Genomic DNA, 258,588 nt, shown 5'->3' with positions numbered 1-258,588 from the left:
AATATCAGAAGTACAATGTCTGAGATGAAAACTACCATGGATGTGATTAACAACTGATTAGACATTGCAAAAGAAAAGATAAGTAAACTTAAAGACAGCAATCAATGCTACCCAAAATAAAAAGAGAAAAATGAATTGAAAAATAAATATGATGGAGCATCAGTGAGCTGTAAGACAACTTCAGCAGTAATTGGACTTCCTGAAGGAGAGAAGGAGGGTGGACAGAAAAGTATTTGAAAAAACAATGGCCAATATTTTGATGAAAACCATAAACTACTTCTCCAAAAAGTGTGGCAAACCCTAAGCACAAGACACATGAAGAAAATGACATGAAGACACATAATAAGTTTTTCAAAACTAGTGGTAAGGATAAAAGCTTAAAAGAAGTCAGACATGTTTTAAAGAGAGAAACAAAGAATGACAGGAAATTTCCGTTGGAAACAATATAAGTGAAAGGAGAGTATAACAATATCTTTAAGAAACTGAAAGGGAATAAATAACTGTCAACCTAGAATTCTATATCAGGGAAAACATCTTTCAAAAACAAAGATGGAATAAAGAATTTTTCAAACATATAAAAGCTGAAAGTTGAAAGAATTCATCATCAGCACACATTCATTATAAGAAATAAGGAAAATTTTATTTCTACCTTTCCAATCCAAATGCTTTTATTTCTTTTCTTGTCATGTTGCACTGGCTAGAAGTGCTAATACAATGTTGAATACAGAATGGACATCCTTGTCTCATTCCTGATCCTAAAGGGAAAGGCATCTTTGTAAATGGTCCTTTTATCAAACTCTCTTTAGTCATCGATTTTGAACATACCATCTATTTCCTATCAAGATCATATCAAATTTTTTTTTCTCTAGGTAGAAGGTAAGTAAGAATCACAGGGTAGAAATTACAGAAGACAGAAAGTGACTTAACATTAAAAAAAAAACAAAGCAAAACAAAAAACAAAAACCACTTTCTAATAGTGAGAACCATTAAGAAACAGAAATGGTTGTCTTGGGAGAGAAAGTATCTGTCTAGAAGTTCCAGAGGACCCCATGCTATGAATAGTGTGGCAGTGATTTTAATCCTTCACTGAAGAAGAAACTAGTTGAACTCTTCAGTTTTCTTATGGCTGTGATGATTCTGTGATAATCTGAGGCTGTGAGATGTTTCTTCAAAAAAGGGAAATTATAAGCAAACTACGTATTTAAATGCTTATGGATAGTGTTACATACAGGCAATCCAATATATCACTATTTTTCCAAGCTTTTTTATAGTTTATTAAACCCAAATTTTTCTGTAGTTTTGTTTCTCAACTTATTAACTAGATTCTTTTTTTTTTTAAGAGTAGTTTTAGGTTCACAGCAAAATTGAGAGGAAGGTACAGAGATTTCCCATGTACTCTCTACCCCCCACAGGCATTGCCTCCACATTATCAACATCCCCTACAAGAGTTGTACATTTGTTTCAACTGATGAACCTACACTGACACATCATAATAACCAAGGTCCATAGTTTACATTAGGGTTTACTCTTGACGTTTGCTGTACCTTCTGTGAGCTTGGATACACCATTTTACACAGATATATGTTATGTTCAAATTATGTTTTAAATGCCCTCTTGAAATCTTTTGCAGGGAATCTTTAGAAGTCAGTTCATTGTAAACCCCCAACACTTCATGGCTCAATAAAGAAGTTCCATTGTTCCATTGCACAGAAGTATTTGTACCTGGTAGGATTCATGAAGCTTGCTAGAAGAAATCCTGGCTGTCAAAAGAAATTCCTGATTGGATGAGACCATAAGAAAAGATGGTGCCGAGTGTTCTGATGGTACTGGACTCTGAGGTGTGTTTGTTTGTTTGCTTTGATGGGTGTCTCTCTGACCTCATTAGGTCAGTGGAAAGAGAACAAAGGCCTCTTCTCTTGCTGATTACACCACCAGGAAGCCCCAGGTAGTTGAAATGAGAATGCTTCAAAATACAGGAATAGATATATTCCCAGAGAGAAAATAGGACAAACAACTAATTAAGAGCTGAACACGGGCAGAAAGACCAACAGAAAAGCCCTAGAAACCAAAGCAGTGACGTGAAAGAGGCCTGCAAAAGATCTGTAGTTGAGTGCCAAACTCAGATCTGGGTTGACACCCCAGAAAATCTGGCAGATTGGGACTCCATTTGAACCTAATTAGTCCTATTTTATTATTTAAGAGTTAATAAATGCAAGAGTGTGTAAAGCAAAGTCAATCTACTCTTTTACCTAATCACTGTAACCTCAATCAACCAAGTCCGATTCCCAGAGGCAACTTCTGTTACCAGTTCGTGGTGTCTCCTTCCACATACAATCTATGAACATACAAACTGGGGAAGTGGGGGAGGCATAACCCTAACACAATGGACACACTGTTCTGTATCTCACATTTATCTTGTAACAATATATCTTTGAAACATTTTGTATATGTACATAGAGTTCTGCTTCATTTTTTTAAACAGCACCATAGTTTTCCATTGTGTGAAAGTACAATTATTTATTTGACCAGTCTGAAAATGATGAATATTTAGATTGCTTCTAGGCTTTTGCTAGCATTTTCTGCTGCTTTTTAAAAAGTATGCACCTTGATGGTGCCTTTTAATGAATATGCTCAGTAAACACATCAGCTAGGAAATAACACTTCATACTTAACAAATTAGCTAAAATAAAAGATTTTATTTTAGGGGTTATGGAAAACAGGCATATATATATATATATATATATATATATATATATATATATATATATATATATATAAAGTATCATTGCAATTATTCTCAAACATAGCTGTTTATCAGAATTTCCTTAGAGTTTTTTCTCAAAATACAGATGAGGCTTGGGTCACTTTTGTGGCAATTCTGATTTAGAAAGACTGAATTAAGTTTTCTACACCTAGGAGCAGGGTTGAAAGAACCTCTCTACAATCTTAACCCCAAGCTTGGATGTGTAAATACATATTGGCAGGTACCAACACTCTAGAATATGTTCTTAAAGGAAATGACCTTTATAGACCTTGCTTCATGAATTCAGCCTTATTAAGGGATGATACACATCACTGTCCCTGTTATTACACATTTTAAAAAATTTTATGGAAATAAAGCACAAAGATTTTATTGTGCTAACAGAGCTAACTATTTATATAAATCTCTTGGTCCTTATTTGTCATAGCAAAAGTATAATATAGTTTTAATGTCTGTGTACATATTAGTTTGGTTCTTTTTCCACATAGGTTTATTTCATATGCACATTCAGATACACAAATATAGATCACCAAGTTATCACTTTAATAGTTATATGCTTACATTATTTTACTTTATATTTTGCAAAACCAGTCATCAAATCAGGAGATTTGCGTTGTGCCCAGTTTTTTCCTGTTGTTAATGGTGCAGATATAAATAGCATTATTCAAACGACTTTTTTGTTTTAACTTATTTCCTCAAGCATTACTAAAAGAAGTTGTACATCAAAAGACAAAGAGTTTTAATACTTTTACCTGTATAGGCTGCTCTACAGAAAGATTCTAAGTCACTGTGTTCTGAGGAATGGACAGTGTGCCTGTTTCCCTGTTGCCTCTCCAGCAAGGGGTTTTATTGCTTTTAGTTTAATCTGATAAATATTGTTTAATCTCCTTCCTGATGAATTTCTTAAACATATTTATTAAAAGGCATTATAATGGTTTAAGTTGACTCTGGCAACAGACTGCCAGGGTTCAAATTCTTGCTCAGATATAGGACTTTCATTAAGTTATGTACTTTCTTTCTGCCTCAGTACCCTATGTTTAAAATGGCAACAATAATGGTACTTACCTCAAAAGTATATTGTGAGGATAAAATGAGTTAAGCCCTTAGAACTCTTCTTGGCATTTGGTAAACACCATGTAACAGAGGCCATTATGAGTGCCCATGAGTGCCAGGAACAGTGCTAGACTCCAGAGATAAAACTGTAAATACAACAGACACAGAAAGAGTTTCTGCACTCACAAAGCTCACAGACTAGTTGAAGATACAGGCAATTCCAATCTGTATGGCAGGCATATGGCAAGGGAACATGTTGGGAAGAATGTCTGACTCGAATATTTGATTTTTGTATTAGAGAAGCTACGTAAATGTTCTAAATGTTGGTTGGAGGTTCTATTTCTTCTCACATGAGTTCGTCATAGCCATTGTCTACTTGCCTATGGAGTCTAAGTATTTATTACGTATGTGTATATCAATATTTTTCGATATATGAAAGCAATGCTTATTCTGTTACAGCCACACTGGCCTTTGCTGTTCCTTTAACAACCCATTCTCCTTCCACAGAGTGATTGATTCACTGTTCCCTCTGCCTGGAAAGCTCTTCTCCCAGTATTCACATGGCCTGTTCCCTCTCCTCTTTCAGTCTCTCTCCTATTTAAAATTGCAAACTTCATCGCCCAAGACTCTTTACTCTCCTTCCCCGATTTATTTTTCTCAATTGTACATTTCACGTCTATACTAGGAAACAATTATTTTGCTTCAGTCTCCACCGTTAGAACTTAAGACCCATAGAATCAGGAGTTTTGTCAGTTTCATTCTTCGCTAGATCTCCAATAGTTAAAATAGTGTTCAGCACTTAGTAGCTGCTTGATAAATATTTGTTGAATAAATAAATTGTCACTCATACAAAATTGATATAACGTACGTATTCTGGAACTTACTTTCTCATTGAAGGATACATCTTAGATATATTTTCATATTGGTACATATAGATCTCCCTCATTCTTTTTAACTACTATATAATTCTCCAAAGTGGTATGAACCCTAGTTTAGTTTTTCGTTAATAGACATTTGAATCATTTCCAATTTGTTGCTGTTAGCAACAATAACATGTAACAGCATATCTATCTTCATGTAATTGTGGTTTTCTTATAGGACTTAAAATCTGAGTATTGAGATTTGTCCACTATATTTATTGCAAATATTTGTTTACTGCTTATACTTTCACTTTCTGAATGTGTTAAAACTTCAAACTGAAAATGAAAATACATCTCTCTCTCCATCTCCCACTGCCCCTTTACTTACATATCTCAGAGATAGTTAGTGCATATAAAGCTTATGTAACGGAAGCAAAAGTTTCATAAAACATACCCTTTACTACATTCCATATACTTTGATACCTTCTGTTCTATCCTATTCTATGCATTTCATTTCATTAAAAAATGCTTGTAGAGACCCTCTAAATTGATATCAAATCACTAGTTCATTGACACCCACGGTGTGAAAAGCTCTGCCCTCTTCTCCACTACCCTGGGATGAACTAATCTATAGAAGCAGGCACCCATTTGAGTTTCCCTGTCTGGCAACCTGGTAGCCTGTTAAAACTGGAGACCTACCATGTACCTCAGCCCAATTAAGTAAGGTCTAGCTCTTATCCATCTTTTTCCCAGAGTTGAGACCCAGTTACTATACCTGCCAAGAATGAACAGATGGTGTCAAACTAAACCACTGCTACAGATGGCAACCACCTGACTTGGAATGTCACTGTTTGCTGCCATACCTTACCTACCAGATTGGTATTAGCCCCACTCATACCCCATCTGCCTAGATGAACAGGGATATCACTTCCATGCTCACTTCCATGTTGATACTTAAGGGAGGTCACTCTGTCAGATGGGAATTCTAGCACTTAAAGTCAGGAAGGGACAGGATCATAACTTTCCAAGTTCACTTTATTCAAATTCCTGCCCAGCCTGAGTCTGGGAGTGCAGGGTGGCGGCGGTATGGGAATGCGCTGCTGGGATCCAGGTAAAGAGTTGGGACTCTGGCCAAAGGGACCAGAATCCAGGGCAGAAATCTGGGCAAACAAGAGGAGGTAAAGTACAGACGACTAAGCATGGCATGTTGGGGTATGCGGTAGCATAGTTACACTTGGGTTGCTAAGGCCCACTTGAGACTCACAACAAATGACAAGATCGGGTCTAGGCCCCACCAGCTGATGGAGCTAGGCTCCTGCCTTGATCAACATCAGCTCAGGAACGGGGTGACCCTTAGCATGTATATTAGGGGCATCCAGGCCTTGAACTGAGAGTGACAGGGCAGGCAGGGACTCATAGGAAATAATAAGAAAGATTCCTTGACTTCTACATTAAAGCTGGGAAAATAACTCCTCTCCTGGGCATTTGACTCAGGACCTGTGAGGTGATCATACTGGGTAAACAATTTAAATGCAAATTGATATGATCAGGATTGGAAGAGCAGAGCAGATCAGCAGATTTCTCAATTAGGAAAAGAAGGAAAGAAACATGTTCTATTCTTGGAAAGAATTTTCTGACGGGTAAGTTTACTCATTCACTCACTCACCCACCCATTCATTTATTTATAATGTAGGACACACTTTGCTTTCATTCACTTTTGCACTGTCAGATATGCACACTTTCATATTTTCTCAGTCTCTCTGGACGTTACGGGCAGATGGGCAGGTATAAGGTACTTGCCCAACTTAAATATGCAGATTTCTCAGGCAGCATTATTTGACTTTAGTGTCAGTGGGCCCCTGAAGACAATTGAAAAGTGCTCAAAAGTCAGTTCTCATGAGAAGTAAATTTGTTTAATTGTGTTTTTCTCTGTTGGGTAGGTAACTCCTTTTACGGCAGCAAAATACAGATAGCGATAAATGACAAGCTCCTGAAAGTAGATTGTAGGAGATGAAAATATTCAACACCTAAACCCAGATGTCAGCAGAGATGACATATGTCCTTCAAGATGTAAGAAAGGGCCGGGCCCTTACTCCACTTCCTGCCTGCACTCTGAGGAGGCCGCACTGCACCCTGCCATCCTCAGGTAGCAGGGGCAGGAAGCTCATATTGTCATGCTCACGGCTTCAGTTCTTGTTTCCAATGTGTTGTTTCCATCTCCCCTTTGGCAGCTCTTTCCTCCCTGTGTTGTTCTGTCCGACCCAATATGGAGCTCACTTCTCTTGCTCTCTCTCTCTCTCCTTCTCTTCCCCACCTCCCAAATCTCTCATGAGACATTTGAGTATGCGGTAGAGTCCACTGCAGACTTATCCTACATCCCTTCTTCCTCTACCTTTTGGCTTCCCAACTAAAACTCATGGACCTTCAGTCTGTGGGTGGGGGAGACGTTGGTGTTTGCTTGGTCTCATTAAAGCTCCCTAAAAGCTAAAAGAGAGTGGCCCTTTCTGCAATTAACAGCACCCAGTAACTGGTAGATGTTTTGACCTCTCAATCTTTCTTTCTCTTCTTATATCAATTAGAACAATTCATGCCACTCCATAAAAGGGGAAAAAATGGTCAGTTGGGTTTAAAACATACTTTAAAAATCATTATGCTAATAATATGGACAAACCCTATTTAGCTGTCAATGGATTGGATGTGGTCATAGTTATAATACTGTTTAAAAATACATAAAATTTTATTATAGACAACTGCAAACAGGAAAACAAAAATTGGCGCATAAATTTCCCAGATTGCCTCTGTTGATATAATAGCCAGATTTTGATGATTCTTCTGCTACTTTCCTGTTCCAGGTTTGCTGGAATTATAGGGTACTCATTGGTACAAGGAGAAATGACATTTTGACCAAGAACCCTGACCAGGATCTGTCAATGGGACCCAAAACACCAAATCACAAGTCAGGAGCTGGCTAAGGTAAGGCAACAGAATAATTGAAAGTAGAAAGTCTATGAGGAAAGAGTGAAATTAAAGGTGGTCCAGGGCCAGAATTCAAGACAACCATAGAAGATGCCAGGCCCAAGGAAGGACAAGCATGGGAATCAAGATCCACTTGAAACTCTTAGATCTGAGCAGGAAGACTTGCAAAGAGACTAGGGAGGAGAACCAGAGTGGGTGTTACAGATCCAGATGATGTGGCAGGAAGCGGTTGTCACGGCAGAGCTCTACTAGAGGCCCTCAGGTTTCCCCTATGGGTGAGCCTCTGCTGGTCCACAAAGCTTGGGCCTTGGTAGACAGCTTGCTGGTGCTACATTCAGTCAGGAGGCAGTCACTGTGGTTAGTGGAATCCAGGATCTCCTGGCTCTATGAAATGATATTGGTAGATTTATAATAGGATCAGGCCAGCCTGGATCATTAAGGGTGGCTAGGAGGTCAGTCTATATTCTTCAGTCTTTGAAGCCTAGGTGAGGTTGAAGGTCAGGAAGCCAAGAATAGCAGCTGTTATAGACAATTTGAGTTGAAGTTTCTGTTACTTGCATCTAAAAGCACCGTAACTAATCGTGTGTGCACACATGTGCATATGTGTATTTTAATGTATATAGATGTATACACATTCTGAATGGCTTTAGAAATGTTAAAGGATGTTATCATAAACGAGATTATGAGTGATTTTATTTTTTGCCTTTTCTCTCTTTTCTTTTTCTTTTTAATCTTTTTAAACAATGAACATATATATCAGCCAAGGTTCCTACAAACAATAGAGGCTAACCAACTCTGATGTAAGTGGAAAAGGAACTTATTTAAAGGATATTGAGAACTCACAGAACCACCTGGCAGTCTGTAAAACCAAGTTTAGGAGGAAGGCAATAACCAGGGACCCCAAACTGCACCTGGAACCATTCTGGTAAGGACACTGCTGTTGCTGCCACTAACTCCTGGCCACCAAAGCTCACAGTGCTGCCCAGCTTTAAGTGCTGGATACCACTGCTGCTGACTAGAAGCTCTTCCGCCTTCACCTGTCACCAAAATGGACACATGCCTCTTTGTGACAATAACCCCCGCTTCAAAGTCCAGGGAGTTCACATTTGTTTGACATTTGTTTGATCTTAGAGCACCCTCCCATGCTCAAGGACAAAGAAGCTGGAAAGTGAGAATCTGCACTTCCACTTTCTATAGTGGAAGGCAAGATTTGCTCCCATCAACACTCATAGGTAGGGAAAATATAGAAAGGCAAAAAGTAATAAAGCAAAACAAAGCGAAAAACCCAACCCATACCAAACCAAATCAAACCAAACCAAACCAAAATAAAAGTCTAACATCAGTGTAAGCACTTTAAGAAATACCACTATTTTTGTAAATAGGAAAACTAGATGCACAACATATTTTACACATTTGAGGAAAAAATTTATGAAGTCATCTGAATTTATGTACCTTTCATATTTGAAACACATTTATCTCACATTTTCTGGTTTTCTAACCAAAAGTTCAATTCAGAATACCTGCCATTTTTACAATCTCCCTGATGAATTTATTGTTACTAGAAGCTATTTATTCTAATGTACCAATAGGTAAATTATATATAGTCTGATGTTTTAAGCAGCTGAGCTTCCTATAAGCATGGTTAAGGGAATCACAAAGAGTGATTCTCTACTCAGTATTTTTTTTTAACATCTTTATTGGAGTATAATTTCTTTACAATGGTGTGTTAGTTTCTGCCTTATAACAAAGTGAATCAGCTATACATATACATATATACCCCTATCTCCTCGCTCTTGCATCTCCCTCCCACCCTCCCTATCTCACCCCTCTAGGTGGTCACAAAGCACCGAGCTGATCTCTCTGTGCTATGTGGATGCTTCCCACTAGCTATCTATTTTACATTTGGTAGTGTATATATGTCCATGTCACTCTCTCACTTCATCCAGGCTTTCCCTTCTCCCTCCCCATGTCCTCAAGTCCATTCTCTACAGCTGTGTCTTTATTCCTGTCCTGCATCTAGGCTCTTCAGAATTTTTGTTTTTTTAGATTCCATATATATGTGTTAGCATATGGTATTTGTTTTTCTCTTTCTGATTTACTTCACTCTGTATGACAGACTCTAGGTCCATCACTCAGTATTTTTTTTTTTGCCATCAAAAATATAAATTTTTAAATTGTCAAGAAAATATGTACTTGGTACATTCACTAGAATTAGCAATAACTATATTTAAACAAGCAATTTAGAACAAGATTCAAATAAATCAAGTTGGACTTATTCCAGGGATGCAAGCGTGATTCAACATTCGCAAATCAATCAGTGTGCAACACCACATTAACAAAAGGAAGGATAAAATTAACACGATCAATTCAATAGATGCAGAAAAAGCATCTGACAAAATTCAACATCCATTCATGATAAAAGCTCTCATCAAAGTGTGTATAGAGGGAACATATCTCAACATAATAAGGCCATTTATAACAAACCCACAGCCAACATCACACTCAATGGTGAAAAGCTAAAAGCCTTTCCTCTAAATTCAGGAGCAAGACAAGGATGCCCACTCTTACCACTTCTATTTAACATAGTATTAGAAGTCCTAGCCACAGCAATCAGACAAGAAAAAGAAATAAAAAGTGTACAAATTGGAAGCAAAGAACTAATTGTCACTATTTGCAGATGACCTGATACTTTATATAGAAAACCCTAAAGTCTCCACCCCGAAACTATTAGAACTAATCAACAAATTCAGTAAAGTTTCAGAATACAAGATTAATATAGAGAAATCTGTCACATTTCTATACACTAATAATGAACTATCAGAAAGAGAAAGTTAAGGGGAATTCCCTGGTGGTCCAGTGGTTAGGACTTGGCGCTTTCACTGCCAGGGCTTGGGTTTAATCTCTGGTTGGGGAACTAAGATCCCCAAGCCGTGTGGTGCAACCAAAAAAAAAGAAAGAAAAAGTTAAAATAAACTAAAAATGGAATTACTATATGATCCAGCAATTCTAATTCTGAGTAGATATCTAGAAAAAAATGAAAACACTATTTCAAAAAAATACTTGCACCCCAATCTTCATAGCAGCACTATTTATAGTAGCCAAGATATGGAAGCAACCTAAATGCCCAACAACAGACTGAATGGATAAAGAAGATGTGTGTATACACACACACACACACACACACACACACACACACACACACTGGAATGTTAGCCATAAAAAAGAATGAAATTCTGCCATTTGCAGCAACATGGATGGACCTAGAGAATATTGTGCTTAGTGAAATAAGACAAAGAAAGACAAATATCATACAATGTCACTTATATGTGGAATCTAGAAAATAAAATAAACAAGCATAAATAACAAAACAGAAACAGCCTCACTGATATAGAAAACAAACCAGTGGTTACCAAAGGGGAGAGATAAGGGGGAGGGGTAAATTAGGGGTATGGGATCAAGAGATACAGACTACTCTGTGTAAAATAGGTAAGTAACCAGGATATATTGTATAGCACAGGGAACTATAGCCATTATCTTACAATAACTTTTAATGGAATATAATCTGTAAAAATACTGAATCACTATGCTGTACACTTGAAACTAATACAATATTGTAAATCAGCTATACTTTAATAAATAGCATTTTAAAATTTATCAAGAACATTACAGGGGACTTTGCTGGTGGTCCTATGGTTAAGACTGCCTTCCAATGCAGGGGGTACAGGTTCGATCCCTGGTCGGGGAGCTAAGATCCCACATGCCTCACCGCCAAAAAACCAAAATGTAAAACAGAAGCAATATTGTAGCAAATAAAATAAAGATTTAAAAAATGGTCCACATCAAAAAAATCTTTAAAAAAATATGTATTCAATATTCACTAAAATTAGCAATAACTATATTTAAACAAGCAATTTAAATCAAGATTCAAAGAAATCCAAAGACCTAGGTAAAATATTTGTCTTTATCTGCTTCAGATTTTCTCTCCTATATTTTCTGAATACAAACACCAGAACAATTTTCTTTAAAATGCCAATTTCATCATGTCATTCATGTGCACAAAATCTTTCAATATCTCTCTGTGCCTTTAGGAAAAATCCAGACTCCTGAGCTGGCATTAAGACTTCTCTTCAATGTGGCAGTCCCAATCTATCTTTCCAGCTGCATCTCCCACTCCCATAGTTAAAGCCAAACGAGCCAATGAACAAGCCTTATGCTTTCCTGCCTCTGGGCTCTGTTCATACGGTCTTCTCCACACAATAAGCTTTCACCAGCTCTTCCTACCCATATCAATTTTACTTATCTCTAAAAACCGGGCTCATACCTCATGTTCTGTGCGGAGACCTCTCTGACTCTCAGCTTAGTTGAATCAATACTTTGAATTCCTATAGCAAAAGCCATCCAACTATCCAGTTTAAAAAATTAATTAATTAATTTATGGCTGCATTGGGCGTTCGTTGCTGCACGCAGGCTTTCTCTAGTTGCAGCGAGTGGGGGCTACTCGTTGTTGCGGTGCACAGGCTTCTCATTGCAGTGGCTTCTCCTGTTGCAGAGCACAGGCTCTAGGTGTGCGGGCTTCAGTAGCTGTGGCTCATGGGCTCTAGAGCACAGGCTCAGTAGTTGTGGCGCACGGGCTTAGTTGCGCCGTGGCATGTGGGATCTTCCCGGACCAGGGCTCAAACCTGTGTCCCGTGCATTGGCAGGCAGATTCTTAACCACTGCGCCACCAGGGAAGTCCCAGCTTTCCAGTTCTTAATGGTGATGTCAGGTTGTGAGGTGTATCGCCATTTGTTACCACTAAGCATCAAAGCAGGAGATTGTAAATTTTAAAATAATTAATTAACTGAAGCAATTTTAAGATTCTCTCCCACATTAACACCACCCTCCATCACTTGAGTCCCAATAAGCTTTCTAGATGGGGAGCTACCTTTGCAGCACTGGTGATTACACATAACCATGGGTCTGCCCAGGTGTGTGTCTCACTGTATGATTCTAAGTGCGGTATCCCATCATTCACTCAGCCTGCCTTTTCACCTAGTACTCAGGGATCATGTTGGAGGCCCAGAGGCTTGTAAGACATTGAGAGTCGCATGCAGAGATAAAGGTATGGGGGGGGGCCTTTGAGATGACTCTAAATCTATAATGGGCATAGTTACCTATGGGGTGGAGATACTGGGGAAGGAGTTACAGTTTGGATGTAGAGACATGCAGGAGGTAGCACCAAAACTTTCAGAACAGAGAGGGGTAGAAGGATGGATGGGAAAGATCACTCTGTAACAGAAAAAACCTTGTTTGGGAAAACACAAGAGACTACCTCCACCCCCATCCTAGCTTAGGGACTCCCAGAAATAGGTGGGTGGACTTTGAGAATGGTCAGATTTCTCAAAATTGAAGGTGACAGCAAAGCCTGAGAAATGCCATTTTTACCATTACTGTGACTCTATTTTATTTCAGACAGGTGTGGCCTGGGACAACATGGGTTATATTCAGATATGTTTGTCATTTTAAGGCACACAGGAATGATAGAGAGATAAAAATACCTGTATTTAGGTGAAGGGGTTATGGGTAATTTTTGTGGTTTTACAACAAAGTTTAAATAAAGAATAAAAAGTTTAATAACAACTATATATAGTTATTATTAAGCTGTTACCACACAATAAATATTAAAAATTAAAACGTTATTAAACTATTACCATAAAATTTTACATATAAAATATACATATTCATATATATGTATGTATGTAAAATGTATACACATTGTTCACATTGGTCTGGGAACAGGTTCTGACAGGACACTTCATGGGTCAGTGATGGCTTCCACACGAGGGACTGTTGGCAGATTCTGTCAGGAAAGCCAATGGGGTTGGAGACAGAGGAAGAAAGGGTTCTATTAGGACCTGAGTGGGAGAAAAGGGGCAAGCAGTCACTTCCTGCATACCAAGAGAAAGATAAAAAGGAGAAAGGAAACAATACAAGCTCTCTACACTCAAGGTCAGCTCAGGGTAAAATTGGGTTGTAAACAGAATAGGTCTTCAGTTCCAATCCCATTCTATTTTTATCTCCTTGGATCTCATTTTCTTCCACTTCTACTTTGTATCTTTATTAAAACTTATGAAAGTATGCTTCCTTTCTTTGCCCCACTTAGTTCTGTTTCTTGGAACTTGCTTAGCACAACAGCTCATTCTCTGCCTGTCTCCCGAGGCCAGTTCTGGCTTTATTGTCACGTCTGCACAATGCCTTGCAGGCCCTCAGGAGAGTCCTCACATTAAGCTGGCCATGAACAACACACGGGCTGCCTAACCCCCAGGCTGCCACCTGCCGTCTTGCCCTATAGATGTTCCTTTACCAGGGATGCACCCTGGCAATCTGTATACTTTCATGAATGGCATGGCCCCCTTTCCCAGGTGGACTCCATTCCTATCATCCCTGAGAACATGTTCTGCTCTGACCCCTTACTCATCTGACCTCCGGAAGGCCTGGGAACAGTGTGTTGCCCCAATTACAGAAAGCAGAGTGTGGGTGAGGTCAGCCCCAGGCCATCCTTGCTGGACTACTACCCTGTGGAGGATTCCTGGGGTTGACCACGGTTTAGTTAGGGGCCTCTTCAGACTCCATGAATATCACTCAAGTAAGCCCAGGCTGTAACTCTCCACAGGTCCCATGACTCCCTCACTCCCACCCCAAGTGGCCTGCTAATTCTCAGACTTGTTTGATACAGTTACTGAGAAAACCTCACCTGGACTGCAGTGGTTCTTCAATGCCTGTGAGAAAACCTTCATTTTGTCTTTACCTGGTCTATACGCTATCCCAGGTGACCACAGGTATCACGGCCTGGTTAATGTTGAAGAATATTCTGAAAGCCTGACAGAGACCATGGTCTGGGGTACAGGTTGCCACCAGTTGGGGCTTTATAGTTAACTCCTAATAGACTAAAGAAGTGTCCCGGCTGTTTAATGTCTGAACATTGCCAAATAACGGGCTTTCTGTTAAACACCTAAAGCGTGCAGAATTTGACTAATCCCACTGTGACCCTGACTTTTTGCGATGAGACAGAGCACCCCAGAGTTTACACAGACACCACGCCCACTATGAAATACTGTGGCCTCAAGGTATGCTGTAGACCAGTCTTCTTACACTTGATTGTGCATGTAAATCACCTGGGGATTTTTGTAGAAATGTAGATTCTGATCCAGCAGAACTGGGTGGGGCCTGAGATTCTGCATTTCTAGCAAGTTTCCAGGTGATATTAATACTGCTGCTCTGAGGACTATACTTTGAGTAACAAGACTCTGAAGGAAGCAGAGCAGGTGGAAAATATTCTAGGACATAATTCCAAATTGTGTCCTTCTATGGACAATTTTCTTGCAGCTAGAAAGGAAGTCAGCTTTGAGACAGACGGAAATGGCCTTCGTCCACTTGGCCACTTCTCCCAGACAGATGACATTTCCTTGTGAGCAAGCAGAGATAAGGGAACTGATTAGCATCCAAAAGGAACCCAGCCATATGTCAGCATTTCCACACCACAGCGCATATACCTCCTCAAATCCTCACCTAAACACACCCCATTCCTCACCCAGGACAGGGCAGAAGAGATGACGTGAAATTGCCCAGTGACTGGATAATGCTTAGTTCTGATAGCTGGGATTTTCAGAGAAGGTAACAGGGTTCTCTTCTCTTCAGTCTCCATCTGCTGTCCAGGTGGTGGTTGGCAGCTCGCTGGGCTGGGCACGATGAAAATCAGAAATGAATAAAACCTTGTCCCTGCTCTCTAGACACTTGCCATCGAGTAAGGAAGACACGTGGTCAAATAATGATGGAATGAGTTAACGCTTTGTAAGTCTTATGACAAGTAACTTGTTTTGAACATATCTGGTGAGAGGGTGGGGCTAAGGTTTGGGAAAGGATGTAGAAAAGGCTTCACAGAAGAGGGGCCAGGGAGCTAGGACCTTTCCAGGTGGAGAAGGAGGCACGGGAGGGTAGCCTAACCGGAGTATCCTGACAGGGCTCCTTGAGAGGAAGGCTGGGAAGAGAGGGCAGCTCCAAAGAGGAGTCCGTGGGACCAAGGTTTTCCAAAGCACACAACATAAGGAAGGCTTACTTATCTCCTACTGAGGTGTAAGGGTTTTCTCTTCTCATTTTTAATGTTTCTCTGATTTTAGAAGTATTTCTAGTAAAGTTAAGGTAGATAAGAAAGAGTTGATTGCTGTAATGAAAGGGTGTTTATGAGCTTCTCAAAGATCTTTGTCCCAGAAAGACATGCAAGTCAGACTGCATGCTCCAGGGACAGGCCTGTTGTCCAGGGCTAGCTGCAACAGTGGAGAGGGGTGTAATTGCCATCTAGTGGCCCAAACCCACAAGTGTGAGCTCCATTCGAGGCATCTGTAGTCTCTTCAGGTGTGGAATCATTATGGCCTCTACAAGTCATTTAGCATAATTTCCTCTATCCTCTTCCAGGGCCTAGCCCCTTAGTTTGCTTACTGGAGAATATTGATTCAACTATGAAAATATCAAATGGGCAGTATACACAAGAAATTAATTCATACTAAAGTGTAAAGAACTACTGAAAAAATGTCAAGCGGCGGATGCTGCGCCCATGCCTAATTTGATGGAGGAAAGGAATTGATGGCCAAACCGTGGAGGGTAGGAAAAGCGTTGGGGTGGGGGTGGGGGAATGGGTCCTTCCTGAGAGAAGAAACAAATACAGGAAGAGGCTGCTGGAGCAGCAGCTGCCTTTGATTGTACTTGTTTACCTTGTCCTGGGAAGGGGCAAATAGAAGCTACTATTTTTAGAGCTATTTTCAAACAGTGTGGCTAGAAAGGGTTGCTGTGCTCTTTGTCTATGAAGAATGTTTAGCATGCCTAATTTTCTTCCAGAAGGGCTTTGTCCCCGGGTGCACCAGCAATGTTAAACACTCTGAAGTGTTTAATCCATATCAGTGCCCCCGAATGATGTGGGGTGTCTCCTTTGGCACCGCGAGGGGCCCTGGCATGGCCTTCTTCTGGTGCCAGCAGGGGGTGGTCTGAATTACTGTTTCCCCCAGACTCCACTTCTCCAGGGTCCCTTACTATTTGCCAAATCCTTACATTACTCAGAGAGAGCCCAAGGGCTCCTTTTAGCCTCCGAATCATTTCGGATGAGGAGGCTATAGCGAGGTAGAGCCGTTACAGAGCAGGTGAGAGAGAGGCCAGGGAGGCTACGACAAGGAAGCAGAAGGGGCAGGGACCAGGGATTTGACAGCCAGACATCCTGGCTTCTTAGGACCTGCGCGACCATTTAGGCAAGTCAGCTCATCTCCCCGGCTGGCCTTAGTTTCCTCTTCTACAAAATGGAGGTTAAAAACAATTAGTGTTATTGTGAAGATTTAAAGGAGAAGAAGAAAGTAAAGCACAGAGTCTGGCACCTAGTAGGTGCTCCACCATTTCCTTTCAATGCCTACCTTCAAATCTCCCTTCTAGTCACCACATTTCCTCCGCCGCTTCTCTTTACTTCTTGTTGGAAGGGTACTTCAGTCTCCAGTGTTGAGCCAAGATCCCCGCCTTCTAGGAGTTCTCATTTGGTGCTAAACAAAAGGATGTGCTACAGCTGAGACTTTGGCGCGCCGCCAGGGGGCGGGGCCTTCGCCTTTCAGAATGTCCGGCTCCGCTTTGGAATCACTTCTTCCCTCCCAGGTTCTGGGGCAGTCAGGGGCCCCTTACCAAAAGAGGTGGGGGGGGGGGGGTGGCTCAGCCTGAGAGAGAGATGCTCTTTCCTGGGGCACTGATTCTTTGGTGCCCTTTCCAAAGGGGGTCTTTTCACCTTCTGAGCGTTAAAACCTCGGAGGTCTAGGTTAAGCATCTAGGCTTGAGGGGAAGATCCCAGAGAGATCCTCAGCTGCTCTTAGTTTGGGCTGGGATTTCTCATATTTAAGTAAGGTAGAGGCCGCTCTCTCTTTTTAATTTGGTAAAATAGAAATAACATAAAATCTACCATTTTAACCATTTTAAGTGTTAAATTCAGTGGCAGTAAGTGCATTCATATTGTTGGGTAACCATCATCACCTCTCTCTCCAGAAATCTTTCATAATCCCAAACTGAAATTCCACACCCATTAAATAATAACTCCCCATTCCCCTTTCCCCACAACCCCTGGTAACACTATTCTACTTTCTGTCTCTATAAATTTGACTATTCTAGGTACCTCACATAAGTAGAATTATAAAATATTTGTCCTTTTGTGTATGTACAGGCCTCTTTCTTTTTTTTTTCTTTTTTCTTTTTTTTATGCGGTACGCTGGCCTCTCACTGCCGCGGGCCCTCCCGTTGCTCCGGACGCGCAGGCCCAGCGGCCATGGCCCACCGGCCCAGCCGCTCCGCGGTACGTGGGATCCTCCCGGACCGGGGCACAAACCCACGTCCCCTGCATCGGCAGGCGGACCCTCAACCACTGTGCCACCAGGGAAGCCCTGTACAGGCCTCTTTTAAAGGAAAAATTATACATTACAGATAAACTCGGTCGCCTATTCTGATGTTGCACACACAGACGCACACATACACATATGTATGTGTAAAAGTAGGTATAGAATCCTATGTGTACAGCTCTGTTTACAGGTTAGGCAATTAGAAAACCAAATCATCAAACTGAACCTAAAAATCCACAAAATTCTATATAATTTTTTTTTTTTTCGGTACGCGGGCCTCTCACTGCTGTGGTCTCTCCGGTTGCGGAGCACAGGCTCCAGACGCGCAGGCTCAGCGGCCATGGCTCACGGGCCCAGCCACTCCGCGGCATGTGGGATCTTCCCGGACCGGGGCACGAACCCGTGCTCCCTGCATCGGCAGGTGGACTCTCAACCACTGCGCCACCAGGGAAGCCCTATATAATTAAATTTAATGTGAGAGATGATATTTTGTTTTAGCAAAACAAAAGTTTTAGACCCAAAGTTGTTTAAAAATAGAAAACGTTTTGGTTCTGGGTCCATGTTTAGTTTTTGTCTGCATTTTGACTTCATTTTAATGCAGAGAATAACTGTTTGCATAAGTATGTTATAGGGAATGTCACTAGTATCATCAAAGCTTGGTTTGATAGTTCAGAATAATCAGACCACACGCTTAACCATAATGATGCCAGCAAGCAAGTCTTGAAGACCAATTTTAAAGAAGTTTTACTAGATAATAATGTAAAATTATCTTTTCTTACAGATAAGATTAGCATTGTGATGTTATTGAAATCTGAATTAAAGGAGGCATCTAATCTAACTCTTATAGAGCTGGGAATGAAAAAAAATCTTTTATTGTAATAACTTACTATACTTGCTGCTAATGAACTGTTGCAAGTTGGTACATACAAAGATAAACTCTGAGCATTAGAATCTGAATATGAAATCATCTGCTATGGCAAGGTCTTCTTGAATCCAGCATGCTTATAAAACTGTTTGAATCATCTATTGCTATGAAATAAGCCATCCCAAAATTAGTGGCTTAAGACAGCAACATTTATTTTGCTCAGAAATCTTTGATTTGGGTTGAGGCTTGGTGGTGACAGCTTGTGTCTGCACCCTAGGACTTACCTGGGGTGGCTTGAAGACCGGGGGCTGGAATCATCTAATGCAGAGGTTGGTAAACTTTTTCTGTAAAAGATGAGATAGTAAATTATTTTTGCCTTTGCAGACCATATAGTTTCTGTTGCAACTACTAAACTCTGCATTATAGCACAAAAGAAGCCATAGACAAAAAAATAGGTGTGGTTGTATTCCAATAAAACTTATAAAAACAGGCAATAAGTCAGATTTGGCCTACAGGTAAAAATCTGCTAACCCCTGATCTAAAAGCTTGTTCACTCATGTGCCTGGCAGTTGACGCTGGCTTCTGACCCTTACCTGGGTCTTCCAGCCAGAATACCCACGTGTGGCCTCTCCATGGAGCCTGAGCTGTGTTCCAAGGGCAAGTGTTCAGAGAGAAAGAGCCAGGAGGAAGCTCTATCTTTTTCATGACCTAGCCTGAGAAGCTATGCAGCATCACTTCAACCACGTTCTATTTGTTGAAGCAGTCACAAAGGCCCACTGAGGTTAAAGGGGAGGAAATATAGACTCTACCTCTTAAGGGGATAGTGACAAGGTTCTGGAAGAGCATTTAGACCAGGAATATCGCTGAGCCCATTTTTGGACAATACAATCGTCTACATTTACTATCTGCCATGTGATGATTCAATTCTCCCACTAGTTTTTTTACATTCAAACCATTTCAAAATCCTCGCTTATACAGCAAGCCCTGACGTCATTTGAGCTTCATTTATTTTGAAAACATTCACAAGCACAACCTTTGGTACTGAAGTTTCATGGAACATTCTAAAAGTCATCCAGATGATTCAAAACAAGCTAAAATTTGCTTTTATATTATCACTAAAATAAAAAGCCAAATTTCAAAAAAATCTCAAAGAGATCTTGAAAATATCTTCTCCATTTGAGAAACACTAATTCAAGCCTTAGGCCACAGGGGAAAACAAATTCCTTCCGGCCTTTACAGGATCCAGTCCAACTTCCCAGAGTGAAGGTCGAAAGTCCTGTAATTATAAGCTGTGTGCATTTGCTGCCAGAGTCCTCTCCCCAGAGCTCCCGGGTGAAGCTGTAGTCCAAGGATTTGGTCTCATTCCCTCAGAGACACTACTAACAGCCCCTCATTGTTTATAACCATTTTCACTTGCACTGTGGTTCTTCAGCAGCCTCTTCACAGCAGTGAAAATGTTCTCTCCTTTATTATTGGCTGGAATTTGGATTGATATGCCTTAGCTTTCTGGATCATCTTCCAAAAGTTTCTCTTAGGGTTTTGCTTGGTGTCCAACCTGGAGAACTGAACATCTGCTATAGATGGAAGAGAAAGCATGGGAACTCTTTCCTGCGTAACCATCTGACTTCTTTTTTTGCTTATCTGAACAAACAGATCTTAAGAATGCTGCCCCACTTTGACAAAGCCTTGCTAAGATCTTCATTCAACACTTTTAGTGGTGAAAGAAGACATGGAAAGCATGTCTTCGGGTCTGGAATACCCCCATTCAGAGAATCTGAGGTGGTTGGACTGAGATGCCGTATCTGAAGTCTGTAGGGAACGATGTATGCGCATAATAGAGCTCAGTGAGTGTCAGGCAGGATGGAGGTAACGGCTCGCACCTCTCACACCCATGTGTCTTGTTTCTGGGTTGTTGGATGTTGAGCTTTTCACAGTTGGTCCAGGGACTGAGGGCGGGGGGCTCAGCTGGTGTGGAGCTTTGGAGACCTTTACTGAGCAGCTGGAAGGGAAGTAGCAGCATATCCTGAAGGTGGGAAGACACTTGGTTAAAGCTAATTGCTATTTCTATTGCATTCGGTAACTGAGAGGCTGAGCTGTGGGCCCTCCTTTTTTCCTGTACATCTTGGTAAGGGGTCTCTATCTTAAGATGCTCTCCCTCTTGCCTGCTGTTCATTCCCCTACTGAGAGCCAGACCTTCTCTCTGTGACTCATGTAGTTGCTGTAGAGATAATTCTGATGTCAGAAGCAGAGGCCATTGATGTGAGAGGAAGAAAGTAATGACTATTCAGAAACAAGTCTCCTCTCATCATGCAAATACCCCTAATTAAGAAATCTAGACAGATTCTGTGTCATGGAAACATAATTTCCATTGACTCAGAGAATTCCAGGAATTGCTGTAGGCTATCAACCTTTCTTGATTTCCTGAGTTAAATGGCTTTGCCTTCACTCTGGGTTTTCTTGAATAAAAGTGAATTCAATCTGACATTTGTGAAATATCTTGCATGTGCCAGGAATGGTCCTAGTAACCTGAGAGATAGGTATGAACAAAGAGTTCCTGCCCTCAAGGAGCTTACAACTGAACAAAATAATCTTTAAGTGGTAAACTCTGTGGATCCTGATAGAAAGGTGAAATCTTTGTTTGGACACTGTAATGGGTTGAATTGTGTTCCTCCAAAATTTGTATGTTGAAGTCCTAACCCCCATACCTCAAATGTGACCTTAACTGGAGATAGGGTCTTTACAGAGGGAATTAAGTTACAGGGAGGTCATTAGGGTACACACTGGGGAGAGAGGCCTGGAACAGATCCCTCACAACTCTCAGAAGGAATCTTGCTGACATCTTGAGTTAGACTTCTAGTCTCTAGAACTGAGATAATAAATTTCTGTTGTTTAAGTCACCCAGTATGTGGTGTTACCACAGCCCTAGCAAAATAATATAGACACTCAGTGGCCCCCTTCTGCTTTTGTACAAGCTGGTGAGGAAAACCCTGGGTGGATGTAAATTAAATGTTTGTGGAGTTTGCATTTACTAGACATTTGATAAATTCACTCATTGATTTATTTATTCATCCATTTCCTATCTCTTTACCCTGGTTTAATTATTTTTTATTACACTTACCACTATCTGGGAAATTTTATCTTTTACTTACTTGTTCACTGTTTCTCCACCTGCTTTATGATAGAAGTGCAATAAATATTTGTTGAATAAGAATTTATCCTCTCTCATTCCCTTCCCTCTCTCTCTCTATTAATATTTAAGCACCTCTTATGTCTATTGTGTACACAGCATTCCATGCTCATCCCTGTCAGAGCATAAAGACATTCAAAGAATGGCTCTTGGACTTCCCTGGTGGCACAGTGGTTAAGAATCTGCCTGCCAATGCAGGGGACACAGTTTCGATCCCTGGTCTGGGAAGATCCCACATGCTGCGGAGCAACTAAGCCCGTGCACCACAACTACTGAGCCCAAGAGCCACAGCTACTGAGCCTGCATGCCACAACTACTGAAGCCCTCGTGCCTAGAGCCCATGCTCTGCAACAAGAGAAGCCACAGCAATGAGAAGCCCGTGCACTGCAATGAAGAGTAGCCCCCGCTCACCACAACTAGAGAAAGCCCACGTGCAGCAACGAAGACCCAAAGCAGCCAAAAATAAATAAATTAATTAATTTTTAAAAATGGCCATCTCTCAAACCACTAAAATAAAAAAAAAGAATGGCTCTTGTCTCCGAGGAGTTTGTGATTTCGGGAGAGAGATGAATATCCATGTGAGGGGCTACACGCCTCACATGAGAGAGTGTGTGCTGGGCAGCTGTTGGATCATTGCTGTTGCAGAGGGAGGGCGAAGTGGGCTGAGGTGTGCGGGAAAGGGTCACGGAGGAAGAGGGACCTACACCTGAGATGAAGGGAGAGAAGTGGAGAGAGTAAGGGGAGAATAGAATGTTTATAATCCATCTACCTTCCTAACCCCTGCGGTCTATGCTTAGGAAGGGGTAGGATTGCTCCAGGCCAGGAGTTGGGCAAAGCGTAGGGATGGAGATGGTGGCAGGACCCAGAAGCTTCATTCTGGTGTCCCAGGAGACCAGAGCCAAAGCCCAGGGGCTCTCAACTCTGGCTGCATGTAAAAATCACTTTGGGAACTTAAAATACTAATGTCAAGACCCTACCTTGATCTGGGATGTCCTGGAAATTATAGGCAGGGCTTCAGATGGAAGAAAGTTTTTAGCATGTGGCTTGAGAGCAGTGGCTTCTGTATGCAAGACCCAGGCCACACTGGGCCAGTCGTGAGACTCTTGTAGTTCCAGAGTGACAGGGATAACTGTTGGAAATAAGACATCTGGCTGCATTCCACTGGTACGGCCCGGCCTCCTTTTTCTGAGTATAAAAGTGCCTGCTTGTGACATCAGAAGAATGTGTTGACAGATCTGTATCCTGTTTCCGACTCTCCATTATATTTTATGGTGGGAGCAGTAGCAACAACAGCAGAAACAACCTGGTGTCCCTTTTTTTAAGGAGGCTTCAGCTTTCTGTAGGTGTTCATAGATGGGAACAATCCAGAGGAGTGGCTTTCACCGCTGCTGATTTGTATTTGTTTGTTTTGAGGATGTTGGGGAAATTGGGTCCAGAGTTTTAGGGATCTTACTACTTGGGTCCTGTTAGCTTGATTTCTTCCAGCATTATCTGCAAGCCTCTATCATAATGCTTGGCATGTAATGGCCTCTCAACTAATGAGACAGCAGAGGTCCTCTGAAATGCTATGCTTCAAGTACAGTCTGAGAGAAAAACACTGCAAACTCCTGTTTGTTTGCTCAAGACCCACTTGGTACAAACAGAAAGGTGGGAACAAAGAGAGAGTTGGTCAGTCTTCAAAATAAACCTAGAAATGTTGATTGAGATCTATGAGGCATCAGGCACTGTGCAAGATATTGTGGACGTGCAATGATAAATTGGACATGGCTTTTGACCTCCAGTCCCTAATAATCTAGTAGGAGAGGCAAGAAATGAACATGTGAAAAGTTAACAATGAAGGACTTATATAACAGCTCAAGATAATAAATTCCGAGACCAGTTGAAACTGGTCAGAGGAACGCAAGGTCACTTTAGGCTGGGGTGGTTAGAGGGAGGGAGGGGCTGGTGTGAACAAAAGTGAGAGCCTGAGGTGGGTGCCGGCATGCTCTACTTAACGTACTGTAAACCCATTTGGCAGGAGCCAGGAGGGGAGTTTTAGGCAAGTTGAGAATGGGGGAGGGTTGAGATCCATAAGGGAGGGCCTCGAATCCCAAAGCAAGGTGACAGTTCATCCTGCAGGAAGTGGGAACAATGAAAGTTTTTCAGCAATGTAGAGACCTGGGTGGAAGAGATTCTATGGCCCTCCCCCATTCTCTGCAGAAGCCCTGTGGTCTGCACCACTTCTAGTCATCATGGGGTCTTCTGGGGCCCTTGCCTAGCATCATCTTTTTCTCCCACTTAAAGGGCATGACACTTGAGAAAACACTTTCAGCTTGGAGGACTGGGTTTGGTCTTTTTAAACAAGGGACTTGCTTGTTTTCAATATCCCGTGTGTTTGGCATTAACTTCCTGAAGGGGGCAGGAGTGACTGGGTAGCTTTAGAAAGCTCCCTTCCAGGGAGTGGCAGGACGTATTTAAAGTGATGAAAGGGAAAAACCTACAACCAAGATTACTCTACCCAGCAAGGATCACATTCAGATTCGACAGAGAAATTAAAACCTTTACAGACAAGCAAAAGCTAAGAGAATTCAGCACCACCAAACCAGCTTTACAACAAATGCTAAAGGAACTTCTCTAGGCAGGAAACACGAGAAAAGGAAAAGAACTACAGTAACAAACCCAAAACAATTAAGAAATGGTAATAAGAACATACATATTGATAACTAATTTAAACGTAAATGTATTAAATGCTCCAACCAAAAGACATAGACTGGCTGAATGGATACAAAAACAGATGCATATATATGCTGTCTACAAGACCCACTTCAGACCTAGGGACACATACAGACTGAAAGTGAGGGGATGGAAAAAGATATTCCATGCAAATGGAAATCAAAAGAAAGCTGGAGTAGCCATTCTCATATCAGACAAAATAGACTTTAAAATAAAGACTGTTACAAGAGATAAGGAGGAACACTACATAATGATCAAAGGATCAATCCAAGAAAAAGATATAACAATTAGGAATGTTTATGCACCCAACATAGGAGCACCTCAATACATAAGGCAAATGCTAACAACCATGAAAGGAGAAATCGACAGCAACACAATAATAGTAGGGGACTTTAACACCCCACTTACACTCATGGACAGATCATCCAAACAGAAAATAAATAAGGAAACAGAAGATTTAAATGACACAATAGACCAGATAGCTCTAATTGATATTTATAGAACATTTCACCCAAAAGTGGCAGAATACACTTTCTTCTCAACTGCACATGGAACATTCTCCAGGATAGATCACATCTTGGGTCACAAATCAAGCCTTGGTAAATTTAAGAAAATTGAAATCGTATCAAGTATCTTTTCCGACCACAACGCTATGAGACTAGATATCAATTACAGGAAAAAAAAATCTGTAAAAAATACAAACACATGGAGGCTAAACAATACAGTACTAAATAACCAAGAGACCACTGAAGAAATCAAAGAGGAAATCAAAAATACCTAGAAACAAATGACAATGAAAACACGACAACCCAAAACCTATAGGATGCAGCAAAAGCAGTTGTAAGAGGGAAGTTTATAGCAATACAATCCTACCTCAAGAAACACGAAACATCTCAAATAAACAACCTAACCTTACACCTAGAGCAATGAGAGAAAGAAGAACAAAAAACCCCCAAAGTTAGCAGAAGGAAAGAAATCATAAACATTAGATCAGAAATAAATGAAAAAGAAATGAAGGAAATGATAGCAAAGATCAATAAAACTAAAAGCTGGTTCTTTGAGAAGATAAACAAATTGATAAACCACTAGCCAGACTCATCAAGAAAAAGAGGGAGAAGACTAAAATCAATAGAATTACAACTGAAAAAGGAGAAGCAACAACTGACACTGCAGAAATAAAAAGGATCATGAGAGATTACTACAAGCAACTACATGCCAATAAAATGGATACCTAGAAGAAATGGACAAATTCTTAAAAAAGCACAACCTTCCAAGACTGAATCAGGAAGAAATAGACTATAGAAACAGACCAATCACAAGCACTGAAATTGAGACTGTGATTAAAAATAAATCTTCCAACAAACAAAAGCCCAGGACCAGATGACTTCACAGGAGAATTCTACCAAAATTTAGAGAAGAGCTAACACCTATCCTTCTCAAACCCTTCCAAAATACAGCAGAGGGAGGAACACTCCCAAACTCATTCTACGAGGCCACCATCACCCTGACCAAAACCAGACAAAGATGTCACAAAGAAAGAAAACTGCAGGCCAGGGCTTCCCTGGCGGCGCAGTTGTTGAGAGTCCGCCTGCCGATGCACGGGTCACAGGTTTGTGCCCTGGTCTGGGAAGATCCCACATGCCACGGAGTGGCTGGGCCCGTGAGCCATGGCTGCTGAGCCTGCACGTCTGGAGCCTGGGCTCCGCAACGGGAGAGGCCACAAAAGTGAGAGGCCCACGTACCGCAAAAAAAACACAAAAAAACTGCAGGCCAGTATCACTGATGAACATAGATAAAAAATCCTCAACAAAATACTAGCAAACAGAATCCATCACCACATTAAAAGGATCATACACCATGATTAAATGGGGTTTATCCCAGGAATGAAAGGATTCTTCAATATATGCAAATCAATCAATGTGATAAACCATTTTAACAAACTGAAGGAGAAAAACCATATGATCAACTCAATAGATGCAGAAAAAGCTTTCGACAAAATTCAACACCCATTTATGATAAAAATCCTCCAGAAAGTAGGCATAGAGGGAACTTACCTCAACATAATAAAGGCCATTTATGACAAACCCACAGCCAATATCGTTCTCAATGGTGAAAAACTGAAACCATTTCCTCTAAGATCAGGAACAAGACAAGGTTGTCCACTCTCACCACTTTTTTTTTTTTTTTTTTTTTGCGGTACACGGCCTCTCACTGTTGTGGCCTCTCCCGTTGTGGAGCACAGGCTCCAGACTCGCAGGCTCAGCAGCTATGGCTCATGGGCGCAGCCGCTCCGCGGCATGTGGGATCTTCCCGGACCAGGGTGCGAACCTGTGTCCCCTGAATTGGCAGGCGGACTCTCAACCACTGCACCACCAGGGAAGCCCCTCACCACTATTATTCAACATAGTTTTGGAAGTTTTAGCCACAGCAATCAGAGAAGAAAAAGAAATAAAAGGAATCCGAATTGGAAAAGAAGTAAAGCTGTCACTGTTTGCAGATGACATGATACTATACATAGAGAATCCTAAAGATGCTACCAGAAAACTACTGGAGCTAATCAATGAATTTTGTGAAGTAGCAGGATACAAAATTAATGCACAGAAATCTCTTGCATTCCTATACACTAATGATGAAAAATCTGAAAGAAAAATTAAGGAAACACTCCCATTTACCACTGCAACAAAAAGAATAAAATACCTAGGAATAAACCTACCTAAGGAGACAAAAGACCTGTATGCAGAAAACTATAAGACATTGATGAAAGAACTTAAAGATGATACAAACAGATGGAGAGATATATCATGTTCTTGGATTGGAAGAATCAACATTGTGAAAATGACTATACTACCCAAAGCAATCTACAGATTCAGTGCAATCCCTATCAAACTACTGATGGCATTTTTCACAGAATTAGAAAAAAATATATCACAATTTGTATGGAAACACAAAAGATGCCGAATAGCCAAAGCAATCTTGAGAAAGAAAAATGGAGCTGGAGGAATCAGACTCCCAGACTTCAGATTATATTACAAAGCTACAGTAATCAAGACAGTATGGTACTGGCACAAAAACAGAAATATACATCAGTGGGACAGGATAGAAAGCCCAGAGATAAACCCATGTACCTATGGTCACCTTATTTTTGACAAAGGAGGCAAGAATATACAATGGAGAAAAGACAGCCTCTTCAATAAGTGGTGCTGGGAAAACTGGACAGCTACATGTAAAAGAATGAAATTAGGACACTCCCTAACACCATACACAAAAATAAACTCAAAATGGGTTAAAGACCTAAATATAAGGCCAGACACTATAAAACTCTTAGAGGAAAACATAAGCAGAACACTCTGACATAAATCACAGCAAGATCCTTTTTGACCCACCTCCTAGAGAAATAAAAATAAAAACAAAAATAAACAAATGGGACCTAATGAAACTTAAAAGCTTCTGCACAGCAAACGGAACCATAAACAAGATGAAAAGACAGCCCTCAGAATGGGAGAAAATATGTGCAAATGAAGCAACTGACAAAGGATTAATCTCCAAAATTTACAAGCAGCTCATGCAGCTCAATATCAAAGAAACAAACAACCGAATCCAAAAATGGGCAGAAGACCTAAACAGACATTTCTCCAAAGAAGATATACAGATTGCCAACAAACACATGAAAGGATGCTCAACATCACTAATCATTAGAGAAATGCAAATCAAAACTACGATGAGGTATCACCTCACACCAGTCAGAATGGCCATATCAAAAAATCTACAGACAATAAATGCTGGAGAGGGTGTCGAGAAAAGAGAGCCCTTTTGCACTGTTGGTGGGAATGTAAATTGATATAGCTACTGTGGAGAACAGTATGGAGGTTCCTTAAAAAACTAAAAATAGAACTACCATATGAGCCAGCAATCCCACTACTGGGCATATACCTTGAGAAAACCTTAATTCAAAAAGAGTCATGTACACAACGGTCATTGCAGCACTATTTACAATAGCCAGGACATGGAAGCAACCTGGGCGTCCATTGACAGATGAATGGATAAAGAAGATGTGGCACATATATACAATGGAATATTAGTCATAAAAAGAAACGAAATTGAGTTTTTTGTAGTGTGGTGGATGGACCCAGAGTCTGTCATACAGAGTGAAGTAAGTCAGAAAGAGAAAGACAAATACCGTATGCTAACACATATATATGGAATCTAAAAAAAAAAGGTTCTGAAGAACCTAGAGGCAGGACAGGAATAAAGACGCCAACGTAGAGAATGGACTTGAGGACATGGGGAGCGGGAAGGGTAAGCTGGGACAAAGCGAGAGAGTGGCATGGACATATATACACTACCATATGTAAAATAGATAGCTAGTGGGAAGCAGCAGCATAGCACAGGGAGATCAGCTCGGTGCTTTGTGACAACCTAGAGGGGTGGGATAGGGAAGGTGGGAGGGAGATGCAAGAGGGAGGAGATATGGGGATATATGTATATGTATAGCTGATTCACTTTGTTATAAAGCAGAAACTAACACACCATTGTAAAGCAATTTTACTCCAATAAAGATGTTAAAAAAAAAAAAAAAAGAAAGCTCCCTTCCAGCCGTGAATATGCTGTTCAATGACTCAGCAATGAAGGGTTTTGCAATAGGCTTACAGAACCAGACCAGCTTGCTTTTCCTAAGGAAACCTTGGTGTCCTGAGAAAACCTCAGTCTGGGTCCCTGCCCTGCCAGGTTGAAATTCCTTCTGTCTTCTGGTAGCACGCCTGTAGCACATGCTCTGGAACCAGCGTTGGGGTGTCCTAAAAGGGCTTTGGAATCAAGTCAGATTTCAGTTAAACTTTGGCTCTGCCTCTAACGAGTTGTGTGACTTTGGGCAAGTTACCCAACCTCTCCCAGTTACAGTTTCCTCATCTGTAAAACAGAAATAACTACTTTGTGGGGTTGTTTTAAGTCTTGAATAAGACAAGTATTAAGTGGCACATAGTAGGTACCCTATATATTTTTGTCTATTATAAAGTGCATAATATTTCTGTAAAGGAAAATAGTTGTCTTTGGCTCCACCTTAAAAAATCAGATTTCCTGACTTTCAACTGTACTTTTCCCTAGGCCTGCCCTAATATTTGAGTCCTGCAGGTGGATGTTCACCCCACAGTAAGTGAACCTGACCTAGAAGGGGTTCAGGGAGAAATTTCTGCTGTCCTAGAAGTGGGCTGAAGGGGTTCAGGGAGAAATTTCTGCTGTACTAGAAGTGGGCCATCCTCACGTTACCAGATCTGTTTAGAAGACCTTTCCATCAGGAACAAATTGAACACAGGAATGGGAATTTTGGAATAAAGCAAGAAAACATAAAGAGGCTTTTAAAATATAAAGCTGTGTTTCCCAAACAACTTTCTAAGACAAACACTTATATAATGTTTACTATGTGCCAGGCAGAGTTCAAATCAATAATTAATATTAACTTATTTAACCCTCGTATCTGTATGAGGTAGGTGTTATTATCCCAGTTTACAGTTGGGGAAACTGAGCTACAAAGAGGTTATGCAACTTGCTGAAAGTCACACAGTCACATGGGTGACTCTAAGCCCTGGCAGTTCATGGGGAAAATTACTGTACAAAAATTAGTGGAGAAGAGAGCCCATCTGAAATGCCTTCTTTTGAGAAAGGGTCCGGGCACTATCACAGAGCATTTAAACCTCAGTGAATCAACAGCACTGCAGTTCAGTCCGCGATGAGACATCTAAGCCCTGCTTCCCAGGTGACCTCAGCTCTTATGAGTGGCCTCCCTGGGGTCCCCCTTGAGACAGTTCTGGCGAGGCCACTCTTTTCTTGATTTCTTTTGACAAACATCTGCTGAGCATCAACCCATGCACCAGGCACAGTGCTGGGTGCTGGGTACGCCCAGATAATTATAACAAGTTGCAGGCCCAAGAAGCTCATGGTCTAGCGGCAAAGTAGAGGAATGAACCAATGGTTACATATACACTAAAGAAAGGGCTCTGCAAGGGTTTCCCTGCCCTTCTTCATAGAAGTGAGCCCCACTTTCTCTCAGCTCGGACCGGAACCAGCACATTCATTTACAAGAGAGACAATGTCCACGGACAAAGCTAAGCAGGGTGCCTTTGGTTCTCTGTCTTCCTCCTTCACCCCATCTCCTTCATCTCTCTCTCAGTTTTCTGCACTTCTTGCCCTCCTTCCCTCCTTTTTCCATGCCCTCTTGCTTTTCTCTTAGTCATCCACAGACCTTTCCAGGGCCCTTCCCAAGCACTCATTCTCTGTACCTACGTGTCTTGCTAGTATATTTAGACATCCAAAGGTAAGTCAAAGAATGAAAAGGGTTGGGAAGCATTGACCCCAGATCTTGTCAAACTCGTAACAGGTTATTTTGCCTCGTGACACTGGCATTTCTTTTCTCTTTGTGACCTTGATAGTGAACTGAACGTTCTAAGATATTCCCTTATTCAAATGCAGTTCGGCTGGGGATGCTAACATCAGAAACAATTCACGGAGGAAGAGATCAGAGTGGGTACCAGATGTGAGGAAGAGCAAAGCTTGAGGACAAGTAACCTCTCTCCTGCTTTCAGTCCCAAGGTTGCCATCTCTGCATTAAGACCTCCCTTAACAAAGCCCAGAGGCTGTCACTGGGAGACGTGCAGCAGCCAGAGGGAACAGAGACAACTGCTTTGTTTGGGGCTCTGGGAAAGGGGACTCAGGAAGATGATGGTGAGAAAGATGAACAGACTGTCCTCCTGCTAGTACTGCTGGCTACTTAGTTACAAGCCTGTGAGGAAAGCATCTTTAAGAGAACACCTTTAACACAGTAACTTTGTTTCTCTTCCAGTAACTCTGTCACTCTACCTCACCTCCCTCTAAGAGACCTAAAGTACTGTCTTTTTCAGAATTCAGTTACTTCTGGGTTCTTCAGTGATGTTGTTTCTTGCTCTTACCTCATCGAAAGGCAGTGAAGCCAGATGGCTCTGCCTCCCTTTTTGCTGCATTACAGGTTCTCTGCCTTCCTTTGTTTGTTTTCCTCTGTTTCATCCACTTATCTGCCCAGAAATCCATCCATCAAACATTTACTGGGCTCATACTCTGTGCAAAGCTCTCTGATGGCTACTCTTGAGGATACAAAGATGCAGAAGACACACTCAGTGCTTTCAGGAACTTGCAATCTGTGAAGGAGACACATCTAAATATAATAAAATAAATATAGATACAGAAGAGATTTTTGTGGAATGTGCATTAACTTTTCTCTTTACCGTTTTCAAAGTGAAATGGTTCGTTAAAAACATGCCTCCTACATCTGATGCTCTTTTCTCCCGAGCTCCGGGGAGGCCAAGTTGATCCTTTAAGGAAAGAGAGTTTGACCCGGGCCAGAGACAGGGGCAGACTTTGGGATCAGGATGGACACCTCCAACCCTAAGATTTCAATCAGCAAAGCAACAAATACTTGGGTAAGAAGCAGGCTGGGCTTCATGCCAGACCTTACGACCAACAGAGACAGGCACAGCCCCGATGACAACAGCAGAGGCAATGTTTACTTCTCTAGGATTTCTTTGCACCAAGTTTCTGCCCTTTCTTCAAGAGCGTAACAGTCAAGAGCAGGCCAGAAGTCATGGCATACTCATCCTTCCAAGAATTTCATCACTGGATTAGCTGGTCTTGAGTAAAAGATCTAGGGAAGAAGCTGGTGAGCAGTGGGTGCGGAGGTAGTACACAGTAAGCAATAGATTTGGAGACGGTTTTCTGGGGCAGGAAGTTGTGGTGCTTGGCATACAGTTTTCAAACCAAATGATAAATAAGGAAAATATAGGGTAGATTCTCCATCTTTTCGACAAAGTCTAGCAAGTGTTACAAAGTCATTCTAGGAAAAATGGATGCTAGAAGCTTCTATACAACTAAGTGTGAAGCATGGTCCCCAAAACATCTTTCTTCATTTAACTAGGGGATGTCATTTTTACCTGGGAACGCTCTACCTGAGCCTTGAGGGATGAGTCATTCACAAGATGCACAAAGCGGGGAAAGAAAGTCTAGACAGAAGAGAGATGGAGATGTGGAAGGGCTGGGATGAGGGAACTGAGGGTGTAGGAGCAGAGAGAGTGAGAGAAGCACTGCCAGGTTTAGAGCCTGCATATTCCACACTACTGAACAGTAGGCTGCTAGCAGTGACATACTGGGAGGAAAGGAGCTGAAGGAGGTGGAGCCCAACCACAGGATCCCCAGTGGGTGGGAAGAACTGAGGGTCTCCAGAGTTTCCTCTACCCACTGGGGGAGGTGTTTCTGGGATAGGAAGCTGCATGGGGAGACCACAGAAGAATCTGTTACAGATGGAAGTGTGGTAGAAGATACACCTGGAACCCAGGGTAAGCCAGCAGCAACCCTAATGGCTGCTGCATTTCCACTCCTTTGGGTGGTTCAGTCTTGTCTGTGCCCCTCCTCCCCAGCCCCAAACTACAATTTCTGAAGAGACTTGCCTTGAGAGCCATTTCTTTTATTAAGGTCTCACTTGGACAGCATACAAACAGCACAAGCAGAAACTACAAGCCCACACGCAGAATAAATTATGATATTTGTATTTAAAAGTAGACAATAGAAGAAGCTGTGTTACCAGGAGGGCCTCCTGGTCCAGTGTCTGGAGATTCACAAGGTCCACCAAGAGTCTGTGATACATCTTCTGTGAGACATTTAAAGCCACATGCTCCCCTCCAGACATACCTAATGAGGCCCAAACTCCTGCACACCAGCATAAGTACACACACAGATGCACGCACAAGTGAACAGGCAGGGAACAGCCTGTAAACAACAACTAGCTCAGCAACAAGTGAAGTGGACCCAGCTGTGTTCTCCGTGTGGCTCTGGCAGCAGATGGGATCCTGGCACCTATCTTTCACCAACTCCCCAGCTGCCGTGGGAGGTGTGAGTGGGCCCCTGAGGCAGTGGAGGGCTGCTTCCCGAGGTGAGGGGCCCAGTTTTGTCATCCTGGACTGCAGGGTGAGTGCACTGCAGCTTCCTACACTACCCCTGCTTTGCTGTCTGGCCTGCCATGCTCTGCCCGCCACTCCCAGAAGAACAAGTGAAGAGATGTGCCCCAGGGAAGTCTACCCACTTGGAGTCCTGTGAGCTGTGGCCAAGTCTCACATGGGCCGCTACATGGGCCCCTCTCCAGCAATGTGACGCTGGGGAAGCTACCTCAGTTCTCTAAGCCTCATCATCTCCATCTGTAAAAGTGGGAACGAGAGTATCTACTTCATGGGGTTATCATAAGGAATTACCGATATTTGATATTTCCAAGTACCATGCTAGACTCAAGGTAAATGTTCAAAACCTGTTTTCTTTCCTACCTTCTCCCCCATTTCTTCCTTTCTATTTTCCCATTTTCTGTTTTTAGGTTTATGTAGCCATCAGTGGTCATGTAGCCCTAGTTGGCATCCTCTTGACCAATAGGGCCTCCCCAACCTCAACAGAGATTGCCAGTGCGTGCTTCCTGCTATTGCAAAACCGCACCACTGGCAAAGTCAATGCGGTGGGCCTCCGGTGCCATCTGAGCCCAGGAGAGAGATCTGGGTCACCTGTGGCCCCATGGACACCTGACTGTCTCAGGGATGATGCTGAGGTGCCACGATGGTATAAAGACATGAACACCAAATAGAGGCGTACAGTTGGCTCTGAGCTGAGTCTGGCTGGAAGCTGGGACCTAGGGGTGGTGCCGTTCACAAAGCTGGGCAGAAACAAAACAAGCCCCTGCCGAGAGCGGGCCACCCAAAGACACAGGAGACGCCTTCCTAGCAGGTCTGCCGCCAAAAAGCCAGTCTGGTGGATCACAGTTCACAACTCTGGTTCTGCAGAAATTTTCCTTCCATTTCTCCATCTGTCTGTCCACCCAGCCATCCATCGGGTATATATGAAGAGTTCTGTACATTATAGGCTGACCAGGACAGAAGACCCTCTGTGCTCATTGAGCACCTTTTATCCAAGGGTATCCTTTATGGGCACTCGGCTGGAGTCTTTTACAGGAATGCCATGAGGTAGGAACAAGACAGGCAATACCCCTCTTTGTATAGATCGAGAAGTGCTCCAGGTACCACAGTGCTCAAGTGAGCATAGCTGAAACATGGTAAGGGCTGGTCCAATGCAAGGCACTGGTCTATTCCCCGAAGGCCACAACAGGCCATGGTATGGCTTGTCCCGGACAGAGCTCTACGTCCAGACTTGCTCTGCTGTTCACACCAGTGTGGGTTTCAAGTCATCTTTGAAGTTCACGACAGGCTTCGAGCGGGCCCACAGCTTCTCCCAGGAAGCCAGCCTCCCAGCAGGTTCAGGGTCGCTGTCTGACGAGCCACTGTCACTGGAATCAGAGGAGCTCTGGAAGCAGATTTCACAGTAGGGCCTGTGGCAGCGGCAGAAGAACTCATCCGAGCTGCTGGATTCTGTGTCGAGGTAGCTGTGTGGAGGAGACAGGGAAGGGCAGCCTGGGGGCACTGGGGACCGCTGCAGCCGCTGCTCAGGCAGGTCTGGCGAGGCTCTGGCTCGGCGTGGGGCAGCGGGGCACAGTGCCTGGCCAGGACCAGAAGGCTGGTGAGAAAGGGCTGCGCGGCTCCCTTCGGCTCCCTGGGGCTCTGTCTGGCACTGTTTGCTGCCCTCCGGGGAGTCTGCCTTGCCTTGAGGAGCTGGGAGCAGTAAAGGCTTCCTGGAAGAGGGTCTTGCTACTCTGGAATCTGCAGTTTGGGGGTCCAGGCAGGGGCTGTCCCTGTCCTGCACATTTCGCCCAGTGCGTGCCCCAGAATCAGCCCTGTTTACCCGACGCCCCACAGAGGAGGGCACAGAACCTGGCAAGTGCGAGCGAGCCCGCTGTGCCACGCCCCTTCTCCTCACCATGTACGGGCTGAAGCCCAGCTCCTTGGAGAGGGGCATCTTCTGGGGACTGCAGCAGGCACTGCTCTTCCAGGGCTGCTGGGGACAGGACGGGGGACGGGGGACGGGAGCCTCAGGGCCCAGGCCCAGATCTTGGAGGACTTCCTGAAGCTTCTCCCTGATCACTGAATTCACCCTTGACGGTCGCGCTTGGGGCCCCTCTGAGTTCTCCAGCTGCCCCTGTCTCTGAGGAACAGAGCCTTCTCCACCTGGCGTGAGACCCTGCTGGAGGGCCATGGGTACCTGGTCTCTTCTCTCCACACCCTGGCTTTGCTCAGCCCGTGGCTTCTGGCTGCAGCCCAAATTTAAATGGTCAGAAAAGTCTTGGGAGGCAGCAATTTTCTCCTTCTGCCCCGGTGAGGGGCTGGTGTCCTCCACAGGCCCCTTGATGCCTTGTACACCTGAGGCGGGTGCTGAGGTACTCTGGGAGTCCTGGGTGGCCGGGGTGGTGTCACTCAGAGAGTCAGGGAGACATTTCAAAGACCCTTGAGCTGCTAGGCTATGGGGAGGGGCTGCAGCCAGGATGTCCTTGCTGTGGGAAGAGGCAGGCGGGATAGCCCCTTCGGGGGGGTCATAGGTGCACTCAGCTGACATCAGCCTCACCAGCTTCTCTTTGGCGTTGTTTACTTGTTCTTGCAAGCTTTCAATCACAGCATTTTTCTGTAAAACAAAAGCAAAACCGTCAACAAAAGATGCTGCTGAGGGCTTTCACACTGTCTCCCATGCTGGAGAAAGGGTGGCATCAGAAGACACTGGTTTAAATCCCAGTTTCTCCACGTATTAGCTGGTGATCTTAGGCTCTGAGGAGGTCCCTCCGTGAGGTGAAATGAGATGATGCATACAAAGCGTCTGGCACAAGAGCTGCCACGTGTGCTCAGTAACGGTTTACTATGATTTACTGCTGTATGATCTCAGTCTCCTCATACATCCCCAGACTGTGGCACTGTCTGCGAGAAGGGCGGTCAGGGGAGGCACAGTCTAGCTGCCCGCTGGCTGCTGCAGCACCCGCTCAACTTTGCTCAGAACACAGGGGGTCAGGTCACTCTGCAGGACACCAGTCAGAACAGTGTTTGGGATGGCCCAACTCTGGGTCTATCATACTTCTGCAAAATACAGATGACCTTGAGGCATCTCTGAAGGGAATGAAGGAATAGGGAAACAAGCATTTTGCCACTTGCTAAACAGCCTAGAAAATGGGAAGAACAAGAAGGATGGAGATTCCTGGGCCAAAGTGAAAAGACTGGAGCCAGGGGTAGGGGGTGCGGTTTAGGGGGGAATGAGAATCTCAGGTTGGTGTTATCACCTCCCTTGGCTGGAACTTGCGGGTAGGAGGCCAAAGCTACCAATGTGGCACTATCAGCTGTCGGTATCTCCCAAAGGAGTGCAGGCATCAGAATTACTGGAGAAGCTCAAAAAAAAAAAAAAAAAAAGGATTATTGGGCCTAAGTCCCTGATAGCTTGATTCAGTAGAACTAGAAGGGAGCTCAGAAGATAAATGAAGTTGGGCAGTTCTGCTGGTGAGCTGCCTACCTGCTGCATGGCTGTCAGTTGATAAACAGGCAGTGCCCGGGAGGCTGGCAGGTGACAGCTGCAGAGATGTGCCTGTTCTAACTGCAGGACCATGGGGCATGAAGTAGGAGGAAGAGTAACAGCAGTGGGTGTGCCCTGAGCATCCTTCGGTGCTACAGCAGCTGATCGTCTGGTTCAGACCTGATGTCCACCTTCTGGAATTTCTGATGTTCAAAGGCAGTGGAGCAGGAGAGAGATCATCGTGGGGAGCTGATGGGTCTCGGGGCAGATGGCACGGGGTCGAGAGTTTGGAGAAGATAATAAGAAGTGCTTGTCCAAATACCAAAATGCTGCCTCTCTGCTGTCATCCTCTTTGGAAGCTGAGGATGAGCATTTGGATGTCCATTTATTATGCCCTAGAAGTAAAAGGATGTTTCCCTTCTTTCGGATTCCTGACACAACTTGCCTATGAATTGAATTTGTGGTTTCTTCTCAAGTAGATATGGAAGAGTTGCCCAGAAGTGAACCTTTGAGGGAACAGTAAATTAGGTAAACCAGTCCAGCAAGAGTCCTCTGGCAGCAACTCCAAGGCAAACCTACCGCTCCCTACTTATAAGCAGGAAGGTGATTTTTCTGATTATTGGTACTCCCAGTTTCATCCTGGTTTAGACTTCTCTTATCCTCAGGAGGGAGTTCCGAACCAGTGAGCAACTGGTGAATAAGCGGAAGGACTTGCAGCTGAGCACCTGCCTGCTCATTCTCCCTTTTCCTCAGCCACAGAGCGGTAAGGGCTGGGCGTTGTCGCGGAAGTGTAGGTGACTCAAGGACTTGCCAGGAGCAGAGCGGGTGAGTAACAGGAAGACATTCACTCAGGCTCTTCGTGATATCTGGGTGGTGCCAGGTATCTCTCTGAGCATCTCACGGGGGTGACTGCGCTGGCTGCACTGGAGGGACCCCAACTCTCTTCCTCCTCACCAGCCCTTCCTCGTGAAGCCCACCTGGCACATTCTCACGCTGGCTTCAGGAGGCCCTACCGCCTCACAGAGCTGGGAGGGAGCCATCAGCTGATGACAGCTACCCCAGCAAGTGAACTCTGAGTGCTGCCTTTTTTTTTTTTTTTTTACATCTTTATCGGAGTATAATTGCTTTACAATGGTGTGTTAGCTTCTGCTTTATAACAAAGTGAATCAGTTACACATATACATATGTTCCCATATGTCTTCCCTCTTGCGTCTCCCTCCCTCCCACCCTCCCTATCCCACCCCTCCAGGCGGTCACAAAGCACCGAGCTGATCTCCCTGTACAGCCACTATGGAGAACAGTATGGAGGTTCCTTAAAAAACTACAGATAGAACTACCATATGAGTGCTGCCTTTTTGTGCCTTACCCACAAATTCCTTAGAGTATAGGAAAACAGTATAAACCTTGAGTTGGGAATAATACTTTTCTCTAGCAAACCAAACATCTGAAGCTGGCTGGTGACAGATTTAGAAACACCAGCCTAATCAGTAAATCTCCCTTCTTACAGAAAAGGAAGTGGGACTCTGTTTTCACCATGGCTGCATACTAATCAGAAGCGTGGCTTGCCACGGTGAGACCGAAATCTGACTGACCACGGCAGCTGCACTGAAACGAGCTTATTAATGATCACTTTTGGCACACCCAGGGAAGCAACACATCCACAGGCATGTTTCATAAGGTGCAGGCCACAGGGAGAAATGGAATCTCCCCCTCTTTCTGTGTTCCAAGGAAGAAAAGTAAAGGTGAGTTTCCTCTGCTGCAGAGCGTAGAAGGGAGGTTCTTCAAGCTCTGGGGAGGTTCTACCTGCTGGCCTCCACACAGCCTGGGATGTCAGGGATGGATGCTGCCCCAAACAGCCTTTGGGGACCATTGCCATGGGGAAAGGGAGGCAAGAATGAGAAGATGGACTGCCCAGATGGTGTGAAAGTAGGAGGAGGACACTGGGGCAGCAGAGGGGCTGCAGAGGAGGGAAATGCAGCCGAGAAGCTGGGGTTACGGAGGCAGGAGAGATTCTTGTGTTCATCCACTGGGCAGTGCTGGAGCTGGGGATTCAGATACCGGAAACTCTCTAGGCCTGCTGCAGGGCTCTGGGATGGGCTGCTGGTTCTCAGGCCTGCTCTGGGAAAGGTGTTCAGGTGTGGGGTGTCGGGGACAGGAGTCCAGCATTTTACTACCTAAGCATCTGCTCCCTATTAGGGCCCTGCCTCTGCAGACTCAAGGCATCTTTTTGGTAGAGCAGATTCAGTCACTGCATGGGAAACAGGGTAGCATGGCAGGAGTACAAAAAGAACGTCACAAATTACCATAAGGCTAAAGAGTCAGGCCACTTGGCTGTTCCAACATTAGCTGATTGTGAATGAAAACCATCCTGGGTGTTCTCGCCAAGTTTCTGGCCTTCTGTTTAGCTGAAAAAAAATGTTTCTTTGAAGACTTCAGAGAGTATCAATGGCAATGCTACTCCCTTGCCAGGTGGGAAGAAATCTGGCTCTGAAAAAAGGTCCTGAATGCTTGATAAATAGTAAAGAAATAGTAAAGGATAGTAAAGAAATAGTAAAGAAAGGACAAGTATTACTCTGATGGAAAAACAGGTCCAGAACCAAGGGAATGGTGCGAGGGACTGAGGGTGCTTGGGGAGCTGAATCCCTTCATTGCTTACGTTCCTTAGGTCCCCATCACACCATCCTTTCGCATAGGGACTATTGGCACCCAGTGTCAGTCCAATATGAAAAAGCATAATTTCCCATATAGCACCTACTCAGGTATGTTCTCTACTAAAACAAAAATATGGAATATAATTTAGTTAGTGTGACAAAACTGGCTAATTCCTCTGGGCCCCGTGCCTCCTCTCTGAGGCAGTGCAGCCTCAAGCTTTCCCATGTGCTTTCTTCAAGCCCACATCACTCTGCCCAGTTCTGGGAGAGGTGCCAAATCTGGCTGAAGAACAGAAGAAAGAGGACTGGGGGCTCCCTTGTCTCTGCCTTGGCGCTACTGCGATATTCAGAAGCTCTATTCATCCTTCCTCCCCATCTTTAGACATCTCTTAATTTTCTGGGTTGGTAGGATGATTGAGATTTCTAGTTAGCACCTGGAAAAGACAGTAAGGAGCCCCATAGGATCTTGGAAACAAGGGCACTAATCTATGTAAAGAAAGAGTGTATCACACAGCAGAAGCTAGCATCCACTACTCCTCAGGGCCTTTACAATGCTGTTCCCCACACCTGAAATGCTTTTCCCTGCACTCTTTGCCTGGCTAATTTGTAGTTAACCTTCAGCTCTCAGCTCAGAGAGTCTTTTCCAACCACTCTAAATTAGGTTCCCTTGTCCTCACCACTCTTTCTTCCCACTCTGATTTTTCCCTTCATAATTCTTATCACCATTTATAACTATATGGCTACTTGATCCATATCTATTTCCTCCACTACACTGTGAGCTCCATGAAGGTACGGACTCTGTTTTGTTCATCAGCACTTAGCACAATGCCTGGCACACATCTGTCCAATGAATGAATGAAGTGGGTGAGGGTCAGCAATGGGAGGGGCACTGGCGAAACGTTGAGGTTTTGCTTGCTGCTAAGGGAGACCAGAATGGCTAGGAACTGGGGAAATGGGAGGAGAAAGAATGTTAGCAATGAGGCATATGGGGCCCACCAATGCATGACTGGAGTTCTTTATAGAGAATCCAGCAGGCAGGGTCTCACTTACTTCTGTGAGGAGTCTCTCCATGGAGTTTTTCTCTCCTCTAACATGGCAACTCTGTTCCTCACCATACTGGGTGTGCAAGCTTTTGCTGGGAGTGCTGAAATATTTGGCCATGCGTCTGACTGTTTGGTTTTCCTCTTCAAATGCCTTCCATTGCTTCAGCTGTTGGATAAAAGAACACATGTTATTTATTTAATTACACACCCAGAAACACATTCTCTCACTCTTCCTCAAAAACACCAAGGAATGACAGTATCATAGATAAATGCACAAACTATTCTCTCCTCAAAATGTACTTTACTCTGGAAAGTTCACAGACAGCAATGACAGAAGGTTTAGAGAATGTAAAGGTTATATCATTTAAAAAATGCCAAAGGAAGATGATGACAGGTTGATGAAACAGAACCATCGGCTGGACCCATCTACCAACCCATTGCTGGACTGGTCAAAGAAAACCAGAGCTGAGGTGGACGTCTAGAGCCACATTCTCAAGCCAGAGTTTAGGAGCTATAACAGGGTTAAGTAACCTGAACACTGTATTTCAAATGAAGCTGGTTTTAGTTGTATGCAGCTGTTCTTAATTATTCTCATGTGTTGAGTGATGGTGTGCTTACTGTTATTGAAAACCCAGGTCCGGGCTTCCCTGGTGGCAGTGGCTGAGAGTCCGCCCGCCGATGCAGGGGACACGGGTTCGTGCCCCAGTCTGGGAAGATCCCACGTGCCGTGGAGCGGCTGGGCCCGTGAGCCCGAGAGCGGCTGCGCGTCCGGAGCCTGTGCTCCGCAACGGGAGTGGCCACAACAGTGAGAGGCCCGCGTACCACAAAAAATAAAAAAAAGAAAACCCAGTTCTTCCTAGAGGACTTTTTTTTTTAACATTTATTTTTTTATACAGCAGGGTCCTATTAGTTATCTATTTTATACAAATTAGTGTATACCTGTCAATCCCAATCTCCCAGTTCATCCCACCCCCACCCCTGTCTTCCTTGCTTGTGTCCATACGTTTGTTCCCTCTAGAGGACTTCTAACCCAAGTCAGTGATCAAGGCTCAGAGAAACAGAAAACCACAAATGTCAATAAAAATTAATAAAAATGATAGAACATCAGGTCTGCGATCTGTCTTTTTTCCTTGACAAATGAGGAAAGACTCAGAAGGAGGATGATTTGTCTAGGTCCACATGGCTACTTAGCCTCAGAGTCACAGCTGTAACGAGGGCACTGTGCCACACTGCACGTCCTCAACACAGCTGATGAGAGAGACTGTCAACTGTGAGGTCCTAGGGAACGTTTTTCAGGAGATACTGGTTTTGAGAACCAGTCTATGGACGCACAGGCTGGTTTAGTTTAACAGGGATGGGACTGAACAGAGAACATTCACAAACAGGGACACGCTCCTGAGCCCGTGGGACACTGTCTCCTCCTGGCGAATGCTAGGGACGTGATGCCAGGGGAGGCCACAGCGCTGGAGGCCTCTTTTCCCTTAGGGATTCTCATAATTAAGAGTCCTAGTGATGGACGCTGGGCACTCTGGGACCTTAGCTCTAGAAATGATGCTGAGATACCTGTGGGGAACCTCACAGGGATCCTGGGATGTCTTTGTTTGCTCATCAAACATTTACTGAGCTCTGACTATGGAAAGTAACCTAAATCTCAGATAGGATTCTAAATCCTGCCATCAATTTCAATACCACATTCTGCCCAAGTCCTCTTGGGTCCTCTGTTAACTCAGCATGAGTCCTTCATGGTACCAGGAGTCTATGTGACCTGTGCTGGGTCGGACCAGGAACCGCCCTGTCAGATGCCCTTCTTGAAGGCCCCCTCCCCAGGGTGCTGTCCTCTCAACACCCTGCTCAGGAGCTACTGGAGCCCAGCACTACAGGGTCACTGTACAGCCATGGGTGGATGGCGCTGACCGCCAGCGCTGCTCTCCTAGCACTGGCCCTAGCAGTGTTGCACTATCTCTATGTCTCCTCAGGGCCCCCTCATTTCCCTAGCAGCACAGCTTTTCCTTTCTCTCCCCCCAGCACCTCCAGACCAAGCCCTCCCTGCAGAGCTGCTGGAGGAACTGCTCAACATTGGTGTAAGGGCACTTCCAAGGCTTTTCGTCTGTCTCACCCTAAGCTGGCTGGGTGGAGCCAGGGTGGCCCCTGACTAAAGCCCCCTGCCCCTCCAACCCCCTCCCCCTTAATTCCCCATTTGTGAAGGTCCTGGTCCTTAAGACTTGACTCTTCAGGATTTCTGGAATATGGCTAGAAATGACCCTTAGGTCATAATTTCAGGACCTCCCCACGGCCCTTCCTTCAGAAGGACAGGGAGTCTTGTTTTCTTGGCATCTGGGTATGTGCGTGTAGCAGGCAGAAAATGGCCCCCCAAAGACGCTTCCCTCCTAATCCAGGAACTTGTAAAATAGGTTACTTTACATGGCAGAAGGAATTCTGCATACGTTATTGAGTTTAAAACTGTGAGATGGGGAGATTATTCTGGATCATCCAGGTGGGCCCAATGTCATCACAAGAGTCCCTATAAGAGGGAGGCAGGATGGGAGATGTGACAATGGAAAGAGAGGTCAGAAAGAGAGACTTGAAGATGCTGTGCTGCTGGCCCTGAACATGGAAGAAGGAGCCGTGGATCGAAGAAAATGCAGGAAAATGCACGGAAACAGATTCTGCCCCAAAGTCCCCAGAAGCAACGCAGACCTACTAACAACTTGATTTCAGCCAAATGAGACCCATGTTAGATCTCTGACCTCCAGAACTATAAGGCATTCAATGTGTATTGTTTTAAGGCACTCTGTTTGTGGGAATTTGTTATAGCAGCAATAGGAAACCAAGCAGTGGGATTAAGTCTCGGGTCTTTAATGGGGTGCACTGGGGCCTTCAGAAGTTCACCCCATGTGCCTCTCTCACCTCCTGCCACTCTCCCCTTGTTTCAATTTGTGCTTCGAAAAGAGCAAAGGCTCATGGTGTTCCAAACACCTCCTCTTCTCTCTCATACCTCTCTGCCTCTGTCAGAGGGTTTCCCCCGTCGGAAATGCTACCCACTGCTCTTCCCCAGTCTGTGCTGTGAACATTTCTTACTCCTCATTCAAGGTGGGCCCAAGCACCTCATTTTCTGAGACGGTGTTACCGAGTTCCCAGACAGGCTGGGGTACCCCTTCCTTGACATCGTGTAACATCCTCAAACACTATAACACAAGGGTTATAAATCCTTTCATGTCAGCTCCCAACTAGACCTAGAGTGAGGCCGTGTGTTTAACTGCCTGTTCCCAACAGTTAATATTTGGATGGACAGATACATGGACAAATGAAGGAAGCTTTCCTTTAAAAAGCTCATCTGTCTGGTAAGGTGCTGAGACATTTACAGAGGACTATAAGGCAGAGTAGAAAGTCGTGAGTACCTTCCTGGAGGAGCAGATGAAACACTTGCAGGTTTAGAGGATAAAATAATGTCCTACCGCAGGACCCACCTGCCTCTCAGAGGTGGAGGGAGGGGTGTGTGTGTGTGGGAGGATGGGTCACATCTAAGTCACAAAAGCAGAGGCTGGCTCACTACTGGTGATGACCTCAGCGTTTGGCGTAAACACTTAGGCATTTCCTGAGGGCCTGTGGAGAATGCTACTTAGTCCACTTAGCTCTTCAGTCACATCGTCCATTTCACCCAGCTTTCTGGCACTGCCTACCTGCCCTTGAGGTGTCTGTGCCTTTGCTTTCATAAATCCCTCCCATCACAGTCCAGTTTGAAGGCTCAGTAGCAAGAAAGAAGCCTGCCTCCCTGCTCCCTTCCCTCTCCTTGTGGCTCTCCTCACACACTTCTCCAAATTCGCTCAGCTGTCCTACTGTCCTAGGAATATCCAGTCTCTGGTCTCACAGGGAGAATATTACTTCAACCAAAGGCCACAGAGTCAGAGGGGAAAATCAATTCAGGGGCACACAGAAAACCTGAAAAACCTCAGTTACTTTTACATTTTGAAAAACAATTTACCTCCTACACCTAAAATACAATTGACTATAAAATATATTTTTTTGTTTCAGATCATGGTCAGTTCAAGAGGAGGAAAAGCATGAGAGAGAAAATAGAAAAGATACAGTATGAGAAAGGAAGCTCAAGACAGCTAGGAGGACTGAGATAGAGAGAAGGAAAGAGAAAGGCCAACACAGTCCATCTGCCCAGTTCCGGTACCCCAGCCCCAGTAATTCCACTCCCGCTTCAACAAACCAAGTGCCTGTCCTTAGTTCAAACCCGGAAGCCAGATTCCAAGATGAACTTCATCTTGTATTTTTATGTCTGTGTATAAGATGGAAGTGCACCTAAATATCACTATGGTCCCAGGTCCTGAAGATTTAAACACGGAGGAAAGTGGAAATCTTGTGTCTGAGGCTTAGGATACAAGAGGGACAGAGGCGAGTGCGGGGGGAGAGAGGAAACCTAAGTAGGGCCACATCAGGGAGTTTACTGATTCACTCAATTTTCAGATGGAGGTCTTGTGTTAGATCAGGAAAGCTTTCTTCTAATAGTTCCTTGGTGATTACTTCTGCTCTAAATTATCTTGTTCTCTTTCAGAGACTCCTATTAGCTTTAAATCATATCCTTAGACCTGTTCTCCATATTTTCTAGTCTCTCATTTTTTTCCTGTGTCCTTGTTTTCTGTTTCCTTAAATTAACCCACTAATTCAGTATTTTGCCATGTCCAGCTGCCTATTCAATGCTTCTATTGGCGTTTTAAATTTAACACAATCTTTTTCATCCTTATTCAATATTTCATGATCTAAGATTATGTCGTTTTCATAATGGTTTGCTTTAGTCAAAGAGGGGCAATAACCTTTGAATCCTATTGATAAGACTAATCAGATACCTTCTAAAAACATTCTGTTTTACTTCAGAGGAAGGTAGCTTCTCTAATCTTCAGAAATCTGTGGTCCTTTTATTGTGAACTGCAGAATCTCTTCATAGATCCTTTCCCCCTGAATTCATAGTCTTCCGTGGGAAAAGCTATAGTTTCCTGGTATATAATAAATACATTCTCTTGGCTTCTCCCTCATCATCACAAGATGGCTGCCATAACTGCAAGCATCAAAAACATTCAAGATAGGAAGAAAGTAGAAGAGGCGACGCCAGCCACCCCCATAGCTTTTTTTTAGAAAGCAAAAACTTTCTCAGAAGCCTCCCAGAAAACCTTTGGTGTTCAAAACTGTGTTACATGGGTACACCTAGCTATAAGGGAGGCTGGCAAAGCAAGTGTTTAGCTCTTTCAGACTATATAGTAGAGATGAATTGAGGAACAAAGGTTTGGCAATGGGTGGATGGGTTACCAATCAACAATGTTGGCCCCAGGGCCTAAGGAGTGGGCTTCCCAAAAGTCTCCTCTCCACTCTCTTTTACCCATCTCCCAGGGAGGAACAGCCCTGGCATTTCATAGCCCTTTTCTGCTACATCCCAGACAAATAAGACTCAGCTCTCAAAGGCTTCCTTCAATCCAGTTCTTATAACATTAAGATTCAACAAAAATTCCTCTAGTTTCTGGCTCAGAGGCAATGCCCATCCTTGATTTTTTTTTTTTTTTTTTTTTTTTTTTGCGGTACGTGGGCCTCTCACTGCTGTGGTCTCTCCCGTTGTGGAGCACAGGCTCCGGACACGCAGGCTCAGCAGCCATGGCTCACGGGCCCAGCTGCTCCGCGGCATGTGGGATCTCCCCGGACCGGGGCACGAACCTGTGTCCCCTGCATCGGCAGGCGGACTCTCAACCACTGCACCACCAGGGAAGCCCCCATCCTTGATTTTTAGTGCTGCTGCTACAGAGCTTTCCATATTTGTTCATCCTCTTGAGTATTTTAATGAGAATTTATGAAAGGGAAAAAAAGTAAAGGGCCTCTGCCTGTGTCATACTATCGTGCCCCAAAGTGCACTCTTCACTTTTATAAATACACTGCCACCCTCCATCAGGCAACACTTTAATTACTGGTTAGCTCCCTCATGGAGAAGTCATACATGGTCAACTGGTAACTGCACTGGGAATAAGGATAGGGTAGTAAGGGTGTCGTGGGATGAGGGAAGCCTTGGGAGGAAGAAAAAGAGAACTAGAAGGGACACAAAACAAGTGCTTAATGCCAAGCTCATTAACTTGGATGTATGTGGCTCAGTGGTACCCTGGGGTATAACGTGAATAATTTAACATCACTTTCCTTTCAGAGCTTATGGATTCCTTCACCTTTCTCTCTGACTCCCTTTCTTTCTGTTTGCTGTCTGGATATTTCTCCTTCTATCTTCCTCCCTTGTTTGATTTTTTCTTAATCCTCATAATAAGAAATACATTTTATTTTATTTTATTTTTTAACATCTTTATTGGAGTATAATTGCTTTACACTGTTGTGTTAGTTTCTGCTTTATAACAAAGTGAATCAGCTATACGTATACATATATCCCCACATCCCCTCCTTCTTGAGTCTCCCTCCCACCCTTCCTATCCCACCCCTCTAGGTGGTCACAAAGCACGGAGCTGATCTCCCTGTGCTATGCGGCTGCTTCCCACTAGCTGTCTATTTTACATTTGGTAGTGTATGTATGTCCATGCCACTCTCTCACTTTGTCTCAGCTTACCCTTCCCCCTCCCCGTATCCTCAAGTCCATTCTCTACGTCGGCGTCTTTATTCCTGTCCTGCCCCTAGGTTCTTCAGAACCTTTTTTTTTTTAGATTCCATATATGTGTGTTAGCATACGGTATTTGTTTTTCTCTTTCTGACTTACTTCACTCTGTATGACAGACTCTAGGTCCATCCACCTCACTACAAATAACTCAATTCGTTTCTTTTTATGGCTAAGTACTATCCCATTGTATATATGTGCCACATCTTCTTTATCCATTCATCTGTCAATGGATACTTAGGTTGCTTCCATGTCCTGGCTACTGTAGATAGTGCTGCAATGAACATTGTGGTACATGACTCTTTTTGAATTATGGTTAAGAAATACATTTTAAATTTAGTTTTTACTTTTTCCTTATTGTAAAAAGAAAAGGAAGGTTCTACATTTTCCTCTTTTTATTAAAAAGAAAGAAAAGGCATTTTAAATTTCATAAAGACCCAAATGCACTTTTCTCTGAATGTGCAATTGCAAACAGGAAAGAAGGAAAGGTTCCTCACTGCCAGGCTAGTACAAGAAATGACATTATCAGGATGAAGGGGGAACGGGGGATGCATGCAGCAGACTGGAGGGTGGGTAGAAAAGCAGGTCTGTGAGGCACCCACCTGGGCAGAAGCGGGTGCCACTACTTGGCTACTCTGGTCAGCCCTCCTTACTGACCGGGAGCAGAGTGGCTGCTTCAGGACAGCGAGGAGGGAAGAACAGAGGGAGCCAGCTCACTAGCAACCCCACCTTCCTTCTGACTCTCTAATCAATGGCACCCAAAAGTCTCAGTAGGAAACAAAGTGAACAATTTATCACACCCAGCAAAGTCTCTGGAATGATGGGGTGGATCGGTCCTCCAAGTTCTCCCTAGAGCATACCTGGGGAATGAAGATGAAGCAGTTGATTGTGGTTGTGCAAACAAAGATACTTCCAGATGTGAGTCCATAGACCAGGTTGGGCCAGGAGTGCAAGTATCTGGTGACCACAAAAAGAAGCCCCGCAGCCAGCACCACGAGGTTGACCCCAACCATGATGGTTAAAGACTGATTCACAGGAGGAGAGCTGACATGGTCAGTCAAGCCAGCCAGGTAGGCCCCATAGAGCAGCAGCAGGCCCTGGACAAAGAGGAGAAGAACCGGAGGCTCAGAGAAGTGAAATATCAGGCTTGGGGTCCAAGAGCAGTAGGGTTGGGACCAATTTCCTCACCTGTAAAATAGGGATAATGATACCTACCTTAAAGGGTTGCTATGAGGAGGATTTACTAAGATAGCACTTGGGACTACCCTTAGGGTGGTCCCCTTACACCTCATGTATGCGTGATAAATTTCATTTTCCTCTCCTCTGAGAATTCGTTTATCAGAGGTCAGCAAGTCAGCCATCAGAGAGGACTCTGCCAGGATGAGGTACAGGATAGGATGATACATGCAGGTAGGAGCCCTACAGAAAGGACTGCCAGGCACTGGGAGGGCAAGGGGCGCACCATGCTGCTGTGTGCTTCTGCACTGCATGGAGCTGAGGGGCATGCAGAAGCTGAAATAGCCCTGTGGTCCCCTTGTCAAGCCATGTGCCACGGCAGGGGAAGCACTGGAGGAAGGGGCTCTTTTTTCTAATGCTCCCAAAGGCACCATCTGCTTGCCAAGCCCTGCACCTGCAAGACTGCATCTGCCCGGAAGGGATGCCTTTTTCTAATTCACACAAAGGATCTCTATAGGCTAGCAGCAGCTCTGTGCCAGTGGGTGTTTATGGGAGACGAAGAGTGAAAAAAGAAGAGAACAAAGGCAGGCTGGGACCTGGACAGGACCGTGGGACAGGCACAGGCAGCAAAGGCCTCATCTATACCCTTCACCCTCTTTGTGACATTCCCTGCCCCGCCCCCCCAGAACCCAGGGCCCTATTCTTTCCTCTTTGTCATGAATGTAAACCCGCTCTCAGATTTCTCATTTGTACTACACAGAAAATGGCTCACAGCTTCTTAAAGTGCTGCCTCTCCTAGAAGGAGCTACATTTAAACAGAAATCAAAGCTTTAATCAATAATACATAATATATAGATTCAACGTATGTTCGCCAGATTCGGGGCAAAGCTCTGTGCTGGGGTAGGTGTAGGGCAGGAAGCAGTGTTGCCAAGTGGAAGTCATGGTTCTGGCTTTTAAGAAGCTCAGTCTGGTTGGGAGATTTAAGGCAAGCACCCAAATATCAATGTTTTATGACACAGGATATGAAGCTGCCACGGGGGATGAGGTGGGGTGGGAACTACAGGGACTCAGAGTGAGAACTAATAATAAAAGTAAGGTCAGATATCAGCAGGGTACCTGCCAGTGGCCCTGAAATCACACGATCTGACCAACTTCATCTGCAGGGATGGCCCTTAAGACAACTGTTTGGAGGACTGGCTGTGCCTACAGTGAAGGAGTAAGCACAGCAGGGATGCTGTCTGGGTGCCCCGAATGCTCAGTGTCCCAAAGGGGGCCAAATGTGGCCGCCCTGAGATCGTCAATGACTAGAGGACATACAAGTCAGCAGGCCAGTGGGGCCTGACTTTTGGATAACTGACGCCATCAGGCAGCATTTGGCAGAGTTAGATCATTAGTAATTTAATCAAAGGCAAATAAAATTAATTCTATGATTCTGAAATGCTCAAATCTGATTCTATTAAAATGCTTTAACTCCATTAAAATTCTTTCCAAAAGTGAATCAGGTGTGAATAAAGCATCTATACACGCATGACTCGTGTCTGAGTGAATCACATCTGATATTTGTGTGTCATTCGCCCTCACTGCTGAGAAGCGTGGGGTGGCGGTCCGGGGACTTAATGTGCAAATTTGGGGTCCTCCTCAGGAGCTGCCCGAACAGGGAGCCCATGGGGGCCTGGCTCAGTCACCTTCCTGATGGCTCAGCACTCTTTCCCCTTTTTCTTTCTTTGTCCTATAGAAAGATATTGCAGTGAAATAAAATGGAAATGGGATTATATAAAAGGCAATGGAGAAAATAAATCAAGTTGACTTGCAGAGGGAGTTGCTATGGGGGAAGTGCTGAGTTTCTGTGCCGGGAAGGACGTGCTCTTCTACAGGGGCTCGAAGAATGGGAAAGGCACTGTGCTTTCAAAACTGTCTGGGGGCAGGGGTGGGCAGTGGAAGATTAATAATAAAAGCATCTAACATGTATTTAGCTCTTACTATGGGCCAGGAGTGAACGAAAACTCAACATGCATTAATCCTTTCAAAACTCAGACCCCTTCTGAGAGGATGTTATCATCATCCCCATTTCACGTATGAAGGAATCGAAGCTCAGGGAGGTCAAATGAGGTTCAGGGTCAGCTAGGAAGGGGCTGAGTCATTATTCAAACCCTGCCTGTTCTGTCATATTTTGAAGCTCATTTTCTTAACCACTAGTAAGAAACTAGAGATCAAAAGCTATTCACTTCCTACCATTTTCTCTTAAAGATATTTCTATCAAAGTAATACATGCACATGGTTAAAAAGCAACATTTCCCTGTCCCAGCCCTGCCCATCCTCAGGCCTATTTCTCAGAAGCAACCACTTGAACACTTTCCTAGTGGTGAAGTGAGTCAAGTTTACCTTTAGAGGCCATCTATTTCTACAAGACCTCCTTTTCCTCTGCCAGCAATCAATCAACCAGGCCCCTCTCTCCTAATACTCAACAGGTAGCCTCCTGCCATGCAGGGCTCGCCTGTTCATTGAAACAGACCTGCCCTATGCCACTCCCCCCCTCCCCCGCCCCAAGCCAGATTCTCTGTCCCTCCAAGCTGAAAACCAGCTAACAGGATAGTTGGTTCTCCTTTAGTGCCCTGTATAGTATCCTGTACCCTCTAGAACCAATATCCTCCTTTTGCCATCTAACAGAGATAAATGAGTCGAATGATGGGAGATTCAGGGCAGTATAGGAGACACTTTGAGGCAGATGGAACCACTCAAAGGACACCATGGATGTTCCCATTTGTCTTAGGGCCAACCATGCTTCCAATCAGAGCAAGAAAGTTAGGCAAGTGGAAGGCAGCAGGTTACCTTGACACAAATCTTGAAGAAAGACCCAAGAGGAGTAATAAGGGCACTTAAGAGAATAGGTTAAGCTGGCTAGAATGTCTCCTTATAATTCCCCTTGCAGGTAGTTGGGGAGAAAACTGGTATTGACAAATCAATGAAAAAACCAGACCAAGAAATGGGAGAAACAGTGGGTGAATTCCACATGATTTGGGGGAGGACTCAATGAGGGAGTCCAAAGATTTGGAAACGTGACCCTCAAAACAAATAGAGTACAGCAATAATAAGGCTCATGGCTTTGAGATGTATGCATCAATAGAGGTCTCTTCTGATTTCAATACTCTTTGCAGAAATCACCTCGTTAATTCCTATAATTCCTCTTTATATCCATTTTGTTGGTAACAGAGAGATAGTATCCCCAGGAGATGAAGTTACCAACCTTGCATCCCAAAACGAGAGCAATCCAGACATCAGGGTACCGGGAAGCACAGAAGTGTGTGCTAGTCAGAGAGCAGGACACGTCTCTACCTGTCACCTAGAAGGGACACAGAGTCAGGACTGAGGGCACCCACAGTTACCAGGAACACACATACACAGCAGATCTTTGTAAACATTCTAGTTTGTGAAATCCTCTATCGCATATAATTTCTCCCTTAATATGTAAAAACTATACCATTTAGGTGACTCCATTAGAATCTAAATGAGAGTAACCATGAGTTGCGGGAAAAGACGACAAAGTTGGGCTGACATGTGGATTCTTGGTGCCAGCAGGGCTTACCCCTGTTATGTGCTTTGCTACCACAGTGATTCAAGTTAGTGCATCAGCAAAATTACAAATTATTTCACATCCTCTTTCTGCTATTTGTTAACAGCTGAAACCTTCAATATTGAATCTGCACTGTCAAGATTCCCCTGTATTCCTCAGCTCCTTTGTTAGGCTGGAGATATAATGCTTCCTATTAATTGAACACTATATACTGGGCACAGTTGAGTCCTTTACCTGCATTGTTTCCCTTAATCTTCACCACAGCCCTATGAAATAGGTAGTATTATTATCTCCATTTTACCTATGAGGAAATAGAGACTTAGACAGGTTAAAAAACTTTCCCAAGGCTGGTAAGTGGTAGAGCTGGGATTTGAATTGGGGTTGACTAACTCCAAAGAACACCTCAAAATACTACCTTTACCTTTCAACAGTTAGGGTAAAGAAGCTCTCTATAGCTGAAAACTCTCATTACTGATAAGGTGGAAGCAGAGATAACTGCCAGGCAGATCTCTGTCTGCTGCCATCTCAGCGGTTGCTACTGGAAAACACTTGGGGCGGGAGGAGCAGTGGGAGCGGAGCAGACCCTGCAGACAAGGGGCAGGTGTTCATGGTGGCCACAGCTCCTGACTCGCCAGCCTCTTTGGGTCATTTATCTTCTCGTTGGGAGGATGTCCACACAGTGAACGCTACTGGGAGAATGACTCCCGTGTACCCACAGAAGCCAGTCCCTCCAGTTCAGGAACTAGATTCTCCAGGGATTGGGCCCCTCACCGTCATACTGACACTGAGAATCTGGAGGCACCGGATGGGATCAGTCAGCACCCACGTCATGAGCAGGATCACATCTGCTACCACCAGGGCTGCCACCAACCCCAGGAGCTGCAGGTCTTTGATTATCTGCAAAAGAGTCAAGGTCATAACTTTCCTTTGCTCACTGGCTATACAACACAGGGGCTAGAGTGTCCTATGTGCTCTGAGATAAAGGCTCCAGGGTTAACCTTCCAAAGGGGCTTCAAATCCAGCCATCAAAGATGAAACAGACACTAAACACATGCAGTGACTTCTATGTGCATATCATCATTAGCACCATTACACATTTTCATTTGTTCGTCCCTTCCATATCCTGCCTTTTCCCACAAAGGATTCAAGGGATATTATAAAATAAATACACTATTATTTCTATATGTTTATATAGCACATAGATAGATGTGGAAAATTTTACATAAAACTATTAACAACCATTAACCTGGAGGGTCAGACTGAGAGATGATGGTGGTGGAGGAGAGATTACTAGCATTTTCTTTAAACATATGTGAAGCATTTGACTTAATACAAAAAGAATGTGTTATTTTTGTGGTTACAAAAATAAGATTTAAAAAAATGTATGCAGCAACAGGATGAAAAATATTAAGGAAAGAGACAATAAGGAGAATTATGATGAATGCTCAGGTGAGGAGAGCACATACCATTCAAGAATTGGGGCAGAAACATGGGTCTGCATTTTTGACAACCAATGAAAAGAAGGAAGCACAACTAATTACATGATTCATGGTGTTTGTAAGATAAAAACAAATCAGTTGCTGAGCCAAAATGCTCCAAACCAGTGATAAGGAGAAAATCTTCAAATCAACTAGCAAAAAATGACACAGTATGTATAGCGGAACGAAGATAAGGAAGACATCAGATTTCTCATGAGATACAAGGACAAGTGAGAAAACAGTAGAGGGAAATCTTCAACTAAAGAAAATAAAATATCAACCTAGAATCTTATATCCAGAAAAAATATCTTTCAAAAATAAAGGTGAAGTAAGGACTTTTTCACATAAACAAAAGCCAAAAGAATTCAGCATTAGCACACTTGCATGAGAATGTTAGATATCCTTGAAGTAAAAGGAAAATAATACCAGATGAATATAGGGATCTATACGAGGAAATTAAGAGCTCTGGAAATGTTAACTTCATAGAAAAATATATGATTGATATTTACTATTTAAATATCTTTAAAACATAACTGATTGTTTAAACAAAAATTAATAACAATTGTGTGGGGCTTGTAACATATGTAAAAGTAAAAACAACACAAAGATTGGAGAGTGGGGAACTGGAAGCACACTATTGTAAATGAAATACTTATGCCATAAGTAAATGCCAATTATATAATTATACACAAACTCTTCCAGAAATTGAATTGGAGGGAATACTTCCCAATTCATTCTACAAGGCTGCCATTACCCTGTTAGAAAACCAGAAAAAGATTTTATAAGAAAAGAAAGCTGCAGAGCAACATACCTTAAGAACATGAACACAAACATTATAAACAAAATTTTATGAAAATGAATCCAACAATATAAGAGGGTAATACATAATGACCAAGTGGAGTTTGTTTCAGGAATGCAAGGTTGGTCTGAGATCCTAAAATCATTTAATGTAATTCACCATATGAGCAAGCTAAAAATGAAAAATCATACGATTAACAGATACAGAAAATACATTTGACAAAACCCAACATTAATTCTTTATAGACTCTCAGTAAAATAGGAATAGAAGGGAACTTCCACAGTTAGATAAAGGGCATCTATGATAAAACTACAGCTAACATCATTCTTAGTTTTGACTAAGATAGGATGTTTTCCCCATATGATCAAGAACAACTCAAGGATGTCTGCTCTCAGCACTTCTACTGAACACTGTACTGGTGTTTCTAGCCAGTGACATCATACAAGATTGAAAAGAAAATTTCTTTTACAGAAGATATGAATCTATATAGAAAATTTGATGGAATCTGCACAAAAGCTACTAGAACTAATAAGTAGTTTTGCAAGATTGCAGCATGTAAGATCAGCTTACAAAAATCAATTGTATTTCTATATATTAGCAACAAAAAATTGGAAAGTGAAATAAAAAACAGTAACATGTATAATAGCATAAAAAATAAAATACTTAGGAATAAATTTGATAAAAGATATGAAAGACCTCCACTGAAAACTACAAAAAAATTGCTGAGAGAAATTAGAAAAGACCTAAATATATGAAGAATTATACTGTGTTCATGGGTTAAAAGACACAACATTGTTAAGAAATCAGGTCTCCACAATTTGATCTACAGATTCAACACAACCTCAATCAAAATCTCAGCAAAAAATTCGCAGAAATTGGCAAACTGATTAAAAAATTCATATGGAAATTCAAAGGACCTAGATTAGCCAAAACAACACTGAAAGAGAAGAACTAATACTCCTTGACTCAAGATTTAACATAGGACTTCCCTGGTGGCACAGTGGTCAAGAATCCGCCTGCCAATGCAGGGGACACAAGTTTGAGCCCTGGTCTAGGAAGATCCCACATGCCACAGAGCAACTAAGCCCGTGCGCCACAACTACTGAGCCCGCGTGCCACAACTACTGAAGACCATGCACCTAGAGCCTGTGCTCCGCAACAAGAGAAGCCACCGCAATGAGAAGCCTATGCACCACAATGAAGAGTAGCCCCCGCTTGCCACAACTACAGAAAGCCCGTGCACAGCAATGAAGACCCAACACAGCCAAAAATAAATTAAAAAAAAAAATGATTTAACATAAAGCTACAGTAATATGGTATTGGTGTCAAAATAAACAATGACATCAATGAAACAGATTCAACAAAGGTGCAAAGGTGAAGAAGGGACACTCTTTTCAACAAATGGTGTCAGAACAATTGGATATCCATATATAAAAAATGAACTTCAATCCACAGATCACATCATATTTCAAAATTAACTCAAAATAAATCATAGACCTAAATGTAAAAACAAAAACTCTTAAAACGTCTAGAAGTAAACATAGGAGAAAAACTTTTGGGGCCTTGGGTTAGGCAAAAGTTTCTTAGATCTGATACCAAAAACATGATCCATTAAAGAACAAAGTAGTAAACTGGACTTCATCAGAATTAGAAACATCTTCTTTGTGAAAGACATTCTTAAGTGAATGAAAAGTCACAAACTGGAAGAAAATCTTTATTTGATAAAGGACTGTATCTGGAATATAAAAAGAACCCTCAAAACGCAATTATAAGGGCTTCCCTGGTGGCGCAGTGGTTGAGAGTCCGCCTGCCGATGCAGGGGACACGGGTTCGTGCCCCGGTCCGGGAGGATCCCACATGCCGCGGAGCGGCTGGGCCCGTGAGCCATGGCCGCTGAGCCTGCGCGTCTGGAGCCTGTGCTCCGCAACGGGAGAGGCCACAACAGTGAGAGGCCCGCGTACTGCAAAAAAAAAAAAAAAAAAAAAAAAAAACGCAATAATAAGAAAACAAACAATTAAATTAAAAAATAGGTGAGAGATTTGAGCAGATACTTCACCAAAGAAGGTATATGGATGGCAAATAAGCATATAAAAAGATGCTCAACACTGAATCAGGGAAATGCAAATTAAAACACAATGAGAATCTACCATACATACCTATTAGAATGATCAACGTGAAAATGACCAACCAAGTCTAATGTTGGGAAGGATGTGGAGGAAAGGGACTCATACACTTTTGGTGGGAATGTAAAATGGTACAACCACTTTGGAAAACCGTCATGCAATTTCTTTAAAAGGTAAGCATATACCTACCATATGATCCAATCATTCTACGCTTAGGTTTTTTTTTTTTTTTTTTTTTTGCGGTACGCGGGCCTCTTACTGCTGGGCCTCTCGCGTTGTGGAGCACAGGCTCCGGACGCGCAGGCTCAGCGGCCATGGCTCACGGGCCCAGCCGCTCCACGGCATGTGGGATCTTCCCGGACCGGGGCACGAACCCGTGTCCCCTGCATCGGTAGGCGGACTCTCAACCACTGTGCCACCAGGGAAGCCCCTAGGCTTAGGTTTTTAACCAAGAGAAATGAAAGCATATGTCTACACAAAGACCTGTACACAAACATTCATAGCAGTTTTATTTTTATAGCCCCAAACTGGAAACAAACCCAAACATCCATCAATAGGTGAATGTATAAACCAACTGTAGTTACATCTACACATTGGAAAATTACTTAGCAATAAAAAGAAAACCACTGATGCAAGTAACAACATAGATGAATCTCAAAATAATTATGCCAAGTAAAAGAAAGATAAAAAAATACATACTATATAATTCCATTTATATAAAATTCTGGAAAATGCAAACTAATCTATAGTAACAGAAAGCAGGTCAATGGTTGCCTGGGGACAGGGACAGGGGATGTAAGAATTGGACAGGAGAGGGAGATGACAAGGGTGCATGAGGAAACTTGTAGATAATATCCCACATTTCACAGTGTATACATATGTCAAAACATATCAAACAGTAAACATGTGCAGTTCATTGGATGTCAATTATACCTCAATAAAGCTATTTTTAAAAAAAGGAATTAGTGTTCTAGAGGAATGAATGAACTTACTGTCCTTTAGACAAACTTTTTCATATGTATGGTTACTCACAGTGGAGCTTTTGATAAATATTCACCACAATTTAATAATGTTTGGTAAAAAAAAAGTACTGTCAGTCCAGAGAAGTAAACTCCAACTGAGTAATATGTTAGGTCTGGGCAGGGCCTACATAGACAAAGCGTTTGATGATCAGGCTTTGAGGTGCGGGCAGCTCTATCAGGAAACCTGATAAAATGGGGGAATGTGGTTAGGATGACACCTGATGTCAGGCACATGTAGGTGGTCTGGCTGCCACATAGCTTCTAGGGTTGATTCTGTCTGCTGAAATGGGTATGCTCTTCCTTGCTCACTGCTCCAGGCTCATCCTTCTTAGTGCAGAGAATGCCCTTCTTAAATGGAAAAGAATCAGGCTCCAGAGAGGGAAATAACTGCTTATCTGCTATAGCTTCTCTGTAATCACTCTCCCTCTGTCCACTTTCAGCTCACACCTGTGCCAAGCAACAGCCTCTCTGGGCATATTGCTCTCCCTCAAACTGGTGCCAGATATGGGCCAGCTCACACATCCCCCAGAGCAGTACCGGGGCCTGGGGTGCATATGAAGCAGAACCTTTGTTTAAAGACCTATATCCCAATAGCACTGACACCGGCCATGTGACTCCAAGGTTTGAAGTAAGGAGCAGGAACTTCAGGTCATCATAAAAGGGCCAGACCCAGTAATCTGGCACAAGTTTCTCTAGCTTTTAACCAGTAGTAGAGCTGCTGTCTGTGATCAAGCACTGTGTACTTGTTGCCTACTCACCACTCTCTTGTCTGGAACCCTCTGGGTAAACACCTTGTAGAGTCGCCAGCTCTTTCCCAGAATGGGGCCAAACACAAGGGAGGTCCCAATGCACAACATGGACAGTCTTACCTATAGGCGGAAAGGGACAGAAGCAAGAGGCAGGGGAGAATCCTTTGTGGTTCTCCATACATTCTGATCTGTAAAGCCTCAGTCCACAGAGGACCTGGGGCAGAAAGTGGACCTCACTGACTCAGCGTTCCAGGGATTGCCTCTGAAAGTGCCCACAGCAAGGATAAATGTAACCACCACCCGCATCATATTCAAAACAAAATTGAAGACTTCACCTACCTGAATGAGAGTTTCCATTGACCTTCCTGCTAAAGCACCTTGATGGTGAATCCCAAAGAGGTAAGCACTACTGTAAGTCAGACAACTGCCCAATAAGGTCACAATGTTCAGATTGGGACTGGACATCTTCACAATCCTATGGGAAACCAGGAAGAAAGATACCTACAGTCATGTCATTTGCCCTGGGAGTGGGCCAGAATAATCTCCAATGCAGCCTCAGAGTAAAAGGCCATAGGGAAGAAACCACTTTACAAATCTGTGAAAAATTTAAATAAAATTTTTTAAAAATTAAATAAATATGACTTATTTAAATTTATTTTCAAAAAGAACTAAACTCTGGTATTTCTTGCTTGTATAAACTCCAAGTCTTTTAAAAGAAGGTCACTTCCTTTTTAGGTGGTATCAGAGAAGAGTTAGCATTTTTCCATGAAGTTTATGGTTGCTAAGAGACTGCTCTATGCAGCCTAGTGAATAAATAACTAGCAGGTAGATACCTAAAGAGATACAGTTTGGAGCCTTTAAAAATGCGTTGTAAGGTAAACTACTATTTGAAAAAAACAGACAAAGATACCACAAAAAAAGAAAATTACAGGCCAATATCACTAATAAACATAGACGCAAAAATCCTCAACAAAACATTAGCAAATCGAATCCATCAATACTTTAAAAGGATCATACACCATGATCAAGGGGGATTTATCCCAGGGATTTTTCAATATCCGCAAATCCATCAGTGTGATACACCACACCAACAAACTGAAGAATAAAAACCATACGATCATCTTAATAGATGCAGAAAAAGCTTTTGATAAAATTCAACAGCCATTTATGATAAAAACTCTCCAGAAAGTGGGCATAGAGGGAACCTACCTCAACATAATAAAGGCCATATATGACAAACCCACAGCTAACATCATACTCAGGAGTGAAAAGCTGAAAGCATTTCCTCTAAGATCAGACAAGGATGGCCACTCTCACCACTTTTATTCAACATACTTTTGGAAGTCCTAGCCACAGCAATCAGAGAAGAAAAACAAATAAAAGGAATCCAAGTTGGAAAAGAAGAAATAAAACTGTCACTGTTTGCAGATGACATGATACTATACATAGAAAATCCTAAAGATGCTACCAGAAAACTACTAGAGCTCATCAATGATTCTGGTAAAGTTGCAGGATACAGAATTAATACACAGAAATCTATTACATTTCTATACACTAACAATGAAAGATAAGAAAGAAAAATTAAGGAAACAATCCCATTTACCATTGCATCAAAAAGAATAAAATATCTAGGAATAAGCCTACCTAAGAAGGCAAAAGACATGTACTCCAAAAACTATAAGACACTGATGAAAGAAATCAAAGATGACATAAATAGAAAGATGTACTGTGTTCTCGGACTGGCAGAATCAATATTGTCAAAATGACTATACTACCCAAGGCAATCTACAGATTTAATGCAACCCCTATCAAATCACCAATGGCATTTTTCACAGAACTAGAATTTTTTTTTTTTAATTTGTATGGAAACACGAAAGACCCTGAATAGCCAAAGCAATCTCGAGAAAGAAAAATGGAGCTGCAGGAATCAGGCTCCCTGACTTTAGACCATACTACAAAGCTATGGTCTTCAAAACAGTATGATACTGGCACAAAAACAGAAATATAGATCAATGGGACAGGATAGAAAGCTCAGAAATAAACCCACACACATATGGTCAATTAATGACAATGACAGAGGAGGCAAGAATATACAATGGATATACACCCTCTTCAATGGGTGATGCTAGGAAAACTGGACAGCTACATGTAAAAGAATGAAATTAGAACATTCTCTAACACCACACACAAAAATAAACTCAAAATGGATTAAAGACCTAAATGTAAAACCGAGTATCATAAAACTCCTCAAGGAAAACATAGAACACTCTTTGACTTAAATCACAGCAATATCTTTTTGCATCCATCTCCTAGAGTAATGGAAAGAAAAAGAAAGGAAACAAATGGGATCAAATTAAACTTAAATGGTTTTTCACAACAAAGGAAACCATAAACAAAACAAAAAAGACAACCTACAGAATGGGAGGAAATATTTGCACATGATGCAACCAACAAGGGATTAATCTCCAAACTATACAAATACCTCATACGGATCAATAACAACAACAACAACAAAAACCAAACAACACAATAAAAAAATGGGCAGAAGATCTAAATAGACATTTCTCTAGAGAAGACATACAGATGGCCAAAAGGCACATGAAAAGATGCTCAACATCGCTAATTCTTAGAGAAATGCAAATCAAAACTACAATGCGGTTATCACCTCACATCAGTCAGAACGGCTATCATCAAAAAGTCTACAAATAATAAATGCTGGAGAGGGTATGGAGAAAAAGGAACCCTCCTACAGTTGGTGAGAATGTAAATTGATACAGCCACTATGGAGAACAGTATGGAGGTTCCTTAAGAAACTAAAAATAGAGCTATCATATGATCCTGCAATACCACTCCTGGGCATATATCTGGAGAAAACCATAACTTGAAAAGATACATGCACCCCAGTGCTCACTGCAGCACTATTTACAATAGCCAGGACATGGAAGCAACCTAAATTTCCATTGGCAGGTGAATGGATAAAGAAGATGTGGTATGTATATACGATGGAATGTTAGTCAGCCATAAAAAAGAATGAAGTAATGCCATTTGCAGCAACATGGCTGGACCTAGATTATCATACTAAGTGAAGTAAACCAGACAGAGAAAGACAAATATCATATGATATCACTTATATATGGAATCCAATTAAAAATGATGCAAACGAACTTATACACAAAACAGAAATAGACCCACAGACATAGAAAACAAATTTATGGTTACCAAAAGGGAAAGGTGGGGAGGGATGAATTAGGAGTTTGGGATTAGCATATACACACTACTATATATAAAACAGATAACCAACAAGGACCTACTGTATAGCATAGAGATCTATACTCAATATTTTGTGATAACCTATAAGGGAAAAGAATCTGGAAAAGAATATATATAATACATATATTAATATATACATGTATGTATAACTGAATCACTTTGCTGTACACCTGAAACTAACACAACATTGTAAATCAACTATACTTCAATAAAAAAATAAAATTAAAAAATAAAATAAAATGAGCTGTAAGGTAAACTACTTTCTGACAAAACTTTGGGGAATTTTTCATCCACTATTTACTTTATTTGACATGTAAATTGTTTTCCTCTCTCTGTTTGACCAAGAGAGGAAGAGAAAGCAGGGATTGAAAGCAGGAAATTTGGGAAGGGTTGTTTCTTAAGTGATTTTTAAATGAGGTTATAGAGCACTTTGAAGATTATAGGGAAATGTGGACAATCACAGTCTGACACAAATCCTGGGCACCAGTAGAGGCTTGGGACAAGGCAGAAATGTGTGAATTGGTTAACCTAAGGGGAAAAGCAGGTTTACATTGGACTGTGATTGATAACAATTAAGAAATAAAAATAACTAGTAACAGTTAAGAAGTAATGTAACTGTACTTAAGAGTTTTAGTCTAAATAGTGTATTCTGCATAAATGCAATATTGATACAACTAGTCATTTGGTAATTATACCTATACGTTTATTTTTTTCTTAAACTCACCTAAATTTTCTTTAATGAATGAATGAATTAATTAATTATGGCTGCATTGGGTCTTTGTTGCTACGCGCGGGCTTTCTCTAGCTGTGGCAAGCGGGGGCTACTCTCCATTGCGGCGTGTGGGCTTCTCATCGTGGTGGCTTCTCTTGTTGCAGAGCACGGGCTCTAGGCGTGCGGGCTTCAGTAGTTGTGGCACATGAGCTCAGTAGTTGTGGCTCGCGGGCTCTAGAGCGCAGGCTCAGTAGTTGTGGCGCATGAGCTTAGTTGCTCCACGGGATCTAAGGGAAGATGTGGGATCTTCCTGGACCAGGGCTCGAACCTGTGTCCCCTGCACTGGCAGGCGGATTCTTAACCACTGCGTCACCAGGGAAGTTCCCTATATGTTTATTTTTAAATAGTAACAAAGGGGGAAAGCATTCTTATCTATGTACCTGGATTACCTGGCTGACCACCTTAAAGGCCAGAGCGAAGGCAAAACCAGCTACTTAGTACAGCCTACTTTAAAGACAGGCAACGTACCTAGGAGGCATTAAACAAACAGTTTGGCAATGCTGTACTTAGAACCATCACAACCACCATCGGCCCAGCTTGATTACTTCATAGCCGGCAACATAATTACGTCCACACATACAAGAACACCAAACCTCTGCCTGCGACTCAGGCCCCAAGTACAGTCACCGTAAGCCAATGAGTCCAGCTGAGCCTTACCTAGTCTTGGAGCAAAAATCTTGATTTTTTTCTCTTCCTCTAAAAGTGAGAACAACTGCCTTGTAAAATGGGGATAATAATAATACACGCTCCCCTCCTGCCCAAACCAAAGAGTTGTGAGGATTCAAAGGGGCAATGTAGCCAAGTGTGTGGCACAGGGCCCAGCATGTAGCAAGCATGTTGCAAGCATGTTGCCAACACAGCTGATGATACTGTTAACCTCATCATCTTCCAGGCTTTAGAAACCTGGTAATCACCTTTTCCCTCTTCCTTTTCCTTCTCCACTTCTACCCAATCAATTGCCAATTTCTTTCACTTGTTATTTCAAAATCTCTCTGAGCTATCCCTCACTCTCCATTCCTGCTACCACATTTATCCAGGATACAGTCGTGTTAGGAGAAATGGAACTGGAGTCAGTATGAGATGGGAATCCTGGCTCAGCCAGTCACAGCTGTGTGACTTTCATCGCCTCATTTAACTAGTCTATGTTCCTGCTTCCTCATTTGTGAAATGAAGATAGTATCTTCTTTTGTATCCACCCACAGGGTACTGTGAGGATCAAATGAGGTGTGTGCTAAAACTCTTTGAATACTCTAAGGCGATGCAAAAATGTTAATCTTTAGATTTTTTGGTGTAAGCTTCAGCTCTCTGTAACACCAGTTTTTCCCTGTCCTAATACATCTTGCGTATTACTTTCACACTTATTTTCTTAAAATACCACCTTCAACACTTACCAAGAGAGCTACATGTATAAAGAACAATTTTCTATTGTTTACCTTAAGTCTCCTGTATCCCCATTTAAGATTTAGCCCTATCCTACCTATCCACTTCTTCCTTCAGGATTGCTTCCTCAGTCATCATGTCTTCAAACTGTGGGCTTAGTGTAATCTTCCCTAGTTTCTTTGTCTCTTCCCATAAGAAGGGGGAATATGTGCTGAATATTGACTACCAAAATAACAATGATTATCAGCAGCTTCACAAAGCATTTGTTAAGAAAAGTATACATTAGAGAGACCAGTGCTGACACTGATTTAGAAAAGAGGGCACCGCTGACCAGGACTGGCCACTCAGTGCAGCCAGAAGCTTGGGTGGTGGTAAAACCACTGGGTGGGATCCTGCAGGACCAAGAACTGAGGCTTTTCTTCCCCGTGGCCTCTCACAAGCTCCTAGGCATCAGCTATGAATATCTGATGATGAGGTTCTCACCAAGCAAATGCCCAGTTTCACAGCCACACATCTGTGTTGTCTAGATCACTGATGGGTAGGTTTCTTTCTTAACTCCTCTCTGGACCATTTTATTTGAACACCACTGTACAATCAGGTCTCCTCTGTGTAATTCAGTACTGCATGAATCCTGATTTAGAATTCCTCCCCCTCCTGATTTAGTTAGGAGGAACTCAATTTAGTTTTTTTAAAAAACAAAATATACATTACATAGTCTTCACATCTCAGAAGTTGATGCAAATTAATTTTCAAATGGACGTGTTATGGACTTATATATGTTTTGATATTTTTCCTAAACAATGATACTGAAAACTTGCCTCAGAAAAAAAAATGAATAGAAGATGATTTACCTATTGTGTTTGGCCAAGTTAACACCTGGGAAGTCACTGAAAGGTGAATCATCTCCAATTCAGCAGGTGAATTATGTAAGTCTGGAGAATGTCTTTGCTACTTTGATAGGAATTCAACCACCTATATCATTTATATTTTTCTATTGAACCAAAAGATGAAGACTGCATATGCTGAATATTTTAATAAACAAAAACATAATTTCTACAAGGGAAGAAGATTTAAATATTATCTACTTATAAATAGCCAGGCCCATCTAGATTACTTGTGTTTCATTTATGAAGAGACAAAAAGCCCAGACTGGGTTACTGACAGTCAGAAACAAGGTGGCATTTTTTTTAAAAAAGGATTTTATAGCTACCTCATTATCTTTTTTACTTCATTTACTGATTGGCAATATAAGGCAAGAGTTTTTCTTGATTTCTCTCTTCTCAAGTAAGGTTTCAGTACATAGAGATAAATATATATCCATCTATATCTGCAGAACCTATATAAACCTGTATTATCATTTCGAAGTCTTTAATGAATTCAGATGCATAAATGACATCTAACAGTATGATGTTTTAAAAATCTTTATCAAATATCAGTTTCTGAACTTGGTCTTTCATTATACTTGGAGTTATAGAGACACTGGTATCCTGTTGTTTCTTCTTAATGATCTTAAGGACAGAGTTTGGAAACATAGCCTGTGAATGGGGCTGAGGGTACTTCTTGGCTTGCTGTTACTATTAGAAAACTTTCCTAAAATGTCACAGGGCCATGCTTTCTAAAATGCTACATGAGTCGATATAAATAGTATCATTGAGCTTTAAACATATCTAAAAACATACCCAAAAAGCTTTTTAATAAAACAATTAAGATTAAATTGTGAAATTTATTGAATTTTTCAGTCCACTGTTTTTGATCCACGCTACAATGGGATTATAAATCTAACTCATCTGGATATGTTCCAAACAGTCTTATCATAATTTTGTCTGGTGTGTTTCAGCAAATGTGATCATTTATCATTTTGCTTATTTCTAATATATTAAGTTCAATTCAAATTCTGAACACCTCAAACTAATATTTGTGTGACCTGTAGCTATTTATATTCAAACTCTGTATTTTAAGGGTGAGAGCAGCCTGGTGCTGCTTCTTCCTCTCCTGCCTGGGCCACCATCCTAGGAGACTGTCCTAGGAGATTTCATTAACCTTTCAACTTCCAGCGTTTAAATTCTTTAATCATAACAACTTCACTTTATTCCCCTTTCAGACACCCTGGGTCACACCCTGGGTCTTATGATCATTCAGAATGGTTCCACTTCAGAAAATTTAAACGCCAATATCTCTGATTTCAATGCATCCAAAATGTAACTCCTGGTCTCCCCCCTCAACCTGTTCTTACATCCTTCCTCAGTTCAGATAATGGCAACTTCATCTTTATATTTGCTTGGACCAAAAATCGTGGAGTCATACTTGACTCTAGCTCACCTCCCACATCCAATCTGTCATGAAATCCTATTGGCTCTATCCTTAAAACACATCCAGAATCCAACTACTTCTCACCACCTCTGCTGCCATCACCCTGATCAAAGTCTGACTTTGCATTTCTCATTTGGATTATTACACTAGCCTCCTAACTGGTCTCCCTGCTTCTACTCTGGACCCTCCCGACTTCTATTTTCAACATAGCAGCCACAGTGATCATGTCACTTCTCTGCTCAGAACCCTGCAATGGCTTTCTATCTCACTCGAAAAAAGCCAAAGTCTTTACCAGGGTCTACAGTGCTTACACATTTAGTGCCCGTTATCTCTCTACCTCATTTCCTACTTCTTCCCCTTGCCCACTCCACTCCACACACCTCCTTGCTATTTCATGAAAACACCAGGTGCTCTCACACTTCAGGGCTTTAAAGTGGCTGTGCTCCCTGCCTGGAATATTTTAATTCACATATATGCATGGTTCATTCCCTCTCTCCCTTCATATCTTTATTCAAATGTTACCGTCTCAACCAGGGCTATGATGACAAACCCACTTAAAATCACACTCTTCCACTAGATACTAAATCCTTATTACTCCACACTATTCTCTCCATCCCCATCCCACCATAGTACTTATTACCTCTAACATGTTACATAATTTACATATTTATTATTCTTGTTGTTTATTGTCTTCTCCTGCCAATTAGAATTGTTCATGATGTACTCCCAGCACTATAACACTACCTCACATATTAAAATCATTCAATAAATTTTGCTGTACAGCAGAAACACAACATTGTAAAGCAACTATACTCCAATAAAAATTAATTTAAAAAATCACCCAATAAATACTTGATGAATGAATGAATGAGTCTCCTATCCTCAGCCCTCTATTCTCATAGGCTTACATCTAATACACTTGCCCACTGACAACATCCAGACCTTCAGTTCCTTGGTTCTTTAGTTTTCTCACAGTCTCTCTTCCTTCCTCTACTCAATTTCAAACCTCTGGTTGGTTATTGGGACTGTTCTCTCAACAACACCCAATTCCCTTTCCAAACAGGCCCTTTTGTTGCACCTGCTCGACAAAACTCGCATCAAAAGTTCAATCCATTGATGTTACTCAGCCATAAAAAGAATGAAATATTGCCATTTGCAGCAACGTGGGTGGACCTAGAGATTATCATACTAAGTGAAGTAAGTCAGACAGAGAAAGACAAATATCATATGATAACACTTATATGTGGAATCCAAAAAAATAATACAAATCAGGGCTTCCCTGGTGGCGCGGTGGTTGAGAGTCCGCCTGCCGATGCAGGGGACACGGGTTCGTGCCCCGGTCCGGGAAGATCCCACATGCCGTGGAGCGGCTGGGCCCGTGAGCCATGGCCGCTGAGCCTGAGCGTCCGGAGCCTGTGCTCCGCAACGGGAGAGGCCACAACGGTGAGAGGCCCGCGTATCGCAAAAAAAAATAATAATAATACAAATCAACATATTTACAAAACAGACTCACAGATATAGAAAACTTATGGTTACCAAAGGGGAAGCGGAGGAGGGATAAATTAGGAGTATGGGATTAACAGATACATGCCACTATATACAAAACAGATAAACAAGGATTTACTGTACAGCATAGGGAACTGTATTCAGTATCTTGTAATAACCTGTAATGCAGAAGAATCTGTACACCGGAAACTATCATAAACTGTAAATCAACTACAGTTAAATAAAAAAAAAAAAATTACAGTTCACTGTCTGCTTTTACATCCAGGCTGCTGACTGCTGTGGGGGAAAATTGTAAAACCTTGCAGACCGTTGCCACCAAAATCAATCAGCCAAGCTTACTGTACTACCAGTCAATCTTTTTATTTGTTCTATGAGTTATTTCTTCATATTTCCTTTGTGAGTGACTCACTTCATTGGATTCAAAGAAATAAGAGCACGTGTCTGTCTGGATGATGCCCTCAGTCTAGGCTTGGTGCCCTCCTCCACGTCCTTATACTACCCCAGGGTATAGGTGCATCAATACAATTGTTGTGTTATATTACATGACAATTGTATTGATTTTGTTGTCCCACTAGACAATTTATACTCCTCAAAAGCCAGGATGCTTCTTATTTGTCTGTATTTCAGCCCCTAGCACAGGCTTTGGAAAATGGCAAGTGTTCCATAACCATTTGTTAGATGGATGAATGAATGAATGAATTCATTAATGGACATGGAAGGCCCATTGTTTCTTCCTTTCTCTGTTGTCTTCCCTAATCTCATTTTTCCCTGGCAACGCTCTCCTCTGTTAGGTGGAGGAAGGAGGCTCTCATCCTTCCCAAAGTGTGCCAAATGGCCATAAAGTGGCAGAGATCCTTGGCAGTCAGAGGGAGAGTCAAGAGCCGGTTCAATGGGTGCTAAGGCAAGAGGGGTACATTCTGGGTAATGGCAGGAGCTTTAGGAGGATCCCCTTGGTCCCTCTTAGAATGGCTGGAAACTCCCTGGCATTACTGCACACAAAAGGGCCAAGATATTTTACGTGCCGTGGACTTCCACAGACACAGGGTTTTAACCACCTGGCAAATCCCCAGCCCCCAAACCCTCACTGAAAAGCCGCGTCATCTGGGTGAGCCCCTCCTCTGCTTCCTCTCTCAGCATGGTGCCAAGGGAGTCTAAAAATAAATGAGAGAAAGGATCCTAATGGGATGCTTGTGAAGCTTTTTGCTCTCCCATTCTTTGTTTCTAGGAAAGCGCAGCATCTTGGGGATGTGTATACTCACACAGGCACACATGCATATGTGTTCACTTGTCTCCAGTGAAATCAGGCCACTTGAAAGATTCCTTTCCATTGGCTGAATTCATCTTGGAGAATCCCCCCAGGAAATGCCTTTGTCGAATATGTCTCTTACATCATGTGTCGAGGGCCATGTAGGCCCAGTGACATGATTGTTGTTGAGCAATTGATGGATGAAACCTCATCCTCATGACCACATAGGCTACAGGGTCTCAGGTGACATCTGCTCAGAGGTTAACAACACGCATCCCATTCTGACTTCAGAAAATCCGCTGATCTTGATTTGCTGCTTGCAGCTAGGCTGCAACGCATGCCTTCTCTTTACATCCTTGCAGGCAGTAAACGATGTTTTGTCATGAACTAAAACACTAAGCCCTGCTTCTTGTCCTGAGTGGGCCTGGCCCCTCTAAATGTGCCTGCTTTCCTGTAGCCATTAAGCGCTTGCAGAGCCTTGTTTTACACGGAGAGACCAAGGTCCCTACCAACTATTCTGTCAATTCAGGCCTATAGCACTGAAGCTGGGGAGGAACTAGATGAATAGGGACATTCTGCCTGCAGAAGAGCCAAATGGTTAGCAGTAGTTTGACTTGATGAAATCTAGGGCCCCTTCCAGCTCTTCCCTTCTCAACTTATTCCAGAAGCAAATTTCTTTTCCCTGCTCTGGCTTATTAATAAGCCAGTCACACTTTGCATTTCTTTTTTTTCAAAAGATTTTTTTTGGGGGGGTGTATGGTTGTTTTACAATGTTGTGTTAGTTTCTACTGTGCAGTGGAGTTCCCTGTGCTATAGAGCAGGTTCTTATTAGTTGTCTACCTTATACATATTAGTGTATATATGTCAATTCCAGTCTCCCATTTCATCTCACCACCACCCCCCGCTTGCCCCCCTCGGACCCTTTGCATTTCTGCTTCTCTAACTTAAGCAGGAACAATAGGCTGACCTGGTTACCAGAGATGCATTAGAATTTATGTCTCAATCAATCCATCAAAATATTTAGCTATTAAGTGCAAAAGAAAACTTGGTATACATCCTGCCCCTAAATTTCCCTTTAACATGATCTTCATGTCTCCATGTTTTATTCATTAATCTCTTTTTAATAAACTTTCTGCATCAGACATTAATTCAACAATTCTTAAATATCTACTTGTCAAGGTATTAAGAAGAACTGGAGACAGGAAAGCAAATGAGATCTAATTTCTGTCCTCAGCTCATTAGGATTCTACCTCTCTGGTTTCTAATGTTTTCATGGCAAAGACAATTTGCTTATTCTGTCACCTTTTAAAATAGAATAAAAATTTAATTTAATATTACCAGTTATTTTCTCAGTATACACTGAGCAATTTAACAAAATCTATATATATGAATGTATGTTTAATATGGATATTTTTATGTGACTATGAATATAAATTTCTAGTATACAAATTTCAAAATGCACAGCTCTCATGGAATATAAAAAGGCCTAAGGATCAATTTTAAAATGCAGCCTTGCAAATATTTTTAAAGCTGAAATGTGAATATTTAGATATAAGACCCAATGCCCATTAATTACGTCATTATACCAGCTCAAGTTTAGGACAGTGGTGAAAAAGCATACTGATAGATTCAAGATAAGCTGGTGATGAGAGGGGAAAAAAGAGTACCAAAGGGTACCCTTACTAGAAAGGAGCTTATATGGTTTTAATTAGGAGTATTATGGCCACATTCCACATAGATTTTTAAAAAATTAGTTTCTATGTCTCATGCACTTGTAATATATTTTAAATGTGTTTTTAAAGGCTGGTGAGGGGGAAACACTAGAAACACAAAAAGTCCTCTTCTGTCATATAACCTCAGACCCTAGAGGGTAAGCATGTGCTGTAATTTATGAAGCAGTGATTTCAACTTCCTTTCTCCCCTTAGCTGTGGGAAAGGCCTTGAGCAATTCCTAGCAGGAGACTTGTAGCACTTCCCAAAGGACAGAGCAGATGCCCTGATTTTAAGTAGAGCATAAAGCACAGCACAATTGGCCACGTGAAACACCCAATCACAGGGCGTCTGCTGTGAACCAGAATATTATCATTTACCAGGTGACATGTAAATTGATCTCTCTGAGGCACCAAAGACTGGCCTGCCATCTTGGGGAGGTTTCCTTTCCCTCTTTCCCTTCTTTCTCATCCTCAGGTTTGTGGTGTTAGAACTTTGGGCCTTAGTGAATCTGAGTGAAATCCCCAACAGCTACAACTGCTGGAATCATACCCCACTGGGCCACAATCTGGGAATTCATGATGTTGGGACTGGGTTTTACTCAGTTTTGTCTCTATCAGCACCATCTACAGGGCCCTGAACCTGGTGGAAACCTATTAAATGTCTCTTATCCTGGATAAATCATGAGTCTTGGAAGAGTACTCCAAAGAGAAAAAGGGAGACTTCTAGAAAGGCAGGACCTGCTTGCTCCCCACCACTCTGCCCCCCACAAATTGCCTAGGACAGGCTTTGAGTCTTAGGGTTCTAAGGAACATGGCTTAAACCACTGAGTGAACCTGATTCCCTTATTTTAAGATGAAGGGACCAGTATGCAGTTTTACAGCCAGATAGGGACCACGTGGGGACAGCTAATGTAGATGTCCTGACTCCTGGTTCCTTCTGGTGTTCTCTCACTTCCCTCCAGTCTACCCCAGCCACCTGGGACCTGTGTCCATCCTACTGATCAACGAACTTCTGCTAGGGCCTTCCTGACCCTGGTTTCTAACGTCCTGCACTAGCTCTGGCAGGCCCAGGGTTTTCTTTTCTTTCTTTCTTTTTTAAAATATTTATTTGTTTATTTATTTGGCTGCGCTGGGTCTTAGTTGCGGCATGTGGGCTCTTCATTGCCACATGCAGAATCTAGTTCCCTGACCAGGGATCAAACCCGGGCCCCCTGCATTGGGAGCGCAGAGTCTTAACCACTGGACCACCAGGGAAATTCCAGGCTCAGGGTTTTCACCTCTGCCTTCTCACCTTTAGCTGGAATTTACCATCAAGAGGAGATAGAGAGGTAGTCTGAGTTCCCTGGAGTGCCTTCTACTGGGCATTGCCTGCCTCTTCCAATTCTGATTGCCGGCCTGGACCTCAGACCTTGGCAGGGTTCCCTGCGACTCCTGGCTCGACCTACTGGCTGCAACCCCAGACTGAATTCTTGCTACAGCTGGCTTTGGGCTCTTGGTTTCCATCATTGTCTAGTGTTCAAGTCTTGGCCCCAGCAATGGCCTGGAAGTATCTGCCTTAGGCTGTGACAGGAGTTGCATATTCTGTCCTGTAATCTGATGTGAAAGGAACAAGTGTTAGTCTGTGTGTATGTTTAAGCAGCTTTCATGGATTAACACTGAGGTTAATACTGAGGTTAATTCTGAGGTAACACAAAATTGTGGAAAAGGCGTGGCTTTGAAATTGGACTGACTAGATTGACTAGCTGTGTGTGATCTGTCTAACCATGCCAAGGTGGTTTCTTCATCTCAGTTTATCCTCCTGAGTGCTATATGGGTTAGAGATAATGTACCTAAAGTAAAAAGCAGATAAGAAGTCTGTGATAGAAAGTAACAACTAGTACCTTTAAGTTAAACTGTCTGTGTGTACACATACAGGGACTAAGTGCTCATTTCATGATGTTTGAAGTAGTGAAGGATCCTGAAGTGCCTCTGGATCATCAAAAATTACGTTATAGTCAGAATCATATGAATACATGTTTTCTCTACTACTTAGAATATTGATAATTATACAGAATAATATTAAGAAGAGTAGGCAACATCAATTATATATTTAATATGTGCTAGGCTGTGCTCTACATAAACTACCTAATGCAATCTTCATAGCCTTCTGAGATACACAGTATCATTACTCCTATTAAAAAAAAATTTTTTTTTACTTATTTTTATTTTTTGGCTGCATCACCCGGCATGCGGGATCTTAGTTCCCCAACGAGGGATCGAACCTATGTCCCCTGCAGTGGAAGTGCAAAGTCTTAACCACTGGACTGCCAGCGAAGTCCCATTACTCCTATTTTTAAATAGAGAAGTGGGATTTAGCAAAGTTCATTAAAGTGATCAAGTCACATGCCTAATAAGTGATGGCGCTGGGATCTGAGGTGGAGTTTGATTCCAGAGCTTGAGTTCTTATGCCATTTAATCTTTCACTGGGCACACCTTTAACCTTGTTAAGGGAAGTTAACTTTTTTTTTTTTTTTGGCCGGACCACACATGGCATGCAGAACTTCCCTGACCAGGGTTGGAACCCATGTCCCCTGCAGTGGAAGCAGAATGTCTTAACCACTGGACCACCAGGGAAGTCCAGGATGTCAACATTTCTTAACCCCTCTTTCCATTTTCCCACCTAGGCCTATTGAGGAAAGGTTTTCCTCCCACTCTCCCCATGTGGGAAACTGCTGAGGAGGAAGCTTTCACCTCCCTCTCCACCCCAGTACTCACTCTTCCCCGAGCGAGCAGGAGCCTGCAGTCACACTGGAGAGAGGTAACAGGCCTGGGCCACGTCCTACCAAACAGTCTCCAAGGCAGGAATTTCCACTCCACTTCCCTCCCTTCCCATCTCCACTGGGCAACGAACTCGTCTCCCTTCCTGGGGCCCATTTTAGAGTTGTGTCAAGCAGCGCTTTCTAATTTAGCTTTCACCAGAAATCCCTGTGCTTTCTTTTTCTCAAAAGTCTTTTTCTTTTGAAATTATTTGACTCACAGGGAATTGCAAAACAGAACTGAGAGTTTCTGTGTACCCTTCCCCCAGCTTTCTCCAAAGATAACATGTTACATAACTAGAGTACATTATCAAAACCAGGAAATCAACACTGGTGCAATACTATCAACTAAACTATAGACCCTATTCGAATCTCACCAGTTTTTACATGCACTCTTTGTGTGTGTAGATCTATGAAATTTACCACATGTATAGATTAATGCATTGATAACTACCACCATAATCAGGATACGAAACTCTTCCATTATGCAAACAAAACAAAACCTCCCTCCAACTACCCGCTCCAAGTCACACCCTTCCCTCCAACCATAACCCCTGGCAACCTCTGATCTGTTCTTCATCACTATAAATTCGTCTCTTGAGAATGCCATATAAATAGAATCATACAGTATGTAACCTCTTGAGACTGGCTTTCTTCCCTCGGCATAATGCCCCAGCTTGTTCCCTTTTATTGCTGGGTAGTGTTCCACTATATAGATGTACCACAGCTTGTTTATCCATTCACCTGATGAAGGATGTTTGGATTGTTTCTAGGTTTTGATTATTACAAATAAAGCTTCTATAAACATCTGTGTACAGTTTTTTCTTTTTTGGTGAAGATAAGTTTTGATTTCTCTAGGGTAAATACCCAGGAGTGTGATTGCTGAATTACACAGTGAGTGTATGTTTGACTTCGTACAAATCTGCCAAACTGTTTTCCAGAGTAGTGGTACCATTTTACCCACCAGCAATGTATGAGAGATCCAGTTTCTTTGTATCCTTGCTGACACTTGGTTTTGTCAGTATGTGTGCTTTTGGCTAGTGTGGCACATGTCAGCTTTTAAGAGTAGAAACCTTGGGCACCTTCTGATTATCAGCGCTGTGTGTTTGTATGCACTCTGACTGGACCGAATCCTGGAGGGGAGTAGAGTGTGCTTAAGGTTCCGAATTCTTATCAAGCGTCTCCTGTATGCCAGACACTGGCAGATTCAAATATTGTATTTGAATTTGAGGACTCAATATGAGGCAGAGGAAATAGATAAGTGGATGGGTAAATATGATTATGAAACAACGTAGCAACTACCATGGGTATATGCAAAGTGCTGTGGACACTGATAAAGGAATTGTGCCTTAGAACAGTGGTCCTTAAATTTTAGAATTGGTAAGAATCACCTGAAGAGCCTGTTAAAGTACAGATCTGGTCATCATACTCCAAAGTGTCAGATTCAGTAGGGTCTACCGTAGGGCGCCAAGAATTTGTATTTCTAACAAGTTCCCAGATGCTACTGATGCTGCTGGTCCAGGGCCCACATTCTGATGGACAAGAGTTTGTCTTAAAGGATGAATAGGAGTTTATCAGGTGAAAAATGAGAAGAGTCATGAAACAAGGAAGAGCATGAGCAAAAGCTGGGCAATGAAAGTGCATGGTATGCTCTAGGAATGGCCATTATCTTGTATGATGCAAGTACAACTTAATTTAAAGGGAATAAACAGAAATTGTAGATTAGGGCCAGACTACAAAAGATCTTAAGTGCTTACCTTAGGAGTTGGGTAGGCAATAGAAGTCTATGTTTGAAGAAAAAAATGCTGGCAAGAGGGCAAAAGCTGAACTGGAAATGGACAAGACCAGTTAGGGGGCTCCTGCAAGAATTCAGATGAAAAGTAGATCAGTACTACACTTGGGCACTTGGGTGGATAATAGGAGAACAATTTTAGAGACATTTCAGAGATTAAATGTCTAAGACTTGGTGACTAACTGGATGTGTAGGGAGACAAGGAAATCCAGAATGAGAAATGTGGATGGTAGTGTTATTAATGGAGACAGGAAATACACAGAGGTAGAGAAAGATTAGTGGTAAGGTATGAGTCTGTTTTTTGGTCACCAAATCTGAACTGACTGAGGAACATCCATCTAACAATATCAACTATGAAGTTAGAATGTGGGATTTGAAAAAGGCAGGGCTTGGGGATATGTCACAGGAGGGATTAAGACCAGGTGATGGGTATAGTCTAAGAAGTGAATTAAGACTGGAACTGAAGATGATATCAACATGAAATGGGTAGGTGGAATATAGGAGCCAGTGAAAGCAGCTGGTAAGAAGCAAAGAGCTAAAACCAGGACAATCATGTATGGTAAAGTTAAGAGCAGAGAAGTTTTCAGAAAGGAGGAACAGAGGAGATGGTTAAGTGTTAACGTGGCTTGAGGCTAAACAGGATGGCATCTAAGAAGAGATGAGTTGATTTAACGATGTTGTCAAAGGCCGTTTCACTGGAATCAGGGCATGGGTTGAAGAATGCGCTGGAGATGAGGAAGTGGAGGTGGCTGAATACCACTCTTCTAAGAAGCTTGGTGGTAACAGGAAGGAGAGGGCCAGGGCAATAGCTTCAGAGAAGGGCATTGACTAAGAGAAAAATTTCTTCTGGAGGCCTTCAAAAGTCTCAAGACGAATGTCAACAGTTTCCAGTGGCTAATCAATATTTATTTGTCTACCTGACTTGAAATATGCAAAACAGAGAAAACTATTTGATCAACTACTACTGATTCATTCATAGGAGGCAATTTGCATGTGGTAATCACTCTGGTATCTTTCTCAATAAATTCAGAGGCACATAATTAGTTTAGACTTATTGTCTTTTGGTCTCTGAGCACTCCCTGTGCCCCATTATTAACAGCAAAAGATCCCACTGTTATTCTAAGCTTCTTCCTTTTAATAGATTTAAATAATCCCTTTATGTGTTTTGGACTCTCTTCAAAGGTGCTTCTCAAAGTCTTTTTTCCTATTTTGTACCTAACCTGACATACTCCGTGGGCTCCCTGATCTCTTCTGGGTAGCTTTTTACAGTCTTTGAGAGATGTCTTTTTCCCTCCACAATAACCATTGTGACGATCACATTTTTAAGTGCTTGGATTTTTTTATTTTTTTTAAATTCTCAGTTACTCTTTCCCTACACTTCCAATAGAATCTCTTAAAACAGTCTCCAATCTTCTTATGACTTTCAAAGCCTATGTTTCAATTTTCTCCTAGCTAATACTCATATTTTGTCATAGTTTCCCTTTGAACACTGAATGATTGAGATAAATTTTCTGGGCTTATGGATTGAATGTGTCATGATAACTCACCTTAATTGGCTCACCCATGGTTACCTCCTAAGACCAATGCCTAGTCACAAGGCAAGAACCACAGCCAGGACATTTTTATAACTGTAGGCGGTTTGAAACCTCCTGTTATAGGAAAGTTCATTCTATCAAAAATCTCTGTTAAAAAGCTCACCTCTACCTCTTGACCTGATTAGACTTTTTACAATTCACATTTAGTTCAATACCTGGCATAATTTCTAAGTTTCTAAATCTTTAACATTTGTATATTGGTATCATCAGCTTGGTCATCTAGTCTAAAGCACTGGTTCTCAAACACTGGAATCACCTGGAAAGTTGGAAAAAACTGCTGCTATTGTCCCACTCCCAGATATTCTGATTTAACTGGTCTAGGGTGAAGCCTGGATATCAGGATTTTTAAAAGCTCCCTAGGAGATTCTAATATAAACCAAGTTTGAGATATCACTGGTTTATATTCCTAAGATAAATAATCTAATTTTTTAAATTGTGAAAGGATTTGAATAGACATTTCTCCAAAGAAGATGCACAAATGATGCATAAGTACGTGAAAAAATGCTCAACGTTATTAGCCATCAGAGAAGTGCAAATCAAAACCACAAAACCACTTTATACACACTAGGATGGCTAGAATAAAGAAGATGGATAATAACAAGTGTCGGCAATTATGTGGAGGGAACTGGAACCCTCAAACATTGCTAGTGAGACTGTAAAATGCTAGAGCTACTTTGGAAAAGAGCTCAGCATTTACGTAAATACGGAGCCACCACATGACTCAGAAATTCCACTCCTAGACATACACCCAAGATAAAGGAAAACATAATGTACATACAAAAACTTATACATGAATGTTCATAGCAGCATATTATTCATAATAGACAAAAAAGGGGAAATAACCAAATATCTATCAGCTGATAATTGGATAAACAAAATGTGGAATATTCATGCAACAGAACATTATTCAGCCATAAAAAGGAATGAAGTGCTGCTTCATACTACAACATGGATGAACCTTGTAATCATTATGCTAAGATTATGCTAAGTGAAAGAAGCCAGATACAAAGGGCCACATGTTGTATGACTTTATACGTATTGTCCAGATAAGGCAAATTTACAGAGACAGAAGTTAGACTAGTAGTTGCTAGAGGCTGGGGGAGGGAAGAAATAGGGAGGGACTGCTAACAGGTACGACGTTTCTTTTCAGGGTAATGAAATTATTCTGGAATTAGATAGTGATGATAACTGTCCAATCTTCTGATTGTACACTTTAAAAAGATGAATTTCCAGCTTCCCTGGTGGCGCAGTGGTTAAGAATCTGCCTGCCAATGCAGGGGACACGGGTTCAAGCCCTGGTCCGGGAAGATCCCACATGCCTCAGAGCAACTAAGCCCATGAGCCACAACTACTGAGCCTGCACTCTAGCGTCAGTGAGCCACAACTACTGAAGTCTGTATGCCTAGAGCCCGTGCTCCACAGCAAAAGAAGCCACCACAATGAGAAGTCCATGCACCACCACGAAGAGTAGTCCCCGCTCGCCGCAACTAGAGAAAGCCCGCAAGCAGCAACGAACACCCAATGCAGCCAAAAATTAATTGATTAATTAATTTAAAAAAGATGAATTTCATGGTGTGTGAATTACATCTCAAAAGAATAAGTATATCCTTATTGTTATCTTATGTGTCTGAGGAATTTTTACCCATGGAGATTTGAGAAAGACTCTCCTTGCCAATAACATTTCTATTTTACTACTGTTTGCTGTATATCTCACACAAAACTAGGCCACCTCCTTCCCTTTCTGGTAAGAATCTAAAGCCCAGGGTAAGGTATCACAATGTGCCAGAAGGAAACATCTGGCTTTCGTCACCTTTACTAAAGAAGGATATGAGGAAAATAAATAAATTCTGGAGAAGAAAAGCTGAGTGGCAGGGTCTCTAAAGAATGAGGACAGACCACTCTGCAGCCTGGAAAGGAGAAGACCAATGGGGATGTCATAGAAACCTATTAAATCACAAAGAGATCTTGTGTATACTACAAGGAAATCCTGGAATACTTGAAAGAGATGATACCATTTAAAGGTTCAGAAATGTAGAGTTAAGACATGAAAAATAAAGTAACAACTTCACAAAACAGGTAATGATCTAAGGATGATCATTATCATTATTCCCCTGAAAGATAGTACAGGCAATAAAATACAGTTTTAAGGAAATGGCCCTATAGTAGATTATTTTATCAAAATAAGTTACTACTAATAGGAGTTTTAGTTTTTCACTTTAAAATTTAAAATGATTTTAATTGTGGTAAAATAAAAATAAAATTACATACAATAAAACATAAAATTTACCATCTTAACCCTGTTTAAGTGTACAGTTCAGTAGTATTAATTATATTGACATTGTTGTGTAACCAATCTCCAGAACTTTTTCAACTTGCAAAACTGAAACTCTATACCCATTAAACAATAATTTCCGATTTCTCCCTCCCTCCCCTCAGCCCCTAGCAACAACCATTTTATTTTCTATTTCTATGAGTTTGACTACCCTTGATATCTCATATAAATAGATGCATACAGTATTTGTCTTTTTGTGAGTGGCTTATTTCACTTAATGTCCTCAAAATACATTTGTGTTGTAACATATGTCAATTTCCTTCCCTTTTAAGGCTGAATAATATTCCATTGCATGTACATCTCACATTTTGTTTATCCATTCATCTGTCAATGGACACTTGGATAGCTTGTTTTTTGGGGGCAGGGGGGAAGATGGGACCAAATACTAAAGTTGATATCCAGAGGATTAACCTGTCTTCTCCTAATAAGGTGCTTGGTATCACTACCAGAGACAGAAAGCTGGTAAGAATTGGGGCTCAAATGGTGGCCAAAGAGGTTAGACCAGAATTCAGGAATCTAGGCAGACTCACAGGATTAAGACACACAAACCAGACACTGGGAGCATGAAAGGAAGAAGAAGCAGTGGTAATTTATGGATTGAACATGCAAGGATGTCTAAAACCAGGAGATCTTGGTACAACATTGTGAATCAACTATATTTCAATTAAAAAAATGTTTTAAAAAAGTAAAACCAGGACATCACTTTGAGGAAGAGAAATACAGAAGAAAGAGTCAACAAGGGACTTCCCTGGCAGTCCAGTGGTTAAGACTTTGCCTTCCAATGCAGGGGGTGTGGGTTCAATCCCTGGTCAGGGAGCTAAGATCCCACATGCCTCATGGACAAAAAACCAAAATATCAACAGAAGCAATATTGTAACAAATTCAATAAAGACTTCAAAAAAATTTAAAAAAAAAGAAAGAGTCAACAAAATAGTGAAGTATGAGTGAGAATCAAAGTCCACCAAGCAGGGTCAGGAAGTACAGAAAATTAGCAGAGGACCCAGTGAGTGAGGGGTTGTACCAGAAAGGGAGGATATACTACAGGCTAGTGTAGGTATCTAAGGGAGAGGTCCAGGATTCTAGCAGGCAGTACGCCACGAGGAAAGGAATGAACAGACTCTAAATAGACACTGGCTGCTCCACTCTGGCCTCTGCCCTAGGGCATGTTGATTTGATAAGAGAGAGGGGGAAAATGAAAATAGATAGGCCATCCAGAGAAAACCATAATTCAAAAAGATACACGCACCCCAATGTTCACTGCAGTGCTATTCACAATAGCCAGGACATGGAAGCAACCTAAATGTCCATCAACAGAGGAATGGATAAAGAAGATATGGTACATATACACAATGGAATATTGCTCAGCCGCAAAAAGAACAAAATAATGCCATGTGCAGCAACATGGATGGACCCAGAGATTCTCATACTGAGTGAAGTAAGTCGACAGAGAAAGACAAATATAAGATAGCGCTTATATGTGGAATCTAAAAAAAGACTACAAATGAACTTATCTACAAAACCGAAATAGATTTACAGATATAGAAAATAAACTTATGGGAGCTTCCCTGGTGGCACAATGGTTAAGAATCCACCTGCCAGTGCAGGGGACACAGGTTCAAGCCCTGGACCGGGAAGACCCCACATGCCACAACTACTGAGCCGTGCTCTAGAGCCTGCAAGCCACAACTACTGAGCCCGCGTGCCACAACTAGCCCGCGTGCCTAGAGCCCGTGCTCCGCAACAAGAGAAGCCACCACCATGAGAAGCCTGTGCACTGCAACAAGAGTAGCCCCTGCTCGCTGCAACTAGAGAAAGCCCGCGAGCAACCATGAAGACCCAACGCAGCCAAAAATAAAATAAATAAATTTATTAAAAAAAAAAAAAGAAAAGAAACTTATGGTTACCAGGGAGTGGGAAGGGGAGGGATAAATTGGAGGACTGGGATTGACGCATACCCACTACCATATATAAAATAGATAACTAATAAGGACCTACTGTATAGCACAAGGAACTCTACTCAATACTCTGTAATGGCCTATGTGGGAAAAGAATCTAAAAAAGAGTGTATATATGTATTTGTATAACAGATTCACTTTGCTGTAACCTGAAGCTAACACAACATTGTAAATCAATTACACCCCAATAAAAAAAAAATTTTTAAGTAAATAGATAGGCCAGATCTAGGAAACTTATACTGCATTCTGGAGCTGACTCTCAACATCCAAAACGGTGTGGCTACTTTGATTTCCATCCAGACTAGTGTCAATATTGGCATGGGTTGGATTTGGTGAGGCTGCAGGGATATCTACACAGCGGGGATGCCTGGGGTCCAGAGAGTGTTAGTTATAGTCTGAAAGTTGTTAGTGGGGCCTGCTATAATATGAATTTAGTGCTAATTTACACCACTTATTTTCTTGTGCCTACAGCCAAACTATGCCCAGATTCCAGGGGTGGGACCAAACTGATAGTTGAAAGTTAATGGGTGGGGGGGCAGATACAAAAAGAAGAAGGGTATAGAGGTTAGAAGACAATCAGTTCTTTGCAATCCTACGCTATACAGTAATGTTACTGGTCCACTGTGAAATTTCTCAGGATGAGACATAACTGTTCAGATATTACATAAACAATATTACCAGTTTGTTTTTCTTTTCTCTCTTTCTTCTTCTTTTAAAGAGTTTAGAGTACATAAGTACGATGTGCAGGAAAAACATGTTTCTAGAAAATTATATTCACAGATAAGCTTCTCTAATTTGCCAGTTCTACTCTGCTGAGGCATGTTTTCCAGCAAACAAAATGCACTAATAAATCTATCAGGAACAGAAAGGCAGTGGGGGACAGCTGCAGCCGCAGCATCCAGGAGTGACAATGATTAATTCCTACATCTGCTCAGTCAGATAGAAGCAAAGGTCACTGTGCATAGATTAGCATCCTGATCACCACCTCCTCCTAACACACACACACACACACACACACACGCGTGCGCATGCATGCACACACACAGGAATAGCATCTTCCTCCATTGATCACGGCAAAGTTCAGAATATGAACTGAAATATGTCTACTGTCTGAAAACTTCCCTCCCCCCAGAAAGCAAGCTCTTTAGTGGGACAGAGATGGAAGAAGGAATAGAATAGGATCAGCAACTGATTAATGTCAGATTACTGTCTAACCTTGTTAACATCCAAATTAAGTGAAAATCTGATGCTCAGCTACATTTACGAAAGCCAAGGGAACAGGAAATTTAAGAACAAACCCTGATGCAGGAATCTGATCAAAGTAAGAAAGGCTATTATGGTGAAGCAGTTGAACACGTGGACATCTGGCATTATGTAAGGAAGGTATTTAGAAGCTGACTCTTTGTCCTCATGTTCAGCAGTCCCCTGAAGACATTGCCACTTCCTATTCATGACTTCTACACTTATAGATACCTGACAGGTTGACTTTTTAAAAAAATAATCTTGGAGCAGGAAAGGTATTTTTTAAGTGCACAAATTATAAATGTTTAGCTCAGTGAATTATTACCAAGAAAACATCTATGTAACTATCATCCAAGTCAAGAAAAAGAACATTTCAATACCTCAAAACCTTCACTCATAATTATTACCCTTTCCTTCCTCCCTAAAGGTACACCACTATGTTGACTTTTTTTTTTCCACTAGCTTGACTTTTAACACTATACTTTAGTTATGCCTTTAAAATGTATTTAAGGGGAAGCATACAGTACATGTTCTTTTGTGGCTAGCTTTTAAAATTTGTTTATGAGATTTGGTCATGTTTCTGGGTGTTAATAACTTGTTCATTTTCATTGCTGAATAGTATTTCATTGCAAGAATGTACCATAACATTTATTCCTTCTACTGTTAAAGGACAGTTGGGGTGACTACAAATAATGCTAGTGTGAATATTCTTTATACAACTTTTGGTATAAATGTGCATACATTTCTCATGGGAATAATTTAGAAGTGGATTTGCTGGATCACAAGGTATATGAATTGTTAATTTTAGAAAATATGCCATATAAGAAAAATAAGAACTAGGGATGTAATGTACAACATGGTAAATATAATTAACACTGCTGTATGTTACATATGAAAGTTGTTAATAGAGTGACTCCTAAGAGTTCTCATCACAAGGAAAAAGTTTTTTTCTATTTCTTTAATTTTGTATCTATACAAGATGATGGATGGTCACTAAACTTACTGTGATAATCATTTCACGATGTATGTAACAAATCATAATGCTGTACACCTTCAACTTATATAGTGTTATATGTCAATTATATCTCAATAAACCTGGGAGAAAAAAAATTTTCACAGGAAAAAAAAAGAAGATATACCAAATCACCTTCCAAAGTGGTTGTACCAATTTGCACTCTCACCACGAGCAGACAAGAATTTCAAGTTTTGCATCTTTATCTTTAAAAATTTAAGTCATTTGGTATATATCTCATAGTATTAATTTGCTTTTCCCTAGCCATAGGTAACCACTAACCTACTTTCTGTCTATATAGATTTGTCTATTCTAAGCATTTTAATAAATGGAATCATAAAATATATGGTCTTCTTCTCAAAAAGGGAAAGAAACCCAAACATAACACTAAAGATAGTCTTCAAATCAAAAGGGAAGAGAACAAAAAAGGAACAAAAAAGAACTAAAAAAACCACAAAACAGTTAACAAAATGGCAGTAAGTACATACTTATCAATACTTTAAAGGAACATGGACTAAATGATCCAATCAAGCCGCACAGCACAGGGAGATCAGCTTGGTGCTTTGTGACCACCTAGAGGGGTGGGATAGGGAGGGTGGGAGGGAGATGGAAGAGGGAGGAGATATGGGGATATATGTATATGTGTAGCTGATTCACTTTGTTATAAAGCAGAAACTAACACACCATTGTAAAGCAATTATACTCCAATAAAGATGTTAAAAAAAATGATCCAATCAAAAGACATAGACTGGCTGAATGGATACAAAAACACCACCCATATATATGCTGCCTACAAGAGACTCATTTCAGATCTAAAGACACACAAAACTAAAAGCAAGGGGATGGAAAAAAGAATACTCCATGCAAATGGAAATCAAACAAAAGCTGGGGCAGCAATACTTATATGAGACATAATAGATGTTAAAGCAAAAACTGTAGCAAGAAACAAAGGAGGTCATTACATAATAATCAAGGGATTGATACAAGAAGATACAGCAATTATAAATACATATGTGCTCAACATAGGAGCACATATAAAAAACTTTATATTTATATATATAATAAAACATTCCATCCCAAAGCAGCAGAATACACATTCTTTTCAAGTGCACATGGAATATTCTCCAGGACAGATCATTTGCTAGGCCACAAAACAAGTCTCGGGAAATTTAAGAAAACTGAAATCATATCAAGCATCTTTTCTGACCACAATACTATGAGACTAGAAATCAATTACAAGAAAATAACTGCAAAAAACATAAACATGTGGAATCTAGACAATATGCTACTAAACAACCAATGGATCACTGAAGAAACCAAAGAAGAAATTTTTTAAAAATCTGAAGACAAAAGAAAATAAAAGCACAACAATCCAAAAACTACAGGATGCAGAAAAAGCAGTTCTAAGAGGGAAGTTTATAGCGATACAAGCTACTTTAGGAAACAACAAAAAATCTCCAATAAACAACCTAACCTCATACCTAAAGAAGAACAGACAAAACCCAAAGTTAGTAGAAGGAAAAAAATCATAAAGATCATAGCAGAAATAAATGAAATACGGACTGAAAAACAATAGAAAAGATCAATGAAACTAACAGCTCGTTCTTTGAAAAGACAAACAAAAGTGATAAACCTTCAGCCAGACTCATCAAGAAAAAAGGAGAGAGGGCCCAAATCAATAAAATCAGAAATGAAAAATGAGAAGTTACAACTGGCACCACAGAAATACATTCTTGCTGGGTATGGCCACAGGCAAGGCCCTGACTGCTCCTTAACTAGACCATTTCTCAGGGCTGTGTTTGCAGTGAGCAACCTTGAGAGATGAGGTAACATACCCCACCCCCCAGACAAAGAATAGGCTTGTTACGATTCACTATAAAAGTGAAGAATTCCCCAGGCTTAGGTTCCTTTCCTTTAATGGTAGCTCCCTGTGTGTGCAAGTATCATCCATCATGGGCCCTGCATCATCCCCATGGGACTGATGGCATGGGAACCAGCACAAACCCAACACGAAGCTCTGACTACTGCTTTCTACCATGAGTAACGAAGTACTTTGTTTCTGACCCAAGAGTCTTGTGTCTTTTGCTAGCATAAAACAGTAACAGGCTAAGTTGTTAACTTATAAGTAGGGCAAAATCTCATACCCTACACAATTCTTTTTTTTAATTAATTAATTTATTTATTTATTTTTGGCTGCATTGGGTCTTCACTGCTGCGTGCAGGCTTTCTCTGTGGTGGTGAATGGGGGCTACTCTTCGTTGCGGTGTGCAGGCTTCTCATTGTGGTGGCTTCTCTTGCTGAGGAGCACAGGCTCTAGGTGCATGGGCTTCAGTAGTTGCGGCACGCGGGCTTGGCAGTTGTGGCTCATGGGCTCTAGAGCACAGGCTCAATAGTTGTGGCGCACGGGCTTAGTTGCTCTGCAGCATGTGGGATCTTCCCGGACCAGGGCTCGAACCCGTGTCCCCTGCATTGGCAGGCAGATTCTTAACCACCGCGCCACTAGGGAAGCCCCCCTACACAATTCTTATTACTCAAACTTTTTGATTTCCCAGGTAGTAAAAACCCAGCTACTGAGGATTATTGTGGGAATGCTACTTTCAATTCTGAGAAGTAACAATATGTAAATAACTACCATCTAAATCATTATCACAAATGACAGTGAGATAAGGTCTTAGAATAAAAGATAGTCCTTTAATTGAACAAGTTTATCTTCATGCAAAACTTATGACACTGCCCTTGTTTTGTGCATTTCAGAGGAGGCACCAGGAGAGCCTCCCTTTTGACATGAAAGGTCTACTTTGCTCCAAGAGTTAATTTGGTCCTTATTAAACTGCATGAGGAATCTAGGAAAAAAGAGTGCATTCTCCCATATCAGTCATTAATACCTAGCACACTTCACAGATGGGTTTTAGGTCACCTAGCAGGGCCCTTTGGAAAAGAACACCAAATATGGTATACTTTTTCACTCATGAGAACCTTCTCAAAAAAATAAGAATGTTTATGGACTACATTTTTAATAGCTTTAATGAGTGTAACTGACATACAATCAACTGTATGATTTTTGAGGATTATATGATTTATTAAGTTTTGATATATGTATATACCTGTGAAATATTCGCCACAATGAAGGTAATGAACCATCACCCCCAAAAGTTTTCACATGCCCCTTGGTCATCCCTCCTTCCTGCTCTTCTGTGTTACCCCCGACCTGCAGGCAACCACTCATCTGATCTCTATCACTACAGATTAGTTAACAATAGATTAATTTTCTAGAATTTGTATAATTGGTATTATATAGTATACAATCTTTTTTGCCTGTCTTCCTTCACTCAGCATAATTATTTTGATATCCATCCATTTTGTTCCAAATATTAATAATTATTTTAATGTTGAGTAGTATTTCATTGTATGGATATACCAAAATTTGTTTATCCGTTCACTTGTTGATGGATATTTGTTATTTGCAGTTTTTGGCTATTACAAATAAAACTGTTATGAACATGGTAGACAAGTATGGTATACATATAGCTTAATTTCTCTGGGTGAAAACCTGAGAGCAGAATGACTGGATCATATGGTAGCCATATGTTGAACTTTTAAAGAAACGTTCAGGCTGTTTTCCAAAGTGGTTGTACCATATTACATTCCCACCAGCAGTATATGCCAATTTAGCCAGTCTTTTAAAATTTCAACCATTCTAATAGGTGTGTAGTGGTATTTCATTGTGGTTTTTTTTTTTTTTTTTTTTTGCCCGCGCCGTGTGGCATGTGGGATGTGGGATCTTAGTTCCCTGACCAGGGATCAAACCCATGTCCCCTGCATTGGGAGCGCGGAGTCTTATCCGCTGGACCACCAGGGAAGTCCCTCATTGTGGTTTTAATATGCATTTCCCTATGACAAATGGTGTTGACTATCTTTTCACATGTTTATTTGCCATCCATATATCTTCTGTGGTGAAGTGTCTGTTCAAACCTTTCACTCATTTTTTTGTTGTTGTTGGATTGCTTCTTTTATTATCAATTTTTAGTATTATTTATATATTCTGGATACAAGTTGTTTATCAGATACATGACTTGCAGATATTTTCTTCCAGTATGTGGCTTTCTTTTCATTTTCTTAAGTTTCTCTTTAGAAGAGAAGATGCTTCTAATTTTGATGAAGTTCAACTCATCAATGCTTTGTTTTATGGATTTTACTTTTATTGTTGTACCTAATAAATCTTTGCTTATTATAAGGTCACAAAATTGTTATCCTATGCTTTCTTTGAGAAGTTTTACAGTTTTAGATTTTTTTTAGATTTAATAGATAGGTCTATGATCCATTTTCAGTTAATTTCTAAACATGGCACAAGATGTAGATCGAAGTTCATTTCTGCATATGGGTATCCAATTGTTCCAGCACCATTTGCTGAAAAGACTGACTGGCCCTTCTCCACTGAATTGCCTTTGCACCTTTGTTGAAAAGCAGTTTCTCATGTATGCATAGGTTTATTTCTGGATTCTATCTGTTCTGTTGATGTATATGTCTATCTTTACCCAATACCAAACTGTCTTCATTACTGTAGCTTTGTAACATCTTGAAATCAGGTGGTCCTAGTCCTCCAACTTTATTCTTCTTTAAAGTTGTTTTGGCTCTTCTAGGTGCTTCATATTTCCATGTGAATCATAGAACCAGCTTGTCAATTTATATAAAAAAAGGCCAGCTGAATTGTGATTGTGATTGGGTTTAGTCTATAGATCAATAAGGGGAGAATTAACAATATTGAGTCTTCTAACCCATGAACACAATATGTCTCCATTTATTTAGAATTTCTTTAATATCTCTCAGCAATGTTTTGCAGTTTTCAATGCACAAGTATTTCACATTGTTTGTTAGATTTATCCCTAAATATTTCATATTTTTTATGCTACTGTAAATGGCATTACTTTTAATTTCACTTTTCAATTGTTTTTACTATATAGAAATACAGTTGAGTTTTGTACATTGATCTTGTACCCTGCAAACTTGTTAAAATAATTTATTAGTTCTAATTGTTTTTTTAAAAAAAATAGATTCCATTGAATTTTCTGTATAGATGATCAGGTGACCTGAAGGTAAGCCATTTTAGTTCTTCCTTTCTAAGTTAGGTGACTTTTATTTCTCTTTGCATTGGCTAAAACCTTCACTGTTGAATAGAACTGGTGAGAGCAGACATCTTGCTTCTGATCACAATGGGAAAGCATTTAGTCTTCTACCATTAAAAATGGTAGGGAAGGGGCTTCCCTGGTGGCGCAGTGGTTGACAGTCCGCCTGCTGATGCAGGGGACACGAGTTCGTGCCCCGGTCCGGGAAGATCCCACATGCTGCGGAGCGGCTAGGCCCGTGAGCCATGGTCACTGAGCCTGCGTGTCCGGAGCCTGTGCTCCGCGACGGGAGAGGCCACAACGGTGAGAGGCCCGTGTACCGCAAAAAAAAAAAAAAAAAAAAATGGTAGGGAAGGCAGCTATGCTCACCACTATACCACCAACGCACACCAAACATAAAATAGATAGCTAGTGGGAAGCAGCCGCATAGCACAGGGAGATCAGCTTGGTGCTTTGTGACCACCTAGAGGGGTGGGATAGGGAGGGTGGGAGGGAGGGAGATGCAAGAGGGTAGAGGTATGGGGACCAATGTATATGTATAACTGATTCACTTTGTTATAAAGCAGAAACTAACACACCATTGTAAAGCAATTATACTCCAATAAAGATGTTAAAAAAAATGGTAGGGAGTTCTTTTCTATTTTACTTTGTTGAGATTTTATCAGGAATGGATGTTGAACCTTGTCAAATGCTCTTTCTATGCCTATTAAGATGATCATATGGTTTTCTTTTTTAGTTGGTAAACATGGTGTATTATATTGATTGATATATGGATGTTAAAACAACTTTGCATTCCTGGAATAAACTTCACTTTGTCATGATGAATTATCCTTTTGATATTGGTTGTACTCAATTTGTTAAAATTTTGTTTAGAATTTTGGATCTATGTTCATGAGCCTATAGCCTTTTTCTCTTCTAAATTCTTTGTTTCCTAACTCATTACAGTAAGTTAGGAAATGCTTCCTTATTTTCAGTTTCTTAGAAGACTTTGTGTAGAACTATAACATTTCTACAATACAGGCACAGGGGTGCCTCTGGCTCAGGGTCTCTCACAAGTATACCCCTTGGTGAGCCGTGGCTGCAGTCCTCCAAGGCTCGACTGGGGGAAAATCTGCTTCCAAGCTTATTCACACTGCTCTTAGGAGAACTCAGAAGATCTATTTTGAAGCTCACTGACATGGCTGTTAATAAGCCTCAGGTCCTTGATGGCCACAGACTGGAACATCAGCTCCTGGCCATGTGGGCCTCTCTGCAGGGCAGCTCACAAAATGGAAGGTGGCATCCCTCAGAGTGAGTGAGTGAAAGAGTGAGAGGGATCCAAGTTGGAAGCCATAGTCTTTTTGTAACCTTATCCCAAGTGACTAATAAGCAAATCAGTCAGTCTAGCCCATACTCAAGGAGAAGAGATTTCACAATATTGTGACTACCAGGAGGTAGGACTTATTGGAGAACATTTTAGAGACTGCCTACCAAAGTTGTTCATGATATTAACTTATTTTCCTTCTAATATTTATAGAATCTTTAGTGATGACAGCTCTCTCTCCCTTACTTGGGTAGTTATATATTCTCTCTTTTTTTTCCTGGTCACTTGGTCTAGAAGTTGGCCAATCTTATTGATCTTCATAAAGTTTTTGGTTTTGCTGTTTTTATCTGTTGCTTTTCTGTTTTTCATTTTATAAGTTTCCACTTTGATTTTTATTATTCCTTTCTTCTGTTTATTTGGGGACTCATCTGCTCTTGTTTTCTGTTTTGTAAGGTGGATCTTTCTTCTTTATAATATGGAGTTTAGTGCTCTAATTTCCCCTGAAGTACTGCTTTAATGGCATCCAAAAATTTTTGATATATTGTGTTTTCACCTTCATTCAGTTGAAAATACTTTCTAGTTTCCCTTCTGATTTCTTCTTTGACCATGGGTTATTTTAAAGTATTCTATTTAGTTTCCAAATATTTCAGAATTTTCCAGAGATCTCTCTGTTATGGATTTCTAATTTAATTCCATTCTGGTCAGAGAACATACTTTGTATAATTTGAATCCTTTTAAATTTAATAAGATCTTCTCTATGGCCCAGAAGGTGATCTATCTTGGTAAATGTTCTGTGTGTACTTGAAAAGAATGTGTATTCTGCTCCTGTTGGGTGTAGGATTATACAAATGTCAATTAGGTCAAGTTGGTTGATGGAGTTGTTCAAGTCTTCTGTATCTTTACAGATTTTCCCTTGTAGACTACATTTTAAAATGTTATCAAAAATGCAGTATTGGTGACTGAACTTGAACACTGCTACATTATTTTTATTTTATTAAAATGTTTTTCTTACTCTGGCACACACATGCATGTGTGTGCACACACAGAGTCACATTCACAAATTTAGAGACCACAGAACTGGAGTGAAATGAGGCATCTAACTGTGATGCTGCACCTTTGAACAAATTTTACTATTTAAGAAAGCACTTTTGAAACTGGGTTATTTTATGTTTCCTTGTCTGACCTTGTAAGCTACTTAACTGCAAAATGTGTTTTTACTCACAGCGCCTCTTAATATGTTACTTTTTATGCCAAGTCATGCTCCCGCTGCAAGCAAGACAAGGAACAAAGTCTTTAGTAGAATGAAACAAATACAGGTGCTTCTGCTATAACACTGTTTACAAGTGTTCAGACATATAAATGCTTTTTAAAAAACCTCACATTCTACAAAATTGTGGATAAAAGTAATGGCTTATGGGAAAATAATGTGGGGCCATAACATATGAAACACATTTAACTTTGTAACCAGAATACTAATAAAAAACAATAATTATCTCAATTAAAATCCTAGTACTCAGTAAATGTCCACTACCACTTGTACCCAGGATCACAGCTGATTTTTACAGCCTTAAATCTGCAAGACATAGGTCCTGAAGGGCATTCACCTCCAATAGATAACATTGTCATCAAAATCTAATTTGGATCTCTGTTTTCTTCAGCAATCAATTGTTTTTAAATACGAGGGAAATGTCTTCTTCATGTCTTCATCTACTCCTGCAACTTCATCAGATAGCGTCACATTGTAGGTAGAATACCAATTCTTGAAGCCATTAAACCAGCTACTGCTTGCACTGCTATCACAGTATTCTTAGCTTAAGGCTTCCTTCTTTAACTGTAAGAAAGCTTGCCCCTGGATGCTTTAAACTATTGATTAGCTGGGGAAAAAATTACATATGAACCAATGATGTTATTTTCTTATTTGCCAATTGGGTACTAACTTGCATTACAGAAATGTGTTGTAACTGAAAATAGTATACTCCATAGTTTTCTAACCTTGGAATGTGTGATTTTCCTAGTCATTTTCTTGGCAGCAGCTACTGCTGGGATTTAAATCTCCTTACTCCCAGGATCACTGAAAACATATTTACTGAGCACTTACTACGTTCCAGTCTGTTCTAAATGCTGGAAACAGTGGTGAGCATGACAGACAAGGTCCTTGTGTTCACAGACTTTACATTCTGGTGGGGGATGCAGACAATAAACAGGTAAATCAATAAATATGGTATTATCAGAGAGTGATACTTGCTATGAAGAAAATAAAACAGGGTGATTTGGCATGAGACGTAGGGGGCTGGGTGGCCATTCTGTAGAGACGCTACCTTAGATAGGATGATCAGGGAAATCCTCCCTGAAGAGATGACAATTGAGACAAGACCTATCAGATGAGAAGGAACTAGTCATGGGACGATCTGGAGAAGACTGTCAGGCAGTGGGAACAGTAAAGTGACAGTAAATCAAAGGCCTTAAGATGGGAGTGGGCTTAGTGTATTTGAGGGACAGAATGAAAAGTGGCTGGGGAAGCTTCAGGGGTGCCCCCAGGGCCAAGTGCCACTCCTCACTGCCGTGCTGAGGTTGACCCAGTAGATCAAGCCACTGCTGCCTAACAGTTCCATGTCCTCCAAGCCTCAGATGGCCAGTGGCACCCCAAAATGCCTGCAGACAAATCCAACTGACTGACCCTCATCTGAGTGCCAAGCCCAGGCAACGGAGCATAATACATTTGATCGCCACAAAGTGTCAGGCTGCTGTGGGGACAGGCGAGTTTGGCATCTCTGAGGGGGTTGTTGAAATCTGACATGGGCTCCATCCAGAAATCACCTGTAGACCAGGGAGAGAAGGCTGGAGCAGGGCTTCTCAGGAGGGAGCCTGGGATAGCTGGGGCAGGAGGATGGCACAGAGTGGGAGAGATGGGGTGGGCCTTGAGGGAAGGACTGGATACCAGTGAAGGAAAGATTCTGCAAGTCCCTTCAGAAAAAAAGCCATCACTTTGTTTCTTTTGTCAGTCCTGGGTGCCATACGCCCCTACCTGGATGAGCCAGTGACTTTCCAACCAGTCACAATTGCCTAGCAGAATAGCCAGGTAGTGGGGCTTCACTATTTTTACGGAAACCTTAGCTTACCCAGACTGGTTCCAATTGTGCTGCCATAAACTTTAATGCCTTGGAATATTTCTCCACGTGCTCTCTATTTTTCATACAAATACCTCATCTTCTCGGAAAGATCTCACCATCCTTTATGAGGAGAGACTCTTCATTCTCTTCTTTGGATATCCTTGTAGTAGTTAGCACAGGAGTGGGCCAGACCTTTCTCCTTCTCAAGAGGGAATTGTACTGCAAGGCCAGGCCTCCTTCAGGGACAGCTTCTCACATAGTTTAACGCCACAGTAGAACACAAGCTTTGCTGATACCAGCCAGCAGCTCGTGGTGCCAAAATGACACTAACACTCTGGGTTTCATGTTTCAGGCAACGAGATATGGGGCTGCTTACCTGTTCTTCCTGCAGCGAATTGTGAAGCCAAGAAAGAAGGCTATCAGCAGAATTCCACAGCTGAGGAAAGTCCAAACAACACCCAAGAGGGCAGGAGATAATGAAGAAATGGTCTTACTGCTGTGGTGGGAAGAGGTCTGAGAACAGAATGAAGAGAAGCTGTTAGGAACGAAGGCTCTTCTATAGATCAAACATGAACTGCCCCCATCACCCCCAGAGCTGGGACATAATGTCCTGCATAAGCATTTCCTCCTCGTACTTCTCCCCCCTCCACCACCACTACCATCATCAACAATAATAACAACAACGTGTACATCTAAGCAGCCCTGACACCCCATGGCTGCTCACTTACAATTGTTGTCCTGCAGAGATCATGAAGGGGTCTCCGCTCCAGCTCCTGGCCAGGAAAACCATCACACAATTCAGAGCAGCTTATTTCAGACTCCATGTCATCATATGCCCCTCTTGGTATGTGTTTATTCACAGTCTTGGTTACCCACCAGTAGATAACCAGAAGATCTTTGAGTAAAACAGAAGAGCAACTCAAATCTTTTCTTCAGAGGTGTCATTTTGAAGCTGGCTCCTGGTGCAGAATCTGGGACGAACAATCCATTCAGGTGGAAGTGGAGAGTTATTTCACTAAGCTCCTTCATCAGACACCCTCCAGGCTCTCCTCGTCCCCTGCTGCCAGTGCAGACCATGTGAGGCAAGAGCGGGCATCTTAGTAACCATGAAGTCACACACTGCGATGATTCTGGCTTGCCACCAGATGGCAGTCGCTGCTCCAAGTACTCTCACACAGGTCTCAAAGGAGAAGAATGCAATTAAGCCTGTTAAAAAACAAATGTTATTTATATATAACACACACAAATAAACACAAACACACACATATATGTAAATGGCTTATTACAGAGGTTTAAAATATTTTACACATTTTAACTATATATTTTTATTATATGTAGTTATATACATTACATATAACAAAGGTTTAAAATATAGTATATATTTAAATAAATATATTTCAAAACCTCTTTAATAAACAATACTTTAAAAACAAAGACAAAGCACACCTAACAATTTATAGATATACAGCTCTACAGTCCCTCTTCTGATCCCTTTTATGGTCCAGCACTACAAGAATTTTAGTTTCAATATGTGAACACATCTTCTTTTTTCCCTAGTGGAAACCCCCCCTGCCCTTCAAAGATATTTCTATGCAACTTAGGGATTAAGCTCTGTCTGATCCTGGGTGGTGGTAGGCTCAGGTGCCCATACCGTCTGCATACATTGTCTGTTCGTTGGTCCTGTTCACTCCTGTTAGCTCAGTGAAGGGAGGAACATTCTATGCCCAGTCAGCTGGGATCTCAAAAGGATATGCAAGCCCTTTGCCAAGAGTTTTCTGTTTGTTTATTTTTTAACTGTTAGACTACTAGAAGTGGGATAGGCTACTCAGGTAATAGGGAGAGAAACTGAGGGTTCTAAGAATTCCCACAGAGTGAGCAAGTGGCCAGAGGATGGTGTTATTTCTCTCAGAAGATGATTGCAATATGAATACTGTGATCTAAAAAAAAGCTCTACCTTGCAGAACAAAAGTAGAAATGCTCAAAAGTAGAGAGGCTTAAATTAACTCCAGCAGAAAAGGCAGACATGTCCCCAATACTTTGAAGCAATCTACCCCGTAACAGAGAAACAGATTTGAAATTTTACCAGTGGGAATTTAAAAAAGGATGCCACTTCTGCTTTGTGTTTCTGAAACAGCTTAGCACAGTTTTCTTTTATTGTGGAGGAAACTTGGAAGAGGAAAAAAATCAATTATTATTATTCCAATGGCCACTGAATACAGGACTTGTGTTTAAGTCAGAACAATAGTGACTGGTGTAGAATGCCATCTTTGGATTCTGCATGCTTAGACAGGAACAATATAGCACCAGGTGCTGCCCATATATTGGCCTCTCATATCTTCCTGAATTATTTACCAGGCTCATTACAATGAAATCCCAAGAGAACTAAAAGCCACTACCTCCTGTCAAGACATTTAAATTCTTGTGAAGTCTGATCAGATTACTGAATGCAAAATTAAGGAGTAAATATAAAAATCTGACTATTTGCATCTTAATTTAGTTGAAAATTTAATTACTAAAAAGATAATTTTTTTTTCTTAAAAGTTAGACATCCCCTATTGTGCTTTCTAGCATAGAGCAATACTGGAAGCCACAGGGAGGACTATATGATGGATTGAAAAATATATTTTTCCTGTATTGCCCTTTTAATCATACTGGCAAATAAGTACACTTACATTTAAACCATTATTAAGTCCCTGTCTGTGTATCCTTACATCATATAGATGTGTGTGTGTATATATGTAAAACCTCATTTTGTTCTCACAACTGTGTCATGTGAGGTAAACAAGACATCTCCTCGTTTTCACATAAGAAAACTGAAGAGCAGAAAAGTGGAGAATCTTGCTCCAAATCTGCAGACGCGGGACTCAAATCCAGGAGTTTAACTGAAAGGTCAATGTCCTCCCAGTTAATATCCTGCATGGGGCAGACACCCTGGACTGACCTCACCCCAAGAAGACACCAATGGCCTGTTAGGTTTCTTCATGTTTAGTTCCCAGAGCTTCACATCTATGGGATCTCTGGAGTGTGGCCCACAACAGTAATGTCTATATCAGTAACTCTCAACTGGGGCAATTTTGCACATCCAGAGGACATTTGGCAGTGTCTGGACACATTGTGGTTGTCAAAACTGAGAGGAAGGTGCTACCGACATGTGGTAGGTACAGGCCAGGGATGCTGTTAAACATCCTACAATTCACAGAATGGTCCAAATAACAAAGACTTATCCAGCCCCAAATGTCAGTAATGCTAAGGTAGAGAAACCCTGGTCAACACTGTGGATCTCAGAAGGGCTAACAACCTTAAGCCCAAATCATCTTTGGGAGATTCTGTGAACATGATAGGATTGTCCAGCTGAACATAAATTTCTGAGTGCATTCTAAAGGTCACCTTGGACAGACTGAACTCACTGGCATGGAACTTTGAATGCTAGGCACCCCTCCAGTCCATGGATATCCAGTGTAGGAACTTTATAAACCATGATACTAGGCTCTTCCACGGGGCAGGCATTCAATTATAACATTAGCACACATTTACAGAGATTCACACATGAAGAAGTGGTGAAACAAGTGAATGGCTTAGTTATTGAGAGGACAGAGTTGAATGATTTCAAAAAGTATTGAGTGATTGGGAAAGTGGGTGGGAAGTAGTGTGTCAGAGGGGATAATAGTGAGACATTTGACTATAACATAGATACAGAATCCAAGGCACAAAGAGAAAGGTCTGCCAGGCTCCTCCAAGAGCAATTCCCGCCCCCACCAAAGTCTACAGAGGTAAACTGTCTAGTCCACAGACAGTAGCAGGCCCAAGAAGATGAAGTGGTAGGGCTTACAATTTATTTGACAGAATCCTGCCCGGTGATTAGGATCAGCAAAACAGATACTGGATCAACTACACTGTTCCAAAGAGCAAGATGGTCCTTTACAGGTTCACAACTCTCAAGAGCCCCCATATCTTTCCACAAAAATCTACCCTATTCTTCTACACATTATTTCTGGCTATTGAAAAACAGTCCTACAATTACTGTCTTTTAAAAATTTGTTTTGTAGTTGGTACAGCTTCTGCTTCTGTTCATGAAGAATTAACTGCTATTGGAATTGCCATCCTGCTGTAAACACCTCGAAAACCAGACAAAATATACAAAGCAACTCTTACCAGATATTGGATAACAGATTTCACAGGACTTTGGAAAACAAATGAGGTGAACCTACAATTGACAGATATAAAGTGAAATATAAATAAATAAATATGTCCTTCCAGTGACAATAATTGATCCCAAGTTACTGCCTGAAGGCAGTTCCCAGGCCACAGCACAAGGAGGGAAACCCAAAGAGAGCCTAGAAGTCTTGCTGAGGTAAGGAGACTAGATTGCAGTTTAGGGACATCAGGCAAACAAATTTGTGAGGCAGAGTAATGAAGAAGACGGAGATACCAAGAAAGAGAGTGCTTTGGAAACCTGCAGGGGATCCTCTCAGTCTTTTTCTGAGTATTGATCTAGGCATGAGTGAGAGGAAACTACTTGAAGTGAAAGAAATAACCACTGGTAGGCAGTAGCTGAACATTTCCTGGAGTTCACACAGGGTTGGGAATACTTTGTGTTCCCACCAGCCAGAGTGGAGAGACCTCATAATATACAGGACATTGGATACAATTCTCAGAAAAAAATGGGGCTAAATAAACCCTAGACTAGAAACTACTCTGGACCTTCCCTAAAAATGCTCAAAAGTAAGCCTTAAAAGGATCAGATTGATCCACAAAAAACCTAACTGCATGGGCTTCCCTGGTGGCGCAGTGGTTGAGAGTCCGCCTGCCAATGCAGGGGACACGGGTTCGTGTCCCGGTTTGGGAAGATCCCACATGCCGCGGAGCGGCTGGGCCCGTGAGCCATGGCCGCTGAGCCTGCGCGTCCGGAGCCTGTGCTCCGCAGCGGGAGAGGCCACAACAGTGAGAGGCCTGCGTACTGCAAAAAAAAAAAAAAAAAAAAACAGAAAAAACCTAACTGCATTCCAGAACAAAATACAATGTTGGTTCAAGGAATACAAGAGCCAGCACTCAACAACATAAAATTCAAAATGTCCATCATCAATAAAAAATTACCAGGCATGCAAAGATGCAAGAAATAAGACCTATAACAATACACTTTAAAAATTCAATAAAAACATACAGAGGGACTTCCCTGATAGTCCAGAGGTTAGGACACCACACTTCCACGGCAGGGGGCACAGATTTGATCCCTGGTCAGGTAATTAGGATCCTGCATCCTGTGCAGCGCAGCCAAAAAATAGAAAAAAAATAAAGAAATAACAGAAATAATATAATTGGCACATGAGGCCTTTTTTTTTTTTTTTTTTTGCGGTACGCGGGCCTCTCACTGCTGTGGCCTCTCCCGTTGCGGAGCACAGGCTCCGGACGCGCAGGCTCAGCAGCCACGGCTCACCAGCCCAGCCGCTCCACGGCATGTGGGACCTTCCTGGACCAGGGCATGAACCCGCATCCCCTGCATCGGCAGGCAGACTCTCAACCGCTAGCGCCACCAGGGAAGCCCACATAAGGACTTTAAAACAACTATTATAAATATGCTATAAGATATAAAACAGAACATAAACAAAATGAAAGGAGAAATGGAGAATATATTTTAAAAACCCGAACAGAATTCTAGAGATTAAAATGCAATTACAAAATTAAAAATATAGTAGATTAGACACTCCAAAAATAAAATATTGGTGATCTACCAGAGGGGAGACAGCAGAAGCAAGAAGAACTACAGTCCTGCAGCCTGTGGAACAAAAACCACATTCACAGAAAGACAGACAAGATGAAAAGGCAGAGGGCTATATGCCAGATGAACGAACAAGATAAAACCCCAGAAAAACACCTAAATGCAGTGGAGATAGGCAACCTTCCAGAAAAAGAATTCAGAATAACGATAGTGAAGATGATCCAGGACCTCGGAAAAAGAATGCAGGCAAAGATCAAGAAGATGCAAGAAATGTTTAACAAAGACCTAGAAGAATTAAAACACAAACACCTAGAAGAATTAAAGAACAAACAAACAGAGATGAACAATACAATAACTGAAATGAAAAATATACTAGAAGGAATCAATAGCAGAATAACTGAGGCAGAAGAAAAGATTTTTAAAAATTAAAAAAAAAAAAAGGAGAACAGATAAGTGACCTGGAAGACAGAATGGTGGAATTCACAGCCATGGAACAGAATAAAGAAAATAAGAATGAAAAGAAATGAAGACAGCCTAAGCGACCTCTGGGACAACAGTAAACGCAACAACATTCGCATTATAGGGGTTCCAGAAGGAGAAGAGAGAGAGAAAGGACCCGAGAAAATATTTGAAGAGATTATAGTCAAAAACTTCCCTAACGTGGGAAAGGAAAGAGCCACCCAAATCCAGGAAGTGCAGAGAGTCCCAGGCAGGATAAACCCAAGGAGAAACACACTGAGACGCATAGTAATCAAACTGGAAAAAATTAAAGACAAAGAAAAATTACTGAAAGCAGCAAGGGAAAATCAACAAATAACATATAAGGGAACTCCTTATATATATTTCTCAGCAGAAACTCTACAAGCCAGAAGGGAGTGGCATGTTATATTTAAAGTGATGAAAGGGAAGAACCTACAACCAAGATTACTCAACCCAGCAAGGATCTCATTCAGATTCAATGGAGAAATCAAAAGCTTTACAGACAAGCAAAAGCTAAGAGAATTCAGTACCATCAAACCAGCTCTACAACAAATGCTAAAGGAACTTTTCTACGTGGGAAACACAAGAGAAGAAAAGGACCTACAAAAACAAACACACAACAATTAAGAAAATAGTAACAGGAACATACATATTGATAATTACCTTAAACATGAATGGATTAAATGCTCCAACCAAAAGACACAGGCCTGCTGAATGGATACAAAAACAAGACCCATATATATGCTGTCTACAAGAGACCCACTTCAGACCTAGGGACACATACAGACTGAAAGTGAGGGGATGGAAAAAGCTATTCCATGCAAATGTAAAACAAAAGAAAGCTGCACTAGCAATACTCATATCAGATAAAATAGACTTTAAAATAAAGAATGTTACAAGAGACAAGGAAGGACACTACATAATGACCAAGGAATCAATCCAAGAAGAAGATATAACAATTATAAATATATATGCACCCAACATAGGAGCACCTCAATACATAAGGCAACTGCTAACAGCTATAAAAGAGGAAACCGACAGTAACACAAAAATAGTGGGGAACTTTTAACACCTCACTTACACCAATGGACATATCATCCAAACAGAAAATTAATAAGGAAACACAAGCTTTAAATGACACAATAGACCACACAGATTTAATTGATATTTATAAGACATTCCATCCCAAAACAGCAGATTACACTTTCTTCTCAAGTGCACACGGAACATTCTCCAGGATAGATCACATCTTGGGTCACAAATCAAGCCTCAGTAAATTTAAGAAAATTGAAATCATATAAAGCATCTTTCTGACCACAACGCTATGAGATTAGAAATCAATTACAGGGGAAAAAACGTAAAGAACACAAACACATGGAGGCTAAACAATACATTAGTAAATAACCAAGAGATCACTGAGGAAATCAAAGAGGAAGTCAAAAAATACCTAGACACAAATTACCATGAAAACACGATGATCCAAAACCTATGGGATACAGCAAAAGCAGTTCTAAGAGGGAAGTTTATAGCTATACAAGCCTACCTCAACAAACAAGAAAAATCTCAAATAAACTATCTAACTTTACACCTAAAGGAACTAGAGAAAGAAGAACAAACAAAACCCAAAGTTAGTAGAAGGAAAGAAATCATAAAGATCAGAGCAGAAAAAAATGAAATAGAAACAAAGAAAACAGCAAAGATCAATAAAACCAAAAGCTGGTTCTTTGAGAAGATAAACGAAATTGATAAACCATTAGCCAGACTGATCAAGAAAAAGAGGAGAGGACTCAAATCAATAAAATTAGAAATGAAAAATGAGAAGTTACAACAGACACTGCAGAAATACAAAACATCCTAAGAGAGTACTACAAGCAAACCTATGCCCATAAAATGGACAACCTGGAAGAAGTGGACAAATTCTTAGAAAGGTATAACCTTCAAAGACTGAATCAGGAAGAAATAGAAAATATGAACAGACAAATCACAAGTAATGAAATTGAAAGTGTGATTAAAAATCACACTTCCAACAAACAGAAGTCCAGGACCAGATTGCTTCACAGGTGAATTCTGTCAAACATATAGAGAAGAGCTAACACCCATCCTTCTCAAACTCTTCCAAAAATTGCAGAGGAAGGAACCTCCAAACTCATTCTATGAGGCCACCATCACCCTGATACCAAAACCAGACAAAGATACTACAAAAAAAGAAAATTACAGACCAATATCACTGATGAATATAGATGTAAAAATCCTCAACGAAATACTAGCAAACAGAATCCAACAACACATTAAAAGAATCATACACCATGATCAAGTGGGATTTATCCCAGTGATGCAAGGATTATTTAATATATGCAAATCTATCAATGTGATACACCATACTAACAAATTGAAGAATAAAAACCATACGATCATATCAATAGATGCAGAAAAAGCTTTTGACAAAATTCAACACCCATTATGATAAAAACTCTCCAGAAAATGGGCATAGAGGGAACCTACCTCAACATAATAAAGGCCATATATGACAAACACACAGCAAACATCATTCTCAATGGTGAAAAACTGAAAGCATTTCCTCTAAGATCAGAAACAAGACAAGGATGTCCACTCTCGCCACTATTATTCAACATATTCTGGAAGTCCTAGCCATGGCAATCAGAGAAGAACAGGAAATAAAAGGAATACACATTGGAAAAGACGAAGTAAAACTGTCACTGTTTGCAGATGACATGATGCTATACATAGAGAATCCTAAAGATGACACCAGAAAACTACTAGAGCTAATCAATGAATTTGGTAAAGCTGCAGGATACAAAATTAATGCACAGAAATCTCTTGCATTCCTATACACTAATGATGAAAAACCTGAAAGAGAAATTAAGGAAACACTCCCAGTTACCACTGCAACAAAAAGAATAAAATACCTAGGAATAAACCTACCTAGGGAGACAAAAGACCTGTATGCAGAAAACTATTAAGACACTGACGAAAGAAATTAAAGATGATACAAACAGATGGAGAGATATACCACATTGTTGGATTGGAAGAATCAATATTGTGAAAATGACTATACTACCCAAAGCAATCTACAGATTCAGTGCAATCCCTATGAAATTACCAATGGCATTTTTTACAGAACTAGAATAAAAATCTTAAAATCTGTATGGAGACACAAAAGACCCCCAATAGCCAAAGCAGTCTTGAGGGAAAAAAACGGAGCTGGAGGAATCAGGCTCCCTGACTTCAGACTATACTACAAAGCTACAGTAATCAAGACAGTATGGTACTGGCACAAAAACAGAAATATAGATCAATGGAACAGGATAGAAAGCCCAGAGATAAACCCACGCACCTATGGTCAACTAATCTGTGACAAAGGAGGCAATGATATACAATGGAGAAAAGACAGTCTCTTCAATAAGTGGTGTTGGGAAAACTGGACAGCTACATGTAAAAGAATGAAATTAGAACACTCCTTAACACCATACACAAAAATAAACTCAAAATGGATTAAAGACCTAAGTGTAAGACCGGACACTGTTAAACTCTTAGAGGAAAACATAGGAAGAACACTCTTTGACATAAATCACAGCAAGATCTTTTTTGATCCACCTCCTAGAGTAATGGAAATAAAAACAAAAATAAACAAATGGGACCTAATGAAACTTAAAAGCTTTTGCAAAGCCAAGGAAACTGCAAACAAGATGAAAAGACAACCTTCAGAATGGGAGAAAATATTTGCAAACGAATCAATGGACAAAGGATTAATCTCCAAAATATATAAACAGCTCATACAGCTCAATATTAAAAAAAAAAACAACCCCATCAAAAAATGGGCAGAAGACCTAAACAAACATTTCTCCAGAGAAGACATACAGATGGCCAAGAGGCACATGAAAAGCTGCTCAACACCACTAATTATTAAAGAAATGCAAATCAAAACTACAATGAGGTATCACCTCACACCAGTTAGAATGGGCATCAACAGAAAGTCTACAAACAACAAATGCTGGAGAGGGTGTGGAGAAAAGGGAACTCTCTTACACTGTTGGTAGGAATGTAAATTGATACAGCCACTATGGAGAACAGTATGGAAGGTCTTTAGAAAACTAAAAATAGAATTACCATATGACCCAGCAATCCCACTACTGGGCATATACCCAGAGAAAACCATAATTCAAAAAGACACATGCACCCCAATGTTCATTGCAGGACTATTTGCAATAGCCAGGTCATGGAGGCAACCTAAATGCCCATCGACAGCCGAATGTATAAAGAAGATGTGGTACATATATACAATGGAATATTACTCAGCCATAAAAGGGAACAAAATTGGGTCATTTGTAGAGACGTGGATGGATCTAGAGACTGTCATACAGAGTGAAGTCAGAAAGAGAAAAGCAAATATCGTATATTAACGCATATATGTGGAACCTAGAAAAATGGTACAGATGAACTGGTTTGCAGGGCAGAAACAGAGACACAGATATAGAGAAAAAAGTATGGACACCAAGGGGGGAAAGTGGCAGGGGTGGTGGTGGTGGTGTGACGAATTGGGAGATGGGGATTGACATGTATACACTAATATGTATAAAATGGATAACTAATAAGAACCTGCTATATAAAAAATAAATAAAATAAAATTCAAAACTTCAAAAAAAAAACAAAATTAAATCAAAGAGAAAATAAATATCTAAAAATTAGAAAGCAAGCTGAAACAAATTATTATCATCAAGTTAATGACATAACCACATAGAGAAGAATCATTTTAAGTAAAAGTAATTTGATTATATACCCGAAAGACAAAAAATAACCACAAAGAAATCTTAAATGGCATTAAGTGGGTATTGTTCCTATTTTATATAGATGGATATAAATACATATACACATACACGCATCTACCTATTAGATAAAGCAAATAAGTAATTATGTTTCTGTCAATGGGAACTAAGAATTTCAAAGTAAGAGAAAAAAAATGCATATAAAATAAAATAAGTTAAAAATCTCTCAATCTTTTACTTAAATGGGAAATATCAGTATGGACTCAAAATTTTTCTTTTTCTAAAATATTCATATTTCCTAGTCTGTTAACTGAAGTTTGGAAGTAAGTACAACATAGCAACAATAAGCACTCCAAGTGCCCAGATTGTAGTCTCTAAAACCATTTTTCACTAAAAGTAATCAGGTTTCTTTAGTGAAATAGTCAATTTAAGCTACGGAGCTGGAAATATATGAGATGAAACTGGGACATTTTGTCATACTAGAGCATGAAAAATTATCAGACTACAGAGAGTACAGAATCATGTCAAAGGGATGCAGGAGTCAACAGACTTCCACTGGTCAATGACAGGATAATTTGAGCATCAAAAAGAACAATAACTGTAATGCACTGAAACATATATGGCACATAGTAGGCATGCAATAAATGATTATTGAATAAATGAACAAAATTAGCATTGTAGGTATTAGTAAAATATTGTCGAAGGTGTGGTCTACAACACTGACTTAGTGGCTCCTCCATGAGGACAGATGGTGGAAATTTCTCTTCCTTTCAAATACCAGGAAAAGTTTGTCTTTTTCTGGAACATTTTCATGTCATGAGTAGTACACTTCTTTCTCCTTTGGCTGCTGGGAAGCTTGGAATCAAATATGTGGTTCACTTATAGCAACTGTGCAGTGTTAGGTATTTCTGGCTCGTTATATTATCCTATGACTATTTTCCTTTTGTCTGGATTTCCTTATTCCTTCATTTTTCAACCCAATACATGCTTTATATTAAAAGCAGAAGGGACAGCTGAAGTAATACCAATGTTTCTACCCAATGTGAGCAAATAGATACATTGTTTGAAGTATCTCAGCCTCAGGTTATCCATGAAGAAGAGGTAGGTCAGAACCACATGCAAATTAATAAAAAATATATCTATTCAAACCACCACCAATAGCAGTGACTAGATAGTAACGTTCCTTCTGGCACTAATATTGTCTCAAGTGTTACCTCCACATTAACTATGTTAATATAGGCAGCAGATACATGGATAATTATAAACAGCAGGGAACGTAAAATGCATTTTAATTGTTTTTGAATGCACTGTGTTATGTTCTGGTAGCAGATTTACAAACATGCTGCATATGGGTCACTTATACTAACAGTAAAATTCACGTCTCTTGCCTAAGCATACACTGCTCTTTGTGGAGGCAGCAGACAAGTACACACAGGGAGGAGGGGATTAAACCTCCTCTAACGACCGCCCACCACAGAGATCCTCAACACAGAAGATGGCTTACAGTTGTAAATTCTTTCTAAGAGAGGATGAGCATGAGATTAGGGTGGAAAAGAACTGCGTGTCTATGAACAAGACAGTTCAGTCAGGAAAGTACGTGAAGTCACAGAATATTGGAGATGGAAGCAACCTCAGATATAATCAAGTCCAGTCTCCATTTTATGGGTCAGAAAACTGCCCCACAGAGGTTGGGAGGTTCAGGGATCACATGGTGAGCCTAGGAAGAGAATCTTGGTGTCCCAAGTTCAGTTCTCTTTCTATACTACTTTAAATGTCCTTTAAAGGAAGTTATGATTGGCCTTTCACGCACTTGAAACATCTGGGGCAAAGGCCTGGGCTTGGGGAAGGGAAGATGGAGACTGTGTGTGTGTACAGGGGAGTGCCGGATGGGAATGGTGACCAGCAGGAAGGCAGGTTTGATGTGAATACACAGAATGTGTGCAGGGCCAGTGGAGGCAACTGGAGAGAGCAGGGCCATAGGGGTAACAGCTCTAAGGCTGTAGTTAGAAGTTTGTGGAGGAGGTCCGAGAGAAAAAAGGAACACTGTGGAAGGGGAAAGAATATTCTCTTGGGAGAGTATACGTTTTGGAACTTGTACATTTTCTCCCCAACAATGTAAAGTGTACTGAATTAATCTGCTTCTCAGAACCTCAGATTTGCCTTATAAAAGAGGGAGAAATGATAAAAGTTCTCTTTTAAAGCCTCTGAAGTGCCTCCAGTTAAGTTTTCCACATACTTTCACGGTTTCTGAATAATCATCCCCAGGACCCTGGAGCAGGGCTCGTGCAGGGAATCTTGATTCACTGGGGGGAAGATCAAGGGGAGGAGAGACAGCTGCTCCAAATACATCCCTCTTAGGGGAGTTTAGAAGCAGAAGGGAATCACTGGGTGTCCCTTGACAGGGGTGGGAAGAGGACAGGGTGGGGTGAAGGAGAGTGGACTTGATTCACCACTTTAATGTGAGTCTTAGAGAAAACGAACCTTTCGGATCCTTGGGCTCCGTATGAATTCTTGGATTATCCCACCATTCTTTCCTAATCCCTGTGTTCTAAAGCCTCTCCTCTCCAGAGCTTCCCAGCGCACAGTCAGTGATTTTTTTCTGCAATCTGTAGGACATTTTTGTTCAACATTACAGAAGGCCATACTCAACCTTTTAATTTGATATTACTTGTAACTTTTCTTCTATGAAATCTGACTTCTCCCTCTGCTTACAGTGTTTAAATATTTCTGGCTGCTTGGTAGAATTAAAGTGAATCAGACTGTCTATTGGAGTGGGTCCCCCACAGGATCTGAACAACAGTGCTGTAAGCAGTAGGTTTACTGTAAACAGTAGATCAACTGAATGCAGGGCACACCTCAGGGTCCCTGGGTCAATTCAGCCTCCATCCCAGTACATGGAGTCTGGCTTCATTTCACACATCCTAGGACCATTGGGTATAATGAGTGATACTGCAATGGACAAAGCCCAGGCTGAATTTAACTCTCAGCTCCATCATTTTGTATCTGTGGTGTCTTAGGTTAGTCCCTTAACTTCTCCAATTCTTAGCTGCCTCCTCAGTGAAATAAGGATAATACTACCTACACCTCACAGGTTTTGTTGATGATTAAATCATATGATGTCCAGGATGCAGGCACATGGAACTGATATACTAGATCGTCAATAAATATTGGCTTCTTTCATTTCCACAATAGAGAAGGGTCGTTTATACAAAAGACTTGGATCATATAGCCAAGGTTATCTATCTTGTTTCTCTAAAGTTTCTAACAGAATCCCAAGTTCTAAATCATTGTTTCTTCTAACATGAAGAGTAACGGTCTTTATATTGTATTTAAAATCAAATTTTGTAAGGATACTGAATTATAGATCCCTGATGGTAGAGACCATGATCGTTAATTCAATAAATGTTGACTGACCAACTATTATGGGCTGGTCATTAAGACCTAGGGATGCAGCAGGGAACAAGACAACGTGGTCTTGCTCTACCACCTAGCACAGGGCCTGGTGATCAGTACATATTTGGTGAAGTGAACCCAGAGATGTTTAGAAAACATTATATAGGATAGGAGTCCTATACTCCTGGGAACAATCCTCAGGACAGTGAGATACTCCTATAACTCAGCAGAACCAGCAGATTTGATTTATAAAGGAGGGCTGGAAAATCCCCCTGACTACTGTGGGAGCATCTCCTACTTTCAGAGACCTGCCCTGATGTGTTTTGTGACCCTCTGTACTCTCAGGTATAAACTGGCACAACCACACAAATTGGGCTGTGAACCACTACTGCCTTATAGACGGAGCCTAGAGACATGTGAATATTCCACACTACTGCCAGGGATTGGAGTTGGGAATTAAACACACAAAAAAACAAAAAACCCCAGCAACATACAAAAACCCTCACCAACTTCTCAGAGTTGCACTTAGGTACTGTCATGCAAATTATATATGCATGATTTCCATAAAAACCAGTCACAAATGTCAATTAGTGTTCATTAATATGCAGTAAAATTCTCACTTGAAAATTATGAAGAGCCAAGAATGAATTCCACTTGGCTGCCCTCCTTTAATGAGAACTGCTGTGAAGTGCTCTGTGCTATTTCTCATCAGCGAAACAGTAAGGTGTCACGACAAATCAAGCTTCAGGCAACAGAAGGACCAGAGAGAATGATCATTTGAAGGTTTCAGAGGCTGGTTTTGGACAGCTCAGGTTTTATGCTGCTATAGCTGAGACCTCAGTCCTGCTGGATACCCAGAACATAGGCTGAGTGAATTCATTAATCTACCTTGCCAACGGAGCCATGGTGATACTGAGTACTTCTTTAAAGGGTGTTGGTGAGGATGCCGTACAGCTAGAAAAAGGTAAACAACACTTCGTTCCTGAGGTTCAGTCTGCTGAGGAAACAGTGTTCTACTCCTCAAAAGCAGCAGTGATCCAAGGCCCTTGGAATTAATGGGACTCATTCCTGAAAAGCCTTCTGGTTAGAATTTTTATGAGCGAACTCACATGCTGTGTCTGCAAATTCCAGTTTTATCTGGACATTGGGTTTCTCTGAACTGTTGCTCAGTGTTGCTGTGCAACCCAAGACACTGTGTGACAGTGATTCAGGCTCTTTGAGGATAAAGAGATGGAAAATATAAGCTATTGACACTGGACTGTTCATTCTGCAGCCACTTCCTTACCAAAATGTCCTAAACTTGGCCTGAAAGCAGGGGGTACGAAATAGACTTTTCTAAGAATAGTTTAACCCAGTGGTTACCAAACTTTAGTGCACATCAAAATCACCTGGAGAATGCCTTAAAAAATACTGATTGCAGGCCCTTTACTGCCAGAGTTTCTGATTCAGTAGGGCCTGAGAATGTGCATTTCTAGTAAGTTCCCAGGTGATGTTGCACCTGTTGATCTGAGAATCATTCCATGAGAACCTGAGTCTAGCTTAAGGAAACATAAGGCTTTCATCAGATTGTGTGGAACCACACAATCCTTGGAATAACCTTTAACTTGCTACTCCAAGCTACTGTGATGAGGCTCATGTACATACATACAGACCAAATCACTTGAACCATTCACTAGAAATTAATTTCAGAGAAGTACTAAGAAATTAGACACCTAGAATATACAATGGAAGAAAGACAGTCTCTTCAATAAGTGGTGCTGGGAAAACTGGACAGCTACATGTAAAAGAATGAAATTAGAACACTCCTTAACACCATACACAAAAATAAACTCAAAATGGATTAAAGACCTAAATGTAAGACCGGACACAGTAAAACTCTTAAGAGGAAAACATAGGAAGAGCACTCTTTGACATAAATCACAGCAAGATCTCTTTTGATCCACCTCCTAGAGTAATGGAAATAAAAACAAAAATAAACAAATGGGACCTAATGAAACTTAAAAGCTTTTGCACAGCAAAGGAAACTATAAACAAGACATTAAGACAACCCTCACAATGGGAGAAAGTATTTGCAAACGAATCAATGGACAAAGGATTAATCTCCAAAATATATAAACAGCTTATGCAGCACAATATCAGAAAAACGAACAACCCAATTAAAAAATGGGCAGAAGACCTAAATAAACATTTCTCCAAAGAAGACATACAGATGGCCAAGAAGCACATGAAAAGCTGCTCAACATCACTAATTATTAGAAAAATGCAAATCAAAACTACAATGAGGTATCACCTCACACCAGTTAGAATGAGCATCATCAGAAAATCTACAAACCACAAATGCTGGAGAGGGTGTGGAGAAAAGGGAATCCTCTTACACTGTTGGTGGGAATATAAATTGATACAGCCACTATGGATAACAGTATGGAGGTTCCTTAAAAAACTAAAAATAGAATTACCATATGACCCAGCAATCCCACTACTGGGCAAATACCCAGAGAAAACCATAATTCAAAAAGACACATGCACCCCAATGTTCATTGCAGCACTATTTACAGTAGACAGGTCATGGAAGCAACCTCAATGTCCATTGACAGACGAATGTATAAAGAAGATGTGGTACATATATATAATATAATATTACTCAGCCATAAAAAGGAACGAAATTGGGTCATTTGTAGAGATGTGGATGAACCTAGAGACTGTCATACAGAGTGAAGTAAGTCAGAAGGAGAAAAACAAATATTGTATATTAACGCATACATGTGGAATCTAGAAAAATGGTACAGATGAACCAGTTTGCAAGGCAGAAATAGAGACAGATATAGAGAACAAACATATGGACACCAAGGGGGGAAAGTGGGTCGGGGGGATAAACTGGGAGATTGGGATTGACATATATACACTAATATGTACAAAATAGATAACCAATAAAAACCTGCTGTATAAAAAAAAAAGAAATTAGACACCTAGTGTAGCACTCAATTTATTCATTCTTCAAACCATGATTCTTAAATAGTTTTTTGGACATGAAATACTGATGAAAACTACTGATCCTCTCCTGAAAAACATATATAAATATGTAATACTTTACATACAAAATCAGGAGGGGGGAATCATAGCCCACCCATTAACCCCTCCTACAAACCCCACTCATGTCAAGTGAAGAGGCTCATTTCAAGCCACAACTCTGGTGAAGCTAGGGATAAAATTTTTTTTAATTAAGGTTTCTCTTTATATTGGTCTCATAAATCAAACATTTCTCTGTGGCTACCCACAAGTAAAGCATGGTGCATTAAAATGATGAAGGCTGGGCTTCCCTGGTGGCGCAGTGGTTGAGAGTCCGCCTGCCAATGCAGGGGACACGGGTTTGTGCCCCGGTCGGGGAAGATCCCACATGCTGCGGAGCACCTGGGCCCGTGAGCCATGGCCGCTGAGCCTGCGCGTCCGGAGCCTGTGCTCCACAACGGGAGAGGCCACAACAGTGAGAGGCCTGCGTACCACCCAAAAAAAAAAAAATGATGAAGGCTATGAAAAACTCTGTCACCAATTATAACATTTTAATAATCCTTTTTAATATGTCTGTTCTTTATCTAGTACAATAATCTCTGTCTTTTAATTGGAGTATTCTATTCGTTCTTTTTTTTTAACATCTTTATTGGAGTATAATTGCTCTACAATGGTGTTAGTTTCTGCTTTATAACAAAGTGAATTAGCCATACATATATGTATATCCCCATATCTCCTCCCTCTTGCATCTCCCTCCCACCCTCCCTATCCCACCCCTCTAGGTGATCACAAAGCACCGAGCTGATCTCCCTGTGCTATGTGGCTGTTTCCCACTAGCTATCGATTTTATATTTGGTAGTGTATATATGTTCTGGAGTATTCTATTTATTCTTAAGATAATTACTGACATAAATGAGTTAAAATCTATTATGTTACTATTTGTTTTACGTTCTCAATCTGTCCTATGGGTTTTTTGGGTTATTTTAGACTATTTTGTATTTGTATTTTATCCCATTTTCCTATTAGGCTTTTAAATAAACGGCTCTATTGAGGTATAAATTGTACACCATAAACTGCACATATTTAAAGTGTCAATTTGATAAGTTTTGACATATGCATAAACCTCTGAAAACACTCTTGCATTCAAAATAACGAACAGAGAGCAATAATCCTCCAACTTTGTTCCTTTTTTGAAAGCTGTTTTGGCTATTCTAGATACTGCACATTTTCCCATGAATTTTAAAGTGAGGTTATCATTTTTACAAGAAGGTCATCTGGGATTCTGATTGGGATTGTATTGAATCTATAGATCAATTAGGAGAGAATTAACGTCTTAACAATATTGAACCTTCTAACCCATTGTCTTTCAGCTCACCTGCTATAACAAAATACCATAGACTAAGTGGCTTATAAACAACATAAATTTATTTCTCACAGTTCTGAAGACTAGAAGTTCAAGATAATGGTGCCAGCATGATCATGGTCTGGTGACAGTCCTCTTCCAGTCTGCAGATGGCTGACTTCTTGTTATATCCTAACATGATGGAAAGAGAGCTACCTAGCTCTCTGGCCTCTTTTTATAAGGGCACTAATCTCATTCATGAAGGCTTCCCCCTCATGACCTAATCATCTCCCAAAGGCCCTGTCTCCAAATACCATTACACTGAGGACAAGATTTCAACATATAAATTTTGGGGAGGACATAAACATTCAATCAATAGTACCCATGAACAAGGTATATCTCTCCATTTATTTAGGTCTTCTTAAATTTCTCTCAATAAGGTTTTGTAATTCTCAGTATATAGGTCTTGCACAATTTTTATCAGATTTATCCCTGAGTATTTCATATTTTTGATGCTATTATTTTAACTTCCAATTTTGATTGTTCAACATTGGTATTTATATGCACAAACGATGTTTGTATATTGATACTGTATTTTTATGCTCAACTCATTCATTAGTTCTAGTGGCTCTTCTGTAGATTCCATTTAATATTCTAAATAGATGATCAGGTCATGTGCAAATAAAGACAGTTTTACTTCTTCCTTTCCAAACTGGATGCCTTTCATTTCTTTTTCTTACTTTACTGCACTGGCTAGGACCTCCAGAACAGTGTTGAATAGAATTGGTGACAGTGGACATCTTTGTCTCGTTCTTGATCTTAGGAGCAAGGTCTTTTACTATTAAATATGATGTTAGATGTAGGTTTTCCATAGATTCCCTTTATCAGGTTAAGGAAATTCTCTTCTAGTTTGCTAAGACTTTTTCTCTAATAGATGTGGGCTTTCACGAACTCTAAGACATATTTAATAAACTTTGGTAGTTTGTGTCTTTCAAGGTATTTGTTCTTTTCATCTAAGTTGATGGAATTATTAGAAGAAAGCTGTTTATAATATTTATAGAATTTGTAGTGTTGTCACCTCTTTAATTCATGGTGTTAGTAAATTGTATCTGTTCTCTTTTTATCTTGATCAGGCTCACTAGAGGCTTACTAATTTTATTGATATTCTCAATAAATCAGCATTCACTTTGATTTTCTCTACTTTTTTGTGTATCTATTTTATTGATTTCTGCTCTGATATTTATTATTTCCTTTCTTCTGCTTACTTTGGGTCTCATTTACTCTTTTTTGTTCTAGTTGCTTGGGATGGAAGTTGAGGACATTGAGACTTTTCTTCTTGTAAGTCCCCAGCACTATAAATTTCCACCTAAGTATAGGCATACCTCAGAGATACTGAGAGTTTCAGTTCCAGACTATGACAATAAAGTGAATATTACAACAAAGTGAGTCAAATGAATTTTTTGATTTCCCAGCACATATAAAAGTTATGTTTACATTATTCTATAGTCAACTGAGTGTGCAATAGCATTATGTCTTAAAAAACCAACGTATATACCTTAATTTAAAAATACTTTATTGCTAAAAAATGTTAACCATCATCTGAACCTTCAGCAAGATGTATTTTTTGCAATTGTAACATCAAACACACTGATCACAGATCACCATAACAAATATACTAATAAGGAAAAAGTTTGAAATATTGCAAGAATTACCAAAATGTGACACAGAGACACTAAGTGAGCAAATGCCATTGGAAAAATAGCACCAGTGGACTTGCTCAAGGCAGGGTTGCCACAAACCTTCAATTTGTAAAAAACTCAGTATCTGCCAAATGCCATAAAATGAGGTATACCTATACTGCTTTTTATATGTAACTTTTCATTTTCATTCAGTCCAAACTAAGTTCTCATTTCCCTTTTGATTTCTTCTTTGCCTTAAGAGCTATTTTGAAATGCATTATTGTTTTCAAATATTTGAAGATTATTGATTGTTATTATTGATTTCTTAATTAATTCTACTGTGGTCAAGAACATACTTTGTATGACTTGAATCCTTTTAACTGTATCGAGACTTGTCCTACAGCCCAGAATATGGTCTCTCTTGATAAATGTTCCGTGTGTACTTGAAATGAATGAATATTTTGCTGTCAATAGGTAAAATGCTCTATATCAATATCTAGAGCTCTATATCTAGATCAATGAGGTCGAGCTGATTATGTTGTTTCCTTCTTCTATATCCTTAATTATTTTGTCTTCTTGCTACATGCATTAAAGAAAGCTAACGAAATTTTGGATCACAATTATGGATTTGTCTACTTCTCCTTGAAGTCATATCATCTCTACTTCATGTATTTTGGAGCTCTGTGATTAGGTGCATAATATTCTTTGCTCTGCGATCTACTTTACCTGATACTAATATTGCTACTCATCTATATTTTGATTGGTGTTAACACGGTTAAACGTTTCCACCCTTTTAATTTATTTTTGTCTTGATATGTAAAGTCTGTTTCTTATACATAGTATATAATTAGCTTTGCTTTTTTATCCTATCTGGAAATTCCTACCTTTTAGTTGAGGTGTTGAGATCCTTTACATCTAAAGTAGTTATTGGTATATTGGTATTTTTAGGTTTAAATGTATCATATTGTATTGTTTTTTATTCTTCTTTCCCTTTTCCTCCTTTTTTGCCTTTTTTAACGTGAATTTTTTTTTTTTTTTTTTTTTTTTTTGCGGTACGCGGGCCTCTCACTGTTGTGGCCTCTCCCGTTGCGGAGCACAGGCTCCAGACATGCAGGCTCAGCGTCCATGGCTCACGGGCCCAGCCGCTCCGCGGCATGTGGGATCTTCCCGGACCGGGGCACGAACCCATGTCCCCTGCAACGGCAGGCGGACTCTCAAACACTGCGCCACCAGGGAAGCCCTGAATTGAGTATTTTTTATGATTCCATTTTATCTCTCTTTTGGCTTACTAGTTATACTTCTTTTTTGTGACTGTTTTTGTGTTTATAGATACATCTTTAACCTATTGCAGTCTACCTTCAAGTGATATCACATGACTTCACATGTAGTATAAGAATGTGACCAAGAATATATTTCCATGTTTCCACTAACAGCCTCTGTACAGTCATTGTCATACATTTCCTTTTAAATATGTTATAAACCCCACAATACATTGTTTTTATTTTTCTTTAAACTGTCAATTTTACTTAAAAGAAGTTTAAATAATAAAAATCTTACATATTTTCCCATGTAGTTACCATGTCTGGTGCTCTTCACTTTTTTGTATATATCCATATTTCCTCCTTGTATCATTTTCCTTCTGCTGAAAGCACTTCCTTTAACATTTCTTGTAGTGAACATCTGCCAGTAAAGAATTCTTTCAGCTATTATATATCTGAAAAAGTCTTTTGCCTTTGTTTTGAAAGATATTTTCACTCGGCACAGAATTTAGGTTGAAGGGTTTTTTGTCTTTCCAGTACTTTAAAGATGTTGTTCCATTGTCCTTTTGCTTGCACTTTTTCCTGATGAAATCTCTGTTCCCAGCCCTGTGTGACTGGCAAGTACTGGTTCCTCTAATCCTTTTGAGTGGTTCTTCTTCCCTCCCTAGGTAGCTTCCTCACACTCACGTGCTCATTAGTACTCAGCTTTGTACTTGAGGTATACTCTGTGAGAATCTCTGGAGTTCTCTCTGAGCAGCTTTCTCCTCTTCAATACTCCGTTTTGCAAACTCCAGCTGCCTTTGGTCTCCCTAGACTTGAAATTGCCTTCTCAGCTCAGGGACTCTACATTCTCCCTTTCTGCACCGTATTCTGGAAAGAATATTTTGGTATGCCCCCTTTTGTTTTGTTTTGTTTTATTTCACTTAATATCAGAGACCATAAGTTAAGAATACAGCAGCTCTGGATCATTTTCTCTTTTCCAAAGGGTATGTTTTTTAGCTTCTGTTAGGGTGTTAGAATAAAACTGTTTTTTTTTTTGCGGTATGCGGGCCTCTCACTGTTGTGGTCTCTCCCGTTGCGGAGCACAGGCTCCAGACGCGCAGGCTCAGCGGCCATGGCTCACGGGCCCAGCCGCTCCGCGGCATGTGGGATCTTCCCGGACCGGGGCATGAACCCGTGTCCCCTGAATCGGCAGGCAGACTCTCAACCACTGCGCCACCAGGGAAGCCCCTATCTTTTTTTATTTTAGTTGGAAGAAAATGTTTATTTCGTAAAAAGGTATGAAGGTAGAAAGCCAGTAAGAATAGGGAAAGGAGAACTTAACAAATGGGGGATTTTGAGGCAACCAGGAAGTGATTTGGACAAAACTTTCATTGGCAAGAGAGCTTCATATACCATAACCACTACACTGAAAGGCATCTAATAACCAGCCAATTTTATTTGTATCAGTAGTACTAAGAATAATTCTCTACACTTCCACCTTTACTAAGGAAAACGTAATCAGTTAAGACCTAGTTGGCTTTAATATTTTCAGTGTGTCTCGAGTTACCAAAGATTAACTGTAAGAGAGTAGGATGAAGTAGAAACCTGCATTTTTGTGTTGAGAAAATATTAACCTTTAATTGTGCAACTTAATTATTGGGTATGCCTTTGCTGTTTGATTTTTCTTTATTCTTCCCTACAACATTAGCATGATGGAAGTATAATTACTTGGTCACCACTTAACATTTCAGTTCTGTTTTTCAACATGTAACCAAGGGTACAATTAATTTAAACACTTTTAACAGTAAACAATTGTGTATATGGTAAAATAAGTTGGCTTTTTTTTAATTTAAAGGGTATAGTATCAACTGAAACTAACTCCACTCAAGAAATAATTGAATGTCTTCTATTAAGCAGGCACAGTGCTGGTGGTATTACATGAATATTACCTCCTACTAATCATTCTAAGAACTTTAGAAAAGACTTGTGAAACCAGAGCACTACCAGAAGACTAACTGTAACCCTTCACACCCTGTGGTCTATTTTTCTTGCCGTTATAACAAGTAACATGAAGTATGGCCACTTTGTAGAACCAGAGAGATAAAATCACTGTCATATGGCTAGAAAGTAGCAGATGCTATAACATGAACCCAAGGCCTTGATTCCAAGATCAACTCTTTTATACTGCCATTATGATGCCTTTATACAATTCTTTAGCAGACAGTTTTCTCCACCTGGCAGTCATTTACTTACTTTAATTTTTTATAAGGAAAACACTGTGAAGAAGCAAAGTAAAAAACTGATTTAATCCTTGGCAGTACAGTGGCAATTAAATAGCTGTTAAAAAAAAAGTGTTTTGAGAACATGCCCAGGATTTTTGAGAACATTTCTACTGGACACCTTTGCTCCAAGCTTATCTTCCATTGAGAGAGGGAGGGGACCGTATTTAAAAACAAGAATAGGGTGGTCCAGTGGTTAAGACTCCGTGTTCCCAATTCAGGGGGCCCGGGTTCAATCCCTGGTCCAGGAACTAGATCCTGCATGCTGCAACAAAGGGCAAGGTCATTAAATGAGTGCAGTGCAAGGTTTGATAGGGTTTGCCTTCCACAATGTGGGTGGGCCACATCCAATCAGTTGAAGGCCTTCAGAGCAAAAAACAGAGGTTTCCTGGAGGGCATTGACCGAGGGGCCGGACGAGGGGGTTGGGGGTTGTGCGAGAAGGCCACCGGGCCACCCACCGCAGCCCCCACGCTCCTGCGCCTGCTCCGGCCGGAGCCAAAACTGATCATGTTAATCCAGTCAGTGGCTAATCTGATTGGGGACTGGTCAATTGTTTATAAGATCAGGTCTATTTCTGGGCTAACTCCTCAGGTACAGTCCTTCAGGAGTCCCAACCAAAAGCTTAGGGTATTTGTACTAGTCAGGGTCCTCCAGAGAAACAGAATTAATATTTTATATATAAATTAAAAAGATTTATTACAAGGTTCTGGCTCACACAATTAATTATGAAGGCTGAGAAGTCCCATGATCTGTCATCCACAAGCTGGAGACACAGGAAAGCCAGTGGTGTAGTTCAAAGGCCTGAGAGCCAGAGAGCTGATGGTGTAGGTGCCAGTCTGTGTCCGAAAGCCTGAAAACCAGGAGTGCCAAGGGCAAGAGAAGATCGATGTCCCAGCTCAGTAGTCAGGCAGAGAAATTTCAACCTTCCTCAGCCATTTTGCTCTATGCAGGCCTTCAACAGACTGGGTGATGTCCATCCACATTGAGGAAGGCCAACTGCTTTACTTAGTTCCCTAATTCAAATGCTAATCTCTTCCAGAAGCACCCCACAGATACACCCCAAAATAATGTCTAACCAGATATCTGGTCATCCTGTGGCCGACACAAATAGACACATAAAATTAACTGTTGCAGTGTTTTTCAGGCCCTTCCACTTTGGTGGGCCTAACACTCCCATTTTAATCTCCCCAGCACAGTAAGACTGTAATAGCTCTGGTTACCTTAGCTTTTCAGCACCTGCTTTCTGTTTGGCTTTCTTACCTCTTGGTCTGTGCTACTTATACATTGGTGAATGACTTATAAGGAAAATGGTTCAAACTTATCGGGCTGATTCCTCTGTGCCTCTTTTCTTTCCATGAGCATGGCCTCTTACGTCCCGGCTCACTTAGTATCCTTGAATTCCCCCTTTTTTCCTTCCCCAGCCCTATCAGGCTGCAGAATGTTCTGCTCAGCTTCTCTGAGTCTTAGCAGCTGCTTTTTGCTTGGGTTCTTAGCTTCTCCACACATGCTACTTACTAAATGGTAAATGTCTCAAGGAAAAATGCAACCTAGAATGTAGGGCACTCAATGAATTTCTCTTCTTTCTAAGGTCTTAGCTCTCAAGCACTGGCTGCCTTGGTAGGTCTTTTACGCCTTCAGATAGATTTTTGAAATCCAGCTTTTCTAGATGTCCCCTCTGGGAGCAATCGTCTACTACCAGGTAGACCATTATGGCCAGAAGCAGATGCTTAATGTCTTGTAATATGTTTAACCTTAAATTTTTTTTACTGTCAAGACCAAACTGTTTAAAGATAATCTTTACAGATGCAAATCACAGTGCAAACAGTATAAGACATAACTATCCTTACTATTACCTGTGAGACCAATTAAGATACATTACAGAATCCCTAAGTTATAAGAGACAAACCTATAATAGGGATTGGTTTAACTATCATTATTACTCCATCAGTGCACACTTGAAAATAAAAGTTGATGTTAAAAGTATTAACACAAAGAATGATGCTTATGCTTCTGGTTTATATATGTCCAACCTAAAGTTAAAATTTCTCCTTAGAAATTAATCACAATAACTTCTATTCTGGTTTTCATTTCTTTCTTTAGTTTTCAATCTAGGACATAAAAATCCATTTCAAAGCTACTGAGCAAAAATTGCAGCATGTGTTATAGAAGCCAACAGCAAAATGTCTGCCATAGGACTTCATGATTTTGTTCCCTCCACTCAGCTTATGTTTGCATTCTGAACACAGAATCACAACTGGGTTTGTAATATAGATTAGAGATCACAGATTTCCATAGCGTGTCCACGAACTCACAGGCCTACACAGCAGCCTTCAGCTGAGGATTTAAAAACCTCGTATTTCTTGCTACTTTGTCAGTTCACCATTTATATTTCACTTGTTCATACTCACCAGCTTCCCTTAATGCTTCTCTGATATTTTCTCCAGCCCTGGTATGGTGAGGAATCCCACTCCTCTCCAGTCTTATGGGCTAGACTGAATTTTTACATGCAAACAAGAGCAAAAATAAAAATGAAAGCCAAGTAGTCCCGGGAAGCTCACTACTAATACCAGGTTGAGTAAAATCATTTGTTTAAAAATGTTCGCATCTGTTGCTTGGCACTGATCCTTAAGCTCCGAGGCCCCTACCTTCTCAACTAATTATCCTCATGTCAAGTAATCAATTGTAGTTGATTGACTATATACTCATAAAAATCCCCAGATCCCAAATCCCTCAAAATAGAGGGAGAAGACCGGGATGGAATCAAAGAACTTTTCTCAATCCAACTATTAAGGGAAGGACATAACAAAAACATTAGCAGGTACCACGTTGTGAGAAAGCATTGTAACAGCTTATTCTCTCTGAAAGCGGCCCCCTCCCCACTGATCATGCTGCTCCTGCCACAGATGAAGACCATGTATAATTCCTCAGCATGGAATAAATGAGCAAGGGGAATTGTAAACAGTCTGGCCAACCAGAAGCAATAGAGACACAATGCAACCAAGACACTGCAGACCCTGCTCCCCACTGAGCTGATATAATCCACACTTGGCAAGGATGAGGTCTCACTGCAGGGCTCTCCTGGAGAAAGGCGGTGGGAGAGGGGAGAGCAAGACAGAAGGAGGGAGGGAAACAACTGCTGTAGGGGAAACCCACAGTGAGCAGTAAAATTGTGTGTGTTCCCTTTGACCCAGAAATGCCAATTTGGGGGATTTTCCTGTGGAAATAAAAACCAAATTGTAAGGATATATGTAGAATGTTTACTGTGGCATAGTTTGTTGTGTAAAAAAACAAAACAAAAAAACACTGGAGGAAAATATCTATCAATACAAAAATAATGGGAAAAATTACAGAACTTTTCTGCAAAGGAATATTATAAATAAATAAGGGAATATAATAAAATGAAACAGAATAACTTGTATTATATGATCCCATTTACATATGAAATAGAATATAACTCTACCTATGTTTGTCTGGAAGTAGAAAAGGGGTGAAGAAGTGGTTTTGTCAGGAAGATGGAAAGGAAAGTAGGTGGAGATTAGTAACATTTTCTTGTTACTTGTTATAATGAGTGTGTATTACTTTTATAATTTAAAAAAGTAATAAATTAAAAATATAAAAAGGATTTATTCAGGCTGTAATATTACAAGTAATGCCAGACCCCAGAGTTCAGTGGGGTATACAGTTCTCTGGCATTTGCTTTAAATTGATCCTGGTGGGTAAAGGTAGACAGCAACTTCTGCTCCCGGACAGAGGCCTCACCACGTGTCCCTCAGTAGAAGCCAATTAAAGCACAGACTCGACAGTGCCTCTAGAAAAGGCCAGTGGTTGTGCAATGAAAACTCCATCTACCTCTCCAAAGGCTCAGCTGCAGACCTTCCCAAGGGGTTGCCTGAGCCATTGAGCAGCAGGCGGAGGCGTGGATGAGAATAGAACAGGGTTTTGTCTGGGAAAATCCCACTACTCCAACTACAGACAGCTTTTGTTGGTCCCTGTTCCATATTCCAGAGATGAGATGCACAAGGCTGGCCCGGCCATTGCAGGAATAAATATTAAACTCTGTGGAAAAGATGCTGCCGCCCAGGTTGAAGTGTTCTATGTTAGCACCTTGGTCGACATCTGTAAGCCAGTTGTGGGACTTCCAATTGTCACCCACAGGACTGCATTAAGGCCTTGGAGGTATGACACTTGGCTTAGTATTTGCAATTTGGTTTCATGCTAATAGAAGCTTCCAGATCCTTGGGGCAGGGGGCAGGAGATATGATATTCAATAATGAACAAAAAAATATGCAGAAGTTAGCAGCCTGAAAAGAATTAACTTTTTTGTTCATTCATCTTCCAACATTTTTTTTTCTATTCTTGTACAATCCTACTGTCCTCCATCTATGCCTCTTCTTCTTTCTCCCTACTTAGACCCTTAAAAGATTTTTTTACTTAATGTTTTGCTGATTATCATAGAAATCCATACTTATAACAGCAATCATGGAAAATAGGGATAAGTTTAAAAAAAAGAAAAGGAATCATTTATAATCCCACTGCTGATAATATTTTAGAATAGTTTCTTCTTATCTTTATACTTACTTTATAAAGTCAGTCTGCATTTGTGCATCTTTGCAAGTACAGTTGAAATGTCTCACATACATAACCAATATTATGAATGAATATGAGAGAATGTGATGGAAGCGCGAAGGGGGTTTGGACAGTGTATTACTGCTGGGATCTGCACGGTTGTGGTGTGGCTATGTGTTCTGGTGTGTCAAGCCTGTATTAATATTCCTCAAACTGACTGAAAGCAGCCTCATGTCTCCGCCCTTCTTTTCTCCTCACAGTTGCCTTGAAAGGCAGCAATATTTGCACATAAAGATTCCCATGGGTGGTTATTTGATGTTCTTTCATCCCAGTCTTTCATTTGCAGATAACTGGCTGCCTAGGACCCCAGCAAGTCACTACTCTCTTCCCTTTCCTGTCTCCAGCCATCATCTTTCCTGCTTCCTCTTCACTCCAATCTCCTGGGTTTATCTAAACAGCATCCAAAAGCAGGCAACCATCACCAGCCAGGGCACAACACAGAATCACTGAAATGTCCATTTGGAAAAGGCACTCAATTAAGGATGTACATTGTTCACCTGTTCAGAGGAAATACTACAGCTAATGTGGCCCTTGGAAGATTCCACTTCATGCAAAAAATCAGGAATGTCTTAAATAAGAACCAAGAAGGACGTTGTTGGTCCGGAGTCTTGCCATTTCCCTAGTTAAGACTTTCGCTTCTGCCTCCTCTCCCAAGGTCTCCCCAATTACCCTTGGAAAATCAGGATGGTGAGCTGACAGTGCTGATTGATAGTCTGATATTGCAGCATAGGCAGACGGCAGTGGGAAGGCCCAGAGAATTCTTTCTTGGGTGTTCCCAATGGCACTCTAGAACAGGTACCCACAGCAGCAAGAGAGCAGTTCCAAATAGCAAGGCCCTGGGCAGAATCATGAAGTTTCTCTAAGAGGTCCTCCCATGCCTTACTCTGTCCTCACACCAAGAAATCGCTTCTCCCCATCCAGAGCTCTCCAGCTAATCTACACATATGCAAAGTTCCTCACCACAACACTGAAGACTGACTATCCCCAGACCATCACGTCTACAATTCTCTCTTCCTTATCACAAACACCATAAAGTGGAGATGACCGAGAGGTTTCACACCCCTCCTGACCTCCTTATTTTTATTATGGATTAAAAATAAACATCCTGAGGCACTTTTGAATAGGAATCTGTGATCTGACGGGAGAACACATGTGGAAGGTGGCCGAGCAGTCCTGTCTATGGTTTGTCAATCTGCATGGCCTCAACCCTCTACTGCCAGTTGCCTCTCTAGTCACAGCCCAGGAACCGGGTTGAAGCAGGCCTTAATCTTGCAGAGATGGTCTGCCGGCCTCATCGCTTGGTCCTCTGTTGCTTGGCAACCCAGCCTGAAGTATACTGACCCAGATATAGGTTCAGGTGATAAAGGGGTACTTAGACCCTCTCAATTCCCTCCCATTGAGGCAAAGTGGCCATGAAAGAGATCAGAGGATGCAGCATACAGCCCATGAATTCAGTGTGACTTGGAGCGTTCCCAGTATTTGTGTGATGGGTGAGATCTGTCTCTGGTTAATCCCAGGAGTATACTGAATGAATCTGACCTCCTCTTGTTTACATCCCTTAGAGTAGATTGTACAAAGTCTCTAGACTGGATTGGACACAGGAGAATATTCTGGAAGTGACTTGGACATAAACAGACCTCAAGGCCTTGCTTGGGCTGGAGGCACTGCCCAAGAATTGCTCAAAATCCGACCCAATCAAAAGTTACATGGCTCCCTACAATGAACAGACTAAAGTCCAGGCCCCTGTGTCCTTTACCATTGGCCTTTAGCTCTCCTGCTCTACCTCTTACTGCAACCTGCCCTACCCCTCCCTGACCCCCGTCTTCACCTCACTCAAAGCCACACCAGCACTTTGGCCCTGACTCAAACGTCTGCTTAAGTTACTCTGTCTGTCTGGAAATGCCCTTCCACACCACAGCTGCCAGTCAGAGAGCCACACCTCCTTCAAAACTTGACTCAAAACGCACTTCTTCCTTGGATGAAAATAACAACTCCTCCTGAAATAGCTAGTTTTCTCCCCCGGCCCCCCCCACCCCTGGAAACGCTGGCTAGCCTCCACTCCTTCTCCCATATTTTCATAGCAGGTGTGATAATTATAGCACTCAGCACAGCTGCCTTATACAGGCCTTGTCTACATTGCTGTCAAAGGAACTGTGTCCTTTAAAGGCTGATTTCTTTATTCTTCTATTTGGAACGAATGCATTCCATCTTAATTAATCCCTCCTCACGCTGACAAGCTCTTTTCCACCATCCCCTCTGGACTCACATCCTCAGGGGCACTCCATTAACAGGCCCTGCTTTTCCCAAGTCATTGTTGTCAGTCTTTCTCCCGATCCAGATATTATTAATGCTCATTCTTCTGAAGCCTCATTTGTCCCCATCCCTAGAAAGCAAGGTGGGTTCAGCATTACCAATGTTCTCTGGCCGTATCATCTATCTCTGTCTGAGCAGCTCATAATTATGACAAGTGTCTCCAAAAAAACACCTTGAGAAGTCTAGATGGAAACCAATGCCCCATGGAAACACATAAATATTTTATCAGGCTCTGAACAAGACTCTTACTCATAAATATTTAAACCCCTCGAGAACAGAATGCTCGATGGCTAATTAGAGTCAACTTGTACTGGGATGGGGAGCTGAGAGGAGGAGGTGAATACAACAGCAATGGCGGCAGGCATTCTACAGTCTCTTTTAAGGATCTAGAAACACTAAAAGTGCACCGGAGGGCTCCCCAGTTTGCCTGCGCACTCCTTTTCCAAGTGCTTTCCCTCTGCAGTGGAAGTCAGCACCCAGTGGGGCTGTCTAGGAAGGGCACTGTTGGGCTGCAGGCAGGCTGCCACATCAGTCATAGCCACCATAACCTTGCCATACTTCTCTCAGCACTGGTGGCACAAAGATTTTCAAAGAAGTACATAGAAGCCAAAATGAGGCAGACTCTATAAGAATATTCATGGCAGCTTTATTCAAAATAGCTCCAAACTGGAAACAACCCAAGTGTCCATCAATAAGAGAATGGATAAACAGAAGGTAGATATTCATATTGTGGAATACTATCTTGAAATAAAAATAAACAACTGTTATACTCAACCACATGGCTGAATCTCACAGACATTGTGCCAAGCAAAAAGAAGCCAGACACAAAAGTACATACAGTGTGAATGCATTTATATGTTCAGGAACCAGCAAGACTAATCTATGATAAAAGAAATCATAACAAAAGTTGCTTCTGGGGATTGGGAGTAACTAGAAAGGGGCAAGGGGTAAATTTCTAGGATTGAAATTTTTTATATCTTGTTTGGGATAAGGGTTTGTCAAAACTAGCCCAGCTCCTAACACAGGATTCAGCTTCAAAGCACTGTGGAGATAAGAGTGGCCACTGATCTCTAGGATCACCATCTACCTATAAAATATTGATTAACCTGAATTACTTACAAGGACTTCTAATATTTTACCAAGGGTTCTGTAACCCTTATGGGAGGCAATGTCTTGTCTGTGTCATTTAATTATCTAATTAATTCAACAATTATTTATTAATTGCCTACAATATGCCAAACAGGAACATCGCCATGAATAAAACAAAAAATTTCTTGTCCTTACTGAAGCTTACACTTGAGTGGGGGATATATGGATGATTAATAAAGAAACATATACTATTTAATGCTGGGTAATGGTAAGTACAGTGAAAAAAGCTAAAGCAGGGTCAGAGGACAGGGAGTGACAAAGTGCGGTTTGGGATCAGGTGGTCAAGGAAGACCTGATGGAGGAGGTCACATTTGAAAAGAGCCCTAAATGAACTAAGGAAAGAAGCACTGCCAGTATTTGAGGGAAGAGTGTTCAGGCAAAGAAAAGCAAGGAAGACAGTAAAGTGAGGGGAGAGTGACAGAATAGAAGGGCAAAGAGGCCAGATCACATAGGGCTTTGCTAAGTCCTGGTAGAGAGTTGGATTTTCTTCCAAGTGTGAGGGATTTTATTCCATTGGAGGGTGTTAAGCAGGGGAGTGAGATCATCCAACTGATGTTTTAAGAATGGGAAAAAGGAAGCAATGAAGAGATGTGCCTAGGATTCTTAGGGAAGAGTCAGAAGAATAAGATCCTCCCCCCACCCCGAAATGTCAATATCTTTCACTCATCTATTTCTTAACCACCTTCTGATTCGAGTTCTGTACGTCTGAAATTTTTCACAATAAAATGCTGGAGAAAAAAAAAAGAGAGGTAGGAACTTGGATCCTTTATCAGGCAAAATTCATCAGTAACTAAAGGTAAATGTTATGGTTCTCAATGCCCTTCTGCAAAATAAAGGCTCTGACTTTTAACTAAATGTGGAACATTCTTTTCAACTTTCAAATCCACCTTCTGGGCCCAAGTCAGTCCACGTTCCATTGTCTCTGTGGAAAGGCAGAGCCTCAGTGCTTCTTCTCTCTCCCCCTGCCCTCACTTACTCTCTGAAAACCTACAAGGGAGTTGAAAGAAATACAAATTTGGGAAAAGGAGGGACTTTTCAGAGAAGTTCTATACTCCCCCAACTCCATCTGGAAATGCCCTTATGGTCAAACAACAAAAAGGAAATAATAAAACCCTCAGCAGGAAACAAACTGTCAAGCACCTACTCTCCTCCCCAGAGAATCTCTTTCCCTCCATCATTACCCTCCCACTCTTTTGAGAGCCTTCTAGGCTGGAAGTCTAGGCTGGAAGTTGCTTCACCCCACCCACCCCAAGTCTCCCCTAGGCCACAACTCTGCTTTCACTAGACTTGTAAGTTCTCTATCCCCAGGCCACCATAACTCTGCCTCTGCCAAGCTCATTGCTAGCCTTTACTGGGGAACAGGGGAAAGCTAAAAGCTGGAGGGGAAAGAGAAAGGGGAATACAGGGAGCACTCCAGAGACAGTGGTGGCCCTGAAGTGGAATTAGGTTGGCAAAATGGGGACCAGAGAGGCACCAGTCCCCTCCCAAGAGATCCCTAACTCAAGCAAAGCCTGCCAAGGCATTTTCTTCTCCAGACTCAAACTGCCTTACACTATGTACAACCACTTCCTCAGCCATTTATCTCCATTTATTTAGCCATTTACACATTTGCTACAACTGCAGCAGGGGAAGAAGCTACTGTTTTGCAAGCCTGGCTGCTACCCAGCCTGCAGGGAGGCCTTCTATGCTGCATTTAGCCATTGGTGGAGAAAAATTAGTTTTCCTTTGCAGGCCTTGCTGCCTCATACAATTATATCAACAAATTTCCCAGCTTTTAATCCCCACCTGAAAATCTTTCACTTAGGGGTGCAATAATTTAATGTTGCCCTCCATATCCTGGTAAAGGACTACACCAGCAAAGACATTTCATTATAGGCTAGGACATAATTTGCCTATTATTCATGCACGCATGTACCTAGGAAACCAACAAAGGGAAGAGTAAGAGAGCAAGTAATGACGTCTCTCTCCCACAGATTCCTATTCGAAAATGTTAACAACAAATCTCAATTTTAAAGAAAAACCTCACGGTTCATATTCCGCAGCGTAGCACGTATAACTAGACATACACCATCCAAGTTCTAACAAGTGGCCTCTAGTTTCAGAGAGAGCTACAAGGATGCGGCAGCTCCCGGGCGACTCTCCTCTGCCCAGAACAAGGCAGTTCGACAGACCGCAGTACAATAAAACTTCCTCTGTTCAGGACCTCACAGTGCCCGTGAGAGAGTCCACCCTATCCGCCACCCGGCACCCTGGGGTGCACGTGCCCCCGCCCTCCGCCACCAGGCAGGTTTGGGGACAAGCTCGGTGAGGAGGCTCTGGGAGGTCTACACGCTGTTCCCGGATCCCTCCGATTCAGTAGACTGTCGTTCGTTTAACAAAACAAACAGCCGCAACCCCTCTTCCCGACAAATACCAGTAACCCTTCTCAGGAAGCTGCCACGGGCATCCCTGGTCAGGGACCACGGCTCGCCTCCAATTTCTAAGATAGTTTCTTTACCGTTTCCAAAGACGCTGCCCAGATTCTGGAGAGGAGAGAACGCCCTTCCCCCCTTTCCACATTTTACTTTAGAATTTAAGTGTTTAATGCTTTGTGGATATATCGTGTCCACAGAGAGGTCCTGCAAACTCCCGAATTTGGGATCCTCCAGGGCGCGCTGCTCACCTCACCAGGTCCCGGACCGCCGAGGAGCGCCTAGCCCACGGCCGGCGGCGGGACGCCCGCGGCGCCCGGGTCTCTCGCGGGTTCGCGGGGCCGGAAGGGATGGGGAGGGGCGGGGGCAGCACCGCAGGGCGCCGCGCCCATCTCCGAGCCAGGAGCCAGGAGGCGGGCGCGGAGGCGGCGGGACGGCGGGACGGCGGGACAGCGGCGCGGGGCCCTGATATCTACACTGGGCGCGCGGTGCCTTCGGGGCCGCCCCTGGCCGGCTAGGGCGGGGCCGGGCCTCCTGCCCCTCCCCTGGCACCGCCCCGCGCGCCGCGCCGAACCCGCCGCTCTGGCCGGGAGGGCGGGTCGGCCCCTTATGGCCCCGTACGCCACGGGGCCACGCGGACCCGTGTGCCGCGCCGGGCTGCGCGTGAGCAGCGGTTCCCCTGGGGGCTCCGCGGCGGAGCGGGGAGGAGGACGCTTAGGCTCTATTTCCCAGGAGCAGGAATTATGTCCGAGATTTTATCCAGGACGCTTCCCAGATCTCTCATTCGATACAGCCAGGCCCTTTCATTTGGAACATGCGGACACTGAGCGGAACCAATTTGATCCTCCTCCTTGGGGGCTGCTTTAGTTAAGAAGGCACGTGGGTTTATCTTCTCCTTAGGACAGCTGACTTACGAGACCAGAACCAGGGCTTCACTTCTGTGGTTCAGATTGAGGATTTGTCCTTCCCATCTCTGTGGGGCTTTTATTTTTCCTCAGAATTTCTCCTTGCTTTTAGCCCATTATTCTCACCATATTCTGCAAGATATTGGAATTTTTCTTCCAACGTGGTCCCCACCTTCAGTCCCAGTGTTCTTTTTCTCAAATTGAAGTATCCCCAAGCCCTCAGTTGGCCAGGCGCAGAAGGTTTTCCATCTTCCACCAAGGCCTGCCCTATTTACCTCAGAAATGTTTCTGGAACCTTTCCCCTCCTCTGCATTCCCATATTGCTGCTCCTGTTAGACTTTGATTACCTTGGCCCGAATCATTTTAAGTTTCCTTGCCTCCTGTCTCTCCCCACTCCCAAAACAGAACTAAGAATGTTGCTCTCCTGACAAAATAAGCAAAACATACCTCCCCTCCTCTGCCACAGACCTGCAGTAAACCCCCTCTGCAATTGGAATACAGTCCAAACTACTTTCCCAATTGGAAACCAGCTTACCTTTCCAACCTTCGGTCCACTCAACACCTGTGTTCCAGTTATACTGAGTTGCACCAATTGCCATTCTTTGAATATACCCTGGTTGTTTAATGCCCCTGTGTGTTTTGGTCACTCTGTTCCCTTATCCTGGATTTCTCTTTAACCCCTTCTTTACCTGCTGAATTGCTCCCAAGCCTTCAAGACCCAGCTGCCTTCTCCTTTAACGAAGTTCTTCCAGATCTTCCCAGTCAGAACTGGGAGATCAAATAATTCCCTTTCCCAGCACTCTGTGCTTCTGTTACAGCACTCACTAAGTTGGTCTGTATGCTACAGCTGGCCGTGTTTTCTTGTCTCCCCACTGTCAGAGCTTGCAAGGCAGGAGGTGTTTCTGACTCAACTTCATCCCCCATGGCGATTGGCCACACACGTTTTAAAATAAATAACCATTCTTTGGTTGTATATAAACTGTGCTTATTGTAAAAATTCAAATATTTAAATGTATAAGGAAGGAAATTAACCCGCAACACACTGAAATAACCACTGTTAATGTTTTGATGATCGTATTTTCATGAATATCTTTATGCATATGTCCCTCCACCATATATGCACAAATGGAATGATTTCATGTATACTATGTTTAGGACACCCTCTGTTTTAGTTTTCTCCCCTCACTACTCTCCCTCATTCTCAACTATTTAAAAAGTTAAGCATGCTAATATAACCATATATATTGATATCTATCTATCTATATATTTTACAAAGTGAGTAATTATAGTGTAAACATTTCTCTGCTTCTTGCTTTTCTCATTAAACAATGTTATATAAATCCTTCCAGTTCAACTGGTATAGCTCTGATTCGTTCTTTTATTTTAGAGACTGCATAATGTTCCACAGTATGGATGTACCAAAATTTTTTCAAGTTTCCCTATTCATGACATTCAAATTCTTTTAAAAAAAATTGTCACTGCCACCAACATTTCAATAAACATCCTTATGTGTATATCCAAATGCCCTGGTACTTTAATTTCTGAGGGACTGATTCCCAGGTATGAGATTGGTCTATTTAAAATGTTAATAGATTGCCTTCTTAAAGACTGTAACAATGTACTTTGCATAATTTAGCCATTCTGGTAAGTGAATAGTGATAATTTGTTGTTCCTTTAATTTTTATTTCACTGACTACTAGTGAAGCTGTTCATGTTTTCTCTTTCTTTCCCCTTTTGGATTTTCTGTTCTGTAAATTGCTAATCATATACTTAGTTCATTTTTCTTTTTGAGTTACTGGTCTTTTCAAAGTGTAAGAATTTCTTGTATATTATAGATAGTAATCCTATATATGTTGTATGTTAATATGTTGTATGTTTTGAAAGTATTGTACTTTCCCCAATCTCTCATTTATCTTTTAACTTTGTTTGGAATTTAAAAACCAACTACAACTAATTCCAGTTGGTGTCAAGTTAATATCACATGTCTTATAACAAGTCAACATAGCACTTAGGAAACTAAAATAGATTTTGCTGTTTCAAACTTCCTTGGGAAACCAATCTTCTATTTCAGTATTTAAAAAATTTGACATACCATCCTACTCTGTAATCCCATACTCAGTCACTATTAATCACATTGCCCCATTCACAAATATAATTCTGTTTATAGTATAATATAAATTTGCTATATATTATTATCTGGCAGAGTCACATTAAATAGACCATTTTGATTCACTAAAATTATGGTTAACAAAATGTTAACTCATTTAGTGGTCATCACTTATTTATTTATTTTTGCCCAAACCTACTTATTTGGGAAAATGCCTCCCATGTAATTCTAGAGGTCTGCCAATCTGGCAACCCCACTCTTTTGAACATAATAGTGGGCATGACCCACACTAGAACAGATAGACTCTATGTCCCAGGAATTTGAATCTTGAATTTTATTTTTTATTTTATTTATTTATTTTTTGAATCTTGAATTTTAGATTGACACTCTCTTAAAATAACTGTCCTTAATCCCAGCCACTAAAATCTTCAGATCTGCCTTGCTTCTTTCGATTGTATGTATTCAGTAATTTTCTTAGTGGGTGCCCTGGCATTGTAGTTAACATCTGTGCTTAAAATAATCTAATTTGGAGTAAGACCAACTTAATTTCAATAGCATACAAAGTTTTGCTCCAGTATAGCTCCATTCCCACTTTTGTGATATTATTTTCACACAAGTATTTGTATCCTTTTTGTACTATAAGCTCATCAACACAGTTTTAAATTAATTACTTTTTTCATGCAGTTTATTTAAAAATCAAATAGGAAAAGAGAGTTACAAACAAAAATATATTTATACCGTCTTTTGTATTTATTTGTGTAGTATGTTTACCAGTGCTCTTTATTTCTCCGTGTGGATTTGAGCTACTGTCTAGTGTCCTTTTATTATAGCTTAAAGGACTTCTTTTAGCATTTGTTGAGGTCAGGTGTGCTAACCACAAACTCTTTCAGTTTTTGTTTTCTTGGAATGATTGAATTTCTCCTTCACTTTTAAGGACAGTTTTGCTGGATATAGAATTTTTGGTTGACAGTTTTTTCCTTTTATTACTTTGAATATGTTGTCCCACTTCCTTCTGGTCTCCATAGTTTCTGATGAAAAGTCAGCTGTTAATTTTTATTGAGGATCCCTTGGATGTGAAGAGCCATTTTTCTCTTTCTGCTTTAAAGATTCTGTCTTTGGTTTTCTAAAGTTTGACTATGATGTGTCCAGGTATGGATCTCTTTGTGTTTATCCTACTTACAGTGTGTTGATCCTCTTGGATGTGTAGGTTAATTCTTTTCATCAAATTTGGGAAATTTTAAGCCATCATTTCTTCAAATATTGTTTTTGCCCTTTTTCTCCCTCTCCTCTCCTTCTGGGACTCCCATTATGCTTATGTTGGTACACTTGATGGTGTTGCACAAGTCTTTGAGGCTTTCTTCATTTTTCTCTTTTCTTCTTTTTGTTCTTCAGATTGCATTATCTCAAGTGACTGATCTTCAAGTGTGCTGACTCTTTCTTCTACCTATTAAATCTGCTGTTAAGCCCCTCTAATTTGTTATTTCATTTGTAATTTTCAACTTCAGAATTTCAACTTGGTTCTTTTATTTTAATAACTTCTGTCTCCTTATTGATATTCTAGGTTTTGTGAGACATCAATCTCATTCTTTTTTTAAAATCTTTATGTGTGATTTCTTTTAATTCTTTGAACATATTTATAATAGCTGACTTGAAAACTTTGTCTAGTAAATCCAAAATGGATTAAAGTTAGCACTGGAACTCTGACCAAGTTAAGCCCCTAAAGGTCGTTCATGCTAATCCTTCTTAAGAAAAAGATACCCTCCATACTTCACCCTCTAGGCTCCTCATCTTGACTCCCTTTTAATTTTGTTCCACAAGGAATTTAAAATAAGGTCCCAGAATTTTTACCTTGAAATTGACTTGAAAGCCACCAGAATTTCCAGGCTTCCCACACTTTAACCAACTAGTAGCATCAGGAATTAAGACTCAGGAAAAAAAAAAAAAAAAAAAAGAATTAAGACTCAGCATCCAGCTCAGTTCCCTAAGATGCTCCCTGCCTGACCTCAAATTGACCTCCAAGGGTTGGCTCCAATTTGCTCTACCATGTAGAGGGCTGTGGCTGGTTTGTGAATGGTACATTCTAAAAATGGACTATTATCAGAATGGCATGCATACTTTTTTTTTTTTTGCGGTACGCAGGCCTCTCTCTCTTGTGGCCTCTCCCGTTGCAGAGCACAGGCTCCGGACGCGCAGGCTCAGCGGCCATGGCTCATGGGCCCAGCCACTCTGCAGCATGTGGGATCTTCCCGGACCGGGGCACGAACCCATGTCCTCTGCATCAGCAGACGGACTCTCAACCACTGTGCCACCAGGGAAGCCCCATGCATACTTTTGTTATTATTTTTTCAACAACTACCTATCAAGTGTAGGAGATAACAGCCTCTCCCTTTCCATAACTTCTTGCCTTGGTCCAAAACATAGTTCTGCTTTCTCGGAAGTGTTAAGGAGAAAGTGTCAATCCTTTGTTCTTTCACCTCCCACTTGTTTCTTACGGGAAATACAATGATTTGTGTGATTGTTATTTTAGAAAAAGGATCTTTGCATTTACATAGCCAAGTCCTTCTTTGACTTTCTGTGGAATGATCCTGCTCGCAGGAGGTATACGTTCTTCTTCATATGGTAGACTAACTAGAACAGACCCTGCTTCTTTAGATGGCCTGTGTTTGTACAAGTTCTGCCTGTGCTTGGGTGGTTCAGTTCAGTTTGGGAGGAAGGAGTGTGAAACACATTTTGATTTCTAATCCAGGCTGTGTTCTCCAATCTAACATTACCATAAAAAGCTTAAATTTGGGGAATTTCCTGGTGGTCCAGTGGTTAGGGCTCCACACGTTCACTGCTGAGGGCCTGGGTTTCATCTCCGGTTGGGAAACTAAGATCCCACAAGCTGCACAGCACAGCCAAAAAAAAAAAAAAAAAAAGCTGATATTTGAATTATAGTCTGGTTCCTGGATTTATATTTCTATTTTTCAGAACTCAGAGGCAAAAGGGATATGATTCTCCTTCTAGCACTCCAATTATCGGTGTTCATTTTGTACAATATATTTCTAGGAGCTATGAGGAATTCAAAGGATTATGTACATGGTCCCTGCCCTTTAAGAAATTTGTAGTTTTGTAGTACTGTAGATCTAAGACATAAACAAATAATAACAATTCAAATGAGAATATCATCATAAAATATTTTGGAATCATTTTCTGGTTTAAGGTTTTGTGATAGGTACTAAGGATACAGATATGTTATGGTTTCTGCTTTCGAAGACCACACAGAGCAATCTTCACAGAGAAAAGGGAATTTGACCTCATTTAAGAAGGATAAGATTTCAAAGGGCAGAGATGGGAGAAGATATGCCGGGTAGAGGAAATAACACGAGCACGAACTCAGAGGCAGGAATCAAGGCAAGCAGTCCATTTTTGTTAAAACTGGAGGGATCTTTGAGCAAAGCAATGGAAGATAACTAGACAGGTAATTGGAACTAGATTGTGTGGTTTCTTGATTTCTGGCCTAATCAGAGGCATTAGAGCCTAACGGTTAAGTGTCAGTGCCTCCAGGTAGAAAGAAAGGCTCCCAATAGAGGCTCTAAATGTCTTAAGAGGAGGAAGATGTCCCCCAAATAAATACTTTCCTCTACAATTTACTTGGTACACAGTTACAGAATATCAAAACTGGCAATGACTTTAGAAATATGCTAGTTCAACATTCTCATTTTTAAAATGAATAAAGAAGCTCAGAGAGATGAAGTAAATATTCATACCTAAAAACCTTAAAGACGATGCTAATGTCAGAAATCTATCCCAAGAAATAAAAGCAGCGAGAGCATCATTATTGAAAAAGAAGGGCAGATGCTCTCCAGAATTCCAATAACACAACAGGTAAGAACTGTTTCAGGAACACAACTTGAATAATTTCCTATAAAGTAAGTGGGAAGATTTCTGGTCCTTACATTTGTGGATACTGGTCTTGTGTGAACCAGAGGGACCGAGTCACAGTAATTAGTAGATTATTTTTAGTTTTTTTTTTTTTCATGTTATAGTCATGCCCCTAAATGACTCTTAGGTTAACTTTTCAATCTCCAGTAAGCCTTTAAAAGGTAATAGACGTCTTTTGTTGGTGCTTGCTGGGATGATGGGTGGCCACTGGAAAGGGGTGCCATTATGAGTCTTAGCAGGGAACCTGTCTCCTAGGCCTTACTTGTCAAACAGTCAGTTCTGTGGAACAGGCAGGAACAAGATACAGAGAGGAACACCTGTGGGAAACAGAAGTAAACACTATATTAAGAATAATTAAATTAATAAAATGGACATTCTGCAAACTACTTTTGTCCCCAAATGTTTAATGCACTGTGGCCCCACATAGCCAGAGGGAGAGTTTTAATGAGCATAAGACTCCTTGAAACTAGATGTCCAGAATCCAACACAGTTGACGCAAGCTGCCAGTCCTTCGAGGTTGAGAAGCTTTCTGGTTGTCCAGTACTTCTTGGGGATAGAAGTTGAGAAGGGCTCATCCTTAGTGCTCTTAGGCAAATGTCTTTTTTGCTTTTTTAAAAAACAAATTTATTAATTCACATCACATACAATTTACCCATTCAAACTTTACAGTTCAGTAGTTTTTAGTATATCCACAGATATGTACAACCATCATATCATCATAGTCAATTTTAGAATAATTTTATTACCTCAGAAAGAAACCCTAGATGATGAGAATGAAATGTAGAATTACTATATGATCCAGCAATTGCAATTCTGTGTATATGCCCAAATGAATTGAAAGCAGGAACTCGAACAGATATTTGTATATTCGTGTTCATAGTAGCATTATTCACATGAGGCAAAAGGTGGAAGCAACCTAAATGTCCATCAGCAAATGAATGGATAAACAAAATATTGTATACACATACAACAGCCTTATAAAAGAATAAAAGTCTGATACATGCTACAACATGGATGAAAATATTATGCTAAGGGAAATTAGCCAGTTACAAAATGACAAATATTGTGTGATTTTACTTATATGCAGGATCTAGCATAGTCAAGTTCATAGAGACAGAAGTAGAATGATGACAGGTGCTTGTGGTAAGGTTACTGAAACAGTATGGAAATATAAAATTTAGAATGTATTTCCTAATTCCTCATACAGATATATCTTCACTTAAGAATATATCACGACATTTTTCATGTTAGCTCACAAGAATTTATTTCATTGTTTTTAACAGTTGCTCAGTACTGTAGTCCATTATATGAATGTGCCATTATTTGTTTTAGCATTCTCCATTGATAAAATTTGTGTAGCTTCTACTTTTTCACTGAAATGACACAATCAAGATATTTACACTGTTTCTTTGTGCTAGTGTTTCCTGGAAGTGGGATTTCTGAGTCAAAGGTTATGGAAATACAGTGGTGTGTAACCTGCTTTTTTTAAAAAACCTATTAATATATTATGATCCTCTTTTCAGGTCATTAAATATTTAATTTAGCTGCCTAATATAATTTATGGATGTATTAAATTTTATTTTTCCAATCTCCTAACATTAGAAATTGAGTTATTTCTAGATCTTCACTAGATTGTTTGATTATAAAAAACTTTGCTTTAGGGGCTTCCCTGGCGGCGCAGTGGTTGAGAGTCCGCCTGCCGATGCAGGGGACACGGGTTCGTGCCCTGGTCCGGGAAGATCCCACATGCCGCGGAGCGGCTGGTCCCGTGAGCCATGGCCGCTGAGCCTGCGCATCTGGAGCCTGTGCTCTGCAACGGGAGAGGCCACAACAGTGAGAGGCCCGCGTACCGCAAAAAAAAAAGAACAAAAAAACAACTTTGCTTTAAACATTACTTTAGCTAAATCTTTGCACGCAGCTTAAAATTATACTCTTAAGATGAATTCTTAGGTATAGAATTGCTCATTCAAGGAGTATGTACATTACAGAAATAATACATAGTCATTCTAGATTAGAAAAATATTGATAGGCCAGAAAATCAAACATGAATAACCTCATCACCCAGAGGTAACCATTGGTAACTATTTTGTCTGCATACTTTTTCTTTACACAAATGCAAATAGAGAGTATATGCTGCTTTGAACTACCTATGATAAGCATGCTTTCATTTATCTCCATTATCACTTTTAACATCTGCACAGTGTTCTAGCTTATAAATGGGCCAAAATGTATTTGCACAGTCCTTATTGCTGGGCATTTAGGTTCTTAATGTACATATTTTGAAAACTTTTCAGGTGAATGCAGTACATACAGGGGCAATCATCTCACTGTCAAGAAGCCCTGAGCAAAAGGTTCCTGCCTTTTTGTGGATCTGTGAGCCAGGGGGAAGGAGAGAGACAGAAGGGCTATCAGTGCAAAGGTACTGACTCGAAGTAGAGAAAAGTGCTTCAGCCAAGGCCCCCAACAAGGAAGCCTCTGAATGGAGACATCTGGGTTAGGAAGGTAGATATGTGTATGACCATGGCTGGTTGGATTAGGGAGAAGGCAGGCTGAGTCCTGGACCACAACCCCTCCAGAAAATTGCAATGGATTGGCAGTGCATCAAGTCTGGTGTGGGGAGGGCAGCTTCGCCCCCTGAGGCCTGCCAGGCAAAGCCCTGTAATTTTCAATGATCAGTTCTAAACGATCACACATACGATTTTGGCCTGGAGCTGGACTCTTCAATAAATAATGACAAACTGCCGAAACTTGTCCAGTATCCCTTCCCACCAGAGTATGCGAGAGTGCCAGTAGAAATGGTAGTTTGTCAGGGACCCAGTAGAGAAGACTGAAATGATTTCTTTTGGGGTGGATAAACTGACATCTGAGGGCAGGACAAAGAGTTCCAGCACGACTGGGCAATGGGATGAGCCCAAGAATCCTAAGCAGGCTGAACCAGGATCTGATGTAACGGGTCCACTCCTTTTGGGAGATGAGACTGAGTCGTCTCCATTGTCCACTCAGCCGAGGGCTCTACTTTTGGAGTGAATTCTAAGCACATGTTGTGTGAATGCTTGGCTCTGCTCCGTGACCTCAGAAAGTGATGATAAATTTCCTAAATTTTTATTTTTTCTTAAGAAGAACGTAGGGGCTGACGTAGCGAATGGACTTGAGGACATGGGGAGGGGGAAGGGTAAGCTGGGATGAAGTGAGAGAGTGGCATGGACATATATACACTACCAAATGTAAAATAGATAGCTAGTGGGAAGCATCCACATAGCACAGGGAGATCAGCTCGGTGCTTTGTGACCACCTAGTGGGGTGGGATAGGGAGGGTTGGAGGGAGATGCAAGGGGGAGGAGATATGGGAATATATGTATATGTATAGCTGATTCACTTTGTTATAAAGCAGAAACTAACATGCCATAGTAAAACAATTGTACTCCAATAAAGATGTTTAAAAAAAATAAAATAAATAAAATAGATAATCAACAAGTATCTACTGTATAGCACAGGGAAGAACTCTATTCAGTATTCTGTAATAACCTACATGGGAAAAGAATCTGAAAAAGAATGGCTATATGTGTATGTATAACTGAATCACTTTGCTGTACACCTGAAACTAACACAGCATTGTAAATCAACTATACCCCAATATAAAATAAAAATTAAGTTAAAAAATAAAAGAAATAATCTATTTTGGTTTGTCCCTCTTAAGTTTCCTCTAAACCTTATAGATATTTTTAGCTTGCACTATTTCACTGAGTAATGGATTCTCTCATTCCATTTCCCACAGTGTGTACTTCATGTTTTCAATTTTTCTGCTTCAAGCTTTAAATACTTTGAAATGTAATGGAGAGTAAGCATTGTCTGGTTATAATGGAGAGTAAGCATTGTCTGGTTATAATGGAGAGTAATCATTTTCTGGTTATCTCATCCACACCCTTCATGATTTCATAAACATTTTATCACATCTCCTTTCAGTCTTCATTGTTTTGGCCTGGTCGATTCCTTTTTTTTTTTTTTAATTTATTTTTTATCTTTTGGCCAAGGTGTGTGGCATGTGGGATCTTAATTCCCCGACCAGGGATCGAACCCGTGCCACCTGCAGTGCAAGTGTGGAGTCTAGCCAGTGGACCACCAGAGAAGCCCCTGGTCTATTTCTTTTTAACCCATTAGATGGATGATTCTCAAGCCTTTTGGCTACCAGAGGTGGACCTTCCTGTTTCACTAAATTATTATTGTGATTATTACCAACACTATTATTATTTTAAGTATCTACCATAGGGAAGCACCATTGTAGGTTCTCAGAGAGGGACACATAGTTGAATAACTTATGATCCCTGATGAACCTACTATTCTCTTTGCTTGGCCTGTAGAAGTAGCCCGCTGGGCCAAGTGTTTAGAGCAGAGATCAAAGAAGACATTCTAGGGGGATAATCTCTTTCTAGGCCACAGGGCTGTTTGACTCTTTAGTAATGAACATAAATAGAAATTAATTTTCTTAACTCTTTTTGTCATGGAAGTAGATTCTCTGCAAGGGTGAGGGTTATTAGACCTCACAGTTCTAGTTTTGTTGTTTTTTTTTTTACATCTTTATTGGAGTATAATTGCTTTACAATGGTGTGTTAGTTTCTGCTTTATAACAAAGTGAATCAGTTATACATATACATATGTTCCCATATCTCTTCCCTCTTGCGTCTCAGTTCTAGTTTTGCCTAGAGATTCTCCCTCGGTGTAAGGAGTTCTGACACCAACTACCTAGAGTTAGTGCAAACTTCACAGGTTAAGGGTACAGTCCTCCATAAGACTGTCTTTACTACAAACACCAGCTGCAAATTGGTGTTCATTAGCATAAACTATCAGGTGTGATCTGGGGAGCCAACCACAAATAACAAAGACACTTTTATGACTGAAAATTTCAAGGATTTGGAGGTGGATTCCCAGGACCTGGGGAAAAAGGCCAGTTAAATTTTTAAAAATACAACCCCCTTGGGGTCTCTCCCTAGGCAACTAAACATTAGCCTCAAGGGGTGCTAGCTTCTCCTCTACCCTCCAGGCTCAGTATTCACAACAGATCCACTGCCTTCTGGTAGTACCTGTTCTCAGGGCTGACAGAGGCAAGACATTACTCTGTAGCTAATTATTAGAGGTCAAGTATATCCACATAAAATAGTCCAACATCTACACAGCAAATACTCATATGATAGCAGGGGAATTGGGACTGTGTATTCCCACTCCGATTTCTTTTTCTTCCTGCTCCTGCAGAAGACAAAGTAAACTGAGAAGTTTTGTTCTACCAGGAGTTTTGGTCTTCAAAGATGTTGAAGGGAGTATTAGGGAGGGTTTGGTAAACAGGCATTCCCATTTGCTGTTGATGGTAGTGTAGATCAATATAACCTTTTTGGAGAGTAATTTGTAAGTAGCTAAATGCATGTAACAAGAAATTGAGAGGGACTTTTTCCCTTCCTAAATTGCATTTAAAACTGAAAGCTTACCCTATTAGACACTAGGTAAGAAAAACTATATCTATCTATCTATATATACATTTTTAAGACAGCCATCAACTGATCACCTTAAGATGGGGTCAAATACCTCCCTAGGGCTTCTGGAAGGAAGCAAAACTGGCAATACTATCATCAACACACCTCAACAACCATGCTGAGTCAAGTTAAGAAGACTGGAAAAGAGTGGGATGAATGATGAGTGGTGGTCTTGTGAGAAAAGACTACCATAATCACCATGAGAGTCTTTTCCCTTCTTTGTGAGAGGAAAGGAGGGATGGTTTCCCCTTCCTGAATCCAAATGAGTGTGGACCCCAAGGGTGGCAAGGGGACTTTATTGTTCTATGGATTGAGAGGAGAGGACCCTACACAAGGTTTCTGGGCTTGAAATATCTTTCCAGTACTGCATCCAAGAAGGTTACCCATTCAGGGAGCAACAGCGGTGAAGTGGACCCTAGTGGTCCAGTGGTGGGAGCTCAGGAAGAAGCTGAGCTAGAGCCATGTCGCCCACACTGGGGAATGTGCAACAGAGAAGGAGGCCTCACAAGACACAGGACACACAAAAATCTTGATGCCTGCCATACAAATAACATCAACTATCTGCCTGGTCAGCCAGAGAAACAGCACAGCCAACAAGATACAATTAAAGTCAAGAAGTGTTTGCTTTGTTCCCACCACCATTCCTCCTCTGCTTCTCTCATTGAAGGAGCCCTTCCAAGTATCTCAAGGGAAACGGAGAGCTTTGAATCAACTTTGAAGTTTTAAATGGACTGGAAAGTTATGGAATCTGCTCAAGATGCCTTAAAAGCCTGAAGGGTATTCAAAATAACACAGTTGAAAATGATCGTTTGAGAAACAAAACCATTTCACGTTTAGACTCTACAAAGAAGAGAGTCTTTTAAATAAACCAGTTACATGCATATGCTCTTTGATTCTGGAATTCCACAGTTAGGAATTGAGACTAAAGATATAGTAGCTAATGTATGACACATTATATATACAAGGATGGTTACTGCAGCATTATTTGTAATAGCAAAGAGAGCAGTAACAAAAAGAAAAAAAAACAATAGCAACAAAAAACTAGAAACAATATGATGCTATCAATTGGATACTGGTGAGAGAAGACAATGTGAGGATGAAAGGAGAGGTCAGAGTGATGTGGCATCACAGGCAACCTCTAGAAGTGAGAAAAGGCAAGGAAATGGACTCTCTCCCGGAGATTCCAGCCCTGCCAACCTGGTCTCGTGTTCTGACATCCAGACATTAAAATAATAAATCAGTGAAAAAAAATCCTACCAAGATTGGTTCAAGATAGCGGAGTAGAAGGATGTGCTCTCACCCCCTCTTGTGAGAACAGCAGAATCACAACTAACTGCTGAACAATCATTGACAGGAAGACATTGGAACTCACCAAAAAAGATACCCCATATCCAAAGACAAAGGAGAAGCCACAATGAGACGGTAGGAGGGGCGCAATCACAATAAAATCAAATCCCATAACTGCTGCGTGGGTGACTCACAAACTGGAGAACATTTATACCACAGAAGTCCACCCACTGGAATGAAGGTTCTGAGCCACACGTCAGGCATCCCAATTTGGGGGTCCGGCAGTGGGAGTAGGAATTCCTAAAGAATCAGACTTTGAAGGCTAGCGGGACTTGACTGCAGGACTTCGACAGGACTGGGGGAAACAGAGACTCCATTCTTGGAGGGGACACACAAAGTAGTGTACGCATCAGGACCCAGGGGAAGGAGCAGTGACCCCATAGGAGATTGAACCAGACCTACCTGCTGGTGTTAGAGGGTCTCCTGCGGAGGCAGGGGGTGGCTGTCTCTCATTGTGGGGACGAGGACACTGGCAGCAGAGGTTCTGGGAGGTACTCCTTGGCATGAGCCCTCAGAGAGTCTGCCATTAGCCCCACAAGGGAGCCCGGGTAAGCTCCAGTGTTGGGTCGCCTCAGGCCAAACAACCAACAGGGAGGGAACCCAGCCCCACCCATCAGCAGACAAGTGGATTAAAGTTTTACTGAGCACTGCCCACCAAAGCAACAGCCAGCTCTACCCACCGACAGTCCCTCCCATCAGGAAAATTGCATAAGCTTCTTAGATAGCCTCATCCACCAGAGGACAGATAGCAGAAGCAAGAAGAACTACAATCCTGCAGCCTGTGGAACAAAAACCATATTCACAGAAAGATAGACAAGATGAAAAGGCAGAGCGCTATGTACCAGATGAAGGAACAAGATAAAATCCCAGAAAAACAACTAAATGAAGTGGAGATAGGCAACCTTCAGGAAAAAGAATTCAGAATAATGATAGTGAAGATGATCCAGGACCTTGGAAAAAGAATGGAGGCAAAGGTCGAGAAGTTGCAAGCAATGTTTAACAAAGATCTAGAAGAATTCAAGAACAAACAAACAGAGATGAACAACACAATAATTGAAATGAAAAATACACTAGAAGGAATCAATAGCAGAATAACTGAGGCAGAAGAATGGATAAGTGACCTGGAAGACAGAATGGTGGAATTCACTGCTGCAGAACGGAATAAAGAAAAAAGAATGAAAAGAAATGAAGACAGCCTAAGAGACCTCTGGGACAACATTAAATGCAAAAACATTCACATTATAGGGGTCCAAGAAGGCCAAGAGAGAGAGAAAGGACCCAAGAAAATATCTGAAGAGATTATAGTCAAAACTTCTCTAACATGGGAAAGGAAATAACCACCCAAATCCAGGAAGTACAGTGAGTCCCTTACAGGACAAACCCAAGGAGAAACACGCCAAGACACATAGTAATCAAATTGGCAAAAATTAAAGACAAAGATCAATTATTGAAAACAACAAGGGAAAAATGACAAATAACATACAAGGGAATTCCCATAAGGTTAACAGCTGATTTCTCAGCAGAAACTCTACAAGCCAGAAGGGAGTGGCATGATATACTTAAAGTGATGAAAGGGAAGAACCTACAACCAAGATTACTCTACCCAGCAAGGATCTCATTCAGATACAATGGAGAAATCAAAAGCTTTACAGACAAGCAAAAGCTAAGAGAATTCAGCACCACCAAACCAACTCTACAACAAATGCTAAAAGGAACTTCTCTAAGTGGGAAACACAAGAGAAGAAAAGGATCTACAAAAACAAACCCATAACAATTAAGAAAATGGGAATAGGAACATAACATATCGATAATTACCTTAAACATGAATGGATTAAATGCTCCAACCAAAAGACACAGGCTTGCTGAATGGATACAAAAACAAGACCCATATATATGCTGTCTACAAGAGACCCACTTCATATCTAGGGACACATGCAGACTGAAAGTGAGGGGATGGAAAAATATATTCCATGCAAATGGAAATCAAAAGAAAGCTGGAGTAGCAATACTCATATCAGATCAAATACACTTTAAAGTAAAGAATATTACAAGAGACAAGGAAGGACACTACATAATAACCAAGGGATCAATCCAAGAAGAAGATATAACAATTATAAGTATATATGCATCCAACATAGGAGCACCTCAATACATAAGGCAACTGCTAGCAACTATAAAAGAGGAAATCAACAGTAACACAGTAATAGTGGGTGACTTTAACACCTCACTTACACCAATGGACATATCATCCAAACAGAAAATTAATAAGGAAACACAAGCTTTAAATGACACAATAGACCACACAGATTTAACTGATATTTATAGGACATTCCATCCAAAAACAGCAGATTACACTTTCTTCTCAAGTGCACATGGAACATTCTCCAGGATAGATCACATCTTGGGTCACAAATCAAGCCTCAGTAAATTTAAGAAAATTGAAATCAGACCAAGCATCTTTTCTGACTACAACGCTATGAGATTAGAAATCAATTACAGGGAAAAAACTGTAAAAAACATAACCACATGAAGGCTAAACAATACGTTACTAAATAACCAAGAGATCACTGAAGAAATCGAAGAGGAAATCAAAAAATACCTGGAGACAAATGACAATGAAAACACGATGATCCAAAACCTATGGGATGCAGCAAAAGCAGTTCTAAGAGGGAAGTTTATAGATATATAAGCTTACCTCAAGAAACAAGAAAAATCTCAAATAAACAATCTAACCTTACCTAAAGGAACTAGAGAAAGAAGAAAAAGCAAAACCCAAAGTTGGCAGAAGGAAAGAAATCATAAATATCAGAGCACAAAAAAATGCAATAGAAACAAAGAAAAGAATAGCAAAGATCAATAAAACTAAAAGCTGGTTATTTGAGAAGATAACAAAATTGATAAACCATTAGCCAGACTGATCAAGAAAAAGAGGGAGAGGACTCAAATCAATAAAATTAGAAATGAAACAGGAGAAGTTACAACAGACACCACAGAAATACAAAGCATCCTAAGAGACTACTACAAACAACTCTATGCCAATAAAATGGACAAGTTGGAAGAAATGGAAAAATTCTTAGAAAAGTATTACCTTTCAAGACTGAACCAAGAAGAAATAGAAAATATGAACAGATCAATCAGAAGTAATGAAATTGAAACTTTGATTAAAAATCTCTCAACAAACAATAGTTCAGGACCAGATGGCTTCACAGGTGAATTCTATCAAACATTTAGAGAAGAGCTAACACCCATCTTTCTCAAACTCTTCCAAAAAATTGCAAAGGAAGGAACACTCCCAAACTCATTCTACGAGGCCACCATCACCCTGATACCACAACCAGAAAAATATATCACAAGAAAAGAAAATTATAGACCAATACCACTGATGAATATAGATACAAAAATCCTCAACAAAATACTAGCAACAGAATCCAACAACACATTAAAAGGATCATATACCATGATCAAGTGGGATTTATCCCAGGGATGCAAGGATTCTTCAATATATGCAAATCAATCAATGTGATAAACCATTTTAACAAACTGAAGGATAAAAACCATATGATCATTTCAATAGATGCAGAAAAAGCTTTTGACAAAATTCAACACCCGTTTATGATAAAAACTCTCCAGAAAGTGGGCATAGAGGGAACCTACCTCAACATAATAAAGGTCATATATGACAAACCCACAGCCAACATCATTCTCAATGGTGAAAAACTGAAAGCATTTCCTCTAAGATCAGAAACAAGACAAAGATGTCCATTCTCACCACTATTATTCAACATAGTTTTGGAAGTCCTAGCCATGGCAATCAGAGTAGAAAAAGAAATAAAAGGAATATAAATTGGAAAAGAAGAAGTAAAACTGTCACTGTTTGCAGATGACGTGATACTATACATAGAGAATCCTAAAGATGTCACCAGAAAACTACTAGAGGTAATCAATGAATTTGGTAAAGCTGCAGGATACAAAATTAATGCACAGAAATCTCTTGCATTCCTATACACTAATGATGAAAAATCTGAAAGAGAAATTAAGGAAACACTCCCATTTACCATTGCAACAAAAAGAATAAAGTACCTAGGAATAAACCTACCTAGGGAGACAAAAGACCTATCAGAAAACTATAAGACACTGTTGAAAGAAATTAAAGATGATACCAACAGATGGAGAGATATACCAAGTTCGTGGACTGGAAGAATCAATACTGTGGAAATGACTATAATACCCAAAGCAATCCACAGATTCAATGCAATCCCTATCAAATTTCCAATGGCATTTTTTACAGAACTAGAACAGAAAATCTTAAAATTTGTATGGAGACACAAAAGACCCCGAATAATCAAAGCAGTCTTGAGGGAAAAAAACGGAGCTGGAGGAATCAGGCTCCCTGACTTCAGACTATACTACAAAGCTACAGTAATCAAAACAATATGTTACTGGCACAGAAACAGAACTATAGATCAATGGAACAGGATAGAAAGCCCAGAGATAAACCCATGCACCTATGGTTCTAATCTGTGACAAAGGAGGCAAGGATATACAATGGAGAAAAGACAGTCTCTTCAATAAGTGGTGCTGGGAAAACTGGACAGCTACATGTAAAAGAATGAAATTAGAACACTCCTTAACACCACACACAAAAATAAACTCCAAATGGATTAGAGACCTAAATGTAAGGCCAGACACTATAAAACTCTTAGAGGAAAACATAGGAAGAACACTCTTTGACATAAATCACAGCAAGATCTTTTTTGATCCACCTCCTAGAGTAATGGAAATAAAAAGAAAAATAAACAAATGGGACCTAATGAAACTTCAAAGCTTTTGCACAGCAAAGGAAACCATAAACAAGACGAAAAGACAACCTTCAGAATGGGAGAAACTATTTACAAATGAATCAATGGACAAAGGATTAATCTTCAAAATATATAAACAGCTCATGCAGCTCAATATTAAAAAACAAACAACCCAATCCAAAAATGGGCAGAATACCTAAATAGACATTTTTCCAAAGAGGACATACAGATGGCCAAGAAGCACATGAAAAGCTGCTCAACATCACTAATTATTAGAGAAATGCAAATCAAAACTACCATGAGGTATCACCTCACACCGGTTAGAATGGGCATCATCAGAAAATCTACAAACCACAAATGTTGGAGAGGGTGTGGAGAAAAGGGAACCCTCTTACACTGTTGGTGGGAATGTAAATTGATACAGCCACTATGGAGAACAGTACGGAGGTTCCTTAAAAAACTAAAAATAGAATTACTATATGACCCAGCAATCCCACTACTGGGCATATACCCAGAGAAAACCATAATTCAAAAAGACACATGCACCCCAATGTTCATTGCAGCACTATTTGCAATAGCCAGGTCATGGAAGCAACCTAAATGCCCATCGACAGCCGAATGGATAAAGAAGATGTGGTATGGGCTTCCCTGGTGAGGTTATCCAGGACGTCATCCTTGTTCTGCCAGAAGTAGGTCTGAAGGATGGTCATCTTCTCCTGGGTGTCCTTCTCCACTTCAGTGCTGCAACTGCCGTGGGATCCCAGAGCTGCAGCTTCCTTAGCCTTGAACTCCTTCTCCCTCTGCAGGCGGTACTGTTCAATTTCAGCCAGGGTTAAAAATGTAATTACAGTCATACCAAAGCTTGTCATAGGGATCTAGCAATCATCTGGTTCGTTTTTATCCATTGGTCATTTACACACATCTTTCTTTTATAAGATGCTGCCCTCAGCAGAAATAAAAAACAGATAGTTTGTTTCAAAGCTGCCTATTGACTTATCCACTACAACGAACCCCTGGAAGTAATCTAAAGGGTAGAATTTTAATTGCAGATTCAGGGGCAAAGTTCTCATTATTCCACTAACACTGCCCCTGGCTGCTTGTGCACTGGTTTAGGAGGAAAGATTAAAAGACCCAAATAGAGGTGATTAAAAAGGGTGGGGTGAGTGAAGCCAAGAACTTATAAATATTTGAGAGCTACAAAAATGGAAAGGAGTTTTGAACACAGATAATTGTAGACTCAAAGTAAGGAAAAAACTCAGAGATCATTGTTGAGTTAACAAACAGGTTAAAATTACAAATAATGACAAAGTTCTAAAATTGTAGAAGCTTTCTAGCTGTTACATAAGCTTAATTTCCAAGAAGTTACACTTATTTCACAAATCTTTATTTAATTCAGCTTAAAAAAAAACCAAAGCAACATTAAATCCTGTCTTTATTCATAGAAAGAAAATACCCATAGTAACATTTTAAGAATATTTTTTCTTTGAGTTTCCATGGCATCATGAGCAAGTTTACTTTTCCATTTAAGTTTTCCATATATTTACAGAGGTCTTAAGATTGCAATACTATTCAGATTTAAGCAATGAAATAATCATGTAATCTTATAGCTAGACCTAAAAGAAACTGGGGTAGAAATTATGCATAGTGCTTATAAAAATGTGTAGTTGAGCTTTTCTTACTGTTTCTTAGCAAGAGAATCTATGTTTATGGATGAACTATAGTGTTTTCTTCTAGGCAGATGTCTACATTTTCTTATCTTTCGTGGTAATGTCAACTTGTTCATCACTGCTGCTTAGGATGTTAGCCATTTGTTTACCTGTGGTCAAAAGAAGCAGTGTGTAGTGACTTGATGAGGTTTTCCTCGCCCATGGAAAGGCTGTCTCCTGCCTTGTGGCTTTATCCTGAAATATTTGACCAAGCCATCCTTTTACGAATGTTTCTAGTCACGTTGATCTGTTTTGCTGCTTTTGTGCTCCATGATTCGGCAGGTACTCCGATTTAGTTGAAGCTGGCTTCAATACAGCCAATTCAGTATTCCACTTGAACATACCATCTTATGTCCAGCAAACGTACATCCATCTTACATTTCGGTTCAAGAAAAGGTAACTGACAGGGAGAAGCAAAGAACATTGGGTTAGTAATCAGCGCCTGGTCTGAAGTAGGCATTCAATTAAAAAAATTATTTTTTAAAAATAGATGAATGGATTCTAGCTCCAACTCTGTCACGATTTACCTTAAGAGAACCTGGGCAAGTCACTTCATCACTTTGGGCCCATTTCTTCATCTGTAAAAATCCTACTTCACTGACCTCAAGTTATCATGAAGGGATTTTCACAGAAGAATCATCATCCTTGCTGGGTAACTGAGTCACAGAGAAGAGCTCAGTGGGCATCAATAATTATTGATGCCCAGACTCCACCTCTAGAGATCAGGTTTCAATTGGTCTGGGGATGGGCCCAACTTTTGTATATTGTGAAAGCTCCCATAGTGATTCTAAAGTGCAACCAGGGTTGAGAACAGCTGCCCAGAAGAAATCTTTTTAGATCTTTTTCCACCCTGTGGGAGAAATACCAATTGGGCAGCACTACAAGGCTTAAGATTTGACTAGACCTCCTTTGGATCTGTGGTGTGTTAGGGTCAGTCTTGTGAAATGCTATCTGGGAGTAGAGGGAGTCTGATTTTGGTTGGTAATACTCAATTTACATAGAAGTTCAATTTGGATTTGATAAAGCTGATATTTATATCCCTTCCTCAAATCTATGTCAATTTCTTAATTGATTTCAAACTCAGAGGAGGGGAAAGGGTGTGACAAAACCACACCAACAAATTTCACCAAGTCTAGTCCTACCTCACAGTGTCATGACGATTAAAATAAGGTAGACTCTTGAGTATGCTTTGTAAACATAATGAGCTACCCAGATATCTACTCTTATCTAAGGTTTCCCACTAGATGTAAAGTTCTGAAGAGATGGTGCGGACAGCATCACTTTGATGCCCGTTGGCAAATTACAATGCGGTACCAGTGCTGTTACTGATTTCCTGTCACACGACAGAGTATTAAAGAAAGCAGCATACTGTAGTGGAGACAGCACTGACCTGGGAATCCAGAGGCTTGGATTCAAGATTCCACCATGTGAAGTCTTTTCTTTTTAACATCTTTATTGGAGTATAATTGCTTTACAATGGTGTGTTAGTTTCTGCTCTATGACAAAGTGAACCAGTTATACGTATACATATATCCCCATATCTCCTCCCTCTTACGTCTTCCTCCCACCCTCCCTATCCCACCCCTCTAGTCCACCATGTGAAGTCTTGAACACATCTCTCTGGGCTTAAATTTTTTCATCTCTCAAACATGAGTTACCTTCAGACCTTTGACGTTTCCTTAAGCTCTAACATTCTAGGGCATGCTGATGGAACTGCTCATGAAGCTGGCAATGACTGATGTTATGAACGGGACACATCCAAGTCTTACATAGCCCCTGAAATGTTCTGGCGTCCCATGTAGTATTCTACAGAGTTAGACAAGCCATTAAAGAAGTTTCTTCCAACACTTGTTCTAAGGAGAACATCCACAACAGGGCAGGTTAGGGAGCAGTTTTATTCTCAGGAAAGATCAGTTACACCCCATGTTTCTTCTCTTGTGCCCTCAAATTTCTGAGCCCATCTTCATCAAGAGGACTTCCTATATACCAACCAGGGAAGTGCTGAGCTTTTTCCATTTCAGCAATTCTGAAACATCAGCTGTTTTGCAGAGTGTGTCTTTCCTACCCACTCTGTTTACCTCAACTCATAACCAACCATGATATTCTTCCAAATTCTGGAATCTAGAAATATGTCAAGTGTTCTAGGGTCACCAAAATAATGGCACTAAATAAGTACTGCAATATCAACGTGCTCAGTTAATACTATACTATTTTGCATCAAGATTGTATGATTCTGGACTAAATGCAAGAAGTAACTGACCCTCAGTAGCAATGTGACCTCACCAATTTTTTTTTAGAGTATGTATCCGTAAGCCTGTTAAGACTGTGGAAGCAGAAGGAACTATGGTAGAAAGGATCTGGTCTAGTTCATCTTTCATCCTTTGCATCTAGCACAGAGAGTATAAATACTAATACACGCTTAATGTATTATTCATGTATTGAAAAAATTCAATGAATAGATGAGCAATGGTATAGCAAGTAATCAGGCAAAAACCAACAGTATAAGGATTTTAGATTTTTTAAGTAAATGCTTGCCAATTAAAACTAAAATACTTTTGCTTTTCCAGAATACAGAATTAGATTCCAACAAAACACTTTTAATAAAATAAGGCACAATGTTTGATAAGGCAAAATTCACACAGACGGTTAATATTAGATCACATTCTTTTGTGTGTCCTGGGGGAAAAAAAGGAGGTATAGAATTGAAGTAGCTTAAATACTCTTTTTAGAGCATTTACCATTACAAGGTAATACATAAATTTGATGCAATAAACTATATCTTGTCCCAAAAATAAAATGTAATTGAGTAACACTGCTGAATTACATTTATTGTAACCATTGTTTTAAATATATATATATACCTACAGATATAGGTATTCTTAAGTCACAAGAATGCAAATACAGAAAATTAAGAAATCAGGTAATAAAAAATAATTTGACTAAAGTAAAAGTACATATATTTTTGATATCCTTTGTTGATACTTTAAAGTCCCAAACTTTATAAAAAGTTAAAATACTGGTTAAAATATTTCTCCCATTATATTTTTGTTTCTCATGAATACAAAGTGGGCTCAGAAATGCAACAGACACCAATTGCAGGCACACCATTTGCTCCATAATTGTTGTAAAGTGATTGTTGAGGTTAATAATCCTTCTCAGTAACACATCATTGTCAACCATTTAAGTTAGTGAAAGGATTCTCTTAAAACACCAGTTGTAGACAGAATTAACCAATTTAGTAATGCTTTTGTAGTACCAGCAATAGTGATGTCAAGCTTATCCCCAGTTTCTTCCCAAAACTGGAATTGAAAATAAGAGTTTTACCCAATTTATTCACAGCAAAAGGAAGAAAGTAACTTCTGTTGAATGCAGATGGTCTCTCCAACCATGGCTTTCTAGTATAATGGTATATAAATAATCTTCTTCATACTAACAAATTTTAATATTAACTAGATTGAATACTGTCCCTTACGATAAACTGAGACTGACCAGCAAGTGCTAGGTAAAAGTCTAGTAGCACCCAAATCAATATTACCCTGTGAGTGTTCAATAATGTGTCATGTTTGTTGTTAGTGAACTGTTATTTTCTACATCAATTCTTAGCAAATATGAACCAAGTAGAGACATAAAACGAATGGGGATATTTACATGCAAAAATATTAAACCATACCCCCTTTTTAACCCGGTATTACAAAGAAAGCACAAAACGTGCTAGGCTTCATGGCAATAATATCTTTATATGATGCTATTAATATGAATTCGTTAGGAACTTGTCATCCCTTAGTGGTAGCAGATATATTTTCTTTATATGAAAGAGAATATACTTTTTCACTGATTTTATTTCAGGGACTCTAATTCTTCTATGACAGTATGTATGATTGGGATTCCCTCTCCAAAAGCCCTAGACTCAGAGACATTAGGTCTAGTTTTAGTGGAAGGAGTCCTTCAGGATCACAGTCATTCTCCTTCAACTCAAAGCAAAGCGTCATGAGGCTGTCACACACAACTTATTAAATGACATAGTTCCCCAAACTTTGGCTCCAGCAAGGAAGATTTAAGGCACATACTTTCAAAGCACAACTGAAGGCACTGCTACCTTTAAAAAGATCATGACTATAAAATACAAAATTGGATGCTATTAAATTCATCAGATTAATGTTATAGAGTATAGTGCTTAATACAGGAACAGTGAAGGTCAAATACTTCTTTTCTGTACAGCGGGGATCAGAACTATGAATTCCAGGTCACGTTGCCTAAAACCTATACAGCAGCCTTTACTGTTGTTAATGCTCAACATAACTTCAAAACTGACTATTTTGGACTAAATGGGGAGTGATAGTTATACTGTCATAATAAAATCTCTACTTTGGATGAGAATAAAGGGAGTCATTTAGGTAAAAATTAGGTATTTCTAAATAAATGCAGCTTAACTAATTTTATACACTATATATACATATTATAACTGATAAAAAGTTCTGCCCACAAAGGGTCTTATTTAGAATAACTTTTTTTTATAAATAGCTACTGCTAAAATGTTTTTTAAGATCAAACTTAATTTGCAGTAATCATTTGCTTAGTATTTTTTCTCTTTTACATAGTGAAAAGGTAAACATTAACCAAAGGTGTACCACAAATTCCAGGTTAACAAGGTATTACTTTCTCCCTTTGGAAAGAGCAAGGCTGGGTGTAAGAAAATCCAATTATTTGCTAGCCCTTCATTATGGAGGGATGTGGACAATCTCCCACTAGCAGAAACTGAAGAAATTTAGTGATAAACAGGCTTTCAGATGGTAGGTAGTGGGCCACTTAATTTCAAAACAATTCAGTATTACTTTAAAAAACTTTCTTGGCTCAGGGATCTCCTTGGGTGTCTGGTGACTTCTCTTTCCCTGCCTTTTGTGGTTTTTAAAGATTTCTTTCATTTTACACTCCAACCATCAGCCTTTCCCTTGTCTTCTTTTGTTTAAATTGGTATTTACAATGTTTGGTAGAACTGGTCTGCAGTATTACCCTGCACTAGTGTGGACTGCTTTTAACTTTACATTAGTACAAAAATTTCTCAAGTTTGAGGTACAGTTTATAATACAAGTCTTTACTTTTACATTTGTTAACTTTAAGTTCCAAATATCAAGAATTTTAGAGTAAGAGACTCCCCCAGGAAGCATTTAGAAGTAAAATATGAACAGTAACCCTCAGATCTACCTCTACTACACAAATACAGAGAATGCTGAGAACCCTGACTAGCTTGTCCTCAGGTCAGCCAATCCCTGGCACCATGGAAGCAAAACGTTATAGTAGCTAATCTTCCTATTTCCTAAAATCCTAGGACCATTTCACTGACTCAGTTTGGTGACACTGAGAGAATTGGATTCTAGGAATAAAGATTACTAAGAATATTCAATGTTCCATTTCAATTCCAAATATTAGCACTGAAGAATTCCATTCTAAACCCATTTATGCTTTGGTTAAGTAGTTTTATCCACAGAAGTTTTGGTCACTAAAATTGTCCAAGTAGAGCAGTATCAAAAACTTACACACAAACAAGTGACTCAGCAACTAGAGAGACTTTCAATTTAAATACATAGTTAGCTATATGACTCTGGAACTGTAACTCACTTCTGGTTAATTTCTACAGTCACCAGTTATGAAAACAGGGAAGGTAGAGAAAAGAAACGGGAAAGCTTAGAAATTATTAGCAGCTCAGGAAAAGCTTAGAAATTATTAGCAGCTCTTATAAAAGGTTAGGTCAAAGATAAAAAAAAAAGATAGAACTAACAGCTAAAATGTAGACTTCAGTAAAAGTCACCAAAGAGAGCTGCATACTGATCAGAGATTTTCAAATGTACATATGGAGAAGCATAACAAACATTTTGTTGAAAGACATTTTGCTGTATACAATGTATATATCTACATTACACAGCAAAGGCTAGAAACTGTTTCTGGTTGGATCTATTTACATCTGTAAAAGATCAATCAGTGTATCTTCTGGCAAGGTTAAGCATCTATTTACATATCTACCTGTTTATTTCACAAAGACTAACTCTTAGAAGATTACCCAAGCTGTTACTTAGATCAAACTGGTAATTAATTAGGAAGGAAACCGAGGAATTTAAGCCAGAAAAATTTGGTCCTCTCAATTTATTTTACTATGAATACATTATTTTCTATGAAAATATTTTATGTATCTTACCTAAATCACTTACTTACAAAACACTTTGGGCTTGCCATTTAGGCACTGCCTAAATCATCTTTTATCTTTTATAATTTTGTAATACGCAGCCTGCTGTGGCTCAAATGGAGAAGTAAACAAAGACTTTTTATTACCTCCATTTTATGATATAATCACCCATGTACTACTCTGCTAGGCAGTAGAAAGATACTACATTACTTCTACAGACATAGTCAGAAAATTTCTGGATCAAAAGGAAAAAAGAATCTTATTACAACAGAGTGAAGGGAATCACTCTATAGCAGCGTTTCACAACTGCAGTCATGAAACTCTCATGATGTTTCATGATTTAACATATAATAAACAAACAAACTATCCTACAGTATATTTTCTTCTAAAATAAAAAATATATGTGACAAAAACCTAACATATGTACATATCATTATTATACAACTTGCTTTTAGGAAATGGTGTGCCCCAGTCATGAATGCCAGAAGTCAGAAGGGAGATCATCTGATGTCCCAATGTGTTTCTGACCTTTGTATTACTCTACAGGTAGTATTTACCAACAAACCATTACGTTATTACAGATTAGTTAGCTAACGATTGCTAATGTGTGCTATGTATTTTATTTTACAATGTCAACTTACAGTTGTACTGTTACTCAATTTTTACTGCATACTAGTTAGTAAACATTTGTCATTTCTACTGGCAATTTGTGAAACCATTTTTCTGCTGTACTTTAAGGGTATATTTAATACATTTAAAATATTTTATCAATATATTATTTTCAAAAACTACTCCATGGTTAAACTTGTTTTGGAAACTGTTCTATTGTGTAAAAACACAATGACTGCTGTGCCCAATTTTATTTCACTTGTAATGTTTCTCTAGTTTTTCTTTAAAATTAGAGGAAGTTACAGTTCAGTACACACAGGCAAAGGAGTCATACTGGACTGCTAAAACCTTTAAAATCATTTTCCCACTGCTTTAACGCAAGACATAAAGAAGTTTCCTATCTTACATCTCTTTTCTGTTAAAAGAAATCTGACAGATTTTTCCATTAAAAACTATTATTCTGGGCTTCCCTGGTGGCGCAGTGGTTGAGAGTCTGCATGCCGATGCAGGGAACACGGGTTCGTGCCCCGGTCCGGGAAGATCCCACACGCCGCGGAGCGGCTGGGCCCGTGAGCCATGGCCGCTGAGCCTGTGCGTCCGGAACCTGTGCTCTGCAACGGGAGAGGCCACAACAGTGAGAGGCCCGCGTACCACAAAAACAAAACAAAACAAAACTATTATTCTGTCTTATGATGAACAGACTGATCAAGATCGTGGCCTCCCATTAATTATAAAAGTGATTTGTTTAAACAAAAAATGAGGTTAAGGTGGCTATGAGCTCAGATGTCAGATATACAGCTGTTTACCTAGTCCCATTAAAGCATATTTTAAAGTGTTCTGCATAGTATGTCAGGTTATAGGCTGCTCTGGTATCATTTCTTGAATAAATTTCTAAATCCTTGTTATGATTAAGGCACTATTACAGTCATTGCTGGATTATACAAGGGTAACAACAATCGTATAGAACAAAGGAGCAGAAGTGAAGAGTTTTAAAACCCCACATGAAAGTTATATCCCTTACTTTACCAGTCAGTAGCTGAGAAAGGTTTAGGTCCTATGTAACCATCTGTGAGCTTATCTGAATAACTCTGTAATCTAGACATATGGGCAATACAAGAATGTAGGGCTAATCCTGTTACGGTATAGTGTTCAACCTAAACTCAAGGACAACTCTGGTAAAAATGACATCTTTGATCATTTCTATCTTCATATCAACTATCACAAGTTAACACTCATGGTTTATTATAGCACTGCTCTTCAGGATGTTCCATTCTGCTGTGTGATTCATGCAAAACTTGAGTGAAAACTGCAAACAATCAGTTAAATCTGAAACTGCCATTCAGAGTGAATTTAAAAGAATCCAAACATGGAACTGGACTCATTCCTGCTGAATGGCTAGAAACACAAAATCTTTTACACCATCTCCAACTCCGTCATGGACATTTAAGATGAAGGTACGGTTTCTAGTGAACTTCCAAGTCTATTCTCTTTTCTAACCACCTCTGCTCAGTCTTTTAGTGTTTCACACCGCCCTGCTTCCCTTTTCAACCAAGAAGAACTTTCTGCATTCTGTGTGCAGCCACACTGGCTTCATCTTCTGAGTCAGATTCACTCTGGGATGTGGAGCTGTGAGAGGCAGAGCTGCAAGGGGAAGAGCATTCCGGTGAACACAGGTAGTGCATCAGGGGGAGACGGTATTTCCCACAGAAGTCCACAAATTTAATTTGTCTGACGCAGCAATCAAAGTAGACTCCTGGAGAGAAGAAGGAATGAGGACAAAGTAATCATTACAAAGCAAAGACCCACATTTTCTTTTTCAATCCTATCTCCAGCATTCTGAAGAAATGTCTTATAGTCTTCTCTTTTGAGAATCTTAAGCAGAGGTAGTGGCTGCTCCCATAATTGTTTATAGAAATACTGGAAGGTCTTAGGGATGGACTACAAAGAGAAGGCTAGGAGATTTATCTTAAAGAGAGCTGGCGTTAAAAGGACACTATTGGGCTTCCCTGGTGGCGCAGTGGTTGAGAGTCCGCCTGCCGATGCAGGGGACACAGGTTCGTGCCCCGGTCCGGGAAGATCCCACATGCCATGGAGCGGCTGGGCCCGTGAACCATGGCTGCTGAGCCTGCGTGTCCGGAGCCTGTGCTCCGCAACGGGAGAGGCCACAACAGTGAGAGGCCCGCGTACCGCATAAAACAAAAAACAAACAAACAAAAAGGACACTATTTACTTGGCTTGTTTTCTCTGGGTGACTTGGTGGACAGTGGTTGATGGAGATTACAGGATACCTAAAGTGCCCTTTCTCCATCCCCCAAGCCCCTCCTTGGTACTACCCTAGAGTCTTGATAATGATCTTAAAGAATTAGTTGTTATACCCAAAATTTGCAGAAAGGAGACGACTTTTAGTACCCCTGTCTTTATGTATTGGGAAGGAAAAATTAAAAGTAACAAAATGCCATCCTATTTCCATAGGGTCTAAATCTACAGCTTCAAAGCTGTTTCACTACTGATCTCACTTGACTTTCATGCAATTATATATTGCTAAGTAAACTGAAACTAGTATTCAGCTCTTTTGAGTCCTAATTTAGTGCTCCTGAACTGTGGCCCTTCAGCTAAGTCAAAATACAGCTAGAGATGACAGGAAAGCAGAGGTTGCTGTTTCGTGGGCTTCTAGCTGCTCCTCCTACTAGATATTGCACATCTCTAATCCATGAAGGCTGTCACAATGGTTGCAGTATAACCGGAACCCCTAGACCCCTGCGTCCCATCACCTCTCTGGAGAAGAATCTCAACCTTTATACTCTACCTAGGATTCCTCTGGCACCAACTACCCTGTATATCACATAAGGGAACAAAATAAAAAGATGTGGTCCAAGCAAAGGAGAAACAATTTTTCTCCTATTAATTTTTTTTCCTGTTACTTCTCCATTAACTTTCTAATTTTTTGATCCTGTAGTAAGTATAATTCGTAGTTTAAAAAGGGAAATTCATGGTATGTTACTTCGAACAATTCAGAAAAGTAGACAGATTCAGTAAACTGATCAATCATTAACAATAAATCCCCCCAAATGAGTTAGCTTTCTGAAACAAATGGAAGTAATAAAATAATTATAGTTACCAAGAGCTAAAATAGTATAATACTATCTTGTCATCTGTAAGATCTCAGACTATACAAAGGCAATATCTCACAAAATAGAAAATTACTTTTGTTTAACTTAGAGTTCAGTAACTAGGGAATCTGAGGGGGAATTCACTTTAGATATTACAAAATTTTAAGCTAATAATTTAAAAAGTATTTTAGTTCCTAAGACAAATAACACAGCAGTATACTAAAGAACTCATTTAAGAAAGAAAGAAACCATTTAAGAGAGAAAAGAGACTTCTTGTAGAGGTCTATTTCTAGAAAAGGATAGATTCCAAGAGATTAGATACAGACTATGAAGCCTGAAGGTCTGGTGAGAGTGTTGTCTCTTGCCATTGTTAAAGCCAACTTCAGAAGGAGAGTTCACAGAGAAAATCTAAGTACTTCTAACTTGGCACGGCAGTCTCTACTTGTAAAAGTAAGTGGCCAGAAATGGCTCAGAGTAGTGTCATTTTTCTTTTTTAAACTAGTAGTATCTTTTTTACCTTTTAATATTCTTTGAGAAACTTAAATCACCTTCTCTCTGTTTAACATTATAACCGTTTTCAAGGCCTGACGGGACATCTGGGGAAAACCTCAGCTGGCTCTGATCATATTTATGCAGCATTTCCCTGGCACCTACAATTATCCTACAATAATAAAAACCTTTCTGTACCCCCATTAAATTGGATTTTTAAAAAAGTAGTCTTTTATGAGAGAGCCAAGATAGAATGACCTGCTATCATTCACCAACTCCCCTCCACACACTGGCACTTCAGGCCCTTCAAAATCTGGCCTCAATGTATCTTTTACTCAGCTCTAATTACTCCCTTAACTGTACATTTGAACCAAATTATTACTCAACCAACATTCTGCCCCATATTGTTTTGTTTCCTATTTTACTCTCTCCATCTGAAAAGTCTTCTATCCTCAATCAAACCATATCAAAATTCAACGCATACTTCAAGAATTGTCTCATCTTTTCCAGATCTAATAAATGTGCTCTCTCCCTCCTTTGGTTTCCAACAGTATTTTGGATTCCTACTTTACACTGTCTTACATTATATTATTTGTTTAGTTCTCTCTAAATGCTCTAAACTCAAGAAATTTTGAAGCATGGATTTAAAAGAATGGAGAATTCCAGGGTACATTCTGAAACTGGCACACATTCAGCCTATTCTCGTACACCTTGAATTGTACTCTAAAAAGGTACCTGACACTCAGAATGGTGAGTCTAAGAAAATGTCCTTCAAATAAATATGAAAGGTGGCCAAACATTTTAGAGACTCTTCTAAAGCAATTAGAACTGTTTATGCTTTCTTTCTGTTTCCTCTCATGTTACCAATTTACCTTATCCTATGACAGTTCCAAGAAAGACGAGACTTTCTGGGTATTTTCCCTGTGTATGAATCCTGAAGTACCATGAAAAGAAGAAATAAGGAAAGAAAGAAGAAAAGGAGGGAGGGAAGGAAGGAAGGAGGGAGGGAGGGAGGGAGGGAGGGAGGAAGGAAGGAAGGAAGGAAGGAAGGAAGGAAGGAAGGAAGGAAGGAAGGAAGGAAGGAAGGAAGGAATCCAGAGAGGGTGAAATGTCTTACTTTCTGGTAAAAGGGTGAAATAAGGCAAACAAACAAACTGCCTTTCTCTGAAAGAAGACAGCTAATTAAAACAACATTTAGATCATAATTTAAAAGTAACTAAATGAATGGGAAACAAGGACACTGAATTAACTTACCTCCACACTTTGGGTTTGGGCAATTGCTGGCTAAACTCAAGTATCTAAGAAGATTCCCAGGAAGATCATAGGGAGTATAGGAAATATTTCGAATTTTAATGGTCCGTGCAGCTAACTCCAGGAGAGTTGGAGGATCATACGTTAAATCTCTAACAAAACGAACAACCAATGGATTTCCTCGCAAACTCAATTCTTCCAAATGAATAAGGTTGAGGATCTCTCGAGGCAGGTATGTCAGCAAGTTATTGTGAAGACTGAGGGAACGAAGTGAATGCAACCTAGAATGAATGCAATACAAAAATCAACCACCATAAGCAAGAAAACTACTCAGAAAGTTAAGGGAAGGACTCAATTTCCCCGCAAGAATGAGCAATTAAGATTAAGGTCAATGGAAGTAAAATTAAAAGGTGCTGAAACTAAATTAGAGCCCATACTTGTATATATCATGAAGGACTTTTGCCCATGGAATCTTAGAGAGCTTAAAATACTTAGAGAGTATTCTGATGTGTTAGCTGATTTAAATGCTAGATTTAAAGGGTTTTTTTTTTTGGCATGCTTTATCATTCAGATACCTAAAAAAGGAAAGATTTCAAATGCAACAGGAATAAAGATCCTTCACATTATCTCATTAGGATAGGAATGCTTCATATCAAATATAAATCAATAAAATCCCATAAAACCTTGGGGAATCTATGCCAAAGTAATACTCTATTTTTGATTACAGAAAAGAGGCTCAACAACTATGGAAAACAGTATGGAGGTTCCTCAAAAAACTAAAAATAGAGTTGCCATATGATCCAACAATCACACTCCTGAAGATATATTCAGACAAAACTATAATTCAAAAAGATACATGCACCTCTATGTTCATAGTAGCACTATTTGCAATAGCCAAGACATGGAAACAACCTAAATGTCCATCGACAGATGACTGGATAAAGAAGATGTGGTATATATACACAGTGGAATACTACTCAGCCCTATAAAAGAATGAAATAATGCCATTTGCAGCAACATGGATGGACCTAGACATTATCATACTAAGTGAAGTAAGACAAACAGAAAGACAAACACCGTATGATATCACTTATATGTGGAATCTAAAATACGACACAAATGAACCTATCTACAAAACAGAAACAGACTCACAGACAGAGAACAGACTTCTGGTTGCCAAGGGGAAGGAGGGGTGAGGGAGGGAAGGATTGGGAGTTTGGGATTAGCAGATGCAAACTATTATATATAGGATGGATAAACAACAAAGTCGTACTGTATAGCACAGGGAGCTATATTCAATATTCTGTGCTAAACCATAACAGAATAGAATATGAAAAAAAAATGTATGTATAACTGAATCACTTTACTGTACAGCAGAAATTAATACAACATTGTAAATCAACTATACGTCAATAAAATTTTAAGAAGATAATTAAAAAAAAGAAAAGAGGCTCAACGATTTTGAGGAATATATCAGAGCATTTAAAAGTAAAATTAAAAATAAGCCACCCAATTCATAACACACCTCAGAACTTTCATTCTCATGTATCATTTACTTTGAGAACACTTAATTCTTTTCCACATACAAATCATGTGGGTGAATGCAGGATGATAATTCCTAAGCACGTATCTCTGTGTGTACATAAACTGCCTGAAAATACTCACTGTGAAAGCTGAGGAGGCACACTTTGGATTTTGTTGTCACATAATACCAAGTAATTTAGAGAAGGCAAATTTCCTAATTCTGGCGGGATTTCTTTGATGAAGTTTCCTCCAAGATATAAACACTCTAAACTGCAAAAATAAATGAAAAAAACAAAAAAACCAAAATTTGAACAAGTACCCCATTATCTTTATTACAATGAACATATATCGTTTATTCATTCCGCAAATGTTTTACTCAGGCTTTCTATGTGCTATACAGTCTCTGGAGGAATAATGCAATCTTCAGGGAGCTTATATTATAGGTAAGCAGACAAGACACACCACATTTATAATTAAATGCAAAACAAGATCCCAAATAAGCATAACATGATTAAAATACCAAAATAAGCAGAACAATCCATAAATGATATAGGAGTTTTAAAAGTAGAGAAATTAAAAAAAAAGACATTAGTTCTGATTGGAAAGGCTCCCAAAAGTGTTGTGATTTCAGCTGGACTATGAATTTAGCCCATTTAGGGTAGGAGGAAAGAGGACCTTCAGGTCGGAAGAAGGGTTTTTATGGGATAATGAGTATACCTTTTAACACATAAGAAGAGAATTCATGTTGAGGAACCCAGAGATACAGCCGGATAAAGGCCAAATTACAGGAGCCCTGTATTCGCGCTGGTGGGTTTGGATTCAATGCATTACTAGGCAATGGGAAGGCGAAAACCACTAGCTTTTTTTTGAAGAGTGGAAAAACACAGCTCAAGTTTATGTTTCTTCTTTGCTCTTATTATGGCAAATGCAGTCTTTAAGAGGCTAACTAAATTATGTAAAACTGACCACTATTATGAAATTAAAGTTCTAGATAATTATCCAGTTTTCTAATAATAAGTTAACATTTTAGACATAGCATATATTGCACCAAAATGTACTGCTGCTCCTTGTGGTGATGACTGTAGAAAGACTCTCTCCAAAAGACTTTTTTCAGTTGATGGGGGGGTGGCAGAATCAGTTCTTACTATATAAATATCAATGAAATGTATACATATAGATCTTTCCCATAACTATGTTACTTTTGTCTTCCTGTTAAATCTGCTCAGTAGACATTATCATTCTTTTAAGACACCTTTAAATGTAGGGAAAAACAGCCTACTAAACTGTTACCCAAACTTCCAGGATAAGAATTAACTGGGATACTTTTAAAGCTACAAAATCTAGGCCCTACTCAGATCCAGTAAATCAGAGTTCCAGGGGAAGGGCCTGAGAAGTGGCAGATTTTAGGGTACAAGCTGTAATGCTAAAAGAAAAAGCCAAATTACCCTGCAGAGTTATAGCTAATTACAATCCACAATTAGCATTTAAGAGCACTCTTTACCCTACAGCCCTGCCAACACTTAATATCATCACCTGCTTTAACGTTTTTATTCTACTTTTTACTATTTAGCTGGTGTGAAAAATGATACCATTCTGTACTAGTAATCTCTAATTATTAGTGACGTTTAGCATCTTTTTATGTTTTGACCATTCGTACATCTTTAGAGAATTGCGTTTCTATCCTTTACCCATTTTTCTCATGGGTTATATGGCTTTCTCTTAGCTTGTTGAGAGCTTTGTTGTTGTTAAACATATGTTCTGCATAACCTTGTTCCTCTGTGGTCTAGAGCATGGTCTATTTTTGTTCACATTTTATATGTGTAAAAAGAATGTGCAGTTATTAGGATTGAGCTTGTTAGCTGTGCAATTTAAATTTTTTATAGTGTCTCATCATTTCACCTTCTTACTCTGGTGGTTAGTTTCCTACCTGAACCATGGTTTTCCCTTTATAGTTCTGTCAATTTTTGCTCTCTTTCTCCTCAAAATATGGAAGCTATATTGAAGATACATTCAGGTTCATGATGGTTAAAATTTCTTGTTGCATCGTTCCTTAATTCACATGAAGCATTTCTCATTCTTCCTTCTAATCCATTTTGCCGTAAAATCTATCGCCTCTGATTATCAATACTGCCTACCTGTTTTTGTTAGTATTTATTTAATCCTAGCCCCACCATTTACCAGTACGAGAACTTGGGCCCATTACTAAATCTCATTATGCCCCAGTTTCCTCTTCTTTAAAATTGAATAACATTACTATATATCATATAGGCAATAAATATGAACTAGGCACCGACCATGTGCCAGGCACTATTCCAGGGAATATAATGTAAATAAGACCAAGTTCTTGACCTTAAGAAGCCTACATTTTAGTGAGAGAGACAGTAAGTCAATGAATGTATATATATTATGCCAGATAGCTTTAAGTGCTACAAAGGAAAACAGGTAATCATATGTTGATGGAAGTGATACTGTAGATAAGGTGGTCAGAAAAGGTTTCTCTTAGGAGATGACACTTTAACAGAGATCTGAATGGAATGACTGAGTGAGTACAAATCCCTGCAGTGGAAAAAAGCTTGGTGTGCTGTGAAAGAGCAACACAGCCAGTGTGGGTACATCAGGGTGACAGGTGGGGAGAGTGGTGGTCAGAGAAGTCAGAAAGGTAGCCTGGGAAAGCCAGATCACAGAGGGCCCTTCAGGCCTTAGCAAGGATTCTGAATTTATCCTAGGTAGAAGGGGTTTGAACAAAGGCCAGTTGTGTAACTTGACTTACACTTTAGAAGGGTCACTTTGGTTATTGTTTGGAAAACAGCAGGAGAAGTGGCAGGGACAGGCGAGTGCAATGGGAGGAGTGGAAGCAGGAAGACCAGACTGGAGCCTAAGGCAGTTGAATCCAGGTATGAAATGATAGAGATTTGCTTCATACATCTTTTTCTACACCTTAACTTTAAACACATTGGGGTATTTCTATTTTAAGTGTAACTCTTGCAAACAGTGCACAACCTGATTGTTGATATATTTGCACTTGTGTTTTCTTTACCATGGTATATCTCAATATCTTTTTCTCTTCTGTCTGCCTTCTGTTGTGTTCATCAAGTTTCCTTTTGTCCCACTCCATTATTTTGAACTGCACATGCTACATGTATTTTGCTAGTAGTTGCCCCTTCAATTTCCTTTGCTCTCCCTCTCACTCCCAAATATACAACCATGCTCACTTCTCTGTCATCTTCATATCATCATCCAGGATTAGTTCTACCTTGATTTGAAAATAAATTGAAACTTATTTATTCCCAATCAATAATTACTCAGTCATCAATATGTTTTACCAAATTCTCTGCTCACCACTGTTCTGGGCACTTGCTATTTCTTTTAAAGTTCATTCTTCTTGGAGTACAGCCTGTAGAAGTTCTTTCAGTAAGGACTTACAGTTGTTAATGTTTGAGTCCTTTGTCTCTGATGTTCTTATTTTTTCCCTTCACACCTGAGTAATAGCTTGGCTGGGCATAAAATTCTAGGTTGACAGTTACTTTTCCTTACCAGGAGGAAGATACTGTTCTACTATCTTATTACAGCCCATATTCCTTTGTAGGTAATCTGTTTTTTTTCTTATTAGGAATTTTTAGGGTCTTTTTTCTTTATCCTTCTTGTTCTACAGTTTTATTATGATGTGTCAAGATACCAGTTCAGAGTGCTCTCTTTCTTTAATCGTGGGAAATTCTCAGCTACTATTACTTCTGGCATTGCCTTTCCTACATTCTCTCTATTCTCCTTCTGGAATTCCTAGCAAACAGCACTTTGAACTTCAGAGTCTATTTTCCATTTCTCTTAACATTTCTTTCATACGTTCCGTTTCTTTATTTTTTTGTGCTGCATTCCAGAATGCCTCAGTAAGATCTTTTAGCTTACTGATTCGCTACGCATCAGCTGACTCCAGTCTACCATTCAGCCCACTGAGTTCCTAATTATATATTTTTATTTCTAGAAATTCCGATTGGGGTTTTCATAGTTGTCAGTTTTAAAACTTCTTATTCTTCTTTCACTGATGAAGTTCCCTCCTTTATCTCTCTGAAGTTAGGAAACAAACTTATTTTAAAGTCCTTTACAGATGGCCTTTATACATAGTTTCTCAGATACAATTTCTTCCATTTGTTGACTTTCTTATCTGTATTTCATAATCTCAGCCTTCCTTGATGTGTGGTGATTCAAAAAGCCAATTTGAATCGAAGTTTTGTCATTCTAAAAATATATTAATGAAAAAAAATAAAAATATATTAATGCTACTCTCTATTTCTTATTGTGTAAATCTTTTCAAGACTGCATTTCTCTCTTTAGATTTACAATGCTCAGTAAAAGTAAGCAGAACACTTAACCCTGATAGGCTATTTTTTTCTCCTTTAAGGATTACCTTGTGGCAAAAATCAATGGTCTGGATACAAAACTGAATTCCCCTACATATAAGTGTTTAAACACTGGTGAAAAAGGTTCCTAGGCAGGATTGTTTGAGCTTACAGATTATAAGTTACTGCTCAGCTACTGAGAAATTTCTATTTTTCAATGATGAGAGCTACTAGAACAGAATAGAAGAGAGTAGAAAATATTTGGAGTCCAAAACAGAAACTTCTCTGGAAAAAAAACAATTTTAATGAGACAGTTGGGAAAAATTTTTAGCAAACTTGGAAGTTCTTTTATAAAGGATTCAATAGTTACATAACAACTTGCAATTTAGTCTAGTGAGGGAGAAAAGAAAAGAAAGTGATGAAAGGGAAGAGTGAGTCTGAGAGCAAATATAAATATTGCCCTTCCTATATGGTTAAGTCAGGAACCAAGAGAAATTAGTGTCTGGTGGTCAGTCACTACTCAATGTCTTCTCTCAGTGTTTTGGAGTTGGTGGGGAGGTAAACAGACAGAAAGGACGCCAAACCTTAGTTGTTACTGTGACTTTGGCAGAGAAAGATCTGATGTTTTAAAATATAACCAAGTTCATGACTTCAAAACCATATAAATCTCTTTTGCAGCTGATGGGTATCATTAATTAGAGTATACAACCAGCATATTCAATTTACATTTTCAGGCTTATGTACCACTTTGAAACTCAAATAATTTCCAAAGTTCTTGGACTTAAAGCCTTTCAATGATTTGTGGGAATTAAATTTCTAAAACACACTCTACTGTTTCCAAACACGCTTTTCTATAAGGAGAAATGAAACTATTGTTGAATTTAAAGCAAAACCGTAGTGTTTAAAAGTTCTTGTATTTGTCAAAATTACACCTGTTAATCAGACGTTAAACAATTCTATTCTTTTGATGTTTGACAAATACAAAAAACATGAAAATCATTCACAAAATTTAGAGAAGAATTCTTCCTTTCTTTTTTGTCTAAGGTTAACAGACCAACCTTAAATTTGTTTCCTGAAAAGTATCTCACCTCTCCAATCCTTAGGGATACTGAAGTGGGTACCCTTCCTATAGGAAGGGCCAGTGACCCACTGGAAAAATACACTAGGGTCCACTTAGTGCCAATCAACTTAACCACAGGTGTAAGTAGGAAATGTTTTGCTTCTCCACCCAAACAAAAATGACATTCAATATAACAAAAATATACATTAGTCCCATGTTATGATTGGTTAAAGGGAGATGGAATTAAAGTGAGACAGGTTTGTACCTAAAGAGGCAGAAAATAGAAAATAAGAGAAACACAGAAAGATAAGAACCATACGTCTGTGGATAAAGAAAGTAGTTTTCTTGAGACAGCATCCCCATACTAAATCATTTTCAAATATACTCACTACAGGATTTTAAAGTCCGTTATATGTTCAAAAGTAGAAGCACAAATGGAGGAATCATCTCTTGGTTCTTGCCCCAGACTAAGGCATTGGAAGAAGTCAGAAGGAAGAATTGAGAGCCAGAGAAAAACTCAATATGACTCTAAATGGGGAAAAGAGTTTTTATTTAAACTTTACTGCTGCATTCTATTTATCATCTGGTTAGGTCGTCTCTTTTGTAAGATATCAACCTATTGCACACTAGCTTCAAAACAGTCCAGGACATTAATATTTAGCTTTTATTTCCATCACAATTCTCATATCTTTAATTTCTAAAACCACATCAGGCAGACAGTGAAAGAGGCATCATGAACAGAAAAAGGAAGGAAATCTTTTCTTACCTGAGAAGAAAAGACTGTGGGGAATGGAGCCAACGAAACTCACTTGTGCTCAAACCTACTCTCCCAGTGTCTAGCATCCTGGATGCCAAAGAATCCTGGAGCTTTTGTTTTCTTTAACAAAGTCTATTACCCGTTGGGTGATAAGTTATTAAGCTCTTCCTCAGTTAATGTCTGAGCTAGTTGAGAGGAATAAAAGTTATGAGTTCAGAAAAAGAAACAGGTCAAAATATGAATTACACCTACTTTTCCAACACTGTAAGACAAAACCAATTTTGTCCATCTACTAGCAAGTTATTATACCTACTTGTTGAAGAAGAACCTCATATTTTGATGGAAAGAATCTACACCCACAACCTCACGATTCACACTGAGCCTAATTTACTCCAGGGGAATGAAGTTAATCATAAAAATAAGATTTTCACCATCTACTTATTTGTTATACTTTAAAATCATCTTTCAAAAACCACTTTTCAAAAATTTTATCACCAGGGAAAAGGATCAACAGAATACAGAAAATATACATGAAAATACCCTGCTAAATCTGGAGGATCAAATACACCAATTAAGCTAGGAGTATTTATTTGTTATTCCCTCCTGGAAGGATGGAGGGTGGGGAGAAAGGGGACCTCTATATGGATTATATACTCTGCATTATTTTTTAAACTTCCGTTAAAGAGGGTAGATAGATTCCAAATGCCCAGAAACACCTCACTTGGTTTTAAAAGCAACATGGCATAGTAAACAATATACATCAATGTTACCAATGAGGTCTAGGGAGTCCATGTATATTCTAAGAGAAGATGGTGCTCTTGGGCAGGTACCTTAGGGTTTGAGTAACTGAACCTCTACCTCTACATTTTTGAAGCTTTAATGTATTATTTTAGTAGTAAGTAGTAAGTAGTAAGCAGCCTTTGAGGGTTGAAGCACATGAATCTCCCTGTTGCTATCTGGCCTCAAGCAAGTCACTGATACTAAATCTCAGTTTCTTCATCTGTAAAAAGAAGGGGGTGACTCAGGCCAATTGCCTAGGCTGTCTCTACTTCTAAGAGTATATTCCTACATGACCCTTTCAGCCTACATTCAACTACAGTTTATATTTGGAGCATATAACCTAAACCTTTACTGATTCTTACCAGTAAAGAGAAATACAGCAGACAACTGAAGAATGAAAACAATGACATAAAAGAGCCTACATACAATTGGAGACAAAGGTACAATGTCCAAAAACCACAGTAAACAGCCCAGAAAATCAGGTCAATCAGGAAAATGGCTTTAGCCAATCCTCCTGATCACATATTCAACAGAACAGAAGTCAGAAGAATTAGGTTCTAGCCCTTACTCTGTCACTGTGGAAAATTCATGGATTTGAAGTCAGAGATCCAGTTTGATCCAAAGGTCAAATCCAGTTCTACCACTCATTGGCTTTGTGATCTTAAGACTTTACTTCTTAGGGCTTCAGTTTCTTCTTCTCATATCACAGAGTCATTGTGAAAATTAAAAAGCATATTTAGAGAACCTACCACAGGGCTTACTGCATTGTAAGGATTCAATAAATGGCATTTTTGCCTACCTTTCTCCCCATGTGATGGTAATATTTGCTCTAAGTTTTTCTTAGTACATTAAAAAAATTCAAATGAGAATGCTGGAATTAACATCAAAATTAGAAGGAACTAAGGCTTGACAATTTTACATCTAAATCTCTCTCCAACCCTTCTATCAATATTTCTTACTATCTCTCCTAGCATCACCCTGGTATAAGCTACCATCATCTCTCATTCTACTAGAATAGCCTCCTTCCATCCAGCCTTCAAAATGTCTTCTCATCTCTCCACCTGCTCCCCGCTCCATTCTTGCACAGCAACAAGACAGATGTGCTTTTTAAAAACTCTTCCATGCGTACTTAGAATAAAATTCAAGCTTTACCATGGCCTTCAAGATATGACATGGCCTGGTCCAAATTTATATTTGCCACTTTCCCTGTTGGTCACTTCCTCACTATGCTCTAGTACAATGTCTTCCTTTCAAAATTTTGGCCTTCAGTCCTTCTTTCTGGGTTTTCATGCATGCTGTTCCTTCAATCTGGACTGATCCCATCCCACCCTCTCCTGGTTAATTCTTACTCTTCCTTTAAAAGCTCAATTCAAATGTTACTTGCTCAAAGACCAAACTAAGTTACTTTGTTTCAAGGCACTCTGTACTTCTTCACAGAACTTATAACAACTGTAATTAAATAATGAAGTTAACAGGTGTTTAATGTCTCCTCTGTTAGAATGCTCCATGAGGGAAGGATCCTGTTCACCACTGTATCCCCACCCCAGCATCTAGGACAGTGCCTGACACTGGGTAGGTACTCAATAACAATCTGTTGGTGAGTAAACAAAGGGACATCTTGTCCAAATGCCTCATTTAGCTGATTAGGAAGTTGTAGTCAGGATATGTTAAAGTGACTTGCATAAGGCTGGGACACCAAGAGTTCTTTTTTTTTTTTTTTAACAATAATAAACATTTATTTAGTGCTTATTACATGTCAAGCATAGATTTAGGCTCATTACTTTTTTTTTTAACATCTTTATTGGAGTATAATTGCTTTAAAATGGTATGTTAGTTTCTGCTTTATAACAAAGTGAATCAGTTATACATATACATATGTTCCCATATCTCTTCCCTCTTGTGTCTCCCTCCCTCCCACCCTCCCTATCCCACCCCTCTAGGTGGTCACAAAGCACGCAGCTGATCTCCCTGTGCTATGTGGCTGCTTCCCACTTGCTATCTATTTTACATCTGGTAGTGTATATATGTCCATGCCACTCTCTCACTTTGTCACAGCTTACCCTTCCCCCTCCCCATATCCTCAAGTCCATTCTCTAGTAGGTCTGTGTCTTTACTCCCGTCTTGCCCCTAGGTTCTTCAAGACCTTTTTTTTTTTTTAGATTCCATATATATGTGTTAGCATACGGTATTTGTTTTCTCTTTCTAACTTACTTCACTCTGTATGACAGACTCTAGGTCCATCCACCTCATTACAAATAACTCAATTCGTTTCTTTTTATGGCTGAGTAATATTCCATTGTATATATGTGCCACATCTTCTTTATCCATTTATATGTTGATGGACACTTAGGTTGCTTCCATGTCCTGGCTATTGTAAACAGAGCTGCAATGAACATTTTGGTACATGACTCTCTTTGAATTATGGTTTTCTCAGGGTATACGCCCAGTAGTGGGAATGCTGGGTCGTACGGTAGTTCTATTTTTAGTTTTTTAAGGAACCTCCATACTGTTCTCCATAGTGGCTGTATCAATTTACATTCCCACCAACAGTGCAAGAGGGTTCCCTTTTCTCCACACACTCTCCAGCATTTACTGTTTGTAGATTTTTTGATGATGGCCATTCTGACCTGTGTGAGATGATATCTCATTGTAGTTTTGATTTGCATTTCTCTAATGATTAATGATGTTGAGCATTCTTTCATGTGTTTGTTGGCAGTCTGTATATCTTCTTTGGAGAAATGTCTATTTAGGTCTTCTGCCCATTTTTTGATTGGGTTGTTTTTTTGATATTGAGCTGCATAAGCTGCTTGTAAATTTTGGAGATTAATCCTTTGTCAGTTGCTTCATTTGCAAATATTTTCTCCCATTCTGAGGATTGTCTTTTTGTCTTGCTTATGGTTTCCTTTGCTCTTATTCTCAGGTCAATGTTCTTTTCACTACACTTAACTCTGAGGTCCCTTTCAGCTCTAATATTCTGTTATCTCAGAAAATTCAAGAAAGGATGTGAAAATATTTTACAGATAGAAGATTCTTTTTTTTCACTTTGGACAATACACTTGCTCTTACTTTATTTCTCACTCCCCTGCAGGGCACCTTTAGGGGACTTTTGTTACCCTGCTTCTCTGCTTCCTTCTTCCATTTAATTTAACATATATTTACCGAACAATCTAGTAGATGAGGCAGATCTGCAGGCAATAATTATAATCAATAAGTGCAATGGCAGAGTGAATGAGGTACAGAAGAAGTACAGTTTAGACAATAATTAACTGTTGTCCAAGAAGCAGTAAAGAAAGGAAACAAAGAAATGACCCTCAAAACAGGTTTTGAAGGATGAACACGAGTTTGCCAGATGCAAGCAACATTCCAGACAAAGGTAACAGCAACACAGAGGCACTGTATCCATTCAACACATATTTAGTCAGTGCTTACAAGGTGCCGGTAAAGTGCACAGCTCAGTGAATTCCATAAATAGTTTTGTTGGTATCGCTACAGAAAAGATGGAGCAGGAAATGTAGTGGAAAGCAAGGATCAGATCGGAGTACCTTGTCTGTCACGCTACAAGACATAAATTTGATCTACAGGCATGGAAAACCACCCAAGACTTCGGAGCAAGGAAGGAACCTTCGGAGCAATGTTGCAAGAGGCAACCTCAGATTTACATTTGTTTGAGTATGTACTCAGTTGGGATCACTCCCCCAGACCCCAGGAGACGACAGAAAAACTGCCTGGAAGATCTGCACAGGGCAAACACAACAAACCAAATGCTGTCACGACCACGATCTTATTAGATCTTCACTACAACTCCCTGAGTTGGCAGGGCAATACTCACAGCCAAAGAGTTGAAGAAGAGCCTAGACTAAGACAGGTACGTGACAACCGAACGGCGCCCCAAGACCTGGCGCGGGGCCCCAGGACTCCCGGACACCGCCCCGGGCCTCCCTACTCTCAGGCAGGCACCCGCTCACCTCCTCAAGTTCTCGATCTCGGCTGGGATGTTCTGAAGCTGGTTGCCACCGAGGCTGAGGGTGTGCAGCGCGCGCAGGTCCAGCAGCGAGGCTGGAACCTCTTGGAAGCAGTTCCCGCTAAGGTTGAGCACGTGGAGGCTGCGGCAGAGCGGCGACTGGGCCAGGCCCTTGGGCAGTGAGCCGGGCCCGCCGAGCCGGTTGTTCTTGGCCAGCAGCGTGCGCAGGCCGCGCAGCGCCAGCAGCTCCGGCCCCAACGCGGTCAACGCGTTGCCGCTCACGTCCAACAGCTGGAGGTGCGGAAAGCCGCTGCCCAGCGCCCGCGGCAGCGACACCAGACGGTTGTGCGGCAGCAGCAGCCGCAGCAGCGCCTCCCGCGCGCCGCGCCGCTCCTCGCCCCGCGCCTCCAGCTCCGACTCCAGGGTCTCGGGGGACACGCTGAGGCGGGACAAGTTCAGTTCGGACTCCCCGGCCGTGGCCACCACCGCTCCGGCCTCCTCCATCCCGGCCGCCACAGAGCGCCGCGCGCTACCCACAGGCCGGGAGCTCCGCGGCGCCCCGGAACCTGAACCGAGCGCCGCGTCGGAAGTGGCGCGGGCGGGCGGACGCGCGCGCGCTAAGCCCGCGCGCGCCCGCCGAGTCACGCGACGCGAGGCGGCGGGGTGCGCGCGCCGCTCGGGGGCCGGGCTGCGCTGCTCGGGGGCTGGGCTTCGCTTCACGCGGCCCGCAGCGCGGACCGGGCTTGCCGGCGGGGCGGAGACCAGGCGGCCCCCAGTTACTCTCTGAACGCGGCCGGGTTTGGGCAGCCGCGGCTTATGGTCCCTGGAGTCTGGTGACCTGTCCCCGGAGTCCAGGACCGCCTCGGTAAACAGCCCGAGGACAGTTTTGCTATTTGGCGTTGAGGATTCGCGCGTCACGGTGCCCCGCCCTCTTGGTTTCCAGTTTAGGAGTGGGGCCCCTGGTCTGAGGGATTAAGCAAAAACACAGGAATTTAGTGGTGATTCAGCTCCATGACAGCAAGCCCCAGGAATTTCAAGTCCCGGGATTAACCAAGCCGACTTTGAAGTGCGAAGGCAGCTGTACTAGAAATCAGAACTCTTGGATCTTACCTCAGGTTCAGGTGTTAAATAGCCTTGTTTCCTCGGATATAGGATTTGATTTCAGTTTCTCCATCCATAAAATGTGGATAATCGTTGCCCTGCTTGCCCTACAGCATTTTTTTAAAAAAACCGTTTTAAAAGGAGGTGTCAAATAAGGACGTTTCGCCATTTTAGCTGTAGAAGCACTTCTGTGGTTTTTTGGTTTGTTTTAGTGGCTAGAAATGAATTTGGGGGCCATGGAGAAATTTTCGTTAATTTGAGATAGCTCAGATTAATTGATCAGTTTAAGAAGGCAGAAAGCATTGAGATTTTAGTTCAGTTTAAAACTACAATGTAAAAAAATAAAAAAATAAAAACAAAAAAAAACCTACAATGTAACTGGGAAAATCCACACTCTGGCTTTAACTCAGTACTTCTAATTAACATATTTTTTGCCTTGCCCTAAATTCAGTCTTTTCTGAAATTACTTTTTATAATTTTGAAAAGTCATTAATAGAAATGAAAATATTCAGCGTATTTTTTACAAAGTCATGCACAAAAACGTTAAAAGATTGTGTATAACCGATGCCATTAAATTGCTTTCTTCCTAAAAAGGAGAATAAAGTAACTTTTTTCTTTCCAGTTAGTGTGAGAAACTTTATGCTTCTTACCGCCCCCCACCCCCTGCCAAACTTCACCTTAATTTCTGATTGAGTTATAGCTGTGGGAGGTCACACATTGTGAGTTTAAACCAGGGATGGAATGTTTTTAAAACCGCTGGAGTGTCTTGAATTTGAAGCCTGTTTTGAAAGGGCCCTTTTAAAAATGAGACCTTCCTTATTTTGGATCAAGATTACATTCTTGCAGGAAACTAATATGTGAAAATTGCAAATGTGTAAAGTAATACAGTTTTATGCTTTTTTTTTGCGGTACGCGGGCCTCTCACTGTTGTGGCCTCTCCCGTTGCGGAGCACAGGCTCCAGACGCGCAGGCTCAGCGGCCATGGCTCACGGGCCCAGCTGCTCCGCGGCATGTGGGATCTTCGCGGATCGGGGCACGAACCCGCGTCCCCTGCATGGGCAGGCGGACTCTCAACCACTGCGCCACCAGGGAAGCCCCAGTTTTATGCTTTTAAAAATGTGTATGTGTCTGTGATAAAAATAAACTGACGGGAATGTAATGTAAAATGAGAAAACATAATTCAAATATGATTCAGAAATAGAGTTAAGGTCACAAATTGGTGAAATTAAGGGGGAAGAGATAGAAATAGTCTCAGTATTAGAGAATAAAGCTACCTGGTAGAAAGTGTTGGAGATATGTTGAGAGTGATGGGAGGACCCCCCCCCCCCATTGCTCATTATAAGAACCCTCTCTATCTCAGCTACCATGGGTGCATCTCTTTGTTGAAGCCAGGTGGGTCTAAATAAAGCAGCATCCCTCAACACTACAGTGGGCCTTGAAACTGTCCAGTGAGCTTGGAGAGTTTTGAAAACTCCCTGGGAAGTGAAGGAGCTTTGGTGGCTTGTGAACCTTCACAGTGATGGATGCAGTTGGGGCACCAGAAAGTGTAAAGGGAAAAGGAGACATGATGAGTTATCTAGGGAAAGGGAGATGGATTACAGGGAGTTGGGAAGAAACATGGCATACTTGCACACTTATCAAAACTTCACCATTGAGTCACTTTTGGGTCAAATTGACTGTTTCAGGATAAGTCTCCTGACTAGAGTGTTACTGTAAAAAAGGGAGACCAAATGAAGAGCAGGTCCTCCTTCAGCCACCCTGTCCAGGTTTCCTGAGGGCAGGAGCTGTGTCTATTTACCTTGGCACCACCCCCTGAGGCATAGTAGACACTCAGTAAATAGTAAGTGAAGAAAATAAATGCATGAATAGGCTTTGGTATACCTGACTAGGATGGCCACTATTGCCCAACTGACTGCAGAAGAAACAAGAATAAGCTGCGTGAAGAATCCTTTCATAAACCATACTAGCCAGGAGGCAGTGTACTAAGTATATAAAGCGTGGGCTTTGGCTTTTATCAGATATAGGTTTCAAATCCCACCTCTGGAAATCAAATTTCTCTTATTTAATCTTGATTTTGTTACTTAATCTCTTTAAGCCTTGATCTCATTATCTGATTATTGTCTGTTTTGTGGGGTCATTATATGGGTTAAATCTAAAGAGTTTAGCTTAGTAGGTATGTAGCATGAAGTAAATAATCCGTAAGTAGTGACTATATTAGCAATAATAGTAATAGCAGTTATTGTTATAACTATTACCCTCTCCCCCTTTTTAGATCATGATCAGGGTAAAGATGAACGAAGTTGAGAACAACCTTTACTATGATGGCACAATTTACTGCATAAACCGTGGCTTTCTGTTCTGGGCCAGGCAGTGTTTGGGGGATTAGAATTTGAGAGGTTGGTGTGAACTCTCCTTGCCCTTGGTCTTGACATCCAAGATTTATGCCTATTACCCTGTCTATCTTCAAGTTATATATCAAGACCTCATCCCTCCTAAACTGGACTCCTACCTCCATTCCAGCTACCTCTGATGAAGCACTGCGTTTATTATTTCAAGCCATCTTTCTCCTACCTCTCCTAACCCCATGTCTCTTCATTATCAGATGAAGGACAATTGCTTATCCTGGCATGCAGGGTTTTGGATTATTACTATTGCTGAGTCACTCTCAGAGTGGCTTATCCAGTCTGGCCTGGGATGGTTTAAAGTTCTGCCATCTTCCTACCAGCTGTAGTCCAAATATCAAACAACAGTTACTCTCTGTTCCAGGCAGCATTGAAGGCAGAGGGAGCTGTAATCTTTCAATCCATCATGAGGAGGAGTCCGCCTCTATGTTTACAGCAGCCTAGAGTGAATCTGCAGACAGTTTTGTAATTTAAGGTCTACAGTTTGGTTATTAGCAGGTTCCTTCCTCTGCTTCAGTGTATTCTTGCTATAGAATTGACAGATCAGTATTAACTGGTAGATTAAGCTTTCCTCAATACCTTTCCCCAAATGAGTCTTTACTGAAGTATGGGCTCTCTTTATTTTGAAGATTCAAATAATGACATGACATTTTTGGATCTGGGTGTCTTTCAGTGAGAGATATAAAAGCATCCTCATGACTACTTCCATTGAATTCACTTCATGTAGGGGTTTTCTCACACCAGTTGAGGTGTTTTCCTTGGTGATTGTTTTGGGAATTTGAGTAGCTATGCATCTTTTATTTATTTTTAACATCTTTATTGGAGTATAATTGCTTTACAATGGTGTGTTAGTTTCCGCTGTATAACAAAGTGAATCAGCTATACATATACATATACCCCCATATCTCCTCCCTCTTGTGTCTCCATCCCATCCTCCCTATCCCACCCCTCTAGGTGGTCACAAAGCACAGAGCTAATCTCCCTGTGCTATGCAGCTGCTTCCCACTAGCTAGCTATTTTACATTTGGTAGTGTATATACATCTTTTAAATTTTATCCACTTGTTCAGCCTATGTTCCATAATTGGGTTGTTTTACCTTTTCATAGATAGCTAGTCATAACAACAACTATAAACAAGCTAAAATACTTCTAGTCCCCAATTTATTCATTTGTAAATACTTATTGAGCACGTCTTATGTGTAAGAAGCTGAACTATGCATTAAAGATGTATATCCAAAAATAATGGCTAACATTTATTGAGTGTTTTCTCAGTGCCAGGCACTGTCCTAGAGGCTTTGTAGTCATTATTTTATTTAATTCTCATACTCATTCTGTAAGGTATTATCCCCATTTTACAGACAAGAAAACTGAGGTGTGGAAAAATTAAGTAACTTGCCACGTCACAGTTATGAAGGGGCTGGATACCAGCATAGTAGAATATGACTCCAAAGTTTATGATTTTGTTGAAATACAATCACTGCCTTCAAGGGATTTATAGTATAGTAACAGACTAAACATGAACCCATAAAATCCCAAATAATCCAATTTAAAATTGCGCAAAAAATCTATAGACATTTCTCCAAAGAAGATTTGCAGATAGCCAATAAGTACATGAAAAGATGCTCAATATCATTAGCAAATGCAAATCAAAACTGAAACAGGAGGGAAGGGGGCAGGGCATTGAAAGAATGACATAGCCCAAGGACATGACATAAACTGATTAGAACCAAATGGGTCCAAGATGGCAGACAAGTCAACTTCCACTAGCTCTTGAGCCTCAGTATACCTCACTGTAACACATCAGCACACTAAATGACCCACAGGCACCATGACAGTTCCAAGACCAACCTTGATCAAACAGTGGGCAGTGGCCCAATTCCTGGAAATGCCCGCCTCTTCCCAAAATAGCTGGAATACTCTTCTCACTCATTAGCCTATGAGATTACCCATCCCTATGAAAACTGAAAACCCCATACCCTGGTGCCTTTCTCACCTTCTGAGGTGGCCCACACTCTGTCTGTGGAGTGTGTTTCTATCTAAATAAATCCACTTCTTACCTATCACTTTGTCTCTCCCCGAATTCTTTCTGCAATGAGACATCAAGAGCCTGAGCTTCATTAAGTCCTGAAACCAGGTGTGTGATCTCAGTAGGAAGACTGTGAGTTTTGGCCGGGTTCAAGTCCCAGCACACGGGTTCAAGTCCCAATCTGAGGTGCACGGTTTCAAAACCACAAAGAGATACCACTCACAGTTATTAGGATGGCTAAAACCAAAAGATAGATAATGAGTGCTCACGAGGATGTGGAGAAATTGGAATCCTCATACACCGCTGGTGGGGATGTAAAATGGTGCAGCCACTTCGGAAAACAGTCTTATAGTTCCTCAAAAGGTTAAAAAAATAGAATTACTGTATGACCCAGCAATCCCACTCTTAGGTATGTATCCCAGAGAACTGAAAAAAATATATCCAACAAAAACTTGTGCACAAATGTTCATAGCAGCATTATTCATCATAGCCAAAAAGTGGAAACAAGCCAAATTTCTATCAACTGATGAATGGATTAAAAAACGTGTTTATCCATAAAATAGAATATTATTTAGCAATACACATGAAGTACTGATATGTGTTACAACGTGGGTAAATCTTGAAAACATTATGAGAGAACACATAAGTGGAAGAAACCAGTCACAAAAGACCACATGATGTATGATTCCATTTAAATGAAATGTCCAAAATAGGCAAATCTATAGAAACAAAGAATAGATTAATGTTTGTCAGGGGCTGGAGAGAGGCGGGAATGCAGAGTGACTGGTACAGAGTTTCTTTCTGGGGTGATAAAAATATTCTAAAGTTGATTGTGATGGTGGTCGTACAACTCTGTAAATATACTAAAACCATTGAATTCTACACTTTAACTAGATGAATTGTATGATATGTGGATTTTATCTCAATAAAGCTGTTATAAACCCAAAGCAATTAAAATATTAAGTAGCATTTGGTAACTGTCGAATAAAGGCATAAACAAATACTATGAAAATTCAGAGGAAAGAGACCATTTCAGGCTCCTGCAGTTGGGAAAGCCTTCATTGGGTGGTGGGGTTTTGGTAGAGATGGGATGAGGCATACGAAATTGGAGAGAAAGAAACGAAGAAGGTATTTCCTGAGAAAGAATGGCAAAAACAAGAAGAAAAGCTTATGTCTGGGAAACGGTGAAGCGTCTGACAGCTGAGGTGCTTGGTGCTGGCGGTTTCGATAGCCTGGTATTGGTGCACTTTGGAGAATAATGGGAGAAAATATTTTAAATTGTAACTTTGCCCCCCAAATCTAAGGTGTACTGTTATTATTTTGTATAAAGGAAGGGTAATGCTTGAAGTGATAAGCTGGTCTAGATCGTGATGGGAGAGGTATGAATACCAGGTGAAGAGAGCATCTCTAGTTCTTTCCTTACTGGAAGCTCGAAATCCCATTTCCTTATTAGCTTGTGTAGACATGCATGAAAAACTCCCAGGCTTGGGGGAGTCTATGGAGTGTGGCACCTGTAGAAAGAGCTTTATATATGAAGACAAAGTATTCTTCCCCATTTCTCAAGACTGTAGTAACATCAGGATGTTTCTCCTCTGCCGCAGAGGGGAAATCAAATGTATTGGGTTGGCCGAAAAGTTCGTTCATTTTTTTCCGTAAGATGGCTCTAGTAGCACTTAGTTGTCTTTAACTTCATTCAAAACAATTTTGTTAGATTGTATGTGATAGCTGTCATATCAGCGTGCATTTAAAAAAAGACATCAAAATTGGTGAATTTTTGTGTAGCCATTTTCATTTTGAAAATGGAAGATAAAAAGCAACAATTTCAGCATATTATGCTTTATTATTTCATCAAAGGTGAAAATGAAACCAAAATGCAAAAAAAAAAAGATTTGTGCAGTGTGTGGAGAAGGTGCTGTGACTGATCGAATGTGTCAAAAGTGGTTTGTGCAGTTTCATGCTGGAGATTTAGGGTAGACAAGTTGAAGTTGATAGTGATCAAATCAAGACATTAATTGAGAACAATCAATGTTATACCATGTGAGAGATAGCTGACATACTCAAAACATCCTATCCAAATCAAGGACTGAAAATCATTTGCACCAGCTTGGTTATGTTAATTGCTTTGATGTTTGGGTTCCACTAAGTTAAGTGAAAAAAACCTACTTGACTGTACTTCCGAGGGCGATTCTCTACTGAAATGTAAAGAAAACGTTCCATTTTTAAAACAAATGTGTGATGGGCAATGAAAAGTGGATACTGTACAATAATGTGGAACAGAAAAGATCGTGGGGCAAGCGAAATGAACCACTACCAACCACACCAAAGGCAGTCTTCATCCAAAGAAGGTGATGTGTAAATGGTGGGATTGGAAGGGAGTCCTCTATTATGAGCTCCTTCCAGAAAACCAAATGATTAATTCCAACAAGTACTGCTCCCAATTAGACCAACTGAAAGCAGCACTCAACGAAAAGCATCCAGAATTAGTCAAGAGAAAACACATAATCTTCCATCAGCATAACACAAGACCGCATGTTTCTTTGATGATCAGGCAAAAACTGTTACAGCTTGGCTGGGAAATTCTGATTCATCCGCCATATTCACCAGACATTGCACCTTCGGATTTCCATTTACTTCAGTCTTTACAAAATTTTGTTAATGGAAAAATTCCAATTCCCTGGAAGACTGTAAAAGGCACCTGGGACAGTTCTTTGCTCAAAAAGGTAAAAAGTTTTGGGAAGATGGAATTTTGAAGTTGCCTGAAAAATGGCAGAAGGTAGTGAAACAAAAGGGTGAATATGTTGTTCAATAAAGTTCTTGGTGAAAATGAAAAATGTGTCTTTTACTTTTACTTAAAAACCGAAGGCACTTTTTGGCCAGCCCAATAGACCAAGCCTCAAGCCCCATAACAGGAATTAGAGAAGTGATATGAACTGATTACAATTATTTCATTCCATTATGTTCCATTCCAGGGTTATTTTATTGAGCAACTGTGTAAAAACTCTATGTTAGATGTTGTAGGAGCTTTCAAAAAAAAAAAAAAAAGACATTCTTCAACAGTTCATGTTTGTGGGTGTAGCTTTAAGTTCACTTCGACATTTCATGGGTGTTGCCTTCACTCAACCACTAAAGATGATTAGAACTGAGAGGTTCTGGAGATGCAAAGGGAGGAACTAACTGCTTCATTAGCAGTCAGAAGAGGTCAGGGATCCAGATGCCTCTGGCACTGATCCCCAGCAGGAGACCTCCTGTTTATGTCTTTATCTTACTTGCCAAGTGTTCCCTCAAACCCTTGTCTGTAGTTCACCTGGGTTGCATGCTGAGTGTAAGAACTAGGGCAATCCAGTTGAGACCCAGACCCAGTAATTCATTTGCTGTGGTGATGGGAGAGGGAAAGGCACCCTAATAAAGAGCTGGCCACCACTGAACTTGAGTTTAAAGGTTAGTCAGAAAGGTTTTAAACAGGAGACACAAGCCATACTCATCCCTAAGGGGAAGAGAATAGAGAGTAAATCTAATTTGCTCTCCTTCCTGTACCCTCACTCTCTGAACCGCATTATGTGTGTAAGTTCTGTCTGTCCATTTCATTATTTTTTCCAGTTATAAAGTATTTATTGTAATGTAAATGTAAAAGGTCATTACAGAAAATTCAGAGCTGTGTAATGAAAACAACTAAAATCACACATAATCTGACCATTCAGAAGTAGCCACTGCTGACGTTTTGGTGTATTTCCTCCCTTTTCTATGTGCACATACTTTTTCCCACAAAGTTGAAATTATGCATGTGTATAAACATATATTAAGTTTTGTATTTTGATTTTTCTCACTAAAAATTGTATAGTGAGCATTTTCCGTGTTATTATTCTCCAAAAATGTGATTTTTAAAAACTGCGTGTAGAATGATTCTCCAATATTGGACATTATGGTGTTCTACTAGTTCCGCTCTTCAGCCATAATGCCTTGCAAGCACTTTTTAGCCAACAAATATAGCCATTAGAAATATTAAATCTCACAAGGTTCTTTGCTGAGCTTTGGCTGCAACAGCTTGGTAATAACAGAATCACCAAGCCTTCTCTCTGGGGACTGCCACACAACCATCCCTCTGAAAGACATGCTGACTCCACCTCACTTGCTTCTCACCTGGCTGATCAGAGGGACCAGCTGTGATACAGGTAAGCTCTTTCAATAAATAGACTATTTGCGAGAAAGTGTTGGCCTTGTGAACTGGAGAGTCAAATGTTGGATAATGTGACTGAAGTATTTAGGTATCTACTCCAACTGTATGTGGTCCCTTTACACATGTGCCTCTATATCAAGCTAGTTCATAGTCTTCTCATAGTTCTTCTGCAGACGAGAGGTGAAAAGGGTACAAGCTCTGGAGACAATACCGGGCTGCACTGCTGGAATTTTCTGCTTTGGCATAGTTGATGCTCATCTTTAGTAGTGTATGAATTTCTTCTTTTTTTTTTTCATTTTTCTGTTATAGAGTGAAAATTTGTAAGAATGTTACACCAAATTAAATTTAATTTAGTTAATGCAATAAACACGTATTGGGCCTCTACGACATATGGAACACAATGATGGACATATGAAAGACAAAGAGGACCTAGGCAGGCCCTTAGGGAACTTGCAGTCTAGTAGGCATGATAAGATATGCATACACATAACTATAAAACAGAGTAGACCAGATTATAGGGATATTTTTAATGATGAAGAAATGCTCACAAAACAGTGTCAAGAGGAAAATTAAACTGGACACTAAACTGTATACAAATTTAGTTCTCTTAAAAAGTACACATACTGGGCTTCCCTGGTGGTGCAGTGGTTGAGAGTCCGCCTGCCGATGCAGGGGATGCGGGTTTGTGCCCCGGTCCGGGAAGGTCCCACATGCCGCGGAGCGGCTGGGCCCGTGAGCCATGGCCACTGAGCCTGCGCGTCCGGAGCCTGTGCTCCGCAACGGGAGAGGCCACAACAGTGAGAGGCCCGCGTATCGCAAAAAAAAAAAAAAAAAAAAAAAAAAATTACACATACTGAGTATGTGTACGTACTACCAAAATGGTAGCAGTGGTTGTCTGGATGGACTTAAAAGTGGTTGTAGTATTCTTCTTTATTCTTTTCCATTTTTCTAACATTTTAAAACAATGAGTATGTGTTACTACTAGAATCATTAAAAAATACGCTCTATTAAATGTGTGAGAGTACTGCATAAAAGTACAAAATACAGTGGAATTATGGAGGAGCAAAGATTATATCTCACTGAGGTGGGGGAATTGGGAAGGCTTTAGGATTTATGTCTTTAATAATGATGCAAAACTTTCAATCTTGAAAATAGATAATGAAATTTCATTGAGTTGAAAAGGCATTTTATATTCCTACAACTTCTTATCTCTATGACATTTGACTACAGTCTCTCTCTATTGACTATCTGTAGCTCTAGTAGCTGCTATCTGGCATATTACCTTTTATATTTTTTATTATTTTAGATATGTCTTTAAAATTTTTTCCTACATATACCACAGAGAAATATTTTCTAAATCAGTAGTTGTTGTCAATCACTAGTCATATTCCTAGTCAGAGTATATACTTTTGGCAAAGAATCTTTCCACTTGTCCCAATGACCCCAGAAATGCTTTACTTGGACATCTGCTGGCAGGGGCTCCTCTATCCTCTTGTTCTTCTGAAGAATTCTGTATCTGTTAATATTCAACCCACAGAGCACATATTCTCCAGGGTCCAATAGGCCTCTAGGAAAGAGACTTATTGTAATATTCCACAAGCCATCTGCTTCATCGGCCAGGAGCTTCCTGTTCTTTTGGTGGGCACCCTGGGTGATGGGACTTCCCATGGTATGTGGCGACAGTGCAGGGGTTTGTCAAGACAGAATTTAGGTGACGTGACAGGCTTCGGCTAACCTGAAAGATGAGTGTCTTTGTTCTGTGTGCCCCTGATGAATTATTTACCCTCTCTATGCCTTATTTTCCTCACTTATAAAATGGAGATAGTAAAAAAGAGAAAAAATGGAGATAATAATAGTGCCCATTTTATAGGCTTATTTTGAAGATTAAATTTGGCATTTGTTAACATTTGATATATAGTAGCTATTATTATAATGTATCACGGACCTGGGGGATTGTGGAGTTTTATTTTTCTCCTTAACAGATTATAGGAAGAGGCAGAATTTTGAATGTTAAGTGAGTAGTGGAGGGCAGATGAGGGCGGTCGTGATGGGGGATGTGCCAGGCGAGGAGGCTTTGAACAGCACCATGACTCAGGGATGGCACTGGTGGAACTTGAGGTGTGGGGGAGTAGTGAGAGATGAGACCAGAGAGGGAGGCAGCATCCAGACCGTAAGATTGCCTTTACCTGCTGTAGATGTACATTTATGTCAGAGCTTCTTAAAGGGGCTGACTGTTCCCCGATACCTTTCTCCCACCGCCTCCAGAGATGTCCCAGGCTTGTTAGTACCATTTCCATTAATGTGCAGCCCTGGCAGGGCAGACGTGTTTAGTACTGTCTCTTGGTTATTTTTCTCTGTTTGGGGAAGCATCGCTCCATAACTTCCCAGATACATCTGTATATCTACTAGTTATATCTCCCCCACTGCTGACTTTCCCCAAGCAACATCCAGAAAAATCAATGACAATTGCTTGGGAAGCTGTCACTGATCCCTCAAACATCATTTCAGGGCTAACTCTGATCCAGAGGAATTCAAATGTGACTCACCTCTAGAGATAGATTTGCATATTACAGAAATAGAGCTCCAGGTTCATATAGCAAGTCAAACAAATCTGCATAGAATCAGCCTGGGTGAACTTGACTCAGTGGACAATCCCACACAGAATGTTGAAGTGCTGGAAGCCTCTGTCTGCTAAGAGTGCATCTGGTGGGTGTGGAGTCTGGTGGTGGTGCCTGTTGGTGGGGCCTTCCTTGGACCCAGCAGCGTTGTGCTGCTTCACACTGTTTCTCAGCTGAAGCAAATTTTCTCCCTTTCTTGTTGTTCCTTACAGAATGTCTTTCTTTTTGGTGACTGTCAATATACTTCTACTTATTCATAATGTAGATGAGTCACTTTTCAAAAAATCTTTGTGGGTATTTCTGAGAAAACTTTGGGGATAGTGAGGGAAATAGTGATTTGGAGATTAAAAAAAAACAAGCAAATTACTTAATCTCTCTGAACCTCAGTCTTTTCATTTTTTTTTAGATGGGAATAACAATGTTATATTTGTTTAACAGGAAATGGTGAAGACAGATGGGCAAATATAACAGACCCCAAATTGTAAACCATTCTTGTTTATTCTATTTTCATGTTTTTAAATGAGAAAAGCCTTCCCACCCCCACTGCCAATTTGAATTGCCCATTTGAGGCCATATCTGGATAACTACACCTATTCACATCTATAATTTGAACTCCCCCAATTAAAAAAAGTCTAGACAGTCCTCCCCACTTCAAGTGCCTGATAAGTGCTGATTCAGAGTATAGCATCACAGAATATTTGAGATCAGGTCTGTCCTGAAAAATCTGGATGGGCAGTCAACACAGAGTTTGTATAATTTTTATACTCATTTCTTCAAAAATGTTGAGATGAATAGTATATAGATGTTGATAATGTAATTCAGCTAGCCAAAAATATATATGCAAAAATTTCTTTAAAAAAAAAATATCCCAAACCTGCAATATAACTACTCAAAAAGTGGTCAAACACATTAATCGGTTTTAGGTATATGCAGTGTCTCAGGGACCTACGGCAGTTCTGCCAGTCTCTTAAAGCTGGCAGAAGCTGGAAGGCATCCTCAGGAGATGCATCCAGAGATCTACTTAGGAGTTAGTGCAAGGCCTGGTCCACCCAGATTATATTTACTGGCTCTTTTCTTTTGATGCTTGGTTCCTCTGTGTGTGTGTGTGTGTGTGTGTGTGTGTGTGTGTGTAGAAGGGAGCAGTAAGGCAAAGTGAGATGGTAATCCACTCATAGTTAGGAACAACCCAACCAAACAGATTAAAGGAATGGGTATATATGTAAGTGAGAATGAGAAAGCTGTGTTAGTTCTAATAATATCTTATATTTTATAGCAACAGTGACAACCTAATACTAGGTGCTAGGTACTATATTAGGTGCTTTAGATGTAGTATCTTTCTATAGTTTTCAAAGTGTTTTCCCATATTATTAACTTTTTGCTGAGCTTTTGCCTCAGCTTCTTAGGCCTTGGGAAGCTAAAGATACAAAGGTCTAGAAATAATACAGATGGAAATAGACAAAAGAGTTATTCAGATTCAAGTAGGACCATCTGCAGACACATCACTCAGAAGTTGGCTTTTATATTAACAATTACATCATTGGCAGATCCTGTTTCATGATTCATTGGCTAGAGCCTTTGGATTCCTGAGTCTGAGACCCTTTCCCTTGGGGACAGAAAGTGTACAGCTGTAGCAAGACCTCCTGGATATAAACTGAAAAGCTAGAATCAAGGACCTCTCATATTTTTATGAGAGAGTTTGGGAAGAGGGGCAGTTTACTAAGGTATCCACCCATCTGGTCCACTCCTTCTGTCCCTCTGGAAAATGACTAAACCATGTCATATAAAAACAATCCCTAAGATCCCAAGGTATTTCATAACAGCCCTGGGGCAGGTGTTCTTACCCTAATTATACATAAGGAAACTGTAACATAAGAGAGATTAAGTGACTTGCCCAATTTCAAATGACTAATAAAGAAAACTTAGAACTAGAACTTGGATTTACAAATCTATCAAGATATTTTTGTACCTGTAATCCACTGCTTCTTGATTATAACCACGTCAGACAAATAACAATCTGAGCAGGAAAGCACTTAGTTTTTTTGGTATGCAAATCCATCCTTCCAAAGGGTGGACAAGTTGTTTCTCCCTGCCTCCTTTTTTTCCATTGTCATCTGTCTTCCTTTATATTCATTCAGTCATTTATTTCATCAGTCATTTTTTCATTCATCAAACTTAGAACGAGTGCCTACTGTTAAAAGACAGAACCCAGTTCAGATGGCGGGCTCTGGAGCCAAACTGCCTGGGTTTGAATCATAGCCCTATTTCTCACTAGCCGTGTGTCCCTGAACAACTTACTTCACCTCACTCACTGTGCCTTGGTTTTCCCAGTAGTACATTGAGAATAATAGCGGTACCTACCTCGGTGTTAGTATACAGATTAAATGAATTAGTTCAGGAAAAGCTCTTTGAATACGCCTAGGACATTGAAAAACTTAAATGTTACCCAACGTATTAGTTAGAGTTCTCCAGGGAAACAGAACAAATAAAATCTATATAAAGAGATCAAGTGATTATGGAGGTGAGAAGTCCCCAGAACTACAGTGTTGACCAAGCTGGAGACCCAGGAAAGCCCATGGTATATTTCCGGTGCAAGTCCGAAGGCTCACGACCCAAGGAGAGCCTATATTTCAGTTCAAGTCTGAGCAGGAAAGGACCAAAGTCTCAGTTCAAACAGCTGGGCAGGAAGAGTTCCCTATTACTCAAGGGAGGGCTGGTCTTTTTGTTCTTTTCAGACCTTTAACTGATTGGATGAGGGCCCCCCACATTGGAGAGAACAGTCAACTTTACTCAGTCTACTGATTCAAATGTTAATCTCATCTAAAAACACCCTCACAGACATGCCCAGAATAATGTTTGACCAAATATCTGGGTACCCAGTGACCCAGTCAAGTTGACATAAAATTTACCATTACACCTGATGTTTTCTTACTGTGTCAAGTCCTGTGCTAGGCACTGGTGAAACAGGTGGTTAAGATATAGCGCCATCATTAGCCATGTGGTTGCCACTGCTGAAATGAGCAGATTGCATCTATTATTCAGCTGGAATGTCCCCTACCAGATGTCTCTCTGGCTGCTCTTTGCTGGGCTGATGGCTTAGAAGCTTCCTTGCCTATTAACTTTCACCATTTGGGTTTTCCTTGGTGCCTCACGTATTTCTTTCTTCTATTTGATCTCACTTCATTATATCAAACAATATCCTTACTTAGGCTTATATGACAAGTTCTTCCTTTAGGATGCTTCTTACTTGCATAGTGTCTCTAGGAGAAAAAAGAGATGGAGTCCCTACTTTCATAATGCAGAAGTTTCATTATTCTGTCTTACTCAAGTTGGGAATTTAATAAGTCTTTTAGGCTCAAAAGTATGATAACTATGACCCAAAAGGTTCTTTTTAAATTGAGACGTCTTGTTTCTTTCTGTTGTGCTAACAGTATCTTACTTTGTGACCCCAAGCAACATTGCTCCCTGGGTTTCAATTTTGTCTTTTAGTAGCAGAGACACTTAACAGAAGAATTCTTACTTGGAAGCCCCATTTATAAATTAAATTATAGAGGGATTTTTCTGATTGAAGTGATAAAGGAATGCAGATCTCACTGATTTGGTCTTTCACCTGGCTGTCAATGAGGTGGGCTTTGGGGAAAATAGTTTGGAAAGATTGAATCAAATGACCTCTAAACTTTCTTTCAGCTCTAATATATCAGGATTCTATTCTAGGTCATGATTCTATGAACGGTACATAGTGCAATGGCTATATTCCCCATAGCCCTCAGCCCCTTCTGTTGATAACTCTGCCCAGACCAGTAGATATTTGTGGCAGGTAGAATAGACTGACTTACTGAAATTCTATTTTTGCCTTTTTAACATGCCTTCCTGAACTGCTGAGACTACAGAGTAAAAAACTGTATTTCCAAGATTCCTTTGTATTTTGGGTTCTGGAAATGACGTAGGCTCTGCCAATCAGATACATTTGCTAAAGGACCAAGTTAGCAACTGATTTAAGGGAGGAGAATGGTGATAGTGCATGAGGCATCCTTTCTGTTCCCAGTGTGAATCTAGCAGGTGCAGTTTGACTCTGGAGCCAATACCTGCAGTGACAACTTCCTGATTTACCAGCTTCCTGATGTGGCAGAGGCAGCAGTTCCACTGGCAGACCAGCTCAGCCTGTTGTTCTGAGCATAATTCAGGGAAGGACTTAACACATAAGACATTGCACGTCTTACCTTCCGTGATCTTCTTTGGGCTCATTCCTCTAGGCTCCCCATGATTTTGTAAATGTCTAATTCCCTGTACTAAACCTCTTTCTGCTTGACATAGCTAGAGTGATTTATTTTATCTGTTATTAAACCCTACCTGATGCAGTGTTCACTGGTCTTTACAAATACTTTGCTGACTTCATTTCTTCTTTGACATCCTCAGTGTCTATAGCAGAGTTGCGGGCCCATCCTTTCACTGATGTTACCCTTTCCTGTCATTTCTCCTTTGTGGAGGGCACAGAAAATCTTGAGTTTCCTTGGAAGAGAGAAGACATAAGACAGGAGTATGAGGTAGAGGATGATAAAGAATATTACCAATTTTTTAGGTACTATGATTTTTTGGAAGTTTTCTCGAAGCTGGTTTGCCAGTTTAGCAGTAACACAGAGCAACTAGAGGACCAAAATTCCTTGTATGAGGGGAAAGTCTCCATGGATCGGGAGGAAATTTCTGAGTGGACTCTATCACTCTTATCAAGAAATGTGGATTTCATGGATGAAGCTATCTACAAATGCTCAGCCATCACACCAAATGGAAGAGGCAAAAGTACAATTAAGCTAATAGGAGAAGGTAAGGGAATTTATTGGATTAACTTGGTTTCAAGCTCTGTTTCTGTTCACAAAGATAAACTACACGTTTTCTCTTCTTGTGTTCTCACTTTTTCCCTTCTACTCAAATCATTACAGGTACTTCTTATTCCCATTATGAGAGTCAGGTATTTGGAATGTCAATTCACCTTAGCTAAAAATATTGCTCTGAACCAAAGGTGTTAATCTGTACCTGACTACATCATTCATTCATTCAAACAAGCAAACAAAACATAAAAAAAAAACACCAAAATCCAAAACCCTGGTCCTATCCCAAACTTACTAAACAAATTGTAAGACTGAAAAACCAACATGTTGCAAAAGCCTCCTACATGAAAACTCTGAGATATGATGTATGATTTGGTGAGAAGAGAACCCTGTGCTGGGAGTCAGGAGGCCCAGGTTCTAATTGTGTGACTCTGGACAAACCATTTAGATTTTCCAGGCTTCATTTTCTCACTATTAAAATGTAAGATTGGACGGGACCAGTGGATGTCCATAGTGCCCCAAGGATCCTCACCCTTTTCAGGATTACATGGGGAGTGGTCTTTTCCTCATCAGAGATCTCACAAAGGTGGAGGGAGGCATGGCAGAATTCCTCTGGGTAGGAGTTGGAAGAGATGCCAGGGGGGTGCTGAGAGTCATTTTCCTTCTATGATCCTCAGCAGGGCTATCTGAGTGCAGCAGAGAGTCTGAAATGAACCCCCTCATGTAGAGGAAGGTTCCAAAAATAAAGACAGCAGTGGTAGATGAGACCTGGAGGGCAGGCATATGTGTGTATCCTGATATTCTCTCGCTGTGCCTGGATCAAAACTTTAACTATGGTGAACCTCAAGATGTGTTGCCTACATAAGGGTTAATGTAAAAACTCAGGGCAAGATTTCTGCTAGCCTGATCCTCTTGGGGCTGGAATTAAAAAAGGAACTAATTGTTTTGTTATTTTTTCCAACCAGACTCTGAAACGCCCCAGGTGCGGTTTGATAAGATTAATGATGAGGATGTGGCCACGTGCGTCTCCAGGGGCTGGTACCTCACGCCCAGTGTGACCTGGCTGGATCGGGAAGAGAGGGACCTGAGCAACCACAGTACCGTGGAGGTCCTGGAGGAGCAGATGAATGGCTTCTACCGGGTGTTCTCTGTCCTGAAATACCCGGTCAAGTTAAATGAGAAATATGTCTGCCACATAACAGAGACAGATGTGAACAACCAGCCCTTCAGAATCATCTGCAAGTACCCAAGTAAGTGAGTTAAAGCAGGGTGTATTCCCCCACAAAGAAGTCATTATTCAGTAATATTTACCAAATGCCAAATGTATCAGGCACTTCTGGGCACTTTGGAGATTTAAAGAAACTCAGGAAGAGAAGGTTGTAGCTTGGGGCAAGAGAAGGTGGGGAGGTGGGAGTTTCTCTGTGTTTGAAAAAAGACCACACTTCAGGAACTTACAGCTTTCATCCCAATCGATGTGTCTGTTCCTATTGGTAAGGCTTCTCTCCCTCTGCTACGGGCGTCAGCTTTATGATGTGACAGGCTGAATAAGCATAGCTGCCCTTTATCAGTCTCTTACCATGTGCCTGGCACTTTACATATGTCATATTAAGTCCTTGCCTCAACCCTGCAAGGTAGTTGTTATTGCTGTCCCCCTCCTGTGTGAGGGAAGCAAGACGGCAAAGAATTTGACCAAGGACATGGCTAATAAGCACGTGAGTTAGAATTCAAATCCGTTCTTTCTGAATCCAAAGCTCATATACTTTATTTTCTTACACCACCCAGCATTTATGTATCTAAGATTATACACTCCATGAACAGATTTAAGTCATCTAAGTCTTGTCCCGAGACTGCGAATCCCTCACAAGCAGCAGCCATGTTCCTCTATCCCTCTTTTCTGGCTCCTGATGCACAGCAGTCTCTTGGAATAGGTGGTGTTCGCTCTTAGTTTTTGAGTCTCATGGTCATGGCCCCAGAGATGCAAAATAACCTTGAATCTTGAAATGGAAACGCACAACTCTTGTTCCTTTTCTCAGGACACATCAGGAGCATCTTCCTCCCTCCTCCCCCTGCAGGCTCAGATCTAATAAGCAGACTCTGCAGTCATTCCTTGGCCTGGGATGTATTCTTTCCGGTGTATACTGGAATGCGGTGGGATCTGGTGACTGATGGTATCAGTTCCTCTGACATGTATCTCAGTCCCACAAACCTAACAGACACAGTAGTATAGTATATTCCAAAGCCCTGGGCCTATTTTGCTTCTGTATTTCCCCTCTCTCTGAAAGTTGGTGGGAAATATCCCATTCACTTCTCTTTTCTCTTTTTGCTTCTGTCATTGTTCCCCTAACAGTAGTGTTGAATTAATGAATGAGTAAACCAGGATTTTGCCTTAAAAATGAAGGAGAGTTACTAATGGTGAATGAGTTATTTGAGGGCTACTGCTCTTAGGAGGAACAGAGAGAACTCATTTTTCACGACTGTTCCTTCCTGTGTGACTTTCAGGAATGCATTGTAGCTGAATGCAGGGTTTGCCTCTAATATAAAACTCCAGCCTTCCATGCTTGCTTTCTTTTTTACAGGGAGAAAGTATCCCCGTACATATGACTACTATTAAGAGATTTGAATAACATCTGCCCGAGGACCAAACTGTCTTGCCTTTAGCCACTGGAGCTCCTGGTTTTCTCTTGTGGACTATATTCTCTTTGTCCTAGGCACCTACCTGTCATAAACCTAAAAGATAAGGAGGTAACAGGTCCAGTGTACTGGATGTTGACTAAAACTATAGGAGCGCCCCTATTTTGTCTCTCTTAGGTCTGTATATTTATAAAGTCTTGTTTCTTTATCTCTAATTCTCTTATTTATAAGATTTACTTTTATTTGACCTCATGCCTCTCATATGTTAAGTTCTCTGAATAAAATTTTAAAATCTTTACTGTGAGATGAAAGATGACCAAAAACCTGATGAACTTTCTACTCTGTGTATGTTTCATTGATGTGGTGCTGCAGTGACAGACGATTTGTTGGAGACTTCAGGGCAGAGCAGGATTTCTCTAAGCCAGATTTTTTGGGTTTTGGTATCAATATTATTACATGGGCACTTTGCTGATATGAAGTTGAGAGAGACATCTTCCTAAAACTGATTATGAATGGGAATCACTATATCTGTAAAAGCCTTCTTTTACATAGCATAACTGAGCAAAGGCTATGGAAATCTTGGAAAGTCAAAGAAGGTGAGACTCACTCTTGAACGTTTCTGATTTGCCCAACTGATTTCAGAGTCTTTGTTATTCCTAAAACTCACCTTCCAAATCTCTCCTATCTCTATACTTTCTGTACAGAATCTCCTCCTTTGTTCCTTTTGGAAGGGGGTGGGGGTGATATCTGTCCCGGGCCTTGTAGGAATCAAGCTTAGGTTATGGGAGAGAGGAGAAAAAGGCATGTAAGAGAAAAGGGAATTCAGAAAATCATCCAGGAACCAGAGATTTTAATTGGGTTAAAACCCCAATTTTTTGAATTACTGGACTCAGGTGATAAAATAATTTTGATGGAGATAAGACATATATCTGCTTCTAAAACGTCCACATAGAATGTCACAAAAAGAAGGCATCTCAGAGAGGTTTACTGGGCCAAACCTCTGAGGTGTATGCTGGAGGTTGCTGGGGTCCCACACTGGCTGGCATGACTCCTGGATGCATAGTTTCTGGGGAAACCAAGTTGGATTGTGGATCACGCCTCGGGGAACTTCAGAGGCCCGGCCTGATCCGCACTCACTTAAGAGTGAGAAGACGTGCAGACAGTTATTAGAACTAAATGAAAAAACTTATTAATTGCTTATACGTGCTCAGCAGTTACATAATTAGAGAACACGAATGAGGAATTAATGGCTCATGTGGATGTAATAATTTTTAAAATAAAGGGAAAGACGGTGGCAAAGTAGAATGAGTATGAGAGGGACCCGGGTTTGAATCCTCACTCTGTTCTTTGCAAATTGTGTGGTATTACATAAATTCCTTAAACTTTACAAACTGTCTGTTCCTTATCTGTAAAATATCTTTTTCACCAAGTCATTGTGAGAATTATAAGAATGTATAATAGAAAATAATTGGTGATAATTTGACATTTACACAGCACTTTCTACGTGCCAGAGACTATTTGAAAAAATTATATACATTAGCTCATTGAATCCTCGAAAAAAGAACAAAATGAGGTAGGTACTCTTGTTATGCCACTTTAAAGAGGAAACTGAGGGACTTCCCTGGTGGTCCAGTGGTAAAGAATCTGCCTTCTAATGCAGGGGAGGTGGGTTTGATCCCTGGTCAGGGAACTAAGATCCCACATGCCACGGGGCAACTAAGCCCATGCGCCACAACTACTGAGCCCACGCTCCTCAACTAGAGAGCCCGTGTGCCACAAACTACAGAGCCCGCACACCACAACTAGAGAGAGAAAACCTGCACGCCACAACTACAGAGAGAAAACCCGCACGCCACAACTACAGAGAGAAAAGCCTCACGCCACAACTCGAAAGAGAAAAGCCGCACGCCACAACTACAGAGAGAAAAGCCGCACGCCACAACTCGAGAGAAGAGTGTGTGCCGCAATGAAGAACCTGTGTGCCGCAACAAAAGATCCCACATGCCTCAACGAATATCCCACGTGCCGCAACTAAGACCCGATGAAGCCAAAAAAATTAAAAAAAAAAAAAAGGAAACTGAGACACAGAGAGATTAAATAACTCCTGGAATATAAAGGGCAGAGGCAGAACGAGGATATAAACTCAGGAAGCCTGTTGTTAAACATTACATGATATCGTCTCTCAGTAAGTTATCAGTCACAATAAGAACAATGTTATGATACAAATAAATTAGAAAGAAGTTGAAACATGAAACTAAGAATGGTATTTATGAAAGACAAAGAATATATAAAGTTATAAATATTACTGGCTGCCAGCTTTAACTATGGAGTCTAGTGGAAGGATTTTGGAGCAAGCATTTTGTTTTGAGTTGTCACTGCTCCTTGGAAAATGACAAATTCTGCTAACTTACATAATTTAAAATGAGGCAAGGCACTAGAAGGATAAAGTCCCTTCTCTTTTGGCGGCAGAAATTTCCTTTCATCATCCTCTTGACAATTTTATACAGGTTTCCTGGTTAAATATTTTATTCTTATCCATTAACCATCTTGCCTCTTATTTTCCTGGCAATATATTATTTTTACAGACCCTAACACTGTCAAGTTTCCTAAGTTTCTTATCTGACCACATCAGGTCAGTTAAGACCTGTGCATTACAGTGATCATGATCAGGGTGCATTTCCTGTTCCTTTCTCCTAAATTCATTTAACCCGTTTTCCAGCAAGTTGTGTTACTCCATTCCATACATTCATGGTGTTTCCTTCTCAGTTTTGACCTCTCTATAGAATCCATGGTACCATTTCCCATCTGAACTCTCTACATGCTATGTTTTCATCTATGAATCCAACCCATTGTACCATTTTTCTGTGTACACTGTTTGTTAACGATGCCACAAGGAAGCAGGAGAAATACACGTACCCAGAGTTTCTCAAAAGGGTTCTCTGTCTTTATTATGGACCTTCCCAACTCAACATTTTTTTTTTTCTCACTTGATATATTCTCCATAGGCCATCTTGTCTACACAAAGGAACACTATCTCCATACTGTCTATTCCAAGATCTTTATCTCCAGCCCAGATCTCTTCCAAAACCTTCCTATCCAACTACTCATACCTCTAAACTCAGATTCAACCTGTGAAAAACTGAATTCATCACCTCCCATTCCTTCCTCCTTTCCCCAGCCAACTGGTTTCTCCTGCTCTCTTACCAACGCTAGAAGATGGCACCATTATCTACCAAGTCATCCAAGCTGGAACCTTAGGGTCATTCATGACCATTACCTCCTCCTTAACTCCCATAGCTAGTCATTAGCCAGCTCTTGTCAATGTTACCTCATTAACCTTCTATTAATCCCCACTGCCATTATCTTAAAATTCAAGTCACCATTATTTCTCACCTCATTCCTGAAGTAGCCTTCTATCTGGTCCACTACTGCCAGATCTTGCCACCCTCATGACAAAGGGCTAATAATAATACATGAAGAACTATTATAAACCAGTAAGCAAAGGCCAGCAACCAACAGAAAATGAACAAAGGTAATGGAAGAAAAGAACAAGGACCAATAATTCACGAAAAGATGCTCAATCTCACATAAGGAATAATAAAATAATTAAAAATAAGTCAATGAGTTACCATTTTTCCTCTGTTAGACACCCGAAAGTTTGAAGACACAGTGCTTGCAAAGTTTGGGAAAATAGATATGCTCAGTGTATGTATTTTTGGTGCAATTGTAGGTAAATGCATGCAACCTCTTTGAAGGACAAATGGCAATTATAAGCAAATTTATAAGTGTACACACCCTCTAAGAGGATGAATTTTTTTCACTGTATTTTCTTTGATACAATTTGAATTTTTTCTTTTACCACGTGCATGTATTAGTTTATCAATAAGAAATGTGTTAAATAATTTTTAAAAGTGAACTCCTATTGACAGGAAGACCTCTCATTCAGACAGCAACATGATACTTCCTAGTTACTTCATGAATCAGCCTTCAGCAGCAGTAGCCCAGGGTTTACGTTCTTCATGTCTTCCACCTATGCTACATTTACTCCAGGGCTCTGAGGGCATCTGCTTAGATCTACTCGTTCAATAGACTTTTTTTACTCCCTCCTCCCCCTTATTTCAGAAGTAATTTAAGAGGACTGTTGGGGACTTGACACAGGCACTCCAAAACTAAAGTTAATCACAGTAATTTGTTCTAATTTACAGAGCTCATAATGTTACATTTTGATTATAGGAAACTTACCTTCTAAATTATGTTTCTTTCAGGCTCTTTTAATTCATTTTCATTTCCTGAACACATGCATACTGTAATAGCAGGAGAAGTGCTCCCAGAGCATGGTAGAAGGTTGGGAGAGGCCAGCCAGCATTTAAAAGTGGTTGTGGACAAGGTACCCTTCAAATTGGGTTTAAGAATTCTGAGAATGAAAGTTTAAAGAATCAAACGGTGATTAATGAGATCAGTAATTTGTAGCAATAACACAACCAGAGATGACATTTTAATATCTGATTAGCATTTGAATAATACTCCAAATCCAATCAAGGTGACCTGGCTATAATTTGAGAGAAGCAAGACTTCTATACATTATGACTAAAATTAAGAAAGCTTAAACCAACTGTAATGAGTTCTCTTGGAAGACAGAATTAATTATTGCTGGTGGGGAGTGCATGATATCTGTAAGAATCACTTGGACAGGGAGATGGAGAACTAGTATTGGTCATGTATCTCCAAGATAGAGCAAAGCAGAGGGTCTTAACTAGCCAACATTCAGTCCACTTGGAAATGCTTATCCCTATGGTATACACGTGTACCTGGTAAACAGCCACTAAGATTATCCTACCAGATCTTCACATGCTCCCTGTGCCACCTTCCCAGGTTTGTTTGGCTTCTCATACAGGTTTACCTGCAGCCAGCCTCACCCGATGCCGTTCAGTCTCATAAGGTCCATGGCAGTTTTTGGAGTCATTTAGTTTAACCTCTACCCAATACTGTTCCCTGACTTCTCATTACTTCCTACCCAGACCCACCATTGGTGATTCTTTTAAATAAACTTGTTCTATCAGTCCTTGAGTAAACCTTTCCCCCTGCAGCTGCAGTCCCAAGATCAGGAGAAACTTTTCAGGCCTCTTTTAAGCCTCCTGAAACTCAAATCTACTTTTATGAGGTAAATGGTTAATGTTCTTGCAACTTTATTTGGCCTTAATTTGGGGGAAAGAAAACAATACAACTATTATTTTAATTTCTTTATTTATCAATAGTATCCAAAAAAAAAAAAAATCAAGAGTTAACAAAAAACAAGTTAAATGCAATAAGGAAGCCTACTAAATACAAATACATTTCACAAATACACAGGCAACAGAAACCTGTCCAAATTGCTTCTTGGAATTTGACTGTTTAAAAACACAAGTATAAAGGGAAGACATTCAGACTGGTCCACATGGGCTTATTAGCAGGTGGAGGAGCCCTGCTTTCCAAAAGCAGTGATGGAGTCCAGAGTCATGGCATGTGAGAAGGTTTCCATGGACACTGAATCTTAACAGATGCTGTAATATGTTTATAAAAACCATACACACACAGAGAAAGCCCAAGGAAGCTTGCAGTCTAAGCCCTGTGCTTTTAGAAAGCTGGAGGAACAGAACCCAATTGAATCCTGTTTATTTGCTCCATGCAAAGCTTCACGCAAGACTCCCCAGACTAGGCTATTTAGCAGCTTTCCGTGAATGATTGTCAGATCACATGATCCTGTGGTGCAGACAGTAGCTTCCCTATTTACAGGAGGAATGCAGATTTTGCTCTTGGGAATTCAATGTTGCAGGGGAGGGTCGTCTTGGATAGCAACCACTGACCTAAATGTAACTGGTGAGGAGACACTCTGCCTTCTTGCTTTAAACAGACTGGTACTCCTGCCCTCTCTTCCATAGTGTCCAAGGGCTGGCAAATCTTGATCAAGGCGTGCTGTTGGGAGTTCTCCAAGGCACTTTGACAGGGAGGTACATTTCAGACCACACAAGCTGGGTTGGAAGACAGCTTTTAAGTGGGATGATTTACAAAAGCTCAGAATTCTAAACAAAGTGGAATGTTTTCAAAGGAGAAAAAGGAAACCTGTTTAGAAGGAATTCCATTTTCAGCACAACTGTCTCAGAGTTGCCTGTGCAGTACAGTCTACATCATTTCCCTTTGGTGGTCTGTAATCTGCTTTCTGAAAATGAGATCTTATGTCAAGTTTTTAATTTTGTTATTCCAAATGCATCCTAAACATTGTATTGAGTGGAGTTAATTATCACAGAGGCCGAAAGACACAGGAATGACTGACTTCTCCCCAGTCACAGTTTTAAGATTCAATGTCCATTTTTTTCCCTCTCGAAATGTGAAACCTTCTTTCATCCTCATCTCTAAAGGGAAAGCCATTTCTGTTCCCACGAAGGTTAAAGATGACATGCAAAAGTGAAGACAAAGTGAAGTGGTTCTCTTTCCCACTCTCTTCCTGGGCAGGCTTTACCAGAAGGCTCTACATCACAGCACAACCCGTGGGGCCATTCAGACCGAGGTCAGATTTGGTCAGCTTGTTTTTGGCTGTCTGACTCTTATATAACGACAAGGTTTCATTTATCTTAAGCAGAAGGAGGAAAATCACATTGTCTCCTTCTGGACCAATTATCAGAACCACAGAATTTACAATTTCTCAAGTCAAAAGTTTAATGCATTCCTACCTGCTGAGGAAACTGAGGCCCAGAAATAGGAAGAGACAGGGACAGAGTCACTCTCCTAGTTAGTGGAGGATCAGTGAGCATATTGATAGGCTGGGACATCTAAGCCTTGCTTAGCTGCACTGGTCTCAATCCTTTGGAATACTGATTTGCATGGATCTATGAGAATGAATGAAAACAAATTAGCTTTTTGGATCTTAAAAGCTTTGTATGGAGACACTTCTCCTGGCTGCTGTCTGAGGTACTCCCTGCTCCTCTGACAGACTGCTGACCCACTGGAAGCCAGGGGGCAAACTCTGGGCTGCATCTAGTATGTGGCAGGGCTGGGGGGAGTCCGGGTGATAGCAGTCCCTGCACAAGGAAGAACCCCAAACTCTCCCACCTCTGAAATGGCAGGACTAATGAAAAATAATTACAAAAGCTTAATTTCTAGTGAAGAAAATAAAATATTAAACAACAACAACAATAATATAATGATAATAACTGAAGAATGAAATCAACTTGCCAAAAAAGTTTACAGAAAAATAGCACCTTTGGTAAAAAGTATTTTAAAAATTTGGTTAGGTCTCTAAGGGGCTCAAAGTCTACAAGTATCTGCATCATTTGGGTGCACCCTCCCAGACACTGAGTAACTAGGAGGATGGCCGTGTATCTAGAGCCAGTGGCTGGGGCCATGAGGAGAAGCACAGATGCTAGAGGTCTGTTATGCTGATGGCAGCAGGAAGGGCTGGAAGCCAAATGCAGTCTTCTCCACTGAGCTTCCCAAATCCCTCCTCTGGGGACAGCCTGCTAAGCTCTTTCTCACTGCCTGCACCCCCTGCAGCATGTTCACAGCTGTGGTAGACTCAGAAGTGTTCCAGATCTGGGTACACTCTCCCAACACCGATGCAGTTTCCCTCCAGCCCCCGAGCACCATTTACAGTTTCTCTCAAAGTACTCCTAGAAATGAAGGCTATGGCCCTTCCCCTCCTAGCCAGCCACCCCCATATCCTTTACTGCAAAACAAATAGACAAAATAAAACTCATTGCTATACAAGCAAATACTGGTGATTTGGCGATTGTAGCAGACACTTGCGTATACTGGACCCAGCGCTGAAGTGGAAGAGAAGGTGCCAGGCTCTGGACACCTTTCCCAGATGCCTCCTCATTAGATCTCTTTGGTGCTCACTCTCTTGGTCTTTTCAGCTGTTTCCTTTGAGAAGCAAGAAAAAATAAGCGTTATGGAATAAAAAAAAATATTGGCATTTATCTAGTCTTCAAGACTTTACATAGCATGACAGATACATGCTTATGCCGAGTTCTGTTTGCTTGTCTATCTCCTCTGTGGATGATGAACAACTTGAGGACAAGGATCATGTCTTACTCGTGACACGGCTGTATAGGGACTGTTGCTAAATTAAGAGCTGACCCCATTTAAACTCCTATGAAACAATAACGTCAGACATTATTATATTCACGAAGAAATGAAGAAAATGAAGAAAAGGACGCTAAATGGAGGTGCTACAAAATGTTCTGAATCCAAGTTGGGAGAAGCATTAAGAGCAACAGGCTCGGGACTTCCCTGGTGGCGCAGTGGTTAAGAATCCATCTGCCAACTCAGGGGACATGGGTTTGAGCCCTGGTCCAGCAAGATCCCACATGCTGCGGAGCAACTAAGCCCATGAGCCACTACTAAGCCCACGTGCCACAACTACTGAAGCCCATGCTCGGCAACAAGAGAATCCACTGCGATGAGAAGCCCTGAGAAGCCTGCGCACCGCAACGAAGAGTAGCCCTCGCTCACTGCAACTAGAGAAAGCCTGCAGGCAGCAACGAAGACCTAATGCAGCCCAAAAAACAAACACACACACACACACACACACACACACACACAAAAAGAGCAACAGGCTCTGGAGGCAGATTGCCTGAGCTTGAATCATGGCTGTGTGACTTTCTGGGGGACTTTGGGCATATTATGAAATCTTCTGTCTCAATGTCTTCAACTACAAAATGAGTACTACCTCTTATACCAGTAGCCCATTTCTCCAAAGAAGACATTCTTACTTATGGCCAAAAAGCACATGAGAAGATGCTCAACATCTTTAGTCATTAGGGAGATGAAAATCAAAACTACAATGAGATGCCACTTCACACCCACTAGGATGGCTAATAAAAAATAACGACCATGACAAATGTTGGTGAGTTTGTGGAGGAATTGGAATAGTGCTGGTGAGGATATAAAATAGTACAGTCACTTTGGAAAACGGTCTGGAAGTTCCTCAAAAGATTAAACACAAAGTTTCCATATGATCCAGCAAATCTCACTCCTAGGTATATACCCAATAGAACTGAAAACATAAGTCCACACAGAAACCTGTAGAAGAATGTTCATAGCAGTATTGTTTATCATAGCCAAAAAGTAGAAACAACCTAAATATACATCAACTGATGAATGGATATATAAAATGTGGTATATCCACACCATGAAATGTTATTTCGCCATAAAAAGGAATGAAGTCCTGATTCATGCTACAACAAGGATAAACCTTGAAAACGTTACACTAAATGAAAAAAGTCAGACAGAAAATGCCATATATCATATGATTCCATTTATATGTGTCCATAATAGGCAAATCTATAGAAATAGAAAGTAGATTAGTGGCTGCCAGGGGCTGGGGGAGGGGAGAATGTAAGTGACTTCAAATGGGTATGGGGTTTCTTTTAGGGAAGATGAAAATGCTCTGGAATTAGACAGTGGTGATGGTTGACAATCTTGTGAATATATTAAAAACCATTGGATTGTATACTTTAAAAGGGTGAGTTTTATGGTATGTGAATTACATCTCAATAAAAAAATTAAATAGGGAATAAAAAACAAGTGTCTGGCATCTAGTACACACTGTCGGTGCCCCATCCATAGCCCGTGCCTTTAACGTTTCAGTACACTGGCCTGGCTTCTTCCTGCCAGCAGCTGCATCTCTTTGCCTGAGGCTTTCTCTGGCTGCTGGAGCCTGCTCTGCCCACACATGCCGACAGGGCAGAAATGCCAGGGAATTCATGTTTGCCGGTGGCTGCTCTCAGCCATTGGCTGATGGGAGTTCATACAGGCATAGCCCAGCTCCCTGCTCCGTTGCGCACAGTAACTATTCCTGGAGTTCTGCAACAGGACTAAGCTCCACTTGCTCCCAGTGGTAACATGCCTGGATACGCACTCTTTATTGTTTCCTTCCCTTCATGGGCTCTCTTCCCGACTCCCCTTCTGGTGTTTCCTGGGACTGCCTCCCAAATAAACTATTTGTACTTGAGTCCTTGCCTTGGCGTCTGCTTCCGAGGCAACTCACATAAAACAGAGACGCTAAAAAATGTTAGCTATTATCATTCACTCCCCACTGTCTACTCTGATCATTTCTCCACCCTAGAGATGAAAGGAATTCCTATTAAGTTCTTTTTGCTTTTAAGGGTTTATACTCATCTGGAGGCTCAAGGCTGCTGAAATATGGAAAAACAAAGGGCTAGGAGCTTCTGCATTTGTTTTAAAAAATGACATGAGGTTTCTACACTATCAGTGACAATAATGACAATAATGATATTTCAGCAGTGACAAGGCTGCTGAAATATGGAAAAACAAAGGGCTAGGAGGTTCTGCATTTGTTTAAAAAAAAGACATGAAGTTTCTACACTATCAGTGACAATAATGACAATGCATATGAAAAAGCATCAATAAATGAGAATTATTATTAATACTAATAATTCTTGATTTTCAACTCAAATATTTCATGTCAATAGTTCTTGTGACCATTATATTCCTTAAAAACTTATATGTCAGAGAGAAGGCATATATGTCATATTACCAGACCCAGTTTACAGACAGATGATTCAAGGAGCAACATCCTCTGTTAAAACTACAGGTAAACCAGTGGAAAGACAGGCCCAGAAGTCCAGCATATCCATGTTTTCTCCCTAGGCCCTCAGAAAAATATGTCAGTGGATCACTATTCTGCTAAGAACCTTTTCCCCAAGAAGGCCTTCAACTTAATGACATAGAATACTGATTTACTATTTTCTCAAGTCTCTAGGAAGCAGAATCTCTAAGTTTCCAGGCTATGTTCTAGCTAGCTTGGCATTTAACTTAAATCCTTTCTGCTGTGGCCCAAATCCACTAATTTCATGCTCATTGAGAGCCAACTGTACACCAGACCCTGTGCTAAATGCAGGGCTACAATGGTGAGCAAGTCATAGAGCCTGCCCTCAAGGGGCTCACAGTCTTTGGGTCTGGGCACTGGTGGTGAAAAGAAATAGGAGGTTTTTTAGACTATGCTCATTTGCAAACCACTTCCAACACATTTGCAAACCACCACTCAGCTGATTCTAACTTATAAAGCAATTTACCAAGTTGTAACCTACATCTGTTGGGGCATATGGGCCCCACGAGGACTCCGTCAGGGAGCTGTATGTATCATGGTTTGCGTAATACAGGTATACAGGTATATCGTTCGGGACCTTATGGGACAGAGCACATCTCCTTGGTCACCTGGGGAGTTAGGCAGTGTCTCAGTGGTGGAAGGGCCTGGTGGCAACAGGGATACCTGAACCAGCGTGGAGGCTGCAACTCACCTGGTGCTTTTGGAGCTCCTCAACATATCTGGTCATTTCCTCCTCTGTATGGGTCTGGGCCCCCTTCTGATTCTTTCCTGTAAGAAGAACCAAGGCTCAGAGCAGTGGTGGCTGAGGGAGGCCAGTTAGGGATCGCCACTAATATCTACCTTTTAGGCTCTCAATTTCATTTCCCATTTACCATATGGAAGGTGAGGTGAATTACCCACATTTTTCTAACTATAAAGTGTCCCAGTGCAATGGACACCTCCAAAGTAATGTGCGTGGGTAGTAAGTGACTGGGCCAGGGTTCAAATCCAGGCCAAGGGGAGACGGATGGAGCTGGGGTTCTAGAAAACTTTTCTGAAACATCTCTTTGTAGAAGGGTGATAGTGGTGATGCTGGCTTGTGCACGGCCCCCTCCTCCCCAAACTCTCCCTGACATCTCTATCTCCCAACCCACCCTGCTCATATCTCAACTATCTCAACTTTCTCTTTTTTGGGGGACCCAATGCTGTTAATTCAAACATGTGTATGAACATGCCTCCTTTTCCTGCTTGGCATGGATGGCAAGCAAGAGTCATTTTGTCTTCCAACCACCTAAGTCTTTGACATATAGGATTTCCTAAGCTGTCATAAGGATTAAGTGGGTTAATATGTAAAGTGCTTAAAAGAAATGCATGTAGTTCTCACTCTTATGCATTTGCTTTCTTTATTATTATTACCATTCTAATCTCTTATCAACATTTGATCTTGTCCTGGGTCTCGAACCTCTCTTGTTCCAAACCTCTGGAGTAACTTTCCAACATAATGCATCTGGCATAAGTGCTTTGCCCTCAATGCTGCCCCCTGAGAGCTCTGACATTACAAGTATGAGCCAGTCTCTTGCTCCCCAGTTTCCTTGCTGGGACCCAGCCACTGCACTCTTCCCCACCATCCCCACTCTGACTTCTCTCATGGTGATTTCACGACGGAAGTTGTCTCCGTGCCGTCCCTTCTTTCTGCGTGAGGTGCACAGCTCACCGTCACAGGTCATGGCTGTGCAGACCCAGTTTCCACAGGCACACACACAGCGGTTACAGTCCACCTCGGTCTCAGCTCCATCAGCATATGTTTCGTCCTCCAGAGCACACTCTGTGGGACCAGAAATAAGAGGCAAGAGTTTAGGGCGAGGGTGGAACAGGACATCTTGGCTATAGTCTGTGCATGTTACCCGTTTCCCAGACAAGACCTGCTTGTCCCTCAGAGGCACCATATCTGAGCAAACGCCACCAACAACCTGAAGATTTTTGGACCTGAATCTCAGCTCGGAGATGCTGGGCTAGCGCCCAGTCTAGAATCGTGGAAGGGAATTTTCTTAGTAAGCTCTGCAGAGTTCCACGATCCCCTCTATCTTGGCCCCCTCTAAATGTCCCCACTCCCTACAACCCCCTCCCTATTTCTTAGGTTAGGCATACTCTTCTCTGGAGGGTTGAAGGCTGGATTGAGACACTTGAGGAACTCTTGGAAGCTGAGTTTCCAGTCAGCATTTTCATCAGACAGTTCAATGAGAGCATCGATACAGAGTCCTCTGAAATGAAACACAGGAGAAACGTGTCAGCAAGACCTCAGCTTCAGTCCCAAAGAAAGGAATTAAGCATCAGGATCACACAGACCTAGGCCTCCGCAGGCGGCCAACGGGACTATTTAAAGAGAACATTTCTACACTGACCTCCTACAACCATTATGCGACCCGACTCCTGTAAGCATCCAACCTTTAGTTTATTATATGGGATGTCAGATCACTCAAGCTGTTCAGATATGCCCAAGATGACTAAAGTTTCCTGGATGGTTTTGTCCACTTGGATTGGCAAATGTTTCACCACCTGCATACCTTCCACTAGCAGTTGCCTTTCCCCATGCTATGCATGTCAAGTCAACCCAACTAGAAAAATCAAACAGAAGTGGTAGGAACAGATGATATGAAATGCATGTGGGATTTGAAAGAACATGAGTTGAAGCCAGCATCACCACTATCACCCTTCTGCAAAGAGATCTTTCAGAAAAGTTTTCTAGAACTCCAGCTCCCTCCGTCTCCCCTTGGCCTGGATTTGAGTCCTGGCTCAACCACTTACAACCCAAATGGCCTTGGGCTAGTTATTCAACCTTCCCACACCTGTTTTCTCATCTGTAAAATGGGAACGAGGAGCCCTCCTTCACTGGGATATTATGGGGATCAGATGTTGAACTTGTAAAATATTACCTCATTTCAGGTTATCAAAATATGAAGGATTTACAAATATTATACTTTAAGGTCATGGGCTATTATTAGGAAAGAATCCTAGAATCTGGGTTTCATGCTTTGAAATCTTTTGAACAAATAGGTGCTTTTCCTATTTTTAATTCTTACCAGTATACTGGAACCACACCAGAAGTTTCTTAGGGGTTAATTTTTATTAATATTTACTCTGGAATAATACCAGAAAAGGAGAGGAACGTGCTTACATTTGTAACAATTAGAGTTCTTTACATGAAATAGCACTGGTTATCTTAAAATCAGAACTAAAGGTATTTTAGACCTATGGTTAAATAGAACATTAAAGTAATTCCTTAAGAAAATTAAACATTAAAACATCACCCATGACACTCAGAAACAACTTTGGTCTGATGTGATCATTTATTTTAAAATTACATTCTTCCATTCCTTGCAATTTCTGGCCAAAAACAGTAACTACTTGATCCGATATCATAACGTTCACAGAAGAGACCAGGACAGAATCCCTATTTTGCTTTTTACTTCACATCGACTTTGACACTGGTGGCTCCTTTGCAGGTAGGAAGGGGTTCAAAGCTCTTCTCTTATCCAGCCTTCCCTCGTGGACCTCTCCCTTACCCGCTCACTCCACTCACCTAAGCAGCTTGTTGTTCCCCTGGTCTGCATAGGTAGTGATGTTGATGGCGGTTTCATTTTGCTCCACAAATTTCAAAAATTCGCTGGAGTCCAAGCGAGAGTCACCATTATCAAAGTTCTAGAAAGGGGACAAAGTGATCTTTCAGGAATGTTTTGTAAAACCCCAGCTCTATCATTCCCCCATTCAGCTTGACCCATCTCTGGTTCATCTTGTTCTTGACACTGTCCAACCCTGCTCTGCCCTTTGAGCAAAAAAGGTTCAAAGCCCTGGGGCACCCAGAGAAGGAAGGCACCTGTGCCCCAAGATGAGAGAGTCAAAGTGTCTGGGCAGAGGTCACTGAGGGCCTTTCAATCCTAGACCCTGCTCAGGATGGCAGCCTGAACCTAGGCCTGCAGTGTCCAAGGAGCCTGGGGGTGCTTAAGAGGTCTCTGTAGCCGCATCCCTGACCCTGTTCCAGACATTCTTGACTTCACTCCACCACTCCATGTTCTCAGACCCTAATGATCATGGAAGAAACTTGTGAATCAGAATCTGTGTCGGAGCCCAGGATGTGTATTTCTAACAAGCTGCTTGGGAACAATGGTGCAGGTGACCCTCAGAGCTCACTTTGGGAATCACAGGACCATTTCTTGCTGCTTGAATTCCAGCCTCCCTGGCCTGCTCTCAGTGCTTACTTCTCACACTGGTACACCTAGCTGAACTCATCAGTGAGAAGTCAAAGGCAAAGGCCGCTGCATGTTATTTGCATTGATAACCTCCCCTTGGAGGTGGTGCAAGCCCCCTACCCCTCCACCCTATGCTGCAGGCTACACTGTAGATGGTGCAGCCTGTCCTCATGACCCAGCTCACACCCCATGAGCACAAGGCAAGGGTGTAGTGAGCTCAGTACTGTCCTCCCTTTGGCAAGATGCTAAACTGAGACCTTAGCCATCTGGGACAATTCAGGATGCCCAGGCCCCAGCCGCAGGAGGAGGGTGGCAATTTCAAGGCTCTGATCAAAGTCCAAGTTGGATAACTGCTGCTCTCCTAAATAGTTCTAGTGGAAAAAAATTTTTTTTCAAAATTCTTTCCCTAGGCTGCCTCATATTGCTACCCTGGGAAATAGTCTGCACCCCCATGTTACTTTCAAAGTGGCTCCCAGGCGGTGGAAGGGATTCTGGAAGAAAAGTCTGACCAGGTGGAAGGGAAAGATACAGCTACTGACTGACTCTCCTTGCATGACTCATGTGTCATGTGCATTCTACACTAAGGTTGTAAATCTTTCCGTGGTATGTATGACGGGTACGTATAAAACAACCCTGTAGGCCTTTGCTTAATCCCTAGTTATCATTCTCATCGTAATTCCTAGGAAAAGGTCTCAGATCTCTGGTCACTATACTTATACCCTGGCTCCAATTTCAGCCCTGGCCACCAGGAATTCAGGGTGTGTGTGTGTGTGACACGGTCATAAAAGGCTCTTTCTACCCGGTCTTCCCCTCTTCACTCTGTTACGCTTTTGTCTAAAAATTGTGACTGAAACACCAGTTGAGATGAGAGTCTGATTCTGGTCTTATCCAAATTCCGATTAGATTTGTTTTGCAACTGATTTTGATGTAAGGAATGCCGACTGGGCTAGAGGGCAATTCACCGGTTCAGAAACAGTCTCTGTGAGATACTGATCTCTCAGCAACAGGCAGCTGTCTGCCTAGTGGGAAGAAGCCTCCCTTTGAAGATTGCACCATATGGTTCTTTGATAATCATCAACAAGTAGATAGTGAAAACCCTGTTTTCTCGGAAGACACTGGGAAGAGTGAGCATTTGTTTGTCAGTCAGGAGTAAGCTTTCTTGGTTAGCATGAGAATGCCCTACAGAAAAGCTACTTTCTCAAGTGGCCTTGCAGTGTTTAGATGGGAGCCTATTAGAGAGAGTTACTGCCAGAGGAGGTGGAGATGTGTGGAGGGGGTGTGTGGCCCTGGTCCTTGAGAATCAAATTAACAGCACCTGCCAGTGATGCCCACAGCAGGGTACCATCAAGGGGCCACCAGAACGGTTACAAGGTCCCAGGAGGTCTCCTGGAAAGAGCATCCTGGGCCCCACGGCTCCTGGGCTGTAATGACCACGGCAAAGTCACTGCTCACGACCGACCCAGCAGGTGCTGTTCACTTGGCTTTGGAAAAATCATTTTCTTTTAAGTAACCTTCTGCTCCTGTCTGACTCTCCTGGCTCCTTTCTGTAGACAAGGAAACACCCCTGCCCCCAGGGCTCTCTAATGTGGGAGTAGTTGAGAGAGAAGACAGAGTGAGAGGCTGTGCTTTCTCTTCTCAAACACTTGGAATCCAGAGAGATTTACTTTCTGTCACAGAGAGAAACTTCTACCTAAGGACGGTAACGCAAATGAAGTCCTAAATGACCAATATCCTACTTCAACCCAACCTGGTATGTTTCCATCTGTGGGGTCCATGATGCCAGTTAGAAAGAGGAAGCCACAGACTAGGCAGGTGTTGACCACATTCAGTGGCCACAGAGGTGCCAAGAAGTCCCTTGTGTGTGTGTGCGTTGCCCCCGAGTCCGGGCTGGCTAGGCCTGCGACACACCCTGGGGGCATGTGAGGGCATCCGTCTGGGGATGAGCCTCCAAGGGCACCTACCCAGAGATGTGTGTGTCTGTAAGTGAGGGGGTCTTTTGTGCAGGTGTGGGAATGCGGGCGCCTGAACGTGTGTGTAGGATGTGTCTCTGTGTGGCACGCACATCTCTGTATGTGGTGTATGTACGTCTGTGTTTCTGTGTGTGTTATGTTTATGAGTGTGATGTACCTATGTGTGCGATTATGTCCTTATCAGTCAGCAGCAAGAGCGCCATTAACTGCTTCTTCCAGCAACTGTCTCAAGCTCTCTGAAAGACCTCCACATCATGGCAGCCTTACTCATTGCTAAATACTATCCCCTCCCTCGTTTTCCTCTTTGAAAGCAGCATCTTTCCTCCCTCCAACTGGAACGATCTGTTTCTTCAGCTAAACACAATGGGAACAGCAATATCTAGGTTCATGAAGAATTCTGGACCCATGAAACACCAGTCCATTGACTCTCCTCAGATGAAGAGAAACTCTGCAGGCCATGGATGGTCAAGTTAAAGACTTAGAAAAGGGCTTCCCTGGTGGCGCAGTGGTTGAGAGTCCGCCTGCCGATGCAGGGGACATGGGTTTGTGCCCCGGTCCGGGAAGATGCCACATGCCTCGGAGCGGCTGGGCCCGTGGGCCATGGCCGCTGGGGCTGCGCGTCCGGGGCCTGTGCTCCGCAACAGGAGGGGCCACGGCAGTGAGAGGCCCGTGTACCGCAAAAAAAAAAAAAAAAAAAAGACTTAGAGAAAAGCCAAACTGGGTGGGAAAGAGGCTGAAGTGGCCTGGGTCTGGGTATTGGCAGGCAGCTCTACAAGGTGTCATATGGAGGATGGGGATACAGCCTGGCCATATTTTTCATGGACAGGCTCTCCAAGACCTTTGTGGCTTTAATTGCCCAAAGGGAGCAGCCCATGTGTGTTAGATCCCAAAGGCTGGACTCCTGGAGTCCCACTGTCTGTCACAGCTTCATGGAATGATCTGTGAAGAAACTCAGGGACTCTAGGCAGGTTTATGTTTCCTTGTGGTCTGGGAAGATGTGATCAGGTAATGGAAGAGGAAGACTCCCTTTCTCCAGGCTGAACAGTCTTTGACTCCAACTCTGGTTTACCTTAAAGTACTTGTCTAGGATTTCACTGTAGTTGCTGCCTTTAGAGAACCAGCCATCTGGGATGATCTCCGCTTCCAGCCACTGGATAATGCGACGCCGGAGTTCATCGCGGTTGGACTGATAGCAAACGACTGCAGGAAAGGGGAGAGAGGTCAGCCGAGCAGTGAGGACCCCAATGTCACCCAGCACCGCGTACATGGGGACTCAGTGCCCAGGAGTCTGCATGTGTCATCTCACTGAATTCTCACAGCAATCCAGGGAAACAGGATCATCACACACATGTACAGAGGAGTCAGCCCAGGGTACACACTAGAAAGTATCTAACCCAGGATTCAAGCTCATGTCTAAAAATATAAAGTTTGAGAATGTTGAAACAGAGATTATGTTGCTAAGGCGAGAAAAAAGAAAGAAAAATAAAGGACATTTTCATTAACTTTAGGAAGCTGAGGGGAAAAAAAAATCAATCAATCAATAGAACAGCTCTCTTGGCTCAAAAATGAGCTGAAATAATAAACGAATAAGTGAAAACATTACAATTCTTTATGCACTGGATTTCTGATTCTTTCTATATAGCTTTTCGTCTCTCTCACTTAAAAACTTCTCCCACTTTAAATTTTATACTTTATTATGAACAACAGAAAATGAGGCCAAGGAAGGGCATGTTGAAGCCCTGCTCTGGAGAGCTGTTCATTGTAAGCCACATGGCAACAACAGGTGGGGCTGAGAGTCCAGTGGATGGGGAAGCAGAGAAGGGAAAGCCTTGGCAAAAGGGAATTCCTGGAGGCAACACATGTTGGGATGTGAAAAGGGCACTGAGCCAGGGAAATGAAACTATGGGCACTTTCCCCCACTCTGCCACTTCCTAGCTGTGTGACTCAGGGAAATTCACTTAACTTCTCTGAGCCTAGATTTCCTCATCTATAAGGTAATTATAGTAAAAGCTACTTCACAAGGTTATTGTGAGGATCTAAGGAAAAGTGTATGCTAAAGGAGTCTGGTAACTATAAATCATGAGGAAATTTTAAATTTGTATTCATAGAAAACCATGGAAAGAGTCTCACTGTCGTTTCCAATCACCCCTTTCAAAACGAGTTGTCCTATCTGATTCTCCTTGTTCTGTGACACCCGCAGGTCTCACAGAGCACTGAAGGAGGGACTTGGTGGCTTTCCCATCCTTGCAGTTCAATCATTACTCAGCAAAAATGGAAAACACAGCCAACATTCTGACCCAACCAGCTGCTTCCCGTGACAAGCACAAAAAAATGCAGTTGTGCAGCTTTTGTGAGCTATGTTGAGGAGTGACTAGTTCTGGGTCACAAGTTCTGACACACTGAAGATCTTGTGAGCTTTGGCAGGGATTGTGGAACATGGGATTTCCTCCCTAAGATGCACACCGTAGAAAAAACAGGCACTCACCTGGGCTGGCAGATGGACTTACAGATTTCTTCTCTGCAAGACAAAAGGAGAAAATGCATAATGCAAAGTGAAGAAAAAAGAAATTTCTGTGTATTGCTAGGATTAAAACTGCCCACATTAAGGGGGCCACTATATCTTTCCATCACTTCGTCTTGAGTCCTTATATCCTCTCCTTCCAGGTCCCACGTTTGGGGATCTTTGCTTCCCTGCTTTGTTTGACATTTTGAGGCCACTGAGTTACCCTCCTGATCTCACACCTCCTACTGTTAGCTTGCGGGGGGCGCGGTGCTGCTGGGAGTTTGAGAATTCATACAGAATCATTATGGACAAAGAAATGGAGACCAACATGTGGGAAACAGCTTCTTATTTCTCCAAGGAAGTTCAAGGCTGGCCAGGCGGCTGGTGTCTAGGTAGCAACAAGCTTGGGACCCCTTCCCTCTTACCATAATAGCAATGGTTTGAGTGTGAATTAGAGGAAGTATAATATTATCAGGGCTGAGAGGTGCCCAAATTTAAAAAGCATAGGATATGTGAAATTTATCTGCTTTCTAAAAAGGTACAGAATTCAGTTAAATGCTACCATATTATTGACTGTTGATGTGGTTCCCCACCCACTATCCATCTCCAGACAGCACTGAAAGCCACATTGGGAATCTGATGCAGGAAGCACAGGGCAGAGGCCTGGGCCACCCAGGGCAAACCCAGCAGGCTCATGAGCACCAAGGGGATGCCTCTCCAAGCAACTGGGTGGTCTCCACAGCTTTGGGCCCTATGCTCAGGGTGGAAAGGACTCCAGGGGGCCACACTGCTCCGTTCCATGGCTCCCCAGCTGGAGCTGTGATGTGGTGATGAGAGCACTCTTTACCTTTGCAGTGTCCATCGTAATCGACCTGGATTTTGGATCCAGTGAGGCAGGCATCTCTATGCAGCTCGCAGTGGTTGAGGTAGGTCTTGCTGTTGCTGCCACACACAGGCCTCTTGTGAGGTTTGCATTGCTGAAACAGACCGCGGAGGACGTTGGTGCAGTTAGGGCTGAGTTTGTGTGTGTGCAGGTGCACACACACACACACACGCACACGCACACAGAGCCATCTTGTGAGGGGAGTCCCCACCAGCAGAGATGCCTTCTATCCTGCCAGGGCAACAGGGAGCCTCAGCTCTGGCATCAGTGACCTTACCCCACTCATTGTTAGAGGGACCACATCACCTTGCAGCCCCTCGTGGTGCTCTGTGCTGATCCTGGCCCAGGGTCATCTCTTCTACTCAATGAAAAGAAATAAATCCCCCCTACTCCAACCCTATCAAATTAGCAGGAAGGGCATTTTATTCGAAGTCAGGAATCTGGATTATCTATCACTTTATCACTTTGTAGAAAGTCAATCAATGTCTCTGGATGATCTAAGATCCCTTAAAATTCCAACATTCTTTTTTTTTTTTTGCGGCACGCGGGCCTCTCACTGTTGTGGTCTCTCCCGTTGCGGAGCACAGGCTCCGGACGCGCAGGCTCAGTGACCATGGCTCACGGGCCCAGCCGCTCCGCGGCATGTGGGATCTTCCCGGACCGGAGCACGAACCCGTGTCTCCTGCATCGGCAGGCGGACTCTCAACCACTGCGCCACCAGGGAAGCCCTAAATTCCAACATTCTACGACACAAAACAGCCAGAGCTGGGAATGTGGAGAGACTGAAAGACAGGCACATACAGCTCCCTACCCCCCATCACCCCAATTCTTCACTTATTCCAGGGTCTAGCTACAAGAATCTTTGCTCTCTGGCTTTATTTAGTATTTTGTTTTTCTCCTAATCTCACAACAGTTGCTGTGAGGCAGGGGCAGGGGGTGCCTGGGTCTTTGTGAAGTACTACAGAGTAAATGAACTAAGGTTCACTTGGCAACCTGATTCTACTTTGGCTATACTATATAAAGTGCCATTGTGACAGGCAAGCTCAGTTTCTTTAGACTTCATGATTTTTTTTTAGTTTCTTTTAAATTTATTTAATTTAATTTATTTATTTATTATTTTTGGCTGTGCACGGGCTTTCTCTAGTTGCAGCAAGCGGGGGCTACTCTTTGTTGCGGTGCGTGGGCGGTGGCTTCTCCTGTTGCGGAGCACGGGCTCTAGGCGGGCGGGCTTCAGTAGTTGTGGCACGTGAGCCCAGTAGTTGTGATTCGTGGGCTCTAGAGTGCAGGCTCAGTAGCTGTCGTACACGAGCTCAGTTGCTCCGCGGCATGTGGGAGCTTCCCGGACCAGGGCTCAAACCCGTGTCCCCTGCATTGGCAGGAGGGAAGCCTGAGACTTCCATGGTTTTTGAAAGGGGTAAGGGGGGAGCAAGTTCTGCTCAGACCTAACAAAGGCACTAAAGTAAAAATGAGCAGCTGTGGTAAAAGAACACAGAACCCTGGAACTGGAAAGTAGCCCAACCTTTCCAACTTATAGACCAGAAAACCAAAGCCCAGAAAGACAAACTTCTTTTAACCAATACTTACCACTGGGTTCTTACCATGTGCTGGCCCTGAGCAAAGCCAAACATGGTCTGTCTTTATGGCATCCAGTGGCAACTAATTTGTTTAAAATCACACAATGATATATGGCCGAGCTGAGGCTAGACACCAGGTTTCTGGACCCTAAATGGCCACGTAGTGGCCAGGAACACCACTAGTGAGGACATCCCAGAGTCCCCAGCAGATTTGGTTTGCAGGTTTCTGAGTTGGGGACTTCCTTTCTGGGACAATGGGTCAGGATCTTTCAACAGGGCACTAAGGTGGGTGTATTTACGTGTAGAATTACAGATGAATTTCCAGTCTTGGGTTCATTTGACAGAAAGGGGAAAAAAGGGCACACATCCAGGTTATTTATGTTTGCCAAGAGCAAGAATCCTGCCTACAAAAGAAGTATTTCTTAAAAGGTCACTTTGTTTTTTAAACTTCATTAAAAACAAAACCAAACCTGAGAAATCTGCATTCCATCTAGTATTTTAAAATATGCATATCCTTTGACCTAGCATGCCCCAGTGGGACTCTTTATCCTACAGAGGTAAAGCCAGCAGCATGTAAGAACATTTGTAGAAAGATGTCATTGTTTGTAGTGGCAAACAATCCACGAAACAACCTCAATGTCCATCTTCTATAGGAAAATGATTACATAAATCTGGTTCCTGTACATCACTAAATATTGATCTATTAAAAAATGAGTTAGAACTATATATGCTGACCTAGAGGGTTGTTGTTATATATTAATGAGTATAAGATACAAGTTGCATATATCTAGATCTGTCTATATTACGATCCCATTTTTGTATAAAATAGGGGGAAACCCTATATGTTTATAGCTGCATAGAAAAAAAACCCGTGTGGAACACCTAACTGTTTATACTGGTTATTTCAGACTAATGGGATTTGAGGGTTATGGGGAAGATTATTATATTTATGTTTGCATAAATGTCTGTACTACTTGACTTATAAAAAGCAATTGTTAATTTTGTAATTTAAAACTCTTCTAAAGCTAAACATTTTTTAAAAGGAAAAATATCCCTACATTCACATCTGATTTTTAACTTCTGAGATAAAAATTTCACTTCTCTCAGATAGACAAGGTGTGCTTTTATAAAGATGATGAAATCGTTGGCACTGCTCTGCAGACTGGTAGCTCCAGCGAGATAACCACACTCTGGCTCCCACCCTCGGGACTTACCTCGATGCAGAGGCAGGTGGGCTCTCCCTTCTCTGTGACTGCACATTCCCGGCCGGCTCCACAAAACACATTGGCACAGATCTTGGATTTGCTCCTTGGTTCCTCCTAAAACACAAAATCATCAAGGAAACCCTTGTGTCAGTGAGATGAGCCCATCTCCGGATGAGCCAATGGTGGTGATTATGTCTCAGCCTCGGGCCGTGGCCTAGAGTCGAGGCTCATGGTGCTGAAGGGTCCTAAACAGCCAGAAGTTCTCCCCAACAGCCAGCATCAGTCTTGCTGGCACTGCTCCCTCTCAGGCCCAGCTCCCTATGAATCTCTAAGATTGTTTCTCAAAGAGCAAGAGCTTCTTTCTTGCAGGCTTCCTTTCTTCTAAAACGTTTATTGAGCACCCATTAAATGCCAATACTAGGCTAAGGACTGGAGATAAAAAGGCATAGTCCCTGTCCTCAAGAAGCTCCATGGCTATCCAAGGAAACAGACTAAAGAGACCTCTAGAAAGCAATGAGCAAGTGTTAACAACAGGAAGGTGAGACTCAAACAAGACTTTCTGAAGATAAGATGCCTTAACTGACTCCTACAGGATGAGAAGAGCAAGCTAGGCAGAAGTGGAAATGCTTGAGAGAAATACAGATATCTGAAGGACCAAAATCTCACTGAGCAGTGTTCAAGGCACTGCCATCTCAAAAGGCAAAAGAAGGATGGTTAAACCATTGGAAACATGGATCTGCTATTATTCGACATGGTCTTATGCAGCCCCTGCCCATATCTGCCTCTGGCTTCAAGACCAAGAGGGCCAAAGAATCACGTGACAGACAGACCTGTTCTCAAACCACTTGTGGTCAGACATTCGTGTTCAGACATGTGCAGCAAAACTGACAAGGCAGGGAATGGTCCCAGTCTGTGCCACTGACAATGTGGGTGTTCACAGGCACTAATCTGTCAGTGACACAGTCCTTCCCTCCTATTAATTGGTGGCAGAAAGCTAGTCCCACCTCATCTGCCACTCAGGTCAGCAGTAGTGGAGGCTGAACGAAGGAGAATGTGATTTCTTGAGCCCTTTTCTTGACTGCATGGGTAGGCAGTCACCAGTGCCTCCAGGCTTCTGCCCACTGGGGTAGCATTGGCCGTGGAAGAACCAACAAAGATGGCAGAGGCTGGGATGGGGTCGTGGGACTGGCTATAGTAAAGCTGGGGGATGGAACCTAAGATTCCATCCTTCAGGCCGTGTCTGCCGTGTCATGCAGAAAACTCACACCCGCAAAGCTTGTAACTGTAAAATTCTTATAGTCGGTACATGTTTTACATCCAAGAAAAGGTCAAAGAAAGCAATAAACAAAGTGGATGTTGAGGGCTGAGAGGGTATGTCCAATACAAGTTGGTCTGCTGCCACCCGGAGGCTGCTTTGCAAACTCTAGGTTATTTTCTCTCTGAGCCAGCTTGCCCGTCATGCAGGGCTCCCATTGGTCTAGAAACCCTTGCCATGCTCGCATTTCATTGGTTCACAAGCTGTTGCTAAACCCATTCTCTTTTGGATGTTGCTAAGGCGAATTCAATAAAGCTGGCAGGGAGCAAAGAAAGAGGAAGTAATTCCCAGCAGGCTGGGGGTACTGGAGAGCTGTTGTTTCCTAAACCAGGAGTGGAGATAAAATCTAGTATATTCTCCAGGCAGGGCCCTCTTGGAAACTCCCTGGGAATAGCAAGCAGCTCTAAAAATGAAGAGGAAAAGGCTATTGCTGACCAGTGTAAAAAAAAATCTCACATAAGACTACCTTCTCCTCTCCCCCTTCATGAAACAACATGCTGAGGGCTACAGACAAATATATACCCCCAGTGAGTGTGTCACGTGAGTTAAAGACACACTACTGCATAAAAAAGCATGCTCAGACATATGCCTACACTCAAAGACACACCAGCAGACAGTCCCACAAGCCTTTACCACTTACTAGCTGTATGTCCATAATTAGTCACATCAATTCTCTGAGCCTTGCTTTCTTCATCTGTAAAATAGGGGTAAATACCTGCCCTACCTTGTGAAGATGAAATGAGATAATATATTTGGAACTGCATCATAAACTGTAAAGCAAGCTGCTTGCTAAGTATTATTCATTTTAATGATTATAGAGTTTCCTGAAGAATAACCTGTGGCATTTACAGAGCCTATTTTCATCTTATGTTTGTTTTTAGTGAGTATTAAAAATAAAAGCTTTTACTGATAGGTCGAACTCAACCCAAGTCATTTTTCAGAAATAATTCTCAAAAACCCATTTAAAGAAACAGATACCCTTTACATAAAATATAATGACTAATAATTGAATAGTACTACTAAAATTTACAAAGCGTTTTCATACATACAATTTCATCTTACTGTGGACAGCCCTGCAAAAACATGCGTATTATTAACCACATTTTATAGATGAGGAAACAAAATGGGAAGGTCGAGTGACTTGCCCAAGGTCCCACAGCTAAAAATGAGGAGCTAGGATTCCAACCCAGATCTTCAGACAATAGGTGACTAAGCTCCTATTTCTAAATGCCTGGCGCCCTGCTAAGTGAATTTCATTTTACAGGATCTTATTTAAGCTCTACGACAACACCGTAAATCAGACATCATAACTATCCCCATTTTATAGATGAGGGAACTAAGCCTTAAGAGCTTAAATAAGTAGAAAGTGGCAGAGCTAGGGTTCTACCCAACCAAAGGGAAAACTATTCTTTTATATTTGATTTATTTTCATATCTATACGATTGAAAATTAAAAAAATTATGATGGGGATTTGATTTGCATAATTAGCAAATGTCAGGAGAAAGTGCCCAAGGCTATGACAGAGTTAGATTTGATGTCCACCTCCCACCTCTGCTCCTTACTTGCCATGGTTGTGGGCAAGGTACTCTCTTTAAACCTCAGTTTCCAGTGTGTAAAATGGGAACACTAATCCCTATGAGGACTGTGGGAGGGTTCTATGAGATGTACTGCATGCAGCAGTGCCTGCCACACAACAGGAAGCGGCCGTTATCACAGAGGGCAACTGATTTTCATACAATTTTCCCACCGTGATGCTGTCATCACCTTGGGCTGTCAAGTCCCCAACCATCCTTCCTTACACTGAATGATAATACTGAGAGCAGCACTGACCGAATGGAAAAAACCAAGAGCCTAACAACCCTGTTATCGTGTCTGAAGACCACAGAGAAATGCTAGCTAAACAGCATTCCTCTTTGCAGGTGGCACATCTGTCAATAGGGGGCAATCTCTCTCTTTGTCTTACGGAGCTTGGAGCTGCAATGCAGAAGCGCAGCTTTGGCTTCAGCAGCTCCTCCCAGCTCCGTCCTCCCAATCGACATGTGACAAAGCGGGGTGGGAGAATGGGCGGGTGCCCTGAGGGCATCAGGACACCAAGAACCAGGGATTTGCTGACTTGGGAAAAAACCTCTAACCTGAAGCCCTCACAGCACACCAGCCCCCTATTCTGCCCATTCACAGGCATGCTGTCATGTAGAAATCAATAAGGCAGAAAATTTTCTTTGTGTCATTGAAAGCCCTTCTCCAAGCCCTATGTTTTCTGGGAGCAGGGATGTCAGGAGCATCCCTGAGGCTCCTGAGAAGTTCCTCAGAGGGGTAGGTGCTCTTACCCGTCTGCTGAGTGACTGATTCTGAGTGAGGGAGAACATCTTGAGAGGGGATAAACATGGCAGGAACATGCTCAAGGTACAGGACAATGGCTGCCTGGTGTGTGAATGCAGGAAGAGAGAGATGAGGTGGGGCTCGCAGGTGGCAGGGGGCGGGTCAGGCCAGGTGATCCAAGGGGCTCTCCATGGATCTGATGCACAGTGAAGACCCTGGGAAGTTTGGGACGGGGCAGGTGACATGATGAAGGTGGTGCTTTCGAATATTGTGTCTGGTCCCTTCCAGCTTGGAAATACCGACTCAAAGTGCAGGGCAGCCTGGAGAGAGGCTGGAGACAAAAACCTGCCAGGTGTAAGGCCGCAATCTTGTGGGGGGTGACCAGGGCCTAGGGCTAGTATTAATCAGGGCACCTACAACTGAGTGAGGCTCTTCACAGATCTCTTTGTCCTCACAACGTCTGTGTAGGTTTCCATATTTTTAGTTCCATGTAACAGATAGGGAGGAATTATAAGATTCAGAAAAGCTCTGTGATGTGCAGAGTCCACATAACTAGCGAGAGCTGCGTCAGAACTGGAACACAGATCAGCCTGACCCCAGAGTCTTGATAATCCCTTATGGGGAACAGTCAAATGAGCTGCAGGGAGAGGGTACAGCTACAAGGGCTGGTACAGGGAGGAGTCACAGGCGCAGTGCAGTTCTCACAATGGAAAGAAAATTGTCTGCTTTACTACCATAACAATTTTAGGAATTAGGTCCCAAAGCTGTATGAGAATTTCATCTACGTAGAGATAACGACGTTGGCATCTGAATATTCTCTGGGAGCGTGAGGTCGCAGGTATATGAACCGGTTGTCTGAATATACCTGTGTGACTGAGTGGAGAGAGGGAATGTGTTCTGGAAGTGAGGCCACCATGATATATTGAGAAAAATCAACAAAATACTTGCTCCCTATGGAGAAACATCAAGTTTCTAGCTTTATCCTTCTACATCCTCTCCTTGACTTGCTTTTATGTTGCTTTCATTATGTGTCGCAAGCCATGCTCTGGGGGTTTGGTCTCATGTTCATCTGCACACTTCAAATTCTCCTTGGTAAAAGATGACCGGGAACATTGCTGACTTTTACCAGGGAAAAACGTCCTCTCTGAGCCACTGCATGGTGATAATGATACTTTCTGTTTGAACAGCAATTTTGACGAGTCTGTAATTTTTACTGTTACTTTTATTTTCAAAACCTTTTAGGATAGGCAGGCAGGGGTTACTTCTAAGCCCCCTCCAGATGTAACATCCTGTGATAAAGAAGAAATGGAGGCTCACAGCTGTATTGACTGGTCCAAGACTTCATGGGTACAGACCTGGGTCCTGGCCCAAGGTCTCCAGACTTTATTTCCAGTCCTCTTTCCACTAAACCACTTTGCCTCTCTACAAATCAGAGCTAGAAAAGGTATTGTCTTGGATCCAAGGTCTAAAAAAAAAAAACAAAACAGAAATTATCTTTGCACTTGAAAAAGATCCTTTGCAAGCCATGGGAAAACCAGTTATTTGCAAAACCACCAGTAGAGGTGACAGGGTGTCTGAGTCTCTGGGCTGACCAGCACTAAGCCTGAACATAAAATATGCTTTGAATGTTTAAAAGAAGTCTTCTGAAGTAAAACAATTTCTGGAAGAACAGTGTGCTTTGGCAGGGGAGGAAGCTTATAAGCAAAGCCATAAAACTGTCAGCTTAATATACCATCATCATTTCACTAATGTGAACTGGGTTGGCTCTGTCCCCTCCATCCCTTTTCTCCTTCCCAACTTTCTTTTTGAAAAAAAACAGCCCTACATATGCCAAGGTGGAATTTTGGCTCCCCTTGCCACTATTCTGTGACAGAGCAGCTTTGCTGACATGAGAAAGGCGCTCCTTGCTTTGCCAGAATTAGTCATGGAAACTTCACAGGAACACCAGGGCCCCTCAGATATGCTGAGCACCAGAGCTGGGGACAAAGGAATTCACAGAACTGGGGAGAGCAGGAGACCTGGGTGGGGCACAGGCTGGGACGGCCGTTCTGGAATGGAACCCAGTAGCACAGGCTTGAGAAAGCCAGGAAGAAAGCAAGGCCACTTCAGGACCCTGAAATATGGCTGGAGCATCATGTGACCTTGCTCAATTCTCTGATTCTTTTTCTCTGAAGAGTGTGTTGCTGCGTCCTACATATTCCAGGAAAGAGGAGGAAGGAGTGACTTCTAGCAGTTGCTCTGATGCGCTTGGCAACAGGCACTGTGTTTGTCCCTCCCTCGTGGGTGCTCACAGCCAATCCCTCATCTTAAGGTTTAGGTACCAGGGCCAGACCCAGGTTTTGTGGGGCCTGAAGCTTAAACAAGTTGAGGGGGCCCCCCTTAATAAAAAGAATACACCACTATGACTGCAAAATTGGGCACAGGGCTTTGGAAGTGGGCCTTACAAGTAAAAGGACCGAAAATGAAGCTTAATTAGCTTCTCAGTCAATCTGACTCACCATAAACAAGAAGGCTTTGAGGCCTTTAGTCTGTCAGTCAGAGCCCTATTTAATATTTTATGCACACGAAGTGTATCTCAAGTAGACTAAACGCCTGCACATTTTGGCTTCCCACAGACTCACCACATTGTCTTGCCAGAGAAAAATGCTCAGTAAACGTTTTTTACATTAAATGTCATTTGGGGTTCTTCAGGTTGGTGTCAGTGTCAGTGGCCAGCGACAATGCACTCAGGATGTTTGGGGTAAGGCATGGCTAAGCTTCATGATATCAAAATAAGGGCTGCAACACCCCCAAGAGGATTAGCCTTAAGATTAAAAAAAAAACCTCTATTATGGATCTGTCATTCAAGAATTATCTATTTTTTCATTGTATTAATTTCTATGTCCAGCCTCTATCATAGCTTACAGGATAGCACATTTTCTACTCATTATGTGATAATGTATTGTGTGCCTGGAAATGTCTACTTTCAAATTTCAAATGGGACAAAGCTGTTTACCTTAACCACTGTCTTTGTTATTTTACAGATTCTGTCACATTCTCCTAAGTGCTGGCCCTGTCACACAAGGATCTACACTGCCATCTTCATATGGAAGCCCTTTCACCTTCCCAGCTGCTCACCTGCCGTCTCTGGAATGCCTCCCCCTCCATATGTTAGGACTTTTTTGAGGTGGCCCAGATACAGCATGGCAGACTGGATGTTTGGTTTCTATATAATGGTAAGTTCAGTTTTCTGCAATGGTCTTGTCCAGTCATAGCATAAACAAATAGTGGCATTTAGTAAGCACAGAGTTAGCAATATGTTAGGCCCTTTCACATGGACTGAAAATAATCTCACAAGGGTCTATGAGGGTAGAGTATTCATCCCTGTTGGCAGTGAGGAGGCTGTAACTCTGAGCTGTGTGTGAGGTAAGTAGGCATTTCTGCTCCCATGCCTTCAGGTCATGGTCCACAGCAATGAGCTGGGTGTCTTCCTGTGGAGTGCCATGCTATCTCCCCAACTCAGGCACATGCAATGACGCCACTCTGACAGGGGCTATTGGGCTCCCCACTATCTGTCAATAGTCTTCAGAGTGACCCCTGGGAATTCCCAAGATAGCGTGGCAGTCTTCCTAAAGGGTGCTTTTTGTAAGTTCCCTGGTTTCACAATTTCACCCTTCAGTTTCATCAGAACCCTGAATGGAAACTTTTAAGCCAGACGACTCTCCACCCTGAATTAGTCTGTTGGGTGTGAGCATGGTATTCATTTTCTGTTTTCCAACCATCTGCCTGAGACTTGTCCATTTTAAAGGACAAAGTAGAGGGTATGGATAGTCCTCTAGGCTTCTTCAGTGAAAGCCAAAGCAAGGAGTTTAAACCTCTCAGAAAGCGTATTTGATAATGCCTATAACAACAAACAAGAAGGATAACAGGGGCTTCCCTGGTGGCGCAGTGGTTGAGAGTCCGCCTGCCAATGCAGGGGACACGGGTTCGAGCCCTGGTCTGGGAAGATCCCACATGCCGTGGAGCAACTAAGCCCGTGCACCATAACTACTGAGCCTGCACTCTAGAGCCCGTGAGCCACGACTACTGAGCCCGCGTGCTACAACTACTGAGCCCACGTGCTACAACTACTGAAGCCCCCACGCCTAGAGCCCATGCTGTGCAATAAGAGAAGCCACCGCAATAAGAAGCCCGCGCACCGCAACGAAGAGTAGCCCCTGCTCGCCGCACCTAGAGAAAGCCTGTGCACAGCAATGAAGACCCAACACAGCCAAAAATAAATAAATAAAATAAATAAATTTATTTAAAAAAAAAGGAAAAAAGGATAACAGCCTGTGACTAGCATGGTACAAGTCCTGTGGCATATACTCTAAAAGAGTACAGGATGTGGCCTCTGCCTTCACAGAAGTTTCTAACGTAGTCCGGGAGATGAAACTAACACACACAGACCAATGCAGTCCTGAAGTCAATGGGGCTGACCTTAGGAGATGGGTTTCATGGACGAGGTGGGACTCGTCCTGAAGAATGGTAGGATCTGGACAGAAAATCTGTAAGTTTCTGAGCAGGAGGGCTTTTTTTTTTTTTTTGCGGTACGCAGGCCTCTCACTCTTGTGGCCTCTCCCGTTGCGGAGCACAGGCTCCGGACGCACAGGCTCAGCGGCCATGGCTCACGGGCCCAGCCACTCCACGGCATGTGGATCTTCCCGGACCAGGGCTCGAACCCGTGTCCCCTACATCAGCAGGCGGACTCTCAACCACTGCGCCACCAGGGAAGCCCTAGCAGGAGGGTTTTAAGAACAGTTGGGTGGTGGTATGTGGGAAGAAATAGGTCAGGAGGAATTGGGGGCACAAGGAAACCAGCTAGAAAGAGTCTGGGGTGATAAGTCTCATGGAAGGTAGTGACATGGATTCAGAGAAAGGAAGAAATCCAAGAGCAATCTCTAAAGAACAAGGGGATCTGGCAACATACCAGACAGAAGAGAGGAAGGAGAAAATCCAGGGAGCTGCCAAGATCTTTGGCTTTGAAGGCCTGGAAGGCTGCTGGTGTGTCTATCAGAGTGGAGTCCTGGGAAGGGGCTGAATGAAAGAGGGGCAGGCAATGATGAGTCAGTTATGGACATTAGTCTAAAGGGACAGTAAAACATCCCACTAAGTTGAAAATAAAGGATTGGAGGTGCACATCTGGACATCATCTGTGTAGATGATGAGAACAAATGAGCTCAGGAGGAAAGGGTGGGAATGGAGGGCTGAGGGCAACTGAGACAAAGGGACAAGATGAGCACAGAGAGCAGCAGAAAGGAAGGCAGGTTACCCATGGGGTCCTTGTGCAAATCAGAAAAAGTGTCTTCCCCTTTGGGCAGATGCAACACCGGGCCAGGTTACAGGGCTTGGCAAGCAGAGTGCAGGTTGGATTTCAGCCCCGCTCACCTCCTTGTGCAGTGAAAAGCCTGCACAACTGTATGAGGGCTGTGAAGGCGGACCAGCCAAGAAAGCAGAGTAGGCACATTCAGAAAACTGGGAGCAAACCCAGGAAGTCTAGAGAGCGCCTAGAAATGGAAGATGAATGGCACTGCATGCGAAATGCTTTGGCAAACATTGGGAAGTAGGCAAAAAAAAAAAACCACAAAAAAACTTTTAAACCTCTGCTAAAACCTGAATCAGTAACCCAGGCGTCAGACCAGGCAGAGGCAGTGAGGTCCTATGTAAAGAGAATTGGTGCAAGAGCCTGGAGAGAGGCCTTGGACATGTCTCTGCTTCTAACACACTGTGTGACTTAGGGCAAGGTGCTTGACCTCTCTGGGCCTCAGATTCCCCATCTATAAAATGTAAGTGTTGCTGATGATGCCAAAGTCCCTTAAACTGTTAGAATTCTCTTACCTAGGAAGCACAGGAATTTACCATTTCAGATGTTCCTGAATATCAAACTTTAACCTCCCAAGGAAACTAACCTAAACTAAAGATGTTGGTTATGTATAGACCCTCTTGAGGGTGTTTCACGGTTTTTGCTGGGCTTTGGTGGGGGAATTAAAGTTGGATTTCATAGTCAAAGGATTTTCATAAGCAATGCTTTTTCATTCCCTCCTGGATCATGGCAGAGGAAATCAGGGGAGCAGTAATGGGACCCCAACTGAGTGGCCTGATTTCACTCTTAACTGGTTGGAACCCTCTACTCCCCTAGAATGCCATTAATAACATTTTTATTCTATTTGTGTTTGCCTTGCAAGAAAAAAAAAGGAAGAAAAGAAGGGAGAGAATCGCTAAAGGAAATTCACATGAGATTCACAATTCTTCATTCCTGCCAAGAACCTGTCACTGAAGTATGTCTGGGACTGCCAGGACTTACATTTACTCAGCATTCATGCTCTAATTATTTCCACATGTAGTTCAAGGAAAATGGTTGATTAAAGGTTAAAAAAAAAAAACCCCACACACCTAAGTCCCAATTCCCTCAACTAAAGAAGGGAGACAGCTCTAGGGCAGCTGTGGAAGAGTTCTGAGAGCCAGTTTTAGAAGTGTCCCCTGCAGTGCTGGCCACATCTGGACCAACATCCCCACACATTCCCGGCACTCCTTCCCGAGCAAGCCAACCCTCCACCTCCCCAGGCTTCCCAAGCCCTGAACAAAAGAGAATTCACATTCTTTGGACTTCTGAGTGGAATATAGGATTTATTCCCCTGCTTTGGTGGAAGGCAGAAGAGACATGAATACAGGCTAAGAGCTACAAGTTCTCCTCACCAGCCCTTTTGGCCTGGGCTCTTCTCAATTTAGGTAGCTCCTGATATCACATAACTCCTAAGGAAGGAATCCAATGTGGCAGAGAACTTGGGTACCTTCCCTGAACTGGGGGATAACCATTTGTGGCTCCTTTCCACCATCCCAGTTTGCACATGGCTCTCCCTAAAACTGAAAGGCAATCCACTACTCTCCAAGGTGGTTCACGTGATCTGGCACCAGTGCCAACACTGTCACCTACTTGGCCACATTTAACCAGGTCTTTGGCACGTGGCTCAGTCTTCTTCCTCTCTTCTGGGTGACTTCATTGTTTACTTGGCCTTCTCACCTCCAGGAATCCTCATTTCTCAGGTCCTCTGGCTATAGGCACTTCAGGTGTCTGTGAGTAGAGCAGGTGGCCAAAGCAGACTAAAATAAAGGGTATGGGGCACCTGAGGTACTACGTTTGAAAAGAAAACTCATTACCCTTTGAGAATGTCAGCACCATGAGGTATTGTTATCTGCTTCTTTAACCTTCAGATGGGCAAAGAATGTCCCACAGGACCAGCTAAAAAAATAATGTCACCGGGCTTCCCTGGTGGCGCAGTGGTTGAGAGTCCGCCTGCCGATGTAGGGGACACGGGTTCGTGCCCTGGTCCGGGAGGATCCCACATGCCGCGGAGCGGCTGGGCCCGTGAGCCATGGCCGCTGAGCCTGTGCGTCCGGAGCCTGTGCTCCGCAACGGGAGAGGCCACAACAGTGAGAGGGGAAGTCTGATTTATCGTCTGGATTGCCCCAATTCTTCCTGTCCTTCAAAGCTTAGCTCAAGTTACACCACTCCATCCTCAGTGGCTTTTTCCTTTTGATTGGTATGAATTCCTCCTTCCTTCTCTGAACGTTCATTCCTCTCTGTATGAACTCCTTTTGATCACTTTTAAAAACTTTTAATTGTGCAGATTTTGTCTTCCCAGCTGAACTATAAGTTCCTAAAGGACAAGGATTATGTTTTAGAGTTCTGTCACAGGTCCTGGCATAGCACCCTGTGACACTCAGTCAACCTTCGTTGAAAGTATGAAAGGGGGACTGAATCCCACTGCCCTAAGGACTTGGAGCAGGGGCAGAAAGCCAGCCCCTGTGCCAGCTTCCCTCCTGGGGCTGCCCCCTTCCAGGACCAGTCTTTTTGGGGAAATAGGATCAAGACCCAACTCTTCCACCAGGCCATAAATATTTAGCTTGGAATTTCACTAATTAGAGATTGCCTTAGACCCACAGAAAGACATTGGGGTGCACGTGTATGTGTGTTTTGATAAAGTGGACAGGAGAACAATGGGGGACTGAAATGACTTTCAGACATGTCCTTGTTCACAATTAATGTATAACCTAGCTGATAGCCTGAGGGAATGAGAATTTGGTGGAGGGAGGGAGGGTGGAAGATGAGGTGATGCGGGAATATGAGGTCCCTCAGGGAGGGCAAAATTGGGTGGGACTTCAGAGTGCAGCGTACAGGCCACCCAAGAGCAGCCCAACAAGGTGGCCTATAAAAGGGAGAGGTGGACATGAAGAGAAGCACGTGAGAAGAGGCCAAGAGAAATTGTGCAAATGGGCTTACTATCAAGGCAGCTGTTTTGTGTTACCTCTTCTCAGGAACCCCACCTGACACTGCCCTATGAGGTAGAAGGAAGGCAAGATGGTCAGTCTTCCTACATGAGAAAAAGAAGCTTCTTGCCTTGTTCTACCCCTCCTCCAGTCTGAGAATCTCTCTAGCCACTCCCCTCTGGCTCATCCACTAGGCTGACCTTGCAGTGGGCTGGAATACACTGAAATGAGTTGCCAGGGCAAGGCAAAGACTTAGCTGTGCCCGAGTGATTTATTTCCCCTGGTGCTTGGGGAAAAGGAATTGTGATGTCCAACCAAGAGCTGAGACCATATGACAGAATGGAGCGGGCAAGAGGGTGGGGGGAAAGCCAAGAAGGCAGGGTTGACTGGAACAAAATAGAACAGAGAGACCCAGAGACCCAGCATAGCAGAGCAGCCTAAGTCTCCTCTTTAAAGACATAGACAAAGCCCTGGGAATCTTTTGGGGTAGTGTAGCTGAAAAGCATCTGTCAAGTTTGCAGCATCCTGGCAATTATTCTCCAGCCCAGGGATTGCAGAAGGGGTTAAAACCCAGCAAGAAACTCTGGACTAAATGAAGTCTCCATATGTGTGGCTCGGTATGGTTCTAGGAGAAATAGACAGATGTAATTAGAAGTGTCCAGACATTGTGTTGTCATGGCAACTGCCAGACAGGGGCAGGGGGAGGGGGGCACTGGTGGGGAAGTAGGGGGAAAACCTGGAGTCTGAGGAATACAATCTTCCAACGAAATGCCAGAGGCAGGTGGCGGTCATCACCCTCAGGCTCCACAAGCAGGGTCTATTTCTCTAGCCTACCCACTCCCAGACTCTTGAGGACTCTCCCTACCCAGTTCCTCCTCACTTCCCACCGGCCGGGTACATACCCAGAGCAATTCCACATGCAAATGAAGGGCTACATTCAGATGGCATCCAAAGGAAGTTGATTCTTGGGGAAGAGTTTGTGCAGGTGATATTCTTCTCTGGGTGGTCTCTGGCCCCAGGAGCTTTCTGAAGACCAGTGAAGGAAGCTGCAGGCTTAATTTATATATCACTATGGAGCCTAGCTCCTCTATGAGGGGGATGCTGGATGAGTGCTGAGGGCAAGTAGGGGTATGTGAGCTTGAGTGGGGGAACACGTGCTCATAGTAGGACTATGATACATTTTATCAGCCAAATTGGGACATTTTTGAGAGTAAAAGGGGGAACTTTCAAATAGATTACTTGGACAACAGGCATAAACTGTGACACATGGTCACCTTAATTATTAGGCTGCCCAAGTGGAAAATGCTTATTTTCATTTTATAATGTGGGAATTCTTACCTGGTGTCTATGAGACCCTAGAAACCCAGCTATAGATTTTGGTACTCGGTTTTCCTAGGGCATAACCTAGGAAAGATGAAAAACCCAAAGAAAGTACTATTTTGGGCCTGAGCTGCCTCTTGTAGCTTTAATCTCCCTTGATTCAACTGCCACATGAGGATATTCATGGGGTTCTGCTGCTGCAAAGCTGGGGAACCTGGGCAGATGAGACCATTGTTACTTCAAAATCTTTGTCATTACAAATCCTTCTAACTACTTCTCTAAAGAGACAATCATTAATTTCACGCATCGTTGCCAAAGGGAGACGGTCCTAATGAATTTACGGCAATAATGTGGTCAATGGAGTGGGATCATTCCACAGCAGTGAGACCTAATAAATCTCCCCCTGAAGAGGGGAGGTTTCCAAAGGTGCATTCTTAAATATTCCTTAACAACAGAACCAAAAGCAGTGGCTCAGGGATCCTCTGGTCACAAAACCCAGCGAAAGGTCAGACTCTCCCAGGCAACCAGCAGAAATGACTGTATTTTAGGTATAATACAGCCAGCCTAGAAATTATGAGCATGTGGTCCAGCCACAACCTCAGTTACAAAATTGTAGGATGTTTAAACGGTAAGGCCACCCAGGGTGCATCCCCTAGTATTTTCTCAGGGACTCTGGAAATCACAGCCATCTGGTCAGAGTTCCTGGCAGTTACTTAGCAATCATGGCTGGTCGCAGCCCTCTCCTCTCAACCCTGGTTCAAGGTTGGCAGCCACTGGGGCCAATGTGCCTTATTTACCTGGACCTATACCCCGACAGGTTCTGGAAAATGGGGCTCAAAATCTTTGAGCTTAATGTAGAGCTTCCCCAAGATTTTTGGGTGGCAATTATGACCCTTAATCATCAATTAACACTGCTGCTCTCTGCTGGGCAGGAGTGTCAGGAAATTCCAGCACCCACTGCATGTTTCCTGGGTTTTAATAGTCCAGTTTAGAGGAATGTTAATCTTTCTGGAATGAATTAAGAATTACATAAAATCAATCCTTTTGAAAAAAGCTACACTCCAAACACAATTTAATCTGCACTTCCTTATCATTGTCCAGAGTGGAACTGGACAAAACCTATTTTGGAGAAAGTCAGCAAAATATGGAATAATCAAGCAACAAAATACCAAACATCATGCTAGATGCTAGGGACTCAAGGAACAATAAAGCACAGTCCACGTCCCTAAGCTGGTGACAGTTCAGATGAGAAGATGGAATTTTAAATAACAGAACAACACAATCTAGTAAGAGCTAAGTCAAGACAATGTGTGGCTAAATGCAACATATGGTTAGGTGACCACTGTCTAGAGCAGTGCTGTCCAACAGAAATATAACACCAGGCTCATAAATGAGTTAAAATTTTCTAGTAGCCATATTTTAAAAAGCCAAATGAAACAGATAAACTTATTTTAATAATTTGTTTTATTAAGCCAATATAGCCAATAGTTTACCATTTCAGCATGTAATAATTATTAATGAGACATTTTACACTCCTTTTTTTCATACTAAATCTTTGAAATCCGGCATGTATTTTATACTTACAGCACATCTCAATGGGACTGGCCACATTTCAAGTGCTCAAGAGCCAACCTGTGGCTACTGCTTTTCCTACTGAACAGCACAGTTCTAAACAGTAAGTTCTGAGTTCTGACATTACTGAGAGCTGAATCGAGGAGGAGAGTTTAGATAGAGAGATTAAGACTTTAACTGGGAATGTTTTAGAAGTGGTGTGTATTACAGAAGTCAACAGATATTATCTGATCCCGCGGGGAAGGCAGCATGCTGGGCTGCGTCTGAGACCAGGAAACTGAAAGAGTACCTAGTCCTTTGAAAATGGACAGGCATCCTGGGCGCTTAAGCCTAACTCTGACTCAGCTTTCAATGCCTGTGGACAAGGCACTTCACCCTTCTGGTCTCCTCTATAAGGAAGATAAAATGTTTGCTACCTCCTATTTTAGGACTGTATGGCTTATCTCATGAAACAGTGTTAAAGGGCTAATTAAACTACATATTTTGAGCCTTCTCTTAACTACTTAAATACGCTTTTTTTTTTTTTTTTGCATAGAAGTCCATGGACAACTTTCACAATGAGGTGGATATTTCTCAAAACTCTTTTTTTCATTTTTCTGCTCTACTGATATATTTACTCTGTTGCCGTCAGCTTTCAATAATATCTCTCTCACACACACACACACACACACACACACACACACACACACTTTTAGTGCCTTGAGATTAAAGTCAATGAAAACATGCGCATTCTATTCTTCTTGAGATACTCCTGCCTTGCATTCTTTCCTTGGAGCAGTTGGGAAGCCACAGCTTGGGGGGGAAGGAGCTGCAAAACCTACTTGTGCTGGCCAATCAGGCCTTAGCTGACAGGAGGCCCACTAGTGGGAATGTGCCAGGTATCCTGCTCCATTGTAGCAAACTCCCTATTTTTGCAGAGATTAAAATCCTGTGAGACCCTTAAGCTATACCAACAATGCACAAAGACCTCCTTTTCTGTTCATTTTGTTTTCCCTAAGGGCTGCATTAGAAACCCTACCCCAAACCCACTAGCTCAGTAACTACACACAGATTATCATTTGTGGTAAAAACATTCCCAAGTATTATGTGGCGGTATAGTTCTTAAAGCTCTGTTCTCCTTCATTTTTAACTGACTGAAAACGAGAGAAATGCCACACACTGAACTGACTTCACTGAAAAGTGGAGCAAGATGCAGCGGAAGTCGGGAACGTGGTCTGTGGGTCAATGGCAGGAGAGTTTAGAGAGTAAAACTGCAGATAAGGGGCTGGTCTGTTCCCTGGGACTCCACTCACTACTGGTCACTGTGCCTCTGGTGGAACTTTCACCAGGAGAGAAGACTTCTCTGAGATCTAATGTGGAAATCCAGAGACATTGTTTTACCCATACTGGGGACATCACAGGTGCCATTCAAATGAAACAGAAGAAAGAACAAAAGCAGGAAGCCTCCTGAAAAGTAAAGGTCTCAGCAAATGGTGAGGTCAGAAGACAAACCGACCAGAGGCCTTGGGGCAAAGAATCACTGATAACAGAATTTAATGCTTTATTTTACATTCCTTGGGACATTTGCTTACTCTGGGAATGAGGCCCAGTTAAATCAGAATTGCTGATCATGGAAAGAAAGAATAAAAATATTTACTATTCAGCTAGTGTCTGCGTAAATTCCAACTTTACCTGGACCTGAGAGAATCAGAATCCAGGTTTCAGACTAAGCAAGCCCAGCATTACTACCACGTCCAAGGTTAAGCAAAGTGTTGATGGACACGTGCTATCAACCACCTTCCCAGGTGCACAATATACTTGCAGAATCTGGCACAGAAATGATTGAGGTGGGCAGGATACTATGCATCTTCTCATACTGCAGATGAGATATTTGAGTGCATTGATCAATACATTTGGCCAGTGGATTAATTCCACAGATTACTTACTGAGTACCTACTATATGCTAAGCTCAGTTCTAGGTGCTGGGGATTCATTGGTAAAGGAGAAAGAAGGGCTCTGTCCTGAAGGAGTACATATTCTAGAGCGAGGACAGTGAGTAAACCCAAATAACAAGATCATTTCAGATTGTGATGAATGTTTAGAAGAATATAGAGTATGTTTGACAGAGAAATCTGGGAGAGAGGTCACCACTTAGATCGAGTGGTTAGGAAACACTCTTTCGAGCTGAGACCTGAGGGATGAATGGAGCAATTCAGACAGAAGGAAAGTGTGAAGGTTCTGAAGCAGGGTGGAATTTGTCATGTTCCTGGACCAGAAGAAAGGTCACTGTGGCTGTGACACAGGGCCCAACAGGGAGAGCAGTGAGAGGTGAGCTAGAAAAAGCAAGCAAGGGCTTGAGCATGTAGGGCCCTGTAGGCACGGGTAAGAAGTTTATATTTTATTCTTAATGAGATGAGGGCTAGTGGAGGGTTTTACATAGAAGAGTGACGTGATTATATAAGTGCTTTATGAAGATCGCTCAGGTTGCTGTGCAGAGAAGTAGATGGAGAAAGCTAGAGGGCAAAGGGGTAGAGCAGCTAGGATGCTACTGCAATAGCCCAAGTACAAAATGATGGCGGCATGGACTAAGGTGGTAGTGATGGAGACAGAACAGTCAATAGAGAGGTGATATACTCTGACAGCAGAGCCGACAGAATTTGCTGATGGACTGAGTGGGTACAGATGGGGCAAGTGAAAAATCAAAAAGAAGATTCCTGGATACTTCAAGCTGATAATAAAAGACCCCAGCCAGTTCTAGGTAGATATAGACATGGACACGCCAGTGGTCCAGTCTAGAGTCAGGCTCAGAAGAATCTTCTGTCAGACTGGCCCTGGGATCCCAATGAGTCCCATGCCTTCTTCATGAAATTGAATTATAGTTTAGGAAGTGAGTTCACCAAGCTCACGAAGACCTGGGGTAAACAGACTCTGCTTATGGAAATCTGTCTAGAATTGACCCATACTTCCAAACTGTTCCACTAGCCTTTAAATATTTATGGTATTTTTCGAAATGGCTTTCTGTGGTGAAATGTCTGGAAAACATTGCTTATAGTACTTTCTTTTAGAGAGGAAGATAAATAATGCACATGAACATTATAAGGGTCTGAAGTCTTGCAACTAAAAGACCATTTAACCAAGCATATATATTAACATCACTCAGTACTCAGTTTGAGAAACATGGGTTTAGGCTCTGTATGTCTCTCCCTGTAGTTCTACTCTCCCCTGGAATTCAAGCAACAACAAGAGAATAGCAGCTACTATTTATTGAGCACTTACCTTACGTAAGGTACTTTGTACCATTATCTCCCTTGCTATACACACTATATACAGGTGCTGTTTTAATTTACACCTTGTGCGTTATCATTTGCTGTTGTGAGTTTTGCTTATGGTCCACACATTCATTTAGTAAAAAGTCACCTTTCTTTTCTGATCGTATGTATCAGCAGAGTTCACTCACAGTATTTCCTCACAAAGCATTTAAGATAAAAGCCAGATATTCTTCACTTTATCACCCCTTCTTCCTTTACGTACCCAACTATAGCTAACGGTGAGCGTCTCCCACCCCCACCACCGCCTCCCTCCTCTCCCTGCAGTCTTCCCCAACACTACTTTCCTTCTTCCTATTTACTCCATGCATTTCTAAACAAGAAACTGTTTTAGGACAGTTCCATGCCTTGAACACCCTTGGCCTTAGAATCCTTTGTCTCTCCCCCAAAGAGAATGTCATGACTTTCTGAATATGGCTGTTGTCACATGTAAATCCACAGACTGGTAATGTAGACACACACGCGCACACACACACACACGCACACACGCACGCACACGCACACACGCTCACACACACACACACACACACACACACACACACACACACATGCTCGCTTCACCAACCTGGTTAGAGAGAAGACTTTCCTGGAGTTAAACAGATCATTGGGGAATGAGGAGGTCTTTGCACTCCAGGCCACTGTAATGTGAGTAATTATGGTCACTAAATGACAATGCTATTTACCCTAGGCCAAATAATGATAGCATTACTTAGAAAAATAACCAATCACCAACTCAAATATAGCCCCCGGGGAGGAACCCAGCTTGCTCTCTAATTCACACAGCAATTCAATGAAACAACTTAGGCAAGAAATGAAGAGCCTTCTGTTTGATCAGATGTGTAAAGGGAATCTAGAGGGAAAATGCAATTACCTAAGCTGTCAAATGACCAACATAGCAGGGTTAATAATCCTCAAGCGTTGGTTGTTCTTACAGGATTTCATATCACCTTCATGGTTTCTTTATTTTTATGTAAAAAAAGAGAAAGCCTAGATAGGGCATATAACAAACAAAAAAATACAGTTTCTTATTATCATCCAGGTTATATTATACCCGTTCTTTTACAGAAAACAAAGAAAAACACAAGGACTCTTTTCCAGTTGTATTTCTCAGAGAGAAAACCGTTAACTTTTTAACTGCCCTTTAAACGATACGGCCCACAGACAGCTTAGAAAATTTTATTAAGAAATAAGTCTGCAGTGAGTACTGAATTTATTTTACCCAACATTTAGCAAAGACTTGAATGTCTGGCCTCTGCTCAAAACACTTCCCAATCCCATTCTCCCTTCTAGCCCCATCCCCCAGGAAAGGAAATTGAGAAATCCCAAACAAACTCATACCTGAAGTGGATATCCTTGTGCTGGGGTTTTCTTTGGTCATTAGCCAGCCCTTGATGCCACGCAGAAAATTACTCTTTTGTTCAACATGATACAGACACCAATTAATGCATAAAGTGAAAGGCTTTACCCTTAAAATAAAGAGCTAAACTAGGAAGTCTGCTCCTCTGCATGTGGCTGCTGGCAAGGCCAAGGCCACACAGGCTAAGAAATGAAAGAAAATGCCAAGGACAGAAGACTAGAGGAGGGGTAGGGGGGACAAAGCACAAATGAACAGATTCCTGAAAGATCCTAAGGACTCTGAGGAGAAGCCAGGTGAATTTCCAGCTTCTGATCTAGACCTCCGTCTGCTCCAATTAATTGTAGCATTGTAATCACAGCATAGGGTGAAGACCCAAGGATGGGAACGCCCTTGGAAAAGTGAAGCTGACCGTTCTGAGCATTTGTGAATTCTGCCACCATTCCCAAGAAGGTTTTGTGAGCTGGGTTGGGCCCCCCAGAAGCCACACCTGGGTCCTCCTGATAGGGACCCTGACAATGACGGGAACTCTGGTATGTCTGAGTCTGGGCTCAGTGCAGGCATCTGGAATTCTGCTTCAAAGGTTGTAGCTGCTCTAATAGGAATTCCACACTAGTGTGTCAATTTCACATTAAAATCTAGATGAGCCAGGTATCGTGGTGAGTCATCAGGAATTTTAAGTTCTCCATCCATTTTATTTTTCTCTGTTGCAACTGTTATGCCATAAACTTGAGTCCTTTACCAAAATGGAAAATATGTCTATTTAGCATGACCCTAACAAAAACTAGTAGGACATGCTAGCCACAGAATTTGAGAAGAAAAACATACTTCTTATTTTTGGAATGAGGTAGGGAATGAATGAATGAATGAATGACACATTAAGTTAACAAGCAAACTTCACAACCACAAAAATAAGCACTGATCTATATCACTAGGCTCAGAAAGAAATCAGGACATTATAACAGAAGTTAAGTACCAAACTAGATTAAACACAACAATCAAATTAAGGGAAATTTAATAACATATATGCTTCTCTTCTTTAGTTTCCACAGGAATTTGTTTTTGTGAGGGGAGTGTATTTGTGAGGGGAGTGTATTGTAGTCTATAAGTAGATGGTCACATTCTCCAAGTAGTGAAACTTAAGTCAGTTAAGTAGTAAAATTTATGGGTGTCTCTGTGTATATAGTCTACCCTGGAGCACAGCCAATTGGAATTCAATTCTGACACTGTATAAGTGGCCTTATTAGGAAAGCCACAGACAGCACTGCGCTGGCCCCCCAATTCAGAACCAAAGGTCAGCAGAGTTTAGCATACTGGGATTGTCTAGTGGGATTCAGGAACTAGAGTGCAGTTGAGGTACCAAGCATTAAACAGGACTAAAACATCTGCACTGGCCTCTGCTTCCTTACTGCATTCACCCTCTCAAGTCACTTGATTTAACCACTGAGGTCAAGGCCAAAGAGTAGTGCCTTCAGCTGTAACAAGAGCCCTGAACTGATTTAGAGAGAAGGCATGGGGACCAGGGCAGGAACTTCATCAATTCCTGTTGAGGAAACCCAGGATCCTGGTCATGGGCCAGGCAACATGGTGAGAAGGCAAGAAGAGTTCTGGAAAACAAAATAGGGTCCATGCAACACTTTCAGACAATGATCTTTGTAAGCTGTTTCAATATTGCATCATTATTTTGAAAAGAAAACGTGAACATTTACAAAGGTCAGAAGAAAGTTTTGTTTTTGTTTTTTTGTAAGTTCAGTAAAAGCTCAAGTTGCACGTTTTGGAATCTTGGGTTGTCTTCTTTTTTAAAAAAAAGATTCCTTGCTCAATCCCAAGAAGACCCAGCATCCTTCATTTCTTGCCCAGGGTTGTGGATTAGCTGCTTTCTAAAGTGGAAAAATCAAGTGATTCCTTTCTGTAGAATAGACAGCAACTGGGATTTCTGGGCATGAAGACTGTTCGGGTGCCACGTGATGTACCGTTTATATTTCATTCAACGCACACAGGAGAAAGCAAGGGACACAAAATGCCTCCTGCTTTTACTCGTTCTCTGTTCCCATTCCTGGGCCAGTTTCTCTTTCAAACTGCTCCTCCTTGGGCCGTCAATTAAGACAAGAGCTAATCAAATATCTTAACTCCATTAAGTAGAATACTTTGACAATCCAACCTAAAATGTCTGCCTCCTTTTATATGGATAGGATTTCAGAGCTGGGTTTGAGAGCTCCCCTACTCTAACCCCCATATTTTGCAGATGAGGGGCCCAGTGACTTGCCCAAATTCACTCCACCAAGGCTCATTACCTGGGTGTCACTGTCTGTCCTGGGTTCCCTCCAGCCCATCTCTGGCCAATAAATGGAGGCTTGTTGGAAGCTGGCTCACATCACGGAATCTCTGTAAACTCAGCCACAGCTGCAGCCAGCACTGCTGATATTTTCTCAACTCTGAACCTCTCAAGACAGCTGAATCCTGACGGTCTCATAAATTCAGTCACCTGCTTCTTACATGTGAGGCTCATGCCAGTCCCCTGAGACAGTTTAAGGCTAACTAAGAAAACGGGGGCGAGGGGGCAGGGAATGAGTGAAGAGAGGCAACCCAAGTCAGAGCTGCAGAACTGTGCAGACTGTGCTGAAAAGGCTCACTGCCAAGCAGACACTGTCTAGACTTTAACCGGCCTCTCCAGAGCGGGGTGTGGGGAGGAGGGGGAGTAAGGCCAGAAAGCTTGCTTGCTTTTTATTCAGCTAATGCAAACACATGACACAACCTCTGACAGGCTCCAGGCTGGGAGTTCACTCTGTCTAAGACGTTTCTTCCTCGGCGCTGGAATTCAGCTGTGGGCTGAGGGAAGTTGTGCTAATCCAGCAATCCGGGGGAAGCTAGGAATGCTTTTCTCAATTCCTGGGGAATCATAGTTCCCAAACTAAATTGAGTTGGGCAAGAGCCAAAAGTAGCACATTTTTGGTTGTAAAAGGACAGATTTTTTAAAATTTCCATTTGTATCATCTTAGGTAATCCATGAGGAAAATCCACAAACATACAGAACTGGCTTTTGGTGGAAGCCTGTTGTGAAAGCTTTCTAAGACTCTGAATGATATCAATTTACAAAATGTACAGAGGAGAAATGGCCACCATAGTCAAATAAGCATCTTATATCTGAGAGAAAATGTTGGGTCTGGGAAGCTCTGCACATCAGTTAGAAAAAAGGTGGTTCTCCCCCTGGGTGGGCAGACAAGGCCCAGGATAGGGCACAGAGACTGGTAAGCAGAGTGCAGGATGGAGTCAGCCCAGTTGGCTCCCTTCGCCAGCCACTTTTGTGCAGTCGACAGTCTGAACAACCATACCCAGACACTTAGCTGGAGTCTTAGAGCCGTCTTGAAGTTTGGTCTTATTCAATGTGGAATCGCTGTGAATACATCTGAAGGACAAAGAAATTGTTTTAAAGCAGCTCCTGAGTCACTGACCATTATGAGGCAAGTGCTCTGGTGGAACAACTATACTGTACTTCAATGTGGGTCAAAGAAGCACTTGGACCCGAACCAAGTTGAGGCCATGCCCATGTCGATGTGGCCAGAACGACCATTACCAGGCCTCAAGTATTGATCCAGGCACTTGCAGCTGATAGAGCATGAAGAGTTAAATGACAGAGCCTGTGCAGTTGTTTTTGAGTCCACATAACCTAGAGAGAAAAGGTCTTTGCTTTGTTTTCAAAGTCACTTTCAGAAATAAGACTCAGTGGACCTTAAGCACACTTGAACACAGAGTATTTGCCTTCCTTGAGAGTTGGAAGTCCTGGGTTTGTATCCTGGCTTTACGATTTACTAGGTGACTGATTTAGGGTAACTAACAATCTTCTGAGCCATGGTTTCTTCACTGATAAATGAAGATTATAGTAACAGCATCATCATGTTGTGAGAGTTAGATAAGGCTCTTTCCCTCTCCCTGCTGTTGTCTGGCTAACACCACTCATATTCGGGGCTCAGCTTGGGGGCACACCCTCTGTGAGGCCTTCCCGCAACCCCCAGTGCTGGGTTACGTTGTCAGCCCTGTCCTAGCACTTACCATGCTGGGTCACTCCGCCCTGTGTGCCTCCCCCAGTGGACTGCAAGCTCCTTGGGGACAGGTCTGTGTCTTAGTCACCAGCATTAACTCAGTGCCTGACAGAGAACAGGAAACCTTTCCTTCCTTGAGTTTACTTGGAGAACTGTTACTTTGGCCCAGATGGTGAAGCAAAATAATGCATCAAGATTTTGTGCAGCTTTCTCTCTGCATGAAATGTGAACCTGGTGCTCTGTGTATGTTTTGGCAGCTCCGAAAATGCAGCCCAAACACTCCACGATGACCTCTTTGTTATGGTGGAGGAAGGAGATGAGAAAGAAAAGGAAAGACAAGAAGGCAGAGGGAAAAGATGAAGAGAGCAACGCAGGGAGCAATAAAGAGACCAGGCTCCGGGGCCTGGGAATTGGTGGCCACGTGAGGCTGCAGTCAGGGCTGGCTGCCAGACACAGCAGCAGAGGACTCAAGTTTGTGTGCAAAACACCCGAAGCACTGCCTTGGTTCCCAAACGGACAAATCAGCCTGCTCCAGGGATACTTCCTACCCTGTCTTTGAGAGAAGGTATTTCTTTTTCTTTTTATTATTATTTTTTTTTGCGGTACGCGGGCCTCTCACTGTTGTGGCCTCTCCCATTGCGGAGCACAGGCTCCGGACGCGCAGGCTCAGCGGCCATCCGCGGCACGCGGGATCCTCCTGGACCGGGGCACAAACCCGCATCCCCTGCATTGGCAGGCGGACTCTCAACCACTGCGCCACCAGGGAAGCCCGGTATTTATTTTTCAAGCAGTGAAAGCAAAGGGTTCTATTCCTTTGCCTGATCATTATTTTCTAAACCCCAAATTGAGTATTTGTGGCACGGGGACAGGCTGTGCTACGGGGACTACAGCAAGAATATGCAAATGACAAATCCCACAAAAAATCCAAGATATCTGGTGGCCACCTCCATGTGTAAGAAGGGTGGACACAGGAGAAAAGCTGAATCTGGAAAAATTCCAGAGGAGTTTTATCACCTCTCTTTTCTGCCTTTTCTCACTCTTCTTCCCTTTCCAGTTCTCTGCCTTGTTCACTCAGTCTTCAGGGAAAACCTATGCTGGCTTACAACATGCACTGCCTGTGCAAGGAAGGTGCTCAATGAGTCCTTAACTCTTTTCCCCGAGGAATGACAGAGCTGTGGCTTCACAGAGGAAATGCTGGAAGTTTGAAGGCAAGATTGGCTAAGTAGAGGCAAGGGTTCTGATATGAATTCTGGGCGTCAAAGCATCCACTGAAATAAATATTCTAGTTGTCTTTTAAAAGGTGATCCTTAATCGCTGGAGAGAATAAAGGAAGCAAGGGGAGTTCTGCCAGCCATGAGCACATGCGAGTGTGCAAACACACACACACATACACACACACCATAGCTTTTGGAGCTCTTCCAATAAGTAGAGATGCCACAAGCTTGATAATAATAGCTAACATTTACTGTACTCTGTGTGCCAAACCACTCTTCTAATTGCTTTACATGGAATAGCTTACTTGATTCTCACAACTAACTTATGGGGTAAATACTCCATATTAAGCCCATTTTATAGATGAGGAAACAGACCCAGAGAGGTTAAGTAGCTTCCCCAAGTTCACAGGGCTAATAAGGGCTACGCTAGGATTTAAACTCAGGTAATGTAGCTTCAAGGCCTGAGTGCTAAACCATTACGCTATACTTCCTCTCAACGATAAATCAGTGAACAGAACAATCTGAGCCAGTGCACAGGTTGTACAAATACAGACAATGCCTAGTGAATGTTAATGTGTAAACTGAGAATTCTCTTGTTGAAATCATTAGAGTTAAAAACAGTCTTTATCAGTGCCCGGTAGGGACTCTTAAGATGCACTTTTTTTTTGCAAGTGTTTGGTGTTGACTGTGTGCTATGAGGAGAAGAGGCTTTTTTATTATCTAATTGGATTGACAGGCAAGAGAGACGTCTAGCCATTATTCATTTTACAAATGAAGAAAGTAAGCTCAGGGAGGTAAAGTAATTTGCTCATGGTTTCACAGCTCGACAAGGCCAGAATTCAAACCTATTCATTACCCCAAAGCCCTTGCTCTTAACTGAGGCTGCAAGTCAGAGATATTAATTAGGTGGCTTTAAAAAGGTAACATTAGCAAGAAAGGGAAAGAGCAGAACTTCTAAATCAAGGACTCTTTCACTATGTTCTTCTTAATAATAAGAAAGTTCTGTAACAGGGTCCATGTAAAAGGTAAGACTTGGAAACACCCAGATATGAGAACAAGAGAAGAGAATGAAGAAAGGAACTCAGTAGAAGGCTTGAGTGACATGAAAACAAGAAATAAGAGAAAAGCGCTAGCACTCCAGGAACAGACACAATTTCAGATGAAGTTCCACACAAAAAGCTGCCACCTACTGGACAGACTGGTCAAGTGGTCGAGGTGAACAGCCTGAAAATGGCCCCAGCAGCTCCCTTGGAGCCTCTCAAATTCTGAGAAGGCATCCATCCCACAGCTGCATTTCAGGGATTTCTGCACCAGCAGCAAGAGGTGAGGAAGGGGGTGGTAATTTCTGTGAATGCCAAAGATTTGGCCCCCTAACGGCCAGGTCCATTTGAGCTGTACAGTAGCTATGGTGGTAGCAGCTACTTCAGAATAGGGACCAATATGGTACTGCTTTTAGTTCCACACTATTCTTAATAGCAGTATATGTGCAGAGTGATTGGTATAACTGGCACTGCTGTAGATCAATAAATTACATTCATTTACTATCACTGAGGGACACAATGACAGACTGTGGAATAAGACAAATTTTGCCTCAGACACAGGATTTTAAATCCTGAATACGATAAAAAGTAGTAAAAGACATTTTCCCTACCTCAAGCCAATATCCCATGCCACACATATGTATAAACCGGGCCTGCAACATATCATGCTTTTGCCATGTGTCACATGACTTGTTTTGGCAACAGCTTAGTTGGTCACAAATAGTGTCTGGGATTATACAGGAAACATTTTAAAGGTCATAAATTCAGACAATCCTGGGAATAGCTTACTAGTGATGGCTTCCAAATGAGCATATAAAAAGTCTGCAAAGAGATTACATGGAAATCCTCCAACCACAGCAGAAAATGCAGATTTACAGGATATATTTTGTACTCCAACTACCCAGAGAGCTTTCCATTTAGCAGTTTCTTGCCAGGCGGCTGCTAATGCAGAAGCTGTTATCTATGACAGCAGCAGCTCTTAGAGCCTTAGCAAGAACAACTATTCACTCCAGCAGAAGAGCCAAGAAAATTCTCATATTTTTGTTGATGGCCAGTATTAGAGAGTTTGGCTTACAGGTTTAAGGTGTTCGAACTCATCTAGAGAACTTAGAAGCTTGAGCCAGGAACAAACTGCTGTTTTCTCGACATTTTCATCCATTTGCTACCCTAGTTCCATCACCTATTGCCCCATGTTGTTGTTGTCTCACATAGTCCCAAACTCTGCCTTCTAATCATCTTAATTCTGGCTAAAGATATACCAATGTCTGTCAAATTGGATTGACTTTTCCAGCAGAAAAGGCAAATGTCTTTTATCTCACACACAGAGTAACTGCTAGTGGCTGTCTACAGCATTGCTGAGAAGGATTTTCTAACCTCCTCCAGGCTCAGAAGGAAGAATTCTGATTGATTAGTAAGGTCTGCCATGGGTAAGGGAGAGGGTAGTGGTGACATGCACACCATGTTTGTTCCATCTCTGCAGGCGATTTATCATAGTGTTGGGAGGCACTAATTTTCATTGCTTACAGTGTCTAGTAGGCATATCACATACATCTGTTAATTGACTTTGATAATTTCTCTGAAAGGAGGGATGAAGGGCTAGTTTATCTTTAGGTGGTAGAATTATGGGCAACTTTATTCGTTGCTCTAGTTTTTTCTATATTCTCTGAGCTTTTTATGAACATATTTAATTTCCATATTTTATCAGAAAATAACACTTTCTTATTTAAATAAAATAGCATATATTAGAAGGATAAATTCCTCTCGAAAAAGGTGAGATGTCACAAGAATCCTCATGATGGATTTTAAGACATTTTGTCATACTTCTCTATAAATTGTTACATAGTTGTGAGGATAGGCATTGGAGTGGGGGGGTGTTCTGCTTTTTTATTTAAATGATCATCATTTGCCGGAGCCTTAAATTTTTTGTAAACATAACTTTTAGTGGCATATATTGCTGTTAACTCTTAACTCTTTTCCTCTTGTTAGGTAGGTAGTAGGCTTTAAGTTTTTAGCTTTCCTAATGTGATAGGCGTCTTATGTAGAGTCCCTTTAAAAGTAATAATGAATGACCAGGGCAAAGCGGTCAAACAGAATTAACTGAGTTTCTTTCCTTGATTTGGTTTCTCAGCGTAGATTATATGAAGCCCTGAAATATCCATCAGCAAAACAGTCAAGTCAGCTACACAAAGTCTGCTAAAATGAATTCATGTCAATAAAGACTGTATTTAACTGTGTTTGCTATGTTTTTGTAGCTAACAAGGAAAACAATTGTCTACTGCAAGCACTGTTAACTACAAGTTAAAAATGCTTAAAATAATATCCAAAGTGCAAGTCTCATATGGAGAGGGTTCATTTACCTTTTCATGAATTATTAAAGGTTCATTATTGTTAAATCATGAATTAAAAGCTCGCCAAATGTTAGTAGGGACAGACATCAAGAGACTGGACTAATTAAATGATAATTAATGATCATCAGGTGATGAAACGTAACCTCGATCATATCTATACCTCACTTTTTTTCATGTTAACTGTTTCCAAACACCCTGAGTTCATAGCCTCCTTACTGTACCAACTCCCTCAGTCTTGATTGGGTGGTGGCTACATGGGTATATTCACATGTGAAAGTTCATCAAACTATACATTAAAGATTTGTGCATTGTACTAATGTAAAATAACTTTAAAAATCAGGGGAAGTCCTTGTTAATGTAAAAAAAAGCAATAATAATAATGAAGATAGTTGTTCATCATGCAGTTATAATATTATACAGTATAGCTGCCAGTTTAAATCTAACGGCTCACCATTAGATTGTAAGCAACCTGAGGGCAGAGACCATGTCTTGCTATGACTCTGACATAGCTATGCTTGCTATGACATCCATGACTCTGCCCTGTGTAGGGCATGCTCAGCCTACATCAGGGAATACTGACTGATGGGCACCATGAAGTGAAGGCCTGTGCTGTTAATGACTCACTCCTGGAGAAAGCACCCCATGCCAAAGTCCCAAGTGACAGAAGATGGAACCTTAGAGAAAAGTATGCATTTGACCTACAGGACATCAGTCACATAGCTTACAAAATGAACCCATCTAAGTGTAAGTTGTTTTTCAGTCCTATAATATCTGGTGTCCTTAAGCTAATACTATTTGTGGCTGCTAGAAATTTCTGTCTGGATGTCCATTTATTTGAAAAGGAGCAGGAAAAAGACACCATGATGTTTTCAATCCTCCATGTGTGACCACTGGCATTTACAGCTCATCCTTTCCCTGTTCTCCTGGAAACATGTGTCTTCCTGCCTCACTGACTTTGAAGACTTTATTTTCTTCTTTGCGACATTACATTCATAGCAGCCCATGCCCCCACCTCACAGCTCTTCCCAAACTCATTCTTCTGAGCCTGAGAATGGACTCCTGCTTTCCATTACCCAATCCAGAGATGTCTATGGGAATTGTGACATGTCCTTTCTAAAGACATTTTCAACATCCAGGGCCTCAATTTGCAGGGTGCTTGTCCATCTGTTCTGGCTATTCAGCAGAGTCACTGCCATGTTTTAACATCCCAATTTCTAACAATGGTCTCCAGAATCACAGCCAGGAGTTTATTTGCCAAAGGATAAACAAACAAGAGATAGTGGTTAATGTACAAGATGGATATTAAAATCCTAGTTTTTTCTGTAGCTTCAAGAAGCAGTCAGAGGATGTGGGGAAAATCAAGGCAAAATGGGAAAATCACACTCTAGGTCTTCCTGAATCCACTATTAGAATAATTCTAAAGAATAAAGAGGAGACCCCACATCTGCCAATAATACCCCTGGTGGTTGCTTAACTGTATGTTGATAATAGGGTATAAATGAGGTTATGAAACCTGGCTTCAGAGGGACAATGCCCTAAAAATCTTCTTGCCTATCTGTATAATTGTTATTGTTCTTGCTGCTATTATCTTAAATGATGCGCTCACAGTTCATAGGTTAAGTATTCCCTTACTGGAATGAGTGTTCTGATTTGTGAATCAGTCTCCTGTACTTGTGACTTATCGTGATGAATTTATAGACCTGGAATGTTGGAAATCAGAGTGCCAGCAGAGATAACCACCAACGGAGAGTGGAGTGTGCTTGGGCACTTGCCAAGGCTGCCTTTTGGTGTTAAAATAGACTCATACCCACCACCTCCCGAGACTCAAGGGCACATGTCAACCTTTCCCAGCCTCCACTATCCACACCTCGCAGTGAACTGCAGTAATTCTCAATGGGAGGGGGATGGGTGAAGGAAGAGTGAGCAGGCCCACCTAGCCCCCTCCCAAAAGATTCTGAAACAAGGTAGCTTGCTCTGCCGCTGCAACACCCCATTCCTTGTCCATTGCAGATACTAATATATGCTCATCAAGAGATATGTGCCAACACCCCGTTTCAAGCAGACTCTAAAGAGTACATGGCTGTGAGCTCAAGTGGATGGGATGGAATTTTGATGGAGGCTGCCTGAAGTATTAAGACAAAAAGAAAGAAAAAGAGGAAGCAGTCAAAAAATCAACCCTGAGGTGCCAAGAGACCATGAAAAACATTAAAAATATAACACTTTCCTTAATGAGATTTGTTAATAGTTTCTTGAATCTAACCAAACAGGATTTATAGACTGGCACTAATAATGACGACAACCACCTTTTCTCAAGCTAGGGACACCTGATTCTAGAGGTCTACTACTATTCCAAAGACTTGGCTTCTTCAACTATCAGCATAATTTGTTGTGCAATCACATACTTTAAAAATATGCTGAATTGAATCCTTGTGCTTGTATTAAATCAAAAAGCACCAAGAAAACTAAGTTTGTTTTTTAAATTTCATTTTAAAAGTTCAACAATATTTGTACGATTTCAGCCCTAAAGTCTACTAAAGTGGATTCATGTCAATAAAAACAGTCAATACCATTACTTGGCTTTGTTTGCTATATGTTGTTGCAGCTAACAAGGAAAAAAATTCCACTGCAAAAGCACCATTAACTACACGATAAAATGCTGAAAGTAATATCCAAATTGCTAGGGCTAATCTACCTTTTCATTTATTATTATTAAAACACTGATTAAAAACTTGCCAAATGTTACCAGGGTCAGATACCAAGAGATTGTATTGATAAAAAAAATAATCCTTAATAATCTGGAGTCATGAAATGAAAGCTACATCATACCTACTCCTCACATACCCTGAGTTCACAACCTTCTTTCTGCACCACTTCCTCCGTTTTCATGCCTCAGCACTTCTTGATTTTGCCTCTTTCCCCATGATTTTGCCTTGGGAATTCTGTGAGAGTACTTTCTGCTCTTCCACCTCAAGCAGGAAATTGCTGCTGGGGGAACTTCCTATGAGGGCTAAGCTTTTCCCTGCAATGCACTGGGGGTGGGGGGTGGGGGGGTGTATAGTACAAACAGCTTGAGAGAATAGATCCCAGACCTTGGGCTACAGAGCCTTGTGGTGAGTGAACCTATGGCATCCTCACTCCTCAAATGTGCATTCCAGTTCACAGAGCGATTTCACACAGTAGCTGGCAATTCCTAAAGCTGCAGTAAAACAAACCAGGGATTCACCTCGTCCATCAATGGACTACAGCAGCCTTTTGAGGGCAACAGCAGGGATGGAAGGCTGTTTCTCAGCCAGGACTAAATCAGCCAGTGAAGGATCCTCCCTCAAACTCAAACCCTGGAGAACAAAATGCATTAGAAGCAGATCTGGAGTTCAAGATGAGCTCCACCAGTGGAAGGAGCTGGGTTCAGATCCTTCCTAAGAACTAGCTGTGAGACCTTGGGCAGGTTACCTAGTCTCCGGAACCTGTTTCTTCCTCTGTAAATTGTGGATAACAAAACTGACCCTACAAGGTTCTGGGAAGCTTTAAAAGAAATGAGGCATGCAGCCCAACCAATGTCTGCTATATGAGAAGTACATAGCAAATATGAAGTCCTTGTGTGAGACAGTGGTTAAGGGCCTGGGGTGCGATGCCTGACTGTGTTCAAATCCCACTCCTACCATTTAACAACTTAGGACACTAGGTAAATTACATGACCTTTCTGACTTAGTGTCCCCATCACTCAAATGGAGTTTTATTACAACACAAAGTAGATATCCAAAAAACATTAGCTATTTTTATTTCATTGTGAGTAAAAACAGCACGTGTTTCCAGATCAACCAAAAGTGTGGTAGTGAATTAAATGAGAGTTCAGTATAATGTGTATTTTTTTTTTTAATCGTGAAGACCTTGCAGGCTTTTATGACTTTTCTGGGCAGTCAAGCTGTGATGCTAAGGGTGGGGCTAAACTGTAATATAAAGAAAAAAAATTCAAAGAGGAAGAATAACCACCCACCAGGGAGCTATTTCTTTTGTAATGTACATTCCATTTCTTCTCCCTCATGCTTTTTAATTCCTTCCACATTTCCTGCCATAATTATCAAATGTTTGGTTTCTGACCTCACTTTTCTGGAGACTAGAGCCCAGGGAATTTAGAATTGTTTATTTTCTGTCCATAAACCTTTGAGTTAATGGAGGGGCTTGTGAGCGAAGGGTTTGTTGGTTTGTTTGTAGTGTCTCAGGAAGGTCACTGGAGTTGAAAAGAAAACATTACCCAAAAGGCGCTGAAATACTTTGACTGGAAACGCAGAGCCCTCAAAGAGCAGAGCAATGGATCGCTCATACTTGCGCAACGCCAGTTTAAGAAAAAAATTGAGATATTAAAAGGCCGTTATTTGGCTCTGATAATAACGCAAAATCCGAGGGCACTTTACAAAAACAGAAAAAAAAAAAACCCCAGAGAATCATCATTTTGCTTTATAAAAGAAAAAAAAAATATCCCGCCCTAAAGGAAGAGTCTCTTGAGATCCCCCGACCCCCCTCCCCCAGGAGACAGACTCGGAAGGGAAAAGTCTCCAACTATTCTCAATTTCCTCTTAAGTGAAGGAAAGAACTCAGGCGCCTTTTTGAACTCGGCTCCTGCTCTTGTGGCCGCCTGCATCCCAATCGGCCCTGCTCGTCCTCTCTCCCCCTCCCCACTCTCCCTCCATATTAGCCGCGGGGGGGTTCCCGCTGACGGCCCAAACTACTTTTCCTGATTTTTAGGTTTAAGTTTCGTAAGCAGCATTTCTGCTCCGAGCGCCCCCCTCACCCGGCAGATGGAAACTCCCAGTCCTACCCGGGGAGAGCATCCCCTGGACGCACGCACCGCCCGCGCGACGCGCAGACCCCAGTGGCCCCGGCGCCTGAGTTCGGACCTCCTCAGAGGCTCACCTACCTCGGCGTGGACCCAGGCGACCGCCACCAGCGCGAGCGCGAGCCAGCGTGTCCACATCTGCGGAAAAGACAAGAGCGAGAGTGAAGGCACCGGGCCCCGTGTCGACCCCGGAAACTTCCTCGTGCCTCGGAGGCTCGCTCCCTCCGCCCGGCCACCCTCGGCCGCCCAGAGGGGTCGGGCCAGTGCGCTCGGCTCCGCGCAGCGAACCCCGCTCTCACCATGGTCCCGTTCCGGTCTCCGGAGGGCGCGGGGGCAGGCGGCTGCAGCGAGCTCTAAAGGAAGGTGGGAGCTTCGCCGATCGCCAGCCTCAGAGGAAATCCGACCTGGCCTCGCCGCCCCTTAAGACCCCTCCTTCCCCGACAGCCTGCCCCCCAGCTCCTCCCCATTCTCCTCCCCCTTCTGCAGCAGCGGCCCCCGCGGCTCAGGGTTCCGCTCCCTCCTCCCAGCCCCTCGCTACGTCCTGGAGCCCGCGAGCGTCCTGGCGCCGCCGAACCCCTTTCCCGAAACCCAGGCCCCTAGTTTAGCCCCCAGGACGTGGAAGCCGAGGCACAGAGGGGGTGGTCCTGGGGGACACTGCAACAAAGGCGGAGGGGGTGTTGGTGTGGGAGCTGAAACCCCACCCCCGGGAGGGGCCGCTGGCTTGCTGCAGCTCGGGCAGGCTGCGAGTGCGGGCTGCGGCAGTGGCCAGGTGGGGCGGTAATGCTGGGGGCCCTGGCTCGCCCTGGGGCGGGAACCTGGGGGGAAAGGCCCTGCGGCGTGGGGAGCTGAAGTCGCCCCCTACGGCTGATAGAGGGCCAGATGTGCAGAGGGACCCCCGCAGCTCCGGGTCCAGGGCATCACTGTCGCCAGAGCGCGAGGAAGGGGGCGCGGGGCCCAGAAGACCAGCCAGCCTGAGGAAGGCTGCTTTGGGTTCAACTGTGGATTTCCTGGGGAGGGGGGTGGGAGGCGGAGGCCATCCTCCTCTGCTGAGAAGATCCTGATTCCAGCGTTTGCCTGCAGCCTCATCCCGTCCTTCCCTCAAGCCCAGGAGCGACCGGGGTGCCCTGCTCTCCTCTTCCCAGCTTCACCTGTGTCCCTACTCCCACCTCGGTCATCCCGGGCACCCTCTATGTTCATACTTCACATCTCCACCAACTTCTTCCCAGAGGTCCTCAAATGCGTGATGCGTCTTTGACAGCGTTGACTCCGCAAACTGCTCCCACTGTAGCTTTTTTCCTACTGTGCGCCCGGTGTCCCTGGTGCGGAGAGCAAACCAACTTGACACCTCAGATTTAATGTGCCCAAGGCTGAGACCCACTTCCCACCAGTTCCGGGCCTGCTCATCTACCTCCCTCAAAAACGTTATCTCTACTTCTCAGACCCCAGTTGTGACCGTATCCTGACAGTTTTTCCTTCGAGATCTTCTGTTCATCCTTTCACCCCCATCACATTTCCACTTCCCTAGGCCAGACCTTCATCCTCTTTCACTTAGGAATTATAGAAACCACCTCTGGTTCCCTCCAGCTCCAAGTTCGCCCCCGCCAGTCTCCACTGCAGCGCACTGCCATATTATCTCTACATAAACACGGTCTTCCTCGTGCTCTTCCCCTGCTCAAAAACTTAAGCACTCTTCCCACGTCAAATCCAAAAGCCTTTCTTGTAAGTCATCCATCTAACCTTACTTAAGCTACTTATATGTCCTCTGCTCACATCAGGCCATCTTCTCATTGTCCTCTGAATTTGTCACATTCACTCTTTTACCATGGTTTATTGAGTGCCGACGGTTGTGGTCTTAGGGGGCTTCAAATAACACCCATATCGCCCATACAAGTTCAGAATCCATTGAGATAGCTGCAGGAGTCAGACTGGTGGAAAGCAAAATGTCAGCCTGTCCCTGGTAAAAACTGGAATGGTGGCAGTGGCTTTAGATCTGCAGGGACAAGGACCTGCTTGTACTTCACCACAGAATTGAACATACCCCACCAGCCACAAACAGAGTTGGAAAGTCTGCTTGTATAAAACTGACTGCAGTTTTACAGTTTCTGGAAAAGCAGAAAAGAAAAGCATGCTTCCTGGGGCAGGCCTGCTTCCCAAAATTGAGGGGTCAGAGGGACACATCCCTAGTTCCTCCTTCAAGCTTCCCAGTCAGAAAATGCACTCCTGCTTCCTCGTTATGGAAGTAAGAGAAGTAGGGAATAGGCATTCCCCCACCAGCTACCTGTCCCAATCTCTGTGCTGGGACTGAAGGGCACTATGTTGTACAAGTTTTGCTTCTGCCCTGTAAGAACTCACAATACTTTTCATCCCTGGCCCATGCACTGCACCCTCTCAGAATCTGGCATGGTCTCCTCTCTTCCTTCTTCCTTTTGTCTATTCAAATTCTGTCTTTTTAAAAAAATTTTCAGGATCCAAGCAAAGTTTCATTGCTTTTCTGGTACCTTTTCTGGCAATAACTTGGCATAGTGGAAAGCACATGAGGTTTGAGGTCAAATGAACCTGGCTTTCAATCTTGTTGCCACCTTTTACTGGCTGTGTGACTTTGTCAGATTACTGAAGCTCTCTGAACCTAGGTTTCTGCATCTGACAATAATGCCTTGCAGGGGGTTGTGAAATTTAAATATGGTATCTTATAGAAAGTGCCAGGCAGGTAGCAGCCCTTCATAAATGGTAGCCATTATTATTTCATTAATCTGCTTTGCATCTGAATTGCAGTCGGTATTATATGCCAGGTACTAACCACAAGAGCCAGGTCTTTTTTATTTAATTATCACAACAAACTGAAAAGTATTTTTTTATTGTGTCCACTTTCCAAGTAAGGAAACTGAAGCTCAGAAAAATTGGGGTACTTTTCCGAGGTTAATAGTTGATTACATAGACTTACAACTTGGCATCTTATTGCATATTGTTATATGGTGTCTGACACTTGTTCATAATAGTTGTTAGTCTTGATTCTTCAGCCAGATTTTAAGTTGCTGAGGGCATAAACATTGTTTTTCATGTCTTCATTCTCTCCACATCTCGAGCACAATTGATCAATTTGATTATATCAAAATTAAAGATTCCTGTTAAACAAGGGCACCACAGAAAAATGATAGATTAGAAGGAGATGTGTAATATCTAAAATGGACATAACTGCAATATATATGTGACCCCTGCAAATCAATAAGAAAAAGACAGGAAACTCAGTAGAAAAATGGTCAAAGGGTATGAACAGGCAGTTTCTCAAAAAAAGGAATCCTGAATGGCCAACAAGTAGAGAAAAGATGTTCACAGTCACTGGCATTATTTAAACTACACAACAACCCTATAAAATCAGTATTATTTTATTACCTCCATTTTACAGGTAAGGAAACTTTGACACAGAGAGTTTAAGTAACTTGTCCAAAGTTACATAAGAAATGGTAAATATTACTTTACACTTATTACAGTGGCAAAAATTAGAGAGTTGGACAATGCCAAATGTTAGTATGTGCATAGTGTAGTCTTTCTGGTATACTGTAGTGATTAAGAGCATGGGTTTAGGAGCCAGGTTACCTTGGTTCAAATTTGCCTTGGTAGTAAATCTTGGCTTTATTACTTACTGAGTAACCTTGGGCAAGTTACTTACCTCTGGTCTCAGTTTCCTCATTTGTAAAATGGGGATAATAATAATAGTAACTCCATAGGATTGTTCTGCAGATTATATGTGTTAATATATGTAAATTACTTAGAACAGTGCCTGGTACATAAGCTTATAATTAATGTGTGCTGCTAGGGGAATAATTCAATGGAAGGACCTTGCAGATACTGATGATAATTCTGTGCTCCAGAGTATGGTTAACTTGACTCTCTATAATAAACACAAAACAAAACGAACCGACAACAATAACAACAAAACAAAGGAGTTGACAGCTGTATCAGTGATGAATTTTTTGGCTGCAGATGACAAAGAGGCCAACTTAAATTGCTTATGCAATTAAACAGAATTTATTCACCTAGTAGCTGAGAGATCCAGGGGTAAGTCTGGCTTCAGGAAAGCCTTCATCCGACCGCAAATAAGGTCAGCAAGGATCCTGTTTCTTGCCGTCTCTCCTCTTTACCTTCAGCAATCTTATTTCATCCCTGGGTTCCATATGGTGGCTTCTGAGAGTTCCAGTTTATGCTCTCAGGGTGGTAAACTGGTTTCAGTGCCAGCCTCATCACGCCCTTGGACTACCCCATCTGGGTGAGGGAGAGAGCCTCTTTTGGGAGCTGCTACAAAATCGTAGGGTTCACTTTTTAAAAAGGAAAGCATAAATTGAATTTCTTGACATCTCCATACCAGTCACTTTGATTGGAGGCTGGGCTGGGCTAATTTGAGCCAATGAAGACACACCCAAAAGAAAATAAGGGTACTGTTGACAGGAAAAGCAGGAATGAATGCTGGGACCAAGCCAAGAATGTCCGCTGCAGCAACGAATCACCAACCTACACTGTGAAACCAGTACTCTCCAAAGTTGGGGTGCAGGGTCCCCCGAGGGCATGGGAAAAAATATTGGAATGTCTATTTTTACTTATTTCCAATCTAAAAATAGAAATTAACTTTGTAAATATGTAGATAGACTCTGTTGCCCATATTTAGTCCCTATGTCAGACAGTCACGAGTTATGTCCTGTTGCCAAACACCATGAGGAAAGAGTGGGCCTTCTCCCCACAAAGGGATGATGGCATCGTTTCCTTTAACATATTGTGTTATACTGCAGTGTGCCCACTTAAATGGATTTACATATTATATGATCTAGTTTTAACTAAACTAGATTAAAAACATTTTAGGGGTCTTCCCTGGTGGCACAGTGGTTGAGAGTCTGCCTGCCGATGCAGGGGACACGGGTTCGTGCCCCGGTCCGGGAAGATCCCACATGCCGCAGAGCGGCTGGGCCGGTGAGCCATGGCCGCTGTGCCTGTGCATACGGGAGAGGCCACAACAGTGAGAGGCCCGCGTACCGCAAAACAAAAAAACATTTTAGGAACAGAACCATAAATTGAGGATAAACCTTCTTCCTATTAGTAAGAAAAGGTCAGAGCTGACATGTTTCCTACTTCTGAAAAGAGCTCGCTGACTGACACATTAACAAGATAAAAACAAACGACTTAATTAGATCTGACAATGAGTCAAACACAAAAGTAACAATAAGACTATGTGAAACATGGATTCACATTCATTATTATTAGTGATATCCTCATGCTTAGTATGCTTTGAGTTATTTGTCAGGAATGTTGTACTTAGGATTACCAAGAACTTTAGAAACCAGGTATCTGGAACATAAAGACATTGAGACAGATACCTATCATTTTTTTGGGGGGGGTGGGGTGATGTTCGAAGATATGCAGTACTCAATTCTGTACTTTAGAAAATTTCACTCAATTTGTTATTAAGTATTTAGAGACACTCTTTTAGGTTTCTTACATAATAGCAAAAGACATACCTTGAGGGGGAACAATTATCTTCCTGATCTAATCAGGAATAGTAGAAATAGTACATGGAAAACAATATAATAACAAGTTAAAATGCATATTTTGGTCAGCACACACCACTGGAATTGGCAAAAAAAATTCAAAAAGCCACACACACACACACACACACACACACACACACACACACACTCCTGAAGATCAGCAGGAAAAACAAGTATTAGAGCAAATTACACCATCCATAGTTGCTATATAGTGATGAAAATATGGATGCCTCAAATGTTTCATTGCTTATTAAAGACTGGCTAGATTCTGTTTCAATAATGAAATCAACAAAGAACTGCTTTTTGTGTGTGAGCAACTACAGAAAGCTATAGTGCTGGAAAAGATACATTCTTAATATTAAACGACTTCTTTAATGAAAGCAACATCTTCTGGAAGAACTGTGTATGTGAAGCCACAGAAGAGTGGCTGCTTTGAACAGAGTGGAAGAAGGATTCAGGGTAAGGTTCCGCGGCTACCCTCACAGGTGGAACCCTGTGCTGCACAATTCACAGATGAGATACTGCAGCAAAGAGACTGAGGCCAGCGCTGCATAGCATGCTGTAGAAAGTCACTGATGTGGTTTATTTTATAAATTAACATAGAGCAGAATATTTTAATATTTAGTAATGATATGGGAAATGACTATGAAAGCATTTTATACTACATTGAGGCTCACAGATTACCTTGGGGCAGAGGCCATAAATGTTGTAACTTGAAAACTCAAACCTTTGTCTGATATAAGGACAGCTGTTCTAGGATAGAAAGCCCAGAGATAAACCAACACACATATGGTCACCTTATCTTTGATAAAGGAGGCAGGAATGTACAGTGGAGAAAGGACAGCCTCTTCAATAAGTGGTGCTGGGAAAACTGGACAGCTACATGTAAAAGTATGAGATTAGATCACTCCCTAACACCATACACAAAAATAAGCTCAAAATGGATTAACGACCTAAATATAAGGCCAGAAACTATCAAACTCTTAGAGGAAAACATAGGCAGAACACTCTATGACATAAATCACAGCAAGATCCTTTCTGACCCACCTCCTAGAGAAATGGAAATAAAAACAAAAATAAACAAATGGGACCTAATGAAACTTCAAAGCTTTTGCACAGCAAAGGAAACCATAAACAAGACCAAAAGACAACCCTCAGAATGGGAGAAAATATTTGCAAATGAAGCAACTGACAAAGGATTCATCTCCAAAATTCACAAGCAGCTCATGCAGCTCAATAACAAAAAAACAAACAACCCAATCCAAAAATGGGCAGAAGACCTAAACAGACATTTCTCCAAAGAAGATATACAGACTGCCAACAAACACATGAAAGAATGCTCAACATCATTAATCATTAGAGAAATGCAAATCAAAACTACAATGAGATACCATCTCACACCAGTCAGAATGGCCATCATCAAAAAATCTAGAAACAATAAATGCTGGAGAGGGTGTGGAGAAAAGGGAACCCTCTTGCACTGCTGGTGGGAATGTGAATTGGTACAGCCACTGTGGAGAACAGTATGGAGGTTCCTTAAAAAAGTATAAATAGAACTACCATATGACCCAGCAATCCCACTCCTGGGCATATACCCTGAGAAAACCATAATTCAAAAAGAGTCATGTACCAAAATGTTCATTGCAGCTCTATTTACAATAGGCCGGAGATGGAAACAACCTAAGTGCCCATCAACATATGAATGGATAAAGAAGATGTGGCACATATATACAATGGAATATTACTCAGCCATAAAAAGAAACGAAATTGAGCTATTTGTAATGAGGTGGATAGACCTAGAGTCTGTCATACAGAGTGAAGTAAGTCAGAAAGAGAAAGACAAATACCGTATGCTAACACATATATATGGAATTTAAGAAAAAAAAATGCCATGAAGAACCTAGGGGTAAGACAGGAATAAAGACACAGACCTACTAGAGAACGAACTTGAGGACATGGGGAGGGGGAAGGGTGAGCTGTGACAAAGCGAGAGAGAGGCATGGACATATATACACTACCAAACGTAAGGTAGATAGCTAGTGGGAAGCAGCCGCATAGCGCAGGGAGATCAGCTCGGTGCTTTGTGACCGCCTGGAGGGGTGGGATAAGGAAGGTGGGAGGGAGGGAGACGCAAGAGGGAAGAGATATGGGAACATATGTATATGTATAACTGATTCACTTTGTTATAAAGCAGAAACTAACACACCATTGTAAAGCAATTATACCCCAATAAAGATGTTAAAAAAAAGACAGCTGTTCTAAATTTGTTGTCTTATTATGTGATAACAAGGCTACCTATCATGTAAATCATGTTAAAAGAAGAATCCACACACAATCTACAATTTCGTGGAAAATTTGTGATGCTAATAATGAGTGAGAAAGTAATTGCTCTTAAAAACAAACTTGTGGGCTTCCCTGGTGGCGCAGTGGTTGAGAGTCCGCCTGCCGATGCAGGGGACACGGGTTCGTGCCCCGGTCCGGGAAGATCCCACGTGCCGCGGAGCGGCTGGGCCGGTGAGCCATGGCCGCTGAGCCTGTGCGTCCGGAGCCTGTGCTCCGCAACGGGAGAGGCCACAACAGTGAGAGGCCCGCGTACCACAAAAAAACAAAAACAAAAACAAACTTGTGCTATGGAGAAAATACTTTGAAATCGGATATTTGGAAACGTTTCATTGTTAGGTGATTTTGTTGTCCCAAACAAAAAAGGTGTGGCACCATAAAAAACTCTCATGTATGCACATTTAAAAAACTTTAAGCATTGACATACATACACTACCAAATGTAAAACAGATAGATAGTGGGAAGCAGCCGCATAGCACAGGGAGATCAGCTCAGTGCTTTGTGACCACCTAGAGGGGTGGGTTAGGGAGGGTGGGAGGGAGACCCAAGAGGGAAGGGATATGGGAATATATGTATACATATAGCTGATTCACTTTGTTATACAGCAGAAACTAACACAACATTGTAAAGCAATTATATTCCAATAAAGATGTTTAAAAATAAATAAATAAATTTAACAAAATTTTCTAACCTGTTTAAAAAATCTCCCAGCAAAGAGTTTTAATAGTTTATCTACTCACTTGTGAAAAGTTTAAATATGTAAAAACTTTCAGTTAATTTGAAGAACAAATGATTTCTGGAGCAGATGGAAATTTACTAGCCAAATTTAGACAAAACTTTTGCATGATTGATTTATAACACTGTCATAATTTTGCGAGTGGGCCACTGATGCACATCTCCCATTTGATCTATGAACATTTGGAGTGTATGAGTCTGCTAGGGCTGCTGTAACAGAATACCACAAAGTGGGTGGCTTACCGAACAAAAATTTATTTTCTCACAGTTCTGGAGGCTAGAAGTGCAAGATCAAGGCACTGACAGGGTTGGTTTCCGGTGAGGTCTCTCTCCTTGGCTTGCAGATGGGCACCTCCTTGATGTGTCCTCACATGACACATCCTATTGGGACACCAGTCCTATTGGATTTGGACTCCACCCTTCTCACCTCTTTTAACCTTAATTACCTCCTTAAAGGCTCTATTTCCAAATACAGCCACATTGGGGGTTCAACATATAAGTTTTGGGTAAACACAATTTTGTCTATAAAAATGAGTTATCTTTTTCACCTCTCACAGTCATCAAACCAAATATCAAAATAAACTGGACTTAGGATCAGACCTTCAACTGTCTCTGTCACAAAACATTAAGCAAATATTTTCTAAATAAAATAAAAACACCACTCTCACTAAATTTATTATTATTCCAATGAGAGCGTAAAGGTTTTTCAACCATTAATAAGTAAAATGATGTGTTTTTTAAATGTTGATTATTTTGTCTTTAACTCATCTTCTTATTTTATATTTTGTGTATGTTTTATAATGTATATATTTAGTTCATTGTTATTGCTGGAGGTATGTCACCATAAAGTTCGAAGACCGCTGCTACAGAAAACTAAATCTCACTCTCAAGCCAAAAGAACATTTCTAGAATTGAATGCAATATTTATTATTGTTAATCACGTTCATTGTGACATTAATCAAATCATTGTGACATTTTGTTTAATCATTGAGAGCACCTGTGACAAGATGCTTTCATCACCAACTTAGGGAAATATTACATATTTATGTGTTTATTTACATACACAGAACAATGTGTAATTTATATGTATGCCTATTCTACCCTGTCTAGAGGCGCTAGATTCACACAATCTTCTCCAAGTTAATTTCTGAAAATTCTGTGAATTGGTAGTATAAATTATCATATTGTGTTCACAAAACTATGATTTATGATAATCTATTTATCATGAGCTTGACAGGCCTATTCATTTGAAAAAATAAAGGAATTTATATCATGAAATCTCTGATATTAAGTACACATCTATTCCTTTTGCAGCCAGCATGCTTTCACCCCACTTCAGGTAACCATATTGCATATCCCTCTAGAATACCATTCCTCTTCCACTCTTCATCCTTGTGTTCTAGTCCACTCTAGAGCTAAAGCAATGATCTCTAGGGTAAGCTAATGCTTTTCATTCCCTTGGCCACAGTTCAGCAGTAGACATCTGACAGAAGTCAGACCAATAGGGCCAATGAGATCCAATTTCAAGATTTCTGTTCTACCCATCAGGGAAGGCTACTTTCTCTTCCACTGGCCAGGGTACAAGATGATGTGAGTTTGAAGCTGCAAGGGGCCGCTTCCTGGGACCTGAGATACCACCAATCGTAAAGAGACAGAGCTAAGAGATGGAGCCCAATAATATCATCAGAGCCTCAAACTGAGCTGTACCTGATTAGCCCCAGATTTTTTAGCTTTGTTGTCTGCTTGGTTTTGCTCAAGCCTCTTAGGTTGAGTTTTCTGATCATAATTGAAAAAAGTCCCAACTGATCATCAGCCCATAAATATAAGTACAGAGTGTTTAAAACAAAATAGTTAGCATATGCAAATGCAACAGTCCTTTAAACCTAATCTTTGTAAGAGGTGTGAAGTATCAAAGCTGGGAAAAGGAAATGGTTTTCGCAAACACTTGCAGAAGAGCAGATGTTCTGTCCACTGCACTAGGCTGCTTCCTCCGTGTTTTTCCCAGCTTGCTGCAGACATGGGGATGTGTATCATTTAAGATACCTTTAACACAAGTGATTAAACTCAACTTATACTAGCCTAAGACAAGAAGGAACTTATTGGCAAGAAATAAGGTCTCAGAGACTTGAATGGGACTTGTGGTAGGCTAAAAAAATGCTCCCCCCCGACTCCCACAAAGATTTATTTACTTCCTAATCTCTGGAACCTGCAAATGTTACCTTTTAGGCAAAAAAGTGAATATTACTTATAAGGCAAAGATGTGATTAAGTTGAAGATCTTGGGAGGAGGATCTTATCCTTGATTTTCCAGGTGGGCCCTAAATGCAATCGCATGCATTCTTGTAAGAGATAGGCAGAGGGATAGTCAACACAGACAAAGGAGAAGAGACACACAGAGAAGGCCATGGGAAGTGGAGATGGGAGATGGTACAGTCACAGGCCAAGGAACACCAGGGAATGCTGGCAGCTACCAGAAGCTGGAAGAGGCAAGGAACAGATTCTCCCCCCAGAGCCTGCAGAGGGAGCACTGCCCTGCCCACACCTTGATTTCAGACTTCTGGT

The 258,588-nt window shown here is 41.5% G+C and overlaps 4 protein-coding genes across 8 annotated transcripts; 1 reads left to right on the top strand and 3 right to left on the bottom strand.

The window, feature by feature from the left end:
• Positions 1-33,286: 33,286 nt before the first annotated feature.
• Positions 33,287-128,130, bottom strand: GPR156 (G protein-coupled receptor 156). 3 transcript variants are annotated; one of them, XM_079922643.1, is made up of 10 exons: positions 127,619-128,130; positions 93,676-94,153; positions 93,324-93,460; positions 58,832-58,967; positions 58,502-58,612; positions 53,093-53,218; positions 51,995-52,090; positions 48,435-48,671; positions 40,942-41,100; positions 33,287-36,370 (listed from the first exon to the last, which is right to left on the bottom strand). In XM_079922643.1, exons 2-10 carry the CDS (start codon positions 93,769-93,771, stop codon positions 35,021-35,023), a joined length of 2,448 nt encoding a protein of 815 aa, XP_079778769.1. In that variant the 5' UTR covers positions 93,772-94,153; positions 127,619-128,130; the 3' UTR covers positions 33,287-35,020. The 3 variants fall into 3 exon arrangements, with proteins under 3 accessions (XP_079778769.1, XP_079778770.1, XP_079778771.1); XM_079922644.1 differs by having other exon boundaries at positions 53,105-53,218; XM_079922645.1 differs by lacking the exon at positions 48,435-48,671.
• Positions 128,131-149,279: 21,149 nt separating this feature from the next.
• Positions 149,280-172,558, bottom strand: LRRC58 (leucine rich repeat containing 58). The gene is made up of 4 exons (XM_079923108.1): positions 171,735-172,558; positions 160,980-161,108; positions 159,318-159,595; positions 149,280-156,217 (listed from the first exon to the last, which is right to left on the bottom strand). The coding sequence occupies exons 1-4, from the start codon at positions 172,232-172,234 to the stop codon at positions 156,009-156,011; spliced, it is 1,116 nt and encodes a 371-aa protein (XP_079779234.1). The 5' UTR covers positions 172,235-172,558; the 3' UTR covers positions 149,280-156,008.
• Positions 172,559-181,366: 8,808 nt separating this feature from the next.
• LOC307186370 (V-set domain-containing T-cell activation inhibitor 1-like) lies at positions 181,367-191,598 on the top strand (the record flags this gene model as incomplete). The annotated part of the gene is made up of 4 exons (XM_079921427.1): positions 181,367-181,427; positions 188,464-188,868; positions 189,839-190,123; positions 191,582-191,598. 4 exons carry the CDS (start codon positions 181,367-181,369, stop codon positions 191,596-191,598), a joined length of 768 nt encoding a protein of 255 aa, XP_079777553.1.
• A 5,032-nt stretch (positions 191,599-196,630) lies between these two features.
• On the bottom strand, positions 196,631-250,797 carry FSTL1 (follistatin like 1). 3 transcript variants are annotated; one of them, XM_079922389.1, is made up of 11 exons: positions 250,360-250,797; positions 247,500-247,556; positions 214,481-214,585; positions 211,657-211,786; positions 210,792-210,824; positions 209,376-209,506; positions 205,670-205,788; positions 204,238-204,350; positions 203,804-203,914; positions 202,802-202,878; positions 196,631-199,400 (listed from the first exon to the last, which is right to left on the bottom strand). In XM_079922389.1, exons 2-11 carry the CDS (start codon positions 247,554-247,556, stop codon positions 199,356-199,358), a joined length of 921 nt encoding a protein of 306 aa, XP_079778515.1. In that variant the 5' UTR covers positions 250,360-250,797; the 3' UTR covers positions 196,631-199,355. The 3 variants fall into 3 exon arrangements, with proteins under 3 accessions (XP_079778515.1, XP_079778514.1, XP_079778513.1); XM_079922388.1 differs by lacking the exon at positions 250,360-250,797 and adding an exon at positions 248,618-248,734; XM_079922387.1 differs by lacking the exon at positions 250,360-250,797 and adding an exon at positions 247,718-248,269.
• Between the last annotated feature and the right edge of the window lie 7,791 nt (positions 250,798-258,588).

The sequence above is a fragment of the Stenella coeruleoalba genome, assembly GCF_951394435.1.
Source record: "Stenella coeruleoalba genome assembly, chromosome: 5".
NCBI lineage: Eukaryota > Metazoa > Chordata > Mammalia > Artiodactyla > Delphinidae > Stenella > Stenella coeruleoalba.
Note: the sequence above shows the minus strand (reverse complement) of the source record. Positions and strands in the feature narration are given on the sequence as shown.

Coding starts and splice junctions, on each gene's coding strand:
- GPR156 (XM_079922643.1), bottom strand. CDS start 93,771: ATGGAGTCTGAAATAAGCTGCTCTGAATTGTGTGATGGTTTTCCTGGC. Junction 93,461..93,675: donor ATCTCTGCAGGACAACAATT/GTAAGTGAGCAG, acceptor TTCTGTTCTCAG/ACCTCTTCCCACCACAGCAG. Junction 36,371..40,941: donor TGGAGAGACTCCTCACAGAA/GTAAGTGAGACC, acceptor TTTGTTTTACAG/AAAAATGCTGTGATTGAAAG.
- FSTL1 (XM_079922387.1), bottom strand. Junction 211,787..214,480: donor CCACCTGCCTCTGCATCGAG/GTAAGTCCCGAG, acceptor GGTCTGTTTCAG/CAATGCAAACCTCACAAGAG. Junction 204,351..205,669: donor GGGAACAACAAGCTGCTTAG/GTGAGTGGAGTG, acceptor GTTTCATTTCAG/AGGACTCTGTATCGATGCTC.
- LRRC58 (XM_079923108.1), bottom strand. CDS start 172,234: ATGGAGGAGGCCGGAGCGGTGGTGGCCACGGCCGGGGAGTCCGAACTG. Junction 161,109..171,734: donor GAGATCGAGAACTTGAGGAG/GTGAGCGGGTGC, acceptor TTATTTTTGCAG/TTTAGAGTGTTTATATCTTG. Junction 159,596..160,979: donor GTGCCTCCTCAGCTTTCACA/GTGAGTATTTTC, acceptor CATTCATTCTAG/GTTGCATTCACTTCGTTCCC.